Here is a 226,244-nt window from a genome sequence, read left to right as displayed (position 1 = left end):
AAATTCGCAACAAACTAGATATTACATATCATGTGAAACTGCATAAGTACTGCTTTATTGACATTCTGTTTCTCGAAACTAGCCTGCCTATACATGAAACTTGGTTATTTTCCTCTTTTTGTTTCCTCTTACAGTTTACTAATATAATAAAAAATAAAGATTTATTTAACACACATTATTTTATATAATGAGCACACCTTATGTAACAGAAAGTCGGGTCATGAGTAGGAACCCTTTAATAAATATCGAACAGTTATTAAGTGTTCATTTTTAATTAAGGTTTCAAAGGTGTGTTATAGGTACAAAGATCAAAATAATAAATTTAATCCACCACCCTTCGGCAATGTTATATTGGAATTAAATATGGCAGTTTTCTACACATGCAGGATTATCTTTACCGACGAGCATGAGATGATTTATATATACAAATTGTTTACATTGCTTAAACAACTATCGTAGGTTAAGATTCACGGTTTCTATATTATATGTTAATTCTGTAAGGAGTGAGCTTTATATTTTATAGTGCCACTGTCTAAAGGCAAAAAGGAAAACTTATCATCGCGAGGCCAATTTGCTTGTCTGCCTTCAAAATAATCAGAGGTTTTTGTAAAGTTTATACATCATTTCGAATACATATAAATAAAGTGAATGCTGAATTTAAAATATTTTACTCGTCCATCTATTTAATCAGTCTATATTACAACAATAATAAGTATAGAAAACAATTGTTATTGGATTTTCTTATTGGTTATCAAAGCCATGAATAGAGTTGCACTAAAATATCATACCTAATGGTTATTATGGTTATCTATGATTATCTTTATGTCTAGATAGTTTGTCAAAGCCGTAAACACATGGCCAAACGTTAGTTACCGAGTAGTAAGTACACACACTCGTATTGTACGACACAAATTAGATGTAGCATCGGAAAATGCAATTGAATGAAAATAAAACTGATTACTGCCGATTTACACAACCAATACAAATAGCTCCCTATCGCGACATTCGACGCTATTCGTCGCTATAGATTCAAGCGTCACAGAAAGCAAGTGCATGTAATTCGACGCGTCAAATTGAATATATTAGGTCATATGATATTACAAGTTATTACGTTTGTGCAAAGATCATATTCGCATGAGAAATAAATATTGATAATTGGGGATAGCGTACTCAATTCGGGTGTGATCGGTTTTACGAATTTTGCCGATGCGACATCTAAGTTGTGTCGTACGATACAATAGTTTGACATTTGTCAAGTGAGAAACGTTGCTGTCACTAACACAAATATAATACAGTTGGCTCGTTTGTTTTGCTTCTTTAGTAATGCGACACTCTACCTAGAAATGTAAATAATCTAAGATAATTGTGATTAATCACACTGTTGGCAGCGCTGTTCCATTTTTCGCAGAAATACCATAATTCTTCCACACGGCCGAGGCTAGCTAGTAATCTAACTATTTTTAATTTTACTTATACATTTTCTCTAGTAAGAATTTAAAAATTTCTTGTGTAAATTGTAATATGTATCACTCAATTATGTTGTGCGAAAAGTATATTTGCATTTGGCTAGTAATTCCTACGTTTCCTCGAAACATTGTCAACATGTGAAGCTTCAAACTGCTTCAACAAACAATACAATGCTATACGAAATAGTCATTTTACTTTATGTAACCAAACACCACGCAGGTCATCTACTAGACTATTACTAAAAAAGTGCATAATGGCAAATTTTTAATAACGGGTTCCGCGGTATTTTCATTAATACGTTTCTCATTTAATGACCCAAAAATATTATTCTAAACAAATTTACAGATGATATAACCACTAAACAACAACACATTGCATTGTTTTGTCATTCCAAGTGTGAGTAAGCCAATGTAAAACAAGCACAATTGACATAACATCGCAGTTCCCACGATTGGTATAGGAAGCGATGACCTACCAATGCTATAAAAAACTACGCTTAGTGCTTTCAAACAAACAAATATTATTATTATTTTTTTTTATGGTATAAGTTGGCGGACGGGTAAATGGGCCACCTGATGGTAAGTGGTCACCATCACCCATAAACAATGACGCTGTAAGAAATATTAACTAATCCTTACATCGTCAATGCGCCACCAACTTGGGAACTAAGTTGTTATGCCCCCTGTGCTGTAGTTACACTGGCTCACTCACCCTTCAAACCGGAACACAACAATACTGAGCACTGTTGTTTGGCGGTAGAATAACTGATGAGTGGGTGGTACCTACCCAGAAGGGCTTGCACTAAGCCCTACCACCAAGTAATCATATGAAAAAAAGTTAAAAGAAGTGATATGAAAAATAATGTAACTTCAACTAAAGCCGATAACATACAATTATTAATTTAATTAAAATAAAACCATCTGCACCCGGTCTTACAGTTCGGGTTAATTTTTTGTGACGTTTAATATCAAGGTGTAAACAAGACCGGTCTTAAACTTTTACGTCAGAGATTATTTGCTTGTAAAAACCCCGAGCGCAAACGATGTCTTCTGTCAAGTGACGTTGTTTTGTTAATACGTTTCAATGCCGACTTTTTTTAAATAACCTACTTGGACGTGGACCTTACTTGTCTCAATTTTATAATGATTCGTTTTATTTTCAAAAATTATTCCATGTATTTCTGGGCGTTAAATGTTTTATAAATCTTTAGTCAAATATACAACTACCACATATTGGTGTTAATAAATAAATTATAAAAAATTAAACCGACAAAATTAGAAACAGCAAGTAAGCTAAAAATAATAAAATAGATCTATGAAACTACTAATACCAATTGTAGTTTTGGTGAAATTCGTGAACAAACATACAAACATATACATACCAAATTAAGCATATACGCTTGGAAGCCTAAATAGATCATTATACTCAAATATAATTTAATTCTAAGAATGTTACAAACATGCATGTCGAACTGAGAACCTCCTTTTTATTTTCTATTTGGTGAAAAAAGTAGGTGAAAAATAATATCAAATCAAGTCAAAATTTACGTTATTCATGCAGGCAACACTGTCAATCGTTTTTTATAAATATAAAAAATATTTTTCGTTTCGTTTTTTATAAATAAAATTGTTTTAAACTTAAAGCCCAGTAGAAATGTAAATTATACAGAGAAATTCTACTACTTAGAAATAGTTACTCGTTTCCAATATTTGTTATAAAGTTAGGTCAATTAAATACAATCATATTAAAACAATACAACAGTTTGACAGTCATCAAGTATTACACTGTACGCTTGTCTACCATTTAGTACACAAGATTATATAAATATATAATCTTGTAAAATATTGTATAAAATACATGATAAAAATCGTGCTATTATCGCAATGGTCGCAAATTTTGGTGCATGATAAATAAACTAATAAATATTTTGTTTATTACATGTAATTTTATTAATGAAAAGGAATAAATAAACAAAGCTTAGCACTGGGTCTCCTCTGTATATTGAAGATTTCGAATCAGTGGAAAATTTAGATACGATTAAAAAGCATGTAAGACGTATGTACTTTATCAAATTCTACGTTGAAAGAAGTACCTATAATTAAATATTGTTCTAATATACAACTACTATAAAACTAAATATATGGCACCGTTAATAATACCAGTTATTATATACTATTAATTATTATTTGAACTCACAATCAGAGGATATTGACTTCATTTTTTTTCCGTAGAAGTCCGAGAGGCGAGACCGCGAATAGAAAAAAATAAATAAACGTGTACACGAATCAACACCCACGTGCGTTGAAAAAAATGATATAGTATTATGCTATTAGTTAAAATATGAATATTATTGTTGATAACAGAAATTCCTGGAACAAGATTGCAGCACCTACTTCCAGATCCAAAACCAAAAATATGCCGTCTTAGAATCTACTCGAAAACCAAAATTTGGAGCATAATGTGGCCAATCGTTTAGATAGAGCTAAGTAACACGCGCTCGTACAAATTTATACTACTATTATAAATAGAAAAAATATATTTTTGTGTGTGTGTATGTTTGTAATAAATAACTTCAAAAATTACCATTGGAAATCTACAATCCCAAAATCTTATCCACTCGTACGAAGCCGTGACGGGTCGCTAGTTATATTATATACACTAGATGCTCAACCCGACTTGGTTTGGGTTGAGTTCACTTACATAAAAAACATACACGCAGTTATTTTACATAGATAGATAAAGTTTATTGTAAGGTTTTCGCATTTGGTTACATGTATTAATTGACATAAAATGGCTATGTGGACTTAACCACCGATTAAGGGACGGACAAACTACACTAAATTTCCAATCGTGGGATTAATTTATATTTGCGTTCAAATAAATCGGTTTTCAGTCAAATATAACATCGTGAGGAAACCTATATGTTGGATGAAAGTCTACCTCATTTTTATTGTCCATGGTAACCGACCATTCTACGCAGAGAACATGCGCCAACAATCTTAAGCCAACGAAGTCTTTCAATGTATTTAAGCCGTCTCATAGACTGTACGGACATTTATAGCCGAGCCGAGATGGCCTAGGGATGAGAACGCGTATATCTTAACCGATGATTGCGGCTTCAAACCCAGACAAGCACCACTGAATATTCATGTGCTTAATTTGTGTTTAAAATTCATCTCGTTGCTCGGAGGTGAAGGAAAACAACTTGAGACAACCTGCATGTGTCTAATTTCATAGAAATTCTGCCACATTTGTATTCTGAATAATAGTAATAATTGATGTTGTTGTTGTTTGGACATTTATATTCCGTTAATTCTATTCACTTCCGAAAGCAAGTGTCATTATCACAACATCAATCAAATATCAAATATGAAAAACATCAGTAAATTTTCTGAAATACCTACTGTTATTGTATTTTATTTATTTATTTATAATGCCACACTGTATAAATATCATTACAGGATTGTGTCCCAAACAAAAAATACTGCTCTATACAAGAGCTACTGACTTTATTGTCGACTAAAAGGCATAATCGTTTTTATTTGATTCCTTGATTGTCTTAAATATAATATTTTTATTGTTTACCATTAATTTGAATAAAATAAATATATTTAGAAGCTAATAATACTAGGAGCATGTTTGTTCTCGACGTTGAAAGCGAGGAAGAGAAATGGTCCAAGGATCAATCCTAATGTACTCTAAGAGAATTCATATTATTGACATTAATTTCAAAATTATTATCATATTAATCTTAGCTAGTCATTCACTTGTAAGGAAAATACTTCAGAGCAATGATGCGAATACAAGAAAACAAATATTTGTTTTAAACATTTCAAACATAAATATTATTATACAAACAAACGGTCATGTCTAAAACAACATATCATTGGTTTAATAAAATTGTTTTTTCGTATTTTTAAAAACTGTTTGCTTAGGTCCGACTGTAGCTTTTCTATTAAATTCAAATTCAGTCTAGAAACGATAAACAATTTTTGAAATATGATTATTCCTCCACAAAAAAGCCTGCACTCCCATAAACTGACCATGGATTTACTTAAGTTAATTATAATTAGGTCACATATAAATCAAATCTTGTCAAATTTGTCTAAACCACTGTTGCTTTCCCGACATTATTCTTTTAGGTCTCTCACATTATACAAATCTGGGATTATTTGACTAAACTCGTTGTCATAACTTGCGACAGTAAGATATTCAAGTCATATCTTTTCCAAGAAGAGAATTTCGACAAATGTTTCTTGGATGGAAGATCTGAGATAGAACAAACTATTAATAAAGACACTTATTGTTGGAAGAATAAACGAGTCATATATACATTGATTGGTCACCTCAATAAATGATCTTATTCAAAATTCAGCAGGCTTATTTTTATCGATTTCAGCTCTTTTATTACTGCTAAAAAAATATAAAATAATTTAATCCACTCGAAATTTGTCATAAATAACTCACAATGGAATAAATATTTTGTTCAAAAGTGAAAAATCCCTGAGACGTGATACGTTTAAGCCTTATTGATTGCTATTGCAATACTATTTGAAAACCTTTGCAAAGGCCATGCACATGGTTAGTAAAAGCCTTCTACAAAATCCGCTTATTCCATACCAGGGTAGTTTTGGTCGGAAGGAGACCTTTTAAGCGCATATCAAAAGATTTACGATAGAATAAGAAGCTTCGTACGTATGGTGAAATTATTGAAATTAAGAAAACATATCCTCTCGGAGAATTGAGAAATATTCACTTGTTAAGGACGGATTCTATATAATCTCAGATTCAGTTAGTTACAAATGTAATTAGATGTTGTTTTGATTTTAATAACACAATTCTTAGTTATATAATAGTTTATAAACATTTTAAACATAACTTTTGAATTTATTAGTTAGAAATGAAATGCAAATAACTATTTCTTTATGTAGGTAAAACTATACATTACCAATTTTAAAACGGCTTGCATGTTGTTCATAGTAATTTTCATCAATCAGAATACATTAAATATTTAACATCAATTTCTTGGATAATAACCTGAGTATTATGTCTGCCAGTATAAAAGAGCATTTGTACCCTGACTACAGCGAGGTTACCATATTTATTTTATTTAGTGCACTGTCTCACGCCCTATTACTGACTTAAATTCGATACCAGGTACAGAATACATACTATTTTTTTGTATTTTTTATCATGATGTGATATTGGCAAAATAATTTGTGTATGGCTAGTGTGTATCTGTCTTAATTTTTGTTGTGTATAATAATGTATGTAATTGTAAACTATAAAATGTATCTTCTATCTTGCGAACTTCTTCTTCATAAATTTCACGAAAAGTCTGCTAAAAAAATTACGTAATGCATATATACAACAACAACAACAGCAGCCCGTAAATTTCCACTGCTGGGCTAAAGGCCTCCTCTCCCTTTGAGGAGAAGGTTTGGAACATATTCCACCACGCTGTTCCAATGCGGTTTAGTGGAATGCACATGTGGCAGAATTTCTATGAAATTTGTCAGATGCAGGTTTCCTCACGATGTTTTCCTTCACCGCTGAGCACGAGATGAATTATAAAGACAAATTAAGCACAAACTTGGTGATTTATTAAACTTTCTTCTATATTTTTCTTTATAAGTAACTTATGTATAACCTATTTCAATAAAAACTACTTAATTTCAGTGAAAAATAATGAAACGTTTCATATCAACCATATTGATTCTTTACTTTGTTTACCGAAGTGATTGTGAAAACTCCACATACACAACGATGTATGATGGTGTAGACTTAGATGAAATTCTGAGCAGCGATAGATTACTGGCAGGATATGTAAACTGCCTGTTAGATAAAGGACCTTGTACTCCAGATGGAAAGGAATTAAAAAGTAAGATTATACAAACCTTATTCTAATAATTACAATGTTCTTCTACTATATTACGAATATATGACATCACCATAATATTCATCCCAATAACGCATTTAAAACCGTTTTCCTAACTATTGGGATGCCTAGTTGCCCAAGTTGTTTCGAGTCTTTAGGCGGCGGTCTTTAGATCCCAATCGATAATCCGGCCCTATTTTTATATATTTATCGTTTCACATCAAAATAGTACACCATTATTTTTTTAAACGAAAATATTTTTTCCATAGCAAATACGTAGTTAAAAGATTTATTTTAAATGTTGCTTTTTAGAAAAGAACGGCTAAAATTCAGAAACGGTAAAAGTGAAACTGAATATAACTTATATTTTTATATTTATTCTCTTCATTGTGACACAAATTCATCGAGTTTTATTTCCAGAAAAGTAAATCAGTTTAATTGAAAATGTGTTTTGCGACAGGAAACTTACCAGATGCAATTGAAAATGAATGTAGTAAATGCACCGAAAAACAGCGTGATGGTGCGGACAAAGTCATGCATTATATCATCGATCACAAGCCAGACGATTGGAAAAAACTCGAAGCAAAGTGAGAGTATATACAAAATAACTAAATTTAAAAGCAGTATTAAATGTAGCCCTGCTTCAAAAATAGACTAACGCCTTTAATTAATCAGTGAGCAAAAACGTGCTTATGTGCATGTTTTACTATTGCGGATATTTTTATGGTTACCAAGATGAGCCTACATAACAGCAAGTTGAAATATATTCTAAAATTTTTTATAAGCAAGCTCTGTTGGCAGGCTATCCATATACATCAATTATTCTACCGTCATATAGTACTTAATACAGTTTTTGGATTGAATGATAGTATAATTACAGACAAGGGGAAATAACATCTTAGTTCTCATGGTTGCAAGCACATAGACGTAGCATTTGGTTGATATTTTATAAAATTCTTATGTTTAGGCAATCATTAGCATCGGTGATCGATATAACCTTCTATCTTTTTTAAATAGAGAAAATTATACGTAGGTACTTAATTATGATATTCATTTAAAATTAAAATACCTATATTTTGTGTAAAGCATCTTATTTCATAAATTGCTATACAGATGTATAGACGATTATAATATATTTATAATTATTTTAGATATGACACAGAGGGCACATATAAATTGAAATACATAACAAGTCAACCAAATGTCGAATCAAAATCGCAGGAAAACAAAAATAATAATGATGATGAAGACGATGATGACGACGATGACGATGTCACATATAACAAAGGTCCAAGTCCTAGAGTGGATTCTAGTGAATAAACGAATTTGGAAACCCCGATTAAAGGACATAATTAACTAACCAGTCTTGGTAAATGTATTAAGTATTCGGAAGTCGCTAATAAATATTTGGGGAATAATGCTCTGTTTATTTCGAAACTAAGCTTATATTTACTTATAAAATTTAATTATATAAACTATTTATGATAAACAGGATTTGGGAACATTAATTTATTTTTTCCATGGCATATCTTTTCACTCTCACTTTCACACCAGGCATTGTGTATCTATTTCTTGCATTTTCAATGTATTCAGGATCTCCCTTTATTTTTAATTTCGATGTTTCTTTTTTGAACGGTTTCTTTTCCGGTAATACTAGTAGTGCTGACCTAAAATCATATACCATTTTGAGATACACATTTAAATTAAAGAAACGAAACTAATACTGTCAGAAATTTACAAAAGGCAGGAATTTAAATAACAATATGACAGTGGATTGAATAGATATCTTACGCATTTGTTTTATCCCAGTATCCTTTGAATTTTGTTGAGACTGTCGTACCTGGTGAGGAAGAGCTTCCAAGCCACAGGATCATGAGCCATCATAGATGCAACAATTTTTCCTGCGGTTTCTTTCTGTGTTTCAGAACACTTAACGCAATCATCTTTTAATGCTTGGATGAGAACACCTTAAAGTAGATTTTATATTAATAAAAGTAATAATTTATTTAAACGAATTAAACCTTAAACAACATCGAAATGCTAAGTCATTTTTTGTGTTTCTGTTCTTACAAGAGATGAAAAAAGCTGCTAATAAAGATTTTAATAGAATAAATGGCTCATGGTAAATATGACCTTTTCGAATGTTATTTATAATTTCTTAAGAACTTCACAAGGAAAGGTTAAAAAACTAATTCGTAATGCAATAATTATAAACAATTATACTTACTCTTTATTTCGCCCATAGCTTTAGAACAGTATCGGTCAACAGACATTAAGCACTTGACATCTTCGGCTGGTAACGGGGCAATCGCTTCATTTAGATTCGTTTTTTTCTTCAATATTTCTGACTTCTCTGCGTCATTTATGACCTGATTTATGACAAACAAATCCTCGTCACCATAGACGACATTGTACCCCATACTTGTCACTCCATCGCTGACCGTTCTGTCTATTCCCGAAGCGGTCATATCTGCTGTGATCACTGCAGACAGGCACAAAACTGTTAATACTGTAGAGAACATCGTGTTTCAATCAATAGCAAAGACGTATTGACGTTCGATTGGTAGTAAAGAAATGTTATAGCTTGATGCTGCAACAAAACGTGATTAAAAACTAATTGAGCTTGTATACATTTGTTTGGTTTGGAAAAAGGGAATTTTCCAGGTGTCACTAACTCTTACTTATTAATAAATTGAGGAAAGTAAAAGACTGTAATTCTGATTGACTGTATTTCTAACTAGATTAAGAGACGAAATATAAAACATACGCACAATTTGCACAAACGATACTTCAGTGGTACTTGCTGAGGTTTGATTCATGTATTCTAGCAGCGTTAGCTCAATTAAAATAATGTTACTAAGTTCTTATTATTCATTTATTACCTAATTGTATGTATTAAGAACAGCATCAAGCAATACTTCATTTTATTATGACTATATACTACAACATTACATGAATTTATAACATTTTATAATATTAGTTATGCGTGACTTTCCTAGATAGAAAGGGTCTCGGCATTCTATTCTATTCGAAGTTTAAAAATTGACTTATTTTCATATTGTTTATATTATATACATTACAAGTCGGCAAAAAAGTAATAACTGCTTCTATTCCTAAAAATTTTACTATATCAATTAAAATTGCTACAGTAATACAAACTGTTGCGAGCCCCTGACGATTCCAATATTCGGGGCGCGTGTGGCATCGTCAACAAACAGCCTTCATTTATTCTGCATGCCAAGTGCGTTCGTAAACAAAAAACAATGTGTCTTCTTTGGTATTACATATAACAAATGAAGAACATCATTCCAATTTATGTCAAAATTGATATATATGATATGAATTGTGCGGCTTCTTTCGTATAGATTTAATTTTTAAAACAAGATCATTATTTTTGATAATTTTCATTCACTTCACCGTAGGCTTTGAGTTAAAAGGGAATGATTTTTAAAAGTTTATCTTCAAAAAGTAGCTCTTATCGTTCCTCCAGATTTAATTTTACGTCATACCAAATTTTATCAAATTAGGTTTAGTGGATTAGCCGTATTTGTGTTACAGATACACAACAGACAAAGTTACCTACTTACTATCATTTATGATATAAGTAGATACATCATTTTAACGAAAAAATAAATCATCCATACCTTATATCCTCACAACGAATTCCATCGATTTAAAAGATTTCTGGGCTTGGGTTCTGTACCATAAAATATGGTTTTGCTTTATAAAACCCTAAATTGCAAAAAATATATAGGACTAATATGTCATCGTAATTTATCCAGTAACCTATAAATCCTATAAAATTATTGATAAAAATGCAAACTTATGAAGTTTCATACGGTTAATTATTATTACACGTACAAATTATTGTCAAGCATTTTTTCTTAGCAATATAGGTAATCAACAACTTTGCTAAGCGTAGTCACATGTGACAGAGAAATAATAAACATTAGTAACAAGTCGTTCATTACTTGGCATAATGATGTTCAGAAATTCTTAGCAGCAACCCAAAGAATGGAAGTTGGCACTGGCATTGGCATTAGTTGGTATCAACATTTTCGTCCCCCGGAAAACACCTGACACTCGCTCTGATCGTGTTAGATAAAATAACAATTAGTGCACCTGTATTTAGGTATTCACTATTGTGTTTATAATACGTCTCGTGGTCGGCGGTGGAGGAAAACATCGTGAGAAAACCTACATGTGTCTAATTTCATAAAAATTCTGGCACATGTGCATTCCACCAACTCGCATTGGAACAGCGTGATGGAATATGTTCGAAACCTTCTTCTGTTGTTTTTGTTGTATTTACTGCAATTAAATTCTAATAAACAGATATGTTATATCCATACTAAACAACAGAAAAAAGTGTGCCGCGCCGGGTACCTTTTATTTTAGTTTATTTTTACATTTCGTTAAAAGTAAAAAGGATAGCTTGATAAAAACAATAAGTAAAAGTGATAACTAGATGTTTTAATTACGCAAAACGTATTACTACGTAATTATGATGTATTATAACGTATTACTACGTAAAACGACTAAAGGCAAACGTCCCAATTAGGACGTTTTCTAGTCTTCACTTTTCATATCTGTTTACTACAACATCATTTATTTACTGTCAAAGTTAGTTATAAATCAAAAAATCTGTGAGTAACTGATGGTAAGTAGTGACCACTGACCACTTACCATCAGGCATCATATTTGCCGCATTCCTAAATATGCTTTTATATTCCCATACGGGGGTCCAAAAAACAAGCGACAAGAAACACTTTGAAATTTGTCGTCACGAAAATGTTCGAGATCTGCTTTTTGAGGTGCGTGCCCATGCGTCTCAGTAAATTAGGCCTCTAATGTACAAATAATATATCTAAATGGAATATTGAGTCAGTTCTATCAGTTAAACGCATTCCTACTGAGATATTTCTATAGAACTAGACTAAAAGAAATTAGACTGTCCTAACCTCGTAAAAAAAATTAATTTTAATGCGCCGTCAAGGTTTCCTCGTGCGAGTAAATACGTTCCTTTTTCGATTCCACGCTCAAAAACGAATTTAGGACAGAATTCTATCATGAGTAGGCTACCTAGACAGTATAACCTACTCATAAAAAATCAAGAAATTGATATTGACGTTTTTTCAGACAGTCTGCCAAAATTTAAAAGCAAAGTTATAGCTAGTTTTAAATCGCCCAGTATAAATTAATAATTTTAAGTTGAAAATAATAAAATAAAGATCACATTCCAGTCCTTCAACATCGAACACGTTTATATTGTGTCGTTTACATTCTGTATTACAGTTGTTTGTTTGTTATGTTTGCTATAAAATTTTTGTTGTCTAAAAAAAAAAAAAAAGTTTCATTTTACTTATTTTTAATTTTTTAATTGTTTAGTAATAAGTTGGTAATTTGTTATTGTCTTTTGTAATTTACATTTTATATTGTATTATTATTGGTAGTATTTTTTGTTTGTATAATAGAAGTAGAAAAAAAAAGTTGTATTAGGTTAATAGAAAATATTGTCCTTTTTCCATGCCGTGATAACTTTTAATTGAAACAACACTTAGCTAAAAATGTAATTATCTTTATTTTAAAACTTATAAATGGTGTATGTTTTGTAAGTTGTCCTTCTAAATAAATAAATAAATAAATAAATAGAAGTAAAATAAAACGCCTCGAAGGCGAAATTATGTAGTAAGTGGTTTTCTATTATCACCACGAAATGGAAATCGTGACACTTTTTAAGATATATTTCTTGTCCTCTTATTGATCTCAGCGTAGAGGTGGCTGAAAGGGTCTTATACACTATGCAGAGATACTGATATTATAAATGCAACAGTTACGTTTGTATGTTTGTTGAGTTATCATAATTAAACTATTGAATTGAAATTGATACGAAGCAAGCTTGAATCCGAGTCGAGATGGCCCAGTGGTTAGAACGCGTGCATCTTAACCGATGATTGCAGGTTCAAACTCAGGCAAGCACCGCTGATTCATGTGCTTAATTTGTCTCTATAATTCATCTCGTGCTCAGCGGTGAAGGAAAACTTCGTGAGGAAACCTGCATGTGACAAATTTCATGGAAATTCTGCCACATGTACATTCCACCAATCCGCATTGGAACAGCGTGGTGGAATATGTTCCAAAAAACCTTCTCCTCAAAAGGGAGAAGAGGCCGTTAGCCCAGCAGTGGGAATTTACAGGCTGTTGTTATAAGCTTGAATCCCAAGGTAGACGGGAACATAGGCTACTTTTTGTACCCAAAACCTACGACCACCTACACTGACGTAAGCAAAAACTATATAATTATAAATAAATGGTAAAATAAATAAATACAAACATATTTCAGATTTATTTCTTTAATAATTCCTCCAATTTTTCGGAAGCTATTGACATATCAAGTTTATTATCAGTTGTTTTGGATAGAATACCAAGTAACGCTTTAAACACTTTAGTTTTACCTTCCTTATATTGCTTGACTAATTTGGGATTATTTTCTATGACTTTGATACAACTTTTCACAATCTCGGCCTCGTCTGTAATTAGTAACCAGCCTTTATGTTTTATAATATCCATAGCGGACGATCCCGTGCCTTCTAGAAGCTCATCTATAGTCTTACGACATACATCTAAACTTATTTTCTTATCTAATAACAAATCAACTAAATCCTCTAACTGGTTCACTGTTAACGGACAACTCGTAGCGTCTAATTTTCTCTTATTAAGTACTGTCAGTAGATCATTAAGTAGGAGATTGGCGACTTTAGTTGGATTCCTAGCTTTAACTAAGGTTATGGTTTGGAAGAAATCTAACAAAACAGGTTCGTTCACAAGCTGCACTGCTATTTCGGGACGTAATTCATAATTTTTTATTAACTTTGTTCTAGATTCTTCTGGTAATTCTGGCATTTTGTCTTTGATGAGTGGTACGCTTATGACGTCATGACTATATTCTTTTGTTTTGAGGTTAACCCTTAAAGGAGGGAGGTTTGGTTCAGGCATAAATCTGAAAACAACATTTTTCATAATATTACTAAATAAATATTACTGAATGAGCACATACTATAAAGTCGTAGTCTGGAATAAAAATAAGACTTCATAAAAAATACTTTAATGTTCGAAACTCAATATATAATTATTGTTAACTTACAAAAATGTATGAATGTATCTTATTAGTAAACTTTCATTATCGTACCTATAGTCTTGTACAACTTCTTTGTCTCTCATAGGAACAGTGATCTTCGCTGTGGCGTCCCAGGACCGAGTTTCATTTAAAATTCGTCCACCACCTTCCAATATTGATCTTTGGCGTTCTATTTCATGACGGATTGCGCCCGCCACTCCGCGCACTGAACCTATATTTTTAATCTGTAACAAGAAATGAAACTTTACTAAAATGTATTAAAAAAAAAGAGTTGTGTCATGACAACAACTACAATTAAAATGAAGTCGTTTTTCGCTATATATGATTAAATGACAAATATATTGAAATAAATTAACAACGCATATAGCAAAAAATACGATTACAATATATTATATAATAGAAAGAGAGAGAGACTTAAAGATAAAGATAAGGAAAGGTCGCCTGGAGGGAGGCACAGTGCTGTTTTCCTTAAGTGACGATTTCTATCAGTATACTCTACTGTTATCTCTTTAAAACATCTTCATTCAAAAAATTAGCAAAGTCAACAGACCAATAAAGAGAATTAATATAAAGTATCATTTTATAGAACAAGTTATATCACTTTTTTTTTAAACTACAAATCAAAGAAATAACTTTGATGGATCTGAACCATAAACACACTAAAATAACCAATCGACATTGTATCTAGATTACCTGATTATTTATCAGTTATAAAGCAAAACTTAACTGAAGCCAATGATCTTTAGAGCAATGTTAATGGTTCTCTTAATGGTAATTACTTATCAAATTTTTGAAAATGTTTTTATTATTAAAAAACAATTACCTAATGATGCTAAAAATTAAATAGAAAAATGCGGTAGAATGACTTTCATCTCTTAAATTATAACTGAATACATTTATTTGTTCTATACTTATTTATTATACAATCACTAAAAATGTACTCTGTTGGGTTGCTATATGTCTTTATGATTACTGTTTGTAATATAATAAAATTATCTGATAAGACTAGCGCTAAAATATTCTCAGGATAATTAGTTAACAGTAACAAATATACTAGTATCCATTTTATTAGTACTGATAGACATATAAGTGTTTAAAACTTTATTTTAATCAAATCAACATTGCCAACTGTATTTGGTAGAGAAACTGAGTTATTAATCAGTTAATTTCAATTGATATAGCATGCATTTCATGCACTTTTAGACCCGTTGACAATTCAATCCAGTTTACAATGGTCAATATATATTGGTTTATTTGATAGAATACCTAGGTGGTTTAAAAAGAGTCAATTATTTCTTTTTTCAATTTTATTTTGGCAGTTAAATTTTAATTGAAAATAGATTTTCGCACACTAAGCTCTACACATAGCTATTATTTCAGATATGTAAGCCCTTATTACAAGTCTAAGATCTAGAGAAGAAGAAGATTCTCACCTCTGTACGTGTAGACAGAGGTTCACCGGCGTGATGCATGGACACATTGGCATCTACACGCAATGCACCTTCTTCCATCCGACCGGTACACGCACCTAGCCTCTGCACAATCAGTACTAGTTCTTTAACTAGTGCTGCCGCTTCCTCACCATCCTAAAACAAAAAGTATTATCAATGAAAATATAGAAAATTAAAATATTATTTAAATATCACATATTTGTGTCAATTAGATGTTTATTATGTTCGTAGGAACGAAGAAAACACATGAGCTTGTAAGTAACCATGTAATTCCGAATATAGCTTCATTGTGTCACACTATTTTTTAACACACCCACTTAATTCACTTTATTATTTAACAAAGTAAAAAAGTACCCTACCTTTTATAATCATAACATTATACTCAATATTATGTACTAAACTAATTATAAATAGATAAGTATTATTTCCAGCATTGAATAGGACTTTAAAAGATATTTAAATACAACAAGTTATTATTTACATTTAAGTTTTTTTTTTTAAAAAAAAGACTGTTCGAAAGCAGCATGCTTTAATTTAAATGTAATTCACCTCAAGGTCGGGTTCAAAGACAAGCTCAATAAGTGGAGCTCCCGCTCTGTTCAAATCCACAAGGCTTCTCTTTAACTCAGCATCGTGCAGAGACTTCCCACTGTCTTGTTCTAATTGTATTTGTTTTATTTTTGAACTCTTGTTATATGGCTTCTTGTGAACACCTGGTGTAAATACCTATAAGGATTGAAATAGATAAGTATTGAATGTCAATAGCCTTTAAGTTACTGGATAAAGCAGATTATAAGGATTTTGTAGTCGCTGTTACTCAACTATCTAAAGGTTGTAAGGTATATTTCTTTAGTTAAATATTTAAAGTACATTACATACTTTCAATATTTATTTGTAATAAGTAAATAATAATACTCAAAAATGAACCAACATTCTTTTTATGGGTTTTGGCTGTTACATTCCTATAGAAGATGTATATGCCCAGAGAGAAATCTCAACATAATAATGTAGAGAATCACAGTAAACTATTGAATTTGGAAATCTTTGTTATAAATGGGTATTTTTATCTTAAGGTATTGAATAATAAATTTATTTATATAATAATAAAATTGAGAAATATCAAAAAAGTTAAACACTTGAAATTCATAACCATAGCTATATTTTAATCATTTCCCCGTCCGAGAAGTTACATATGACTCACAGATATTGTTCTATTGTGTCTGCTGTATAGACAGAACAGAAGACAGTACTTAGAAAATTATTTATATTACATAAATCACAATGTTACATCATAAACATATGGTTTCCTTCAAAATATCCATATTATTATTATTATAAATGTTAACCACAAGCAAATATGAAAGGCAAAACACATTTCCATGAAGGTTGTATTAAATTACCTATTGCCTAATTTTAAATTCTCAGCAAAACTTAAAATTCTTAATAATACCTGGAAATTAATAATGCCATCACTTGCTAGTGGTGATCTTTGCTGCGTTATCTGATAACCAGCGGGCAAATCGGCGTAAAAATAATGCTTTCGGTCAAAAGTCGATACTTCATTTACTTTGCATGAAAGTGCCAATGCAGTTAGAATTCCTAGTTCTACACATTTTCCATTCAAAACAGGCAAGGTTCCCGGTATTGCAGCATCGAATAATGACACACAATTGTTCACTAAACCACCAAATGTATTTTCAGCACCAGAAAATAGTTTCGATTCCGTGTTTAACTGGGCATGCACTTCTAATCCTACGACACTTTGCCATTCTTTTTTACAATGACTCGAGAAGCCACGTCTAAGTATTTTACTGTATTTATATAAAAGTCTTTTCGATAATATATAATGTTTCATTATAAAATTATAATGATTATTCCTAAATTAAGAAATATACATCAAATATAATGATTCTAAATTATGACATTGACATTTGACATTTAATGAATTACTTTTACTGTCAAATATCCAAAGTATAAAATAATTTAAATATGAATGTATCACAATAATATAATCGTAATACGTTTCCTTAATAATACGCAAAATAAAATTCCTTGATCATAAAAATATAAGAACGCACTACAAAATAAAACGGAACGACCACACCTTTGTGATTGACCGAGAAAACTACAACGAATGTCTTGCGTAGTCGTATAGATGTCACCGTATCTTTACAATTGTTTTGGCGTTCATTTCGCTTAGCCGCGCAGATGTTTTCGATTTTTTATAACCTTTCAGGGTCGATTTTATTTACAATTTATATAATATAAATATTTTAATAACTCTTTATAAAACTCCATTTAATACTTTAAAAAATTAAACTTACATTAGAAATACTGCACCCCAGTATATTTTTTTTTGTATAAAATAACTTTAACTACATTTTCTTTACTAAAAAAAAAAAAATTTAATCTCTTTAAATAAAGTTATGTAGAGTACATTTATTTTTAGTTACCAAATAAAGTCATTTTTATGCAATTTTTGAATAAGAAAGTAATCATTTTCAGCCCTGAACATTTTATCGAGGCATAAAATCTCCGTAGACACTAAAGAGTAGAATGTTCCTTGAGCTTATGCTATGTAGACTTTTAGAAAAACCTGTACTCAACGCTCTCGCAACTTTTAGTAATCTGTTTAACTACATCGTGCTCTTAACTGAATGAATAAGATTCAACTTTCACAAATATTTTTCACAATAAAAGTTTTTTTTTACTCATTTTATTATTATAATACAAATCAAGTATATATAGCTTGTTGCTCTACTATAGATATTTTACTTGTATAATGGAATAAATTCAAATTGGACATTTAATACAATTCTATAGGAATATTCATTTAGATAAATACATACTTAAAGTATAAGTAATAATAAATGGTAGACCTCAAAATATTTAATTAAATAATATGTATTTAGAAAACACAAACAAATTGTAAAATTACTTACCATTACTATTTGTCGTTTCAGCTTTGTTGTAATGAAAATTAAATTGCATGTATGGGCTTAAATAATTTAATACACCTATCTAGTAACTTAATTATAATTGCATTGATATTTTGACTAATTAACTTAAAACTAGTTTATTTAAAACTATAATATCACATTTTAATTTTTTTTAACTGCATATTTTATGACACCAATCCCGTTACAACTTCGAAAAGAAAGGAGAATAGGTACAGAACGACAAAAGCTAACGTAGCCTCTGCAATGGAGTACATTTTCATTGATTTTTAAAGATAAAAAAATCAATAATGTTTTTATTAGTTCGCGGATTAACGCGCGTAAATTATATCACGTAGAGCGTACGTTCAATACCACTCACAAGCGGCGAATGATCATAACATATTAAACAACCGTGGTGGGTGTGCGCAAAACCTTGACGAAGCTGAAAGTAAAGCGACAAAATAAAATAACACCACGTATACAAGTCAGGTAAAGTTGTTAGTAATCTATTCGATTTTACTGCGTATCAAGCGAACACACCCACAAAGTACGACTGATAAATTGAATTATTTATGTTTTTGCGTCACTGTCTGTTCTAGATATTCTACGATCATGGTTACCTTAACTTAAAAACTTTGATTATTTTAAGCTAAATTATTTGTTAGCCTGATTTGTTTTAACATTGATGTAGTAAGTACATGCATAAAACATGACCACAGTAAAAGTAATAACTTCAACATTAAAAGGTAATTAATTTAACAAATTAAACTTAAAATAAACTTACTACTGTGTGCACTAAGTATCGGTTGTCAAAGGTGTAATATTTATTATTATTTTTGTAGATCATTTTAGTAAATAAAAAATAGTACAATTAATAAAGTTATTAAGTACGTACTGTAGTAAAGTCCAAATGAGCACGCTTGTGATTCGGGGTGGGTTAAAAAAATAATAAATCAACGATAACAATAAGCTACCATTAAAAAAGGAGTATAAACATATAAATAATAGCCACCAAACTAATGGTAACAATAACTTATGTCTTTGTCGACGTATTGAGCGTGTACGTTTCATACGTGCTACAAAAGTTTCATTGTTTTCGTGTAGAATATCGTGTCCAGACGAATAACATCGCTTGCTAGTGATAAAGAATCATGTTTAATCAGTTCCAAATATCTCACGATTTCGAAACTAAATAATTGTTTTTAAGCAAATGTAAGAAAAATGCATTATTTTATGAGTACGAAGTTTCTGAATCAACGTTAATTACTCAGTAAACAATTTATGCAACAATTTATAATTACATTTGAATTATATCTTGTTTTCTCATGACCGAACACGTGCTCGAAATATATTTTTGGATACATTATAATAGACTTTGATATACTTACCTAGACAATTAAAATAAGTCTGTGTGGTATACCTAATCTAAAGTATGTACCTATATCTGGTTCGTATTATGTTTGTGATTTATTGTATTATTTATGTTGATAAATAATAATAAAAGACTCCATAAGTTATAATGAAAATGTCAATCATTATTCAAATAGCTTATATGATTATTGTATCTTAGAATAAAAATCGTTTAAAAGATATATATTATATATACCGAGTAAGCATTATTACTATCTTGTTAACATAATAATAAGAATGATTCGCTGAAAATATATTAGTAAAATCATTGTGTTGGAAATTATCTGGTCAATGATTTTGTAAACAAAAATCTTTATGATATCTTTTATAATTCCTTTCGTTTTACATTTTTTTTAATTTTCTATAAATGACATACATATTATAAATAAAAAAAGTCATAAATACTATATTACATAGTATGAATAAAATAAACTTAAAAATATCAACCGAAGCTCGCGAGTTTTAATTCAAGTAAGCACCAAGAAGTTTACTTCTGTCATTTGACAGAAGTAAACTTCTTGGTGCTTTTACATAGTTTTTCTCGAGCAATGGATGGAAATCATGATAAGAAATCCGTTGTCGATTAAAATTTAATCATATATGTACCCTTACCTAATTAAAAGGTAAGGTTTCTTCCGTCTAGTTCTACGTTACAGACTCGTTAATTTGTAAACGTTATAAACATAACGTCTAATATTATATTGTATTGATATACAACACAAATTTAAATGAATTAAAGTTTGGACAATTATTCTAAAAATTAAATGTGGAGAGAGTAGCGATATTTATTAATCAACGAAAACGCAGAAACGAAAAGACATCTATATCAATTTTCTTAGACACTGCTCAACATTTTAATTTCTTAACAATATAGGCTTAAAGTTCACCATTTATTTCCAACAAACATTTGTATTCGTATTCGTTATTCCCTTTACATAGTAATAAGCTATTGTTCATTATAATTATTCCACACATGAAACACGCGAGGCCACGATCTATATCAATAAATGCCGGTAATTAAACTACGAGAAATCAAACAAGTTAAATATCACTAATATTAAAAATAAACGCATACGAAACCATTTAATTTATCAAGAAAAATAATCAAACATATATTCTATGTAGATTATCGTTTTTATTAATTTGTAATTTTTGACACAGTGTGTTTTTTGAAATTGCAGGTAAGAGTATTGACAAGATTTTACATTACTGTACTACCATCCTTTCTTGGTATTTCTCGAGTGCAGACGATACGTACTGATGATAGGAAGAGCTTAAACCAAAAATAACACCTTAGTCGGGCTTAGAACCAATCCACAGACTGTCTGCATTTTACGCAATGTTAAAGGTTACTTACCTACTCGTATGTACTATAAGCATATAAATGTATACATTATAAACTTGTAAAGTATTGATTTTCTTTGTTGTTCAAATTGAAATTTAAATATTGTAACTACTACTAAGTAAAACATATAAATCATTCAAATAAATACAAATACACGTAGTAACTACTTACATTTAGTGTTCTACGCAAGTAAATCGTTGAAGGAACTGATTTACATATAGTCTACTCCAACGAAAGAAAGAAGTCCTTTTTCGCAAATCCATAATGGTTATCATTGATTTTTCAAGCTTTCGACTTTCAATGACAGCATGTCGATTCGATTTCAAACGTTGATTATTAAGGCTAAGTTAAGGCTAAGACTATGAGGAGTGAGGACAAAACTCTTGTAGTTGGAATAGACAATAGGGATTATTTAAAGTAACATAATATCTTCAGTTTTATGTAGCTTTCGAAGCATAGTAATATTAAAAATCGAAAAAAGACTTATTCTTTCGATATGGAACTTAATTGAAATAACTATAACATGTACACGATATGTACAATTTTCATGAATAATTTGTTTACATTTGGAACGTACGTTTCTCCAAGAAGACAGTTTGATATGTTGGTCCTAAAATATTGTAAACGCTTGAAAAAAGCAGGAAATGTGGTTAGTGCTTGAAAATGTTAATTGGTTTATTTAAACAGCTTGAACACTAGACTCGAAACAGACTGTGTTAATAATTCATTTATGTTTTATTTTATCATACCATCGTCAGCCCGTTTTTGTCCACTGCTGATAATAGGCCTCTCCAAGTGCACGCCTCTGTGATCATTCTCCAGCTACTTGTATCCAGCATCAGCATAATCATCATCATTATCGTCATGATGATGATGATGATGATATTATCATACCTAAAGTAAAATCTTAATCTCCCGTGTGAAGTCAAGACGCGTAGCTAGTTATATGAAACATATGTAAAATCACATTCCTAGGCCACGTGCTTACGGGAAATTCAAAGTTAATTTATGTTTAAGTTCACAGTTCATTCGATTAAATCAATTACAATAGATATTTCGAAAACATATAATAATTAGTTGCTATACTTTGATAAAAATTACTTCTGTAATAGATATGATCGCGTAAACATTTTTACATCCTGAATAATATTATGAATGCCAAAATAAGATTATTTACGCTCTCACGTCTTGACTACTCAATCAACGATCATGACATTTTATAAACAAGTTGTCAGGTGAAGTGAAAAAGTCACTCGATACCTAAATCCTGACAAAACCTTGTTAAGGGGTGCGCGATGGGATGACAATTTATGTCTGGAGTTTCTTGCCTCTCGTGCTATATACTGTGCCATGTGCATATATTAGAATCGGTACACGATCACACTTTCACTCTCTATTTGTGATCACTTTTAAAAAAATAAAGGATGTATTGCCCAGCGCGCAAGACGCAGGCAATGATGAGGGCAGAAAACTATTTTAACATACATAAACAACACTCAAATGTATATAAAATGTAAATGTAACCTACAATGTTGTTTTATTTAAAATATGCCAAATTTTTCCATACACCATAAGATCGCAAATAAATTGGAGAATAATAAAAATAATATGTAATTTTCACTTGATTACCACCTCGAAACAGGATGTGTAAATATTTTATCTACACTAACAAAGCATTTGATATACGCGACCGTCATCAAAATCAAGGTCAAAGAACTACGTCAAAGTTTCCATACACCGTAAAAAAATTGAAGATGGCGTCTGATAAAAGGACCGTTAATTAAAAAATAATCAAAATAACACATCATTAATCATATAATCGGAATACGCACAAGTATCGTTAAATATTAATCATTTGTAATGATGAATATTTCACATTGTTAACCGATAATAATGAACTGATAAATAATGTAAATAATATCATTTAAATAAAAACTCTTTTGTTCAATGTAAACAGAAAGAAATGCTTAGCACTGACTTATATACATACATACATAAAATATATACTTATTAACAGTAAATATATACTTAGGTATAAACAGTAAATAAACTTTAAGTACATATTTCAAAACCATCGTACCCTTTTTTTATTTCTAATGTATTCATTTTTGTAAGACAGTTATCTGCTTAGTAAAATCTTTTGACTGATAGTCCTTTGTTCATGAAAATGAATCACATAATTATTTATATAAAAATTATTGAATCGTTCATTACAATAAAATGGAAATTAAAATTATTTCAAAAGCAATAAACATCTCGTAAAGCAATGCTAACAATTATAAAAAACAGTTTGTGCTGAATCGGTAAATAACACAAAAGTAATGGAAAAACACTTAAATAGAAGCTTCGAGAAATAAGAGTACATATAAAGTACATCACGGCTCAACTTAAGTACATAATACGTCATTTACAATAACTCACACATACTAGTATAAATTTACAAACCGATAAAAAAATAAGATCTACGTATCAAATAAATTAATTAATAACTTCCTGTTTCGAAATTGAAAAAGCAGATTCTTTTTTTTAACTGCTTGTTGGTGTGTGTATACGAGTGTGCAGACATATGTCTACGTGTATATGTGTGCATTTGTTTTGGCTAAAACTATAGAGACTAAACTAGACGAAGACTAAAATCTTCTGTGAGAACCTTAAATAGTAAGTAGATAATACGGCCAGACAGATAACGAGCTCCTTTAATATATACACAATGTATATTTACGAGTATTTTAAAAAAACATTGGACGATTTTTTTATCATAATTGTAATATTAAATTTAAAAGATTCAAATAAGAAGAGCCTACGTAACGCAAACATAGTAACCGTTAAAGCAAATCGCTTACTGTGGTTTTATAATGTAGTTTTATATAAATGCGTTGGTATATACCATATTTATTTTTTCAAAAACCAACAAAAATTATCTTTTTTTGCTAGTCATAATAAATACGAATACGATGATAATTTATCGTCAGATTTAATCTCATGAAATAACGCCATTTTCATTTGAAATTTTAAACAGAAAATTTTGTTTGCAAAACATAAATTCACTTTTTTTTCAAAATTTAAATTTAAATTTCGATGCGGCAAAGATAGGACCATATTATATTTTTTTTTATCAAATTTTGACTGTGTGGAATGAAATTACGTTTCTCAACGATCGTGCCTTATCTGTATACACCTTTATTGAAATTCATCATCTACATGGAAAGTTGTATTATGAACTCATACAAATGATCCAAAGTCCAAGTGTTTTGTGGTATTATTAAAAATATATGTATGCTGACAAAAACAAATCGCAATATATATAACGACGCTATACAAAGTTTTTTTTAATGTTTTCCAAAGAGGTTAGCGGTCACCTTTGTTCCACCCATTGACATCAGCACTGTGAGAATTAAAATGCTATCCTTACACTTGCTACTTACGCTAATCTTGGTCTTGTTCTAAGATCACCACGCTTCAGCCGCTAAACCTAAAGACATAGGTTTGTTTTTAATTCAACCCTCGGATCGGTAAAATATAGGGTGACGGTTTGTATTTATAAGGTAAAGTTTTATAAATTTCGTGCGGGTATGGTCGTAGCATTAAATAGTCTTTTAAAAGTCAAAACAGATGAGTCGGAACGTCAGAGGGATGTAACGTCAAAACGGAATGAAATTTTCATAGACAAATAAGGCACTTTGCAAAATACAATTTTCCTTAAAAATGTTTTAACTCAATCATTACTCTCACGGTACCAAGTTTCATTTTAATGTTGATTTTATTCGTTGATATAATTTACCTGCAACCGAATTAACATGACAAAAGAACTATAAAATTTAAATCTCACCGTCATTATAGTATTAAAAGAAAATAAATAATTCTACCGCGAGTAACGGAACGCTCCGAGTAATATCTTTCGTATAACTTTTGCAAGAGGTTTTATAAATGTTCAAAATAAATGATTTCTTTTCATGATATAAAATAAACAGAAGATACTGTTACGATACACAGCTTAAACCAAAACAAAAAAACAGATTTCTGACTTACATTTTGTAATATATAGAGGAAAAGGGTATTGTTAAGGCGTAGACACATCATAATAATACCCTTTTCCGGAAAATCTACATCTAAATTCTGTATAAATATCATAAATGTGAAAGTAACTCTGTTTAGTTTCACCCGCACCACCTTGATGTCCGAAAATCCACAACAGCGCGATTTCTTAGACATTTTCTGCCTCGCACAACCACTTTGTGGAACCAGCTTTCGCCGGCGGTTTTTCCGAACCGATACGACATGGGAACCTTGAACAAATGAGCGTACTCCGACCGGCAACGCACCTGCAAGCCCCCTGGTGTTGAAGATGTCCATGGGCGGTGGTAGTCACTTTCCATCAGGTGAGCCTCGTGCTCGTTTGCCACCTATCTCATAAAAAAATTAACGAACCGAATTTGATGGATTTATAGTGAAACAAACTTGAACTTTAAGGAAGGAAGGCTACACTTTTTGCCTAAGAAATGACAACCATGACCAAAGCTCCTAAAACGCTAGCGAAGCCGTGCACGACAACTATTTATTTATATTTTTACTATTTCGATAAAAATTAGTTTATAATCTAGAACATCCAACTATTATCTTAAGCTTATAATATCTAGGTCACGATATGGAAATTAGTTCAGAGACGAATTATTATTCTGACATACTTTTTATACAGAAGGAAAGTTATCATTTAGTTATTGTGTTTTCTATTACAATCAAAATATTTTATCGCAGGAAGAAATAGATTATAACCGTAAGTTACAAAAGTCATAAGAGTATTTGGAATAAACATATTACATACCAGTAATACGGTATATTCACGAAACTTAGTTACAGTATTTTATAAAGTTTTATATATTTCAAGAATTAATTATTTAGGTGCAGATATATTTCGTATATTACAAATGCAAATCAAAATCTTAGTATAATATAAGTAGATATAATATAATTTAAAAAAGATTTATTTATTTTTAATTATGTGTCTAAGAATTACGCATTTAAACCACAGTATCAAAACATTCTATGTATTTACGCCATTATATATTTTCGCCAAACAAAATAACTTTTTAACGCCAGAATATCGAGAATTTTGACCTTATGTATAGCCACTAGACGAAAGAGGCGGACAGATACTGCATAGTATAATTCTAATATATTGATAGAACTATGTCGAAACATATTCAGAATAACAAATCCTATCTGATTTAAATATATATTGCATAGTATTTTAAATACCTACAAACTATATTTCGCCTTCGAATTTTAAAAAGAGGCCTGTACCTCGGCTTTATACAGATCAAACCTAGGAATAAGGTTTTAAAAATAATGTTTAATGAAATTTGAATTTCGAAAAAACGTCGTGATAATTAATAATATATTTTTTGTGGTACAATGAAAATGTTTTTTTTTTTTTTTAAGTTAATAAAGTGTGAAGGGGCCAATATGTGCTGTACAACGGTATTAAGCCGTAGGAAGTCCCCTAGGCCCCGACATGGTTAATCCGGTTCTATCACTTACGAATTTTAGTGAGTGCTTCAATAAACATTGATTTCTCTTTTGTAATTATTGATTTGACATTTGAAAGAAAAAACATACGTAATTAGTAAAACAACGTAAATTTTTTGGTTCATATGTTCACTACATATTAAAAATTTGAAAAATCGCCCGGTTAATTTTTTATCTTAATTTAATGTTAATCGCAATAAAATCCATTAAAGCATATAAAAATAACCACCAACACGAATCGCGGAACAAATAATCTTATTAAGTACCTGTTTTAAATAATTTAATTTTATTGAAGTATTCGCGTGACGTTGTTTTGCTTACCGGAAAAAATTAACACTTGTCTCGTTTGAGCTCTTTTGATTTTTTTTAGTTATTTGTATCAAGTAGGCAGACAGAAGTTTCTATGCGAATTTTTCTTTTAAAAAATATATCTTCTTTATATGGTCACAAAGCACACAAAAATTGGCTATAAAAATCACAATTTCAGTCAGTGTTCAGTGAATATTGATTACATACAAAATAACATACCCCTTACTTTTTTTTTCTCGCTGGAAAAACGCATTACGCGCTTCCCCCACTTGATGGAAAGTGGGGGGGTGTGTGGGACTCCCCGGAGCCCTGGACGCCGAGTGCGCCCAAGTACGCCGGGTTTACCCACTAAAAAACCAGCGGTACCCTCTGCGTCTTTCGATGGACGCCACGGGATCGCTTACGCATGCTACCGTGACGCCCTGACGGTCGGCCCACCTATGCGGGCCTCTTACACCTAGGGGTGATTCCCGGGGTACTGGGACCCCCCCTAGTCCCTGCGGCGCCTATTGAGGCGGTGGAAGAAGGTGCGCGTAGCGCCTTTTCCTCCTCCCCGGTCGTCTTCTGCGGAGCGAGTCAGATCGGGGCACCGTACAGCGCCATCGACCTCACTACGCCGGAATAGAGACGCAGGCATAGTGACCCCGGCCCTCCCACATTCGGAAGGAGGCGACCAAGAGCGGCGGCGGCGTTTATGAGGCTCGGGCCGAGATGGATAAAATGCTGCCCGAAGCTCCATCGACCGTCCAGGATCAGACGGTGATCAAGGTGCAGGTGACGGTGCGGAACTTCCCGCGCACACCGCGGTACGGACGCCCCCACGGGTCTCGATTGAGACCCGCCAGAAGCTCCTCCCTGGCCTCCTCTCACATACCCCTTACTGATTCATCACAAAATCTCAGGAACTACAAAATCTACAAACTTTAATTTTGGCTGGTAGGTTCCTTATAGAATATAATCATCATCGGAACGGATTTTACGAAAATCCACCCCCTAAGGAGGTAAAAGGATGGTTGGAAGTTTGTATGAAGGTCCAATGTTATTGAAGTTAAAGTAATTATAGATGACTTTAAACGGTAGTTAATGGTAGCTATGACAATTATTGTAAAGAATTAGTTACTATACATAAGAAGAGATATTTTATTGTACCAATAAAATGTATTATAGCGCGGACTGTGCCGAACGAGGGGAACATATTAATATTATCAATAACGAATTGTTTGTTTGTAATAAATAAAATCAAAATCTATTGAACCAATTATCCAGCAATAACATTTTATTTAATTTCAGTAACAATGAAACTCATAAAGTTACAAACTTTACGAAACCTAGGCCGATGGCTAAAATCGTGTTTGCAATTCATCTTGTGTAGCTCAGCGATGAAGGAAAACGTATATGTTCTGTTTAAATTTTGCTAGATGTGCATTCTGTCTACCAATCCGCCTTGTAGTGGAATAATGACCAAAGCCTTTTCCTTAACAGTAGGCTTCACAGTGGGATATTTACACACTATATAGGTATAGAAAATACCTTCATTTACCACACTCAATAAATTAATAAGTTTATGTTAGTTTAACTGCGAAAACTCGTATATATACAAATCCTAGTATCCCTTTTATATAGCCTTCAGCGCCTCATAGCCCGTGGTATAGACAAATAAAGAAATATGACATTGAATTAAAAATGATAACATTATAATGATATGGTTTTAAATCTTCAAATCTTAAATTGTTTTAAAGATCTCAACACAATGAGGATTTGTAAAGAAATAGCATTTCGAATTTCGGCAAAATTATAATCGGTACTTTGGAGGAAAAATAAAATTGGTATTGGCGGCTTATCCACAAATATATTGAAGTGGAAAATTGTGACTATTATTTTTATTAACATATTGTTATGAACTGTTTGTAGTGGTTATATAATACAGCAGATACAGTAGTAAATCGCATGGAATATGTATACACATAGATACCTAAGAATTCTTAATGACCTGCCCTTCTGACTCTGTTAAATGACTTTGTTATCCTTCTATCAGAAAAGGTTCCATTTAAAATGAAAAAATGTGACGTCACGAATAAAATTATGCCTACTGCGTATTGATCTAGTTTCGTAGGCGAAAATATTCATACACCCACAAAACTATATTATGATATATAGAAACTAAGCGAAATAATCATAAATAATTAATTAATTTTAATCGACAACATAACCTCCAACTATTTGCAAAAAATATTTTTAATTTGATAATAACTTCTGGTTTTTTTATTGCTTACCATTTATGGTAATAAGTCATATGGGCTTAACTCCAATAAGATACTCAGGTTAGGAAAGTTTAAAGTACGAAAATTTTTATATTCGAATAAGGTCTTAAGTATTAAAAGCTAGAAAACTTTTTGTTACATTATGTCATTCAAAAGATTTCTTAAATCAATCGCTTAAAGTCTTTTTTTTTACAAAGTCAAAATCCACGTACCTAACTTGTTTGTATTAGTATTGACGTACGTTTAGGTAGGTATAAGCGAGAGAGAGTGCATGAAGTACTAATGTCAACGACCCCTAACACACAGGACAGTATCATATATTTCTTTGTTATTAATTTTCGTTTTTTTTTTTCTTAATAAAAAAATACACACACAACATAATATAACTATTATAATACGTCAATTGCCACGTGTATTCGACAAAGTATGTACAGCAACAAAAAAGGTTATATAAGTAACAAAATAATATATAAGTACATACTATACCTATCTACTTAATTATTAAAATTTAACGTATTATTTTATTCACATTATATGTTACTTAAACTCAAAAGTTTAAATGTGCAATTTTAAATCATGAATGTATATTAATTATGCATTAATTTTTTTTTTTATTATCAAGAAAATATGTGAAACGATCGTTGGCATTTCCAAACACGCTCGAACAGACGCAAGGCCGTTCAAAGTCCACTAGCAATTTGCGTCGTAAGTCGACGAGAGCGGGGCGACGTACCGGTAATGTGTAAATAAATATCTTACGTATGCAATACCAATAGTCACTGGGATCGTATAAGAGAAATCGATTCGTCTCAAGCTCAACTATCGACTATATCTTTCGAATATTACGTACTAAGGAACACATATCTCATCTATATTCACCGTCTATAAATAGCATCTTGTATGGTTTTCTAATGTCATTGCTAGACGGACAGCTGATAATGACAGTTACTATGACAACTGATCATAGATACTGCCACTGTAAGATATACTAATCACTCCTCAATCCTCACATTACCAAAGCGACACTAACCTTTGGAACTAAGATGTTATGTTCCTTGTTCCTGTTACACTGGCTCACTCTTTTAACCAGAATAGAACAACTCTATGCATTGATGTAACCTACCCAGAACGACTTGCATAAAGCCTACCAAGTAAATATTGGAACTTGTAAAGATGGAATCAAATAACGAACTAAAATAATGTATCTGTCTGTAAACGGAATATTTTTATTTAACCTTAACATTTTAAACAGATAAAAAGATCCCTACAGTATACATTATATAAAAATTACGTTTAAATGTCGTGTAGTTTTGCGAGACAGAGAACCTTCCTTATTTCAAGTTGGTTGAAGTAAACAACTAATGATAATAAAACCGCATGTTATGACTGCTTTGATATTTTCGGATTCAAGCTAACACTTCCTGTGTGATTAAGTATGCTAAAATCCTTATTAAACTTTTAGTATAACATATTTGATTTTTTTAAAATAGCAGAAAATGATCTCACCAACTCATATGCTTATTAGGCGAACTCACAACAAACAGATTCACTTCTTATTTAATCTCTCTACTGAATATACTGTGATCTCAATTATCCCAATAAGAATAGTCATTATTTTCCATTATGAAATTTAAAACTTAAAAAGAATACTCAATTATAGACTTAATTAATGACTACAATATTTATCGCCTACAATAAATATTCAATAACATATTATTAATGTTTAAAACTTGTTTCCTCCCGCGGCTCAACACTAGTAGTTCCATCAAATGTAAGGTTAAGTTGGCTCATATCCTTTGCTGCGAACATGAAAATGAAAATTTCATGATGATCGATTAAGTTATTAAGATGTAAAGACAAAGAAAAAAAACAATCAAACCATAAGATTTACAATATTAGTTACGATTACAATGCCTATATACGGTGAATATTCGATGCACATTCGTAAAGACATTACTTGTATTACGTATACGTTGCTTAGTATTGTAGTCATTGATATAAAGATGAAAAGACCTTCACAACGACAAAGGAAATCAATAAATACACATAATAATCCAGTTAGAGCCCCGTCCACTAAAGACCTGTTACATGCAACCGGTTACATTTTTAAACGCAGTTTTTCCTCAGACTTAGAGGATTTCTTTGGATTATGCGACTTACGATCGTTGAGCTACAATTTAATTCTATTTTTAAATAGTTTTACATATAGAATTAATTTATATTATTTTTTCAAGAGTCGTTTAGCAACGATAAAGAACGTATGAACTATTTGGATTTGTTTTGTTTTTAACGGCACAGTATTAGCAAACACATGACATTTTTATTAAAAAAAAAAGACAATAGTGTTGTATAACCGTGGTAATTATTAATTGCTAGTAGTGACTGTGTCATGTGAAATTATACCTATTTTATACCTAGATATAAATAGTAAAACAATGGAAGTATGTACTCAAATAAGAATATTTCGCGAAAATTACACAAAGGACTATTAATTTTCATTACATTTATTACTACTTTTTCATTCATCCATTGTTTTGGAATTTTAACACATTGAAATCGTCAAATTGAAATCAAAAATCACAAATGATATACAAGCATCTAATTTTATAAATGACCGATACATTAATTAGAGGTGCATTTGAATTAAATTAGTTTTAAATGGACTGAATCAAATCGATATAATTTGATCCTAAATTTTAATGGCAAATGAAATTTATATAACTGCATTCCGAAACTCGCCAAGTAATACAGCACAATTTTTAGACATTAAACTCTAAAAACATAGTGACTCTACTTATTTGATTTTCCGAAACTATTATTTTTATTTTTATTTCATAAACTATTATTCTAAATTCGGTAAGAATGAAAATTAACGGTTATTTAATTTGCATGTGAACAATTTGTTCCTTTTGTTGTAATTTTTTTTTAATTAAAAACATTAAAGCTCGTCAATAGCTAATAAAATTTTAATAAAATAACGTTCGAAAAGCAGAAGATAAAAAGGTACTGATTAAATCGATTGTCTTTGCCTACATTATAGATAAAAAAATGTTTAGACGAATAATGCTAGCTTTAATAATGTAAACATATGAGTCACAGATAAAACATTCGCGAATGTTCTCTACCACGTGTTGTGTAGCACCGCAATAAGTACTAGGTAAACAGAAAACACCAAACAGTTGGAATCAAACTTGTATCTAATATCTGGTATTGATTAAGTTTAAGTTATTATTAAAATGTTTATATTTTAATAGAAATAAAATAAAATTTTAATGCAAATAAAAAGTAAAACAGAAAAATCACGTATGAGACAAATCCATATTTAAGTCCAAAATTGAAAGTTAATATAACATTAAATTCTTTTGTTAAACAAATCGAAAGCTTGAAGGAAATAATAAGGTTATTTTGGCAATTAAAATCATTTAATCAGACGCTCTATCTAGCCTTGATTTTATATGAGCAACACTTGGCAAATCTTTACTTACAAATAGAAGTGAAACTGGCGAATTCAAGATAATGAAATGAAAAGTCTGTTCCGAATGGAGAAGACAATACCGCATAAGAACAATAGTACTTATGTATATAGTTGTTCCTACTTTTTGATGTTGAATATTAATTCAGCGAATTATGATGATTAAATGTGAATTACAGCTAGGGATGGGCTGCAGACCAGTTGATAAAGTTGATTATTTTTGTCCGGTGAATTAATTATTAATGCTCGTTTTTAATATCTATTCATACGATTTTCGCTCACATTATTCGGATTCGTTAAAAAAGTGGGAAATAAAATAATTTAATTTCATTGAGGTTCATTTTTCAGAGTTATCCCATGCATGTCATTAATGCTACATCAACTATTGGGTTTTCTGTATTCTAAATATTGTAAAAATTTGAATCGCCGGGACATAAGAAACCTTAATAAAAACGTTACTGGCCGGGGTTTTTTTCTTTTATTGAACCAAATAGATTCGCGTCAACCTCAAAGTCGCTACTTTTAAAACAAATGAAAATTACCTACAAAAATCACATAGACCCTCTTCCATCCAATTTATTTTTTGCAATTCCGTCAATCGTCTCAGTCACATCGTCTAAATAACCAGGAAAATATGCGTTATGATATTCATAACATTGCGAACCAGGAGATCATAACAACTATAGAAATTGTTTTAAAATGAAGAGGAAAATACAATGTTTATTATCTATGAACCAAAATATTTCTTAGGCAATAAGGTTCGAAATGGAAAAAACGATACAAATATGTTGGTTAAAATTCGAAAACAATTGGTAACAGGAGATAATAAATACGTAAGAGTTGTGTACTCTGTGTCAAATTCCAAATGTAAGCAAACGATTATAATCCTTAGATTACAGTTTTTTACAGATTGTTATCATTTGCTTCAGTTACGTAGTATAATGCATTTTTGTGACGGAACATAATATTATGATGGTATTTGTATTACTTAAGTTAAATTACTGATAGTGACTTAAGTATGTTTAAAATTTTTTGAACTATCAATTCGACGTCAAAACTTCATGAAAAAACCTAAAGATCTTTAACTAAATGTTTCGTAAGTTAGTAATTGGAATTAGGGCCGAGTTTTTATTTGAATTTAATGAATAAATTTAACTATAAATAGAGATTGGCATTAAAAACACGTTTTTTAATGTTTAATTTAACCCAAATCAACAAAAGTCCTATTCTATCTATAAAAAAAAAAAAAACAAAATACAAACTAACAAGTTCACTTCGGTATCAAAACAAAAAGTACCAGGGTTATAGAAGCAACCAGAAGTTCTAGGAGTTATATCTTCTATCCTCTTTACGCTTTGATTGCGCAGTAGATTGCGCGCGCAAGTTGATTTCGATTAGACCATGCTTTGCCATAACCCTACCCTTTCTCTAGAACCTAAAAATAAAAGTGCAGTAGATTTAGTAAATATACTTCATGGTATAGTAAAATTATCTTGCGAGAATTGTATTCGACTTAAAACAACATATTTAAAGTAAATGTGTGTTCCTTAAAATACATATATTTTTTAACTAATTTAAAATTTTTAAAAGTAAATAGAGTCTATTTATTGCAAATTAAAAGATACTGCAAATGTTTAATTAAAAAGAGATAAAGGCAAAAATACATTTTTTTAAAATAAGTTTATTTGGTTGTGTCATTGTTGGAATAAAAAATACTTCAAAGCATTTTTATATTTTACACATATATACCTATATATAGTTCAAATATCTATTTAGTATGCATCTTTGATTCTATAATAAACAATTAACGAATAAAACAATCTATTCATTATAAATTAAAATTCAAACCAATAAAAAGTAGTAACAAAAACAACAAAAGTAATATTATTAATTAGTACTCGAGTATTTAACACTGAATAGGTAAATAAATGTCATAGAAATTACGATGCAATTTCGAAGTATCAAACTAAAAAAATATTGTATCCACTATCAGCCCGAATCGGCGGAACATTGTTTTTGTCTCAAAATGTAATTTACTACATCTTATACACACAACTCAATCTAGTTATTTTCGTCTCTGATAATAATCTCACGACGGTTATGATATATCACTATTTAGCACTAATTTAGCACCGAGGCGGTTTTCGTCATATGGATTGTATATTGCTCCATGAACTTGAACGGTAAGATACACTTCATGTTTAAAGGATACTAGATACTTTTTTTGTAATCCCATTTTTGATATACTTTAGTGTCTTCATTAAAATGAGGAGTAACTTAGGCTAAAATATATATATTTTTTAATTCAAACACGTACAAGGTCGAGGGCACAGCTAATATAAATATAAAACTAAAACCTAGGTTAATTGTAATAATTGCATTAAAATCAAGCGCCGACAACACCAGATATGTATTTAAAAAAATTGTGTTCAATTGAAATCAATTAAAATAAAATTTGATATGGTTAATTAGGTACATATCTACTTAATATCGGCTATTATCAATAGTTATTAACTCATTAATTTAATTTACCTTTAATATTTAGTAGGTTTATCTAAATAGAGATAAATGATAATTGAGTAACGTCATTAACATATAATTAACTAGCTTTAGACCTCGGGTACACCCGAGTAAAGCGCGAGGCAGATATACCTTATCAACCGACTTCCAAAAGGAGGAGGTTATCAATTCGTCTGTATTTTTTTTTTTTTTTTTTTTTCTTTTTTTTTTATGTTTGTTACCTCATAACTTTTCACTGGGTGGACCGATTTTGATAATTTTTTTTTTGTTTGAAAGGTAGTGCTTCCCGTGGGGTCCCATTTTTTTTAATTTTTTTCCGATGATGGTATCCATATGAAAACGACATAAGTCTTAAATTTGCATTATGTATATGCGCGACAAATAGGTGAATAACTGAAAATCACGTTAACCAATTTTGATAATTCTTTTTTTATTATAAAATATATACTTCAAGGGTAATTTGGTGAAAGTTTGGTAAGGTTCTGAGCACAGGATCCATGACAAAGTAACGGAACGGAAGGGAACGGAACAATTCTGAGGAGCACGTTAGCGATACTCAGTCGAATCTTTTATTTATAGGTTTTTTGGATATTTGAGTCACCTTCCGTAATGTGGTTATGTTTATGTAATTATCATTGTCGAATATTATAATCAACTAGCTACCCACCCCGGCTTCGCACGGGTGCAATACCGATACTTAATATACTACAGAATTTGTTTATTTACGACATCACATCGCAAACTTCTAAAATTATTAGTGTTTCTTTACTACATTGTTCATGTATTATATACACAAACCTTCCTCTTGAATCACACTATCTTTTAAAAAAAACCGCATCAAAATCCGTTGCGGAGATTTAAAGATATAGGGACAGAGAAAGCGACTTTGTTTTATACTATGTAGTGATGGAACTCCTATACGGCTCGCAGTTAGGGTGTGATATGGGGCAGAATTTCTTACTACCTTTAATCAAATTTTGTGTATGTGATGTGATGTCATATGATGTACGAAATATAATAGGTTGGGGAAAAAGTTTCTTCGTATTTTATATGAAAATTCAAAAAGTTTTTTTTTATAGTTTATTTACATTTGACTAAAGTACGAAGGTGCCATTTTATTCCATAACGTTTTGCCATCTTGGTGGTAGTGACATGATCCCATTGCTGTAAAAATTTTGGGGCTTCTGATCGAAAAACTGCGACAAGTGGTTTTGGCAGTCCTCTCGTGATGTTAACCTGACACTGCCTAAGGAATTCTGCAGAGACCGAAACATATGAAAATCTGAAGGTGCAAGGTCAGGACTATACGGCGGATGCATTAATACCTCCCAGCCAAACTCTCGTAATTTTTGTTGAGTGGCTAAAGATGTGTGAGGTCTAGCGTTGTCATGGTGAAAAATCACACCCCTTCTGTTGATCAATTCTGGCCGCTTTCTCTCAATTTCTTGCTTCAATCTCATCAATTGTTTGCAATACAGTTCTGAATCGATGGTCCTGCCGGGCGGTAACAGCTCATAATGAATGATGCCCTTCCAATCCCACCATACACACAGTATTACCTTGTTGCGAGTTAATCCGGGTTTTGCCACAGTCTGTGAAGCTTGACCGGCCTTTGACCACGATCTTTTTCGCACGTTCTTGTCGTATGTGATCCACTTTTCATCACCAGTTATCAGCTTCTTCAAAAATGGTTCGGTTTCATTACGTCGTAATAAAGAATCACAAATGAGTACACGGTTCATTAGGTTTCTTTCAGTGAGTTCATGAGGCACCCATATATCGAGCTTTTTTGTGTACCCAGCTTTATTCAAATGAGTCAAAACCGTTTTGTGGTCAATTGCCAGTTCTTCAGCTACATCGTAACTACTAATATTAGATCTTGCTCCACTTTTTCAAAAATGGCATCAATTTTGTCCGTAACAGGGCGACCAGAGCGAGATGCATCTTTGATATCAAAATTTCCGGCTTGAAAACGCTTAAACCAAACTTGCGCTACTCTCACAGATACTGTATTAGGTCCATAAACAACACAAATTTTTTTCGCGGCTTGACTTGCATTTTTCCTTTTTTATAGTAAAATTTTAAAATGTATTGATATTCTTCTTTAGATTCACTCATTTTAACAACAACAAAAACAAATGAAAATCACACAAATTCCTAATTTGAATTTGGAAGTGCCTTCTTTAAAATTAAAACTTTTTAATGATACCAAAACCAGCCAGATACAAATGGTATAGCCAAAGAGATTTTATTACAAGTTCATACATACTATATGCGAAAAGACTTTTTCCCCAACCTAATAGTTGGTCTTTTTCAAAGTTTTTTTGCTGGAGTTCGATTACAGCTCTTTCGAGGGATCCTTGTAGTTTACGCCGCGTGACGTATTAAATCCGCATTTTCGAAAGTCTATTTTTGCTTTATTCGCAAGTTTCCTTTGAAATTGTCCTCGAAGTAGTTTCTGACTCATATAAACGGAACGCTTAATCTATCCATATTAAAAAAAATTAGTTAGTCAACATCAGCTTCACTTAAAATCTAAAAATAAATAAAAATTTTAACAAAAAGAAAAACCGACTTCAAACAAAACACTATTTTAAAACAAATGAATATGCACGAAAAAGTAATAAAAATAATTGCGTATTCAACATATTTTTTAGAGTCTTCCTAAGTTAAATGAAATGAAAAATATTAGACTACTTAAAAGTCGATTAACGATTATATCATGTAGTTATAATTATTGTTATATTTGGAGTCGGTGTCAGCCACGGTGCCCTTGCCCCAACAATCAAAAGAAAGAAGAGACACCGACTCCAAATATAACAATAATTATAACTACATGATATAATCGTTAATCGACTTTTAAGTAGTCTAATATTTTTCATTTCATTTAACTTAGGAAGACTCTAAAAAATATGTTGAATACGCAATTATTTTTATTACTTTTTCGTGCATATTCATTTGTTTTAAAATAGTGTTTTGTTTGAAGTCGGTTTTTCTTTTTGTTAAAATTTTTATTTATTTTAGTCCTTTTTTCTATCCATGTATGCAAAATTCATACCAATCAAATAAGTGTAAAAATGTAAAGCATAACAAACGAAGAAGCATGCGTTTGTTTCTACCAAAATCTATGCACATATATGTATACAACGTAATCACCAAAAAAAAATATTCCTATGGAAAACATGAGTTTTGATTAAAAAAATGTCGCTTTCGGAAATGTATTATATAAAACTCTCATAATGTTACCTATAACGTTGGGCAATGACCCAATACAACCTTCTAGAACGTTCGCCAAGGTTTAGTATCTACATTTGCATCACACGTTTTACGCGATATAACACCGATGCAATACGTTATGACTGTCAAAGTAATATTACTTGTCTTACGTAGACTAAGGAAGCTGCATTAAAAAAAAAAACAATAAGCCCTTTTCATAAAATAGTAATGTTATATGAATTAAAAATTCCTAATGTTGCCGTTTTTGAAGTGATCTTGAACTTGGCTGCTCATAAGCTATTTCACAATGCGAAAAATAAATTGTGAATTATTGTAATCAGTGTATATTATGAGTTTAAAAATGGTTATTTACTAACGAAACTTGAAAATAATACTTAATTTATTCAAAAATCAATAAATAAAAATGCATTTATTCAAAAGTTTGTCACGTGACACAAAACGCTCCTGATTGGCCGGGCTTATGATGAAGTCACTTTCTTGTAAACTTTGCTTTTCTACTATATGTACCACAGATTAAAATACAGCACAGTGACGACACTGACCCCATTGCAGCGCCATATTGTCCAAGTAGCGTTTTCGCGCGTTATTTAAATATGGAATTTTTAATATGATATTTTCCGGCAAATATGTACTACAAATAAAAAAAAACAACTTTTACTGGGTTCCTTAACCTCTACTAAATAATATAAAATGGATTTTAAAAAACAGTCATATAGCCTATTTAATATTATCTAGAACATCGCACAAGAAAATCGATACGAGTATGTACCAGTATATGATAAATGCGCCAGACGACATGCAACAGCTGCTTTGCTTTGTCTAAATTAGATATTTGTTTATCATCAATGCTATTCAAGCCGGTCTAAAGTCTACGCCAAATATAGGAATACGTTTTATTGACATATTTTTTATGACTCATACAAATTTCTGCTTGTATACATCATTACAGTCGAGATGGCCCAGTGGTTAGACCGCGTGCATCTTAACCAACGATTTCGGGTTCAAACCCAGGCAAGCACCACTGTATATATGTGCTTCATTTGTGTTTATAATTCATCTCGTGCTCGGCGGTGAAAGAAAACATCGTGAGGAAACCTGCATGTGTCTTCATTTCATCGAAATTCTGTCACATGTGCATTCCACCGACCCGTATTAGAACAGCGTGGTGGAATATGTTTCAAGTCTTCGCCTTAATGGGAGAGCAGGCCTTAGCCCAGCAGTGGGAAATTTCCAGGCCGTTGCATTACTTTACTTTACTTATACATCATTACGGTACGTTTGGATTTTGCATATTATTTTAATAATTTTATTAGTATTAATTACTATTTAAGTACTAAAACATTATATCTCAGTAATTAGTTATTCCTCGTTTAATGACTGGCAAACATCTATCAAATTAATTATTGAAAATTTTCGCATTGATAATTGCATAATGGCTTTGTATACGCCTATCTTAGTTCATTAGTTATTCCATCGATAAAAATCTATATTCATTAGACTGTAGGTACTGTATTCTGGTTTACTGAAGCATATAACATCTCATTCAGTCTGGCGTTGCACTTTCAATGCAAGAACTTGTTTATGGTATGCAGTTCAAGAATTCCTGTCTCTATGGTTGAAGTGATCATATACCATAAGTTGGACACAGAATTGGATTATCCATTGGGCAGGTAAGAAACTACTTAAAAGATCCGATTCTTCTAAACGGCTCCTAAACGGGAAAAATGGGAAATAATAATTAATTAAAATGCTTTTTAAATTCATGATTAAACACTTGTCATAATTAATTATGGTGAAAGCATATGTATATACCTTTGTAATTACCACTAAGAAACATAATGATTATGAATAAAAATTACGATGCGATATAAAAATAAAAACAATATATTTTAGGAAGTTGGTAAAGTTTAAAGTTTTTCCTAAACGACCATTGCCAGCCTAATCCAGCCTTAATTAACCGTTTGCGCTTACCAAAAAAGAGTTCCAGGAACAAATCCTACAGCTGGATATATACATATGTATATATACATTTTAAACGATACCATATCGTTTGTATCCGAAGTCGTCTCTAACACCCCAACTTTGTTGCAACATAGCATAAAAATTGATTCTCATTATCATTAATGCGCTCTGAATGTTGCAATCATATACGAACACGTTGTATCGATAAGCACGTACTTTTCAAGATCACACGCGTCTACACTCTTAATGCTTGATTATAAGAACTAAATTCCATTAAAAAATGTGATAATATATTCTTGTCTTGGCTACAATGTTAGACTCAGCTTGCAACAATGATTATGAAGGGCATTGGCATCTAAATATACATACATTTGTCCTTCAATACTTTAATTTACCTTTCGGATAGTATTGTTGCCTATTTTATAAAGAAGTAATAGTCACTTCTTACTTAAAGTTAAAACTGTTACTTAGTAAAACAGCGCCATCTAGTGTCTAAAGTTTGTACCGTTACTTACGTTTTAAAATATCACCTGCGTTCATATAATGCTATTTACTGTTTCGTAAATCAATCAATAATGTGATACATACAATTTACGATAGCTGGCGCTATGAGTGATTCGGTGTCCAAATGATCCAAATTTGGTCACGACTCACGAGTTAGTGACTCGTTTTGCAGTGGCGGATTTACCAATAGGCTAAATAGGCTGGAGCCTAGGGCGGCAGATTTAGAGGGGCGGTAAATTTAGGCCAAATTTGTTATTATCTTACAGATATAAAAAAAGAATTATAATTATATGTATACACATTGTCGAGTCGAGATGGCCCAGTGGTTAGAACGCGTGCATCTTAACCGATTATTGCGAGTTCAAACCCAGGCAAGCACCGCTGATTCATGTGCTTAATTTGTCTTTAAAATTCATCTCGTGCTGAGCGGTGAAGGAAAACATCGTGAAGAAACCTGCATGTGACAAATTTCATAGAAATTCTGCCACATGTGTATTCAACCCGCATTGGAACAGCGTGGTGGAATATGTTCCAAACCTTCTCCTCAAAGGGAGAGGAGGCCTTTAGCCCAGCAGTGGGGATCTACCGGCTGTTGTTGTTGTTGTACACACATTACGTCTGTAATCCGTATACTGGCAACTGTTAAATAATCTAGTAACTGGCAGAAATATCTAGTTCATAATCATACTAATAACGGGAAAATCGATGTAATGAAGACGATTGTTTTCCGCAAATCATAATTTTCAGAATAAATATGACATAATTGAGAACTAAACTAACGTATAGAATTTGAAAAGTCAGCAGGGGCGGCAAAAATTGAATAGCCTACTAGCCTACTAGCGGCAAATATTTAAATCCGCCACTGTACTTATGGTTTCTAGGGTAACCTTTGCTGCCATCCGTTTTATGTCGCGAATTTGGTTTCGGTAATAGCTTCTGAAGTATTTTTTCCAATGATATCGATATGTGTATATAGGAGACAATAAAAGAACATTTTTAATTTAAATCCCAGGTAACTAAAATATTTATCTTAATAAGTTTTTTTTTATCTCCTAAGGCTTAACGAGCTTCACCATGTAAGTGTACGAAAACAGTTTTTTCGATAAAACATCGTCATAAATTAGATATTTCACACCAAATATTTATAAATCATAGTATTTAATTCATAATAAATAGTTTTTTCCTAGCTAATTAAAACCGCATCTAAATCCGATGAGTCGTTTTGAAGAAGTTATTGGAGAATAAAATCTCTCACACTGGATATGTAGTAATCTAGATATAGATGTTTTATGCCGACAGTTTTATGTAGCTAAACCAGTAGCTTAGGTATTACAAGAAAATGTACAATCAAGAGTGTATACTTTAAGTGATAGAGATATATGATAAATATAAAATATATGAGAAACACATACATACATACATTTGAGAAAAGTTAACGTACCTAAAATTGTTTCTATTCTTTCACGTGTTGCATCGTTGCTGTAGAATGAGAATCTATCAAACTATATAAAATTATACTATATTATTACTATATACTATATTAATCTATCAAACTATATAAATATAAATTTAATTAAGTTCTAATGATTTATTACACATTAGTGACATAATATAACACGAGGAAAATAAAACAATATTTTAGTAATAAAACATAATATTGCAACACATACAAAATTACGAAGGTGGTTTTACATCAGTAGCCTGATACAAGGAATTAATAGCAATATCAGAAGACACAAACGCCATTGATTTGGCGAGTGTTGCCAAAGATAACGTATCCATTACAATTCTGCTTGCAACATGATTTAGCTTAGCCCCTTTAGATTGGGCAGTGTATTTTAAAGCCAATTTAATAACACGTTCGCAAGCCAGTGACTTAGAAGTGGCACTTTTAGCCTCTTTTCCAGCCTGTTGTGCGGCTGTTTTTGCTAAGTTCATCATCAGATCTTGATGGTTTGACATCCCATTCTTAGCATAGTTTACTGACATATGAACTTCTATGGAGGCCGTTAGTGCACGCCTCAAAGCCACTACGCTGGCTGCAGTCAAGTAAGCAACGTCCCCAGCGTAAAGGATAGCCTTTTTAGCTTTTAATTCAAGACGTTCTAATTTTTGTTTTGCTTTTTTTTCGTTAAAACCATCATCCTCTGTTATCGGCTGGTCTATTTCCATTTCAGCTACTAGATCGGGGTTAAGACCATACATATTTTCTTTTGGATCTATCCAGTCATCAACAAGACCAGATACATTTGGTTCTTGTGTATCCAAAGACTGCTTGTTTACCAAACGAGTTACATTTAATTTGTTTTCTAAAATAATTGCATCACTGTCAGTCATATTTGTGCCGTTGTTTTCGATGTCAAGAGCTGTTTGATTTAAAAAGCCTTTGGGAACCGAAGCCAAAACTTTCTTCTTACTAGACAATACCTGAATAGATTTTCGCTCATTTTTTGAAATAACCGAATACGGATTTATTTGTTCAGCTATAATTTTGTTGGAGTAAATATTTTGTGGGGCAACTGAATTAATTGATTTATTCAAAATTGCACTGTAAACCGTCGAAAGTAAACTATTGGCTGGTACAGGTGTCGTGTTAGCTTTTTCCCCTATGGACGTGACAGACCGCTTTCTACGAAACGATAAATCCACTGATTGCTTTTTAGATAATGCTGTGGCGTATGTTGTATCCTTTAAAGCTGAAACAATTGACACCTCAGCAGCTATTTGTGCTAAACCAAATACTAAACGATGTAGTTCAGGTTCTGTTGATTTCCTAGTTATTGTGAGTATATGGCCCGATAACGTTCTTGATATGTAATCCAAAATACGTCTTGTTTCTATTGCGGTCATTCCTTTTGTTTTGCCGGGGGCATCTAGAGCTTCTCGAGTGATTCTAGTTATTTTATCCTGGATTTCAAGCTTAGTCAATATAGCAGACACTAAATCTTTCGAAATTTGATAAAGATTTTCTTCCATTATAGGATTTTGTGTAACATTTTTAGTGGCTTTCAGAATTGAATTGTCTAAGTGCTTGAGAACTTTGTAGGGAGAATTCATTATGAATCCGTCATTGACCTTAGAATTTAATTTATTTGTATAATCATGAAATGGTGATATACCGGCCATAACAACAATGTTCTGCAAAATAAATATTAAAATAAAAAATACATGCCATCAATACACACAGTTTATGAAAATTAACTTACATGTATCGAAAAAATAATTAAAACAAAATTCCCAGATGAACCTTTCATTATAACAAAATAATATTACATTTAACCGCTACATTAAATACTGAAAGAATACAATGAAAGATCGTTTTTCGAGTAGGTACAGTATTAATTGCCAATACGAAATGGTAAAGTCGTTAGTGAAAAAAGAATGCAATTAATAAACCATCGTTAGGCTTTTACTATTGATAAGGCTAATGAACAAATATAAAATATAACCTACCTAACCAGCGAAAGAGTTATACATGGTGATCCTACGTTTACTATGCTCAATCCTTCTGTAAACGAAGAGAGGTCGATACACATAGTTATTACTCTCTGCCGTTGATAGTAATTCCTTATCATTCGTTTTTAAATCAACATCCGGTTTATCCTTATACACATAATTTCCATTCGATTGTAATGTTTTCATATTTCCTCGTAAAAAATCTTTGGCATTACCAACTGGGGCGGTCTTTATGTGACATATGTAGCAAAGAATTAAGAATATTACTACTGTCTTCATGTTTAACAAAGCAGGAAGAAATGTGTAAAAATTACAACGCTCCGATTTATAAGTAACAGACTTTAGTTATGTATTACTGACTAATTAATGTTAATTCATATTAACTTATTAACGTTAGAAAAACTATGAAGCAATCTCGATTAAAATATAGATGTGATAAAATGAAATGGCCGTTTAAGTACCTTTATCTAATCTCAAAAAAGTGTCAAAAATTCGTTTGATTGAAAATAAATAAAGAGAAATGAAGTATCCCTCTTAAACTTTAAATTTCGTAGTCCTTCAAGTTTTTGATCTTCATTTGTTTGAGAGTTTTCAATTAGACATATAGACAAAAATAAACTAACAGATATTGAAATATATTAATTATTTTTGCGTTATCATAATTTGTAAAAATAAAAATAAAAATTATTACTGACAAATATAATTATATTAAGTAATTCGTAAAACATACACTTTATACATAAATCGTGTAAAACAATTGCACATTATATTACTTCCGCTTATAATTCTTAATTAAATACATAAAGGTCACGTTAAGTAAATAGAAAGACGAACTCATAAATAATACTGTTAAAAGAAAACCGTGACATACATAAACAATTTAAATTACACTATCAAAGTTTATATAAACATAAAGATTTCAAGGTAACACAATACATACCAAATGATTCTATGATACCTAATATCGAAAAAGAAACCTTTACATGTATCTAATACATAATGGGCGAAATCTTGAATCTTTAGCCGAGATAAGCCGGGAGCACCTTGATGCGACCGCGTCCATCAAGGTTTGAATTTTCTCCGAAAGGTGAAACGTCCACTTCGTTGGCTGATGGAAGGAGATCGCTTTCCTGACCCGCAAGCTCCCTGCGAACTCTAGCCACGCTCAATGGCTTAGCACCAACAGCGCTTCCCGCAACACCAGACCCCGCACCATCTTTTCCTGTAGCTGACGGTGTTGCGTCGGCTTTTGGTGGGATGTGCTGGATCGCCTTCCCTTCTGGAGCGCAAACGCAAATTGCTAGCAACGCCAGCGACGCGACGACGAAAAACAATGAACGCATTTCCAATAGATCCAATCTTGTTCAACTTCACACTTGCCACTAATCTGCTTTTGAAATAAATCCACCATCCTTATAAAGTAACACAATGATTGCAGAAGATATTAAAGATTATTGAAATTGTATACTTTAGACAATATGTTATGTATGTGAAGCTAGAATTGACGCACGATTCTTTGAAAATCAATTCTTTAAACAAATCGCAAAGTAATCGTTTATGCACGAACCTTGAGTCACATAAACATGCTAATAGGACGCTAACAACCCTTGTGCTTATGAAGTATGTAAAAATAAAAATAACGTCGCATACGCCGACACAAATAATACTCTTAATGTCCATTCATGTCGTCCATTCGTCAGCATTTATATATTGATATGTGAACATCTAAACTTTTCGTACTTTTTTCGTTTTTGGTAAGTAAAGGAAGAGTTAATAAGTTACAATACGGAATGCCATTTTCGTTTGATGAGTTAAATAATTGGAGTAATTCTCGCCCACTCGCGACACTAGTTTTATAAATTAAGTGTTGTAAATAAAATACGTAACAGCAATATTTTGCTAAAGAACCCCCAGGCCAAAAATATTGAACCGCCAAACAGCAATACTTAGTATCGTTGTGATTCGGTTTGAAGAATGAGTGATCCAAGTTGGTAGTCCATTGGCAATATAAGAAAACTTTTCCTCAGTATCTTGGGATGCGGCAAGTGGGCAATGGTGACCACATAATATGGTGGCCCATTTGCCCGTAAATCTACCTATTATTTTTAAGTAATTTTGCGGGAATTTTAAAGAGCAACCTTTAGTATAAATTCGTTCAAGTTCGAATACGAATTCCCACCAGTTCTTTCTTATCATTTTATTTCGGCTGTTTTGAAATAAATTCCTCCTTTTTTAAATTTTAGAAAGTTAAGAAAACGGTTATGTTTTTAAAGTAATCTGCAGAACAAATTTCATAGTGATTTTGTGGTTTCTAAGGCACTTTTGTGGAAAAAAAAATTGAAATAATATAATTTTCCGTCTCCTATTTTTAAATTTAGGCCGTTAATTATTGTTTAAATATTCACAAATATCCAGTGTTTATTCGTTTTTATAAAACAGAAAAAAATAGATTATTATTTATATTAATTTAGTTAGAAAAACTAAATAAATTTTTGAAGTTGCATTTTTGACAAATTTTGAAAAAGGTAAAAAAACGTGATAACTCAAAAATGGTTCACTTTTGGACCCCTTTCACCTCCTAGCGGATGTATGTCGGGTTTCCAATAACCCTGATATATACCTATAATATCGAAAAGGTAAAATTGTTGGTCGAGCGGGCAAAAAGTTATCCGATGTGGAAGAGAAGATGTTACCAACTCAAAATATAAAATATATGAGCGTGCAATCATGCTACCGCCAGAAATATGGCAGAAGGTATGAAATATTTATTCACTATATATATAATCATCTTTTCGAATTGCCGAAAATATTACTTATTATATTACATTTTCCATTTAAAAATGATTATAAATATTAAGTAAAAATATACTATAACTAGTTGTACCTACCCTTTCAAGAAAAAAAAAGAAATAAGTCTTTTGTTGCAAAAAAATTAAATATTTTCCGAATAACCTTTAGATATTATTATATTTCGCCTCTCGCCTTATTTTAAACAAGTGGAACCATTAGTATTATGTTAACAATGTGATTTGTGCCTTTTGTTTATTTATAAGAAGAAAGGAGTAATATAATTATTTATTAATCAAATTGATTTAGAGTGAAGATATTATGGTTTGCTATAGATATAACTGTGTTTTTTATATTTAGACGTTTTTAACACTTTCGACTATTTTCGAAACATTGGGAGACACAGACCGTCTCATAAATAATACAGATAAAGAATTAAATAGTACCTATAGGAATAAAATATACAGTTTTTTTCCATAGATACTTATTTATTCATAAAATAATAACCCGCTAGCCAATTAAAAGATAAAAACAGCACATACAACGATTATGAGTTCTTATAATAGCTGATCTATTATTTGATTATTATTGATTTAAATATTAAACTGCGTCATTTACTTTACTAACTTTATAAAGAGATGACTTTTGTTTCTTTGATTTTTCGGTTTTATTCAAAACTACTAATTTAATTGATATGAAACATAATATTATTTACTATTTCGAAGCAATCGTTGCGAAAACTATAACAGGCACACAAAATCGTTGTATGTGAGATTTGTAGAATTCCAAAACTGCTTCTTGAGAGTCAGGAACAGCATATTTTATCTAATTAAGAGTTTTTTTTTATGATTGGTGGACCAATAGGCCACCTGATAGTAAGTGGTCGCCACCGCCCATAATAATTTCTTACTACTGCTGTATTACTGATTGGCGGTAGAATTGAATATGAAACCTTCTGACCTGCTGCGCTTGCACAAAGCTCTATCAACAATTAATATAACGTTTCGAATAAAGGGTAAAAAACAGATTCGTATTACAAAGTAATTATCCGTTCTAAAATAAATAACACATTCATGTTAATTTTATTATGTAAATAATTATTGCTATTTACAATTTGCAACCAGTAATACTAGAAATAATACGAGATATTTAAATAAACACGTGGAGAATAGACAGGCCGTATTATCTGAGGCTTTAGCACAAGTGACCGTATGGGCGAATATATTAGTCTTTATGTCATTAGTTAAAAAATAGAACGTGAAAAACTTGTTTTTGTACCCATATGAAGACGGAATGAACGGCTAGTCAATGATAAATAGAACGAATATTACATTGTAAGGGATGTACTGTATTGGATTGAGTTTGAAACAAAGCCTCGTCAACATTATCTCTTAAAAACTGTGTGATGTGGACATTTTTTTGATTTTGGGTTTTAATAGGGTTTTCTACCTCCGAAATATTTTTCAATTGCTATTTGTTACGAATATAAAGTAATAACTTAAAATTGTTACTTAACAGTTACTTTAGATATAGAAATATGATACCTAGTAATAGTCACAGTCAAATACATATATCTAAAAACTAAAAACACAAAAATTACCATAAAATTACGTGGATACATAATAGTTGAATCCATAACAATAAGTTTGAAAATGAAAATGAAAATGCCAATTTAATTTATTTTGAAATTTGTTGCACAACTATTTCATAGAAAAAATGGGGCTATTTAATTAGGTGCACTATCTTATTCTCAGTATTTGTATAAGATATGAGAAATAAAAGATAAATCATTTAAAAACACGTCGCATTTTTCAGAGATGTCAACAACTCGGTAGGTATACTTTTCACGGTCAATTATATCATTGAAAATATGTATTTTTCATATTTACATGTGACCTACCGATACGCAATGCTCATGCATCCTTTTAAGATAATTCTGTTAGCACAATTATTTTTCAAGACTGTAAGTAAACGTATAAAACCTTTGCCGGCGTCCAATTGTTTATTCAGAGACATTCATTGGACAACAAAACATATTGGACAATTTGATACGTTGTTATAGCGAAGAAATAATTTTGTTTACATTATGTACGTCAAAACATTTATTTTACTTTTGGCTGTGGCGTCTGTTATTGGAAAATCAGTGTCGTCTGATCAAGAAAACAATACGGATATAGAAAATCTTATAAGGCAGGGATTGGTTGGGTTTGTTCCAATAGTATTGCGCTTTGAAGATTTTTCGACAACAGGAGAAAGTCAGTCTGAGCATAAAGTTCAAAAGAGAGCTGTCGAAGGCGACCATCAACACAACGATCTGTTGGCCAACTTTGAAGAAGCTAATAACGATAAATCCCTAACGGAATTGGAAGGTAGAATTAAAACTCTACCAACTTGGGTTGGTTAGTTTTCATCACGTAATATACATAGTTGCGCGAAATCGCAAGTATTGAACCAAAGCTTGAAGTTTAATTATTTTATGTACGTACCTATATAATTTAATTATTTTATTTTGTGCATCACGAACTAAAACTTCAAAAGAATCAGTTGTAATTAATTACTTACCTAACTGTATAGCTATGTATCTAATTTAGTATTCATAATAGATTTTTTGTGTATTATATACGTACCTGATACTGAAAACATTTATATAAAAATTATCTTTAAATAAGTTTAAGTATGTTTGATTGTTGAGTGAGTCAGGGAAATTACTAAACACAAGGAATATAAAATATTAGAATCCGTGGTTGACCAAGCGTTGGCGGTATTAGACTTTCATAAGTGCATAATGTTATCTTTCTTTTATGGTATAAGTTGGCGGACGAGCATATGGGCCACCTGATGGTAAATGGTCACCATTACCCATAGACAATGACGCTGTAAGGAATATTAACTATCCCTTACATCGTCAATGTGCCACCAACCTTGGGAACTAAGATGTTATGTCCTTTGTGTCTGTAGTTACACTGGCTCACTCACCCTTCAAACCGGAACACAACAATACTGAGTACTGTTATTTAGCGGTAGAATAACTGATGAACAGGTGGTACCTACCTAACAATCACATCTTAGTTGCATTCATAAAGATTTCAGTACTATAATAGTATCTATTTGTAATTTTGTGTAAATATATATATATTTTTTGTTATTGTTTGGAACAAAAATAAATTATTTCTAAATTTACATGTTTTATATTAACATATTTTACAATAATGCCGTGACGCAAATAGTTGTACCTACTCCAAACAATAATATTATAATAATTCATCAAAATTCAACTTGTAAAGTTTCTGTAAAGTTTTGTATTATATTGTAAATATATCTAATTATAAATAAATTGTAAATAGGATATTATATTGTTTTCCTTTAACTACACGTAAGTATTGTTAAATTTTTATTAATATTATAATTTAGCATATAAATTCATTACCTATTTTTTGTTATATTGAATATACAATGACTTTTCACACAGAAAAAATATGAATTATAAATTCATCATTCCAAATCTTCAATTTGGAAAAAATCTTGTTGAAATCCTTACAATGGCAAATTCAATTGCATCAATGCGCAATAGAGCAGTGTGGTAGTATATATTTACTTATATACAATATTAAGAGACTTAAAATAAGTTTGAAATATGTATGTGCTATTTCATCGTTGGACATTAATTGTAGTAGAGAGTAGAGACAAGTCAACTACGGACAACTATTAAGTGGAGTATCAGCCAAAGGTTTATGCGCATAGTCTACCGCCATATACAGATATAAACCATCGAGGCGTTTTAGACATTCAGTAGAATTTTTGACACGAAATTCGATATATTCATATCGATTTAATAAAATACGGTAAAATTGTCTATGCCTACAACATTACTGTCAATACGCCAATACTCTATATAAGAAAAATCTATACCCAATGAATCTGTTATAATATAACAGTTAAGTGTATGGTAAATAATAGTTAAACCAGAAGTAATACAATAATAGTGGTACAAATACAAAAGTAATATTATATCTTGTTTTAAAAGTTTTGGCTTGATAAAACATTTTTTAATTATTGAACATGTGATTAAAAGTATAATTTTATCTGTAATCATTTTTTCTTTATGATACAGTATCACTAAACAAACCTAAAGCAAGCTCGCTGTTGGTAATTACAATTTTTGTCACATATTATTTGATTGAGGATTTATTAAAAAGTTATAATCTAGATAACAATGTATAATTATTCCTAAAGTTATTAAATCTTGTTTAAATTTTAAATCACTTTAAAGTTATTATTAGTGCAAAGTCATCTGGCATGGGCCAGGATAAAGGACTATTTTAGAGCAGACTTTAACACAGCCATAGCCTTCTGGCATATAAACTATGATACGAGACAAAAAACAATGCTAACTACCTTTTTACTGATTATTATATCCTAAAACATTGTATAAGAATTAGTAAAATAAGGATTGTAAAATAGTTGTAATTAAACCACTTCGATAAAATTTGATTCTATTTATTTATACAATTTTTTAATATCCTGGGACTATTTTTCATAATAATTTTTATATACGGTGATTTTTATTTTATTTAAATATATACTTAATACTAAATATGCACATATTTCACAAAATTCTAATTCATTTTTTTAAATATTTAAATGACATGTCAAAAAAATATTTACAGATAATAAGCAGATAATCTAATATACAAACATTATACAATTATTAAATACATACGATATTCAGTAATGTCATTAATACAATTATTTTAAATCAAATCATAGATTAAAATTAATTTACATTATTAAAAAAAAAAAAAACAATTATAGCAGACTTATTAAGAAATCTATTCGTATTATTTATACATCATACCTTCGATTGATAATAATAAATATAATTAAAAAAAACTGATTCTAGTTTATTCCACACATAAAAATAGAAGGATAAATGTTTTAATCCTTCCATAATACTTCAGATGATTGTGTACAGTAGAAATGACACAATTTCTTCTTTTTGACAGCTGGTTTTATAAGTTTTGGCGCCATAATTCTTAATGTCAACCCTCCACAGGTGCTTCCACGTAAACGATTCCAGATATTTGGTCAGGATTATAATCTATATAATCATTCCCCGCCCATACATTAACACTCGTCTTCAATAATTCGGGATATAAAAGCATCCCATCCCTTACTAATCCATATATATTCCTAATGAGCAAAAATAATATGAGCAAAACTATCCCCTTCGCCATTCTACACAATTCTAAACTACGTCTAAAAAATATGGTGTGATATATATATTTTTCTCATAGTGGTAATATTTAGTTCACACAATGAAGAAATAAGGTAAACAGTTTTATATAGCTTCATCACGATCTAATAGTGAAAATTTATAACACGTGAAGTTGTAAGGAAAACTTGATTTAATTAGCATTTATCATAAAATAATATATGCAAGTGCGATATAGTATCATAATATTAAAAATTATAAATAAATTTTATATATTGTAATTTAAAATAACAAAATTAACACAACATAACCTAAAACCACCTTTTTTTAGACGATTAACAACAAAATATTAATTCGCAACAAATAAAAATTATATATATTTCGATATGTTAATAAACTATTACACAAAATTAAATGAGTATTAAATAATCTATACCTTAAATTACTTACAAGAAATATAAAAGTTGACCATTGTTTGGATGGGTAAAATGTAAGCGCAAGTAAGCAAAAATTATAAAGTAAAAAAAATTGACTATAAGACATAAAAACATTCAATTATACAAAAACATAATAATTAAAGAATTATATTTACGTGAAATATCACAAGCTGTCTTTAGGCATATTACAGTCTTATAACTTTTTATACATCAATTTTACTAATTATAACATAATATATGATATGCTATTTCGTAACAGAACGATTATTGTTTTACTAAGTGGTATATTTAAAATTTTACTCTTAATTTTTTTTAAAATAAAGGCAAAACATTTTTGGCCCATTTCCACATTATAATTAGGGAACAGGGCAGAGCCAGCGTGTTTTGGTGGTTTACTGTGTGTATTAAATATGTCGTTCAAATAAAAGGGGATGAATGATTCAGCAATATTACATGCGCAAAGGGATCAAACATAAGTTCATGGTTGGCGCTTAATGGACGGCGCATTGGCTCTTACAAAGCACGCTACCATTAGTTTCACGCTACAATTTTTTCTCTCACAGGCCGTGTAATACCACATTTTTGAATACGGCAACACAAGGAGCTGTGAAATTTGGGCAGTGCGATTGTGATATATATTATGTTTTATTTATAAATCCACTCCAAAGCGCTGATATCACATGAAAGAGGTTGTTTCTCAAACAAAAAATAGATTTTAACGTTATTGACGTAAATCTCTTAACTTTATTGGAGATTCACCTTTCTCCTCGTTTCCATATATCACCGCTTTGGTGGAATAAATTAAAATACTTAGCTCCTGAAATAATGATGGTCTTTTGGCTTAAATGTTTATCACATTGCAAATTATTTGATAAACATTACTATCTTTCTTATTAAAACTGCACAATATTGTATTTGAATTCATTAATTTCCAGTATTCATTCCATTCACACATTCGTTCCTTGTCATTTCGAAGACAAATGTAACTTGATCTATTGCATGAATAGAACGAATGATTATGAATGAACATTAACATACATTTTTTATAGTTCTTATTCAAACTTAATAGATCTATACTTATAAAATACAGCTGAAGAGTTGGTTTGTTAAATCGCAAGATACCAGTCCAATTTGATAAACTCGTAGCATGGGACAGGTACCAATATATCTCTATATATGTATTATATACTTTATAACAATGTAATAATTCCTTAACAATAATTATTTCTATTTCAATTCAATCCATTATACAATATACTTATGTTTATTTTAATGTCATTTTGAATACGTAGTACTTTATGTTATATTAATTTTTATGTCTTAAAATTATTAAAAATATCAAATGTCATGTCTTTAGCTCGTACTAACATAAAATGAGCGAATTTAAAATATGCATTAAGGGAATACATATTAACGCAAAGTTTTCTAATATAAGAGAAATATTTTGTAAAATATTACAGATTTTATCGCGATTTTGTATTGATTTTGAGATATAAATAATATCAATTGGAATGTCAGTGGTATTTACGAGTATTAAAACTTACAACCTACTGAGTAGATGTCGCTTTATAGGGCTTTGTACCCCATTCGACTTTTACCAAATAAAAATAATTGTTATTACTGTATTTTTGATAGAATAATGAATGAGCCAATGTATAGACACAAGAAACATCATATCTTGAATTCCATTGTAGACGTATTGCATATACAAGGTCACGGCCGACCCCATTTAATCGATTTTCCCTCTTCATGACAAAGAAGTGAAATGCCTTTAAATTTAATATGCAAATTTTACTTTTTGATTTTATGACTTGATTTCTACAATGAATTATATTTACAGATACTTAAGCTACTTACATATATAGGAACCAACTTGTTTATTCAACTAGCGCCCCGCCCGGCTTCGCACGGATTAATTTATGATACAAATGAAATATATAATGTATAACACTCATGAATAATGTAGCTTTCTACTAGTGTAATCTTTACTATTGGATCATTATTTTCGGAGATTATGTTCTACAGACGAACAAATTTAACCTCTATAATCGTATAGTTATTTATTTTATGTTTATCTACCTAATTAAAGTCTATTAGTAATATTGGTATGACAAATTTCTAGTAAGTATTCCTACCGTTATGGTAAGTGGTCACATATAATTTAACGCTGTTTCCAACACTTATGTACACGTTGCTAACAATGGTATATAAGATATGATGTTCTTTCGTGTAACCTCTACCTTAGAACAAAAATAATACATTGCGTAAAATGTATTATCGTTGTCAAGTGTAGGGGGTGTTTACCCTGACGGTCCTACACAAAGATCTGACTGTAAAATCACGTACTCACAATCACTCATTAAGATTTTTTTTAACAATAAAAAACACTGTTTGGATTTGGCAATTGTTTCAACGCACCAGTGTGTCCGATGCCTTAGTGAGTATATTGACGACGATTTTATAATTCTAATAAACAATAAATAATTTCACACGCAATAGTCAATTTGTTCGACGAATATACACAACATTTACTCACACATATATAAATAAAACTATTAAAAATCAGACATTACAAAAAATTACATAGACCACAATAATTAGAGTATATAAGCACAACCCGTCACAATTTCATCTACAGAGTCGTCAAATTCTTATAAATATACCAACAATATATCCTAAAACTACTGAGGGATGCCCAATATCATCTGCATAGTGGAATGCACGCGATGAATATAAGCAAATAGAAAAGCCACCGCTATTTGGATCGTCCATTTTTCTTCATCGATCCAACTTTGAAACTGTTCTGTGGCTTGATTGAGTTGTTTGAGTCGTGTATTGAGTTCCGATATTGAGGCGACTTGTTCCCTAAGTACCAACCACACATCCTCTTGACAGCTTCTTCCCATCTCGCTACGGTCACCTCGTACGACTTTTTGACTTGAGGCCGGGGCGTAAATACGGAACCTATTTTACGAAGCGATTTCAACTCTTCTTTCGATGTGAAAATACCTGAAAAGTTTAAATTACTTCAGACTAAGATTATGTTTTTAGTAATAGCCTGTTAATGTCCTACGGATGGGTAAAGATATGCTCTTTCTTTGAGGAGACTGTTTGGAGTTTTTTTTATTTAACTGGCTTATGCAGGATCCCATAGACCATTTTATTTGCCTTTACCTTTCTTGACAGGTAACACTTTATTTACCTGGAGAAAGGTAAATGTAAAGTTTAGTGGGACTTAACGATTGCTCCATAGTGTATCCCCTCCAAAGGCTGACTAGACTATGAGAGTTTTTACTTATAGAGAGTCCAGGATACAAAACCCTTTTAGTTCTGGTAACATACGTTATGGCAGGGGGAGAAGGCAAACATAACCCATACATCTCATCTCTGGTGTCTCTCGCCTTTCCTCTCTCTCTCTGTCTCTCTCTTCTTCTCCGCGGCCTACTTCCATGGCATAATAACCACTAAAGAATATCAGTCAGAATGAAATATAACTTACCTAAATGTAAACCAACGATATGAGCACAACCGAGGGAAGACATTTCAACTTCTACTGGTCGGATAACACGCAGCCCTGTTAAGTCTGCTACGAGCTGAACTATGAAGTCGTTATTGGATACACCTCCATCTAATCTGTAACAAGTATTTTTTTTTCATTACGTCACGAGGTACAGGAGTAGGTACTCCACTACAGGTACACAACTACTACCACTCATGATTCTCTACTATTGTCTATGGATTGTGGCGACCACTTACTGGCCTAAATAAAAACCGTCAAAAAATTAAATTAAAAACTTATAGAACGACGGTACATTTTCCTGGCCAATAATGACATTCTAACTAAACAAATTAACCGTAAAGTCGTACGTTAAAATTTATCACAATAAATATAAAGAAAAATGCGTTATTTAATTTTGAGTGTACTAGAATTAGATAAAAAAAATTAATAAATAATGTATAGTACGACACAACTTAGATGTAACATCAAAACCGATTACTGCCGATTGATACAACCAATGGAAATAGCTCCCTATCGCACAATTCGACGCTATAGATTCTCGCGTCGATCCAACAATGTCGACGTCTCAAATTGACGAAAATATTGAGTCATATGATATTACAAGTTATTACGTTTGTATATAGATTATATTCACGCAAGAAATAAATGTTGATAATTTGGGATAGCGTAGTTATTTCGGATGTGATCGATTGAACGAATTTTGCCGATGCTACATGTAAGTTGTGTCGTACTATATATTATTCTATCGTATTGACGAGTAATAACTACTAGTTAATTTGTAGATGTGCCCGCTGAAACGAATCAGTATTAACAAGCTGAATAAGAATGACCAATGACGATTTACCAATTTACTGAACTGATTTCTTAAAGGAAGAGTAATTAAATTCTAGAATCATCGCCGATTTCAAAACTATTCCATACCCGCGGCATTGCTAGCATAGAAAATGAATATATATACAAATTAACTTAAATTATTACGTTTATGATTGATATACAAAGAGGTCTTATACCTATTTATTTCCAAAAAAATACGTATATTCTCGGGCTCTAGACTATTGTATACCAAATTTCCAGTAGTTTTAGCGTAAAAGCGAGACAGTCAGACAGATAGCCAGACAGAGTCACTGTAAAGTATTAGTATTAGTTTACGTAGCAAACGTACAAGAAAGGAGGTAGTTCGATACGGACACCACTAACATTATCAGCATCTACCCGCACACTTCAGTCTCGTGAACAAGACATTCGTAGACAATGTCGAAATATCGAGATCCACCGAACAAAAATAAAAAAACATGGTAAATATCCCGAAATTAATAACTTTAATAAGTATAAATAAATAAATATAAATATGAGACAACATCACATACATTACTCTGATTCCAATGTAAGTAGCTGAAGCACTTGTGTTATGGAAATCAGAAGTAATGACGGTACCACAAACACCCAGACCCAAGACAACGTAGAAAACTAATGGTAATCTACATCGACTCGGCCAGGAATCGAACCCGGGACCTCAAAGTGGCGTACCCATGAAAACAGGTGTACACACCACTCGACCATGGAGGTCGTCGAGTATAGTATGTATTTCTTACCTAATACTATTAAACGTGTAGGAAGTTTCAGTCCTGACGCAGGAGTACAGCTGCGCAGTGCGGAACGCTAGCGACTCGAGTAAGGCGCGCACGAGGTGCGCTTTGGTCGTCGACGGCTTCATACCCACGAAGCCAGAAGCCGCCGTGCAATCGTTATACGGCGGCTGAGAATATATACATAATAGGCTATTTGACTGATTTTCAAAATCCATTTTATATTATTTAGTAGAGGTTAAGGAACCCAGTAAAAGTTGATTTTTTTTATTTCTAGTACATATTTGCCGAAAAATATCATATTAAAAATTCCATATTTAAATAGCGCGCGAAAACGCTACTTGGACAATATGGCGCTGCAATGGGGTCGGTGACGTCACTTTCCTGTACTTTAATCTGTGATACATATAGTAGAAAAGCAAGGTTAACAAGAAAGTGACTTCATCATAAGCACGGCCAATCAGGAGCGTTTTGTGTCACGTGACAAACTTTTGAAAAAATGCATTTTTATTTATTGATTTTTGAATAAATTAAGTATTATTTTCAAGTTTCGTTAATTAATAACCCTTTTTAAACTTATAATATACACTGATTACAATAATTCACAATTTATTTTTCGCATTGTCAAATAGCCTATTGCATGAGCATTACACTGTCTACATCAAAAATATATTTATTCTATACTTTGTCATGCTTTTTGCATGCATTGAACACATTTCTAATTGATATCAATTTGGTACTTTAAATGGAATTTCAGAAGAAAAATTTTGGAAGAGGCGTTATGCACCAGTGGTTAGAACGCGTGCATCTGAACCGATGATTGCGGGTTCAAACCCAGACAAAGACCCCTGAATATTCATGTGCTTAATTGGTGTTTATAATTCATCTCGTGCTCGGCGCGGTGGTGAAGGAAAACATCGCGAGGACACCTTCATGTTTGTAATTTCATAGAAATTCTGCCACATGTGTATTCAACCAACACTACATTGGAACAGCGTGGTGGAATACGTTCCAAACCTTCTCCTCAAAGGGAGAAGAGGCCTTAGCTCAGCACTGGGAAATTGACAGACTGTTGTTGTTGTTGTTTGTTGTAAATGGATTTTAAATACAAATGACTATATTTCCTTACTCCCAATCCACTGAAAGCAGGTATGAAGAATACGTCGTCGGAATCCGGCACCGACATGGCGATCTCAGCCGTGTCTTGAGGATTATCAAACAAACCTGAAAAATAAATACAATTAAAATATCTTGATATAACAATATTCTTTCTGACATGTGTGTACAATGTAAATATTAGAATGTGACAATTTTATATTATGTTAATTGTACATCTTTAAATGAATGTAGTGTCAAACTTGGAAACTAACAAACAGGGAAACTTGTATAAATAATAGACTTCTGGATGAGTGATTTTTAATAATAGCTTTATATTTAAGGACCACTACACAGGCAATCCTCGATTTACGTCGTTTCGTTTCACGCTATTCCTCAAGCTTACGTCAAATGTTTTGATTTCCGGCATCAGAAAACTCATTTGTCGCGAGGTCAATGTCATAGCAAGAAGAAAAAAACGAAGTAATATGTCTTGACTTTCGTCGTTTCGATTTACGTCACGAATTTCAAGAACCTAACACGCTGTAAGTACGAGAACTGCCTGCATATCTATTTTATAATTATCTCAGGCTAATCTGCTTGTAGATATTCTTACACCAGTGTTATTTAATTTTGCCAATACTAAAGTTGCCTAAAAAGTAACACAAAATGTATATATTGATTACTTATAATATATAAAAGAAATGTTTATACCCAAATTCTGGGCCCATTTGATGATGCTGGCTGTGTCATTGTTCGCCCCCTCCGCTGAGAAGACCAATTCATTGCCCAGCCTCCACCCTACTACGGGATAGAGTCCGGATACCGATGCATGTGGTATAGAACCCGTGTTGATGTTGAAGAAAGTCCCGGTACCCATGGTCAGCTTCACGTCACCGACGTCAAAACAACACGAGCCCCACATTGAAGCTGTTTGATCAGCTATCTAAAAATATGAGAATGTTTTTAACTTCAATACAATAATTACAAAATATACCAACTACTTTATATGGTAACGAAGATCCTCGTAACATTTTTTTTTTTTTTTATTTAATTTATGATTGCGACATTCTGAAACAGACTGTGTGGAATGCGTCACATTTAGCACTAAAAATATAACCTACTAATTTAATTTAACTTATAATTCCTGGCACTCCAGTAATATTTAATTATTATATTCATCAGTAAATATAAATGGAAAAATTGCATTTTTTATCATAATTTAAATTTGCACTCTTACTTAAAAATTAACCTTGAAGGTTCTAAACATCAAATATTACATATGTTGAGTTCCGTTGTTTTAAAAGTTTAGAAATACGTCCGCCGGAAATTTGTTCTACACCAAATAACAGACGATAAGAATATTATGTTTAAAGATGGCCAAAATGTTTGCTTTAAATAAACAACTCACATCGCTCTTTAAAAACAGTTATTTGTACTTGTATTGTAGATAATCTAAGTCTTCAAATATTACATTGGGTCAATAATTTAAAACAGAAATATACATACAGTTAATAGTTTAAACTCATAAAAGTAGGATTTTAAGTTACCTACTGCGAACTAAACTCTTGATATTTTACAAAAAGAACCTCGCTGTTTTTGGATATTAAAATTTTAATAATCAAATTTTTTTTGGTATATAAACTAGACTTGTTTAAAAATTTATTAAGACAATAGTCACTTTTTGGATTTTATTTTGTGTCTAACAATTAATATCATAATAGTATTTTTATCACGTTTTAAATAACATAATTTAGGAGCATTAAAAATATAGCTTCGTTTTTCATTAAAATTACAAAACTCCTTCACACTTGTTTCATTTTTAAAATAAATCTTTTATAATATCCGCCTCGAAGGACCAATGTTTAAAAATGATCCATTAAAACAAAAAAATAATTTGATTACAATTATAAATAAGTAGTAATACGAGCAATTATAAATAAATCATAATGGTAATTGAATCTCCTTCGACAATTTTTAGAAAAATGTCATATCAACTAGAAAATATGAAGAATTACTTGAATGAGAATTCAGAAGACATGCACACACACACACACACACACACACACATGACACGCTGTATCTACATTACAATAGATATACTTTTAGCCGAGATTACTGGGCTGGGTTAGAAGGCTTAGACGTTAACAGACGATTACTGATTCAAATCCAGGCAAGCATCGCTAAATTTTCACGGGCTTCATTTTACATTTATAATTGTATGTTCATGTCATGCTCGGTGAAGTACAACATCAGAAGGATCTGCATGTGTCTAATTTCCAGTGGCGGATTTACAAATCTTTACAAATCTGCCGCTAGTAGGCTATTCAATTTTTGCCGCCCCTACTTTTTTTATGATTTGTGTTTTATCGTCCTCATTACATCGTTTTTTCCCGTTATTAGTATGATTATAAACTGGGTGATATTTCTATCAGTTACTAGATTATTGTTCCAACCCGCTACGTAATGACGAGTATACGGATTACGGACGTAATGTGTATACATATAATTAAAAGTTTTTTTTTTCTATTTCTGTAATATTATAACAAATTTGCAGCCCCACTAAATCTGCCGCCCTAGCTCACTTAGCCTATTGGTAAATCCGAAACCGCTAATTTCAATAAAATTTGGTCACACATTGTGAAGTAGGCTCCGAAACCTTCTCCTATATTGATAGGCTATTATTTTTAACTTATACTTACAAAACTCCGTATAGGAATCGCGTGGCCCCATATCTCTGGTGCGGTACTGGTGAAGTGTTCGCCGGCAGTATCGACCACCGTCGGTAAGGCAGCTAATGGTATTCCAAACAACTGCAAAGCCCAATTGGACCATTGCATAGTGAAAGGGTCGTAAAAACCAGTCGCTGACGCCGAAGATACGTCTGTCATATGAATTTTGCTTCCTGAAATCGACAAGACATTGAAAATCAAATTAATTTTGTATTTATTATTAAAATTTAATCTCGGTACAAAGTTTAAATCGTTAAGTCGTATTTAGAATAAGTGCAGACAATTTGTATTCAGGAAATACTAATCTTATACTCCATTAGAAATGTAGTTGAACTTCTGGAAGGAATTATACAAATCTATGATTACGAAATCTTCTACATACATAACTTTCTTTAACACGCTAAGCATATTGAGACACGCTAGTAGACAATGTATGATCTAGCTTAGATAAGTTTACGTGCCAAAGTGAGCGAAAAATAGCGGTGTCTATATAATATGGCATCGGTGATATCTTCCTTGAGAGATATTCTGTTTTAAGTACTGTTTCTTTCTGACTTATAAGAAAAAATAGTGATAACTCGGTTGATAGAAATATAGCACTATACACAAGAATAATATAGTTCTACCATTTAAAAATAATTATTAATTTCGAAGATGTCACCAAGAGAAAATTTGTAAGAATAGGCAACTATTTTGGAAAAAGTACTTCAAAATATTGATTTTCCTAATACAAAGCCACAAAAAATATATTTCGTTACTTTTTTATGCCCACAAAAGCGCTGTCATTTTGGTGACACACATCCAACGTTAACGTATAAAGTTAATGCTTAAATGTCAAAAGTTCTACAATGTAAAGTACGAACCTGTCATTTTATACAGCAGCCAAGTGTCCAGGGTTCCGAACATGGCGTCATTTTTTTCAACTGCTACTTTCAGCTCAGGTATGTTCAATAAAGCCCAGTATAACCTCAATGTCGTCTGCAATTAAAAAAACAAGGAAATATTTAAATTATGGATTCTCGTCCAACTTTAATTTAGCAAAAACTGTTTAATACCTACGTTAATTTGATTACTATACTACGATTAGTTTATACTATACTATAAACTATTCATCAGAGTCGGTTTCACCATAACTATTCATCGCCGGCGGCTTCACTCACGTACAAAAAGTTTCCCTAAAAACCTATACATCCTTTTTCCTGCCTCATGCAAAATTTAATCAAAAGAGCGACAGACAAACAGAGTGACTTTCACATTTATATAAGCTTGATCGAATTGGTCGTGAGCTAAAATAAAATCTATGATATTCAATATGCATTTGTGAAAAAATGGCGTTTCTAATGTCAACGAAGTAGTTATCGGAACTTTGTAAGATTAAAGGTGATATAAGTATTTAAGTTGAATATTTTGTAACAAATGATGACATATCAATTAGAGCACTGTTAATTATTGCACATTAACAAAAATTATCGATAGCTGTGATGAAATCGCATTAAATACGTTTATCTAAGGTTTGTATATCGCTAATCCTTCTGCAATTTAAATATTATATACCTAAAGACGTTAGTTTTATCTTAGTAATCATAAAATAAGTATTTTCAAATTTGAAGTTTTATGAGCATGGGTAAATATTATGAAGATCATATCTATAAGCAATTTAACAAAGTAACATCGTGGAATCCAAAATTATAGTTTTTGTGACTATGAATTTATAATAAAAACATTAAAATAATATTTTTATTATAACATTAAAATTATTCAAGTTATTTATTATCGTTAATGGTTAAATATTTTATGAAAAATAATTATACAATGGAACATTTTATTCCTTACGATGTTTTTCACTACCATACACTAAAAACGTTTCGTTACCTATTCAACAATTCAAGCGACTTTGTTTACCATTGACGTACGAGCATACATTTTAAGAATATTAGAAACTATGTAACACATATTAAACAACGCTATTACCTAAGTGTTGTCGTAAATATGTTAAACCTTGAGATATTAGTACATTATCATCATCACCATCCTCCTGTCCTTATCCCAATTTTATTTGGGGCGCAGCATGTCTTCTCCTTTCATACTTCTCTGTCGAACTTTTTTTTTATGGAATAGGTTGGCGGACGAGCATATGAGCCACCTGATGGTAAGTGGTCACCACCACCCATAGACAATGATGCTGTAGAAATATTAAATATTCCTTCCATCGTCAATGCGCCACCAACCTTGGGAACTAAGATAGTATGTCCCTTGTGCCTGTAGTTACACTGGCTTACTCACCCTTCAAACCGGAACACAACAATACTGCGTACTGTTGTTTAGCGGTAGAATAACTTATGAGTGGATGGTACAAAGCCCTACCACCAAGTGCCATCTCACAAGTAACTCTGTCTAACCCTATCGTCTTTCACACAATCCATACATCGTTTCTTGGGTCGTTCTCTACCTCTATATCCATCCACATCCATACTCAAAGCCTTCCGTACATTTTCATTTTAGTACATTAATAATATTGAAATTAATCGAATCAAACATTTTTTTTTTGCTTATAAATAAATTAATTATGAGTCCACGTGTACGAAACGAACTGTTTCCTCATTGGACGGAATATGAAACTATGATTACCTGAAGTCTACTGACCCTCGATCTATATATTTAACGAATAATAATAGTACTTCTGTTATTGGACCTTTTAGTCATTCCAAAGGGTTTTTATTTCAAATAGAAAGGACACAGATATCAGCAGAATTTTTTTATCGGATGCTTTTGAGTTACGCCTAATAAATAATCCTCTGATACATATGTATTATCATTGAGTAATAGTAAAATTATATGGTGACAATGAGATACAATTGCCGTTTTCCTCATAAAAACAATTAATTCTAAATAAACACACTGGACTTAGAGACTTCATTATACAATTATTATTAATCACGTTGTATTTTTTTTTTAAGCGTAATGAATGTGTTACCACGGGTATTATTATGCAAATTGAATTTAATATACACGTTCATTGCCATAAAGCCATTGCTTAAGGTAATCTTGTGAGGGATTTGTAATAAAATTGGATGGTTGTCTGGCAAATGAGCCACTTGTTAATAAGTGGTCACCAGACACCACTGTAAATAGACATTTCAGTAAGTTTAGCTATTCTTTATATCGCCCATGTGCCTAAAGTAACACTGGCCGTTTAAGCACAATATTAAGTATTATTGCTTTGCGGTAGACCAAGTTATATAAGAACACTAGATATCGCCCCAGCTTCGCAGTTGTGCAATAGTGATATACTAAATATACTACATCATTTGTTTATTTACGACATCACATTACAAACTTAAAAAATCATCAGTGTTTCTTTACTATACACAAAAACTTTCATCTCAAATCACTCTACCTATATAAGCATACATAAGGACAGACATCAGCGAGTGATTTTTTTTTTTTGTACTATGTAATGATAAGAATATTTACGGTAAAGAGTATTTAATTAGGCTATATTCAGACATATCCATACAAATACAAACGATTTAAACTTTAGAGCGTGGTCGATTGCGAAACTTTACACTATCGTCAAACATGTAACAAGGTTAGTCGAATAAAAAAACCGCCAAGAGCGAGTTGGACTCCCGCGCAATGAGTTCCGTACCGTTATCTATAAAAATAGCAGAAGAGAAAAAAAATCATGTCTGTTGCATAGTAGCCCAACTTAAATATTTGTTTTATTTTTAATTAATTAGTTATTAAAATTAAAGTAAATGTATAACAAAATTTTCTATGAGTATATCATGAAAATGTGTGTTACTGTTATCAAAATTGAGCAAAAACCGAGCAAAAAAACATTATATCACTTTTGCTGTATGAGAACAGAAATAGATGAACAGGCGGCGAAATCGTAATAGGGTCCTGTTTTACCTTTTGGGTTTGGAACCTTAAAAATATGATTTCACTAAATTGTTTTGAATGCATTGCACAATAAAAATGAAGATTTTCCCGAGACATGTATTTTTAATTAATTTTTCATTTAATATATTTAATAAATAATGTAATTAATTTTAATTAATAATAAAAATAAAATGAGTTGCTAGAAAGAAAAGACACAAAAACATTTTAAAATGTATTATACATTGTATGCATGTTTAATATTTTACGTTCACTTATCAATTTAAATATTATTATATAACATACGGAAAATAATTAAGCGGAAAGACCTCAAACAGTATTTTCAAAAATAATTTACTTAAGAGTATCTACTAAAGTATTAAAAAAATAATGAACTAGTCGCTTTTAAAATTATTTATATAAACATCAACTAACAACAAAACTTTTTACGTTTTTATTAACTTACGTACAGCTTACAACGCATAAGAAAATATCTAAAAGTCATTAACAGTGTGCACATATAATACTGTCGCGATAAGATGTGAAAAAAATAATTAAAACTGATTAACAACTATTTATCAGATTTCGATGCATCATATTTATGTCACCATGCAAAACAAATAAGCCAACTATTTATTTACATTGTGGAACAATGGCAACTTCGACTAAGTTTCAGTCAAAAACCAATGCAATAATTATCAATATCGCAGAGCAAATTTTTTGGCAATCGCATATTGTTATTAATAAATACGTTGTATATTAAGACTTGCTACAATGTTTACTCATACTAAATCTTGATTATATTTATATGCTTTCGTCATTATTATTTGTCTAAACTGTTAGTACCACATAGACATAGAGTGGAAGGCGGCTATTATGGTATGGGCATGTAGTGCGGAGGAATGAGGAACATATCGTGAGGAAGGCCTTGAGCATGGATGTGGATGGATATAGAGGTAGAGGACGCCCAAGGAAAAGATGGATGGAGTGTGTGAAAGACAATATGGTTTGAAAGAATGTTACTTGTGAGATGACGTCTGACATAGAAGTATGGAAGGCGAAGACATGGGTCGGCATTAGAAATTCGCATCCCGAATTTGATGATAGTAGGGGTTGTTTCTTAAATGGGTTGTTCCCCTCTCTCGAAATTTACCACTCCCAACCCGCGGAAACCCATAGTTTTTTTTTAATGTGCGTTTAAAGTAACGTGTAACGGATCGATATTTTACATTATAATTAACCTTAAATCATTATTTTTATGTTTATTAGCTTTTTTCTGTATTGTATTTTAACAAATACTATATTAATTTATAGTAAAACGTGTAAAAATTTAATTTAATTTTGTAGGGAAGTGACTTTTGTAAAGAAAATAATAATCACCCAGAAGATTTTACGAACATGACAATAGAATACAATATAACATAAAATATAAAAAAGATCAATTTATCGCATTATTAGATGTAGTCAAGTTTATATACAGATAAATGGTTCTTATAAATTTATAAAATATACCTATTGTTGTTTCTATTTTTTACCCAAAATTAACAGCTGTGAGGGGCACAGGAGTGGCGAAGCCAGTCCGGCAACAAAAATAGTAGATAGTTATAGTAGCTAAGGATAGGTTAGGTTAGGTTAGATTTTATGACCAAACCAGAAATCACATTGTATACCAATAATTGGAATTTTATATCTCTCCCCTTCCAAAATTTAACTAACAGTACTAATTTTGATGATTTTAGTATTGAAATTTAAAAATTGAAAAAAAAAACTAATGATTTCCGCGCGGGGGGAGTGGTGGTGTGGGTACTACACCACCCCCCTTACCCCCCAACCCTTCCCCAACCTTAAATTCGGGATGCGAATTTCTAATGCAATCCCGAAGACATGCTGCGCCGACCCCAAATAAAATTGGGATAAGGGCAGGAGGATGACATGATGTTAATACCACATAGAAATTTTATTATATTCCTGTATTGTTCCCATTGATAGCAATAAAAATAAGCTCAGTGGAGCGATTAATTTATCTTAATTTAATTTTCTTGTAGAAGTATAAAGTTGAACAGAATTTAAACAATACAAGGACAAAGGAAATTACGTCAAAAGCGCAAAAAACTAGTTCTTTTTGCAAATTAATAATTTTTATTTAGTGAGATTCTGAATGCAAATTCGTATAAAAATAGACATATTATTTAAATAATCGCGCGATTTTTATTTTTAAGTATTGGTAATTTATTTATAGTTTTTTTTTTTATATAAATAAATAAATATTGGACAACATCACATACATTACTCTGATCCCAATATAAGTAGCTAAATCACTTGTGTTATCGAAAATTAGAAGTAACGACGGTACCACAAACACCCAGACCCAAGATCATTAGATTACAACATAGTAATCTAATGATATTTATCTATTAAAACCGGTGTACACACTACTTGACCACGGAGGTCGTCAAAAGGAGTATAGTGTGCCAATTTTACAAACAATTGTCTGTTTATCGCAAACTCATCGATAGGCTATCACTATCGTTCAGCTTTAACCCTATTATTCTAACAGTTGAGGCAAAATAATCTTTGCGTTTCCGGCACAGAAAATAAAATGTGATAGTAGAATTACCCTCAAGTCTGTAGGTTAATTATTGCATGTTCCATTATTGAGTAATCGAAAGCAATCAGTGATATCACTGTGCTCGAACTGGGTGATTGAAATTGGCGATAAAATAATTCACAACAAACAAAAACTTCAGCTATACCTGAGCGAATAGCCAAAAATTTTAATTAATCCGCTGTAGTCGACGCAATTATTTTTTAGACAATTATCTGTTCTGATATGGTCATGTTTAAATGTCAATGGTAGATTTTCATTATATCAGAGAACTCTCTAATATACTAAGCACTTTGTCAGGATTGGAGTATGAAAAATGATTTGGACTACTTGTTTAAATATTTGTATTAAATATAAATTTTTTGTCTCAGTAGACACACCCACCAACACATCATCAATCATATGTTGTATTTCGGTTTAAAGGGTGAGTAAGCCAGTGTAACTCAAGACATGAAATCTTAGTTCCCAAGGCTCATTTTGTGAGGATGAATGTATGTATATTTGTTACTCTTTCAAGAAAAAACTACTAAAGGAATTTGGCTGATTTTTTACAGTAATATAGGTTTTACATTAGAATAAACACTCTAAAATTTATAATGATTTCATGTAAGTTGGTCATAATATAACGATACATATCAATAATCCGTGCGAAGCCGGGCTGGTCACTTGTTTTGTATATAAAAATGTGATCCACATGACTTTTGACTTATAACTGCTGAACTGAATCTCTGGGACATAGTTTTAAAACTAGAGACGCTTACTAAGGGTCAAAGACGCACATGAAATTCTTTTGAAACATTCATTGGGTCATTCATTTCAAAATCAGAGAGCACAATACTACACCACAATCAGTGGTAAATATTTATTGTTACATATTATATAATAAAATTGGAGTATCTGTTTGTATTATTAAAATATATTTTTTACTAAATCCCTATTACACGGAACATATAACAAAATAACATTGATTTACAAGTTTTATCAGTCTGTCTGTCTACCTGTCTGTTTGTTCCGGCTAATCTCTGAAATGGCTGAACCAATTTTGACGAGAATTCACTGGCAGAAGGCTGATGTTATATGGACTAACATAAAATATAGTTATTATTATTTCGTTATAAGATTATTTTTTGTTTCTATGGAGTTATTAATTAATAAAATATTTATTGTCTCCAACAGCGAATCGGTCCGCGTGTAACGGAAAGGGGCTGTGGGACAGACTATATTATCTACCTACCTCTATGAATTTTGGCAATTCATGAATAAAAAGGATTACTATCCAATAATTGGTTAAAATACTGAAAATTATAATGGTGTTGGTATTTACCTGATTATTTGAAAATTTAAACACGCTCCCTGCGCGAAATCTGTTACTTCTCGATACGATATACAATACATATGCACCAAATTTGAAGAGCTGAAATAAAAACAAATGCTGAAACGCTTAAAATTAATTACATATGTATTATATTATACAGTTAATATTGCCATCAAACACTTTTTGATATTTAATTAAATTTAATATGAAAAAAAACTAGAGTACACCAATTAAAATAAATAAATAAAAAAAAAACAATTTAAATAGGGCAACGATAACAATACACGAAAAAACAAAGACAAAATAATTTAGTTCCTTTTTTCTCTATTGTCAAACTTTTTTTTTATTCTGTGGCTAATAACGATCTCTAGTTTTATTGATAAAATATTTTTGAAAATAGAACATCATTTATAATTATTCATGAGTTTAGTACAATTGATAAAAGTTATATTAGATACAATGGATTTCGATATGAAAAGGTTTACTTAAAAAAATAATTTAAAACAATACCTTCCAAGAGAATGAGTTATTCCATTGCTTGACTAATTCATCAGCTCTGAGATCTTTCCATGTTATGAATCTGTGAAATGGTTTCCCTGTAGTCTTGGACCATGTTATGAATGTACCTCTTTGTGTCGATACGCCCATTGCTGTAATCTGTCCGGCTGTGAGTTTTGCATCTAAAAATATTTTTATGATAAATAACACATAATATTCTTATGAAAGACACATAGTTTGATTTTCCTGTGTCTAACCACAGACTATCAGATCTAACGATGTTGAACTTTAAGATTACGTTAGTTTATAGTTGCCGGGGCCTAAATGTCTTACTGCTAAAAGAATTCCTCTTTAGTAAAACAGTACATCCAAGTTTGTTCCAAAAAAGTTCAGTGCATGGTGATGAAAATATTGTAAGTTGTTAAAGATTTCGATGTATTATTTCACCGCCGAGTCAGAGATGAATTATGAATACAAATTAGAAACGAGAAAACTCTAAGCTTGAAATGGCTCCCACGCTTTTCGATTAAGATCCACTTGTATTATCTAGGGCATCTTGGTTTGATATATTATTATACACTAACGAATCGCACTTCGCAGAGGTGCAATTTATTAATAAAAATATTTAGTAGTGCGTTTAGCATTAAATTATTTACTTATTATATTTATTTTACAATTATAATGTTTTCGTTTATAATTATAGTTCTATACTATGTCAAAAATGAGAAACATAATTATTCATTTTGTTGTAGAAAAGATTTGTTCACGGCTTATAAGTTTTGATTTGAATAATTTAAACTGGCAAGGTTAAAAAAAATATTGTAACTGCCGTTATCCGTGTACACGTGTAACAGCGGTTTTTTTTTTAATAAAATCTGAATAAAGATTAATAAGGAATTGCAGAAAATGGCTTCGCAATCATTTTTTTATTTATTATGAGTATTTTGTGTAACTTAAATGATAGACTGTCAATGACTTTTCTGTGTTTTTTATTATTTTGTTAAAACGCTATCGCTTACAATTTGCTTTAATGATGTTCCATCTAATTAATATCTTATTACGTCAAGAGTCAACGTGGCCAGTATAAATAAAATAACAGTCCGAACTCTATGCCAGTGTGAGAAAAACAAAACAATCAATTATAGATCAAAATTTGTGTCACGGATTTGTTTATCTCAAAAAAAAAAAAAAAAACAAACAAGTCCAGTCCACAAAATATTTATCAACCGATTACAAAGAAAAGTTACACAATTAATTGAGAAAATGGTAATGAAGAGTGACTTGAGCTCGATTGTTTTAAAAATAAATCAAGTTTGAGATGGAACAAGATGGAACAATCGACAAGAACACTATAATAAATATTTTAAAAAAATCTTTGGAAGAATACTTATTACAACATTTATTTAATTAGAAAAGCTGTAGGTGTAAGCCCCACAAGATAAATAGGGCATTTCGCTAGCACGGATTATTATTTGTATGATGCATCAACAACGTAAAAAATGAAGAAGAATTATCAGTCACTAAATCTCCATATTATTACTAGTTCTAAGAAATTTTCATGAAAATTAGCGCCGACGACGTAGCCGACATCTAAAGACATAAATTAATATTAACAAATCAAAATGTTTAACAACTTTTAGTAGTAAATAGTTATTTTAGTTGATTAATTCTGATTCTTTTAATTCTTCCTTTCGCCGGTTCTTCTCATGTCTGAGGCATTATATTCCGGACCGGTGGTAGATTTTCGACAATCAATAAGAAAGTGTCAACACTTTCATTTTGAATAAGGTTTTTGACTTTGACTTTAAATTAATGAATCGATTCATTATTTAACATTAGCAATACGTCTTTTAATTCTTCGATCCTTTAACTTTTAAAGTTTCAAATGTCTCATCAATGATTTAGATTCGAGTTATAGTTAAATACATTGTATGTAATTTAATTTGTGCAGAATACTATTACATGAAGATAGTAATTTGCATTTTATGACACCTTGAGCATAAGAAAGTCCAATATGCCTTGACGGAACACAGCATCACGCTCTCTTTTGCCCCATATACGCGTATACTAAATACTTCGTTAAAATATACTTATATCATAAACGAACTCTCGAACGAAATGAGATACGAGTCGACAACGCACGCTTGACCGGAGCTTTTTTTGTATCAATAGAAACACGGAATATTTACACTCGTACTGTTACGGATTGCGAAAAAGTCATTCGAGGAAAATCTCGGGACGAATTGAATCTACCTTCACTATTAACCTCCCGTTTATTGACTTCCCAGTCACTTCTCAAGATATGTTGAAGTAACTATTCAAACACATTCTTGCGATTAAGCGTGCACGAAGACGCAACAACACACGCAGATATATACGCTTACGCATGCATGCCCATGCATCTGCATGGGTATAAATATTATATAAATAATATATTCATACAAACTCTTGTATGTGCGACTCTGCACTTCTTCATTGAACTCACACAAACAACATCTTCATGAGTGTACCAATGTGTGCAGATGTATATTAAAATTAGAAGATATAATAAATTTTTAAATTGAAATGTTGCTATGAATGATAAAAAAAAATCAATCTATGTTCATGACACTGGAACAATATTTAAAAAAAATTGTACTCATTATTTCAAAAACATAATAAGCATAATTCATCGATTTACTGGCAAACATAATCATACAAATATTTTTTATATATAAGGGAGGGACCCAATGGATTCTTGGAATTTAATATCTATACATCTATGTAACCTGCATGGTTAGCAGTTCATTGGCAACTAGTAATTGTTGTCAATTGACTATTCTCTAATTAGAGAATAAAATAAATACCTTGGTACCTTATAATAAATACCTTGCTACCTTGGGGTACCAAGGTATTTATTGTATTATTAGCATTATTGCTAATAAAAAAATATATAATGTACCTACCTCCTTGTGGATTAAAATGCTTAACATAACAGAGAGAATTAAAATGCTTAAATCAAACTTTAAAAGACACCAATAGTCTATGTATATGATATTTTAACTATAAATCTTAGTATATTTCATAAAACTCAATTTAAAACTTACTTTGCAAGCAAGTGTTTACAACTTGTATTACAATGGTCCACAGCTCATCAGGGTCAATTTCCACATAGCCAGAAATGGGATAGTGAAGAGTTACCTTAAAGTAAATAACATGTAATATTATTTATCTGCATTAAATATGTTTTTTTTTTTTTTAAATATTCAGATTAAGTCCCTTCATGTGTATAATATAACAATTGAATTACTGGATGTCAAAGGAAAAGATACTTTTTAAATTAAATTTATTTTCATGACACGTTTACGATTATTAAATTATAATTGATTTAATCTATTTACTGGAAATAAATAAAGGGGTTAAAATATTTTAAGATACACATATCGTCGAAATTAAGGGCATACAAATACCTGAGCTACAGCTTTGCCGACAATTTCTGTTCTTGAATTGTAAATAACCGACCTAATTGTTGTAGTACCTATATCTAAAGATAATATATATTTTTCCTCCATATTAATCCGATTTTCTTATTATATCCGCACACACCCGACCGGAGCAGTAACTTAATAAATTATACTACAGATTTTCGGATACCATAATAAATATACTTAAAATTCCGAGATAATTTTAAGTACCTATTCTGTGTTATGACAGAACGGGTTTGACAAATTGTCAACGACATAAGACTTTAACGACACCCGTGGACCATGACACATGTGAAATGACATATTGTGAAAAATAAAAATATAGAGAATGTTATCAAGAAAAATTTTGTTGTAAGCTTTATTACATTAGGTAAAAATTAAAAGTATTTCTCAATACTTCTTATCAACAGCAAAGATTTAAAAAAATAGTTATTTGAAACGTGTAATGTAAATGTCTAAGCAATTCAGTACAACATTTCATTGAATTTCTTCTGTTACTATCTACTAAACACATAAACATAGAGTACACATAAAAGTAGACTAAAGCATGTTTAACGTGGATATGTCTTAGATAATCATAATAATTACAAGTACACTTTTGACAATGGCAACTCAATGGCAATAAAAGAAGTATTTTTTAGACATTAGTCCAAGACAAGAATAATTATTTATTGATAGTAAAGTTATATATAAAAACTGAAAAATTGTTATTTAGGAAGAAAAGTATTTTAGGCAATGTCAACCGTAAAAAAATAATGTTATTATTTATTTTTACGTACAAGTATGGTATTAAAACTTAGAATTTATAAATATAATATATATATTTATATTTATAAATATATATTATAAATTTAAATGTGAGTACAACCCATTACAAATTAATTAGCAATCAAACTTAATAATACACAACAATAGCAAATTAATTAGACAAAAAAGTAAAAACATCAACTATTTTTCATTTACATAACATAACAATCTAATAGATTTTCATATAGCTTATCTGTTTTTCATTCGGTACAATAACAGTTGGCAACATTAAGTTACTGTCTGACAGGCAGGCGCGCTTTGGTTCTATGAGCGCAGAAAATTGTGATGTAAAAAGAGAAGAATAAATGTTTGTTGACCATCATGGCGAATCCTAGAAAATTTAGTGAAAAAATCGCCCTTCACAATCAAAAGCAAGCTGAGGAAACGGCTGCTTTTGAAAAAATTATGCGTGAAGTTTCCGACGCAACCAATAAGGTATGTCGCGGGTCGCCTATTTACTCAGGCAATCGCTTCCTGGCCGTCAAATGTGCTAGCCGACGTAAACAATAATCATTTCAATATTGCGACTCAATTACTTACTGAATATTAATCTCGTACGAATGAAAAAGGAACAATGTTTCTGCATATTCAGTTCTCATAATAATTAACAACTGTCATTGTCGAAATTGTTTTATTATTGTATATCATTTGCACACTCCAAACAATAACGAGATTAAGAATATGAACGGTTGAAGGTTACTGTTCTTAAAAGATGTAATATTTGTTTTGGGCACCCATTAACATCCAATATTTCATTCACTGTTTGTAAGCTTTCAACTTATCTGGCGAATGCATTCGGTATTTATAATATCCATATAAGATAATATTTATTAATTCGACAATTATTATTCATTTGCAACACAGAGAACATTTTATAAGTAATTAAAGACAATATTATTTAGTTCATATTTACATATAATAAAAAAAATAAGTGTTAAGTAAATAATATATAAAAGTGTACCAATTTTAACAATATAAGGAAATATATACAAAAAACTAGCTTACTGCTTACTTTGGGTACTTTTAAATATATTCATGTCCTATTGAAAAACAATTGTTGTAATCTTTAAAAAAAATGTATTTTTGAACATTGTTTGATTGAAAACAATTACATAAATACCTAAAACAATAGGCAGTTGTTGAGAAATGGTGGTTACAGGTTAACTCTAGTAGTCGACGAGCCAAAGTCAAAGCCCCTCCTGAGCCAGAAGTTGTTGAAATCCTAGTTCAAACACAACAGGGCTTGGGTACATTCCGGAGTGGCTCACTTCCTAATGTCGCAGCACCCGAGCCACCAACAACAAAGACGGATGTCACTAAGGTTCCACATTTTGGAATCTGCTTGTTCAATACCCATATAATTTGCTCCCTTATCTTCAGTTATAGTATAGCTCAGTAGTAGTTTATTTTTAAATGTTATTAGAACTTTTTAGGATGTCCGTCTGGTAATATATTATTTTTTTATTTCAGCCTAAATTGTTTGGAATGATGATATATCAATCCTGCATGAGAATATGCCTAGTGTATTACGTGAATGCTATAATATATTAGCGATTCAAATAAATAGATTATCAATAAAAACATGTTGAACTAAATATGTTGCAAGGCAGCAGTTATAAATGATAATGTGTAAAATATTAAGCTGTGAACCTTGAATCAGCATTCAAAGCTGAAAGCTTTGACATAAATATGTTTTTTTTGTAACATGTGCTGTACAAGTTTTTCTCGCCAGTAACTTTATTGTTTATTTTAAAAACAGATTAGTAAAGAAGTATGACATGCTAAAGTAATAAATTCTGTCTTACAAGTACCCAACTTTCCAGGAAATAATTAAATTTTGGTAAATTATGTATAATTTACGTCATATTAATAAATACTGAATTTGTAGAAACTATTAACCAATATTAAATGTACTAAAAAATATTTAAATAAATATTAGTGACATTAAATAGATCAATAAATTAATATGGAGGAGTCTTGTCTACAGTACCTGAAAGAACTTTAAACAACTTAAAATGTTTTGTTATAAAATAGATATTAAATAAATTCTGTATAATACATATAGCAATATTATCCAAAAAGGAAAGTTTTTACACACTACAAACGGTACTGACTTAGATTGAATTTTTTATGGTAAAAAAACTAACCAAATTTGCCACTTCTCAATAAAATTAGCATATTTTATTCTGAAATATTGATAATTTACAACTATTTCAATGTCTTCAGTATACTGCATGTTTCTATCAGCTCTCTTTTTTTAATTTGAAATGTGAGGAAGATATAAATTGAATATAATAATACAAAAACTGAAATGGCGACATTGATTACAAATATATAATGTAAGCTTACTGGAATGTTTCATATATATTAAGAAAATGTGTGTTATGAAAGCAAGAATGTACGATTAGTTTAATTTACGTAGATTTTAGATATATTTTTTAATTTGTTCTTTATTACGTATGTATGGCTTTTATTATTTCTACATACTATAAATGTTAACAATTAACATTATAATGATAACTATGTTGTTCAGTGTAATTTAATGATTAATTATTTATCTATAATTAATTGGGATTATGGTATCACAGGTAATTAGTTAATGCAGTATTCTTATCCTGATTCAATAATCACGTTTGAAAATTTTCTTGTGTTTAGAATTTGTTTGTTAAAAGTAAATCAGGAAAGCGGAAATAATATACCTGTTATATATATTTGTGCGGGGCCTTATTTTGAATGTTTGTCTTGATAAGAGTGAAATACTTTATTTATTTTAAAAATGATTTTTTTTTATAATAATAACCTATAGGACTTTACATGTGTATTTTTTTTTGTCAATAGCCCGAGGAAGCACCACTAGTGACGCAGTATGGTCTCGGTGGTAGGAGTGGGGGGACGTCACCGTCACCACGGTCGCCGGGACAGAGGGGGCGGGCGTCATCATCGGTCGGTCCGATGCGACGACCCGCTGATCGCAAGCACGACACCAGCCCGTATGGAAGCACGGTATATCTCAGGTAAGAATGTACAGCAAGCTCTTCAGTGGAGGCCATCTTGGATATCACATTTTTTGCCGGCTAACGATAGTTTACATCACTGCTTTGACGTAACTACTTAAAAAGTAAACGTATTATAAAAAGCCGTTACTAAACCAACAATACATTAGGCGGATATTTTGTTACTATTTCCCGCCAATACTTAAAATAAAATTTGACGTTTAGATTAAAAAAGTTGTATTAGGTTCAACAGGTGACAGTATCGCTAAAGCAGCGATTTTTTCCCGGTAACATCATCAACATCGATAGCTTGTAAATTCCCACTGCTGGGCTAAAGGCCTCCTCTCCCTTTGAGGAGAAGGTTTTGGAACATATTCCACCACGCTGTTCCAATGCGGGTTGGTGGAATACACATGTGGCAGAATTTCTATGAAATTTGTCACATGCAGGTTTCCTCACGATGTTTTCCTTTACCGCTGAGCACGAGATGAATTATAAAGACAAATTAAGCACATGAGTCAGCGGTGCTTGCCTGGGTTTGAACCCGCAATCATCGGTTAAGATGCACGCGTTCTTACCACTGGGCCATCTCGACTCTAACTCTTCCCGGTAACCTTACCTTAAACCAGAGGCTGTCAAATAAATGTGGAAATGAGATTTACAATTTATTATACTAGGTTATTACTCCTACGGAAGTTAAAAGTTGATAAATCTTCTGTATATCACGTTCATTCATATTCAATTTTACAATTTATTATGCTTACTCTCTCAGATGCATAATTACTTCATAGAGCTTCATATGTTCTGCTTATACTTAAAGCGACGTAGCAAAAACCCTTTTGGATTTATCTGTATGTCGATTGTTTCGTTGTCAACACATAAGAAATTAAAAGTATACCATGATAGATTAATGTGGAAAAGCAAACAAAATGTAACGATGTCAAGGGATTTTATTGTCGACTTATTCGAGACTATTCTAGAATACAAGTAAACTCGTTTTACAAACAAACGACAAAGAACAAAAAACTATATAGCCAGTAAACATTATTAAAGACCTATTTATTGATAAGTCATTTTGTAAGACCCAATGCCTTATGACATTGTTTATATTAGACAGCTCTAATATACCATAAATACAATACAAAATTAAAAAAAAAAGTGAAATTTGAAAATGAAAATGAATTTAAGACTGAAACTTGCACTCTAATAGTTGCAGTCGTAAAGCAATTAAATTAAATATCTTATCGTCATATGTTTAAAATTCCCGCCAAATAATAGTTTGGATTTAATTGTAGATAATAGTGGCAATTCTATTGTACATAATCTTTATATTATACTTGCTAACTCATCCTCGTGTATGGTGTTAAAAGATAGCAAATTTTGTTTTTGATTTAGATTATTTTATGTAAGATATCGCGTCTAAAACGTAACAATCCATGCAAATATCCCTTCAGTTTTGAAACTGTAATCAAAGTCAGATTAACTAATTGTCTTATATCTGTGTGGTGATTGGTAGATGACAACTGATGGCGCTATAAGTGACCAATGAGCGTATTTATTTTGTTTAAAAATGTGAATGCTCAAAATTCACAAAATAAGACAATATCGTGTTATGGTCAATATCGTGCCGAACGACCTCCTTTTTTCATTTGGTTGTCGATTCCAAAAAGCATTAAAATTTGCAAATTACACATTACAAGATTTAAAATGAAGATTTTGATAAAAAATTGAATATAAACTTTTTTTGTCTTTTCCCGCGCTCTTTTGTGTAGCGTACATCCAAAGAAGAAAACTTGTTCGTTTAGTAAAGCCTATTTTCTTGAATCACCTGTAACTAAAAAAATTTAAAAGAAATAAAAAAGTTGAAATTTTTGTACTAATATAGAATTGATTCACCTCATATAGTGAATTAGATAATAAAATACACTAAACAAAATCTTTTGGAAATGTATCGATTATTAAGTTTCAATCGAAAGAAGGCGTTTGTGAGCCCAAAAATTAAGGAACATCATATATTAGGAAAGAACAATACAAAATAATTTTGTTAATGCCTAAGCCACACTCGCGTATCCTGGTAATATGTATGTGAGAAAACCTCGTCTTCGTCCATGACGAATAATATGCACCCACATTGCATCGTCGTGTGGTTTATTGCAAAGTCGCGCGGATAATTGATAATAAGATCTTTAATGTTATTTTTTCACTTCGTTAACTCTACAAGATGATACTTACGTCCTATTTATTACGCTCGATGCCGAATGCAGAAATTCTTAATCTTCATTATCAATGCATAGGATAAAACAAAGTCGGTTATCCGTATGTATTGCTAAATCGTTAAAACTACGCAACGGATTTTGATATGGTTTTTTTAATAGATACGAGTTATTTGATATAATACATGGATAATTTTAGAAGTTTCTAATATGTTGTCGTTAATACACAAATTTTGTAGTATATTTAGTATCAGTATTGCACCCGTGCGAAGCCGGGGCTGGTCGCTAGTATTGCGATAAATCATTTGAAGCGCAACAGCTTACCAACAAAGGATTTGTCTCCATAGATCGCGAATATTCTCGTTATTGCCATGAATGCGATACTGGATTCCGTATTTTAAAGCTCTTGCAATAAGACCAACTCTCAAACCCATGGAGTTAGAAATCGTATGGTAACGAAATAGAACTGCTATTTCTTACCGAAATTTCCCTATCTTATCTGTCTTACTATTATATAAACGTTAATATAATATTACTTAAATTTGTTTTCTATCATTGGCTTAGTTAATACTTAATTTTAAATGTTAAGTTCAATTTTTGTCATTTTATAATCTTCAAACGTTTTTGATTAATTACACTGTCTATTACTTAAGACACGATATATAGCGAAATCATCTTCGTTCCACCTGAGTTTCCCGCGAAATATCTTTTTTGGCTGTTTTTATATTACCTAGTTAAACAAAAATACGTTTTGTACTGTTTTGAATCAAAATTTCTGTGATCGATTGGTTTATCTTATGTAGTATAAGATGATCTACGAATAGACCCAGCGCTAGTGTGACGAATGTGATATAAATAAAGCGATAAACCACCTCCGCCAATATTATTCTTCTACAGGTGTTACAGTTATACTTAGTTTTCCTCCAAATATGATTCAGTTAGAAAAATCTCACTACTCACCACCGAACACGATCGCTAAATGTCAAAAAGTCATACTCAATATCAATTATAACATTTAAAAGGTACATAGAACAAAAAGATTAAGAAAGATTTTTAGCATTTCATGTGACGCTCTCTGAAAAAAAAGATTGATAAACTAAAAGCATGAACAGCGTACATATATGTTTTTCGTATATTTTATATGTGTTGTATGGAGATAAAATTAAACAATAAAAAAGTGTTAATTTCTCTTTTTTTTTCAAACTTTAGTAAAGTGTTGCTAGTAATAAAAGGCAGTCTGTCTTGACTGCCAAATGGGCCATGGCTTCGTTTAAGGCTTGTTTCTTTACATTGCCAACGTACTACCAAACAAAGGAACTAACAAACGTCTATCAGATATGCATGATTTAATACTGTGATATAAAAACAGTAACAAGTTAAAATTAAACGTATTTTAAATTTTACATAATTTAACGGAATCGTTTAATTTACAATTCAATGTAAAAATAAACAACGAATTAAATATCAACTTCCTACTTCAAACTTTTAATGTCATTGCCATATAATAATACACTCATGATGAATATTGAAAAGGAATAACTCAAAATCCAATTTTAAAGCAAACCTAATTAATCGTTTACTATATAGTATAATAACCAGGATCCAGATTTGCTGGGATTACACCAGATATTGAATATTAAAGTATACTCTATTCAAACCATAAGCGGAGAAAAGCTAAATAAACACTATTTGACAGCAAATTGTGCGATATCATTGGTCGAGCTTGATTAATATTTGATATTTACTATGGAGGCGTTCTAAACGTCGACGAAATTACTATCGGAATTTTGGAAGTAAAATTGAAGTAGAAATAATTACTTAAGTGTAAAAGTGTTGTGTTAAAAACAAATATATATTAATCATAACTCTTAGTAGTGCATTATGTAGCTAAGTTATTAGCAAAACGCATGAAGTACGTAGATATAATTTGTTTAACTTTATACCTATTTCCATTGGAAAAGGCTATACGTTATGGAATATAATGGATTTGGACACACAAACACACAATATACGTATATCCAAATTTAACAAGTCACTGGGTCCTCAATAGGTATGAACTTCCCAAAATTGCATGCAATGCAATTTTGGGAAGTTATAATTATAGAAGATAACATTTCTTTTTATGCTATGATATTGTAATCAGTAGTTATAAGATATTTTATAAAAACGTGAAAAAATTACGTGAATCGTGACTGACGTGCAAATCGATCGCTTGTTACCGTATCTAGTATATGTGAATATGTATATTTTTAAAGCTCGTTTTTTAAGGATGTAATGGATCAAACCCTTTTTATAGCTAGTTACGTTTTAAAAATAAAAGCAAACTCTGTACTCTCGCGTTACTCGTTATACAAGTGGAATATTTTCGCGACGGAAACGCAGCATTTAAATTTTAACTTGAAATATTCTCATCGCTCTCAAAGTAGTTTTATTTTAAAGTATGAAACATTAAAATCGAAACTACAATTTTCGTCTTTTATGTTTCTATGTAATAAATTAATAAAGTTAAACTGCCGATTTAAATAGTCCTGTACAATGTTATCTTTACGAATGACACATCGTACATTTTAATTCATGTCTTATTACGTGAACCGTTCTTGGTAACCTCATTCATAATTAATGCTTTTATTGTTATGTGTCCAAATTGAAATGGCAGGAAATTTGGTTTGACATTGTATAGACCGTTTATGAAAATTCGTTCATAGTCGACTTCGAAAAAGGATTAATGCTAAGTAACAATATATGTATAATTATTTAGCACGATTGTTAATGCACACCTAGGAAACGAAATAGTGGTAAAGTTCTATTTGGTATTTGTCACACCTAATAAAAAAAATGTCAAGGATTTTTTTTTATTTAAATATCTTAGTTTAATCCATTCGATTTATGAGCTTCACAAAATATCAAAACAATACAAGCACTTTGGAATCGTCATTTTACAATTAAGTGAAGCTATCATCGGTTCGGAAAGTAGATTCTACCGAGAAGAACCGGCAAGAAACTCAGTAGTTACTCTTTTTCACATTGCAAAACACGTTAAGCCGTTTGTCCTTTCGGATTTCCGTCCAAACTTGAGTGCAGAGAGTGCACCTGTGTTTGTTCACGCACTCGAGCTATGTAATATCTCTTGTGGTCTGTTTGAAATTTATCAAAATTCATTCAGAAACTCACTGTTATAGCAATGAAAACTTTGCTTTTAACCAATTTCATTTGTCAATATTAGATTTAAATAATACAGATCTTTCCGATGAAACGATTTCTCAATTAGATTTAAGTTCTATATATACATTAATATATAATAAGAGATTAACGTTTAGTATGGCTTTGGCATAGCGAATTACTTATTTATATATTTTTTTATGAATTTGTGATACTTAAACGCAATGAGTCATAGATTTATATAATCAAACGGTGTCAATTTATTCTCGTTAAATGTATTAGTAATTGCATATTAATAAATCTTCCATACATATGCAGCGGTTTTTCGTGAAATACATTGTTCGTCAATGCGCAAACAGTGGGCAATATAAATAATTATAAATACTAATTTTATATCATCTCATTAAAAATGATATTAATAAATAGATTAAATAGTATTTATTTATCTTGTTTTAGAACAATATTTTACATACTTGGCTCATACAAATGTTTATCTGTATCTTGTATGACTCGTTAGTCCAGTGGCTCGCTCATAAGTCCCCTAGATTTGAATACAAACAAGAGAGAATATGTAAGAAAAATAGTCATTTTTTTTTTTCAATTAATTAAATGTTTCTATAAAGTAAAGTAAAGTAACAGCCTGTAAATTTCCCACTGCTGAGATAAGGCCTCCTCTTCCATTAGAGGGTTTGAAACATATTCCACCACGCTGTTCCAATGCGAACTGTTCCAAAGAATTTCTATGAAATTTGTCACATGCAGGTTTACTCACGATGTTTTCCTTCACCGCTGAGCACAAGATTAATTATAAAGACAAATTAAGCACATGAAACAGCGGTGCTTGCCTGGGTTTGAACCCGCAATCATCGGTTAAGATGCACGCGTTATAACCACTGGGCCATCTCAGCTCAAATGTTTCTATAGGTTTTCTTTTCTTCTGACTATTAATAAATTCAACGTGTTTGTTCTAGTCCACCACCGGACAGCAATTGGCGACGGACGAACTCGGACTCAGCGTTACACCAGTCCTGCGGCGAGCAGCAAGTGACGACGCAGCCGCTCTCACCGCACCACCCACTGCATTCCCACGGACACCCACACTTACACCCTCACCAGAATCATCGGCGAGGTAACGTAACTCTGTTGACTTCGATGGTCAGTACTCAATTGACGATGGGAAGGTTTTCCTGTAACACATCGAATAATTACATTTTATTTTATTCTATACGAATAAGTATTATGTTTTGTTTTTTTTTTTTTTAATCTTTCGATTTGGAAATATTTGGATTGGAGAAATTTCTTATGATTTATTTTTTCTACTTAACTTAACTTGAAAAATAGGTACTTATTTGTTTTTTTTTTTGTATAGAATGGTGAATAAAATTCATAAAAAATCACTTAAAAATTTTTATAATCTAATTTGGCATTGAAATGATACAATTGATCTCATATTTCGTTTTGTTTCAATGGTATTTAAATTTGTTTTTTTTTTTATTTAAATATTTTGTAATTTTTTTTTTTCAGCTAGCAACATTCCTCTCGACGTGCTAGCGACGCTGGGAATGAATCCGACGAACCGTCCGCGATCGTCGTGCGAAATACCGCGAATACCTAACAATAACAAGTAAGTGACTCACACGAGTTATAACACGGAGACGTCACACGTTTATGAATTAAGTCGTTGTTATAGTTTATGGAAGCGATATGTTAAAGCTTGGAACGTGTGTTAGATTCGATTTTGTTTACACACTATTGTAATAGGTATCGAAATAAATATCGAAATTTAGTTTAAATATTAATGCCGATTCTGAATAACGAATAAAATCTATACATATTATAAAATTTGAGTGTCTGTTTGTAATATTAAAAGAACAGATTTTACTAAATGCATATGTATGTATACCAAAATAATATATTTTACAATTTTTGTCTGTCTGTTTGTTCCGACTAATCTCTGGTACTACTGGACCGATTTTGATGGGACTTTCATTGGCAAACAGCTGATATAATAAGAAGGACTTAGGCTTCTTTTAGTTTAGAATACATTAAATAATATTAAAGTCACGCTGCAATGTCCAAATACTGTACAATACCGCGCGCAGGACTCGCGCTTACCATCCATCTGCCGTCACCAACGACGTTATATCACAACATTTGTATAATATATAATTAATAAGTTATAGTAAAATTTGCGAACTATACAATAACTTTTTTGTGAAATTCGAACGCGTGCGAAGTCACAGGCACATCTAGTGTTTAATAAAATAAGTATTTGCTTGTCTTTATTGATTAAAATACACATAGAATATGAATCATTAAAGTAATTTATCAAATACACACGATTTATTCCAACATATCGTCTCGTAAATGATAATAATTATGATATATAATGAGGCTGACAAGATTATACATGGAGGAATAATTATGTCATTAATGTTTTTATTATTTGTTTGATATTAAATCATAGCTGTGAACTACTTTACTTAAAACATCGTACAATTACTGCTACATAACATACAATACTATATATGGTAGTTAATTTGAAGATTTTCCTGTTATAACCGGCATGGAATAATTTTAATAAATTAGTCCTACACAGCTGGCCTACTTAGATTTTTTTTTATATTTATTAAATTCTTAACCGCGTTTCTCTTGGATAACTAACGGTTAATCCAACTGCCAGGCGATGTCCTCCTTAACTATTAATAGAAAGGTTTTAGAATTTCATCCGACAGGCCGGTTTCCTCACGATGTTTACTTACTGCTAATCAAACGAGATTATTTATAGATATAAATTTCTACTTGGAGACTTGCTATTTTGTGTAATTTTTCGAAATAATTAAGTTAGAATGTTAAGTATAATGTATTATGTTTTATAGTAACATTAGTTTCATACGGTAACGATATCATGCCTTCTATATTTGAATTTGATTCAATATACAAAAATAATATTTAATCTATGTTACAATACCGAATGCAACCGTAGTGTAACTAAAATGTTATTTTGCTAGCCGAAAATATGTAATTCTTCTATTTCAATACATTTCGATTAAGATTTTTTTACATACATATCCCTTCCAAAAAAATATCATGACGCTTAAAAAACTAATTTACGGTTATCATAATCGCGATTTCATTGTTAACTTCACATCACATTAACCCGCTGAGTTTCTTTCGCCGGTTCTTCTCAGGTCAGGGTATTTTCTTTTCCATCACCTTTCATCACCATCAATAAGAAAGTGTAATGCTTCTATATTGAATAAAGCTAATTGAATTTGAATTTTGGGATTGGGAAAATATATCGTATCCAGCATTGCGGGTTACATATAGTACAAGTTTCAAACACAGTGTGTATAAGGTTAGTGCGGTGCCCGCAGTGTTTACGAGAGCGGCGGGGGCGGGGGCGGCGCGGGGGGCGCGGGCGGGCTACAGTGCGAGCTGCAGGTACCGGGCGGCTCGCTGCCCGACCTCACCTCCGTGCACTTCCCGCCGCCGCACTACCTGCCGCACCGGACCTCGCCCGAATACCAGCCCCGATACGTGAGTACACACCCCGACTACTACTACACTTTAGTTGTAGTCTGGGCTAATGGCAACACATGATAGTCGACTTTTCAAATGGAATCATTCCTACCTAGGTAGAGTTTAAGTGATTGCCACTAAATGAGTCTTGACTCTTGAAACAATTGTTTTTTTTGCAAATATCTGGCTGGACAGTTTAGTTAAGAAAAGTATCCGTATCCTCCAAGTTGTATACTATTTTCTACTATGATTAAATTCATATTTTTTGATTATAGTAGAAATTTTCGATATACTTACAATTCATACATTAAGGGCTTTCAAATACGTATTCCAGATGGAAAGTCGATTTTTAGATTGTTTTTTGTTGATATCTTTGCTGGATTTTTCTATAGTTCTGTCGCTTCGGACTTTCTTGTGTGTGTTTAGTGTGCGTTTTTGATTTGTTGGGAATTGAAGTTTTCATTGAGAAAAGGGCTTAGATGTGTTTAAATACTTATACCTTACTGAGCTACAAAATTAAAAATTCCACTAATTAGGTAGGTCCTAGATAGTCTAGACAGCTTTCCATTAATATATTTATCTGTAGGATGTTAGTAAAACATATGTTTCCATTACACACCCAGTAATATAATACTTAATATCGTACATAAAATTTGAAATTTTTATACACCACTACATAATATAATACAAAGTCGCTTATTGCTATCTGTCCCTATGTATGCTTAGATCTTTAAAATTACACCACAGATTTTGATGCGGTTTTTTTTAATAGATAGTGTGATTTATGTATGTGATACATGGACAATATAGTAAAGAAACATCAGCTGTCATATATTTAAGTATCAGCATTGCATCCGTGCGAAGCGGGGGCGGATCGCTAGTATTCAATAAAATACACTCATTTTTCAATGATGTTATGAAATAGTACTTCCACCTTGTTTATTATCATTAAGAACTCGGCTCCTTCATAATAATTTATACAGTCTAAATTTAATTCAAATTTGTCACGACATCAATACGAAACGATATATAATCCGAGCGTGATCAGAATGGGATCCGACCTTTTGGAACCGACAAGTTGCGGTCCGCTCGGCAGCGGCGTCGCCGGCAAACTCGCGTCCGTGCTCGAATGACGTCACTTGTTTGTTAGTCGTGGATTTTTGTTCGTGATTTGCAACTATTTTAATAATATGAAATTAGACTACAATAAAATTATTAATAAAATGGCGTAGTTTAGTTAGTCATAGGAACTAAATGTCCATACAAATAGACGTAATCTGTGTTATTATTTTACTTTGCTCAAGAAGTGTAGTTTTCGATAAACTTTGACAAAGTTACGTACAATTGTCATAGTGCGCAGACTATATTTATAGCGGTGAATAGTGTTGAATCGTTTTAATATATTTATGCTTAAAATTGAAACCACTGAATATAGGTATTAGAATTTAGATTCTAACGACAAATTTTGTTAAGCGTTCACTCGTATATATTTTACATCGAATTTAGTGTCATATTATGGTCAAATTTTAGTCGACCTATCTCAATAGTTATACGTCAACTGCGTATGCAAATGCGTCTTCACTTTAGTAGCGTATGTGACGTATGAGATGTGTAAGTGAGCGCGCTGTGCGAGTGACGCGAGCGATGGGAGCGCCATGAGACAGAGTGTGTGCCCACAGAGCCCGACGGGCAGCGTGTCGCCGGCGACGGGCGGCCTGTCGCCCGCGTCCGGCTCGCCCGTCGGCGCCACCGTGCCGCTCGCCGCCGTGCACGACCAGCCGCTCTACGACGCGCAGGTACACACCACACACACTCACGTCCTACCGAATGTTGCACTACACGATCGTACCGATATATTAAACGAATACATTTTTTTTTTTTTACACTAATTAAGTAACGTTGTTATATAGTGTTCAATTTATTTTTTAGCAGTGAACACAAATACGGTTACATTTACTGATTTTATTTACGATTTAATTATTTATATGTTATATGACTATTTTTGCGAGCACTAAAACCATAGTTTGGTAACCGAATCAAGAAGAAGAAGGAGATTAGCCAACGCTTGCACTATTTATTCACTTTCTCAAAATCCGATGGAACGGCAATTCTACACATTCTCAGCACCCATACCTGCTAAACAAACAGAACGTAAATAGATTTAAACGGTAATCTTAAAATTCCAAATTACACTACAAACATGACAAAAATTATTAGGAAATATATTCAATACATATTCAACAATTCCATGAATAGTGTTCCATAAGTGTGGAAAATGTACTATTTAGCGGATATTATGTAAGGCGAATTACATCTTAAAAACTATATAAATATAAACTATATGCCGTAAAGTTTATTTGATAGTCGTTTGTCAGTAAAGTGCCCTTAATCAAATACTATATTTATATTATTATGTAAAATATCTATAGTGTGTCCGTTCTGTGTTGTTATAAGCTCTATGTTTATTGTTTCTTTCGGAGCTAATAGTACGTTTTATTATGTGCCTTATGTCGTTGTTATAACCTCTGAATTTATATTAATTAAATGTTTAAACTTATACTGTTTTCAAAGCGAATATGTTTTTCTGACTATAAATACTATTGAATTCAATATTACTGGATACGTCACATACAATTTGGATTATTATTAAGACAATTGATAGTGATATTCACGTAACGCCGTTTACCTTATTAGATGTTTAACATTTTCTGTTGTTTATATTTTTTGTTGTGTTTATTTGCTTTCAACACGGTCATGTTTTTATTTATTTCAGAATCACTTATCTGTACCAAACACAAATAATTATCTTCATCATAATAAGGTTCGTTTTCTTTTGTAACCTCCTTTATACTTTTTTTTTTTTTAAATCATTCACGAAAATGTTCGCTTCGGTGCTTTCAACGCTCTTTTGATGTCATGTCTTCAACCTATAAACGGTATTGAAATTCGCATTACATTTATAACATGTAAAATTTACAGACTAACAAGTATTATTATTATTAACAATTTTATTTCCTTTTTTTCCCCTAATTTGCATGATTATAATTCAGCTTTGCAGTTTATAACTACAAAAAATGCTTTCGACTGAATATAATGACCGGAAAATGATTTTTTCTCAAATATATTTATGATATACTTCGGAGCACTTGTTCTAACTTTTCATATTTTATTATTATTCTTTTTTATGCTTATATTTTTGAACGTAATTGGTTACCAAGGAAACTCATAGTTAGTTATAGTTCATATTATATTGTCCCGTTATTCGAATTATTGAAGAAGAAAAAAAATTGAATGTCTATTAATTTTTTTATACATTCTTTTGTAATAGAAACAGGGATATTCTTTTTGTATTTTCTATGTTTACTTTTATATGTTTGTTTGAAATTAGTTAAGATATGTCATTATTGCTACACATTATTTTTAGTAACAGTATATTATCGGCTATTATTAACATTAGAATAATATATAAGTAAATAAAAGTTACTCCGTGATCCTCATGTATTGCTTCGCATTATATAAATCAATGTAATCTTCGTGAAATTATGTTTTTTAGAATATATTAACCTAATTAAAAGACCAGTTACATCTGGTTAAAGTTTTCAAGATCTAATTTGATCAAGTAGTTTATAAGATTAGGTAATACTGATTAAATAAACTAATGTGTATATACTCTTTAATAACAATTCTTATTTTAAATCGTATTTTTTTTAATATTTATATAAATGTAGAAACAAATACATGTTTAAAACGTTACCAATAATTGTATAAAAAATATTATTAAGTTAAATAAAAATCCGACATCATCCCATACATTATATTTATTATAATAAATTAAACCAAACTCAATGGTTCCTTTCAAATAAGCGTCAAAAACTTTTAATAATTAAATGCGTTACTACAATATTATATGATATGGGATTTCTTTGTATGATCATTTTCTTATTAATCTTTCTATTTTTAACCTCTTTATGGTATATTTATTTGTAGATTTTCGACAGTCAATAAGCAAGCGTGCTTTTATATATTGGATTTGTGACTGTAAGTTCATAGTGTAAATAGCCCATAACTTGATACATTTTCTTGTTTCTTTTTTTTAACTAATTTGTTTCTTATACTTATCAATGATATATGCTTAATTACTAAATAAGAGGTTTTAATTGGCATGTCACATCACGCTTGGTACTTCACTATATTTGTGAAGACCAAGTGACATTATTAATCATTGCCAATAACAAGATGCTATAATTACTGCTTAAGATCTAACTGCATGATGAAGAGCTGTGTCTTGGAACGGTGAGGTAAATCGGCTTCCTGTCATGCTTAAATCATTTTTTTTTAATTTGAAAATAGTTTAAGTAAGCAAAAGGTTTTGTTATAAATAATGCTTGTTGGAATATTCATACAATCAACCAATAAGGATAAATTGTACTTAATCTTAAGACATTTATCAACTTGTCAATCTGTGAAATGATTCAAACATGGCATTTTATCTTAAACCGTTTTCACGCTTATTTTAAAAGTGATAAGATCTATTTTTGCTCGCACTCTCATATTATATTTGACTGGTTACAGAACATGTCACCGCTCGACCACAGTTGGATAACGTCGAGCTACCAGTCCCACTGCAGTCCGCCTTCACAATATTCATCGACGTCAAATATAAATGTACCTTCACCCACAGTGAGTATACTTTTCTATTTTATAATAATAACTGTTCATTGTATATACTACTACAGTATAATTATTAAAATGTATTTATGTCACCGTAAGATTACAAAATTTGTTAAATTACAATCTGTCTATGCAATCACTCTAACGTATTATTTTTACAAATTGACATATATAAATTGATGTTAGTATATGTTAGTGTGATCGATTATAAAATTTTTTCACTGATGCATTTGTCATGTGATATAACCACTTTTTTTTATTTCTAATGTGTCGGTGAGATAACCACTTTTTTTGTATTTCGCCGCTAGATGGCTCTGCAAGAAGAATCCTTACTTTTACCTATGTTTGGATATTTCAATCCCAGTTGCGTTTGGTTTGTATTGTGCACTTTTATGGAAATATTATAAATAACTCTTTCTGTCTGTCGGTCTCTCACGACCAAACCGCTGAACCGAATTTTATGAAATTTGGTATGAAGCAAATTTGAACTGCAAGAAAATACATAGGCTCCTTTTTTACCTAGCACATGACAACAAACACTAAAACGCGAGCAAAGCTACGGGTAACGACAAGTAAATAATAAATCAAAATGTATTTCAGATGGTGCACAGTCCAGGCAGTCCCGTGGAGTCCCCGCAGACAGACTACAACAACCTCCACCAAGTATTATTACAACCGTTCGAGCAAATTACAATGGTAAGTTATTGTAAATAGATTATTATTTATATTGCGAACATAAAGTTACTTAAAATGAACGCATATTGTCTCTAATCTATATGACATATACTAATATTAATTTATCATATGAGAGAATATACTCTAAAAGAGTACATATATATGCGATAATTGTATTTAATTGACTGAATTGTCAAGATTTTGAGTCCTTTAAATAACAATATATGAAAATATATTTTAGAGTCGTGCCAAGTACATTCGTCCTTATGTAGAGTCCATTTCAACGGCGAGAGGAGTAAAAATAAAGAATCTTTAACACATATATTTCATGCGTTTCATAACTTAGTTATTAATTATAATAATTGCTATTTATAAATAGGTATACGTATCTAAATAGTAAACAATTTCAACAAACCACATAAATCAATGCTTTTTTCATTCGACCTGTAACTTGGCCGTTATTTTATACGCCACGTTTTTAACTCGAATGAAAATATCTGAAACAGAATTATAACAGTTTAACTGGGGATGTTCACAATTTTAATGATGGATGAATTAACTGTAATCGTTATATAATGATTATGATTGAATTTTGTATCGCATATTATTGTTTTTGACGTGACAACGTCTTATAAATTGGTTTGCCGGGTGACACTTCAAGAAACTGCGTTACGCTCCGCTCACGTTATGCGCTCACAATGAGAGCGAGTGAGAGGCACGCGTCCCTTCCACTCGGGCATGGTTAGCCCGCCTAAGAGCGATATTTCATCCTTCTTCCTACTATACGAATGAATATTCACATTAAAATTATTTTACCACTCAAAGTCGTTGTCACGTAAAACTTTGGCCCGTATACCGACTTTACAGGCAACCAATTTTTTTATTTTTTAAACTTATTTTCATATTAAAATGTTTTTTAATACGAATTCCCTAGCCTGTTACGTCACTTCCTCTCTACTAAAGGGATAGTCGAAATTTTTAAGTGTACGAAAAAATTTAACTGCATACACATAACATCTTAGTTCCCAGAGTTGCAGTTTGAGGCAGCTTAATATACATATATAATTGTTTAAAAAAACAGCTGTAAAACAAATGTTTCGCGATTTCAGAACGTTTAATTTAAATTGATTTTAGTGCCTTAGTTGAACATACTTTAGATACATTTTAAATATAAGCTATAAAATTGTAATACATTATTAGTTCAATTAATTAATATATTCAATATATTATCATGTTTCATAAGTATAGGGTGTTTTGATAAATTGGGTGGCCTTTTGTGTATGAAAAATAATACCAAATATACATATTTGAAATATATGATATTTTTGTAACAATTTAACATAAAAGGAAGTCTGACTACTCAGGTAATTGACGGGGTTATTGACCTGCTTCAATAAATACTTTTTATATGGTTTTAAGACATCTGTCATCAATGCAGTAACATACGATAATACACCAAACATAGTAAATTTCATATTTAGCATATATACCAAAGTATTTGTTTGAACCAATGTATGACTAGCTATAATGTGGGTTCGTGCATATGAAAAAAAATAAAGGATAATATTTACCGTAATATTTGTATACCATTAAACATATACATTTATACAATAATTTATTATAATATTATAAAATTTCAATGCATCAATGGAATAGCAAGGAGTTGTGAGTAATATTATATAAGAAAAAATAAACGTGGCTTTATATCGATATTCGAAATAGTATAGAAACTATTTAATAATTAAACGATAATAAGATATTTGTATACGAGAAATTAAAATATATAGTGAATATCGGCACTCGCAGTTGAAAGAAATGAGATCACTTGAGAGCAATTAGATTTGAGCACATAAATATCGTAAAAATGCACATCCTAGCGACATTACATGAAATTTGTGTATGTAAACTAGATAATAATTATCCCAAGAATTTGGTAAATAAATTAACGACAAAATCAGACCTTACACTAATATATGAAAAAATGTATAACTCGTCAGAATTTATTTATCAAATTCGACAATGATAATATTTGTGCTATCAACAACGGCATGAGGTTACTATTTGTTAATTTAGTCGTTATATATCGTATGTACTAAATTTATGGAAAATGGTTATAATATTATAATAATTTTATAAAATTCCAATCATTCATCCAGGCACGTGTAATTATATTCTATGATAAAGGCTTGGATGTTATTCCTTCCAAAGTGAAGGTTGGTGTAATAAAGAAGTTGACACGACATATTACAAACAAGATAAATTATAAACAAATATATCAATTTCGTTATGGTATTTGGTTGCATTTAAACACAGCTTAATATTAAGATAAGCATTTTCTGACGCTGTCTCTAATTTCGTCAAAGCTGCAAATAATATTCGGAAGATAATGTTTAAAAAAACTTTACTTACTTGAATTGGCACTTTGAGGGCCTTTGAATTATTTTACAATTTGTTTAATCTATCAACTGTGACGTGTATCAATTTGTGACTGTGCCTTTGTTTCATAATCTTATTAAATACTTGATATAGAGACTGTTAACATAGGAATATTTTCGGTCTATGAATAAACGAATCTCGAAACCTCAAATGCGCGGGAATATCTTAAAACAAATAGTAATCTGTATGTGGTCGTGTGTGCCATTCGTAAATGTGTGTAACGTTGGTGGATGTTGGCCAAGGATTGGGCGCAGCTGGTGCAGAGTCTCGTGGAGTCTGGCTGGACCGCGCACGTACAGGTCGCGGATAATGTACGACACCACATACACACCATAATTTTACGATTATACGTTTTACATTATACAATTTTGTAGCGGCCAAGGTCTGGTTGAGAGTGATGATTGACGGTTGATATACCATATATGTAATGTGTTTTAACCAATAATAATTAACAAGGGAATTTTATTGGGATCTGTCAAACACAGCCATGATATATACATGTAGTGACCTGAATATAAACTTCAGGTTGCAACTATTTATGCTCTAAAGAATACTTAAGAAAAAATAATTTAGTCAATTTCACCAACTTATTTGGTAGTTTTTTTTTTAATTTGTCAAATCATAAGGATATATTCGCAATGTCCGAAATAATAAAATTTGATTATGATGTTTAAATATTACAAATAGTCATAATTTATTAGTTACACAGCATAATAGAATAAAATGAATGTTTCTGGGTTTATGTCGTTGAATTGGTTATCTTGCTCGCAATCAGACAGAAGCCGAAAAGTTAGATCGGAGCACATTTTTTGAATAGTTCCTATAACTGCACATTTCGAATATTATCGCAAGTAAAAGGAAATGATATTATAAATTTGATATACAATATTACATTTCGTTTTACGTGCCGCTTAAAATAGTACTACAGTATAAAGTCTGAGATACTTTTCATAATCTTCAACTGTGAATACTTTTGGTACTATTTACAGCTTCCTGCGTTTTAGATATATCTTGTCTAGTGGTAATTATTACCGATGTATCGAACGGTATGCTTCGCATATATAATATATCTTGCTTTAGAGAAGAATCGTATTGTTATTACATATTGCGTGTTAAGTTGTATACGAAGCACAGAGCATGCAGTTAGACCATTGTTTATATAGCATGCTGATTTTAATTGTTTATCATTTAGTATTCGTCTGGTTAATATTTTATGACTGTTGTTTTTTTTTTGTCTTTTAAATTATAATTTGAAGTTATCTCTCGCTTGATTTTTATTAAATAAATATATAGTAGTCGATGTGCCGTCTTGTGGTATTCTCAAGTTTAGACAATTTTGTTCTATTTTAGCTTTACATAACAGTTTCGATGGAGCGTTTTTTAATTTTTTTTGTTCTCGTTTTGTCAGCTGGACCCGCCCACGTCGAGCTACAGCACGACGTACATAAACCACAGTTCACCGCATTCGTCACAGACAACGAATTCGTCACACACATACTCTCAGGTATATACCACACAATTATAACTAAAATCGCATATGAGGCTAATTGTCGCCCTTCCTACGTTCGAATCTCAGAGGTTGGTGAAAAGTAACCTTTTCTTCCTTGGGATTCAAATTTAAGCAATAAAAAAATTTGTAATTTTTTTTTAAATGGTTTGGCCTTGAAACCCCCTTTAGATAGACAGCTTCCTTCGATGTTATTAAAAACGGGATATTTACTATGTTTTTATTTTTATTTGGATTCGATATTTCGACACAATTTACGAATGTCTTGTTCACGAGGCATTAACTAAAAATAAATAAAAAATATACTAAATATCCCGTTTTTAGTAAATGTAATAATAATAACTATGTTAAGTTACCTTCGCAGTTATGATATTAGTGTAAAAAGTTAAAGTTACAGCCTGTAAATTTCCCACTGCTGGGATAAGGCCTCCTCTGCCATTAAGGAGAGGGTTTGGAACATATTCCACCACGCTGTTCCAATGCGGGTTGGTGGAATGCACATGTGGCAGAATTTCGATGAAATTAGACACATGCAGGTTTCCTTACGATGTTTTCCTTCACCGCCGAGCACGAGATGAATTATAAACACAAATTAAGCACATATATATAGTGGTGCTTGCCTGGGTTTGAACCCGCATTCATCGGTTAAGATGCACGCGTTCTAACCACTGGGCCATCTCAGCTATTAGTGTGAACAATAACATGAGCGTTGATTTCAATGTAGCCGTATAGTAAGATGTCGTGTGGCGTTCCGCAGTCGTCGCACGGGCTGAGCGGGCACGGGGGTCACGGGGGTCACGGGGGTCACGGGGGCGAGCCGCGGCGCGCGCGCGACCCGGTGGCGGGCGGCGGCGCGTACGCAGCGCTGCAGCCGCTCGCTTCGCCCTCGCAGCCGCCCACGCCCGCCACGCCCACCTCCATACCCGACATCATACTCACGGGTACGCACCGAAGCCCCACTGCTTATATCATTTATTGACAAAAAACCTAGTTACTATTTCCGATTCGATGAGGGTCTCGAGCTTGCTACTGTGATACCTCACTCGACCGACGACGCAGTCGGTCTACTTTGTCCAATTTGAAGCATTGGGAGAAGTATTGGGTTGGCGGACTAGCATATGGATCACCTGATATTAAGTGGTCACCATCACCCGCAGACAATTAAGCTGTAAGAAATATTAACTATTCCTTATATAGTCAAGTCAACGTCAACCTTGGGAACTAAGATGTTATGTCCTTCGTGGCTGTAGTTGCACTGGATCACTCACCCTTCAAACCGGAACACGACAATACTGGGTACTGCTATTTGGCGGTAGACTAACTGATGAGTGAGTGGTAACTACCCAGACTGGCTTGCACAAAGCCCTACCAAGAAATCTACTGTATCCAATGTAAAGATGTAAAACCTTCTAATATAGTACAATTGTACGAGATGATAGATAATGTTGTCTTAAATTTTCGCGATTATTACACATTTAAATAAAACTAATTATAACGGATGAATCGCGTATATTAATTATTTTTAAACATCCCGACGTTTCGAGCACTTTGCAGTGTTCGTGGTCACGGGCAGAGTCTGCCCGATTCATCCGTTATAATTAGTTTTATTTAAAAAGTTACTATTTCCGATTCGATGATGATACCTCACTCGACGACGCAGTCGGTCTGCTTTATCCAATTTGAAGCAGGAGCAGTCGATTGTTTTTTTTTTATGTATTGGGTTGGCTGACGAGCATATGGACGAGGATATTAAGTGGTCACCATCACCCATAGACAATGATGCTGTAAGAAATATTAAATATTCCTTATATAGTCAAGTCAACGTCAACCTTGGGAATTAAGATGTTATGTCCTTCGTGGCTGTAGTTGCACTGGCTCACTCACCCTTCAAACCGGAACACGACAATACTGAGTACTGTTATCAGGCGGTAGAATAACTGATTAGAGGGCGATAACTACCCAGACGGGCTTGCACAAAAATACCACCAAGAAATCTACTGTATCCAATGTATAAAATTGCCACATATACCAATCCATCGAGATGATCGATTTTCAAAAATAGTTGATTGAGTTATCGTGCCGTCGATTACAGATTACTCGGGCGAACTGGACCCGGGCATATTCGGCGGCGAGGAGGCTCAGCTGCGAGCCGGCCTGGACTTGGACGATCTGACGCTGCTGGAAGAGCCCAGCGCTCTGCTGCCGGACTCGTCCGTCGAGCACGAGTTCCGTCTCGACCGATTGGACGGCTTGTAGTACCGCGTCGGCGCCCCGCTGTCTATTGGCCGATAGATTCCCCCCCAACACTCGCTGACCCCACCCGTGACAGATATGAAACATAGTTTTTTTGTCATAAATTCTTGATATTTTTTTAAAAGTAAAGTAAGGTAAAGTAACAGCCTGTAAATTTCCCACTGCTGGGATAAGGCCACCTCTGCCATTAAGGAGAGGGTTTGGAACATAACACCACGCTGTTCCAATGCGGGTTGGTGGAATGCACATGTGGCAGAATTTCGATGAAATTAGACACATTCAGGTTTCCTCGCGGTGTTTTCCTTCACCGCCGAGCACGAGATGAATTATAAATACAAATTAAGCACATTTATATAGTGGTGCTTGCCTGGGTTTGAACCCGCATTCATCGGTTAAGATGCACGCGTTCTAACCACTGGGCCATCTCAGCTCTTCTAACCACTGGGCCATCTCAGCTTTTTTACATAAAGTTCAAACAAATGTAACAATGTAATAACGTTTACAGAATTGATTTATTTTCCTTCTGCTTACAAGTTTAGGAACAATATTCTGTTGTGTGAATTTATCACAATGTCGCAGATACTAATTTACTTGTTAATTAATCTTTGGTTCTGTCACGCGTGGGTCCCGCGAGCGGGGAGCGGGGAAGTTACTCTCTACCAATACTTCATGACAATTAGTATCGTTTCAAGTCTGAGTTAGTGAATATGACGCGACGTCGAACATTCCCACTGCAGTGACTCTTGTGAATGCGAGTGACATGTGGTTTTAAATGTTTTACTCATGTTTTTAATTCGGAGGGTAGGTATGATGTAGAATTAGATTTTCTAAATGGTGATCGATACTTTTATCGACGATTCGTGTACAGAATTAATCGATTATTTTCTAAGTATTGTGAATATGTACTCGAATATCATTAGAGGTTTTATTTCGGATTCGATTCAGACGTTTCGCGATCGTTCGACGCGACGCTCGGCGGTCCGTTTGTATATAAAACTCGAAAGTGTTCACTTCATAGATTTGCATTTAAACGCTAATGTTGCATGCTATTTGAAAGCGATTGAATCGTTTAAAGGATCGTTGACGCGATTATTATTATTATTTTTTCTAAAATTAACAATGTATAAATTATCTCGACATTTTTATATTAACTATCGTCTTTCAGCGATTGCTCAAGCGTTGACTGAACCTTAATCCGAATAATTCTTACTAGATAATTACGATTTACCACAATTTTAAAGTAATGATTTATTTAGGCACAGGCTTGTGGATGTTTACGGGGCACGCTAAGTGATCGGTTACCCGTTTTGTATGTAATTGGATGATGTGTCGTTTAAGATTTTGTAAATAAGAATTGTTAATAAAAAAATTTTAATAAGCTTTTTGTCGCAAACATATCTATGTGTGTACGTAAGCGTGGTTGCATAAGGATTCATATTATGAAGGTCAATTTTTTTCAATGTCTAGTTGAGGGAATCCTGTTGTATTCGACCATGTATACAAATATTTTGTTTAAGACAGGTACACTGATTTGACACGACGCTGCACTACTGTACTCTATATGTAGAAAGGTTACCGTTCGTATATAAAACTGGTTCATTCGAAAGCGTAGTAATTTTGTTTTGTATTGAAATATTTATTATAGTAATTAGTTGTTACTAGTTGATACTGTTCTGTAAATGATTGTGCGTCGTGTGAGCTCAGTCCGTCCTTCTCTATTCTCTATGGATATCGACGAATATATGCATTTTCAAGGTAGTAGGACTACATCTGAAGTTAAACTTTATAGTTGATAAGTTTCGAAATATTTAGTTCTTTTTTTTTTTAATGCGCCCGCTACGACCACGATTTTCATAATGGAGATCTATACTTTTGTAAAAAAAAAATGTACAAATTATAATTTACAACAAACGGCGGGCGCGCAGAGATCGTGTAGTTTGTGTTTTTTTTTTTCTTTTGTTAATGCTCATTTTATTATGTTTTAAGAGTCTAGTCATCAAGTTATATGAGTGTAAATTGAAATAGAACCTGTTCTTCGATGTGTTGTTCATATATATCAGATTTTATTCAGCTCGGTTACGGTTATATACTTGTTTACTTTTAAATATTTATGCGACGAGCGTACGCGGTTCTAAAAACAATATAATAATATAATTATATCCAGATCGAAGTTCAACGGTCTACCTCAGAGATCGGCTACGTGCGTGGAGTACGCACAAATGCGTGCGTATTTAGAAGTACACTCTAGACTTCTAAATGCTCACTCATTCATTATAGTTCTATAGAACGACTACCCAACACGAATGCAGAGGTCAGCCCATAACAAGTTAAAAAGTCTAAACTTTCACTATCTTGGTCTTCCAAGATCATCTTCGTCTAAATTGAATAAACTCAGAATATCTACATAAGGAGTCGTATGAGCGAACTATGAGATCAATGAGGCAGGATAATAAAATGAGTAATCCGTTATGGACATGTGGATAAAACACATATTGCAATAGCTTTTGAGATATATTTTATCTCGAGTTCGACGGTAAAGGCATATGTAGAAAACAATTTGATTTTTTGGAATACATTTTGAAACCATTGATCGGAGAATAGAAAGTTACCTAGCTGTATGTAATGTTACTTACGGATATAGTACTGAAAATTATTTTGAAAGCTTCATTGTACTAATATTTAAATCAGTACAAGGTAATGGATAAACGAATTAATTGAACTAGCTTTATACGAAACAAATAACTCCAAAATATGTTTAAGAAAACCTTCGTGGTAAATATTTAAAAGTAAACGTAATACAAGAAGAAAATCTATGAAACGTTTTGTTTGGAATATGTTATCTTCGTATTTTATTCAATATATTATATCGGTTCTTATAAATTATAACAAATACATAAATGTATATATAATATATTATAGTATAACCTCGTTGCGCACACTATGAAAACAAACATGTACACTGAAATAAATAGAAGGGTGTATAGTTGTATCGTATGACTAAATTTTATTTTTCTGATGATGTTTTACTCTGTAAACGAGTATTATTGTTACTAATTCGCCTACGATGTTGGTATATTTTAAATATTATCTTTTATTCCACCTAGAGTGTACTGTATGACAGATGTAGATTGTATATATGTACGATATATGTGATAAAAGTAATAAGCACAAGATAAATCTTAATGAAGCCTAATCATATGTAAGTTTTTATTTCTCATAATTCACACCTGCATATATATACCAAGGTTGTTACTCGATATGTAAACCCTTAATAATCGTTCGCAGTGACTAAAAACTTCATGTCAACAACGTCTTTGGAGCTGCAATGAACTGTCTGTCTTTGAAAACAAATTTAAGGCGAACTACACTTGTCTATAAAGCATTTCTTTGGATATTCTTGATCTAAATTGATGAAATAACAGCATCAGATAAATTTCTGAATTTTTAAGTCAGTTTATCTTGGTCCTTTGTCTGAAATAACACTACTGGCCTAATGATTTAAAAATATTTTAAATTAAATACATATGACTTATCTGACATTGATTCCATTATGACTATATGGTCTGGTCTTTCGGCCAGAGTTATATATCTAATGATAATTGTAATATGTGTTTTACGTATATATATGTGCATGACAGTGTTTATGTTCATTGATGTAATTTCCAGTTATTGAATGATTTCTGAATGACTTTTAATATGTATAATAAATGTTTGATTATTAATGAAGGGAATAACGATATTTATTTAGACTAAGTTTGGGTAAAATAGTGTTAATTAGTTCCCATTTCCACATCGCATTAACATTCCAAGTAATGAAACTGTTATGTGTTGCCATAGAGTTTTTAGTTAACGCTCGCTATCATGAAGTTTTTAGTCATAAAGCTATACATTTTCATTTAAAGAATTAATTATGGTTGTACAATACATGTATAGGTATATAAATATTATTGGTCATTTTTTTACCTCATGTACTATAAAAATTAGTTGGGAATACACAAGTTATTTGTCTATCTTCAATATATTTTTAATGATGTTTTACTGATGACTGTTAAAATTCAACAGTGAAATATCAAATCACTGGCATTCCCGACTTTACCGATGTTATAACTTCTTCATGTCGAGATACGGATTTTAACTATGTAACGAATAAACTGCCACATATTATAAGCGTCTAATTGCATTGAAGAAAGTGAAGGAAAATATATATTTCAAACTTTGGTTTCGTTATTAGTATTACGTTTTAGTATTTAAAAACAATCAACATGTGACTTAAAATATATGTACCTTAGGATGGAGAAATCTTATTATATTTTTTATTAAAAAAAAAAAAAAAACAAAAGATAACTTTGTCATACCATTTCAATATATAAATGATATGTTGTCTTAAATGTTTTTTGTTAGAGTTTTGCTCCTATATATGTCACAGTATATTAAGAGTTTTACCGATAGTGTATGACAAGATAAATTTAATGTAATTGGATGTATGTTACGATAATATCTACATTCTATTCAAAATAATTTATAAAAACAAAAAAGATATATTTCCTTTTTAAGAATGACCTCTATTGAAATATTAAATTAAAAGATATTCCCTGTTCTAAGGTTGCATATGACTTTGGCGTTGAATTTTGTACCTTTTGCATTTTAGACTTGTAAAGATAATTATTATGTTAAAAAAATAAAATTATGCAGTTTATAACGTTAAAAACGTTTGAAAACATGACAAGAATACCTAAGAGTAACACTATTTGTGTTGTTAATTTAAAGTTACTAATTGCTATATATATATTTGTATATCCTTTTCAAATAAGAAGTGCAAGTAAAGCTCCCAGACACATTGGAGGCAACGAAACACCAAATTGTGTGATCGACTATTTCTACAAACTCTTTTAATCTTTGATCGATTTGTATGACATTATAAATGTAAGACATAAATGTTTTTTCTCAAATATGCACAAACTTATTGAAGATTTGCAGTTAAATGTTTCAATGGTTTGTTTTATTTAAACCAAATGTACATAATAAGTGTGATAGAGATGAAACGGTCTCATTAAAATAAAATTGTTGTAAGTAATTGACTTTATTTCATTGTGTCCTCATGTTTAAGATTTTTTATGATGGAAGTTTTGCGAGCGCTTCGTCACTGCATCATCATTCAAGCTTTCATATTAACATTTGTAAGGCTATGGTCACACCATTGCTATCGTACATTTCCAGTGTGGCTCTTGCATAAAAAGTGCGAGTGATTTTTTTAAAGGTTAAAACTTTATTTAAGGGATTGTCTGAGGAAAGTCTTATCATCGATTATTATATTCGATAATTAAATCAATTAAGATGAATACTGGCACTTACTTTGGTTACTATTTTAATAAATATTTTTCATCCGGGAGGCTAAATTTAATAATAGAATTAAAGCTCGACGTTATGAATAGTATATTGATAATAAGTTTATTGTGGCTGGAATTACAAAGACATTATCCAATAAACAACCGTGCGATTCTGCAAAAACCACATTAGGATTTGAAACAGTTTTCATTTCTTAACTCATATCGAAACGTCCTTGAGTGGAAAAATATTTGGTATTCCGCAACGATAAGTCAAATCATGTGAAGCGAAAACTGTGAAGCGAGATGCTAGTGCATACACTTCAATTACCGATTTTTTAAAAAACATTCCCGATTAGAAATTTCTAATAAACTAATGATTTGAAAAATAAATGACGTCATGATTCATGCTAAATATATTATAAATAATTTATTTTATAGTTTAAAATAATTTATAACGCAAAATCAGAAATATTTTATTAATATCCGGCTGAAGACAGATTACCTTTGCGTAAAATTTTGTCAAAAAAAGTATAAATGTCAACATAAATGTTTAACATTAATATTTAATAATAAAATATCAAGTAAATATAGTAAATTGCTATTAAACAAAGAATTTAATTGAATCGAAAGTTTATCCGTAACTACTTTTTATCACTACCGTTTAGATTTATTATGGAATTCTAATGATGAAGTAAGTACCTACATACCTATTTATTTTCTATGTTCGGAATACAATAATCCCAAAAATTTAATTATATAATTTTTACGTTATAAACACTGGTCATTAAATATATGCCTAATGCCTATAATGTATATTAACTGTAATCATAAATTCTCAACTTAATTAGAAAGCATCCTGATGGTGCTCCTCTAAGTCCTAAAAGTTGTACTACATAATATACAAACAATGTAATATACAACTACTAGTTTGAGTGATTATTTAAGTCTAATTTGGTTGATTCAGACGAATTTTCAGACATTCAGTAAATCATGTATATAATTTAGTATGTAATACAATTCACATATGTATGCTATTTTTCAGCTTCTTTATAATATGATTAATGTGTTTTTAATACTATTTTATTTATTTTAGTGATACCATTGATGCTCACAGCATACCAGCTAGGCAGAAAAACATGTGATAATACAGGAATAGCATCTATAGATTCTATCATTTCTACACAAAATGATCCATATTTTAACGAGGGAGGAAAACATATTTGGGATTTGAATATGAAACATTAAAAAATTTTACACATTTTGTTGTTTTATTATTTATGCAATACTGTTTTTGTACATATATAAATACAAATTATTATCATTACAGTATCTGTTTATTACAATGGTCTTCAAATAAGAAAATATTACAATTAGATTAGTAAAGTAACTGACATTTAATAATTCATTACACTTAATTTAAATAAATAATTGAAATACAAACATACCTAATTGGAATATATTCATTTAATAAGTTATTTTTATATTAAATAACATTAATAGAATAGTGTACATTATCTAACATTTAATAATTTATAACACTTCATTTTATTAAATAGTTAAAATATTTGCAATGTCTATACTATATATTTTTTTTTTATTAACACACTTATTCATGTTTATACTAGTTGTATTTTATCAGAATTTCTTATTTTGTCTTTTCCTTTAAAATTTAGTATATTCCACTGACTTGAAATACATGTAATATTTTTTTGTTTTATTATTATTAAATATCCTAATATGTGTTAGACACAACAGTATGCAGGAATCCAGCTTCTTAAATTAGAAAAGAAATTGAAATTCAATTCAAGTATCTACTTATTGTTCTTAAATCTTTACCATGAAGCATCAATTTGTCCGTGTAGTTTGTATGGTATCTGGTTGTAATAAATTATATCTGTTTACCTATAATTTATATATGTATATATATTTTCTAGTAAGATATTATTGACTTAGCTGTAGTCTTATATAAATGTATGCAATCCATCTGAAATAGAATGATAATAAATTGATATGTTAATTAGAAGGAACAAATACCCTTAATTTAATAATCAGCATTATTATATGTTAAAGAAAAACTGTGTAAAATTGTAAACCTCAGATTACAGCCTTTACAGCTTAAAGGTTTTTGATAATTTTCTATATATTATTAGATCTTAAATACTTAATTGACAATGAATTATTAGTAATTCGTAGATGCGAGATAAATATGACTTCATTTTCTTAATGATTAAAAGTAAGATCTACTTAGGTATGCTTACGTTAGGATACATTCTCCGAGTGATAATATCATGCCAAGGTAGTTTTATTTGGTCCGAAGATACATTATTAATAGATCACATAGATTTACAGTTTTCGCTTAAGCCTTCCGCCACCTTTGATCTACTTTTAATTTGACGTATTTAGCCGAGATTAGTTTCATTTTTTAATTTCGAAATCGAGATACAGAATGCCAATTAATGTCAAATAATACAGTTCTCACTGAAACTAGTTCGTATTACTTTCAATCTCACAAAACGGCGCTAGTGTAGATTTAATTCGAGTTTGCTGAATGCCAAATAGAGTTTTCAATAGAAATCCCACATATGGAGTCGAAAAATGGGTTTCGGAATCGCCCAGCAGAACCGTAGAAAAGCCGTGTGATATCTGACGTAAAAAGGTGAGTCAAAAGCCAGTGTCTATTTACATACGCGCAAACTTGATGGAAATTGACATAATCGCCTTGCCGGCCCTTAAGAAATTTGTATGCTCATCTATTGAAAGTTCCCAAGTCATATCGGGTCAGAAAGCTACCGGTGGAAGCTAATTCCCCAAAGTTGTTGTACGAAGCAGAAAATGCATTACAATAGCGCTCTTATGGGTTTACGAACCTCAGCAGAATTTGATGATAGCACAGATTATATCGTACGATACGACAGTATGTACATTGATAAGTCGCAAAGCCGTTGCACCAGCATAGTCTTATTAACCTGATTTGATCCAGGGTGCAGACAGTACATAAAACCCGGGCGCTTCACTGATTATAACTGAAATAAGTTAAGTCTTGGTAAGATTGTGGTGTGCCCTAAAAGTTATATATTTTTGAGAAGGGCTGCACACATGCACTTCATATGATTACAACGTTACTTCTATTTGCGATAATTTTACGCGATGTTATTTGTTAAAAATACATTCAATGAGAGAACATACTGGGAATTGGAATAAAAATCTGGCCTAGTCAAAATTTGTGGCGTTCATGGATTTTTAGATTTTTAAATTTAATTTAAGACCGAGACAACAATAAAGATGTTAATTCAATAAAAATGTACACAGTAATCGTAATTTTTTTTTAATAATTTAACTCTTAAGCAAAAGACGTTGGTCAGCATCGTACACTGTTTTCAAGTTTTTTTTAGTTTCTAAATGGACACATTTTTATTAACTGGGCCCTTAAAGAAATTGCCGACTACTAACATAAGGTGGCAAAGAAAAAATAACTGGTTGAAAATAAATATTATAAAAAATCAAATGTCATTTTTCATGGATTTTCTTGTACAAACTTTTAAGAAGCATTCTTTGAAAAGATAAAAATGCAATTTTTATTTCAATGTATTCTATTCATTTGCGTTTATGTAATATTAACCAATGGAAGACCACCGCATTTTCAAGAAGAAAACGACAGGTTTTTATTTTATTAATAATATTGGTTAATGCGATGACATCTTAAGATGTTAATAGTAATAAAAAGGCGAAGTCTGTGTTGCAGAAAAAAATATTCTCTGATGATTACTGGTTCAAAGTTCTAACCCAGGCAAGCAACACTGAATTTTCATGTACTTAATTTGTGATGCATAAACACCTTGCTTTGTTGTAGTCAGTTAAAAATAACTTTAAATATATTAAAATAAAAATAGGTATATACTAGTTTGGAAGTAATTATAATAATTTCAGTGAAATAGGCGTTGAATATGAAAGCGATGAATCGGCTGATGACGAATACGCTCCCGAAGAGGGAGAATCTGCTGCGGATGAGGTATAAATACTCCTTTAAATATATAGATTTATTTAACTCATTAACACATTTACATCATAAATAATTAGTAAGCTTAAAGTATAGCTGTGTAACTGAAGGTACTGGACTGTTTGTTTGTGTATTGCTTGGGGTAAATACAATGATGCAAATCTTCAGTTACCATCAGTTGTAGCTATCACTTAAGGGGAATCGCCGAATCTTATCAATTTTGAAATAAAGTTTTGTCAAAGTTAATGATATCTATATATTTTTTTCACAGTTGTATTATGGTAGTATTTTTTTTTGTACATGCAATTAATGTAATAGGTGAAATCAATGTAACGTTATTAATCATAGTAACGTTAAACAGGAATCACGTAATCAAGAATTGGCCCAGGATGCAGACAATAAGGAAGACTCTGAAAGAGTAAGTTATTATATTTTTTAAATAATTAAATAAAGTGTACCGAAAAGAAACAGATTCGACACTCATTTATTTAAGCCAATTAAGTACCCAGTTATTAGTTATATTATTTTCTCAGGATTTTATACTTTTGTGAAGTTTCTTTTGAGCTCGTGTCATTTAGAAAACAAATAGTTTTCAGAAACTGAATCGAGTATCAGAAAAGAAGGAAGTAAAAATAATCTTCAGGACTCCAGTTATCGTGGGGAAGCGGACAATTTTTCTAATATGAAAGAGCACCCTAACTATATGTTTGGTCCCAAGGATGTGGCAGAAACTGAAAATTCCCAACCCAGTCACACTGATGAGCAAAGTAATCGTGTGGAATGTAGAAATGTAGATGAAAGGTCGACACATTTGGGTTCTGACTATTCGGGAGAATTGTTATTTAAAAAAGTCAACGAGCAGTTTCAAAAGGATAACGGTGGTTATAAGGTAGAGGAAAATGAACAATCTACTATAAAAAAACAATATGGTAACAACAGGCCCGTTGAAAAAAAGGATGCTAAAAATTATGACTATTTTATGTATTCTGACAGAAATCGACGACAAGTTCAAGGGTTTGAAGAAAAACCAGTAACCGATTTAAAGAGTATTAAAAATGAAAACAACGATTTAAATGTAGCAAACGAAAATACTATACTAAAGAATATAAAAAAGCTTTCTGATCAAGATCTAGAAAATCTAATGAATTCTCTCCCGGAAGATAAGAAAGCACTCTTAAGAAAAATTATGGATAAAAGAGAAATTACAAAAAAAGCTGGTGCAATAGAAGATAACAACTATTTAGATCAATCAGATACGAGTAAAATAGAAGGAAGTTACTCTGTTTCATCTTTATCGTCTAATTCTTTGACTACTGAGATCAACAAAAATGTCGAAAGTAGTGAGGGATTAAATACAAAAAATTCAGATACTGAAAATGAAACAGGAAAATTAGGAAGTAAATCCGACGAAAAAGGTGAAACCAGTACAACAGAAGATTTATTAGAAAATACAGATTCAGCCCTTGAAGGAAACATAAACTCTAATACCAAGGAAATTGTTAAAACTGATAATAAAAGAGAAATTGATCGAAGAGACTTAAACAATAAAAATATTCCCTTCGATGATTCTTTAGTATTAGATACTAAAAACTCAAATGATTCTCCAATAGATAAGGAAAGCTCTGAAGATGAAGATTGGTTAGAACCTAAGAGTGAAGAATTTAATGCCGAGCAAAGAGAAGTTTCTCAAAGTGATCCTTCTGATATATCAGCTTCTGTTGAAAAACTAGAAGATTCATTTCCAAATGCAAATTCATATGGAGATATAGAATCAAGCTTAGAACCTTTAGTAAGAATTAAAAGAAAAGAATTACACCACAAAGTGAAGAAACGAGATCTCCCATATATGACAAACGATAACTTGTCTTTTATTAGGGATTTGGAAAATGAGGAGTCTGGCAATGATGAGAGAAGTGAGTTCAACCATAAAGAATCTTTCTACGGTCAATCTGACTTCATGAAAAACAAAGTTGAAGTCGGAAATCACAATATTATGAATAATAAGAAAAAAAGGAATAAGCGATCTTTAAGTTCCAATAGTATCATTAATGCTGTTAACAATACACTAAATTTGTCTCGAAGTAGCCGTACAGCAGGTCCTCTATTTTGTGAAAATAGCTCAATGTCGGATAATCGTATCGACAAAGCCGAGCGGAAAGTAGATGAAGCGTTTGGATCTTTTACGGGTAATTCTGAAGAAGACGTCAATCGATACAAGAGGATCAAAAAATGAAATGTCTTTTTTTACTTAAATATTGTTATATTTTGATGTGATTTATAAGCATGTTGAAGACTAGAGACTAGTTTTGTTTTTATTTATATGTGATTGATAATATAGTTTAAAAAATGTTTTTAGGTGTTAGTTTTATGGTAGTAAGAACATAGACATCTTTGCTTAAATGACTTGACGTAAAACTTAACGTTAGTTCTAACATTGGTTTAATAACATATATGCTTTTACCTTAATGAATAATAAATAAATAAAATAGGTTTTTTTTCATAAAACTACTCGTGTTTTATTTAACATGTATGACTTTTACAGAGTATACAATAGGTATAGCACGACAGGACGTAGATGTGGCATCGGTAAATTCAACAAAACCGATTACTGCCGATTTATACAGCTAAGAGAAATAGCTCCCTATCGCGCCATTCGACGTTATACGTCGCTATAGATTCTCGTTTCAGTTCAACCCGAGATAGCAATTGCATGTAAATTGATGTGTCAAATTTACGAATAATTTAGGTCATATGAGTTATTACGTTTTTTTAAAGAAATAAATAAATATTATACTGGGCTAGCGTATTTAATTCGGATGTGATCGGTTTTACGATTTTTGCCGTGGCCACATCTAAGTTGTGTCGTATTATATGTACATATACATACATAGGTATTATCCAAGAAAGCTGATAATTAACCGGAACGTCCACTGTCCATACAGGAACAGAAAGCCTAGACAAATTCATCTTAGAACGTTCGACAAAGTTTGCAAAGAACAACCAAACTGTAGAATCTAAATTTTAGATGTTTTTTCATGTACCTGTACCTGCATGTTATGTAAATAATTTTCTACTACTGTAAGGTTTCTAAAAGATATCTATGTCCCGTAAGAGATAAGTAATCCTGTTTATACTTTTTAGCTTGTGTAGAAAACAAGACAAAATAGATAAATACTATATGAATAATATAAAAATTAATATAGCCAGCATCAGCTTGAAGTGGTTTGGCTGTATTTCAAAATTTCCAAATTTATTTTTATTTTATAGTGCAGAGACATGCATCGATAATAATATTAGCTAGCAAGAATTTATAATCAATGACTTTTTTTTTATTCTTTTGCTGTTTCGGTGGAATATGCCGAAAAATAAAATTCAAAGTTATTATAAAAATTTATTACATGGCAATGATTGACAAATAAAAAAGAATTAAACATCGTTACATTTAAACAATATTAAATATATTACGCATTATTAGATATAATTTATTAAAAGGCACATTACATGTTTTAAGTCTAGTAATGTTAGATTTATAAAAATAATAATAATATAAAACTTAGTTCAGTATAATGTCCCAAATACATAATAAGGAATGATACAGGTTTTTGTTAGTTCAATACAATCGAAGTTACTGAGGCGTTTTCGGAGCTGTTTTCGATGTATAGAATTTATGCTCGCGGGAGTCGCGAGAGTGTTTGAATGGAGTACGCGGCGACTCGATCAACGTAGCAGGGCAAGTTCCATGAACGTGGGCTGTGTATTCACGCTTATAACTAGTACCACCATCACCTAAGACGAAGGACGAAGTGGTACCATGTCGCACATGTCGTTCAACTTTTTCTATACGCTCATTTCTCTCTGACCGCTCCACTTGATTGGATCTTGAGAAACTTCCATAGGAACGCGCTTCAGATTGGCCATAGAACTCACCGCCTACTCGGAGATTATCCCTTACAACCACACGTGGTTGACGATCAACGACCATTGTAGACTGACCATCTCGCTTTGTCTGACGACGAGTATCGTTTTCAGTGTGTTGTGATATTACAGCTACATTTTCGCGACCAGATCGATGCATAGAACTGATACTTTTTCTATCAGCGCTGTGGGTTGAATTGCTTATATATTCTCCACGTTCATTGAGATTAGTAATGCTTTTTCTTTGAGCAGCAGCAGTGGAACTTATTGAGTGTTGGGCTTCTGTTGTCGATGTAACACCCTTACGATGAAGTACTGCATTTGTACTTGTCATATCGGAAACTAAATCCGACGTACGCTTATGGTGACCAGATCGTGACGTTTTATCTACGTAGGCTACTGGAACGTCTCCTCCACCATGCATCGCTCTCTGGAACTCGATGCTGGTCTTTGTTACACTATCACTCAGTTGATTTCTATTAATAGAATGAGATTGATGACTTGAAGACACCTTAGAAATATTATGTTCAACGTGATTTGAAGACGAAATATTTGTAGACGACGCTGCACTATGTTGGACGTGGCGATCAGACGAATGAGTGGTACGATAGTCCCGGTTGTCAATATTTGAAGTAGTGTGACTTATAGCTGACTGATCACTTGCATGTTTTCTTTGTATATTCTCGCCACTTTCATGTTTTTGCGTTTGCCTGTCACTTATTTGATTTATTGAAGATGTATTTCTGTTTTGTCGATTTACTCCTCTAGATTGATTAGTATTATACAAGTTTTCTTGGGAGTGAACACCCGTAGATACATGACTACTGATTTGAGATTGATTTTTTATATCTTGATTGGTTATAGATGATACATGCTGTTCAGAGCTTATTATTTTGTGTGATGATTGACCTGTTGTTTTAGTTGAATGATTACTAGAAACAGAATGTTGAATAAGTTGATCATTATGTTCATCGGATCTTCCCTTTATGATATGGGTAGTATTCAAAACGTCACGCTGAGTAGGACTACCATTATTGATGTTACCTCGATCTGACGATATGATACTCCCCATAGTACTGTTAGTTTGCTTATTACGGATTTCAGATCGACCATCGTAAATGCCCTTGTTGTTTGTCATTTTTGAGTCCCCATCAGAAATAGTGGTAACTTCAACATTCTTTGTCACTGTTACCCATTTTCCACCGATTAATTTCTTTTCCGTAATTTGTTTCATAATTTTATTTGAAGAAGATGATACACTTTTATTATTTTTAGAATCGAATTTATTAACAGTTCTTCCCGTAGAATGTTTGGAAGTTATACGATCAGTTTCGTCACGATTAACTGTGTCTTGAGATGTTATACGATTTATCTTTTGAGATGATAATGTATTGACATCATTTTGTGATTGTTCACGATTTTGAATTGATCGGGAGTCGTGGATATCCGACCCAGATTTTATGTGTTGAGATTTTTCTATAGTGGTATGATCAACGCCTGATAGCTTAGTTTGTATCTCAGAGTGAGATTTTTGCGTATAATTAGCATTTTGTGTATTGGATACAGTTTTAGTAACATGTGATTTAACAGCACGATGAGAATGTGTTTCATCAATATGTTTAGAGCTATCAGTATGAGTTACAGAATGGTATCTCTGGTCTTCATTATTTATCAAGTGACGCTGTTGTCGAACCTCCTCCGGACTAAGATGTCGCGTAGTTTTATGTACATCTTCTTGTTTATTAATATCTGTTTGACGAACATAAGTACCAGTTTTGGTCGAAGAATGTAAAGAACCGTCCATATCACCCTCGGGATAAAGATTATCCTTAGGTCGAATAGGACTAGTACGGTCTTGTTGGGGTCTTCTAGGTTGATTGAAATCGGGTCTACTGCTATCACCAGGGTAAGATTTTAAATCATGAGGTTTGTCACCACTTTCTTCGTCTGGATATATAGTATTTTTAGGTTCACCCCATTTGGGTCGACGTGTATCTTTAACTTTATCGGTAGGGCTTACTGGCAATTTACTAAGTTGTGGTGAACGATTTATATCTTCTGAGCCTGTATCTTGGGTTGGTCTAGATCCTAGAGGTTTGTCACTTTCAGATGGATAGTGTGATGGATGACGAACAGAATCACCCCCCATATTTTTAGGTGTAGACATCGGTGACCTTCGATCTCTTTTATCGTCTTGTATTTTTGGTCCTGGACTTTGACCATTCGTATATTCTGATATTTTATCTCCAGAAACATTTTTCGTTTCATTAGTATAATATGTAATGGCGGATTGCTTATCTCGATTAATTTTATAGTCATCTCTTCGTGAAAGGTCTTCGAATACCCCTTCAATTTTAAGATTATCTTCTCTGCGAGTTAATTTAACTCTTTGACCTTTAACGAGACGATACGTGTCTGAAGATCGAATATTTTCCATTTTCCCCTCCATTTTAAGGTTATCTTCATGTTTTACAATTGTTGACTTATCACCAGTTACAACCTTATAATCATTTCTCTGTTTCATGTCTATAAATTCACCTTCTATTTTTAAATTGTCTTCTCTTCGAATAATGTCTACTCTCTCAATTTTTTGTTTCCGGCGTATATCAGTATCCCTTTCGATTGAAATATTATCAACATGTTTGAATGGCTTGCGTTTTTCAGCTGGTTGAGAAGGAACCACTTCCGGCTTGTAAAATTTGCCATCGGGCTTAAGATTATCTTGAGGTTTGATCACTGGTGCCCTTTCACCCTTGGTAGCATTATAATCATTACGAGTACAAAGATCAATAAATTCACCCTCCGTTCTCAGATTATCTTCATGCCTCTGAATAATTACCTTTTCTGTTTTTTCAATTCGTTTGAAGTCATCTCTTGTACGACGAACATCAATAACACCTTCCATTTTAAGATGATCTTCATGTCTGACAACATCAGCACGATCACCACGAGTGACCGAGTAATCTGTTCGTCGAACAACTTCCATATCTCCTTCAGGCTTTAGATTATCTTGAGGCCGTTTTTGTATCGGCCGTTCACCGGGCTGCCATTTTTCATGTACAGGTTTTTCAAAATCTCCTTCGGGCTTCAAATTATCTTGTGGTTTCTTAGGAGTTTGTTTTTCTGCTGGTTGCCATTTATCTTGTTTTGGTTTTTCAAATTCTCCTTCAGGTTTCAAGTTATCCTTAGGTTTCTGTGGCGTTTGTCTTTCAGCTGGTCGCCATTCATCAACTTTCGGTTGTTCGAATTCTCCTTCCGGCTTAAGATTATCTTTTGGTTTCTTTTGAATAGGCCGCTCTGCAGGTTGCCATTTTTCTGGTTTCTTTTGTTCGAAGTCACCTTCCGGTTTTAAATTGTCATGTGGCTTTGTAGGTTTGGGTCTCTCACCTGGGCGCCACTTTTGTTTTTCTGGCGTATCAAATTCACCTTCTGGCTTGAGGTTATCTTTAGGTTTATGGGGAGTTTGTCTTTCAGCAGGCCGCCATTTTTCTGTTTTCGGTTGTTCAAACTCTCCTTCAGGTTTCAAATTGTCCTTAGGTTTCTTTTGGCTAGGCCTTTCAGCAGGTCGCCACTTTTCTTTATCAGGAGTTGTAAATTCACCCTCCATACGTAAATTATCTTCTGGCTTCTTTTGTTTTGGTATCTCAGCCGGTCGCCATTTGTCCCGTTTTGGAGTTTCGAATTCACCTTCAGGTCTGAGGTTATCTTTAGGTTTTGATGGTATAGCTCTTTCAGCAGGCCGCCATTCTTCAGGTCTCTGTTGCTCAAAATCACCTTCAGGCTTAAGATTATCTCGTGGTTTCTTTTGAATTGGACGTTCGGCAGGTTGCCATTCTTCTGGACGTCTTTGTTCAAAGTCACCCTCTGGTCGTAAATTGTCATGCGGTTTTGTGGGGGTTGGTCTTTCCGCTGGTCGCCATTTCTCTTTTTCAGGTGTTTCGAAATCACCTTCTGGCTTGAGATTATCTTTAGGCTTAGTCGGTGTTTGCCTCTCAGCAGGACGCCATTTTTCTGGTCTCGGTTGTTCAAAATCTCCTTCAGGTTTAAGATTATCTTTAGGTTTCTTTTGTATTGGACGTTCTGCAGGCTGCCATACTTCAGGCTTTCTGTGCTCAAAGTCACCTTCAGGTCTTAAGTTATCATGAGGCTTTGTAGCTTTAGGTCTTTCCGCTGGGCGCCATTTCTCTTTTTCAGGAGTTTCAAACTCACCCTCTGGCTTGAGATTATCTTTAGGTTTCTGAGGTGTTTGCCTTTCAGCAGGCCGCCATTCTTCAGGTCTCTGTTGCTCAAAGTCTCCCTCAGGTCTAAGATTGTCCTTCGGTTTTGTTTGTGTCCGACGTTCTGCAGGTTGCCATTCTTCTGGCTTTCTGTGCTCAAAGTCACCCTCAGGTCTTAAGTTATCATGCGGCTTTGTAGGTTTAGGTCTCTCCGCTGGGCGCCATTTCTCTTTTTCAGGAGTTTCAAACTCACCCTCTGGCTTGAGATTATCTTTAGGTTTCTGAGGTGTTTGCCTTTCAGCAGGCCGCCATTCTTCAGGTCTCTGTTGCTCAAAGTCTCCCTCAGGTCTAAGATTGTCCTTCGGTTTTGTTTGCGTCCGACGTTCTGCAGGTTGCCATTCTTCCGGCTTTCTGTGTTCAAAGTCACCCTCAGGTCTTAAGTTATCATGCGGCTTTGTAGGTTTAGGTCTCTCCGCTGGGCGCCATTTCTCTTTTTCAGGGGTTTCAAAGTCACCCTCTGGCTTGAGATTATCTTTAGGTTTCTGAGGTGTTTGTCTCTCAGCAGGGCGCCAGTGTTCTGTTTTAGGTTGCTCAAAATCTCCCTCAGGTCTAAGATTGTCCTTAGGTTTTGTTTGTGTCCGGCGTTCTGCAGGTTGCCATTCTTCCGGCTTTCTGTGCTCAAAGTCACCCTCAGGTCTTAAGTTATCATGTGGCTTTGTAGGTTTAGGTCTCTCCGCTGGGCGCCATTTCTCCTTTTCAGGAGTTTCAAAGTCACCCTCTGGTTTCAGATTATCTTTAGGTTTTTGAGGTGTTTGCCTTTCAGCAGGCCGCCATTCTTCAGGTTTAGGTTGCTCAAAGTCTCCCTCAGGTCTAAGATTGTCCTTCGGTTTTGTTTGTGTCCGACGTTCTGCAGGTTGCCATTCTTCCGGCTTTCTGTGCTCAAAGTCACCCTCAGGTCTTAAGTTATCATGCGGCTTTGTAGGTTTAGGTCTCTCCGCTGGGCGCCATTTCTCTTTTTCAGGGGTTTCAAAGTCACCCTCTGGCTTGAGATTATCTTTAGGTTTCTGAGGTGTTTGTCTCTCAGCAGGCCGCCAGTGTTCTGTTTTAGGTTGCTCAAAGTCTCCCTCGGGTCTGAGATTGTCCTTCGGTTTTGTTTGCGTCCGACGTTCTGCAGGTTGCCATTCTTCCGGCTTTCTGTGCTCAAAGTCACCCTCAGGTCTTAAGTTATCATGCGGCTTTGTAGGTTTAGGTCTCTCCGCTGGGCGCCATTTCTCTTTTTCAGGGGTTTCAAAGTCACCCTCTGGCTTGAGATTATCTTTAGGTTTCTGAGGTGTTTGTCTCTCAGCAGGCCGCCAGTCTTCTGTTTTAGGTTGCTCAAAGTCTCCCTCGGGTCTGAGATTGTCCTTCGGTTTTGTTTGTGTCCGGCGTTCTGCAGGTTGCCATTCTTCCGGCTTTCTGTGCTCAAAGTCACCCTCAGGTCTTAAGTTATCATGCGGCTTTGTTGGTTTAGGTCTCTCCGCTGGGCGCCATTTCTCCTTTTCAGGAGTTTCAAAGTCACCCTCTGGTTTCAGATTATCTTTAGGTTTTTGAGGTGTTTGCCTTTCAGCAGGCCGCCATTCTTCAGGTTTAGGTTGCTCAAAGTCTCCCTCAGGTCTAAGATTGTCCTTCGGTTTTGTTTGTGTCCGACGTTCTGCAGGTTGCCATTCTTCTGGCTTTCTGTGTTCAAAGTCACCCTCAGGTCTTAAGTTATCATGCGGCTTTGTAGGTTTAGGTCTCTCCGCTGGGCGCCATTTCTCTTTTTCAGGGGTTTCAAAGTCACCCTCTGGCTTGAGATTATCTTTAGGTTTCTGAGGTGTTTGTCTCTCAGCAGGCCGCCAGTCTTCTGTTTTAGGTTGCTCAAAGTCTCCCTCGGGTCTGAGATTGTCCTTCGGTTTTGTTTGTGTCCGACGTTCTGCAGGTTGCCATTCTTCCGGCTTTCTGTGCTCAAAGTCACCCTCAGGTCTTAAGTTATCATGCGGCTTTGTAGCTTTAGGTCTCTCCGCTGGGCGCCATTTCTCTTTTTCAGGTGTTTCAAACTCACCCTCTGGTTTGAGATTATCTTTAGGTTTCTGAGGTGTTTGCCTTTCAGCAGGCCGCCATTCTTCAGGTCTCTGTTGCTCAAAGTCTCCCTCTGGTCTAAGGTTGTCCTTCGGTTTTGTTTGTGTCCGACGTTCTGCAGGTTGCCATTCTTCTGGCTTTCTGTGCTCAAAGTCACCCTCAGGTCTTAAGTTATCATGTGGCTTTGTAGCCTTAGGTCTCTCCGCTGGGCGCCATTTCTCCTTTTCAGGAGTTTCAAAGTCACCCTCTGGTTTCAGATTATCTTTAGGTTTTTGAGGTGTTTGCCTTTCAGCAGGCCGCCATTCTTCAGGTTTAGGTTGCTCAAAGTCTCCCTCAGGTCTAAGATTGTCCTTCGGTTTTGTTTGTGTCCGACGTTCTGCAGGTTGCCATTCTTCTGGCTTTCTGTGTTCAAAGTCACCCTCAGGTCTTAAGTTATCATGCGGCTTTGTAGCTTTAGGTCTCTCCGCTGGGCGCCATTTCTCCTTTTCAGGAGTTTCAAAGTCACCCTCTGGTTTCAGATTATCTTTAGGTTTTTGAGGTGTTTGCCTTTCAGCAGGTCGCCATTCTTCAGGTTTAGGTTGCTCAAAGTCTCCCTCAGGTCTAAGATTGTCCTTCGGTTTTGTTTGTGTCCGACGTTCTGCAGGTTGCCATTCTTCTGGCTTTCTGTGTTCAAAGTCACCCTCAGGTCTTAAGTTATCATGCGGCTTTGTAGCTTTAGGTCTCTCCGCTGGGCGCCATTTCTCTTTTTCAGGCGTTTCAAAATCGCCCTCTGGCTTGAGGTTATCTTTAGGTTTTTGAGGTGTTTGCCTTTCAGCAGGGCGCCACTCTTCTAATTTTGGTTGTTCAAAATCTCCTTCAGGTTTTAAATTATCTTTCGGCTTTTTCTGAACAGGCCGTTCTGCGGGACGCCATTTTTCTCTATCGGGTGTTGTGAATTCACCTTCGGGTCGTAAGTTATCTTCTGGCTTGCTTGGCTTTGGTCTTTCAGCTGGAATCCATTCATTAGGTTTTGGCTGTTCGAATTCACCTTCTGGTTTTAGATTATCCTTAGGTTTTTTCACCTCCGGTCGTCTAGGACCTTTTTCTTCATATGTTCTATATTCTTCTTGCGTCGTAGTAAGAGTTTCTACATTTTCTGTTGAATAAAATTTATCGAAGTCTTCTTTTGTCCATGTTCTACGCCTTTGTGGCCTTTCTACTGTTGTATTTTTTTCAGTATAATCTTTTTGATTAGACGTTACAAAGTCTATTTCGCCTTCATGGATTAAATTGTCTGTTTTACGTTTAATTAAAGTGGTCCTCTCGACTGTATCCGTATAATCTATGTATTCTGACTGTGAAGTTGTTTCTGTTATCATATCTCCTTCTATTTTAGTCCAAGTGTTCCTCCGAACCGGTTTCGGTCTTTCGACAGGTTTCAATGTATACTCAGTCCTTGATGTTGTTGAATCTGTAAAATATGTTTTGAATTAATTATTTAATTCATGAATATATTTAAAATATTATTTTATAGTATTTTATGAACTAGAAAAATCAATGCCGCAGTGTGATCTCAAGACAACACTTGTTGTTAGAAACAAAGCAATTAAATGCTTGCTAGTTATTAAGAGTCTGTAGTCACGTCTAGTAGTTAGTATTCCAGTATATTACCGTTGCAAAGTAATTTTTAGATTTTCAAGCTAAAAGAAAACCCGAATCATAAATATTTCATTGAAATAAAAATATGATCCATTGTATGTGGTCATTAAGAAATTTTAAATTAAAAGAAAAAGGAATATATTTTTAAGACATCACAGGTGAAAGACTTTATAATAATTCAAATGATACGTTGTATAATTAAAAAGTGTATATATACCTAACATATAATTTGACCACATCATATTCCAATTGGAAGGCAACTATGATGACCATTACAGTTAATTAGAGCTGAGATGGCCCAGTGGTTAGAACGCGTGCATTTTAACCGATGATTGCGGGTTCAAACCACCGCTATATATATGTGCTTAATTTGTGTTTATAATTCATCTCGTGCTCGGCTGTGAAGGAAAACATCGTGAGAAAACCTGCATGTGTCTAATTTCATCGAAATTCTGCCACATGTGCATTCCACCAACCCGCATTGGAACAACGTGGTGGAATGTGTTCCAAAACCTCTCCTTAATGGAAGAGGAGGCCTTATCTCAGCAGTGGGAAATTTACAGGCTGTTACTCTACTTTACTTTACTATTCCAATTGATTTTAAATTACACCATAAAATAAAATTTTACATACCTACAAATTCTCCTTCAGTAATTAGGTTATCAGTACGTCGTATTATTTCAGCTCTTTCACCAGTAACTACTTTATAGTCTTCAGTTATTGTTCTTGAGGTTGTAAAATCACCTTCGGGTCGTAAATTATCTTGGGGTTTTTTAACAACAGGTTTGTCTGCTGGTCTAAACTCCTCCGGGTGCCGCTTTGTGAATTCACCTTCAGGTTTAAGGTTATCAACTGGTTTCTTTTGTTGAGGTCTTTCAGCCGGTGACCATTCTTCTTTTTTAGGCGTAGTGAATTCACCTTCTGGTTTCAAATTATCAGTAGGTCTTTTAACGGGAGCTCTATCTCCTGGTAACCATTCTTCTGGTTTTCTTTTTTCAAAGTCGCCTTCAGGCTTAAGATTGTCTTCAGGTTTCTTGGGTCTTTGTCTTTCTGCTGGTTTCCACGGTTGTTTTTCTGGAGTTGAAAATTCTCCTTCGGGTCGTAAATTATCCTCGGGACGTTTAACAGGAGCTCGGTCACCGGGTCTCCAAACTTCAGGCCTTCTGTCTTCAAAATCACCTTCCGGTTTCAAGTTATCTTCCGGTCGTCGGACTGGTGCTCTGTCACCAGGACGCCATTCTTCAGGTTTACGTTTTTCGAATTCACCCTCTGGGCGTAGGTTGTCTTCTGGTTTTTTGGCCTTTTGACGTTCTGCAGGACGCCATGGCTCTTTGTCAGGTGTCGTAAACTCACCTTCAGGTCTTAAATTGTCTTCAGGGCGACGTGTTGGAGCTCGATCACCGGGACGCCATTCTTCAGGGCGTCTTTTCTCAAACTCACCTTCTGGTTTTAAGTTATCTTCTGGCCGTTTGACAGGAGCTCGATCGCCAGGCTGCCATTTCTCTGGCTTTCTATCTTCAAAATCACCCTCTGGTTTTAGATTATCCTGTGGACGACGAACCGGAGCCCTATCTCCAGGTTGCCATTCTTCAGGTTTATGTCTCTCAAAATTACCTTCAGGACGCAAGTTATCTTCTGGCCTTTTAGGTCTTTGGCGCTCAGCTGGCCGCCATGTCTCTTTTTCGGGTGTGGTAAACTCTCCTTCTGGTTTGAGATTATCTTGAGGACGGCGAGTAGGTGCTCGATCACCAGGTTGCCATTGTTCTGGTTGTCTTCTTTCGAAGTCTCCTTCCGGTTTCAAATTATCCTCTGGACGTTTGACAGGAGCACGATCACCGGGCATCCACTTTTCTGGTCGTCGATCTTCAAAGTCACCTTCTGGTCTTAAATTATCTTCAGGCCGGCGTACTGGTGCTCTGTCTCCTGGCTGCCATTCTTCCGGCTTACGTTTTTCGAAATCTCCTTCAGGTCGCAAGTTGTCTTCTGGTTTCTTAGGTTTTTGACGTTCAGCTGGTCGCCACGGTTCTTTATCGGGAGTAGAGAATTCTCCTTCTGGTCTTAGATTATCTTCGGGACGACGAGTTGGTGCCCTGTCTCCAGGACGCCATTCTTCTGGTTTACGCCTCTCAAAATCACCTTCTGGGCGCAAATTGTCCTCTGGTTTAGTGGCTTTTGGACGTTCTGCAGGCCGCCAGATTTGCTTTTCAGGAGTAGTAAATTCTCCTTCAGGTTTCAGGTTATCTTCAGGGCGACGAGTCGGAGCCCTATCACCTGGACGCCATTCATCTGGTTTACGCCTTTCGAAATCCCCCTCAGGCTTAAGATTATCTTCCGGTTTTTTAACAGGAGCCCTGTCACCAGGGCGCCACTCTTCTGGGCGTCTCCTTTCAAAATCGCCTTCAGGTTTGAGATTGTCTTCTGGTTTAGTTGCTTTAGGTCGCTCAACAGGTTGCCAACGAGGACGCTCAGGCTCTTGGAAATCTCCTTCAAGCCTCAAATGATCTTCTTGATAAACAGCAGTTGTACGGCTGACGTGTTTTTCGTCGTAATCTTGTTTGTATGCGGAGACCACGCTCGTAGTGTGCTCCACATCGAACAATGGCTCCGGGGCATCGTTGTGTGGGCAGCGGTGACGCCTAAAAGAACAAGATATTATCATTATAATTCAGTTTTATTCGATCTCTATATATGATATGTGTTTATTCATTCATATTATATTATTAATTCCTCATAGAATAAGTACAGTATAAGTAATAAATTACACTACACAGGTTTTTCTTCCTACACACCTTGCAAAATGGTAGGGGTGCAAGTACAATGGAAAACGTTTTTGCAACGGTAGAGGCGGCAGTGTGAGCGAATCGGCCATAGCAGGCTTCCATTGCGACTGACATTACACATTACTCACTATAAGGCTGCTTACAACTAAATACATATTTTGTAGTCATAACGATAACTATTATTTTCAACAAAATTAAGTACCTACATCAAATAATAGATTTATCTTTGTTGAATATATAATTAAACCATTGTTACGAAGACTTTTTAAAAAGATAACATTTGAAACACGTATATATTATATTAGCAATACTTCTTACTCAGGGCTTATGTATTACAACTGAAACCTTATAAAGTAACGACTGGGACGCGCAACCTACCGCTTCGCGACGCGAGTTACCTACTGCCGTAATGATTGAACGTTCTTGCCGCACAAATTTACTTTTCCTATTGAAACTAAGAGTTTCTGTTACAAAAACTAAAATCGATCTGTTTATTTTTTCTTCGTTAAATTTAATTAAAATTTAACACGTAAAAACCACTGCTAAAAGTGTTAAATATGAGAATAAAATCATTTTAAAAAAACATCAAATGTAGGTCACGTGTACCTTTCATATCGGATTGAATTTTGTTTTTTTTTCTTTGTACAATTCGGAAACTATTTTATTCCACTATCAAAATATTTATTCTAGCAATTATATTGGTATTTATTTACAAATAATATCCAATTGTTATCTAATTAAATTTAAAACAGTTGAACAGCTTACACGCCACTAAAAGTCTTTGAATTAGGTATAAATTAATCAAAATTAACTAAATTACACAGAGAAAGATTGATTCATTAGTGAGAACAAAGAACTTCAGAACCTAAGTGGGCGTTTCTTGGTCCCGATATAGCGCTGACTCAGTAACAGTCTTATAGGGATCAATTCACAATATTTTTTTTGTAATTAAATGATTAGTCCAGTGTAACGAACTGCCACAATTATATAATTTGATATTATTATTAAATAATAAAATTATAATGACGATTGCCATCTATAGCCATTAATATTAAAAAAGTGTCTGTATATAGTTATATTGGACAGAAAGCATATAGCAGAATCTTTTTCTTATTTATACATCTTAATATTCATGTCTATTGTATATTTTATTGATTAGCTATGAAGTAAATAGGTGACGAATTCGTTTTTACATTTGGGAAGGTTGTTCGATGGGTATGTATTGTATGTACGTAACCTTAATAACCTTTGTTATAATTTGTCGCCTAGCAATGGAAATCAAACATGTCCTTAAACTATCTTTGTAGTTATCGATCAATACAAATTTACTTTTTTTTAGGAAAGATAAATTAACTATCCATTTATATTGATTTAATATTACTTTGTCATAATGTATTCAGCCTTATAAAATTAAAAAAAAAAAACTCATCAGTAAAATGAATAAGATTCCCACTGATTTTTTCATGTTTGTGGAAAGATATCAATCCTATTTTTGTATGGTGTTTATCTGCGATTGATTATTTATCAGTATTATTAAGGGATTAAATTATTTGTACCTTATAATTGACAACATTCCTCTTGAAATGTCATACACATTTTAAAACACAGTTTAAATCACTAATATTATGATTTACAAACTATTTTCACGTTAGTTTTCACACTGATAATTTTCGACATTGATTGCTGATAGGTTTATGCTCGTATCAGTGCTTGAAGTTATGAATTTCTAACGCCATATTATCTATTAGAGTTCTTTGCCAAAATAATTAAAACCCTGAAGTGACATCATGTGTACGTATTGGTTGCGATAACTCGACGATATAGCAAATTATTCATAAGTAAATTTACAATTTATGTGACGTACATAAGTTATATTTGCCTTATTTACTTTTTCTTCGTTGCATATTTTTATTAGTATTAGATCTTATAATTAAAAAAAAAAACAACTTTTTCACATGATACAAATGCAATATATGAATCAAGAGTATTAAATATCTTTTAAGAATACTCAGTTGATTATATAGAATAATAATTTTAAGTTATAAAATAAAGTATTAGTTATATACGTATATAAGCAGTAAAATAGGTAAGTCGACAAGTTTGATAAAATGACAGCAAATATCCGCTTTACATTCCTGACTGACGACACTTAATTAACTACTAATTTGATTTAAATGTATATGTAACGATAATACTACTTAAGTTGATATATATCCAAGTAAATATAGTGATGATAAAATCCATATTTATAAACGTAGATGTTTTTTTGTGTTCTCTATCAGAAAAAACTACAAAACCAATATATATAAAAGTGAAATCTTAAGATGCAACGGCTCAAAAAAGGTTCAATTTATAGTGGCTTAGCAGAGATCTGGTGGCGAATTTACTTTTTTTATATGAACTGTGTAACGTACACTAATTATTTATGTTTAGAAAATATCAAAGTCATACCTTAGGCTCTAATATATGTAAACGTATTTAAAAAAAAAAACACAAAACTGTCAAACTATATTATAATGTCAAAAATTCTTCTCCTTCAATCTAGGGTTTTACAAACCTTACTAAAGTAATGAGAATCCGTTAACGTTACAACTAAAGAGATAACTGCGTTCAATATTAAAATCAAATTTATTAGTAATTCATGTATTATGCAATAATATTGATGACATAAGCCACCACTTAAAGTGTAATTATGCATCTGCTATTTAAATGGTATATGAAATATTACTACAAATGCCAATACGTAAGCATGCTTGGTACATATTTAATACCTATAGTTACAAAGAATATCTACTTAAATTTATTTTTTTCTCAGAAAAAAAATGTTAATTTTTGGTGAATGTACTTTTAATCATATGCTTTATTTTATTCGAATTTGATTCATTTGTCATACTTTAAATGTGTAAGATATGTAACATTTGAGAAATTAATTTCGTATGCATAATGTAATCCGCGATGACGGAAAACATAGAGACGCATATGTAAGAAGTAGTCAAATAAATTTACATCCGCCAGAAATAACTAGACCAGTTTATTGGATTAAGATCGAATCCGTTTCCTTAGAAGATAATATTATAGTTGCTGGCATGGACACATCCTGTCATATTAACTTGCATATTGTTTATATTAGTTTATATGTTGGATACATTGAACCTTATCAAACAACCGATTGATTGTTTTGCAAGATGTTCTTCAGTGTGAGTCAGGCACTAACGCCTGCTCCTAACTATATCGGGAATATTACTCAACCAGACTCGAGATTTCGAGAGTGTGATTAATATGCTTCTGAAGAAATGTTTTGTCTTTTTATTTGATGACAACATCATCTTAGTAATATTTAATATTAAAATATATTTTTGTTCAAAATTTATTCACGTAGGTATAATCCCTATATAAGGAGTGTTTTTATGTAAAGAATTTTCATAATTAAAACCGTTGTATGTTTACAGCCTTAATTATTATTTCGCGGGTGTTTAGTTAAAAACTGATTTCCTTTATTTTGCCATCATTGTTTTTCGAATTTTAAATTCGAATGAATTTGATGTAGGTTAGGTAAGACGAGATAATAAAAAAATAATAATTAAAAACTTAACTTATATTCTATAAAAAATGCCATGAATGTATTTAAAATACTGGTCGGTAACATAGTATGTGTTCATTCTTTCCGCCGCTGTGCTTGTAGATGGTGATTCTTACCACGGTGTAATTTATTATTTCGGTGAATTCGCATTACCATTTTTGTAAGGCGGAGGAGCCACGGTCATCGACGCGGAACGTTTGCATCGTGAGAAGATCAACACAACTCAGTAGATAGAGTCAAATAAGGTTTTATTTTTAATGACATCATAACGCGTTAATAATGCATAGACTTTTGCCTTTGCCTACTTTAAAAAAATGACACATACAAAAAAAATTGAATACAGTGCGAGGCCGTATACTTGTTTTAATGACATCACAACGCGTTAATAATGCATAGACTTTTGCCTTTGCCTACTTTAAAAAAATGATACATACAAAAAAAAATATTCAATTTTTATTAGAGCGAGGCCATACTCTGCAACCCAATATATTTTTCTGTTCCTTATGCGTTTCATAATGCCATTATAAGATTTGTTCGATAGAGTTTGTAGTACTTTGTAGTTGTTGTCGACTCTTGCGTGATGGCGCGCAACTTGCACCGGATAATAATTGTTTACATGAAAAAAAATGGCATTGCAACGCATTCCGGGCGTCAGTCTGTTCATATAAATACATCCAACAACATTTATAGACTTGAATGTTCTCTTGAAATTTTAAATAATATAGAGCATTGATAACCCTTCCAGGGCTACTATCAAGTTACTAGGTAATTAAGTATCATGTGAAATACAGTAACCTGTAGAACTCTACGTATTATAGCATTATTTTTAATAAACATGAATATTATTTTATTTAATCAAATTACCAAATGGAAAACGCAATAGGCACATGCATTAATATGACAATAGATATTATAGGTACGTAAAGTATTTTTTTTTAAATTGAGGTAAGTATTTCAAAATGCTGCATTTATTTATTATAAATTTGTTTGGATTTCAAAGTAATTATTGACTCATTCAATGTTCCATGGCCTTAATAGCTTAGGAACTGCTGACATAAATTAGAAAAAATACAAAAACCTTTCCGAATACATATTCTATACGATAGTGCACACAGGACATTATTTATAAAACAAACCAAAAATAGCTATCATAATATTTGATAAGTCTATGAACAAACGGAAGTTTAAACTAGGTATGTAACGTGGCTAGATAGGTGTGTTAAATCTTAATACACTTGAATAAATAGCAATTTTAATTACATATATAAGTTACTCGACGACTTCGTTTAAATAGTACCCCATGTAACCATTATACTTAACGGAACGTGGGCCAGTGTAATTATGGGAACCATAGGAACTTACGCCCTTTTTATGGTATGCCAACCGTGTTAAAGATATAAGGAATAGATAATATTTCGTATAATACGGTGGTCACTTATTTATCAGATGGTCCACAGTAACTGTCTTATTATAAATATTAATAATAAAAATGCATTTTTATACTACCATTACTTTAAGGCCTTAAAGGTATTACCGTTGCCTACGCAACGCGGTAACCAAGGTGACCCATTGTTGGTTTCAAGTGCAAAATAATCAACTGTCGGAAATCATTTAATGCGGCAGTGATTACATCAACCACCGAAAATAATATCAATGCAAAACTTATAAAAATTGAATAACTTTTCACTTATATAACCAATATAACGACGGCTAATATACCTTTCGTTAAATTAAAAAAAAAAAAACATATTTTAATATTTTGTTCTTTTTTTAATGTATGTCAATATTATAAAAACTATTTGCTTAAGTGCACTTAAAAATAGTAGAATATTAAATGAAATATAGACAAAGAATATTGAAATATAATCTCACTTGGCGTTTAGCTTATATCCTTCCAATTCCCAAAAACAAAAATCCCATATCTTTCTCTCACTTTCGTCCAATATCTATTCTTCCATTTCTGTCTAAAGTGTTAGAACGTATTGTCCATCTTCAATTAACAAAGTATCTAGCAGAGTACAATGTACTCTCTGATTTCCAATCAGGATTTCGGAGAGGTCATAGTACTACTACTGCCCTACTTAAAGTATGCGACGATATACGTTTTAACATGGACAACAGACATGTTAGTATCCTGGCATTATTGGACTTCAGTAATGCGTTCAATACGGTTGATTTAGATCTCCTGCTGGCAGTGCTTCGGTCGATTAATATATCTTCCGATGCATGTGAGTGGTTTCGTAGCTACCTGTTTGGTCGTCAGCAATGTGTACGGATTAATAATAAATTATCCAGCCTCCAATCTCTCTCATCTGGTGTTCCTCAAGGCAGTGTCCTCTCTCCACTTTTATTTTCAATTTTTATTAATACTGTATCCCATCTCCTCTCGTCTTCCTTTCATCTTTATGCTGACGACTTGCAGGTCTACGTTTCTGCTCCCTTAACAGGTATCGGAGGGGCTATTGAGAGGCTGAACCAGGAATTGCATAAAATTTGTACTTGGAGCAAGACGTGCGGGCTTCTTGTAAATCCAGATAAATCGCAGGTCATTATTATTGGCAGCTCCAAACTACTTACTAAAGTTGATTACGCCAACCTACCTGCGATCATCTTTAACAATACGCCTCTGTCACTTAGCAGTTCCATTAAAAACCTTGGTCTTCTTATCGATAATACATTATCCTGGACTGTGCAAGTTGCTGAAGTCAGTAGAAAAGTTTTCGCCACATTTCATTTGTTAAAACGTTGGAAACACTTTCTGCCCATTAAGACTAAAATCACGTTATGTCAAACTCTTCTACTTCCTATTTTGGACTACGCAGATTGTTGTTACACAAACATTACTGAGGACCAACTCAATAAGCTAGAAAGGTTACAGAACGTTTGCATCAAATTCATCTTTGGTCTACGGAAATTTGATCACGTCTCCGAATATCGGGCGCAACTTAAGTGGCTTACTATTCGACATCGTCGCAACTTGCACATGTTATCCCTTCTTTACTCTATCCTCTACAATCCTCTTCTTCCCGCGTATTTGAAGGAACGGTTCTGTTTTGTGGGTACTGACGTCAGCTATCCACATGAACTGCGATCACGCTCTGACAACAAACTGTCACTGCCGGTCGCTCATACCCACTTCTATAGCGAATCCTTTACGATGACAGCTGCTAAGCTATGGAATACGCTCCCTGCCGAAATTCGTCAATCTGAGTCAATTTATATATTTAAAAATAGGTTACATAAGTATTATTTATCTATTCAATCTGCGTAAATACTATTTCCTATATTATCATACTATTAGTATTTATTTATTAAGTATTATATTTTATGTACGTAAGTTTTATTATTATTATTTTTTTTTATTATATGTTTAGTATAACTTTCTGCTATATATATAATTTTATTTATATAATTATTTGGTATATATAATACATATGTATTTATTAAACTTATATATATGTATTTTGTTATATATTATTTGTATTATTTAAAAATTAATTTTTAGCTGTTTAAGAATAAAACATGCTTGTTTGCACCATCCCGTTTCCCACAGACAAATTCTTACTCTAAAGGGTTGTCTGTAAGAGATTGCTTTAAGCAATAAGACCGCCTTTGCACGCTTCTCTTTTTGTTATGTTCTTGTAATGTTATGTACACTGTATCTTTTGCTTTTTGTGTGCAATAAAGTATCTATCTATCTATCTATCTATCTATCTCAATTTTTTATTATTATTTTATCGTGTATGATTCGATTCTAGACAGACCATATGGTCGACGACCTTCTATGGCTGTGACTGGATTATAATGCAACACCTACACGATAATACCAGCTAGCTCTCACTAGCTTATTAGCCATTTGGTTATCTGTGCCAACTACAAAAAAAGATTAATTTTATTTACCGTTAAAATCTAACCATAACAATAGTCCAACGTTTTTAATATCAATCAAAATTAAGAAACAGTTTCTCAATAATATCTACGTGTTTTAAAATATATTCTTAATATGTTATACGATTTAAATATCCACATATAAATGTAAATAAATCATTAGCAAACAATGGGTGTTGCCTACCAAATAAAAATTGCTATCGGTAAGTTTTTATGGGTTTAGAGCATATTTACGCCAGATAATCTTATCTCAGGATATCACAGATACAATATTTTGGAAGATAACCTTAATAAGTAATTGAAATAAACAAGCTAACGATTGTTATGTGTTTTACAAAATGTAATGCTTAAAAAATACTCCATGTACGTGTAATATTAATACTTAGTAAAATACACTATATAAAATAAATATTAGTTAGTTTTCGGCACGGCTTTTTTGTACTAAAATTTTCTATATATTTATGTGTTGAGTTGTGGAAATTAATCAAATTTCATCACCAATTTCATTTATCATACTTTTGTTTCTTTATTTAAAAAACTTATATACGTCTTCCTTTACCAAAAAACTGGGCTTGAGACCTAATGATCTGTATCATCTTTCCTCAAACCCAATTTTGCAACTTTATACGTCTAACATTATATCCCTGGCACACGCAGACAAAGGATTTACCAGGACGCATCTTAATCCCCTGACTTCTCTAATTACACCATGTTCTTTTAGATTTCGTTAATTAGTGAATCAGAGGATGTCATCCCCTATTCTATGTATTGGTAATTAAGAATATTATTTTATATACCTACTAGTAAATCAAACAAAAAAGACTAAAAATTAAATTTCAGTCCGTAAAATTTAACGACGTACGGACTCTCAGCGAGCAAGTGGGCAATGAAGTTTTATAGGATAGTATACAGTGTATCAATGTCAACCACTTGCGGCTTGCAATCGATGTAAGACTCTATTAATAGAATCAAATCTCAGCTATAGCATAATGGTTCTGTGTTTTGTATTCGCTACATCCAGGAAATAGAAGGCAGTTAAGGCAAAAACAAATCATTTGCAATGATGACCTTTTAATAATTTAATAGTTTCCATGAGGAGGATGCTCAGTTAAATGTTATTTTTATAACGTAATACCTATATTGTTTTAACTAGATTTCCGCATTTTTATTTCCGCTGGCAGGCAATATTATGTCATAGTTAAAGATTTCAATAACGCAAAATTCTTAATTTAGCATAGAAAACCTAAAACTATACGTAATTATAACATGTTTTCTTTGAGTTAAAATTAACCCAATAATCAATTTATTTCAGATAATAAATATAGAGTGAAATGCACAGATTATAATCAGCACTGATCTAGTATTTCTAACCTAGACACGTTTATAGTCCAGTTTACAGTCCCGATAGTGTGTACTATTCCTATGAAAAAAAAGAGATATTCTGACATCACCTTATCTGTAAACATACAAAATATTCGTGCTTTTAAAAGCTACTTGAATTCTTATTTCAGTAATTCAACCCATTTTTGGATTGTCTCCCGCAGCAACTTTCCATTTGCAGAATATTGAGGTCGATCTTTTTACTGGCCTTATACGACATGAATGATAATAAATGAATGGTGCCTACTGACTGTAATTCACACAATTCGCATCTTTACATACTAAATAATAAAAGCTAAAATCGCATGTTAAACTATTAACAGTCCCGACTTAATTCATGCCTTACGCCGAATAAGCGCTACTGTGTTTGCTTTAAAAGTATTTTGCAACTTATAATTTCACAAACAGTTTAATTTAACATTGCTATCATACCTTATATCTTTCAGATACAATTTTTCCTAGAAGTAATCATAAAATTATGATATAATTATTATTTTCATATAAAATTGCATTTGTGTGTGATAAATAAAATGCATAAATATATTCAGTTGATAATATTTATCACGTAATCACCGTATTTGCTTCACACGTAGGTATGCGAGTTCAACAAATCCTTTGCATGATAAACAATAATCTTTACCGTGTGCAATTTGATAAAATATCAGGCGAAAGAAAGCATGATGCGAACAGATAGAATATCATTATTTGTAAAATACTGCTTAAGATACTTTATTTTTTTTAATGATTATCAACATCGAATTATAACACTTTTTACAAAATAACAAATGGATTTTGAAAATATGACTATGCTAATTAAAGAACTATGTTGTAGCGAAAAACAAAAAGAAAAGAGATAGGTTTTTTTCATAGACTTTATATGTAGATACATCAATCGGAGGAAGGGGAACTACATACTCTTTAGAGTTTCATTCAGTGTTTTGTTCACTTTAAACTGTTCTCATTCAAAGACTAGGTACTGATTTACTGTTAAATTTAAAAACACTTATTCTGAGATAATGAATTTTAGCCACATAGACTTTTATTTTTATAATTGTATTATTTCTAACAACATGTTGTAAAATTTCATTCGCATTTGTATGTAGTTAGCACAATATTCCGATTTATAAGCGACCGTGATATTAGAAAATTTTCACACATGAAAATCCAGCGTTGATTGCCTGAATTGAATTGAAACATATTATTTCGGGCCGTACATGACCATTCCACCACCATTTCGATTACTTAATGAAATTCTTGTTTATACCTCATGTAATTAAATACAGTATTAATATAAAACATCATCTTAAATTATAGATTCTTAATATTTGTTAAATTATTCTAGTAAATTAATGTTGAGATCAATTAATACTATATTAAATAATTTCTGTTAAATTAACCAACCATTAAGGAAATCACTTTACATTAATAATATTAATAACACGTAATCATAGTTATTGTTATATTAAATGCAAATCCATTGTGTACTAAAATACATAAAGTTTATTTTAATGCACATTTTAAAAATATATTAATTTATTTGTCGTAATATTCATTTCATACGTGCTTATATCGGATATGCCTCTTGCATTCTTTTTTTAAAAATATCAGAATCGGATGAGTTATGTAATGTAGAACGCAGAATCCAGTTATTACGTAACAGCTAAGTTATATGTATAGAACTCGGATATGTAACGACGATAAGTCGTCGAATACGCCGATTATATTTCGGAATGCAAAAAAAAAAAGAAATGTATCCTCGTATATCAGAGATGACGTAAGAGTGCAGAACGACCTGGCTCGAAACATTAAGTTTTACATGAAGTAAACAACTCAGAAACGAGTTTAAGCGAGGACGTGGGCACGGTGAGATCACCGACGCGAATAGCTCACTGAGGTCGGTACAACGTCACGTCTTTCTAATTGACTTGCCGATTTTGTTACCCGCAACCAGTCAAAGGAACTAATAATCCTCTAAACGTCATTTCGTTTAATAATTCTATGCCATGAACGAGTTCATGAGACAACAATATATTTCGTATGATCAAGACCCGCTTTTAAAGGTAAACAAGTGTAACCTACAATATCGAAAGGTTATGCGCATGAAATGTGCTCATTAACGTTTATAACAGTGATCTAATTATGTTATCTCTAAGAAAAAATCTCTTTTATATATCTAAATTTGTTTTAAGACGAACGATTGACATTGATAACTACAAACCAAACCCATCACATATAATACCTATACTTAACTAAAAAAGTAACGTTAAAAATCTTATTTAATGAACATAGCTTTATTTAATTACCGAAATATTCCGAGAAGGGATTTTGGATTTATGTCACTGCTTTATTCCCAGTTCGATTCGTCACCGCAAATCATAATAATTGTTCTGTCTGTAATCTCACAACGTCAAGGTAAAAAATATTTACATTATTTATTATCTGTAATAATATATTTCTGTTCAATATTTCAAACATTCTCAATTTCATACCTAATGTAAAATACAGTTGAACCAGGATTTAATCAAACTTTTATTTTTTAATTATTGAAGTCAAATTATAAAAAATCAGATTCCCGGATACACATTTTTTATCTATGTATGTGTAAAACATAAGCAGACGCGCGAGAACAGATCTTATCTATAGCTTGTCTAATAAATGATACGCATATACTAAGACGGAGAAGGTCAATTCAGTAATAGCTCAATCTCAATTGAAGAAGCAGTGGGCGACGTCCACTTTGCTTATTACTTTTTATTGCTCAAACACTGAGAGATTCTATCACTCTTAAACTAGTACTTGTTAAAATGCTATAAACTTCACTGTTGCCACCAATTGCATAAAACTGGTACATTTGTAAAACGAAGTAAGTACATTGTAAAGCTGATGACATAATACAACTGATTAGAATAAACAGATGCGTCCTGTTGCCTACTAAAAAGGGATTTATATGAAACTAACTGATAGCTGTGACTTTTCACCAATAAATTAAAAATAAATGTTTAGTTTAATTGAAATTAAAAGACTTAATAACGAAATTAAATTTATATAAATACATACGAGAACGTGTCTATGGTATTTTTATAGTAATACATGAAATTGTTTGCGTTTTGGAATCTAAACTATGTCGGAAATACATTACATTAATCAACTAGACCCAATTACATATATATGTATGCACAATGCACACCATGGAAATCAACAATTAATAACCGCACGCTTTGTGATCGTTTATGAACTTGTATTTGTATATACCTATGTCTTATTTATTATTTTTCCTTTTCAGATAGTATTTTGGTGTGACTCATTTTAATAAATATTTTTAAAGGTTTCATTCAAAAAAATATTATACGACTGTAAGAAAACGTTATCGAACACACTGAGGGCTACTGGCTGTACTATGAAATTTAATGATTTAGCATATAAAACCTTATCAAACATTACCGTTCAAGTGCTCTATTGAAAAGTTGGCCATGTCTCGCTTAACTCCCACCGATGTATTAACATACAATGAATGTAAATCGCGAAATGTTTTCTCGGAACGATCGTGATTATCATACGTCACGAAATTCGCGACATAAAACGCATGTGAGATCAACAGATGGTTCCAATTATATTAAGTAAATAAAAAACGACGTGATTTTAAACGCTCGAAAGGTTCATTCGCGGAAAGCGAATAACATTACCAGTGTCAGATATGACTAACCGTGTTTTGGTTAAAAATAACCAGGAGTAAAATAACTTCAACATTCTTTAATTTCCTGGTAGTTTACAGGACCAAAATTCAATATGATTATTGAAATAAATCGTTTTATAATTTTCTAAATTATTACAATAAGTGCAAGACAAAAGTAAAGTATCGTATCCTTAGTCCAAGTTTATAATTAATTGAGCCCTTTATACCATTATTAAGACAATTATTTTTAATCACGACAAGTGGTTAAGTGTTCATCTTAATTCGAAACAAAAATTGACGCTGTTGCTACGTATAAAGCTGAGGTTCAATTAACAGCACAGATAATAAAGAATATTGGCTATAAGCAAATTGCACAACATTTTTTTTATTTCATAAATTCCAAAAATATATTCACGTGACTCCGTATTGAAGCTATCATCAGGCTTGTTGAATAAATTCGAATTGAAACGTGTTAAGAATGCCTATAGCCTAAGTTTATCGACTAGGCGCCATCCCAGTCACGTCCAATGTGCTTGCTAAACAACTACTACAAATACTAAATGACTTATTATTATTATTAAAAATAACAACGTGTGAAAATTAACTGTACCTTATTTATAAAAAAAATAATAACATTTAATATATATATTTTCAATCATATCAGTCATTGTACATGAATTAGGAATCTACAAAAAAAAAATTATCATGTAGGTAAATAATGCGCTACATAAGAGCAACAGCTATGATATATTTTTGTATTTTTTAAACAAACTATCTTTGATTGATAAGTTTTCATCTCAAACTTAAAATACTTAAACAGTTATAAATATTAGTATCTATATCATTTTATTCTGTGCAAAGAGCTCTACGTTTCTATCTTATCAAAATAAAAAACATGCTATATTTATCTTCATGTTGATTTATTGTTTAATAATATAATGGACGAAGACTTTAATAAAACTTTTATATAAATTCTTACTACACTTATTATACTTTTCATATAATCAACTAATAAAACCTAATAATCTATACTCCTACTTTAAAAACAAACAATTTCAAAACTGTTATTTGCAAATACAATTTTCATAAGCCTTGTCTAGACTTTAAGATTTTAGTATACTGATTTGACTAGACTACACCTACCTTTATTCAGAATGACGTAAACTTGCCTACACCAAACAATTTATTTGTCCTGAGATCATAACAGTTTGAACCCACGATTTTAGATCCATTATAATTTATACATTACATCGAATTCGATCATCGAGCTTGTGGAAGGCTTTTCCTCATAATTTTAATACATAGATACATATTAATAATACAGTTAAATAGCACTGTCCACTGTTTAATTACTATCAAATGTACAATAAATAAAAAATAAAAACAATATTCTTATTTCAATATTTTAGATTGTGTAAACTAATGGTAAAAAAGTGTGTTTAAATTATTTAAATTAAGAAGAGTAGCATCGTATGTTGTTAGTTTATGTACTTGCTTAACATTGAATACCATGGAACACAACAGGTACAAAAACCTTTTTGCAATATGGCGTGTCGCAATTGCCTGTCACAATGAACGGGCATAGAATCTCTATTCGAGTCACACTAGACTGCTTTCATACTGTTATAATGTGACCGTCTATATGTCTACATGATTTTATGGAGAATATTTCGTTATATTTGTTTTCTTTTAAATATTTCAACAGATCACGTGCTGCACGAAAACGTGAATGTCAAAAAAATTACGTAATACTTAAATAGAAAAACGACCGATTTAGAAATTATTTTTCCTACAATTCTATATTATTCTTCCGCAGCATTATTCCGTTTTAACATTGTTTTATTCAAATTATTAAAAAAAAAATCCTGGACTCTATTTCTAAGTTTCTGTAATAACAATCCGCTATTATTATAATTTGCTAGTTTTATCGCTATCATGTTACTGTTATATTAGAATAAATCTATTTATATTTTGTATTTATTTATGTTTTACAATACAAAACTTAATTTTAATTATTATCGTTTCATGTGATCTAATAGTATTTTACAAAATAATTATAACACAAAGTAGCTTGAGTTTTTATAGGAATGTAAACGTGAGGCTTATGCGTTGTTTTCACCTTGTAAATACACGTCGATCAATGTAATTACAAGGGTGTAATGAAGACTAAATCATCTGCCATGTTTAATATTAAGTATATTTAGTATAGTTTTATTTTTTTAAATAGTTTATTATAAGTGCTCAAACGAAGTAGATATTGTTCTTCCAATAAATAAAATGATTCGGAAAGAATTAATATAACCTTTTCAAAACGTACATGTAATGCAAATAAACTTTACAATTAGGTAAAATAATACAGGCCCCTTCTTATTAAAACAGTTTATTTAATAAACCGCTCATAATCAACCGTTTGTTTGTAGTATGTTTATCTGTGTGTGAAATCTACATGTAGAGACACTCGCACATGCACATCAAAAATATCTATCTCGTGCAAATGTCATATACCTTCGACCTTTTGCTCAATACACAATGCCAATAATAGCATTAGCATTCGGATAGGAACAAAAATTGATTCAAACAATCGAAGCAACTGACAATATTACGTTCTTAAAAAGTTTATTTTACGATTCAATGTTAGGTTATGCTCATTACGCTTAAATATACTTTAAAATTTAAATTGCACAGAAAATATATGGCTAGTTATTCTTTATGAATTTGAATGTAACCTTCACGAGTAATTAATCAATGCAACACCTGTCTACATTTGAACTTAAGTTAAAAAATAATTGTGCCTAATATCAAAAAACTTACAAATGAAATTTGTATTGTTTGTTGTTAGGGTGCACTTTGATGCCGTTACAAATTAATGTTTTTGTTATTTTGTTTATAATTAAAAAAATATGTACTCGCATATAACTGAATAACTAACTAATTCATTTCGCCTAATGGTTAATGGTTTTATTTATACTTAGACTGTACTGCAAAGTATAATGTGTAGGTACGCGATTAATGTCAAAGTAAAATTTTGCGTTATATTTTCATCTGCCTTTATATTGAAACAATACAAAGGATTATAATTTGCAGAGGAATGATAAGTGAGTTGAACTAAAGGAAAAAGACCTTTATGGTATTTCTATATTACAAATGTATAAATATAGTTCGGAAAGTCGGGGTCGAGGAGAATAATCAAAGTGTTTGTCATCAAACCTATCACGTTCTCTATGAGAATAGGTTAAACATTGAATTACTCATATATTACTGCACATTTATTTATAACTATTAAGACAGTATCGTTTCATACAGTACAGTAAACAACATTGTGGTACATATTAATGAATACAATTAGTGACATTAATCAACTCATTATAAATTCGTCCTCAGTTAAAGGCGCCTGTGTGCTTATCATTATTATAATTTTACAGTTTCGTAAAATACAAAAACAAATAAAAGTAAAGTAATTATTTAATAGTAATTTACAGCTAGTGGGTTTAAAAATAGCGTACTAATAAGACGCAGTGGGATTTGGTACAGCATTATGCAGCATCTAATTGAAGCTTTAAAAAAAGAAGACTAAATGACTTGGCAATATTATAAATAAAGCAGGAAATATCAATCGACTTCTAAGCCGATTAAAATTTTGACAATCTGTTGACAGTATAAATAATATTTCAATAAATAAAATGAGATAGTATAATAAGATTCTCTAAGTTTGAATGCCCCATTTTTATACAGCTTGGTCTCGTTTTACTAATGTGACAATACTTAAAAACCTCCGAAATTAAAAAACGAAATACAACTAAAAATTTAAACTGGATTTCGCAACTTTTAAACCGGTTCAATTAAAACGAATACATTCGGTGTCGAAAATAATGGTATTCGGTTTGGGTTCAGCAAAAAACGTTAGCAATATCTGTTTGGTAAAAAGGAATGTCTAGAGATAAGTGTAATAAGTATGCATTGAATTAAAATATATAATCATCTAGCTTCCTATGATATTACGAGAACATACTTGTGTTATTATTCTTACCAAAACACTTCTTGACAATATGCCAGACTATACCAGTAGTCGCCCGCGGCTTCGCTTGCCTTTTAGGATATCGGTATAGTTACTTTAACATTTATAATATTAATAAAGATAATACAGATAACATAATTCTACGTTTTAGGGGATAAAAATTGTATTTCAAAACGATCTTCACAAAGTTCATTTTGTTTTATGCAGTAACTAAAATACTGACATTTAATAGGAATGTGAGGCCATTGGATTAACACCTGTGTAATGTGGAACGTCACGGTGGCTAAGCGGTGGCAATACAACGATAGAAAAATGTATTTTAAAAGCCATCTACGAACGCCGTATACATGAATATCTATAGAATGGTGTTGCTCTATCAAAATATGAAAACATTAACATACACATGATCCATGTCAAAATGCTAATATATAATCTCATAATTAGAGAATGCTCTGCTGAGAGCATTTTTATTATAAAGATAATATTAACATAAATATATTTAGTATTATTTCTCTATTAAAATAAATGTAACAACTTGCAATTTTTTTTATATAAATAAATAGTAATGAATTTATATTTTTAATTTTAGGGATACAGATTTGGTATCCTTAAATTCTATACTCTCTTAAATAAAAAAAAAAAAAATTATGAAAACGTGATTTAATTTAGAGTATTCCAACAAATAGGCAAAAGATTGATTCAAGAAACTGTAAAAAATATATGTTGTTCGAGCTTTCTTAAGATACCAGTTATAAACTAGTTTTACGATTTCTTCTAATACCTAATAGGAACTGTTTGCGAACTGTACGCGGTGAAGTAGCACAAAGCAAAATATTTTTTAACGTGAGAAGAGAATAAACTACAAATACCCACAGACATAAAATGCATGTACCGATATACCTAAATCGGTCTCAGTAGAATAGAATGCAGTTATAAAGACTACATATGTGCTGATATATGTATAACGCAAGCAAAGTATAATTCAGCCCATCTTATAACATACAGGTGACATCGTAAAACTATCTACAAAATAGTTAATTTTGTTTATGATAATGTGGTACCAAATGAAAAAATACTACTAAATTGAACTAGTACCTAGTCTAGACTTGTCAAAACGTGATGTTTAATTGATTTAAGTAAAAATGTATAATAACCATGAATTGGCAAATATCGATGGTATAATAATTTGATTTCCGATTATGAATTTTAAGATTATATTTATATTTTGATATCAATAATGAGATAAACGTGATAATAACATAGTAACGGAAAACATAAAAATGTTACGTTTTTATCTTATTATAAACATGTGTATATTTAAATTATGGTATTAATTCTCTCCAATGCAACGAAGCGCTAGATTTAAGCATTGTTAACATTTGGAAATTATTCAGAATGTAATAGACAGGTAGATAAATCCGAGGTCGTGTATAATGTTTGAAAAGCACGCTATATCCTTCAAAATGTAGAAAGCTACGATTATTTTGAAACAACGCTCAAAACGTTGCAATATAATTATTTTCAAATGTTCCTTAATGGACTCTACAATAACTTGTATTATTTTAATAGACAATTGGTCAAATTATATTCCGTTTCTGTATTTAATATAAATATTTAATTGACACTTTATATAGATTAACAAATCTCTCTGTGATTATAATTTATCTGCCTTACTTAATTTAATAATTTATTCAAAGCTATATAATCGTTTCACGAGATAGTTATCCATCGGGTTTGTGGGTAGACTGGTTCACTGCTTTATAGGGCTGTCGCGATTTTTTCGTGTAAAACTTAGCATGGGTGTTAAATTAGGAACCTGTTTTCAATCATTATAGAATATAACATATAAAAATAAATAAACAATACAAAATATTTTTTTTTAAATTGTATTATAGTATTATTTATTAAAACAGACAAACACAACCCACAATGGACATAACAACTTAGTTCCCAAGGTTAATGGCACATTGACGATGTAAGGAACAGTTAATATTTCTTACAGCGTCATTGTCTATGGGTGATGGTGACCACTTACCATCAGGTGACCCATCTGCTCGTCCACCAAACTATACCATAAAAAAAATGTTTTTAGATTACCCTGAAGTACATAAACTTATCGACCAGTTCCATTGAGTAGGCGCCACCACCTCGCCCACACTATGCATTATTAATTTAATTATTCGTCATTAATTTTCATGAAATCAAAAGAATGTTCATACTTTGAAATTTGTTATTAATCATAAATCATGACATAAGAACTGATGAATGTGTTTACATATCTGCAATGAAGACGAAAAAGGTTTTATATTTTTGGAAAATATTTTTTAAATTGTTGTTATTTTTGAAACAAGAACTCTACAGCTATCCCGGCTGAAACCGTATATTGTTATTACATGAAACACTACATTTACGCTAAGCGCATCCATCATTATTATTGGCACTAGAGCCTCAAACACTTATAAGGAAATCAACCCACGCACAAATGCATTCTCAGTTAAAATAGTCCATCAACAACATTAACATAAAGTGCTGTAAATCTCTGCAATTATCCCTATTGCAAATTAATTGAACAATGTCGAACAAGGGAGATGATGTTCAGTGGACACAAATAAATAAAAATAGTATCAATGTTTAATTGTTATAATGTTCACGAAACGACATAAAAACTGATATAATATAATATGGTAATATGTATAGTATTATGGTAGGTACTGTATAACCTATTCATACGACACGAGTGAGCTTAATTACGCATTTTATCCATTTGATTCTTATATCATAAAAATTTTAACAGTTATGACTTAACTTCGGCAGAAATGCACACAGTTAAAAATTTACAATATATGATAACAGACTCTTTATTAAGAATAAAATACGTTTATCAATTTTGTGTGTTATGTACTATCACGTAATCCGTATTAGAAAGATTATTAATCTAATCTTAAAAGTAAAAAGTCTACATAATCTTTGAAAATGTAATAACCTTAAACAAGAACATCGATATTCATTCATTTTTTTTTATAATTGAAGATAAGGTATATATTATTGTTTATATATTGTATCTATTATTATATAATGTTTAAGGAGTATCAAATAAAATAAAAGGCTAGTCATATGTTGATTTTCTCTATAGTATTTGAGAATCGACATCGAGATACCGTGGTCGACGAATTAGTTTCGGCTAACAGCCTACGCTTTTGGAAGTATAAGGACTTCACGAATAATTTATGAGTCACGTATTATCATCACCGAAAAAAGGTTTGTTTATAGGTTTGACAGCTATAAAGTTTTATTTATTTTGACTACGAATTAACTATGAAGTACGTCACTAATGCATATTATACTGTTTTAAATTAGATGCTGGCAGTTTAGAAAAACAATTGAAGGTCAAACAATCGAAATTGAAACGTACTAGTTATATTAGGCACTTAGCCAAAATATGTGAACAATAAATTTTATAGCCCGAGTCACTGAACTGTTAAATCGTTTCACTTTAACTAATCTTAAATTATCATAATATTATAAAACGCAGTTGCTTAGCGGATATTACGTAAGTGTCAAGTGTCAAGCTGTCAACGTATTTCGTTTGTCCGATTTCGACTAAGTGTAGTAAATTAGAGTTACAGATAAATATATCCTTGAGTGCATTCTTAAAAGCTTTAAATAAGTTTTTTATCCATACCCGCCTACCAAACATTAACATTTCCTTTTTCTAGAATTAAATATACCGAAAAAATAATTCAATGACTGTTTTAATCAAGTTATAAAATTCATTTAATTTATGTACCTTTTTTAATCAAGAACATTTTAGCATTAAACGTTTATTACATTGCAACTGACTACTACAAAACAAAAAATGAGCGCGAAGTCATTTTAAAATTAATATAATATACTATTCATACTCAACAATATACAACGACCTAAAATGGTAATGATTATAAAAAAATCATTGAACGTGTCTATAGTGACGAAGCCTAACCTTGATTTTAATAAATTCATGATGTAAAAATGAATCATAACAACTCATACATGGTAATAATATTGAATACTCACCCACAAGTGCAGATTTCGCAGATGCACTGTTCCTTCTCGATTATTTTCTCTGGTTTTCTGGGGCCACCTTGTTTTGGCCTGGTCTCATCTATGTAGACAGTTTTTTCAACGACGTTCCTGTCATCTCGCACAGTTTTTCGGTCATCTATGATGGTCTCGTCGTAGATGGTGCTGACGACAGTGTCTTCCCTCGTGGTGTCAGTGATAGCGCGATCGACAACGTCGTATTCGCGTATATCTTTCGTTGTACGGACATCCTTCTAAGACACAAAATAACAACGTTTTATATTTCGAAATTATAGATTGAACAATTGTATTAAATATTGATTTTATTAAAAAAAAAAACTTACCAAGTTTTTGATGTCTAACGAGCTATTGTCGACAAAAACGTCAGTCTTTATTTTCTCGTCTTCTTTCGCATCTTCATAAGTGGTTATTTTTCTAGTGATACCATTATCGTTAATGTAACGAGTTACTTCGATTTGACTTCTTGTTTTCTCAACCTCAAACGATTTTTTGATAGTATCGCCACTTGTAGTATTTACAATAGTAGTTTGTTCGGTATCGATTCCTTCGTACAAATCTTTTACGTCTTCATTAATCTTAGTTCCAAAAGAAACTTTGTCTATTCTCTTGAATGGATACTTTTTAACTGTATCTATAATTTCCTTTAATACTCTATCGTCTATATTTCTCTTTATAACAATGTTGTTGTTGCTGACGGTAATGTCTTTATTAGTTTGAGACGTTTCAATGATTTTTCGTAAATCACTAATAGATGTAAAGTCTTTTATATCTCTTGAAGATAATATTATGTTTTCTTCCGTGTCTTGCCTTTTTAAGTGATGTTTTGGCTGTTCAGGTCTTCCAAAAGGAGACATTTGTTTTGGTCTCTTAGGTCTATCATCATCAGTTTCGTATGTGAACTTGCCATTCCATGTTCCAGTACTTCTTTCATAAGTAGTTAAAGTATCTTTAGTGTTTGATTTCGATGTAGAAGAAGTCTCTTTGCTGAGGTTTTGTTTTTCAGACGTGATAAATTCAGTGGTTTGTGAAACATCTTTAGTGTCCTGGACATATGATTGGGTATCACTGGTAGTTACGTAATTATCAGATTTCGTATCCTTATGTGTCGATGTTGTAGTTATTCCTGTATGTTGAATGTCTTCTGTGTCAGTAGGGTGTTCAGTAATAGCTGGTTTCTTCCTGAAGTCACCACCATAAGTATTACTAGTTGAAGCAATTTCTTTTCCATTTTTGTATAAAGCAGATTCCTCCGTGACGAAATGACCACTTTTAGGTATTCCCTCTTTTCCAGTATCGTAATACGATTCTTTGTCCAAAACATGACGCGAATACTCATGTTCTGGTTTTATATCAGTACCACTTATTTGATGACTTCTTTCGTAAGTAGATCGATCTTTACTGTCTCCCCATTCTCTATGGGAACTATCTACAATTCTTTGTTTTCCATCTACAACTTCTAACACATATGATGATGTTGACTCTTGCTGTGCACTGCTAGTATTACTCTTTAAAATTTTCGTTGAATAATTAAGGTTTTCGATATCAGAAACTTGCAAAATATCGCCAACTTTTTTAAGTTGATTCTGTATTGTCGAGTCGTAGCCATAAAAGTTAGATGCATCAGTTTGATTAAAATTGCGCCTGACATTGCTGATTTGATTGTTTGTTTCATGATTAACTTTGTTACTGTGTGTGATATTACTTTCGACGATATTTTTATCAGTACGACGGCTATTTATGTCACTAGATGATACAGTTTGAAAATTGTCTCTAGATGTTATATTTTCCTGGTTCGAATCACTAGACGTTATTTGCTCTTGAGTCGAACTGTGTTGCTGTTGTATTGCATTATCTTTTTGAGATATCATACTTTCATGACTTGTGATCTGATTTCCATCTTTGAAAAATTTTGAATTTTCTTTCATAGTCATTTCACTAATTGGCTTGCTTCCGTCTTTACCGGTGTCATATTTGGATTTCATGTCGTAATTTTGAATACCATAAGCTGTTTCAGTTTTTATGCCAGTGCCACTAACACTTGCATAATCTTCTTTAGATGCATGTTCTTGAGCATCACCCCATTCTCTTTTCGAGCTATCAATAATACGTTCTTTTCCATCGACAATTTCAACAACATACGAAGATGACGACGATTTTGTTACATTGCTGCTTTTAGACTCACTAGAATGTGATGTGCTGCTGTACTCTTTTGTCTTGCCACTTTTGTCCAGCGTACCTTCTCCACCATAAAAATTAGAACGATCTGATCCCACGGTTTGATTTCGCCTCGAGGGGTCAATAACAGTGCTACGTTCATTCTCGCGAATATTTTTATTTTTTGAAACACCCGAACTGGTATTTGTTACATTCGTAGTGAACTGGTTCCTCATTTGATTTTGATTGGAACTTGATTGCTGATTTATTAAACTTTGACGCTCAGATTGAATAAAGGAATCAGTTGCATTTGCTCCGTTTGATCTTGACAGGAATGTGTTACTCGATCCTGTTGTATTATGTGCCGCGTTATCTATAAACGCCGTATTCAGTGTCTGATTGTCAACCGAAGAGTCCATGGTTCTGTCAAAAGTTTGACTGTGACTAGAACCAGAGCGTTGAACAGAAGTCGAAGAGGTCTCATAGGTTTCACTTTTAGAACTCTGTTGGTGTGATGATGAGGACTCCTGTAGCACAGAGCTGGATATAAACTCACCAGTAGTTGCTTGAGCCATATCGCTCACGTGGTGTTCATGAGATCTTATCTGCGACAAGTCTGAGACTGAAGGAGCCTCAGTTATAATATAGTTTGGGTGGCTATTATAGTGCTCTGATATAGTGGAACCACTGATCGATGCATGATCGGAAATATCTGTAATCATTAGCGGATCATCCTCTTCGACTTTAACATCAATGTAGCGTACTTTCTTACCAGAAGAGCTGACCTTCTGAAGAGTGTTGCTACTTTTTTGCACAGATGTTGATGTGCTGGACTTCTGGACACTTGTCGATGCACTCTTCGATGATGTAACTTCGGACGAACTCGATTGTTTAGTCTTTTTATTTTTTATAGTCATTTTGGACCCACTTAATTACGTATTTTAACAAAAATTAAATAATCTTATTTTAGACGAGATTCTTAAATAATAGCGATTAAATAACCTTACACACGAATGCTAAATAAAATATATTATCACATAATAAAAAAAGTCAAAGTATTGCCATGTAACTATGTAACTATATAATAAACAATTCGCGAGAGTCGTTCGTGTCGTGTCGCTGCGTGCGCGCGCGCTTCTTGCGACTGGCTCGCGGAGTCTGAGCGCGACCCGGTGCCCCCCTCACACCTTGATGCCGGCTCGATCGCCCACCAGACCTTCGCGACACGTAAGCGCTTACATCTCCGTGTTGGACTAATACCAAAAATGGTTTACCGAATGTTACTTAATGAATACATACATACGGACGATAAAAGTTCGTTTGCAAATTTTTACATAATTTACAGACATTACGACTTTCCTTACCTTATTGCAAATTTGTTATTTAGATGAATAAATATCATCATATCTATTTTTGTGCACAGACGTAATAAAAAGTAGTCATTGCTTAATAATGTATATCTTAGTAAATGTATAAGTCACGCAACTGTGTAATTTCTCGAAATATTTATATGTCAGATGAGTATTTTTAAGTATTTTTGAGTAATATAAAAATCATAACTTAATTAAAATTTATATTATATATTAGTCATATAATCAAAGACTACAAGTTTATTTATGTTGTGTTTTTTCACATTCATCAAGTTGTTAGTAATACTCAAGCCGCATAAAAGCCGTGACATACATTGACTTTTCAGAAATGTGTCGCATTAATGAGAAGGAAAGTATAAATATAAGAGGTAAATTAACAAATTAAATCCCGATTGATCAATAATAAATTCCTATTGTTTCGTCACGTATATTTTAATCTACAATCAAGTAAAGGTATTATTTATTTTGAACCCACGACCTTAGCAGACAAGAAAAAATACTTATCAGTTACACTGTGCCATATCATATTTAATATAAATTGTTTTTGTTTTAATTTATATGTTAATTAAATAGATAATTATAAGTGGCTTGGAAAATAAAATTCTAATTATAGGTGCATTTTCTCTGACCGACTCATTGACTCTACATCTTGATTTTACACTTGTACTTCGATGTACCTACCTTGTACATCAATTAATTAAATGACACTCCTTTATGATTATTATTTTTACATTACAGTAATTACACCTGACTTTGTAATGATAACACTATCATAAAAAGTACTCAGCTTTACTTACGGTAGCAATAACATAATAGTAATAATTTTCGTGTACTGATTATTGATTATTGTAGACAGCCTATCTAATTTATTAAAAAAAAAACGACGCGACCAGAAACAAACATAAATATGTCAATACTATTATATTAATTCAGTTTACTTTCGACTTTTGTATTTTTATTAAGTAACGCTGGCGATCTATAGAGTCTGAAAAAAAATTACAGTCGAATTAAGAACCTTCTTCTTTTTTTTGCAATTAGTTAAAAATGAGCACATCGAAAAAAAATTCAATACGTTGTTGATACTATAAAAATATTTTGATTTTATACTAGGATGCATAGACATGGTCCTTTTACAGTGACAATGTACGTGCGTTACATTTACATATGTCTTTGGTAACGTTCAATTAAATCCAGTCTAACCATGACACAAGTATCGTTAGGTACATTACTCGATATGACCCACTTAAGTCTCCTCTTTAAGAAAATGACGTTGTGCAACGCATTTCTGATATTTCGGGAGATATCGTTAAGATTTTATGTACTACTTAGCTTGGCTTAATAAATTATATATGTATCTACATGAAAAAAATCTTGACTTATAAATCATGTATACCTAATAATTTATTGCTTCTTAAATTGTATTTTACATTTACTTTATATGTTTTAATAATTACATATTATTAAGGGCAGGGAAGCATATGGGAGTTCGGCGCCGGGACAATACACAAGAGAGGAATCCCTGCGCTGAAATTGCATTGAACGTTAACACACGAAACATCCCGAATACGTCACAATTATTTTTATGAACGATTAAAAGAATTATATAAAATTAATATTTATTATTCAAGCACCCGACTGAAAAATTATTATAAAAGGCCCTTTGGTATAACAAAATATCCAGATAAAAAGTAACACCAAATAAAGCCGCTTGCTTTCAATGAACTGTGTACTCCAATAGAGTGGAATGTAGTTCCCGTGTCATAAGAGCTGATTAAGGATTTTTTGTTAGGAGCATCCATTAATCGAAGACGTAAGCGCCTTAAACGCACTTATGGTGGTCGACCCATCAAGGAGAGTTCGCTTCTGGCGGCTAGCCGTTAAAGACTGTCAAACCTTTCCATATAGTTTATGTGTCGACCTCAATTCTATTGGGTAAAGCCAAGCGGATTATGTATTGAGTTTTCTAACACTGATATAAATTATGTAAGTAGTATCACTTTTTACCTGAATCGATTCACGAGGATTAACATTTTAAGAAATTACCTATGGTTGTTATTTGGTGAAAAGACGCATAAAAATCATCCATTAAAAACAACTAACCATTTTCTTTATTATTTGAAGTAGCGAGGTCCTATTAAGAAGTCAACATATCCTGTAGGAATCAGCGAAGTCAGAAATCTTAATCTTTCTTTAAAACGCCAATGTGCCATCAACCTTGGGAACTAAGATGTTACTACCCTTGTGCCATAGTTACACTAGGTCACTCATCCTTCAAACCGGAACACAACATCACTGAGTATTCCTTATGCCACCAAACGGAATAATATTTGAATTGAATAATACTCAACAAATAATCCAAAATTATAATGTATCTTTAAAAAAAACATTTAATTAAACGAAAATAATGTGTTTAGTAATAAATAAACGTCACTCGGTGGATTTTTCTATTTAATAAGCAATAAGTTATTTAGCGTGAAATAGTAAACTAGACACACATATTTTTTATAAACAACACGCAACACACAAAGTTATTTATCTCATAAATTTATCATATAGTTCAAGTAGAAAATACCTATACTATTACATAATAATTATTATTATTGGGAAATTTTTATCATAGGAAATCAATAAGTGGACTTCAAAAACCCTCAATACAGCCTGTGCATGTAAAGTTTTACCCACACCAATATGCATGTCTTAAAATTCTGGAACATTACCGTATGTTATTTTTCTTGATTACATTTACCTCAAGTAGGTAAAAGTCATAATTATACCGTTCGAATTCATTCAATTTCTTTAAAAAAATCGTAATTTCACGTTATCAATGACTTGCGTAGGTGGTTCAATATAATACTCAAACTGATGACCATTTAAGTGTATAAACCAATAATTATTGAATTTAAAACAATTTATTGAATGATCAAAAACTTTTAGCTATATGTATTAACCGTAGGTTGCACAAGGCCCGGTTTTTGTTGCCTTTACAAGGCATTGGTGGGCGAGCCGCTTTTGAATCACGCGCCCACAAACTGATTGCATGCACTAAGAATAAGAGTATTATTAATCATTGAGTATACCGTAATATGTCATACAACATAAACTGTAAATTTTATAGACACACATTTTTAGAAGTGTTATATTACTTTATGTTAGAAGTAATAAAAAACTATGTATAGAGCTGTCTATTCATAAAATAATTCTATCTATTCCACACTCAACTCGTACGGTCATACTGGTGATTCTTTGCAATTTGAGTTACCAAAGTAAATCCCTTTGGTCTTATTCTATATATTTGGAAAAGAAATCCTAGTTTTCCAAATTAACGTTTACCTGGTAAAAATGGTAAATTGTTAGACAAAAGTTTTAAAAAATCTTAATTTATTTGCGAGTGATTCAGTAATACATGATACTCTTATCATCATATGCCCCACCCCCTCACTACTTGTCAACTTCCACGGATGAACAGAGCCTTAAAAAGACGGACGTTCAAACCAATTATTCATCGATACCAATGAGCCTGAATGTATATGTATCATCGTCTATTATAACTTTTTAAGAAGTGTGGTTTGCAGACTATTCTCGCAGCAACATTAGGTCAAGCTTATAGTGCTATTTCAATGTCATCAAATATAAATAAAAAGTAAAGAAATAAACAATAACAATTATAAATCCTAGTAGGACAAGAGTCAATAGTATTGGAAGGATTTTAAGTTTTTTAATCCGGTCAGTCTATGACTATAAAAAAACGTTAAAAAGGTCTTGTGTTTAACAGGTATTATGCCAAACAGATACACCAACATCGTACAAATTTCTTTGGTCTGCATTGCATATAAATAAACTTACTCTCTAATGTCGCTAAACCGACCTTCGAAACCTGAAATCTTCGTATTAATATTAAAAAAAAGGTTTCAACGTGATTTTGATCTGCTGATTATCTTTACTGAAAGTAACTAAGTATATATGTTCTTTTTTTAAGAATTTTTAATAATAAATAACAATTATAGTACCTTCTCACTGCATTGCATATGTTCATAGAATAATGTCTTGGTAAGATATAATTAATATTATAACTTATAAGTTTAAAAATAAGTAAATCCTCTCATATGAAACATACTATGCCATCTTTTAGTACATATCAGTACTAAATGAGAAATACAAGTGGTGCCAACTAACAATACCGGTTGGAAACTTTTCGCAAATCTCTAGGAAGAGTTCAGTTACATTCTCCACTACTAACCAAAAGATGGCAGTAAAAGCTTAGTAGTCAATAAATGCCAGCGTGCGTCACATCGCTGCGCAATCAAGCACGGAAATAACTAACAGCTGTTCTACAATATTCGTTCGGGCAACTCAGGTTGCAGCTGTGTACGAATGAACACGCAGCCGTTTTCCTTGGAACTGCGATTGTTTGCACATTGAATTGAGACTTTCTCATTGTTTTATCTTATTTTGTTAAAATAGGTAAAATCCATTTTTAAAGTTAGAAACGACTTACAATAGTGTTAGTTATTGTGAATAGTGCGCGAATCATATAATCTGTTATTTCTTGGTGATAGCTATTATGTTTACCAAAATTCATTCGTTGTTATTGTGAATTGAGACTAGTTGAAATGCCTCGTGAATACGTGGATCGCGAGAAGAGTTCCTCGGTGTTATGTTAATAGAATCTCTACCTGTAGATAGCAGTTTTAATTTTCTATCGGCAGTGACAAGAATAATTTATAAAAATGTCTTGTACGGTACCAACTAGTTCCGCTTTGAGAGCTTTGGCTTTAGAATATAAAAGTCTACAAGAAGAGCCTGTAGAAGGTTTCCGAGTGAAGTTATTGGGTGAGGACAATTTGTTTGAATGGGAAGTTGCAATATTTGGACCTCCTGATACGCTGTACCAAGGCGGATACTTCAAGGTAAGACAGTTCATTGTTGTGCAGTCATGCGAGATATTTATAAATTCAGTTTACCCACTTAATGTTTTTATATTAATTTGATATATTATATTTAATAAGACACCTACTTTTTAAAAAGGTAAGAAATGTATTAAACATAACCTTACTTTTAGACGTAATGCTTATACATTACTAGACTGAAAATTTTATCAGATTCTTTAAACAATTTAAGAGATTTGCTTCTAGTTACAGAAAAAAACATATTGCGTTCTTTGTTAGACAGCACAAAGAAAAACGTAATAATCTATGCCAAATTTTTATATTAATTTTTAACAATTCTTACAAATTTATACCATATAGTCGTATTAAAACGATCTAAGCTATATGCAGGATATAATCAAGAAGATAAAGACTTCAATTGATAGTTATTCAAAAACTTAGGACTTAATAACCTTGTATTTTGTTATTTCATCATAGCATGATCACAATATCAGCTGCCAGCCAAGAATGCAATGCATTAATGTTTAGATTAGTATATGTCAACTTACAAGTGCAAAAAACTGACCATCTTCATTATAATAATATTATAAAACATCCTTTATTATTTTATATTATTTGACAGTTGTTTGAAACAAAATATCATTCTATATCCCTATTCTTATAACATTAAAGTACATCTCATATACATATACATTTTTCTTTTGTAAATAGTTTGAAAAAGCAATAAAGTGCAAGCAATGAGATGGATTATAAAAATGCTTAAAATGTAATAAAAAATACTTCATCATAGTGCTTTGTGCGGGTGAAGCTTGGTAGATCCCCTTATTAGCACATATTCTGCTGCTGAATAGCAAAAAATGGTATTGTTGCATTCTGGTTTGAACAATGAGTGTGCCAGTGTAACTAAAGCTTCAAGAGGCAAAACATATTTACTCCCACAGTTGCTCATGTGTTGACAAAGTAAAGTAAGGGTTAGCTTTTCTAACAATGACAATGTTGATGAATATTGGCGACCACCTACTGACACGCACCCACTTGTCAATCTATCTTATTTCTAACTTTATTTCCTTTCACTACCTGAAAGTTTGTAAAATTATAATTTATTAAGTATCTGAATTAGCAAATAATTTAGCATTATTAGAGTAGTATATAGATCTCCAATAATTTTGTTCCAATTTATTTTTGAAACAATTTGAAATTAAGAGTTAATTAATCACTTAGTAAGTCATTTAAAATTCAAGAACTATCAATAAAAAAAACCTAAGCTTTGAGTTATTATTGTCCATTTATTTTATTATACAAGATTAAATTAAAAAAATAATATAGTTCATACATACATATTTTAATTTCATCTATAATTAATATGAGTCATAAACTTAGTACATCTTTTATGATTATCAGAGTATAAAATTTGGCACAGTTAATACATGGAAAAATGTGTGGTGAAGTGTCACTAATATTTTTCATTTTATATGTTTTAGAAATATGTTAAATTAGTAACAAACATTGGATATGCTGCCATGTGTTTGACACACACAAAATTTCATTTGAAACATTAGTACAATTAATACCAACACTTGTCACATCGATGTTAAAAATCAATACTTATTGCTTTTTTTGCATTTAAATTTTAACTTGTAATAATGCTGAATTGTTGACCAGTTGACCAAACCTTATTTTTCAATCTTTCGAATATATCTAATATTTTGATAGCTATGAATGAAGTTTGAATTGAGATAATGAGCAACCACTAGTAGTAATTAATATGCCTAATTGTAGAGCCGATACAGTCTGTCCTATTTTGTGTTCTCATTATATGATCATCATAGCTAATTAAAAGTACCTAATAGTGATAATATTCATATAACATTTATATAATAGTTAGCTATGTATTTTATTTTGCTTTTATTGTTTGTTGTTATTGATAAAATCCAAATTGAATTTTATGCTGAGATTTAATTATTGAAAGATTGCTTACTTGATTATATTTAATTTAATGAAGCTTATTGGGGCATATTAATATCATATCATCTTATTAAGTACAATATCAGAACTAGGAAGTTTGACATCACATTGTAGAGTCCTTGTCCAACAGTGGATTGTAATTTGTTTATTATTAATTTAACTATTGAGGTTTTACAAAAAACATTCACACAAATTATATATACCAGAAAATTGTAATGGCTGGCAATAAATACTGAAAAAAAATATACTGCAAGCAATTTATTTATATTTAGAATTGGATTTCATATGATCCATATTTTTTTTTATCCGCCTTTCTAAAAATATTTTTTACTATAATTTTTATAATTAATTTTTCATTAAAAATTGGTATAGAAAATATGTTAGTTACACAAAGAATTAGCAACCTTGACCTTATCAAGTGTGTACACTCATAAAATATTGCATGAATGCTTTCTATAATAGGAGACTGGAATAAAAATTAAATGACTACAAATTCAATATGAAAACACTCCATGACTATTTAATTTTATTGTAACATTACAAAACAAAACAAACCTCAAAATGTTAATGTATTAATTATATAGTAAAATAAACATATTACATTTATTTTTCTTATTATAATACATTATGCGAAACAAATGTGCAAATTATAAAGTTTCACAAGTTGTAATTAATGTTATGACACAGTTTGATGATACAATTAGACCATGAGTAAAAATTATATTTTATTATGCATTTATTATGCATATTATTTTAATATTTACCAATGTTTAATAAATTCAGTGTAACCCATAATTGTTTTAAATAAAAAAAACATACAACATTACCCATTGCTTGCTGTATGGTACAAGATAATAGAATAATATTGTACTTTGTAATAACAAAAATGGTATTGTATTTTATATATAATTTTGCTTATGTTTAACATATTATTTTAATAACATTATCCAACATCAATGTTATAAAAATAAAACAACAAAAACATAATTATTATCGTAGAATATGGGAAGAAAAAATTCTAAAATTATATGACTACTGATTGATAATTTTATATACTTATTGTTTTATCCGATTGGATGCAGTTCTAGACATTCCCATTTTGTATCCCATAATGCATTCAGCATTATGTATATAGCTGCAAGTACACCCTTCCTCGTCAAATTGCACAAAGTTATGTTTTACGCAGAAAAATAATAGATAAGTCAGTGCTATGGTGTACTGATCCTGATGAGCGATATAAAGCCAAAGACTTTAAGAGAACTCTCATAAATATATACAGTAATCTTAGTGCCAGTTAAAATATTTGAATATAAGTTAGATAAAGTACATTAATTAGTCTTACTAGATGTGTTTTTTTAAAGAATATACCTAATTCATTTCATATATTTTCTGTTTTCTTTTGTAATACAATTTTAATATTTTTTTCATGTGTGTTAATGGAATCTCCTATTGAAATGTGTTATTTTGTTTCAGGCACATATGAAGTTCCCACCAGACTACCCATACTCACCCCCTACCATTAGGTTTCTTACAAAAGTATGGCATCCAAATGTTTATGAGGTAAGTAATAATTGATAATATTTTGGCAACATTGACAATATTTTTCTAATTTTTACTTGTATTTACTTTGTAAATACTCTTTTCCAAACAAGAAAATCAACATGTTTTCAAAACTCCATTTTGCTATAGTTAGGTATAAATTAAATTTCTATGTATTCAAGATAGCTTTTATCTAATCTTTCGTGAAAATATTTACAGACGTAAAGTAACATTACAAATATAATTATGATTATAATTTAATTCTAAATCTCAATAGTTTCTGAATGCACTGAATACACACTACAAATGGATAATTAAAAATGTCCTATACATATCAATTTGAGATGAGACTACTTTGAAGCTAAGCTGAACCCAGCTCAGAATCAAAAAATATACCTGTATAGGGTTACACTATACTTAGTACACTCAGACCCCTTGAGAACTTCCTCTTTGAAGTTGGTTAAAACACAGTAGAAAATATATCTTATTTTTTTACTAATAATAGCTATGGCTATCATGAAAACGTTGTAAGCTAGCAAATAAGGCTTTACTACAAAAGATCAAAGGAAAAATTAAACAATAGATGTTTTATGTTCGCATCCTTGTCATGCTTACGACCTTAATGCGGTTGAAATAAGGACGGAAATACAACACAACCTTTGGATAAGGTTTTTTTTTACAGAAATTACAAAGATAGTATCAGTCAGTGGCTAGAATGGAATTGTAACTTTTCGTATCTTTAATTAATTAGAATTTTATGAATAACTTAAAATATATATGAGTCGAATTACAGTTTAAATCTTGGATACTTTTAAATATAAAGCTGAAGTGTTTTATTTACATATTATCTATATATTTGGACGCGCTAATGACACTGGTTAATTTGGCTCGGAAGTCGATAGTTATTTGGAAATATTTATTTGCGTTAAATAATCCATATACGGTACGTCTATATAGAGCCTCATACTATGGCCCTAAGGAGCGGATATAATCATAGCTGTCAACCAATCTGTGAAACTGTAGATCAATCAGTAGACAATCTGGAAAGCTACAACAACAAAAAAAGCAAATTTAAAGATTTTATGACCATTGCAGTTCTTGAAGTTGGAAATGCTTTGAATAATGCGACCATTTATTGAGACTATATCCCTCTGAAGTCTGGCTTTTCACTCGCCGAATAAACAAGCGACAACAACAACAATTATGCAAAAGAATTTAATTTTTGGTTGTGTAAATGTGCCCAGAACATGTGATCTTTATATTATTTTCACTCTTGCATTTACTATATTGTAAAGTATTCGTCAATATGTCAGAAAAACAGAAGTCATTTGGAGTGGAATGGCTGTCAAAAATCGTTGCTGAACAAGACAATACGTCAATCGTCTGAGTCTTCAACTGGTTTTATGGTGTGCTTTAAAAGAAAACAGTTCCTTAAATGTATCCTTCAGTCTTTCGATGTCCTGCCGTACTAGTAACCAATTTCGAGCTTCTGTTCTATTTCTAATGAATTCTATGTTTGCTACATGGTCAAGAAATAAAATTTAACCGGTATCTCTTTTTTCTAATAATGCATGCTTGGATCTTCGATGTACCAGTAGAGGAACCTTGATGTATGCTTTTCGTGGTTGAATTTGTGGTACGAACTTATTACCTGATTTTGTAAACATGTATAGATTTATCCTACTTTGTGCTAAGTGATGAGAGATATATCGTGATATTAAATACGTTAACTCAATTTGGATGAAATGACGACAGCTTATTGGAAATCAATAAAGCAACCCATCGTATGTATAGTTTGAAATGCTAGGACAAATGAGACGTATGAAGAAATATATAAATATGTATTGTTTTGAAATTAATATATTGAGACTGTAGCATGACACAAATTGACAGGATAATGTATTACACGTACCACATACGAGAAAGTGTAAAAGTGGTTTAAATTAGAGACAATTGAAGAGGAAATCGTTTATGGTTTGTGTGTGCAATGATAAGAAACACATATGACTAAAAGTGTTTTTAAAGTGATAATTTATGAAAAAAAAAACCGAAGAAATAGAAGAGATAGATTGTGTGAAAGATGAATGATATTTATAAAATAGGTGAGAGTGGAGCTGAAGGTAGGGCAAAACGTCGCGTCTTTTTGTTAATACATTTTTTTTATTATATTTGTATTCGCTTTTGTTACTTCACTAGAACGTTATGCGCGCACCATCTTCCTTTTGTTCTATAATCTGTGAGTTCGTTAGTAGTCTTTATTTTTAACCTTCTTCCCGAGAGTCTTCAGACTAAAAGGGATGACTAAAGACATCTCCGAATACTAAATCCTGGAAAAGTAATTCAATGTCGACATTGAATTTATTAAGTGGCCTCTTAGAAATTTTATATGAGGCGAAATGCTCATCGTGATTCACTTTTTAAAAAGAATAGTGACGCATAGGTATATCACTACTAGCTGAGCCTGCGGCTATACCTGCGTAAAGTTTTTAAAACTACACAAACCGTTACCTGCCATTTAAATAAAAGAAACCCTCGGGGCTCAAAACTAGCTCCTCACCAAATTTCACCTTTATTGGTTTAGTAAGTTAGTTTAGTTAAAACTTAGCAGACACTATTGTTCTTATAATATAAGTACAATAGATAAAATAATTATAATTTTATTGCACGTTTAAAATAAAATGTATTTCAAGTAAACAGTATAGTTTTTATCTAATGCTGATTTTACCGACTGTGGTCAATATAGTTTTTATTTGTGGTTCGATATTTAGTCCTCAACAGTTCGACAGAATACCTATAGCCAAGGGATGTGAAATTCGCAGATTCCATATTGATCCTACGGGCTATTGAGTCATACGTAACGCAAGCTTTACGCTGAACTTAAATGATACAGGAAGATTGTTAATTCTTTGAAAAAAGTCTTTCAAGTTCGTACTTACAGGGAACAAATTTAAAACGTAACATTATCAATTGGACTAATACGTTAGAATTTATATATACTTTTTACTTACGACATTTTAATTTATGTTAACGGAAGCGTACTTACAAAGGTTATATGTACGCAGTACCTATATATGTAAAATATCCAACATGGAAAGGCTTAAATGCTACTTTATAAGTACTAAACTTCATACCGCTTTGCATATATGTTTTGCCAATTGAATATCATCGCTATTGCAAAATATTCTCTCAGTCTTCTACCTAAAGTTAATGTTTTGTCACAGATCGAATTTTGACCCACTTGCGTTTGGTCTGTAACCGTGAATGTAAAAATATATAACAATGAAGATATTACGAAACTGAAGCTTATTACTTCAGATTTTTGCAACTTCTACACACATATGTAATTGTTAATACACGTGTAAGCTAAAGTTTTTTTGTTTGAATGTGCTAATTTCAAGATCTACTCCAGATTTGAATAATATTTTTGCATTTAGATACTTTATTTATTTAAAAGAAAACAAAATATTTTTGATGTAACATCAAAAATAATAGGAGCTTTTAACAAGTTTGAAACCATTTTCGAGCTTGTTAAAAGCTCCCGCTCCTTTTATTTTTGAATAGCATAGGCTATTCGGCACATAATATAAAGTGTTTTGATATGAGTATTACAATGAAATTTATTTACATAGTGATTACAATTTACCAAACCTTATATTTTATTTAAACAACAGACATTTTCTTAATTTAATGTATTCACTAAACGTTAAACAACAAGGTAGATTAGACGTAAAATATTTTAATCGAATCAAACTACATCATTTCAAAGATCAAGCAATCGACTGCGTCATTTGTTATCAAACATGATTATTGTCAATTCATGACATCACGTTATTAAACATGCCGTTAAATGATATAGCAACAGAAATATACGCTAAACAATGCAAAAACACGATTGAAACCCGTAAGACCGTGGCCGATGGTACCGTTAGTTTTATAAAGACCGAGTCGCAATATAGTGGTGAGACAGGTCATCAAACTAAGTATGAATCACTCGATGACACACCAAACATTTTGCTAGAGCTGAGAGTTTTTTAAACGTCACGATTTGTTAAAATCGTATGAGTGCATTAAAGACATCCCTTTGACCCTGTACTATAATTACTACCGTACTATAATTTTGTATTTAATTGTTTTTATCGCGTTATTAAATACTGGGTTATCGCCAGAGACTCAAGATAACATCGTAAATATGTTTCCACATTTCAGGGATTTGTAATTAAAGAAATTTACAGAATGAATGCTCTATTCTTCTGATAAACTCTTTAAATTTTATTAGTAGTACTTTCGAATTGGAAATTGTGCCTCGGATCCTCAGAAGATATGCTTTATTTACTCATATATTTTTGTATATGTACAAAAACTTTTTCACGTAACTTTATTCCAATAATGTAAGCAACGTCGTTATATAATAATATACAAAGTTTATAATGTTCAAACTTTTTTAACGCGTGACTTGTTTCCGTTTATTTTTTCGAAAGTCACGGTTTTTCGTGTATATTTGTACATAACACTTTTGAAAGTTTAGTCTTATATGGGCATACTTTATTAGTATTGATAATTAACTTATTTGTAATAGATAATTCAATGATTCTTTCTAGAGAATAGACTGTATTAAACGGGATCGTTAAAAAAATCTTCATCAAACAGGATATAAAGGTTGAATGACCTTTAGCTTGTAGCAACTGCGATGATTACTAACCGACTCATAGTATACTTAATTTGAAGTATGTGATCTGAATCAACATTTATACAAGGAACATTACTTATTATTGAAACCTAAAATCGATACTATACAATGAAGATAACATACAAATTAATTCGGCTATATGAATTTAATCTGTAATCACAATCCCAAGAAAGAGATTCTCCTTTTATGTATATAGTAACAAATTTAAAATTTGTTTATGTTTATAATTTAATTATTCCAAAGATAAAAAGCTATTTTCAAGTCAAACGTGACTGTCGAGAGCGAGATGCGTTAAGATTGTGTTGACGTATTTACATTTACACGGGAATATCCCTTGAACATTGGCACCCTCCCGGCCTTGGGGTAATTAACCTTATTCGCGACGACCTGCGTCGTGGTGGTCGCTTTGAACTTGTGCTACATACAATCGCATCTTTAAATAGCGTCCGAAAGCTATTCCATCACATCGGTCGACTATCCGTGCCAACATTCGAGCATTTGCTTTCTTATAAACCACGTGCTCACCGTTTTTTAAATCGCACGTGACGTACATCGTATATGCTAAAACGCAACTGATAGTGCGCAGCTCTTCCATTTCTCAGTAGTAATACGATTTATAATCGACTTTAGAGACCGCATGGTAGGGTAATGCGTACGTCACCAAACATTCAAACGCTTGCTGCTGCGTCTCCAAGGTTCAACATTTCTCGAAATGTTCTAGTTTTTTTGCAATGTGACATATCCTGTTAGTTACTTCCTTATAAAATATACATAATATGTAAATTTATTTAATGATTGGTGATTTCATTTTGCTGAAAACCGAATGATTATTCGCTTTTTGGGTTCGGCGCAGTCAACAGCTTATAAAGTGTGTTTTGTTAGACTTAGTCGGCCGCTAGCTTAAATCCTAGGGATTTCTTTGGGTGGTAGAATGCTACATACGAATAGTTATAACGCTTAAAGGCTTGATTTATGAAAGGCTACACGAAAATTATCGTATGCCCTATGCTGTACTCAAGAAACGGTTCATTTTGATAAGGGATAGTATATTCATTATAGAGTCGTTATCCAGAAACTATTAAAGCTTTGCTACTTAGGGATCAGAAGGCTACGATGTAATATAAGGTCAGTGTATGATGACCACGGATATTTTAATACTGCAAACCTCGAGTATACAAAACGAATCATTTTATGAATCATTGTAACCAGTCGACCCCAACTGAGATGCAATGACTATTCTCTTATACCGGAACTACTCACGGCACATGCGAAGACAGGATATTATTTTAAACCTTCAATGTTAATGTTTACAACATTGTTTCAAGTCATAATGCGATTTGGAGGTCAGAACTCACGCGCTTTCTTTGTGAGGAAGCTCCCGAGTGAACCGCCCGTGTATTTTTAGCCGAGGGCGACGCACCGGCTATCTCACTTTGTGCTCAATCATCATAATACTCTATATTGACTAATGGAAATAAAAAAAAAAAACATTTACCATAGAGGTTATTATTGATGCTACAAAATAAATATTTAATTACAATTATTTTCATATATTGTAAACATTTCAGTAAAACAAATTGCAAAAGTTGTGATTTTTTTTTCGTTTTTAATTTACTCTTCATATTGTAGGTATATTTTAAAATGTTGACTACAACTAAACGCTTGTAATGAATATTCTAGACATAGTCTACTTACTTCAATATTGCCGCATCCACAATTTTGTATTATTGTTAAAGCACAATGCATCAAATCCGTCTTACAGCGATATAAAAGCGCTTTCTTATTTCCTCTTTAAACATATTTTAGTGAAAGCATTTTGTATGCTGGCACGGTATAATTATTTGAAGTAACTAACCGCTACGGACTCTGGTTTTGCTGGGCTTTGGGGACATTTTCTATCGTCTCGCTTACAGTCCATAGGGACGATGTTTGTTCTATTAATTAAATAGGAATCAATTTTCTTGTAAAATAAATAACAGCGTTGGGTTACGTTGTTTAACTTTCCCAATAGAAAATAAATCGTTTCATATATTTCTTTCTGTTTATAAATTGGAGTTCTATCATGACTGACCGTAATCAATAAAGGACTAACGAATATTTTGTGTTTGTTTATTTTTGTGTTATATTTTATATATGTAATGTCTGTGTTTTTATTTGACTGACTTTTCGGTCTCTGAGAAATACCCGGAAATAAAATATAACTGAAACGGTACATGGGCTCTTATTGGTGCCAAAATTATTTTAATTCCATTATCATTCCAGTTGTTTCCTTTGTGTGCATACGTAGACAAATAGTATTTAAAATATCTCCTACCGCTTCAAATATTACATTATATTATGTACCCACATATACATTAGATGAGAACCTTCTTTTTTAATCCAATTGTGACTAAGAGACCTACAATGTATAGATAATAAATTGTATGTAGAAGTAATATCTGCTTAAAAGACCATTACAAAATAGTATTCATGACTCTAATAAATATTTAGCGAAGCCAGCATATAAACAACAATTGTATCGGTGTAAGAAATGGTCATCACCGTCCTAGGCGCCTATAGATATAGGCGCTGTAAGAAATGTTAACCTTTCTTACCTTCGCCAATGCCCCGCTCACCTTGGCAACGGTAGAATTAGTGATAAGTTAGTGGTACCTACCCAGAGGGAATTGCACAAAACCCTATCTAAATATTTTGTACATAAAAATATCCTGTGCTAACATTTTTTTGGAATTAAATATTTGCAAATTACTTAATAGATAAAATAAATCGTTATAAAAATGCCGTGAACAGATCTATAGAGGATACAGATAGTTTTCTGTTTGAAATTGGTTAGGTAATTAGGTATAAAAGTCTAATAAAAACAAATTAAAATAATTGAACGCCTTTCTTGTGATAGTAAGAATTTGAAATAAATTAAAACAAATTTTGAAAATGATTTTAACTAAATTACCATTTTTGATGAGCTGTGAATTAATTCACACACAATAGAAGTATTGAAAATAAATATTATTATATATAGGGGATCTGATTATGAGAATTATGAAGTCTGAAATCTTCTTTCCTCTTTTAAACATTTATCTCATAATAGTGAACGAGTATAATACTGTGTATATTTTTAAACTAATTATTGATCAATGACGTTTTCACTTTACAAATAAAGTTTGTCTAGCTGGTAAGAAAACCTACCAGTAAAGGAAAGTGGGGCAGTAGGTCAAATGTGGAAGTTCACACGACTGATTTGGTTTGAATTCAAACATTTGCAGCACTGATAATATCTAATTTAAAGATAAAATCGACTTTGAACTTTAACTATAGAGAAATAAGGTCGAAATAACATATCGCATGTATTGTTATTAAATATTTTCGTTCTATTTAATTTAGTGATAATATTCATTTGATGATATTGTCGGCGCGTTACACGTTTTCTAACCAAGGACGAATTTCAATTGTTTTTATATATCACACAATAATAAATAGACAAAAAATAATCATTTATTAACATAAGAATTAATAACATTAAATGCTTAAAATATATACAAAAATATGAACTAAAACTAGTTACTGTATAAATCTTGACCGCATGGAACGGTGACAATTTTAAAATTAGAATAACTTTATTTTCGAGAGTAGTTAGACACCGAAGTAGTGCGATACAATAAGATTCAAACCTAGTTATCCTGAAGAAACATTTACAGGCAAAAACTGTACTACTAGTATGACTACTAATTACTAATTAATTTTTAGAGATCATAAAATAACAGAAATATAACACAATATCTCGTCTAAATTTGAGAAGAGTTGTTAAGTAGAAAATTATACACTGATATTTAAAACTAGCTTTGCACTGATATTTAGAACATGCGGCTTAATATATATACATATGTACTCCCAACCCCTGCTTTAAGGGTGGAGTTTCGTGAAAGCTGAGCGATCTTAGCGAATGTCTACTCCCTATAAAGAACCTACCTGCCGAATTTCAAGTATGTAGTTGTTATAGATTTCGAGATTTCGTGATTAATAAGTGAGTGATATTTCGTTTTTATATATATAGATTAAGTTGAGCCCAATTATGTTCTAGTGAACAGATATGTCATTAACGCGCAAAAAGTGAAGACTAGAAAACGTCCTAATTGGGACGTTCGCCTTTAGTCGTTTTCGTCATAATTATGCCAGTAATACGTTATAATACATCATAATTATGCAGTAATACGTTTTGCGTAATTAAATCATCTAGTTATCCCTTTTACTTATTGTTTTTTATCATTCCTATCCTTTTTACTTGTAACGAAATGAAAAATAAACGGTCCCCGGTGCGGCACACTTTTTTTCTGTTGTTTAGTATGGGTATAACATATCTGTTTATTAGAATATCATTGGTTGAGCCAATATAGCTTAGTAGATAAGGACGTGCTTATTTTGTTTTATAATTTTTTTCGTGCTCGGCGGTAAAGGAAAATGTCTTGAGGAAATCTTGTTGGATTACATTTTGTCATAAATATACCAATAACTCCAACCTTATCCCTAACAGGATAGGAGGCCTTAGTCCGCTGGATAGTTATTTACAGACCGTAACTGTGTATTACTTATCAAGAGATAGAATTTCATATAGATACACAACTGGAACATATACTATGTTATGTTAGTATATTGCACATTTTTCTTAGACAACCTAACATGCTGACGTAATGGGAAAGAAAATTGTCGTTCTTAGTAGGTACTTTTGAAGAAAACGTTGCCAAAACTATACAAGATCCAAAAAACCTTTGTATAGAAGATTCGTAGGTCTCTAAACTGACTGAATGTGAATCATTTATATTTTTAGATAACTCACAATAAACATTTTATTTCTTAATATAGGTTTACCTTGTTACGCCTTATATAATATAAATAATCGTAGATCAACGATGACTTAAGCACTTGAAAATTAAAACAAATTATTTTAGAAATATAACGATTTATTTAAATAAAAACTTGGAAAAAATACTCTGGATATTTTGAACGATACATTAGCAAAATACGTGTGAAAAGGACGCTTGGGTAATTCTTATATATTCATAGCTTATATCAAAAATACTTATTGTACTCGTATAAAGTCGTGATGAAATTGTTTTTAACAATGCAACATTAAAACAAAATTTCAGCGATCAATGTGACGAGCCGACTGCGGTCACATTAGTCTATCGTGAATGAAAATCGATCAACGTTAACTATTATATTAATTGAATGAATAAATTAACCATACACGCGATTTAATTTCGCTAAAAATCGTTTAATACGGAAATACTTTCATTAATTAATCATATTCGATAATAAAGTTCCGTAGATGTTTTTAACTATGCCGTTTCATAAATTCAAATCGTTTGTAGATGACACATTGGTAAAGCAAGCATATTATATAATTTAATACAAGATGATATATATGATAAAAAGCGTGGAGCACACTAGATCGATCATATCTTTCCTCAAATATAATTTTATAACCCCAATAATAACCCAATTTTATAAATCTATTGAGTAATTGTAAATCATGAAGAGATTATTTGAAGTATGTATGTATTTGCTAGGAGCGTATTGCATCATCGGTACGTTTGTGAACCCTGATAGAAATCCAGGCTTTGTTAGAAGGACAGCCAGTCGGTTATGAATAAGATATATGACAGGCTTAGGTATGCTCTCTCGTATCTCCTTAGACAGGACCGTTAGCGGAGCTGTTTGGTTACTTTCACTGAGTCTTTGTTTAGCGAAACTGTGAGCCCGGGTCTATTCGTTAAAATTTGTGTCACTCGTTTGAAACGTCACACGTTATCATAGGATAGAATTTAATCATGTTTACTGTTTGTTTGTTGATGCAATAGGACTTCAGACTTCGGACAGATATTACAAAAGCGAAAATAATTCTGATTATTCAACAACAACAACAAACAACAACAACCTGTAAATTCCCACTGCTGGGCTAAAGGCCTCCTCTCCCTTTGAGGAGAAGGTTTTGGAACATATTCCACCACGCTGTTCCAATGCGGATCGGTGGAATGCACATGTGGCAGAATTTCTGTCACATGCAGGTTTCCTCACGATGTTTTCCTTCACCACTGAGCACGAGATGAATTATAAAGACAAATTAAGCACATGAAACAACGGTGCTTGCCTGGGTTTGAAATCATCGGTTAAGATGCACCCGTTCTAACCACTGGGCCATCTCGACTATCTTATTGATTATTCATGCCAATTTAATCACTAAATCAATCCATATAAAGTTTAATACGGAGGGATCCCTGAACAAGAACGAAAGCATTAAAAATAAAGCATTTTACGGCTAGGTTGTACGAAAAACGAGGAATAGGTAGTTGGTTTTAGTTTTGGTTATGCTATGATTTATTTACTCGTCATTGTGAAGTTGTTTTAATGCTGCAGTTATATGACGACCATCCACCATCTTTTAAATTGTTTTCCATTTTAATGGGTAACCTTTACTACATTGTGGAAGATGTTTATCGTATTTGAATGTATTGTGTGCAACCCATTGTAAAATACAACAGTTTGAGTATAATGTAGTAACAGATCTGGGGAGAAATCAATCGCGAAGGTCAAGATAGAGCAGAATGTTTGTCTACTGTTATATTGTTTTTATGCACGAAGCTGTATTGACTATTCTACTCACATGACTTTTTTTTTTAATTTCAAATTCTAAATTCGAATAAAATTTCGAAATTCCAGACTCTAGACGAGGACTGTAAAGGTCTAGACGGAAAAATACAGTAACTCTATTGTGTTCTAACTCAGGGATATTAGACTAATGAGGCAGCAATGTCAGTTTATTTAATACTGAAACGACATTACGTCTTTGTACGGTCAGACCAATATATAAGGTAACAGATAATATTACAGAATACATAGAAATATCTAGTGTTAATAATGGTCATCCAAATGCTTAGAATCCACTGCAAATATGGCATTATTACTTGTATTATACAAGTTCATATTTAATATTATTAAAAGTTTACTCATGCCATAACTAAAGGTATATATTTGTATATAATCAAATCAAATTATTTTTTACTAAATATACATCTACAAATAACAGCGAAATTGAGAAATTTTATTTGTGGAAGATTAAAACTATAAACTGTACTCGATATATCAATAAAATAACACTTTAAAAAAACCTACATAACTGCATTATTTCAACGCCACATTACACAATAATTAGAACATTATTTATTCGATTACAAGTAACATAATGAATATCGGTACCAGCTAGACCAGGTGTCTCAAAACTTAGCGTAAGGGCCACACTGTCTCCAGTTACTCTAAGGATTTAAGACTATATACCGATCATACAGTTACTTAGGTTTGAATTACGAATGTGTATCGAGCCAATATCGAGCATTTATCGGTACTTGATGTTTGCGGACCGTACTTTGAATTCCCCTAATCAAGATTTAATATATAATATAATGTTCTCAATAAAAAATGGTGTATGGAAAATGTATGAAAAGAAGGCGGGATATACATGTTTTACTAAATACACAATATTACAGGCTTAGAAAAGTGTATTTTCATTCTTTATTTCATTCTTATTATTTACTAAATATAAATAATAAGATAAGCACTATTCTGGGAAATTTATTTGGAATATTACAATAAGTAGAGGTCTTTTTTTTACTATGTCAATTTTACTCTAGCTTAATAGTATATTATTTTATAAAAGAATCGTTTTAAACATAAAAATAATATAAACAGCGTGTAAGCTAAGCACTTTCCGTGTTATTTAGTACGTAACTCAATAACTACATAACCACTTACGTAGACAGGAAGAAAAATAGATCGTATAAGTAAAAATACCAGATAATAATAGCGGTACACGATTGCGCGTTCTACAAACAGACATTTAAATAATTAACACAATTGTTTTAACAACAAAATTATAAATGTAAAATATTGCAAATTCGTACTACGTATCCGCGTAAGTAGTAATTATATTTTGTATTATATAATGGACGTTCAGTTTATTTTTTAATATCTAGGCCATAATGTTAAGTTAGCAGATTTTTATCTTGTATTGCTTTTTCGTTCTTACTTTTATGTCAACCCCTAATGGCATGTCATATGTTGCAATGTCTTTTATAAACACTTTTCCCATACGACAAGCGCTCTTCCTATTATATGTTGGTTCTTATTTATCTTTGTCTTAACATAGTATATAATAAAGTCGCTTCCCACCTAGTATAAGCTTAGATATTTTAAACTATGAAACGGATTTTAATGCAACTTGATGAATAAACAAAGTGATTCAAGAGGAAGGTTTATGAAAATATGTTTTGGGAAATAAGTGAAAATCTCGATCATTCTACTGTAATTGGAAAAGTGAGATACAAAGTCGCTACGAATGTATGAATTTTAACATATGATGATGTTCTGTCCATCTCAGGTAGTATTTTATTTAAGCACCATATTTATAAAACATAAACTCCCAAACCTCGCTTTACCCCCTTTGGGGTGGAGTTTCGTAAAACCGTTCTTTGCGGATGTCTACAATCTATTAAGAACCTACCGACCTGCCAAATTTAAAGTACGTGGGTGTTATAGTTATAGAGATCGATTAAACAGTAAGTGGTATTTCGCTTTTATATATCTTTCGTAAATTATGCTAAAATATGAAAAATAAAATAAATTGGTACTAAACAATCAATATTGCAAAGAAGTTGTCTAATTTTAAAGAATTTTAGAATAACCTAAGCGCCAAAATCATCAATAACTTTTTACCAACGCAAACGACGTCGCAGTTTTACTGGTTACCTATTTATTAAGCTACATAAAACTATAAGAAATATAATAAGATATGACAAAGTCACAAGTCGTTAGAGTCAGAAAGTAAAGACGCTATTTTCATTAATCATATAACTAAAACATTTTTTTCGATCATTTATCTTGTTTTTCTTTAATGTTACATTAATTACTATAAATATTAAAACGTTACTTTTCGTAACGTCCGTCATGCAACGCATCGCTTTACGTAGTTGTCTTTTGTAACAAATTATGTTAGAACAAGAGATGTTGCATCATAAACATAATTAAGAAACAAATTAAAATTTTGTTCGTTTTTAATACATTTTATTATAACTAGGTCATTCAATACAGCATGTATATAAATCATAGTAATTAAAATAAACACAAATCATTATATATACCTTGTGCCAATTGTTTATTTACAAGTAATTGTTTACTTATTTATCAAAATTAATTTAATTGAACGTGCCTTTACCAATGCCAAGGGGGTGGGAAGGAGTTTCGACTGTTCTTACGTATAGGATTAAAAAAATGCACAAAGTTGAAATTAATTGAAAGAGTGCGGGAAACCGCGCTTTGCTCGAGGTTCCCTTGGATACATATCTTTAACCTTTGAATTACATATTATAAATAAACAATAAAAAAAGCTTGTTACTTTAAAAATTAAACGTCACTAAAAACATTTTGTATGATATAGTTAATATCATAACGTCACGTTACGCCGTTCTGAAAATCTTTTGTGTTATTCCTTCGTAATTGTTATTGCTTAATGGCTGCAGCCTTTATCACAACCTTTTCGAATATTTACTGCAATTTATTTTCTTTGTTTATGTTAAATTATATTTTAAATATCGTTTTCTTAAAAATGTTTGTCATTTCTATAAATTATTTATTGCTTATTTTATGCATCTTTTTTAACAGGCATTCCGACTTCATTATGCTATGTATATTTAAAAATATTGACCTTAAACTATTAAATAACATTTTTGTAATAAATGAAGTTCCAAAAATAAATTCAATGTCAGTTATTAATAATTATTTTTGTTACTACGATTACCAAATATGTATATAGATTCTAAATTGAAACCTAATATTATAAATATACATAAAATAATTAAAAAATTAACACATAAATGTCATAATGGTAAGGTTAGAACTATTAATATTTAGGAAGTACATACGTAACTCTTAATTAAGATCAACTCTAGAATGTTAGTAGGAAATCACCCACGAATTATCCGTCACTCTTCCTCTAAAATATATTCAGTAGCCTCGTGTAAATGCAAATACAAATATACTTGCATGAGATACGTGGAATAAAAATATATTTTACTCACTGCACATGATTTCGCAATATTATTCAAAAACGAAAACTTCTTGCATTTAAATTATCTAGAATTAAATTCATCGTTCAAACTCGTGTAAATTCCCACTGCTGGGCTAAAGGCCTCCTCTCCCTTTGAGGAGAAGGTTTGAAACATATAATAAATAAATAAATACCACCACCACGCTGTTCCAATGCCGGTTGGTGGAATACACTTGTGGCAGAATTTCTATGAAATTTGTCACACGCAGGTTTCCTCACGATGTTTTTCTTCACCGCTGAGCACGAGATGAATTATAAAGACAAATTAAGCACATGAATCAGCGGTGCTTGCCTGGGTTTGAACCCGCAATCATCGGTTAAGATGCACGCGTTCTAACCACTGGGCCATCTCGACTCATCTCCATAGATATGTAGATATAATACTAAATCTGTATCAAGTTACAAGGGTTAATGAACTGAAATAGTACAATATACATTAATATAAATTACAATAAAATAATCTTTGAAATTAGTTTCTATAGTCATCACGTATATTACGATTAAATTGACGTAGAACTTTGTCGTTTTAAAGTCACCTCTAATAATTATTGCGGTATAATGTGAAACGTCACATCAGTGTTATAAATTGTTCTTAAGATATATTACTTGTATAAGGAGATAGCGGAAGAAGCCTAGGTATTCCGAGCGGCTTACCTCTACATTATGCCCTTGGTTTTATTTCATGCGATACGATACTATTTATCATTATTTGTGTCCTATTACAACGTACTAAAGTTCAAAACGAAAATTCTAACAATCACCAAAGCTGTGCTTGGAATTGTAATCTGTTTAACGAATCGTGAAGGTTAACATTTCTGATTTAGTAATCTAGAAAGAACCAGACACTTTGTAATCGCTGCACTATTAGCCGAGTACCTATCAGGTATTTCAAAAACTACCTTATGATATATTATCGCTCGAACCTTTAAAGTTACAGGTAGATTGAAATCTAAATTCAAAAAGGCTACCGAATTCCGTCATTGCACTATCCGACATTTTGAATCGTTTATTCCAAATACTGACTTTAGAAAATTAAATTGTAATGTTATATCGTCATAAATTTAATTTTATGCAAAGCTAGAGTCGTTACTTTTTATTTATTTCGGTTCTATTGGACTATGATATAGGTTTATTTGATGCACTTATGTTTTTCTGATATATGTGTGTATGCTACATCTAGAATTTCGTATGTTCGAAATTTCATTAATATCGAGATTAGCATTTTATGAAATAAAAAACGAAAAGTAAATTTAAAATATAGAAATAACGTATCATTTATACGATATAAAATAGTTCGTATTTTGTATTAGTCGTAAAAACACAGATACTCGTTCGTGCCCATTACATAACAGGCTGCAGTCAAAGGTTATAAGTCTTTAGCAAATGAAAACTGTAGTAGGTTTTACATTTGCATTTTGTCACGAAATAAAGCCAAATGAAGTTAATTTACTTCATTTATTTTGGGTATTTCGGATTTTAATTTAAGATCATTTATCAATGCATATTGTCGATGCAGGTTTCAAATATTTTATACATTAAAATTGTTTTTTTTATGTTTTTACAATTCACGCTTATAATTTTTGAGCTTGTAATTAATTTATTAAAGATCATAAGTTTTATTAGCATAAATTTTATTGGGATTTAATGTTAACCATATTTTTTAGGGTAAAGCCGTAATTAAATATTTATTCTAAGTCTAAACGCTAGCAAAATAGAAATTATTATGTTGACATAAAACGGACGTTCGTTACTTTTGTGATATTCGACGAATAATATCAATAATATCAGAGTCACTTGCAAAAACTATTCCAGGCAGTTATAAATTCATGAGATAAAGACGTAAACAAGTGCTTTTTAACATGATCGTTGTTCGAAAAAAAAAAAACAAAATTCAAAATTAGAATAATTTATTTCGAATGGCGGCGGTTGATTTTTAAACATCCAGTACGAATACATATGCCGAGTCGACAACAATGGTTTTTATGAAACCGAACTGTTACTCACTACGATTCGCAGAGCTGTATATACCGTGAAGCGATAAATACTATACAGGTTTAATAATCGTCGATTCTTTGAATGCCTTTTTTTCACAAACACAATATTTATAGCAGTTTTATCATTAACAAGCCGAAATTATCGGTTCCTATTTACCTACGCGGGGGCCTTATGAATAAATTTAGACATCTCTGCATATATTGGGAACAGTTATAAATAAACTTAATTCGATATGTATCGCCACAAAGAAAATATCGTACGGAGTGAGAACATCGTGCGATATTAACCAAAAAGTTTGAATATGTATAGAGGATGTTAATTTTTTTATTTTTATTTTATTAACTTTCTTACTCTCGTTGGTAGGTTTTAATCATAAAATGGACCTGATGTCCTTTCTTGGTGCTTCTATATTGTTTCGAACTCCAACAAATTCAGTTCAGTGGTTTAACATTGACAGACAGACAAAGTTACTTTCTCATTCATTATCATTACATAGTATAAAACAAAGTCCCTTACCACCGTCTGTCCCTATGTATACTTAGATGTTTAAAATTACGCAATTGATTTTGATGCGTTTTTTTTAATAGATAGAGTAATTCGAGAGGAAGGCTTTTGTATATAGTACATGGACAATATAGTAAGAAATTATGTAATATATTTAGTATCTGCATTGCACCCGTGCGAAGACGAGGCAAGTCGATAGTATTAGTATAGTAATCCTTTCGCCATAGTCGTCGAAGAAATCTTCCCGTAACTTATCGATATATCGAGCGATATTATCTCTTCACAAACGACACATTTAAATTGGTTTTATTTAAAGTGTCACGGGAATTAATGTTCGACCTCTTTCTTCGTCTCCATTGTTTTTCTGTTTCTTAAAACACGTGTCAATGTTTTACCGCAACTAAACGACGCAATAGCACTGAAGTGAAAAATCATGAAAGAATTGCTTAAGAGAGAACTACTAACTACGTATATATATAACAATGTTTTGATTTTCAATTGTTTCTTTTTTGTAGTTTTGTTTTTGTTTTAAGTTTTATGTAATGTATAGTTCATATATTATTCATTAATGTATTATACAGACAGGATAAATTCGTATAATGTGTTTAAAAAGATTTTTCCTTTTTCAAGTTTTATGATACATATTTCTCGATGTTTATTGTAATTTATACAAAATACAAATATTTATCAAAGATCGAGATATGTTTTCTAATGAAAGCAAGTTTGCAATCAGTGTAAACATGGAATGTTAATTCCTGGACACGAATAGTTTACATACACGAAACAGCCGTAATTTTATCTCCTACACAAAGTAAATATATTTTTTAAAGCATCGCATTAGTGTTGTGACGAATTTTGTCAAATATGAACCTCGTCATATCGGATGAAACTTGTTTTGTCCGCAAGAAATATAGGATGAGATAAATGAACATATTACGTCAATCAGTACCCACGTAGATTTCCTTCTTTCGCTTTAATTAATGTAGTTATTATAGAAATAGTCATACTTCAGATGTCCAAATATAAAACACATTACGACAACTTCCAAATAAAATAATAAGGATTTATTAAGATATAGCAACACATTTCTCACTGCTGGGTTAAGACCTCCTTTCCCTTTGAAGAGAATGTTTGGAACACATTCCACCACGCCATTCCAAAGCGGGGTTGGAGGAGTACACATGTGGCAGAATTTCTATGAAATTATACACATGCAGGTTTCCTCACGACGTTTTATTTCCCCGCCCCGAATTATAATCACAATTTAAGCAAATGTTTATTCAGTGGTGCTTGGCTGGGGTATGTTCATGTACTATATCAATCATCGGTTTAGATAAGATACACGCGTTCTAACCACTGGGCCATCTCGGCTTTTATTCATTATTCAAATACATTTCAGTTTATTTTCATTTGTTTTTTCAGAACGGTGATCTTTGCATATCAATCCTCCACCCGCCGGTGGACGACCCCCAGTCGGGCGAGCTGCCGTGCGAGCGCTGGAACCCGACGCAGTCCGTTCGCACCGTGCTGCTATCAGTCATATCTCTGCTCAACGAGCCGAACACGTTCAGTCCGGCGAACGTCGACGCGAGCGTCATGTACCGCCGCTGGCGCGATTCCAAGGGCAAGGATAAGGAGTACGAAAACATTATAAGGTAACAATATATAGTACCACCCCCTAACCGTACCACTGATGGCCAAAGCCTCTCTGCCCTTTAAAGGAGAAGGTTTTGACGTTCCAACATGCTACTCCACAACGGTAAGTATAATTCCTAAAGGAGAATAAAGTTTTCTCGTGACGTTTTATTTCTTGCCCAATTATAAAACAGTTTGAAGATCATGAGCTATTTTTAAAGGATATGAGTAAGTTATACTGGTCTGATCGTTTCAAAATTTAGTATCCCGTGGCTTTAATGATATCACAAAAGCATATTAACTAACCTGATGCTGCAATTTAATCTGGAATCAGCAGAGTCCCGTACTCCTCACCGATTTACAACAAAGGTATTGCCTTGGAACTTATATAATTTTAGTATATACATATAACTAGGAATAGTCTCAATGAAAAGGATAGAATATACTTTTCGAGTGGATTCTAACAGTTTCAGAATCGAAAGTTCAATATCGTGCAGATAAATAAAATATATAAATAAATATGAGACAACATCACATACATTACTCTGATCCCAATGTAAGTAGCTAAAGCACTTGTGTTATGGAAAATCAGAAGTAACGACGGTACCACAAACACCCAGACCCAAGACAACATAGAAAACTAATGATAATCTACATTGACTCGGCCGGGAATCGAACCCGGGACTTCGAAGTGGCGTACCCATGAAAACCGGTGTACACATCATGATATATTGATACCTTACGTTTAATGTATCTTTTTAATTTATTCCATTGTATGTTTGAAATTAAGTAATTGATTCACGATACATCGTAAATTAAAGAATTTATGATAAAGAACGTTCAATTCATTTATTTAAATACAGATTGCTTTTGTTATTTTAGTAATTTACACACCATTACAACAAATATGTCTCATATTGGTTAATGTACAGTTAAAAAAATTAAAACCGTTAAAAAATCTCGAAAGAACGATTAACAGTAGTTTGACCTGGAAAATGTTATATGTCGATTTAATCGTATGTTGTATTTCTCGTATCTATCGTTGTACATAATATAGTAAGTAAAGTGAGTAGTAAAGTAACAGCCCGTAAATTTCCCACTACTGGGCTAAGGCCTTCTCTTCTTAAACATATTCTACCACGCTGTTCCAATGCGGGTTGGTGGAATGCACATGTGTCAAAATTTCGATGAAATTAGACACATGCAGGTTTCCTCACGATGTTTTTCTTCAGCGCCGAGCACAAGATGATTTATAAAGATAAAATATAATAAATTTTATTAGAATTGAGTAAGATGCGAGCATTCAACCAATTCTGCAGCTTGATAGAGAATTTCCTGTTTAAATAACACTGAGCATGTATCGTATTAATTTATTATTAATTATTTTCAACTTGACCTTATTTAACCAACTTTATTTTGAATATAAACAGAATTTAAATTCACAACATTGAAGCCGGCGTGTGAACACCAATGCGCTGCATAAGACTGTATCGACTTATTATATAACATGGATGTGTTGTCAACACGAGTTGGGGACCTTATTTTTTTGTTATGAATATGTTGTCAACTTTCTGAATTAAGTATTGACGAAAATTTCAGAGAAAACATATGACATATTAAAGTAGTAGAAAAGTTCCTTAGAATTCCTATAATTGGTTATTATAATAGTTTGTCTTATGTGTATTTTCTATTACAGAAAACAAGCTCAAGTGGCACGCATAGAAGCAGAGAAAGAAGGAATAGTCGTACCTTTAACATTAGAAGATTATTGCATTAAAACACAAGTGAAATCGACGACACAAGAACCACAGGTAGGCATTACATTCATATTTATAAATAGTATGGAGGAAGACTGACTGACCAATTATGTGGTGGGAGGGATGGCAATTGCAAGCCCGTCTGGGTAGGTTATCCAGTCATCATATATTCTCGCCCAACAGTGGTACCCAGTATAATTTTTGTATTCTGTTTGGAAGGAGTGGACCATTGGAAACTACATAATATATTAGTATCCAAGTTTGGACCACTTACAAGCCATTTCTATGGAATACTTGTGACCTCTGATGGTGTGCCATTATAAAATAATAATATAAATATAAACCTAGAGTCTTAACTCATTTTCAGTTATAAAACCTTAAGTGTGAATAAACTTAAGGTTTTATATAATTCAACATATTCCTATGTGACCTCAACCCCATCGGGTTGAGGTCCATCATCCAGTACAAAGCCACCAATTAATTCACATTTTATTGTGTTACATACATACATATTAAAATGTGAATTAATCGATTATCGGTCACTTAGAATCTTATAAACATATAGAATATACATAATATATATAATTTTTTCTTTTCATTTATTGTAAATGTTTTTTGTAATGTATGTATATAATGTATTCTTAAGTGCTGATGTTATTTGATTTTTATAAGTGAAATATTTCGTCTACAATCTGTGTTCACATAGTTGTTGGGTTATAACTTAGCTTGCTTATAATGTTTACTTATATATTATATGTGTCTTTAGTTATAATCTGTTTTGTGGACCATAAATAAATAAATAGAATGTTATTAATCGATCATAATTATCTTTCAGTTGGACATGACAGACTTCTATGATGATGACTACGATGACCTCGACACGGACTCCGAGGAGGAGTTGGAGGGGGGGGAGGACGGCGACGACAGCGGCAACGGCGAGTCGTGATACGTCACAGAGATCTCATGCGATGGACGGACAACGAGAAAAATATAATATTACATATTGGCATTTGTTATTCCTTAAAACTGCATCTCGACAGACATCAAATTGCCAACTTTTGTACTGTCAAAAGTTTATGTAATTAACATAAATTGTCAATAACAAAATATGCTAACTATGCCATTGGAAATGCACTATAAGAATTTGAAACAACTTAGAACACCATTGCCCTAGGTGCCTAGTCCTAGCTAGGTGGATTGAAACCCCACAGAGTGCTGATTAAACCATCAGGCCTCTGATCTCACTTGCCACATAGTTTATATGCCAGCATAATCTATTTAATAGGGGTGCAATTACAAAGCAGTCGCTCAAAAGAAAGTCTATTAAATTAAATGAAGAAAGAATATTTTGCCCCCGGGGGCTGATTTAGCTTTCGATGGTGCAGCGCACTTTCCCCTGAGTAGTTAAGCCACTGAATATGTAAATTCCCATGTATCCGTGTAATTTCAAAGGCAAAAATATCAGTAATAATGGAGCAAGTGCTTGACCAAATTTAAATATTTGTAGGTGATGTTAAAATTATTACATTAACAGAGTTATCATCAATTAAAGAAAAAAAAAGAGAGAAATTGTTGATGTCAACTGTCTCTTATATAGATATATTTTAGTGTAATGAATTATCCCAAAACCTACTCATATTTTTCTCATATAAAAGTTGAAATAAACAAAATACATATTTTGTTTTAAACTCCTTAATCACTGCCAAGACAGATATGTAATTATTATATGATCATAAACAATTTTCATATAATTCTTAAATAATAATATTCCGCAAGATATTATAAAATATAAGAAAACCTGTCAATATTTAAAATACAGTATTGTGTTAAATAGTACATAAACTGTATTCATATTCCGCTTAATAAATATAAAAGTTATTGTAAAATTATTGTGAAAATATAACTACGGCATGCTGCCTATTAATATTCAACTGTAACTAAGATGAATTATTTAATATAATGACTCAGTCAAATGCCAATTTTAATATTATTCATCAAAAAGTCCGCCTCTAGCCAAAACTTAAACATGTATAGCTTAATTTTCGAATATCATCCAATAAGTCATTTACTTTTTTTTATTATTAGTTCCCTTAATTATTAGGGCCTAGAAAATATTGTAGACCAATTATTTTGAAATAGATTTTTTTTTTTAATTTTAATAGTACATAATGTTTTATCCACTACAGGAAGTGCTTGTATGATTTACTTAATCGTAGAACATCTTTATAATTTAACAATGTATTAAATTATAATTTGATTTAATTTAAATGTATTAATTTTATCTTTTATTTGACACTAAAAAAAATAAAGCAATATCGTTTTTTATTATTTCAAACAGATGAAGACATCACAGTTTTATTTATTTTTCTATGAAACAATGTATATAATGCTGCTTTAGAGTTTTTGAATGACGGTATCAAAAATTGTACAGAGATTAATTGATTGTAGCATTCAATTATTGTTCAAAAGTAGGTGTGCTCAAATCGAATGTATGATAATACTAAAATAAATTCAATACCTTCTAGGTTATATTCGCAGAGTACATACATATATTACTTTAATGATACATTAACGAAATTATTTAATAAAAAAAATGTAGTTTTAATGGCTAGTATACTAAGCTAACGTTATACTTAAATATATAAGTTGATCGACAATTATAGATTATTAATTACTCTCTAAAATTTGGCTTATATAATTATACATATTATGAAATAATTAGCCGCATACGTAACTTATTTTAAGGATTATTCTCATTTATTCCAATAAGTTGTCCTATTAAAATTAAATAATTGAAATATTATGGCTAGTATTACTTTGTTTTTCCAATGAACTGCATAAATAATAATACATATGAACTAAATAAAAGTATTTTTGTTAAAATGTACTTCGAAATCTGATTTGAAATTAAATCTAGCTTATAGGACAATGTACACAGGGATAAATAAGAATAAACTTATATTAAAATGTACGACGCTTTTAATTTAACAAAACTTAGTTCGATCTATTGTATCTGTATCACTCCTTAATTACTCTCTCCTCATCTTTTAAATATTGTACTTTGTTTAACGTTTGGACTCAAGATTAGTAAAACGATCATCGCCGTTCTTTACTTTATTTCAAATAGAAATTTATGAAAATCGTCCGAAAATAAAATTGTAATTTAGATTAAGTAATTATAAGTGGTTTGGAAAATTACTGTAGGAGGTCAAAAATATGTTAATTGCGTAAAGATATTCAGTAATAAACTGCATGTGTTTGGATGCGATTTTGATTTTTTTCTCATAGACCCCAACTTTACCCTTTTATTGCTGACCCTAATAGACATTTACGTGATTTTTGATCAAATTTGAGTCGAGATGGGCCAGTAGTTAGAACGCGTGCATCTTATCCGATGATTGCGGGTTCAAACTCAGGCAAGCACCGCTGTTTCATGTGCTTAATTTGTCTTTATAATTCATCTCGTGCTCAGCGGTGAAGGAAAACATCGTGATGAAACCTGCATGTGACAAATTTCATAGAAATTCAACTACATGTGTATTCCACCAACCCGCATTGGAACAGCGTGGTGTATGTATGTTCCAAACCTTCTCCTCAATGGGAGAGGAGGCCTTTAGTCCAGCAGTGGGAACTTAAAGGCTGTTGTTGTTGTTGTTGATCAAATTAGTGATTATATTTTCTTTATCAAGTTGCGCTTTTAAATATACATGTACGATAAAAAAAAATATTATGAGATATTAAAAAAGTGCATTAAATATAATAAATAACATAACTTAAGATAGGCGCACACTGAGGCGGGCCGCAACACATAACAAAAATTCTCCTGAATCAATTTCATACATTTTGTATGGGCTATCGCACACCTCAGGCTGGCCGCAACGGGCCGCATCGCAACGCATTGGCGCATCACGAGCCAGGCGTATTTTTGCGGCGATGTTATGCGTTGCAATGCGGCCCGTCTCAGTGTTCGTTAGCAGACGCAACAATTACACAGCTAAATGAGTGCTTTTCGTGAATTTCCAAACAGAAACCGAATCATCAACAATATTTATTGATTGCCAAAATCTGACTGATAGTAAGATATTGGGTTGCGGTGCGGCCCGATGCGCCTGCTATATGCTTTGGCGCAATTTTGCAATGCGATGCGTTGAGGCCCGCCGCGGCTATAGTTTGCGCGAGCCTTTAGTGGACAATCGAAGAAAACATACTAAAATTATCAAGTCCAGTGTATCTACACTAAAAAAATGTAGTAGTATTTACTAATCTATAGTAAATACTACTACATTTTTTTAGTGTATTTATAGGCGCTCTACACTCACACGAGAACTATTTGCGCTAATCTCGCGCGAGAACTTGTTCTGGGTAGTGGGTACACATTCACAAGTTTCTCATTACAGCGTTCTCGTTCTCCTTTGTCACGCGCCAAAAAACCGACAAAAATCGGAGAACTAGACTAGAACCATGCGAGAACCAGCGAATCGGTTCTACATTCATGTTTCTCGTGTATTTCTTACGTTCTCGCGAAAGTCTCGCGAGAGTGTAAAGCGCCCATTAGGCAAACGTGACATTAGCCACTTGTCATTTACTTGACGTTAAACGTTTCAAGTCATTAACATTAATAATCAAATTAAACTACTTAGTAGCCACAAAAGTAAAATATTCGTTTTGTTAATTCTACAATGAGTTGCCTTAGTGATTTATCGCAATCTAGTGAATATTTAAGTTTTCGAAGTAGTATTCCATTACGAAAAATAGCTGTTGATACAGATGGCTCCAAGGTAAACAAACAACTTTCAAGTTGTCTTAGTTATGTATGCACTTGCAACATGTAACATAATTAGAATTTTTTCGCCATTTCAGACATGGAAAATCTTTGATAGTGGTCCGAAATCTGTTACCTGCCCCCTTGTATGTTTGCCACCAGTCTCGGGAACAGCTGACATATTTTATAAACAAATAATGGGGTTGACAACAAGAGGTATTCGCGTAATAGCAGCCGAACCTCCACCTTATTGGAACTTGAAAGAATGGTGTGATGGCTTCAGACGACTTTTAGACTACATGGAATTAGATAAAGTACACATTTTTGGAGCATCTCTGGGTACCATTTATATAAAAAGTAACATGTTAAATAGTTAATGTAGATACTTCCTAGTGTTATTTATGTTTTTATATTTCATTTCTAGGCGGTTTCATAGGACAAAAGTTTACAGAATTAACAAAAAATTGTCCCCGTGTTGCATCTATAATATTATGCAACTCATTTACCGATACATCTATTTTTGAATATGACGATTCAGCAGTTCTATTTTGGCTTCTACCATCCTTAGTCTTGAAGAGAATGTTAATGGGAAACTTTACAACTGACAAAGTGGATAAAAGAATAGCGGAATCCATTGATTTTATGGTTGAAAGGGTATAACAATTGAAAATTATTTGCTTTAATGTTAATTGCCAAGACTTGTAAATTTTCATAGCTTCATATGCTTTTGTAAATCTGAAATCAATAAACACATACTAATTACAACTCATTTGTTTATAGCTAGAATCACTTACGCAAACAGAGCTAGCATCAAGATTAACACTAAATTGCATGCCATGTTATGTACAACCTCAGTTGCTTAGAGATTTGCCTATAACAATAATGGATGTTTGGGATGAAAGTGCCTTGAGTTCAAGAGTTCGTGAAGACTTGTACAAATCATATCCCCACGCAAAACTTGCTCATTTAAAAAGTGGAGGCAATTTTCCTTATTTGAGTCGAAGTGATGAAGTCAATTTGCATTTATTAGTAAGTATACATTAATGTGGCTTATTTGCAAGATTGATGATAAAAAATAACTGTGATCATATTGTTATATTTATTAAACTATCTTATAATAATCAATTTACTAAAATACTTTTTGAAATATTTGAATTTACTTTTATTATTAAATAATATATGGATAGATTAACTTAAATAATTTTAATTTTTTGAATAAAATTCTAATCTTTTTACTAAAAATATTCAAACTATTTTAGATTCACCTGAGACAATTTGATGGCACTGACTACACAGCGTCTTATATTAGTCTACATAAGGTATCAGCTCCGCGAAGCCAGCCTGAAGAAGGCACTGTAAGCTACTTTAATCAAAAAGATAAATTTGTTAAGATAACATAACTAAATATTAAAACTTAAGTCATTCCATTTTTTACACATTCCTCGACGAATAATTATATTTTGCATTTAAAATCACACATGAATTATATTATATAATGATATTGTTACGGTTTTATATACCATTTTTATATAAACTTAGATATAAGAAATATTGAAAAAAGTAATTCATAAGCAATTGTAAAAATTGTATAGACGACATACATAGTTGTATGTAAATTAAAATAGGGACTCAAATTATACTATGGTGCTGACTCATGTGCAATTTTGACTGCCTAGATATCTTTATCTAGACATCTTTAGATCTCATTCTACTGAACGCTATGAAAAAAAAAGAAATTTATACTTTTTAAAAATTTTATGAATTAGGTACTAGAGTCAGCACCAACATGTTATGCATTTTTTGTATTGATATGTTTTGGGAAATAAACATAATAAATCATTCAATGCTTAGTTTTATTTAGTAACAGGCATATTTATTCTTAACAATTCTATTTCTTTTTGTCAGCTATATTAAATTGTTCCTTTTCCTTTTGTGCTTGCAATGCCTTCTCCCTTTCTTCATCATCTGAGTAGTATTCCGCTAAATTATCATCTTCATTTGGCACTGGCTGTCCTGATAATGTTGTTCCTTTTTCATTTAATGCACTTAATTTGAATAGAGGATCGTCATACATTATATCTGGAACTATTGGTTCTCCATGAGGTACTTGTTTATTATGTGAGGCCACTGTTGAATATATTGACATTGCCTGGAAATTTTATTATAATGTGTGAAACATATATATTATACATATATGTACATATATAGTTATTACTAAAAATAATATTACAACTATCAAAATTGTTATATATATATATACTTACGTTATTGTAATATTGCAATGTATGTTCAAAAAAATTTACTTGCAAATTTTGAATGGATTGATAGATTGATTATTAACGTTTTAGTTACCTGGCCAACCAAATTAGTAACATCTCCTGCGTTTGCGGGCAATATTAGTGTATTGGTTGTTCTCGCGAGCTTGTTGAAGGCTGCTACATACTGCTCAGCGAGTGTCAGAGATGCTGCGTTTTTGCTTTCCTATGAAAAAAATAATTTTATTAGTTCTATGAAATAAGATAAAGTTTTAATATCAATGTGGATTTGTAATAAATATAAGACATTACTTGAATTATCATTCCAGGATACATCCATCCATGGAATCCAAGGTGTTAATTTTAATGTCTCCAAAACAATAGTTAAAAAAAAATATCTAGATAATTTTGTGAAACTATATCTGAGAAAAAGGTTGAGTTACATAGTTTTTCATTTTGAAATATTCTAATGATATTGTAACACTTCATCTTATTATAAGTAATTTAGAGTTTTCTTAAAATATTAAAAATTCAATATCGTCTTAAATTTTCGCGATTATTACACATTGAAATAAAACTAGTTATAACGGATTTGAATCACGTATATTAATGATTGTCGCGTATATTAAGTTATAAGTCTACACGGGTAGACTGTGTGACTCTGGCTGTGTGTGACTGTGACTATGAGTCTACCCGTGATCACGAACGCTGTAAAGTGCTCGAAACGTCGGGATGTTAAAAATAATTAATATACGCGATCCAAATCCGCTATAACTAGTTTTATTTCAAATTCAATGTCTTTATAATGTTATTAATATGTTATAGGCTTGTTAAGAGGTATAGTATACCGGGTTTGATAGTGCACTAGCGATCATTGTCAGGCCTCGAGCTCTTGCTTCTGCCACAGCCAACATTGCTTGAGCCTCTCCCGATGCCTTGTTTATCTGTTCTTGTTTCTCTGCCTCTGTAAATGAAAAAAAAAAATTAAGTTGTAGCTAGGAAAACATTCTAAAGGGTTATTTTAAAATAGAATTTGAATATCTTCAAAAAGTTGATTACACAAATTCCTTATTCAAAAAACTAGCTAACCGCGCGGATACCCGCTCAAAATTCATAGGATGTGCCTTACTATCCCCCATACTAAATTTCATCTTTCTTCTGAATCGGTTGAGCGGTTTAACCGTGAAGATGTAATAAAGTAGCTTTCGTATTTAGAATATTTGAAATAACGAATAAATATTTAATAAATATATAATCGCCACTTTCGTAACGAGCTTGTCAATAATAGATAATAAGGCGAATGTACCAAAATACAAAGTAGTCGAATAAAATCTCGTTTACCTGATGCCAGTATTCTAGCCTGTCGCTTTCCCTCCGCTACATTAATGTCAGCGGCTCGGACACCCTCAGATTCCAAAATGGCGGCTCGTTTTCGTCTTTCTGCTTCAACCTGCATCTGCATAGCTTCGTGAACTCTAGTTGGCAGCTTTATATCACCTAAAAACCGAAAATATATTCACACCATTTTCTATGAATATATATATTCCGGATGGTATTAGCTCACACACCCAGTAACCTTTTGCAGCTACGGGCACCAGGGATAAATATTGGTTTAGTTTGGTAGCCCATTTGCCAGTATTATTATTTTAATAAAAAAGGCCTCGAGGCTCCGGATTTAAACCTCAAGTAACACAGTGACATCTCAAAATATAGAAACTATTGGTACTGTACCTATACTCAGGTTGTGTCTATATCCTAACATGTTATAAAAATAATGAAATATAGAGTATAGCTGTGTTAGTGAACAAACTTAACTACTACAGTATATTCTGTGCAATTGGCCATTCTTCTTTGAAATGGTACTGAGGCCAATATTGATCACAACAACAACAGCTTGTAAATTCCCACTGTTGGGCTAAATGCCTCCTCTCCCTTTGAAGAGAAGGTTTGGAACATATTCCACCACACTGTTCTAATGCGGGTTGGTGGAATACATATGTGGCAGAATTTTTATGAAATTTGTCACATGCAGGTTTCCTCACGATGTTTTCCTTCACCGCTGAGCACGAGATGAATCGGAAATTTGAATCCATATAAACTGATAAATAAGAAATTCAAAGGAGAAAGTCTTTTGAGGACTTGTACTTAAGAGTGGAAAAAATAAACTATAAAAATATATACTATACTACATTTGTTTTAAGTTAAATTATATAATATGTTTGTTATAATAACTTTCTGCCTTGTTATGCAATGAAACATGCATAGATGCAATGTGTACTTAGAACTTAACTCTTTTCTTCTCTATAAAACAACTATAAAATCATTGCTTAAGAAATTTCACTTCAATAATGATTAAGGTGAAACACAAGTTATAAAGAAGCAAATTATAATTTGCCATTGCAATAATGCCATAGTGTCATATAATGCCATATAATAAAATAAACTGTTGTTTTGATAGTATTTTATTTATAATTGATAAATCAATTTCAAATAGAGAAATCTACTTATAGTATGATACAACTTAGAAGTAGCATCTTAAACACACAACAACATACAACTCAGATGTCATATAATATTACAAGTTTACGTTATGTTTGTGTAAAGATCATAATTAAATAAGAGTTAAATATTGATAATTTGGGATAGCATACTTAATTCGGATGTGATTGGTTTCACGAATTTTGCCGAGGCTACATCTAAGTTGTGTCATACTATACCTAATGACTGAATGATGAATTTTAATAGACAACAACCGCAAAATATATTAATATAATACATAAGCTACTTACGAATTTCATATCTCAGACATGTAATACCCCAGGCTTCACTGGCTTTGTTAATTGCATGGACTATTGATACATTGAGAGATTCCCTTTCTCGAAACACCTTATCAAGTGATATTTGTCCCAATTCAGAACGCATAGTTGTCTGAGCCAGCTGCGTTATCGCAAACTCTGGATCTTCCACACCATAAGATGCTATAAACAATAAGAGATTATATAATATGGTATAGATAGAGTATAGATAATAGATATAATAGAGATAGATTGAATGTGAAAAATAATTATGATTTATATTACATAAACAAAAGAGCAAATAAATAGCCACCCTCAAAGTCTAATTATTAATTTTTTGCCAAATTTTCATAATTAATGCTACAATGTGTTTAAATATCTACAAATCTTAAATGGTAACTCAATGTACATTGAGTACCAAAATTTTATTGTTTAATAAAGCCCTGTGTGTTTTAGAAAAATTTTATGGTTTTCACTACAGTAACACTAATTAATCTTTTAAAGTATAATCATTTTTACACTCTTCATTAGAGGATTACATTTTGTGGAAACCCACATGTCAGATTAAAGCTCTATTCAATTTGTCTATACAAACCCCTTATGATACCAATTGTCGCTATTAGCTTCACTTATATTTTAGGGGTTTGTCGCAAGTTTAAAACATAAAAGAGTAGCTTATGACATTCCTTGAGTTTCAAACCTAATATACATTTTGAAGTTCATCTATTTTCTTTCAGAAAAAAAATCTCGTGGTCGTAAAATGAGTTGTCACATAATACTAATTTATTTTTAGAGGTGCAGTAAAAACAAGGTTTTTTAAGTTTTACAAGTTATTAAATTAAACTATACAAAGTACTTAATTAACTTAATGCAATATTTACCCAAATAAGGATCAATTATCCTTAAGTACAATACTCCATCAATGCTGAGTGTGACATTATCAGATGTTATTGCACTTTGCTTCGGAACATCTATTGCTATTTCTTTCAAACTTTGAACATATTTAATCTTGTCTACCACAGGCCAGAGCAAATTTAACCCTGGCTCAAGTATTCTATGAAATTTTCCCATCCGTTCGACAATCCATGCCTAGAAATGACATTCAAAAATATCATTTATATTATAAATAATATAACAAATAAATGTATTGATATCTAATAAATTGTAATTAAAATTAAAAATAGCACTATGCGTGGTATAGGATTATTCTTTAAACTTATATGTATAACAATGTTATATTAAAAATACTAACCTCTTGTTGAGGAACAAACATAACAATAGTATTGAGTGGAGTCGTTGAACGATGCCTAACAGCTGTGATTCCGCACAAAATACGAGCTTCATTTTTGTATTCTAACTTAAAACCACTCTGGAAATTGTAAAAATAATAAACATTTGAATAAATCTCTTCACATTTTATTATAATTTCTCTGAGATAATACAAACTTTTAGAGGAAGGACTCTTGAGAAAAGAAATCGCGTGCGTGAAAACATTTTTTCTGTTTAAATAGAATATCAGCAACCGTACCACATTAAATATAATCAATATATCCCATTATTTAAGCTAAATACGGCTGAACACAATTTCTTAGAATGACAGTTTAGTGTTTGGCAATTGTCATTAATGTCATATTGTCATTCACAATGTCAGTAGATAAATTATTTCTAACTGCCTTAACAACATTACATAAAAAAATAAAAACAAATTAAATAAACCAAATCAACTAACCATTATTTCATAGATTGTTATAGATTTATTCATAATCCATCCAATGTTTCATAATATTTTATGTTTATATAATTAATTCAATCTTAAATTGAAAAAAATATATAAAATCACGACAAAAATCTGAAATCGTTTATGGTCATTTAATGTTATATATTTTGTTTATTAATTTAAATGCATAAAACAATCTCTAATAAGCAAGCCAATACTACTAAAAATATATTATTAACAATCATTATGCGATCCTTGCTAGTTCCAATAAGAGTTTGATCGATAATTATCATAGCGACTGGACGGTCCTATTTTTTTTATTAAAACTTATTCAAGTTAGTTTCAAGATACAAAATCATGCATAAAATTAACAACAAATCTATGGAAGGAAGTGATAATGTTGGTAATAATAATAATGGGTATATTGCTCGATTAAGAAGATTAAAAATACAAGAAGGAATTCTGTCTGCAAATGTAAACAAAACATACGACGAATGTCTGGAAGTATGTGACGGAAACTATAAATATAATAAGGAAAAAAACTTTAAGCAATATTTAAATAAATTAAAAGATTCATATGTCAATATGAAAAACTTATATGAAGATATAAAAGTTAAAACTAATTTTCAAGAAAACACCTTAGAAGTGATCGGTTAGTTACCTCATTAATATTTTTATTTTTATTGTAACAGATAATGAGAGAACTTAAGTACCTACAATGAGATACCGTAAGTAGACCGCAACCAGATTAAAAGTATTTTTTGGTCTTTTTATACTACAATGATTTTAAAATATCTGATACGAAGAAGGAAACGTAAATTGTTAAAAATTGATGCAAAAAAATATATAAATAAATTTGTATAATTTTTAGAAATTGAAGATCTAAAAAAAGATATTTTAGAGCTAGAAGAAAAATTAAAAAGCTTTAAACAATTTTTAAGAAAAGAATTAAATTCAGTTCAAGCTGAAGAAAGTGAAATAGTGGAAAAGGTAATATAAAATAGGAAACAATCAAATAAGTATATTTTTTAAATTTTAATAGTAATGTTTTCTTTAAGGTTAATAATGTAAACTTTGACGAAATCAAAAACTTTGAAAAAATTAAAAAAAAGACGTATACGGAAATTATTCCAAGTCCAGTGCGCTCTTTGATCAAATGTCCTTTCAAATGTGAAGTAAGTAATACTATATATATCGTTTTAAAATAAAATTGTGCAACTTATCTTAGCAGTTAGTATTTAATCTATTAAAATGTAGGAAGTCCATCAATTTCAAGAGTTCATGAAGACTAGTCCTAACCGATGTGGCGGTTGGAACGAGTATAACCACAATATATTTGTTAAAATTTGGGATAAATACAATGGAAATGTAGTATTTACATCAAAATCTAATGGCGATTATTCAAGTGACCTTTTGCAAGAATTTATAGATGAAGTCTTACAAAAAATTGCAGGTAAGTGATTGTGTATTGGACTTGATCCAATACATTGATTATGTAATATTTAAAAAGAATTTAATTAACCTACATTACCGATTATAAAAACGCTATTAAAGAATAATCGTTTTAATTCTAGTACTTGATATAATTTTACTAATGACTGTAGTATAGAACAGAAACATATTTTATTTCAACCTAACCGTGAATTGTAAGAAAACTTTTGAAGTTGTATACGACGTATTATTCCAGGGTAACCCTTCCTATAATAGTAGTTAGTCGAGGCCAAATATATTTTAGCGTTCATTTGCATATGTTAATTAAACTAAAAAAAACAACTTCGGATAATACGTCTAAATTAGTCAGAGTGTACAGGACATAGGTAGAACGCTGCCTAACGCTGCACAGGTGTACCTAACTTGCTTGCTAAGTCAGTTTTCCGTAGTAGACACTCACAGTAAGCTACAATGGCTATGACATGATAATTTTTTATACCATTGTATAGATGCAAGATTTGAAGATATTCATTCACATATCGAATGGTATTCGCAGTACATTAACCTTAAAATGTGCCAAAAAAAAGCTCTCGATAAATGGAAGGAAAATAAAATGAAAATTAAAAAGCCTTTTCGAGATTCCAAGGTACGTAAATATTTTTTTTCCGCATTTTAATGATAAACACAATAATGTTCAAGTGTTTCACATAATTTATTTAAAAATCACATCTTACCAATTGTATTCTTTAAATATAAAGGTACCTTATGGTTTTACACTTCGTTATACAAAATAGTCATTTTACAATGTTTGTTCACAGAAATACAGAAGTACAAGTCATTCGCCCAGTGATGTCATTGAATCAGTTTTATCAGGATCAGGATCGGGTAAAACACCAAACAGCAATAAATATTAATAATAATAAAATTTATATACAGGTGTCCCGGAATGCGACGTCAAGTCGGAAACGGGTAATAGGCCAGATTGTAACAGTTATCAGAAAAATCCAAAAAAACCTATGAATTCACGAGTGGCATGTAGAAAATCCATGTAGGTATATTTTTCGTTTCTTTTATCTAAAGTGGTCATAATTTTTAAAATTCATGACTAGATATATACTTACAGATTTTTTTTGGATTTTTCTGATAATTTTCATGTCGCATTCCAGGACATACTGTATAAACGTGTTATCATCTTCGCGGCCGTCGGTTATTGTTGTTATCATTTCTCTATTGAGCTGCTACTTGAATATATTAAAGGATGTAACTACTTATCATTGTGAACAGGATGAGACTTATTTAAATAATCTCTCACATTGTCATTTGATCATAACTATTATAGTAGATACAATATATTTAAATTACTTTAGCTTTGGAACGGTAATATTTGTAACCAACATAAACATTTCAGATAGTAATAAAGGATCAAAACTCGTCAGTGTCGTTAAATTAAACGGGTAAGAGTCCCTAACTTACGGTAGCACGGTAAATATAAACAATAAGTTTAATAATATAAATACGTTTCAGCAACTCAACTTATGTCGATCGAGGCTCTATAAATTCACCATGTACTTCAGAAGTTTCAAAGTTGATGTATCCTACGAAGCAATGGATGAGCAGATGTGAAAGTGCGAAAGAAATCCCTAGATATCCTGATATTGAAAGTGTTTCGAAATTGTATGACATTTTGTTATAAGATACTAACAGTAACGGTATATTTAGGAAATTTTCTTTGGGATCAATAATAATAAATACTTCTGTTTTCATTTTCAGACGTACTCCATCTTGGCGTTTAAGTCTCGAATCTCTGAATAAAAGTCAATAAGCTAAAATCTAATTTAAACCTAACCTCCTGATGACAGACAAATAAAATTGATGTGGTACGTCCCAGTGAAGTGCTTATGCCTGCACTACGCTACGCTAGTTATATTTTATGTATAAGTTATTATTTCGTAAAAAAAAATATCAATGAAATTATTAGAAAAAGTATTTAAGAGGAGGTAAGTATTTGTTGCGCAAAATGGATTTATTAAAAATGTGCACAATGTCTGATTATTTTACAGATTATACATGATCAGCTGACGATTGGTCTCGATACTACTCAAATCAAAGACAACTGACATTTAGAGTGAAGTACAAAATTTCAAATTCAAAATGAAAGATAAATATGTCAAAATAAGTCATGTCTATTTTTCTTAAAACATTTTTGAAATTTAATTGCTAACAAACTTTGTACGAGTAAAATTAAGAAGAAATATATACCTCTTTTAACAGCATGTGTTAAGTTTATACATATTTTTATATATAGTCAACGTAATAATAATTTTACGGGTTATATAATCAATTCTGCTTAAATTCTATTTTTTTGAATAATATTACTATAATGACTTCAAGATGTAGATTGTTATGGCGACGATTTTTACAATTAAAAAGAGTTAACTGTACAGTAGTTCCACGAGCTTTTGCTAATGCTCCTATAAAAATTTCACTTCCATGCACTCTTGGATTTTCATTGCTAACCCTCATTGGCTTGGAAAAGAAATTAAGTGCAGAAGATGAGTTGATATTATCAATAAAACATTGTGTACTGTTTATCCAACGGAACGAATATGATAAAGCTGAACAACTCCTACATGTTGCTTTGAAACAGGCACAGCAAATACAACATCAGTTAGGCATAACATACATTTACGATGTGATGGCCAATTTAGCACTTGAAAGAGGACAGTATGACAAAGCTAAAAAGTTATTTGTAGCCGTATCACAGAGGATTATGGCTGATGGGGCAACAGAAGATGACCTTAGAGTCATTCACATCAGTGTTAAGTTAGCAAGAATTAGTCATATGAACAAAGAATATACAACAGCACAATTGGGATTTGATTGGTGTCTAGAAAAACTCAACAGCGCAGTTTCAAGAAATCCTTCAGAAGATAACATAAAGCTACTAGCAATGGCTGAAGATTGGTATGGACGTTTATTTTTAGAATGCAATAAAGATGATATAGGTTTACGCTACATGCAAAGTGCATATGAAAGAATGACGTCTTTGTCAGATACAGAGAAAGAACATTTAGTTGTACAGTTAAATGATCTTGGTACTGTTTGTGCAAACATTGGCAAAATTGATGAAAGTATTGACTATTTCACAAAAGCCATTGATCTTGGTAAACAAATACCTGATTTAGAAGATTTAGGTGTATTCTATGTTAATTTAGGTAGAGCATATTTGAAGAAAAATATGATAGATGTAGCTAGAAAGTCATGTGGACATGGATGGAAGCTAGGAGTACTTATGAAGAATAATGATGTAAAACATGAAGCAGAACTTTGTATACAAGAAATAAAAAACATGACTTAATTATATTTTGTTTAATTTTATTATTAGTCATCAATGAAATGCAAATACAAACAAGTTGTACCCTGTAATATTTAAAATAGTGATTGGCGGTATTCGAAATAAAATTTATAACACATACTATAAAAATTATGTACAAACTAATTTGTGAGAATCAATTATTTATGTAAATGTAATAATGTTAAATCCATACGCATTTAAGATGTTAATCTCAATTTTTTTTTCATATGAAATAAAATTAAATGCAAAAAATTATATTTTAATGATTTTTCTTATCTTACAAATTTAATATCTTAATTACTATTACTTAGCGCTATCTTTTGTTACACTGAAAGGTTCAGAAACAATCTCAGCATGAGTATTGGTTATGACAACATCCTTGACTGGTCGGTCATTAGTACCAGTAACTGTCTTCTCAATCTTACGAACAACATCCTGCAAAAACACAAATATTTATAACAACACCTAGAAACAATACTAATATTTGTGCTATTTTTAAGGGGGCTGCATTCTTGGCAAACCAATTATGTCTAACAATATGGCAATACTTTAATGGCTGTATATTTTGAGCTGTCTTAAAATAATAATACATTTGTTATATTATTTAACTTTTTATTAAATGTACCTAATAGATACAACCTATTCAAGTCATGCATAAATATTTGAATGAATACATACCATGCCTTCAAGTACTTTGCCAAAGACAACATGTCTGCCGTCTAACCATGGGGTCTTAGCGGTAGTGATGAAGAACTGGGAACCATTTGTATCCTTTCCGGCATTAGCCATAGACAACCAACCAGCACCATAATGGCTCAGCTTGAAGTTTTCATCTTCAAATCGTTCACCATAAATGCTACGACCTATGGAGTAAAGAAATAAAACATTACTTTGGTTGTTTAATAATAATAATTGAAAACCATAAATTGCTATAGGCAGTTAAAAAGTTTATTACTATGCTAATTGTGAACACCTTTGCAATAAACCAATTAAATTGTACAATTATATTATTATTGTAAATATTTATATAGAATTATAAGAAAAAACCTAAGTTATTTTAACTATTTTGAAGGAGGTATTATTTAATATATTATTACCTCCTGTTCCATCTCCTTTAGTAAAGTCACCTCCTTGGATCATAAAGTTGTCAATGACTCGGTGGAATTTGCTGCCCTTGTAACCTTCGCCCTCGGGTTTTTGAGCAAGCTGGTAGAAGTTCTCAACGGTCTTGGGAACAGTTTTACCGAATAATCCAATGACAACAGTACCCACAGGGTCGTTCCCAATACTGATATCAAACTTAACCTGTGAAAAAAAAGTTGTTAATGGAATATAAAGTTTATGGTACCTTGTAACATTTTCTTTTAAGATTACTTATTACTTTATTTTTAAGTATTTACTACATTTATATAGTTCTGTAACATAATTATTGTAATTAAGTTTATTTAATAGAAAATAAAAGTAGGTAGATATTTTTTTATAAATTGAAGTATCGAAAAATATTTAGTTTTGCTTATTTATAACTGACCCCAAATAAAACAAACACCGAACAAAGAATGAATAATGCAAAACTTGAAGCGTCATATTCACAAGGTCAGCGACCTCATAAAGATGATATCCGGTTAAAGTTTTGAAGCTTTTTGTTATTTTGTTTTTTTTTTATACATTTCTTTTAAAGATTTATTAAAATCACGTTTTACCTGGTGGGTCACCTTGGGTCCTTTAGGAGCATCAGCAGACCATGCCGTATTAACAACTAGGAGAAGGCCAAGAGCCATCACAAGAATTCCCATGATTAAAATTAATTTAGTTTTTTTTCTAGTAATTTTTGATAAAGGCAAGTAGAATATTGAAACAAAGTGTTTCTGAGTTGGCTAGTAGTGCTAGACAGAACCGGCGCCGGCAAAACTTAGCCAAACTATACATGCAATCAAGTCACGCAGTAAGTCAGATTTGGCTTGACGACAGACGTCCACGTCAGAAGTCAAGACCTCAGCCTCAGTTCACGAAGCCTAGAATAAATTAATTATCTATAGGCGTTTGTAAATGTCATTAGAATCTGTCATCTTATAACTACAAAGGTATATAGAAATAAAAATTAATTTAGCTAAAGTAATATTTATTTATGTATAGAATATATGCAGGGACTGCTTAGTATAAAGTTTGGTTTATCTGTAATTATTTAAGTATATTTTTAATATTTCAATATTCTTAGAATTCACCTATTCATACTGCAATTAAACTAACTTACTTTTAGTAATATAAGCATATTGTTTTTACTGGCTTAATTAATAGAAATAAGATTAAAGCATCGATGTATGGTTTAAAAAAATAAAAATAGAGTGTCTATTCCGATTACCCCATAGCCGTCAGCTACAGTCCACACTCCACAGACAATAAAAGCAATTAGATAGATCAAGTTGTAAAGCATCGAAGTCGGACGTTTGTTGATTTTAATGTTGTGTTGTAATTTTTAAATTGGATTAGAAAGTGAGACCATCGAAAATCCAAAGAAAAATTGTGTTTTTATAATGCGACGACAAAGCTGACGTTATGTTGCGAGAGGTAATTCGATTACAGTAGCAATGTTATGATTCCCTTTCAGGGATCTTGAAATAATTTCGTAACACTAAATGGCACAGAATTAAAACGTAGAAAAATGGATGGAACAAATGGATCAGATTTGCCGCCCGTTAAAGAAGAAACATTTTGTAAATATGTGTTATATTATGAAATGAACAACTCAAGGTATCGAATCACTAGCCGTTGTCCTTGTGCAGTTAAATGGTTATGTTTTTGTTCTCACTGCTTTGTTTTTTCTGCAGAGTTCGTATCTGGGATTTGATAATATTGATACCAAACGCTCTCTTCCTGCTATTTCTAGTGGTACGGTTTAACAAGGCTCAGTTAAAGTTGCGTGCTACCAGTAGTCCCATATTTTTGACGTTCTATACACTTGTATGGGGTAATGTGATCATCAGCTTAATAAGATGTGCCGTTTCTATGACTGTAAATGCAGCGATGCCAGTGGGAGGTCTGATCGACAAGATATTGTGGGTCACTGTAAGATTTTTTTTACTAGCAACAGAAATGAGTGTGGTTATATTCGGATTGGCTTTTGGTAAGTAAATGGTAATGGATTCTTATTAGCATTTTGGTATTTGGTATTAAATAAATTATATAAATATTTAATGTTAGAGGCACCAATTAGATGAGGATGCAATTATATTTATATTCCTTTAATCATAACTACTAATGAATTATTTTTATATAATTGCAATTATTTATGTTTAACTATGAAGTAGTGAACATTCAGTTTTTAATAAGTATTTATGTAATACAATACAGAAATAAACTTTTAAGTTTATTCCTAAATCTACTATATATCTCGTCATAATGCATGATGTTAATAACAATTAATGAAAATCATGTGTATTTCAGGGCATATGGACAGTCGTAGTAGTATCAGATATGTGTTACTAGCTACGTCACTTATATCACTGGCATTCACGGTAACACAAGGAACATTAGAAATTATTATGCCAAATGATATGTTCCATATTGACACCAGGGACTATGACTTATTCGGACATGGGGGAATGCTGTTCTGGTTCACATCGTCACTTGTGTTTGCTATTATATACTTTGTAATACTTTTATTACCCTGGATACCATTACGGGAATATTTGGCCTTACCAAGTAAGTTAATTTTTTACTTTATTTGTTACCCAATTTATTGATAAAGTAAATGGGAATACACTATTTTCTTCTTGATATATTTATAATATGAATATTTATTTATTAGTTTGATGTTTATTTGTTTGTTTGGTCTTATAAGTATAGATGCGAAATATAAATATTCATATGGTGCAACAATTCAAAATATATCCTCTATTATAGATTCAAATTTGGAAAACTTTAAATTTCAAAGTCAGAATTGTATTATAACACAGCATTTCTTTGACCACCATTTCATAGCTAATTTGTATAAAATATTTACATATTATATTCACAATCTTTCCTAGTTTTCACTCATTTTATTAGTAAAAACAATATCAAAATCTGTGAAGGGTTTTAGAAGAGGTTAGTGACTTACAAAGTGACTTTGTTTATAGTATTATACATACATTAAAATTTTCACATGTCAAAAATTACATTTAAGTGACATGCTTGTTTACAAAAGTATTTGCAATGGGTGCTTTCATGGTACATTTTAGAGATGAGAAAATAGATAAGTATACTCAAGAACATTTATGTTTTAGTATTTTAGTAAACAATTGATAGTACTATAAGAAAAAATAGTCGTTGATCATCAAAATGCAAGAGTTATTGACTCTGCAGAGTTTCAGTTTCATTGGCATAGAAATAAAACATTGAAACATTCATTTATATAATTATGTTGATTTCAACAGTATCTTAAAATTGGGTCAGTTAAATTGACAATTATTATTGTATGAATTTCTTCAGTTTTAAAACTGTTCATAAAAACTAAGTAAGTGAAGGCCATCCAGTTTGAATGCTGTTTTTAGTGACAATTGTGAAGAATAGATACACCAATAAGAAAAAACATGCTACCTTTTTCTGTTTTTATGACAAAAATTGCTTTCAAATAGATCTTGAACTAGACTGGCTGGTCACTTTATTTAGAGCTCAGATTAGTATAGAAAAAAAAAATCTGCCTTGTCATGGAATAAGTCACTTAAGTAATTTCATAAGTATAAATTGACAAGCCAATTTAAATGCTTTATGGTCCGAATAATTGTATTGAAACTCCTAATAATATGACAAATGTAATTTTAATTCTTCGTCAAATAAAAATGCAATTATAAAGTATTGATAATACACAATGAAATCAATAAATAAGTTGTTGAATGAGTTTAAAATGTTAAAATTTAATTTAGAACATTATTTCTTCTTTTATACATGAATAATAATAGAAACAAGTTGAAGTAAAGTTTCATAATTATAAAATAATAAATTTGCAGTTAGCGAAAAGTCGATATAATTATCTCATACTATTTTGTCGTGCTACAAAAATGGAAATTGGCAATGATATGTTATATGTTTTTTTTTTCATTTAAAAATATTCATCGAAAAAAAAACAACGGTTCCAAACTCAATTTTAATAAAATGATGAATCCTATTGACTTTTTTACGTTTTTTATAATTCATGTTAACTTATATTGACGGTTAACTTTTATCATATCTATAATATATTCAATGCACTTTTTGGGGTTCCTTTTTTAATCTCATTTTTCTACCATAACGGAAATTTATTTTATACCATATTTCTAGTATATTACGAAGGTACGCCATCATCTTATTCCAAGAGGGGAAAGATTTTAATTCAATAATTTCAGTAACTATTAATTTTAATACTTATTTTCCAATTTGTGGCCAATTTATTATACACTATTATTATTATACACTCTTAAGCAATTAATTGATTTGAAAATCTTCTTTTTTGAAGTATTTAACAAAAATACACATTTCAATAGTTTAATTAACAACATAATATTAATTACGAAGCTATATCAATTTACTTATAATGTCCAATTACCTTATACTTAGAGTCTATTAAATGCATATTACAATCACGTAATAATTAATATCCATTTATTGATATTTGCATTGGATGTTGATAAAAACACCGATATTTCCTCTTTTCAATGTAATAAATATTTACATTTATAAAATACAATATAAAGTCATTTCTTGTTACATAATTATAGATAAAGTCTGTAGGTTATTTTATTGAACTAAAATGAATGTTATTTATACGCTAAATGGTTATGAAAGGGGAGAATATGGGTAGTCATGAATTATGCAAGTGTACCTCATAAATCATTCCTTGTATAGGTTAAAACCGCATAAAAAATCGTTCAGTATTTTTTTAGTAGTTTCGTTCTAACAAACGTGGACATGGATTTTGTTTTATATGCAGTGATAATTCCAAATATATCACATATTTTAACTTAATTATTGTAATTAAAACATTTTTGATTAGAAAAAATTTTACAAGTTTTAAGATTTGTTAATGATTTTCTCTTCAATTATTTTAATTGTTTTCGCGGTATTTGTTTAAATTGTAATATAAATGAAAACTAGAACATTCCAACTTAATTACGGTTTCGAAGACGTCAATGCATTAATCCTTACTAATATTGTGGCGAAAGTTTGTATGTATGGATGGTTGTTTCTCATTTATGCGAAAACTATTAAATGGATTTTCGCAAATCCGTAAAAAATATTATAGATTGTTCAAACCGTCGATCAATTACATCACGTCAATTCGGTGCCAATAACATCAAAGTGTTTCTTTACTATATTGCCCATATATTACATACAAAAACCTTCCTCTCGAATCACCCCTATCTATTAAAAAAAACCGCATCAAAATCCGTTGAGTAATTTTAAAGATCTAAGCATACATACGGACGGACAGCGGTAAGCGACTTTGTTTTATATAATGTAATCATAATAATATTCATATACAAATTTCTTGGTTGCTACATTTAACCTTTTACGTAACCAATGTAGGTAGTTAATAAAAGCAATATGTATCTCAGTTTTAATAGTCTAAATACAAAGCTATTTTTTTTAATCAAGTGAATTTATTTTTTCTTTCGTCTCTAAAGACACAGCTTAAGACAAAGGGTTGATTACAATGCGCTCTTGCAAGGCTTCTCAATACTAACAATTTATTCATTACACACCAAGTATTGTATTGCATTTCGAATCGAGTTTGTATTTTATTACAAAAATCGATAACATCCTCGTATTTACTAAACTAAGTGCTAAATATTGCATTACATTTTAGTGATTTGTCTAATGTACATAATGATAGCCTCATGGGTATTTCTTATGATTTATCTAGGAAGACGGGCTAATAAGGCAGTTGATGGTATGTGATCACCAGTGACCATAGACTATAGCGCTCTGAGAAATAACCATTCCTTACATCGCCAATGTGCTTTTAAAATCAGTAACTAAGATGGTATGTCCCTTGTACTTGGCTCTATTACACTGGCTCATTCTCCCTTCAAACTTGACAACAACAATACTAAATATAGTTGTTTAACGATATAATATCTGGTAACACCTAGAAGGGTTTGCTTAAAGCCATACCATCAAGTAGCATCATCAACATTTTGAAAAATTGGGAACCATAATAAAGATGTATATTCATAAGTTCTAGACAGTTTCTTGTCAATTTTATAAAATAAATAATGGATAAGTTTACCACAAACGTGGAAACATTTAACGATCTTTTTATATTAAGCTGACTGTACATATCTCTCGATAACATGTCAATGCAAAGCTCAACTTAATGTTTATCTATAGTTTTTTTTAGACGTACGAGATGAAACTAATCTTATCTCTTGTAGATACTTAAAAATGAGCACTTGAGTATTGAAATACTTTATCGCGTATATTTTTGTAATTTTAATATTTTTATATGCAGAATATTACGTATAGTTTTCTTTTTACGTAATCTTCAAGTTATGGTCTTTGGAAAATTATTGTTGTGTTTTAAACCGCAAAATAAATCGTAAAAGAATTAATGTATAAGCACCTTACTAAAAGGACCATTTGCAATCAAATTAATACCACATATTAAAACTTGAAGATCATGATTAATTATCTGTCTTCAGGATAAGCTACGCCAAATTATTAGGCTTAAAGATTTACGCCCGCGGCTTCACCCTCGCTTGTGCCTACATATCCAATTACACATTATCAAATTTGAGGATCTTGTAAATCTGGGTTACATTCTTATATTTACCTCTTACGTGGGTGAATTAGGAAAAAAAGTAGCCTATATTCTTCCTTTGGATTCAAGCTTGTTTCATTTTATCAAATTCGATTAAATGAGATTCACGAGTTACTTTCGCATTTATAATATTAGATTAAATGGATGATCATAATCAGGAAGCGGCCCGCGTGCCGTATTTGGCATTGGTGACGCGTAATTTTGTAGCACGCGATACTATTACCTAAAATAAAGCTATTTATTTAGGTGGAATTTGGCAGATAATTAAAATAAAATATGTAATATTTAAACTATTTTAGACTATGAATTTAAATCGAATAGTGTGCAACCATGTAACTGTTTCAAGATCATTGTTCACTTGTTTAGTACTAGTGAGTCGAGATGGCCCAGTGGTGAGAACGCGTGCATCTTAACCGATGATTGCGGGTTCAAATCCAGGCAAGCACCGCTGATTCATTTCATTCATGCTTAATTTGTCTTTATAATTCATCTCGTGCTCAGCGGTGAAGGAAAACATCGTGAGGAAACCTGCATGTGACAAATTCCATAGAATTTCTGCCACATGTGTATTCTACCAACCCGCATTGAAACAGCGTGGTGGAATATGTTCCAAACCTTCTCCTCAAAGGGAGAGGAGGCCTTTAGCCCAGCAGTGAGAATTTACAGGCTGTTGTTGTTGTTGTTGTTAGTACTAGTTGTCGCCCGCAGCTTCGCTTCATAGCGAAGATATTTCACTAAATTCGGTTCATTGGTTTGGTAGTGAGAGCGACAGACAGACAGTTAGTTTCACATTAATAATGCTAGTATAGATGAAAGGCCTCATGGTTTCAACAAAGTGGAATATTCAAAGTCATCCAACTCTGACCCGTGAGTTTGAAATCAAATAAAATTAACGTATTTTCTTCAAGTGAACTTTTTTTGTGAAATGACAAGCGAGCACCTAATCAAATGAAATCAAATCAATTTTATTCAAGTAAACTTCACAATTAAGCGTTTTTGAATCGTCAATAATAATTAAATACTACAGTTTCGGAAAGCAGCATTTAGCGATAAGAAACGGCAAGAAACTCGCATAATTACATAAAAAAGAAATCACAATTAGTGTCCTATCATGGAACCCGAGCCTAACCCCGGGCGAAAAGTACTCTTTTACTCTCCAAAAAGTACACTTTTATTGAAAAATATGATTTATTTATTAATTTAGTCTTAATGATTTTTTTAAATTTTGAAAATGGTAAATTGATATGATATAAGACTAAAAATTACTAAAATAAACTAGACTAACAGTACTTATGTCCGTAACCTAAGTTTGTTTGGTATATCGTGCTGAACAAATCCAAAAGCAAAGGCATTCTCAAGTAGTTTTGCCATAGGGTACCCCCAAAAAGAAACATAAATGATATTGATGATATTATTATTTATTATCTTTTTTCCAGCGAAACTCTCATTCTACCTATACGTGCTTCTCCTCGCACTACTGGACACCACGCAGGCGGTCGGAGCGGGTCTCCTCACGTGGGGCTCCATGCCGTCTGGTCTGTGCGTCGTGGACGTAACTACATGGCTTTACTTCTCCCTGTACACGCCGCTCGTGTACCATACGTTTTTGAGTGAATTTTTCAGGTGAGTTTTGAGTGCTATTATACTAGTTTTAACCAGATTACAAAAAGTAAAAAAAGTAAAGTAAAAATTAAATATAACTTTATGATTCATTTAATGGTGTCACATATTTATATACGTTCTTAGTTTGATTACAAAAATATTGTATCGTTAAGACTTACATATAAAATATTCCCGACCCGACCTCGCACGGGTGCAATGCTGATACTAAATATACTACAGATTTTTTCTTGACTCTTTACTATATTTTTCATGTATTATATGCAAAAACCTTCCGCTCCAATCACTCTTATCTATTAAAACCACATCAAAATCCGTTGCATAATTTTAAAGACCTATGCATGCATATCAACAGACAGCGGTAAGAGACTTTGTTTTGTAGTGTAATAATGATGATAATTTAGTACAATGAAGTCAGTCCATTTAAAATAAACTACACGTCAAAGTATAATGATATAATATTTATATGATTATTCTGTTACTGCTTCCAATTTTAATACATCCTATTCTTCTCCCGTTCAGCTTTGGCTCGTGGCTCGTTATGTGACTTGCATGAGATGGAATGCCCTACACTTAGTGAAAGACGTAAATTAAAATCATCATCATCCTCTTGCCCTTATCCCAATTTTATTTGGGGTCGGCGCAACATGTCTTCTCCTTCCATACTTGTCTGTCAGACGTCATCTCACAAGTAACATTATTTCCAACCATATCATCTTTCACACAATCCATTCATCGTTTCCTTGGTCGTCCTCTACCTCTATATACACCCAAATCCATGCTCAAGGCCTTCCTCACAATATGTCCTTCATTCCTCCGCATTACATGCCCATACCATGATAGCCGCCTTCCACATTTAATTTCCTCTGATATACTCATTACTTATTCTATCCATTCGCGTAACACCACACATTAAATTAGACGTAAATTAAAATATGTATTGGAAATTCAATATAGTAACGATCGTATTATTAACACTGTATATTTATTGGAGTTTTAGTTAATCATTTATTTAATTAGTATTTACGTTCATTTTCATTAAGTAGTGTTAATATTGACGTGATTAGAGATAAAAATTACTTTATATTTAATTTCTAATTAGTTTTCACGATAAGTTTTGATAATTATACGTCACATACAATTTATTTAACATTATTTTCTTTATATCAGTGTAATAAACCTCGATATTTTTATCAGTGACCTTTAATAACAACCACAAGTGAACCATACTAGAGGTTGACAACCAGTGTTTTAGTGACTACCGTTTATTTAATTAAACTACACTACAATTAAATTAAAACTTTTTTTTGCTTTTTTAGCTTTACAATAAAATGTACCTTGTAAAATATACATTTATAATTGTATTTAACTAATATGGTTGTATTTTTTAAATGTTCAAAAAGAGTAACTACTGAGTTTCTTGCCGGTTCTTCTCGGTAGAATCTACTTTCCGAACCGGTAGTAGCTTCACTTAATGGTTAAATGACGATTCAAAAGTGCTTGTTAAAGCTCACTTGAATAAAGTTTATTTTAATTTTGTTTTTTGATATATTCAATATTATTTTAATATAAATTATTTAATTGTATTTGAATCCAAGTAAAACACAATTACCAATCGTACAAGGAAGTTTTACTAGTAAGAAGGGAGAACGATAGCGCTGATAATGTTCTTTTTTTAAATTAAAATTCAGAAAACAATTGACTTTTTTTTTTAAATATTCATAATATGATTGTCATAGGCCAACCTTGGTATAATGTCGTTAAGAAATTAAATAAGATACAACGGTGAAATTAATTGCAAAACATCAACCTCTAATATGTTTAATTAGATTTGTGTTAGTGTTTCACGATATCTTAAAGGTTTCCGTCTGCTGAACTTTATCTGTCTATGCATCACTAATTAAAAATAATGAAAGAATATTTTTGTTTTATGATTATTTTGAGGTTATATCTAAATTTTTGATACATTAAAAACGTCAATGAACATATTCAACTTTTTGTTATATGTTTCCCACTGTGACGTTTTGTTCGCAACCCCCATGCGATTTGTTACATAGCATAGCACTCGATTCTTAATAAAAGTAAAGGTGGTCCGTGAATCATGACGGTAGACAATGTAACGTCCTCCTTGTCAAGTAATCTTCCAGGAGAGTAACATCAAACGTATATAGAAACGTAGGTAACCACGAATCGTATGAGCGTTAGGGCTGGGCCTTATTTGTAGAAACGGTTTTTAAAACTAGTTATTTCAAGAAAAACGAACCAACTGTTTCTCGATTATAGAAAAAACCGTTTTTAAACGAACGAGAAGGCGCCTGTAGTCGTTCGTTTTCGAGTAACCGTTGACGTTGAAGTTTTTATTCTTCCTTGGTTTAGGAAAAACGCCATAATTTTGTATGACAAAATGGTCCAAACGAAATGTGAATCTAGTTCTCTATTTTTAATGAATTATTTTTATTTTGTTTATGTACATGTTTATTAGCATGCTCTGTTTAAATTAGAAACACAGATAATATAAACTCAGTTTAGAAATTGAGAATGTTTTTATAATTTTTGTTTTATATTCCAGTGTCTCCCAGCCTAGTATCATGTTCTCGTACAAGGCTCAGATGGACGAGCCTATGGACGACGATCAGGTATCCCTACCGCATCAGCAAAGCTTCAGTTCACTCAAAACGGACTCCGACTATATATATCAGGTACGGTTCTTGATATTGTTATCAACTTTAATATTGGTGTTTACATATTTTTTTTATTTTACGTTAATTACAGTCGTATTCGATAAGAGCAAAAATCATATTCTGATTAATCTATGAATATATCGTATGTGTATGTGAGTTTTGACCTTTGTTTCAGCAGAGTAATAGTGTATATGACAGTACACTCTTCGAAGTAGGGGGCACCACTCCAATGAACCCCGTTTACAGTGCGTCACTACAAAGTCCTGATTCTATAGCGTCGGGCCAATCCATAGACATTGGAGTACCAACATCGGGTTTCCCAAATCAAAACATGCTCTCAACATAACAAAAGAAAAACAGATTAAATATACCTAACATTAATGCCACACATCCAAAGAAATACATTATAATTTAAGGGTTAGCGATTACGAAATAATTTTAAATAATTTCTATTTAAGTATGAGATAGTTTCTTTTATTCGGAATCTCTTGATTTGTTTATTTCATCGTAATTTCTATCAGGCGCTTTGTGATAGCCAGAGCCATTGATCGGACTTATCGAGACGAAAACATCTCGTTTACTGCTTTAACAATTCGTAATGTATCCATCCACATAAATTTCATACTAGACTAAGGCTGAAACAGCGACACATATTGTCTATTGTTCACTATAATTTAAAATATTCTCAGAAAAAAAAAATCACATAGAGCAGTGTTATTGCATCCGACCATAAACAATTTTGTACTTTAATAATTTAGGTGAGTCGTTGTGAGTATACAATTGCTAAATAGTTTAGTGAATCTCGCGATTATTGATACGGATAAAAGTATTTATCTTCCTTTAAAAGTTTATGTTGCGATTGTAACTATGAAATTATTGATGCAATAAAATAGTAATAGATTTTGCAATAATATTTTAGGAAGATACAATATACACCAACATTAAATCGATCCTGTTTTTTTTTTTAATTCGTTGTTCTGCCTGGAACTTTAATCCGTTACGATATTTCAATTGTACAGTATTCCTTATCATCGAAAGTATTAGTATGGAATAACCTATGATTATTTCGCAATTAAAATCAGACTTTATGTTGTGAGGTGTAAGTGTGAAGTTCGAATGTGTTGCTATTTTATAATTATGATTGACACTAATTGGTTTATATATAATTATTTTTATCATACTGTGATGGTTTACCTACTTATTTTAATTTTGTTGTTATATTTTAATGTTTATGAAAGTGATAGTGGAATAAGTAATATTATCGAGAACAGCAAAGCTGAGATTTTAAATATATAGGTTAACTGCACTTTCTACATATATTTTTGCGGAATAGCAATGAATTATAAAATATTAAACCGCAATAAAAACTTATATCGGCTTTATTTATTTACTTTATGTTATTTTAATAGACAGCCTATATATAACAATTTAAAACTATGATTTCGGATGTAGAAGAGTAGCTTTTAAATTAAGAACAAAAATTAAGATGGCCGAAATAAAAACACATTTTGCCTTCTACGACTAGTCTCTAGATTTTACGTTAAGGAAAAGTTTGATTGTAGATGTTAAATAGATTTAACCATAACTACAAATACAGTGGACTTTAAACAAATTATTGAAACGCAATGTAAAAAAATAAATTGTCAATTTGAATCTCGAATTATAATTGAATCGTATCAAGCAGTTAATGACAATTGTCAATTTTCCTTTATAAAATGTGATAGATCACATGTTGTATGTATGTACTATGTACCCATGTGAAACTTATTATTTTAAGTGATATTTTGGTTGATGGCGTATATTTTTGTTATTTTCTGTCTTAGGAAACTATTAAAGTAACAATTTTATTGAATCTGCATTTTTATTTTTACCTTTCCTTTGTATAATTAAGTTAAAATCAAACTCTTTATAATTTAAATTAAAGTTTTATTTTGAGCAATCATTTTTGTAATTCTTCTTGTATAAATGGATGTTTTAAACAGTCTGTAACGGATAGTCTTTGATTTGAATCCAATATTAACATTTTTTCAAGTAAATCTTTTAACTGTATTATCTTTTTTTCTTCACCAGTCGGTAGATTTAAAGAACTTCTCTTTAACTCTTTATACAAATCTCTTGACATTGTAATGTTAGTTATTTCTACAACCTTTTCTCTTCCCGTGAATTCATCTTTTTTGTGTAAAAGAAAATTGTTGTTGTAATTAAAATGTTGATCCTTGAATTTTCCTTTCCTTACCACTCTACTTGGTATTTTACCCTTTAAGTCCATGAAACATTTTAACATTCTGTTATTGGAACTCCCAGTAAACAGTATCTTTCCAGTGGACATTTCATAGATGGTACAGGCTGTTGACCACACATCCACACCATGCTTATAAGGTATACCCAATATTATTTCAGGTGCTCTGTAAAACCTTGAGACCAAGTAAGGAGTTGGTTCATTGTCGTTTATTTTCGTAGCAGATCCAAAATCGCACAGTTTTAGAATATTTTTCTTTTCATTAACTAAAATATTATCAGGTTTTATATCAGCATGTATAATACCAAGCTTCTTTAAGAGTCTCAAAGAAAGAAGCAACTGTCTGCAGTAGCTCATCAATGCCTTGATATTAATACCATGGTGTCGGCCATATTTCTTCAGAATACTTCTCAGATCCATATGAAGTGGTTCAAGTACCAGACAAAGATGTCCTTTATGCATGAAATTTGAATAAAATTTCACACAATGGTATTTACTTTCAGGATCGGCGTCATTTATTTCTTTTAATATCTCCACTTCTTTTAAACCCGTTTTATACATCAGATCATTGTTTCTGACGATTTTTATTGCAACTTCACTACCGCTATTACTGTCTTGTGCTTTAACAACATTTGCAAAAACTCCTTGTCCGAGCAATGCCTTTATTGTGTATTGATTGTTATTTATAATATCTCCAACTTTCACATTGTAATAACCTTCAACGTCATCCCAATTATCATTTAACTTTGAACTTTCTTTCCTATTGTCCTGTGTAACATTATCTGTATCATTTTTTGGAACAAAGTCCTCTTCTGAAAACATGTCCGTTACATCTTTTGCTGACTTTATTTGGTTTATTGTTAGACTCTTTTGACTTTTATTTAAATCGACATCCTTGATTTCATTGTTGGTATTTTCCTCAATGGATGTATTATCTGTTTTTTCCAATGAAGTGTGTAATTGTTCTAATAATTGCTTCCGTTGCTGTCTCCTCTGCTCAATTATATGCTCTTCATCCTCGGAATCTAACTGAGCATAATCTTGACTATGTTCAGGTGATGTTTTCTTTACTGTTACATCATTTCTAGGTTTTTTACTTTTTAAATAATCTGTGTGATGCTTTTCATTGTCGGCTTGATTAGGCTTTTCACATTTACGTTTTTTATAGTTTTCTCTGATTTCTTTTTGAGTTTCAGTTTTAAGTTTTGCTATATGTTTAAGTTCTTTTCTAATTGTTTCTCGTTCCTTTATCAGTTCTTGCATACTAGTGCGCCTGTGAGGTAGTGGGGGTGTTTTACTTTCATATGTGCGACATTTGGTATCATCTTTGCTTCTTCTTCTGTTGCTGGTCCTAGAGTATCTTGTGGAATGATATTTACCATGCCTTTCAGCCATTATGAATTAACTTAATTTGTCACTGAAGTTCTTTTCTATTTTTAGTTTATCTGCATCTGTAAAACGTAAAATTTGTTTTTGTGTTTTAGTCAAAATATCAATGAAACAAAGTATGGGTGCTATTTAATAATTTTGATATCAAAAAAATGATTTAAGCATAAAATGTCATATATATGATAGTTACTTTTTTAAATAGACTAAAAAAATTACATGTCAAAACAATGAAGTATAACTATCATAAATTTGACAAATGTTGACAATAAAATGGGGTACTATGTACTATATTATCATTGATTACATTTCCACCCAGCATTTTGTCATCAGTTCCAACATTACTTAGTATGTTGAACTTTTCATGTTGTTCATTATGAAAATATGCATTTTCACATGTCCTCCACTCATTTAGTCCATTTAGTCACTTTACTTTCCCATCCATGGTTATCTATATCGAAAATCAATAGGCCATTAATATACATATTAGAAATATTTACATGAAAATTATATTTACAACTTATAATTGTAAATTCTATTTGGCTCATTAGACCTTCTACACAATAATCCCAAATGTCCAATTATCAAACTGAAAAGACTTTAAAAACAATGAATCAATATCTCAATATAATGCATTTCTTATGTCTTACCCCTTTAAATAGTATTACAATAGTACACACAGCATGAAAACATCACAGGGGTAAAGTCAAGTTCAAATCTGTTTATATTCTTGAACACATTGACTTTATCCAGTGATTTATTAATATCTTCATGTTGTGAGCACTAAGATGTGCTTTAAGATGTTGTTTTTACTTTAAGAATAATATGGTACATCTGGTTACACAATGTCATCACATAAACACAACAAATACTATACTTTATATCACAACTGTGTACGAGTACCATATAAAATATATTAAAGTACCGTTTTTTCGTTCTACTTTTTAAGAGTCGAATCTTTAAGAACACAAAAACAATTATATTTATTTTCAATTATTTTAAACATGAATTTAATAATTTGAAAATTCTTGAATAGTGGTTATAACATTATGTTTATTGTTCATTCACATATTAGCAAGAAATGTTAAATTTAATGTGTAATATTTTAACCTTTTTATAAAAACATTAATATTATTTTATTTTTGACATTTCCTTTTTTGTCACACAGATTATAATACAGTTATAGTATTACTGTATGTAATACGTTGCATACATAGAAAATTGTAAATACAAAATAATGAGTTAAATGTTATTTGGAAAAAAAATAAATGACAAAATTCAAATTTATATAGAATTTCTTAAAGCTTTGTAATCTAGCGAAATAAAAGTTCCTATCGTAATCACTGTCTTAGATTTTGTTGAGGTGAGGTTGAGGTTTGATCCCAGATTGGAAAGACAAATTATTTGTCTTTCGTGAATTAATTATTTTTTCCAAATTGTTTTTTGTACTAAAAAATTCAATTCAATTCTTAATTTAATATCTTTTAGTTATGCACAAATTCTATAAAATAATATTGTATAAAGCATTCAAAGATTTCTTTATTATTTGACATATGATAAATGTCAACCCAGGCTAATATTTACAGTCTGTGAATTTCTAATTTTTCAAAACCTAACCCTAAATCAACCAATTCGGCATATATTTTTTTAATTACAATATAAAGATTATTTAAGAATGTCTTTGTTTTATAATTCGTTATCTAGAATAGCACCAAGTCATGGCATTCGATTAATGTTTCCATTAAGAGGTTTTCATACTACTCAAGGTGTTACATTACATTATTTTTATGTTTTAAATTGTGAATAAAAATATGGTTTAAAAAATAACACATTTTCTATTTTCAGCTCACCAATTGTACGCTTTATCATCATTGGGCATAGATGGATATTTACAGACCAGGAAAAAAATTAGAGAGCAATTTTCAAATTTTTCTGATAAATTTAGGATAAAAATGCAAGAATTTGTATTAGATTCCAAAAACATGATATTTACTGAAGATTTAAAAAATATGGTACATATCGCAGAGCCGACAGATTTGGATTTGGTTGTAAATATGGTTAAAAAGTAAGATTAAAAATGACTTACTAGAATATTGACTACATATAAGAAAAAGAGAGGGCTCTTGCACTTAATTATTCTTTCACAACAATACGAATTAATTTATAATGTATACGAATATTAATATTGTATAAATATTTACAGGTTCAACACACAAAAGACAGAGTTTAGATTTGGTTCATTTGTTTTTGGTCCTATAGTTATGAGAATGTTCCATTTTCTTGATGCACCTAATGAAGCAGTTAAGGTAAAAAAAAAGTATATATTTATGACATTGAGTTCCTATCAAAAATAAGTATTAATCAACTTACGTATCTAAATCAAAGTAGATTAGACTGAATGTCTCGTAAGATAATTAGAAATAATTTTAATATTACTCATTAATAGTCTTTCATTCATTTTTAGTGCTTTGAAGATCCTGATAATGATGGATTTTTCGATCAACTGGTATCATATCAGATATTACTAGACTTACTCTACAACCATCAAATGTATGATAAGATGTATGATGTCTTCGAACGGGTACAAGAAAAACAGTTGAATATGTCCAAGTTCCCTAAATATCCAGTTGTTTTAATAATAGCAGCTTGCTATAAACAGGTAAAATCATGTAAACATACATAATTTAGTCTTAAATGAATATAAAATAGAATATACATTTTTAAACATGAAATTGTACAAAATGTCATAAATAATGGATTTTTTTAGAACACACCCCAGAGTTTCGAGTATGCAAAGAAATTATGGGGAGAAATGATCAGTGTAGGCTCAATACCATTAAGAAGAACTGCTACCCTTATGGCTGGTATGTATTTCTTTTTCCCTTGTTCAGTGACTTATCCTATCCAGGTGGCATATCTTGTATATACAGTATATATGTATACCACACATAAAGCAAAAGGATCTACTTCCAACTTAGTAAATCTTAGTATATTAACACCAGGATTTAGACCTAGTAGGGTTTTATTTGATTCTTGGTTTACCTTGGCAAAAATGATAGTAAACCGTGCTTAAGTTGTGCTGCTATTAAAAGGTCAGGGGCTTAATTACAAGATGTGGATTGCTTAATATCTCCAGTTGGTTGTTAAAAATTTTGATCAGCTGACCTTAAGAGCCAAGTATTCTTTTATAGGTTGTTTCCAATAAAGCATTTCACATCCTTGTTCTAAGTGGGGCAGTGTGCGTTGTTTAAATTTTACTTGTTCTTTTTTTAAGAGTAGAAATTGCATAATGATTTTTTTGTTGATGCCTTAAACTTCCTTTCTTGAGTTTTGGTGCTTACTCTTTTGGCACTTTCACTAACAAAAGTTGTTTTTATATACTATAATATTTGTATACACTGTTTTTTTCGTGTTACTGAGTCTCGAAAAGTAATATGTTTAAAGTAAAGCCAGTACTGTTGTGTGTTCTCTGTCAGGTCAGTCAAAGTTATATCCAAACTTGTATTGCTTACAAATACATATATTATAGAATATATTATAATACATAAATTTTAAAATTTTCCATTTATCTACAATCATTTATCTGGAATCACACTGGAGCATATGCAATTTAATCTGAAAAAGAAAGGGTTAGATAACCTATGTGTTAACTCCTAATATCATCTAAATCACTTTTTCCTTGATTGAGTTACAAACACCCAAAAATACAAGGTTGTATTTTTATATATATATGTTTGTAGAATGCATGTATTTTTCCAGCATTGGCTTTAAATCAAGGAGCGCCTCATTTAGCAATGGAGTCAGTGGCATTACAGAAACAACATTATATTACCATTAGGAATATTCGAGTAAGTTTGATACAATAAATAATTATAATATTTAACATTGTTTGTATGTGTATATAAAACATATTAACTTAATTATTATCTATGTTTTTTTTAATTCTGTGGCTTTGAAATATATAGTACTTAATTGAGTATAACAAAAAATACATTTTAGGTTTTGGCATTGGCACAACTAGGGCGAGTAGATGAAGCTTTGCCAATATTGAGGGGAGTTTTAGACGTTGACCGTCCAGATCAGAAAGACAAACATACATTCTTTGAAGAAACAGTAAGTTGATCTTTGCAAATAGAATATGTATTTATATATGATAAACTTTTATATAATTAAATAATGTAAATATGTTTTTAGATTACTAAAATACGGGAAGCAGTGAAAATGTCAGATAATAAGGATGTACAGAGAGAATATGAAGGTATTGAAAGGGCCCTTCAAGATCGTCAATTAATTGATAAACAGGTATGATATTTTATACACAGTTATGTTGCTTTTTTCGTGACTTTGCTTGGGCATAGCCCATACTTATATGGCCGGAAGCTCTTGTAGCAAATAACACTCTTATAGAGTATTAAGATAGGCTTGATTTATTGTGGTTACAATACAATAAGAAGTTTATATGAAAATGTTATAAATAAAAAAAAAGTATATAAATATGATATATGTTATGTATAATATTGAGTATAATGTTATGATTATATAAGGTAGGGTACTTTTTTACTTTGTTAAATAATAAAGTGAATTAAGTGGGTATGTTAAAATATGGTGTGACACAATGAAGCTATATTCGGAATTACATGGTTAATCACAAGCTCATGTGTTTTCTTCGTTCCTACGAACATAATAGTGGCGACGTATGGTAAAAGTGATCAAAATGGACAAAAAAGCAATAAGTTTTGACGAATTTAATCCGGACACGGCTAATTGGGACAATTATATTGAGAGGTTAAAATTCTGTTTCGAAGCAAACGGAATCATTGTGGACACCGTGAAACGTGCTAACTTTTTTACAGTATGTGGTTCACGCGTATACGAAACTTTACTTGCATTAATTACGCCCAGGAAGGCGATCGATGTGACGTTTACGGAGATAGAAACTATATTGGGCAAACATTATAGTCCGAAACCAAATGAAATATCAATGTCTTTCAAGTTTTACAAACGCGACCAAAAGCGCGGGGAACCAGCATCGTCATACATAGCTGAACTGAGAAAACTAAGCTCCGGTTGTAACTTCAGTGACTTAGAAAGAATGCTACGGGATAGACTTGTGTGTGGATTGTGTGACAGTAGGTTGCAATACGAACTATTGAAACGAGAAAATTTACAATATCAACATGTGGTAGATGCGATGTTGTCATCTGAAAGTGCGGGACGTGATGTTCGAGTAATTCAAGCAGCGTCTACCAGCTTTACTTCGGAGCTGGCGACACACGCCACGACACCCGAAGGCGACGCCCCGGAACCGATGGAAGTTAATGCAGTGCAAACAACACCTAATTTAAGAATGTGTTTTCGTTGTGGAAATCGGCACCCGGGAGAGTGTCGTTTTATTAATGCCGTTTGTAGGTATTGCAAAAAGAGAGGACACATAGAAAAAAATTGCATTAAAAAGAAGAAGTCTACTAACAGAAGTGTTAATTACACAGAAGAGAGTGACGACTACTTAAATGGCATTTATAATGTACAGAGCACAAGCCGCATTCCGCCAATTGAAGTAGAAGTGTTTTTCTTCGACATGCCTGTTCGCATGCAAGTGGACACAGGAGCTAGCTTTACCCTAATTAATGAATACACCTGGAATATGCTTCGTAAACGCCTGCCGTGTAATAAGTTACAACAAGTTCAGCTATCTCTACGAACATGGAATGAAACTCCAGTACACATACTCGGACAGGTTACAGTACCAGTACAGTATGAGGACAAGGAGCAAAGCTTGGATGTTATTGTTGCTAAGGGTAGCGGACCAAATCTTCTTGGGCGCGATTGGTTGGCCCCACTTAATATAATAATGAATATCAACTTTATTACCAACGAAGATTTTTTACAAATGGAAAGACTGATTACAAAATATGAAGAAGTATTTAAGGACGGACTAGGCACCTACCGTGGTCAGCCGGTTACTATACACACTAAACCAGGGGCAAACCCAAAATTTCTTAAAGCTCGCCCTGTACCATATGCAATCAAAGCGCGAGTGGAAAAAGAGATAGACAGGTTGGAACGAGAAGGAGTCTTGAAACCTATATCTTTCTCAGAGTGGGCTACACCGGTAGTTCCTATTTTGAAAAAATCTGGTGAAGTGAGGCTGTGCGGAGATTATCGTAGTACGGTCAATGAAGCGACAGAATCTGACACTTATCCAATGCCAACGGCCAGTGAAGTTTTTGCGATAATAGCTGGTGGTAAATTTTTTACCACTTTAGATTTAGACCGAGCCTACACGCAGGTATTGGTGGATGATGAAACAGCGAAATTGCTTACATTAAACACTTCTAAAGGTCTTTATACGGTACATCGGTTAGCTTTCGGGGTTAAAGCCTGCCCTGGAATTTTTCAAAGGTTAATGACTTCGCTACTAGCAGGGATACAAGGAGTAGCAGTGCTGATTGATGATATTATAGTTTGTGGTCATACAATGTTGGAAATGCAAGGAAGACTTGACTTGGTGTTAAGTAGAATCGAAAAAGCTGGACTTAGATTAAATAAAAATAAATGCAAATTTGCAAAAGAAAGAGTAGAATTTTTAGGGTTTGTTATTGACTCTGAAGGAATTCATCCAGCACCGAGTAAAGTTGAGTCTATATTAAACACTCCGGAACCGAAAAATAAAAAAGAGCTACAAGCATTCCTGGGGCTTTACAATTTCTATGAACGGTTTATTCCTCATAAAGCTACAATACTGGAACCTTTACATCGGTTATTAGATTCAGGGCGGGCTTGGAAATGGTCGGATTTAGAGCAGAAATCATTCTTAACAGCAAAACGTTTACTTACTTTTGATTTGACTCTTGTACATTATGATGAAAATAAGCCATTGATACTCACTTGTGATAGTTCGGAATACGGTGTAGGAGCAGTCCTTTCCAATGAAATGGAAGATGGTCAAAAACGACCCATAGCCATGGCATCTCGGACATTGCATTCATATGAACGGCGATATTCACAGCTTGATAAAGAAGCCACCTCCATTATGTTTGGTATTACAAAATTTCACAATTATCTTATGGCTAGGCGTTTCCGCATAGTTACAGACCACAAACCGTTACTTGGAATTTTTGACCCGAAGAAACCAATGCCAAATATGCTTTCACCTCGTTTAACTAGAATTGCCATCGCTTTAACTTCTCATAATTATGAAATCGTATATATACCGGGGTCGCAAATCGGTAGTGCGGACAGTTTAAGTAGATGGCCACAACCGGTTCCAGAGCATCCTGAACAGCAGTTAAGCGACATTCTTTTATTGGCTGAAGCACCTGAAGATTTTCCCTACGATGTCCAACATATTGCTTCTGAGACAAAACGAGATAAGACATTATCCCGGGTTATGAACTATATTTACCGTGGTTGGCCTGATAAAGTAAATGATACAGATTTGCGTCCGTATTGGTTACACCGTACAGAGCTTTCATTACAAGATGATTGTATACTACTTGGTTGTCGTGTGATAGTACCAGACTTACTTCGACAGGCGGTATTAAAAATGTTACATAAAGCACACACTGGAATAGTGCAAACCAAAGCGATAGCTAGGAGTTATGTGTGGTGGCCTTCACTTAGTGAAGACATCGAAACGTTAATTAACAGTTGTTCGAAATGTTTAGAAAATCGACACATGCCTTCAAAGACTAGTTATGAATGGATTACACCTTCAAGACCGTGGTCGCGATTACATATGGATTTTGCTAGGTCATTTCATAATAAATATTTTCTTATAATAGTCGATTCATATTCGAGATGGCCTGAATTGTTTATGGTTAATAACACTACGTCGGCTACAGTAATTCGGCTTTTGAGATCAACATTTTCTACACATGGATTATGTGAAACAATAGTATCTGATAATGGCACATCATTTGTATCAAGTGAAATGAAAAAGTTCCTACGTGCTAACAATATTCGACATGTGACCACAGCACCATATCACCCAGCTACGAATGGGTTGGCAGAGCGTATGGTGCAAACAATAAAAGATAAACTTAGAAAAATGGATGATTTAGAATGGGAGATAAGAATTCCCAATTTGCTTTTAACACTTAGATGTACTCCTTGTACCACAACAAACAAAAGTCCGTCCGAATTATTAATGAAAAGACGTTTGCGCACATTATTAGATACTTTGCATCCAGACAATATACAACGCAAGAAGACTGAAGAACAAATCACTAAGAATAATGAAAATAGAAATAGGGAGACTAATGTGGAAGAACAAGTAATGTTTAGAAATTACAACCCCAGTGGCCCAAGATGGCTACCAGGAAAAATTATTGAAAAAAGAGGCCCATCGACGTACAGAGTAAAGACAAATGATGATGCAGTAATTACCAGGCATATAGATCAACTAATTAAAAAAAGATCAATTACTACACATCCAGAGAAAGAGGGAAGTGTATTTAAAAGTACACAAAATACGGATAATTCAGTATATGAAGAAAATAAGGAAGGAGAAAAAAGTAGTCAAGATAGAATAATTGAGATACCAGACGCTAGCCAATGGGAAGAGATATTGGGGATTCCATCTACTTTTTCTGATAGTATAGGAAAAACAAGAAATAAATTAAACTTGCATTCTAAATTACCATATCAAAGACCCTGAATTAATGAAATCTTATTTATCTAAATTTATGTTCTTTATGTACATGTATTATATACCTATAATATTGTGTACCAAATTGTGTTGTCTTATAGTACTTTTTATAAATTCAATATTAATCTTAGGGGAGAGGTATGTTATGTATAATATTGAGTATAATGTTATGATTATATAAGGTAGGGTACTTTTTTACTTTGTTAAATAATAAAGTGAATTAAGTGGGTATGTTAAAATATGGTGTGACACAATGAAGCTATATTCGGAATTACATGGTTAATCACAAGCTCATGTGTTTTCTTCGTTCCTACGAACATAATAATATATAAGATGACCAACATTTTTTATTGTTTTCAGACATTAGACCAGCTGTTAACATCCGATATAAATGTTAAAACGGATAAGCCTAATTTGCCTCGAGGTATGCCAAGAATGCCTTATGGGATGCGCCAAAAGAATAGAAATATGACATAATTTTAACATTAGTTCTTTAGTGATGTTAGTGGCTTGTACATAATTTTGTATGAGTGAATGATTGATGGGCGTGTATGGTATTGTTTGTGAGATATATTATGTACTGTAATGTTGCGTTTGTTGATTTAGATGTTAAATAAATAATAAATTTAATTAAATGGTTTTATTTCTATTATATAAATCGTTTATTGCATACTATTTTATTTACATTTCGTCATGACTGTCATATAACTTTCCTTTATAATTGAGTCCAAATAGAAGTTTATTTTCATAACAAGGATTCGTTAATCTTGTGGAAACAACCGATTTCGATGACAGTATTCTCTCTTCTATATAAGTAGTTGCCAATATTTAATTTTAATCCCTTTTAAAACAAATAGCTAATTTTAAACTTCTTGCGTAAACAAAAATTTCCTGTATACGTTTTTAATTTTTGCTTAGTGTCTCGCTAGGAACGAAATATTTTATATGTTAACGAGCTTACGCATCTGTAAAATAATTAAATATCCACATTGACTTATGAGAAATGGACGTTTTGGTAAAATAGTACACTGACAATTTGATCAATTTATTAACTGATAGACAAGACAGTCGATTAAAACGACGAGGGCGGTTACTGTACGATGTCGTAGACGGCGGTGACGCTCACGCGGGCGATTCGCCCACTGCAGTCCCACTCCAGTTGGGGATGTTTATGGCCATGTACAGGATTAGTGCATTAGCTCCGCGAGTCTTTATTCTCATATGGAAGGAGTACCCAACGGCAGGGCTGTTGACGGCGGAGGTAATCCGTCTCTACTTGAATTGCTTGATATCGAGAACAGGTCAATGACGATGCTTACCGGACATGGCTGTTTCAATAAGTATCTGTACGTGTTAAGGAGGTGGGAGGTATCACCTTCTACGAAACGAGACCCGGCGGACTAATCTAGCTAAAATAATTCTGCTTAAAACGCGAGCTAAAACTTACATATTTTTAAATATCACGACTAAATATTTACCATATATTTGTTCTGGCTTAGAGGTAGCCAAACGTCAGTTTCATCAGTATTTCAGTATTTTCAAAATTAAGTTAAGCGTATGCTTGGTTTTAATTAACTATATATTTTATAAAATGTAGTAAAATAAAAAAAGAAATACGTCCGTTGTGACATGCAGTATCACAATACTCGGCCCGGAAAAGGCGAGAGTGTAATAATGCCAATTTAAAAATGAGAAAGAAGCATTATATTAAATTAGGCACTTATTAAACGATCTTTACAAGTGGAAACCCTAAGCCGGGACTTCATTATAACGCTTTCAATTTAAGTCATAACTCAATTCGTCGACGGATATTGGACACTGCGTATTTATCGTATTTTGGTCTAAATCATACTTAGGTTTACTTTTATATGAAACATTTTATCTTGTTATTCTTTTATGAAAAATTAAATTAGAACGCGTGCATCTTAACCGATGATTGCGGGTTCAAACCCAGGCAAGCACCGCTGATTCATGTGCTTAATTTGTCTTTATAATTCATCTCGTGCTCAGCGGTGAAGGAAAACATCGTGTGATAAATTTCATAGAAATTCTGCCACATGTGTATTCCACCAACCCGCATGGGAACAGCGTGGTGGAATATGTTCCAAACCTTCCAAACCAAAGGGAGAGGAGGCCTTTAGCCCAGCAGTGGGAATTTACAGGCTGTTGTTGTTGTTGTTGTATACAAGGTGTGTTATATTTACATTTTAAGATGAGTAGTTCGCAAAAAAGTGGCACCCTTCGACAAAAAATCGATTCTAGTCAAGATTGAGTTTTTTTTTGGTATAAAAACTGTGCTACGTGTTCTGAATCTTTTAAACATAGTAATTTTTTGTCTAAAATTTTGTTTGTTAAAAGGAATAAAGAAAAATTCCAATCTGTTTTTAGTTTAACATAATTTAAAAGACATGTTTACTGATATTGTTATCAGAAGATACACCAATACCCATTAAAAATGCGGTACCCATTCTAAAACTAAACTAGTGTAGGTAAGTATATTATAAACTCCTATGATTAAATATATTGTAAACCGAAATTAATAAGGTATTAATAATAAATAAATATAATATATATTTTCAAATATAATTTAAAAATAAGAATACAGGTAGTTGCAATGTTCAATAATATTTAAACTGATAAAAACGACGTCTGGGGAAATGAACACAGTTTCAGCTGAATGGAAGTGAAATTACATTACGGCTTTATTTAATAATAAACTACCTACCGGCTAAAAGGCATAAGTAATATTTTTTATATAAGTTATTACGCTTTTTTTTTTAATTTACGCGTCTTATATTAAAGTGAACTGGCAGAAATTTTCAAGTAAGGCAAAATCGTAATGTGTACTGAAGATCTTTTAATTTTTTGTCTTATTTGTCCGTTATTAAATATATAATATATAGCGAAAGCAACTTTGTTCCAAACGGATGCCCACGACATATCTTGTTTTTTTTATTATTATTAGATATTAATTTTCGAAAGCAGTTCATTCAAACGAGCATAATTAATCCGATTTTTGTCATAACTAATTTAGGCATTTATTGTTGACAAATTGTTTTAGGAGGCCTCACTTGAACTCAAACAAACAATTAAGCCAATTAGCTCAAATTTCGATTTAATTGCTTATTTGACTGGACTATTAATGACGGCGCGCCTGAAAATGGCCCATTAAGAAATTATTTTTTGGTCAAACACTAAAACTTTGCACTGTGTTTTAAGGACGATTGTTAATTAAATAAGGTCAGAATACAAGAGACTAATAAAAAGAAGTTTCTTATCATTATCGCAGTATTGACACCGAACGCTGCTTATTAAAGCCTTCGCACTAGTACAATATATAGAACCTTTAAATTGAAGATCAAATATATAAAGAAAGATGCTTGGTTTTATCTAGCTAGGGAAGTTGAAATTATCGGCTTTTTACTATTATAATATGCACGAAATCGTAGATGCATGTAACGTTGCGTTTCAATTATTCTCTTTATGAAAACTGCATTAAAACCTCCTTGCTTAGTTTAAGGGATTTATCGTGAAGACGACGGGAAGCGATTTAGTTTTATATTACGTAGAGATACAAGGTATTTATCTATCAAAAGCGACCACTTTTATCTAGTGGTTTATTTACTTGTAAGTTTTTAAGAAAGCTTCGATTTGTAGTAGGCTTAGCTCTGTTTATACAAAATTCACCAAAGAATATTTGAATTAGAGTTCAAATTTCTATCAAATGATGACTCGTTTTCAAACGAAAATTCAAAACAATTAAAAAAAACTGGAGCAATAATGTTGTCTTAGATTTTCGCGATTATTACACATTGAAATAAAACTAATTTTAACGGATTTAAATCGCCTATATTAATTATTTTTATCATACCGACGTTTCGAGCACTTTACAGCGTTCGTGGTCACGGGTAGACTGAGGTGTCATTTGTCTATTTGAAGTACGAAAGAAATATTATTTACAACTACCGCCAACGATTTCTTAATTGGTATCTTGAGTAACGTTCCGGTTGCACGCAGAAAAAACAGCAAAACTGAAGCAATTTCAAAATAAGGAAGTAAGGAAGTAAGGGATGATCTTTTTAGATTCAGGGACTTTTGTAAAAGGTTATACTTGAAACGACGAGCTCAATGATAAGTTAATTGTTGAATATACGAATTTCACAATATATTTTCTGAAAACAAAAATATAAGTCATTATTTTTCGTCAATTTAAATGTATCTATTTATTGTCAAACATTCAGTTTTCGGGTACATACATTAATCAAAGCAACATACCTCAAAATTTAAGAACATATTTAAATCTATTAAATATTATTCCATCGCGTTGCTTTATCCCGGTTTGATGGACAAATATTATGTTATATAAATCCGTCGACTTAGCGTTAAGTGATTTTACCATTACCCAGTTTATCCCTAGCTAATAAATGTTACTTTGATTCTTAGGTACAAAGTTTGAGAGTCATTAAAAGCTGTGGTAGGAACAAAGTCCCAAGTACACAAAATTACAATGTTGACGGTAATATATCTTTGGTTTTAATATATAGTATTTTTTATTACATAATACTTGTAGTCTTAAGAAATTTATCTTTATTGTCAATAATATTTCGAGTATTTTTAATTCTATGCTCACGTAATAGTGGTATAGTACGACACAACATAGGTAGATGTTGCATCGGCAAAATTCGTAAAACCGGTCACATCCGAATTGAGTACGCTAGCCCAAATTATCAATATTTATTTCTCACGCGAATATGATCTTTGCACAATAATAACTTGTAATATCATATGACCTAATATATTCGTCAATTTGACGCGTCGATTTACTTGCACTTGCTTTCTCTGACGCGAGAATCTATAGCGACGAATAGCGTCGAATGGCGCGATATTGAGTTTTTTTCTATTGGTTGCGTAAATCGGTAGCAATCGGTTTTATTTTCATTCCATTGCATTTTCCGATACTACATCTAATTTGTGTTGAACTATACCTATTAGAAGAAAAAAATTGTGTTTTTTTGTTTGAAGTCCCTAAAATTGCATACTTCAGTCAATTTCCATGAAGTAACTAATGATTTCAAAGTTGTCATAAATTAAATATATTTATAGTAAAGTTTAAATTAAAAAAGCGTTTTTACCAAATTGTATACCAAATTATTTATTACATTAAAATAATGTGTGTTATATTATTACAATACGCTTATAAGTATCCGGCACCCTATGTTTCCGAGGCGTGCCCGTGGTCGAAGCTTGTCCGGTCACGGAGCTTATATCATCACACGGTCATTTCCTCATCAGCAAATTTAAATACTATGTGGCCAAAAGGCTAAGATCCCGCTTTGGCTTAAACCAGCATATTAATTACCAGCCTGATTTCTCTTTCTCCCTCTATCGTCTTATTATGATACTTTTTCCACAACAACAGTAACAATTGTTGATGCTTGCAAAAAATTTTCAAATAATTTCAAATTCAAATCAATAAGTTATTAATAGAATACATTATAAATATCACAATTGTGATTGTGACTTTCTGGCTATAACAGAGCGCTTCCTGAGCTTGGAATTGACATTAAAAAAAAACTAAAGTTACAAAAAACAACGTTATAAGTAAAATTATCATTCAAAGATTTTTGCAAAATTTGCTTAATAATCTTTTAATCAAAACGACTAATCACTTTATTCGAGTCGGTTATTAGCATGACTTAGGATTAATGCCTGTGTATGTTTTAGGGTTATAAATTCAGTGAAATAATATATACATATTGAGCTTACTATGGTGATAATGGAGCACTCCATCTCTCGTTTGCGTTCAGGGTATGCAATTAAATGTCTCGAAACCCATTTCATCAATTATTGTAACAGAATGATTCAATAACTTAATGGTATGCTGATAATTAAATGTTAAAACCGCACCAGCCAATCATTTAAGTAAAATAAAATGAAAATATTTAACAATACCACTTACCTTTATTAATAATTCACTTTTGACGCTCATACCAGTTAATCCCGTATTGTGGGTAACTATTTACTTGTCGCTGTTGATATAAAATTAAATCAAAGCAGTCGTGTTTGTTCGGATAAATTTTTAGTTTAGTTAAAATTTTTAATTTTCTAAATTATTACAATTTACAATAATTAAGAGATATAGATAATTAAGAGAGATATACATCTCGTTAAATATTAAAACTATAATTATGGTCATATTCATTTAAAACCAAAATCTGAATAAAGGTATTATAATTAATAAATATTTATTATGTAATATTAATTCATGTATAACGCTGAAGAAAAATCAACGTAGAAAAAAATTTAGATTGCTACTTATATTTCAGAAAAAACACACACTCATTAGATTAACTTCTATTGGACCGCTGTTTTATTATTTTTGAAAATGCTTCGAAGGCATATGTAATTGTATGTGTAACTTTACAGTATAAAAGATAAATTAAAGTTATTAATAAGAAAATGTGTTACAGCACTCATTTGAGTATTATTTTTACTATATAGTGTTTATGTGTATTTATCTAATTCATTAACGTGTGCATATCATTGAACTTCTAAGCGACTGGACCAATTTTTCGTATTTGTTTTAGTTTAGTTTAGTTAGTTTTAGGGTCCAAGGGTGTTGTTATCGGTTACCAGCATTTTTTTTTACTACAATAAAATTAATATATTTTTTTAGGTAAACAGATTTTGAATGGGTAGCTTGTAATATATTGATTTATAACCTCACTAATAAAACATCACACAGATATAATACATACATGTGTAAACTATTCTGATACAAGATTTTATAGACGATAAAAAAGCGTGGAGCTAATACCTGTTGACTTCCATGCAGGATATATTAATTTAAATAATTGTATTTAACTAACATGACTTTGTATTTTTAAATGTTAAAAAAGAGTAACTACTGATTTTCTTGCCGGTTCTTCTCGATAGAATCTACTTTCCGAACCGGTGTTAGCTTCACTTAATTGTAAAATGACGATTCAAAAGTGCTTGTAAAAGCCTACTTGAATAAAGTTTATTTTGATTTGATTTGATTTGATGTAAATTTTTTTATGTAAATGAATATATAAAAAACCAACATCCAAAAATAGTTCGATAAATGTTTACTCTTTTTCGCGTTTGTAAATATGAAATACGAGCGCGGCTGCCTAGGACTTTGTTCTCGTGGGCTTTGAACGGGGATATACAATTTTATGACTATCCGCTGGTTACCCTTTCATTTCCTCGAATAAAAGATACAATGCCTTGACAACAGAAGCTATCATTGTACTGAGTTTAATTATAAAATCAATCCAATTGTTTCCACTAGATCTTGCAAATTGTAAAGTAATTATTATATTATATTATTGTTACCCGGAATATTCAGTTAATCGGAACCGGACCGGATTGATTATGTCGGAGCCTTGAGGCAATGCACGTCTCGAGGCCTCATTAGACCTTTCTAGCTTCTTTAAATATATTTTTCTACCAGCATGTAACTTTATTAATAATGATATGTTTTAGTTCATTTGGCTTCAACAATTTACCGCAATAACTTACCAAATAAGAGTCACTACTAATAATTTTTGAAAAAAAAACAGTGAAACTACTATTTAATTTAAATCGTCCGGTAAACTGTTAATTGGCTCTCTGATGGCGAGTAAGGTCCACTACTGTAGACATTAACACTATAAAATATATGTCAATATTATTAAAAATTTAAAATCCCAAATCCTAATACTAAGTGATTATACGGCATAATTCTTATCACTCACAATTTATATTTGTACAGTATAGATGCGACCCGAAGCGTAAGCTGAAATAATTTCGATGACGCGATTCATCTATATTAGCGTGCTATTTCAGCTAACAGCAAAGTGCGAGCGAAAACATCGACGATAACATATCAAAACTTCGGATAATATTGCCGAACATAGCACAATCCGATAATAGTCAACATGAATATCTTGTCTTTTGACTTTCATACAGATATAGATTGCCCATCACCTGCAACTGATCGCCGACAATCCAAAGGATGTCAAATCCACCTATGATGGTGTCAGCAATCACGTCTCTTGGATCAATCTCAATTCTTAAGTAAAAACTCCGGTAAGTCTCCGTAAGGTCCATAGGACATGTTCTTATGTCAACTTTTCAATTTAAGATCACCAGTTTATTTAGGAATTTCATCTGCAACAATTAAATAGGTTTCATTAAGCCTGATTTTCCCGACTAACCAAACTAAAATGTACATTTGACTCAAGCCACATGTTTGACATTTGTCTGAGAGCATTCAACAATGATTTTGGCTTTATACGTGTTGTTTGAACAATTATTCAAATGGATCGAACCATTTTTGAGTTCTAGCGAGACTAACGAACAACAATTGATATTTATATACATACATAGATGTAAAAAGTTCTAAGACTAAATATTGGGGTGATATTTCTCCTGCTACGGTTGAATATATTTGGTCTCAATATGTATTTCTATTTGAACAGAATTCGATTCGTTGCGGTGAAATGTTCTGCGGTTAGATTATACGGTTAATTTGTTTGTTGGTTTGTCGAGTTAATTTTATAATTATACGGTTCAGTGCACTCCAACCAATCAATGTTTAGTGCTTAATTATTCTGAGATGTCGAGTAAATTAGCCAATTACAAAATGTCATTATAATGATTGATTTTTTATAAACATACATTTCATTACTTAAAAATTTCATAAAGAGATATGCGTATAGATGATATAAAAGTTTTTTTGTTAAGTATTACTTGAACAAATTATATACCTAAATATTTTATCAATGTGGATTTGTGAGTTAAAAATGAATATTTGTTTAGATTGGCATAAACAGAGTAATCGCAATGTCAATGTTTTTATTATCTCGCGTTGGGCAGCGAGGGAAAACATTTTGAGAGAATCTGCATGTGCTAGATGGTATATATATCACATACAGATCCGTGGTCGTGTGGAGTTGCTCCAAAAACCTTCTCCTCAAAAGGTCTTAATCCAGCACTAGAGCATTTACAAGCTGTTCCTTTATTCTTTGTTACGCTTTGTTTATTATATAAAATAATCCTCAAATATTCGTAAATTGTGGCTTCAAAACCCAGAACCAGAGAATTATAGGGTTGTGTTAATGAAGTAACTCGCGGTCGGTGGTGAAGACAAATTTTGTGAACTCAGGATCCATATCTCGTGTCAGCCCCCTTTGGAATGTAGATTAAACTACAATTTTATTTATTTTCAAAATAACATTAATCTCATTTTGAACCTAAGCTCCCAAGTATTTTAGGGACTGTTATTTTTTTTAACTTTTAGCTGGTAATTTTAACCCATACCATATATGCTTTTATGATAACACGGTGCTCACGCACAATCCACGTACGGTGCTATATCGTTTGTGCTATATAAAATAATCCCTAATTCCTTATAAAAGTGTTATTGGAAGTGACTTTTTTATTTCATGTTGTTTAATAAGTATTAGAGTATAATTGTGCTTGTTTTTAATAATATACAAAGACACTGTATAATAAAAAATATTTAAAATACTAAAACAATCACAGTAATTACATTGAAGTGCATACTATTTGAAGAGAACGCGTAAGTACGCGATATACGCGGCGCTTACGACTTTTTGGGCGCGAGCTTTTATCGAAGAACAAGGTAAATTGAATACGCTGTGTTAACTTATTAAAGCTTACCTACATTTATTTAAAATTGAATAGAATGGAGTGTAAACATTGCTCATGCTTATTGAAAGTTGAAGAATCTATTAAATGTACTGCTTGCTTAAATATATATCATCATGGCTGCGTGGGAATTTCGCTTGCGGACTTTAAAAAGATTCTACCAATGAATAAAGCTAAATGGAAATGTCCAAGTTGTAAACAGACCAAAAAAAATAATAAGTCCCATTACACCTAATGTCGCCAACGAAACCAATTTAGATCTTGCACAGCCCTATTTGAACTTGAATACTAAATCTATAATAGACCACTTTGATGAACGTTTCACTCATTTAAATTCATCTATTGAATCATTTAAAAGTTTCATAACCAATGAGTTTAAAAAAGTTACCGAAACTGTAAACGAATGGACAAAAAAAATTCAGCTC

General features: G+C 31.7%; 17 protein-coding genes and 3 long non-coding RNA genes across 35 annotated transcripts; 11 read left to right on the top strand and 9 right to left on the bottom strand.

Annotated features, from left to right (window-relative positions):
- The first annotated feature begins 6,531 nt into the window (after positions 1 to 6,531).
- LOC124537425 (ejaculatory bulb-specific protein 3-like) lies at positions 6,532 to 8,715 on the top strand. The gene is made up of 4 exons (XM_047114262.1): positions 6,532 to 6,624; positions 7,147 to 7,348; positions 7,806 to 7,932; positions 8,497 to 8,715. Exons 2-4 carry the CDS (start codon positions 7,156 to 7,158, stop codon positions 8,663 to 8,665), a joined length of 489 nt encoding a protein of 162 aa, XP_046970218.1. The 5' UTR covers positions 6,532 to 6,624; positions 7,147 to 7,155; the 3' UTR covers positions 8,666 to 8,715.
- A 30-nt stretch (positions 8,716 to 8,745) lies between these two features.
- Positions 8,746 to 9,968, bottom strand: LOC124537424. The gene is made up of 3 exons (XM_047114260.1): positions 9,573 to 9,968; positions 9,186 to 9,312; positions 8,746 to 9,012 (listed from the first exon to the last, which is right to left on the bottom strand). Exons 1-3 carry the CDS (start codon positions 9,865 to 9,867, stop codon positions 8,850 to 8,852), a joined length of 585 nt encoding a protein of 194 aa, XP_046970216.1. The 5' UTR covers positions 9,868 to 9,968; the 3' UTR covers positions 8,746 to 8,849.
- Positions 9,969 to 13,676: 3,708 nt separating this feature from the next.
- LOC124537312 (glutamyl-tRNA(Gln) amidotransferase subunit B, mitochondrial) lies at positions 13,677 to 17,885 on the bottom strand. The gene is made up of 5 exons (XM_047114122.1): positions 17,385 to 17,885; positions 16,484 to 16,660; positions 15,917 to 16,069; positions 14,535 to 14,707; positions 13,677 to 14,345 (listed from the first exon to the last, which is right to left on the bottom strand). Exons 1-5 carry the CDS (start codon positions 17,787 to 17,789, stop codon positions 13,691 to 13,693), a joined length of 1,563 nt encoding a protein of 520 aa, XP_046970078.1. The 5' UTR covers positions 17,790 to 17,885; the 3' UTR covers positions 13,677 to 13,690.
- A 25,170-nt stretch (positions 17,886 to 43,055) lies between these two features.
- On the bottom strand, positions 43,056 to 45,238 carry LOC124537469. 2 transcript variants are annotated; one of them, XM_047114326.1, is made up of 2 exons: positions 44,873 to 45,238; positions 43,056 to 44,557 (listed from the first exon to the last, which is right to left on the bottom strand). In XM_047114326.1, the coding sequence occupies exon 2, from the start codon at positions 44,543 to 44,545 to the stop codon at positions 43,094 to 43,096; it is 1,452 nt and encodes a 483-aa protein (XP_046970282.1). In that variant the 5' UTR covers positions 44,546 to 44,557; positions 44,873 to 45,238; the 3' UTR covers positions 43,056 to 43,093. The 2 variants fall into 2 exon arrangements, with proteins under 2 accessions (XP_046970282.1, XP_046970281.1); XM_047114325.1 differs by lacking the exon at positions 44,873 to 45,238 and adding an exon at positions 44,626 to 44,842.
- Positions 45,239 to 54,127: 8,889 nt separating this feature from the next.
- LOC124537500 (putative glycerol kinase 5) lies at positions 54,128 to 74,271 on the bottom strand. Its single transcript, XM_047114369.1, has 11 exons — positions 73,994 to 74,271; positions 73,631 to 73,724; positions 70,557 to 70,726; positions 70,056 to 70,145; positions 63,108 to 63,222; positions 62,215 to 62,417; positions 60,227 to 60,458; positions 59,547 to 59,641; positions 58,424 to 58,587; positions 56,811 to 56,944; positions 54,128 to 56,320 (listed from the first exon to the last, which is right to left on the bottom strand). The coding sequence occupies exons 1-11, from the start codon at positions 74,093 to 74,095 to the stop codon at positions 56,067 to 56,069; spliced, it is 1,653 nt and encodes a 550-aa protein (XP_046970325.1). The 5' UTR covers positions 74,096 to 74,271; the 3' UTR covers positions 54,128 to 56,066.
- A 773-nt stretch (positions 74,272 to 75,044) lies between these two features.
- LOC124537200 (CREB-regulated transcription coactivator 3) lies at positions 75,045 to 98,431 on the top strand. Of its 4 annotated transcripts, none has more exons than XM_047113952.1 (12): positions 75,045 to 75,250; positions 77,654 to 77,829; positions 84,152 to 84,309; positions 84,705 to 84,804; positions 86,558 to 86,720; positions 88,382 to 88,498; positions 89,476 to 89,523; positions 91,275 to 91,382; positions 91,974 to 92,069; positions 95,893 to 95,988; positions 96,749 to 96,932; positions 98,084 to 98,431. In XM_047113952.1, the coding sequence occupies exons 1-12, from the start codon at positions 75,137 to 75,139 to the stop codon at positions 98,245 to 98,247; spliced, it is 1,524 nt and encodes a 507-aa protein (XP_046969908.1). In that variant the 5' UTR covers positions 75,045 to 75,136; the 3' UTR covers positions 98,248 to 98,431. The 4 variants fall into 4 exon arrangements, with proteins under 4 accessions (XP_046969908.1, XP_046969907.1, XP_046969909.1 ...); XM_047113951.1 differs by having other exon boundaries at positions 96,716 to 96,932; XM_047113953.1 differs by lacking the exon at positions 89,476 to 89,523 and having other exon boundaries at positions 96,716 to 96,932.
- Positions 98,432 to 103,820: 5,389 nt separating this feature from the next.
- On the top strand, positions 103,821 to 104,829 carry LOC124537482. The gene is made up of 2 exons (XR_006966928.1): positions 103,821 to 104,262; positions 104,665 to 104,829. It is a non-coding gene; the product is annotated as an uncharacterized LOC124537482 (long non-coding RNA).
- Positions 104,830 to 105,288: 459 nt separating this feature from the next.
- On the bottom strand, positions 105,289 to 106,139 carry LOC124537366. The gene is made up of 2 exons (XR_006966922.1): positions 105,830 to 106,139; positions 105,289 to 105,555 (listed from the first exon to the last, which is right to left on the bottom strand). It is a non-coding gene; the product is annotated as an uncharacterized LOC124537366 (long non-coding RNA).
- A 911-nt stretch (positions 106,140 to 107,050) lies between these two features.
- LOC124537259 (putative uncharacterized protein DDB_G0282133) lies at positions 107,051 to 110,067 on the top strand. The gene is made up of 4 exons (XM_047114037.1): positions 107,051 to 107,229; positions 107,499 to 107,580; positions 107,930 to 107,986; positions 108,158 to 110,067. The coding sequence occupies exons 1-4, from the start codon at positions 107,138 to 107,140 to the stop codon at positions 109,799 to 109,801; spliced, it is 1,875 nt and encodes a 624-aa protein (XP_046969993.1). The 5' UTR covers positions 107,051 to 107,137; the 3' UTR covers positions 109,802 to 110,067.
- Positions 110,068 to 110,946: 879 nt separating this feature from the next.
- LOC124537258 (titin) lies at positions 110,947 to 146,156 on the bottom strand. Its single transcript, XM_047114036.1, has 4 exons — positions 143,155 to 146,156; positions 142,805 to 143,064; positions 120,069 to 122,071; positions 110,947 to 119,247 (listed from the first exon to the last, which is right to left on the bottom strand). Exons 1-4 carry the CDS (start codon positions 145,900 to 145,902, stop codon positions 111,194 to 111,196), a joined length of 13,065 nt encoding a protein of 4,354 aa, XP_046969992.1. The 5' UTR covers positions 145,903 to 146,156; the 3' UTR covers positions 110,947 to 111,193.
- Positions 146,157 to 150,655: 4,499 nt separating this feature from the next.
- On the top strand, positions 150,656 to 178,744 carry LOC124537199 (ubiquitin-conjugating enzyme E2 R2). The gene is made up of 5 exons (XM_047113949.1): positions 150,656 to 151,262; positions 154,680 to 154,766; positions 173,507 to 173,739; positions 175,416 to 175,530; positions 176,312 to 178,744. The coding sequence occupies exons 1-5, from the start codon at positions 151,083 to 151,085 to the stop codon at positions 176,420 to 176,422; spliced, it is 726 nt and encodes a 241-aa protein (XP_046969905.1). The 5' UTR covers positions 150,656 to 151,082; the 3' UTR covers positions 176,423 to 178,744.
- A 1,293-nt stretch (positions 178,745 to 180,037) lies between these two features.
- On the top strand, positions 180,038 to 182,082 carry LOC124537344 (maspardin-like). The gene is made up of 5 exons (XM_047114170.1): positions 180,038 to 180,254; positions 180,337 to 180,577; positions 180,663 to 180,892; positions 181,019 to 181,267; positions 181,498 to 182,082. The coding sequence occupies exons 1-5, from the start codon at positions 180,156 to 180,158 to the stop codon at positions 181,636 to 181,638; spliced, it is 960 nt and encodes a 319-aa protein (XP_046970126.1). The 5' UTR covers positions 180,038 to 180,155; the 3' UTR covers positions 181,639 to 182,082.
- Positions 182,073 to 186,906, bottom strand: LOC124537343 (stomatin-like protein 2, mitochondrial). 2 transcript variants are annotated; one of them, XM_047114169.1, is made up of 8 exons: positions 186,735 to 186,906; positions 186,541 to 186,657; positions 186,170 to 186,377; positions 185,283 to 185,453; positions 183,835 to 183,990; positions 183,342 to 183,457; positions 182,591 to 182,719; positions 182,073 to 182,387 (listed from the first exon to the last, which is right to left on the bottom strand). In XM_047114169.1, exons 1-8 carry the CDS (start codon positions 186,780 to 186,782, stop codon positions 182,127 to 182,129), a joined length of 1,206 nt encoding a protein of 401 aa, XP_046970125.1. In that variant the 5' UTR covers positions 186,783 to 186,906; the 3' UTR covers positions 182,073 to 182,126. The 2 variants fall into 2 exon arrangements, with proteins under 2 accessions (XP_046970125.1, XP_046970124.1); XM_047114168.1 differs by having other exon boundaries at positions 185,283 to 185,471; positions 186,735 to 186,905.
- Positions 186,907 to 188,260: 1,354 nt separating this feature from the next.
- LOC124537557 (coiled-coil domain-containing protein 112-like) lies at positions 188,261 to 189,488 on the top strand. The gene is made up of 4 exons (XM_047114432.1): positions 188,261 to 188,458; positions 188,946 to 189,082; positions 189,255 to 189,321; positions 189,373 to 189,488. Exons 1-4 carry the CDS (start codon positions 188,287 to 188,289, stop codon positions 189,486 to 189,488), a joined length of 492 nt encoding a protein of 163 aa, XP_046970388.1. The 5' UTR covers positions 188,261 to 188,286.
- Positions 189,489 to 189,665: 177 nt separating this feature from the next.
- On the top strand, positions 189,666 to 190,363 carry LOC124537158. Its single transcript, XR_006966915.1, has 3 exons — positions 189,666 to 189,890; positions 189,961 to 190,110; positions 190,207 to 190,363. It is a non-coding gene; the product is annotated as an uncharacterized LOC124537158 (long non-coding RNA).
- A 174-nt stretch (positions 190,364 to 190,537) lies between these two features.
- Positions 190,538 to 191,795, top strand: LOC124537156 (tetratricopeptide repeat protein 19 homolog, mitochondrial). Its single transcript, XM_047113873.1, has one exon. It carries the CDS (start codon positions 190,817 to 190,819, stop codon positions 191,792 to 191,794), a length of 978 nt encoding a protein of 325 aa, XP_046969829.1. The 5' UTR covers positions 190,538 to 190,816; the 3' UTR covers position 191,795.
- A 203-nt stretch (positions 191,796 to 191,998) lies between these two features.
- Positions 191,999 to 193,789, bottom strand: LOC124537157 (peptidyl-prolyl cis-trans isomerase 6). The gene is made up of 4 exons (XM_047113874.1): positions 193,492 to 193,789; positions 192,889 to 193,096; positions 192,470 to 192,654; positions 191,999 to 192,226 (listed from the first exon to the last, which is right to left on the bottom strand). The coding sequence occupies exons 1-4, from the start codon at positions 193,582 to 193,584 to the stop codon at positions 192,095 to 192,097; spliced, it is 618 nt and encodes a 205-aa protein (XP_046969830.1). The 5' UTR covers positions 193,585 to 193,789; the 3' UTR covers positions 191,999 to 192,094.
- A 391-nt stretch (positions 193,790 to 194,180) lies between these two features.
- LOC124537155 (transmembrane protein adipocyte-associated 1 homolog) lies at positions 194,181 to 205,718 on the top strand. 2 transcript variants are annotated; one of them, XM_047113870.1, is made up of 6 exons: positions 194,181 to 194,539; positions 194,617 to 194,912; positions 195,233 to 195,490; positions 201,002 to 201,188; positions 203,755 to 203,884; positions 204,042 to 205,718. In XM_047113870.1, the coding sequence occupies exons 1-6, from the start codon at positions 194,451 to 194,453 to the stop codon at positions 204,210 to 204,212; spliced, it is 1,131 nt and encodes a 376-aa protein (XP_046969826.1). In that variant the 5' UTR covers positions 194,181 to 194,450; the 3' UTR covers positions 204,213 to 205,718. The 2 variants fall into 2 exon arrangements, with proteins under 2 accessions (XP_046969826.1, XP_046969827.1); XM_047113871.1 differs by having other exon boundaries at positions 194,183 to 194,539; positions 204,045 to 205,718.
- A 57-nt stretch (positions 205,719 to 205,775) lies between these two features.
- Positions 205,776 to 208,689, bottom strand: LOC124537196 (serine/threonine-protein kinase PRP4 homolog). 10 transcript variants are annotated; one of them, XM_047113943.1, is made up of 3 exons: positions 208,602 to 208,677; positions 207,799 to 207,942; positions 205,776 to 207,556 (listed from the first exon to the last, which is right to left on the bottom strand). In XM_047113943.1, the coding sequence occupies exon 3, from the start codon at positions 207,498 to 207,500 to the stop codon at positions 205,806 to 205,808; it is 1,695 nt and encodes a 564-aa protein (XP_046969899.1). In that variant the 5' UTR covers positions 207,501 to 207,556; positions 207,799 to 207,942; positions 208,602 to 208,677; the 3' UTR covers positions 205,776 to 205,805. The 10 variants fall into 10 exon arrangements, with proteins under 10 accessions (XP_046969899.1, XP_046969900.1, XP_046969894.1 ...); XM_047113944.1 differs by having other exon boundaries at positions 208,417 to 208,607; XM_047113938.1 differs by lacking the exon at positions 208,602 to 208,677 and adding an exon at positions 208,142 to 208,595.
- Positions 208,690 to 209,042: 353 nt separating this feature from the next.
- LOC124537198 (pentatricopeptide repeat-containing protein 2, mitochondrial-like) lies at positions 209,043 to 216,771 on the top strand. Its single transcript, XM_047113948.1, has 9 exons — positions 209,043 to 209,257; positions 209,337 to 209,556; positions 209,695 to 209,797; positions 209,956 to 210,150; positions 210,259 to 210,355; positions 211,251 to 211,339; positions 211,491 to 211,604; positions 211,686 to 211,793; positions 216,502 to 216,771. The coding sequence occupies exons 1-9, from the start codon at positions 209,167 to 209,169 to the stop codon at positions 216,616 to 216,618; spliced, it is 1,134 nt and encodes a 377-aa protein (XP_046969904.1). The 5' UTR covers positions 209,043 to 209,166; the 3' UTR covers positions 216,619 to 216,771.
- Positions 216,772 to 226,244: the final 9,473 nt, after the last annotated feature.

Source organism: Vanessa cardui, chromosome 18 (genome assembly GCF_905220365.1).
Source record: "Vanessa cardui chromosome 18, ilVanCard2.1, whole genome shotgun sequence".
In the NCBI taxonomy this organism is placed as follows: domain Eukaryota; kingdom Metazoa; phylum Arthropoda; class Insecta; order Lepidoptera; family Nymphalidae; genus Vanessa; species Vanessa cardui.
This window is presented reverse-complemented; position numbering and strand designations above follow the sequence as displayed.

Excerpts from the sequence above, each read along its gene's own strand:
- LOC124537469 (XM_047114325.1), bottom strand. The coding sequence starts at position 44,673 with ATGAAAGGTTCATCTGGGAATTTTGTTTTAATTATTTTTTCGATACAT. Across the intron at positions 44,558-44,625 it reads TAATTATTTTTTCGATACAT|AACATTGTTGTTATGGCCGG; the intron begins GTAAGTTAATTT and ends TTTATTTTGCAG.
- LOC124537312 (XM_047114122.1), bottom strand. The coding sequence starts at position 17,789 with ATGAAACATTATATATTATCGAAAAGACTTTTATATAAATACAGTAAA. Across the intron at positions 16,661-17,384 it reads ATGGCATTATTAATTTCCAG|GTATTTACACCAGGTGTTCA; the intron begins GTATTATTAAGA and ends CAATCCTTATAG. Across the intron at positions 16,070-16,483 it reads TCTTTGAACCCGACCTTGAG|GATGGTGAGGAAGCGGCAGC; the intron begins GTGAATTACATT and ends TTTTTGTTTTAG.
- LOC124537198 (XM_047113948.1), top strand. The coding sequence starts at position 209,167 with ATGTCTTTGTTTTATAATTCGTTATCTAGAATAGCACCAAGTCATGGC. Across the intron at positions 209,258-209,336 it reads AGGTTTTCATACTACTCAAG|CTCACCAATTGTACGCTTTA; the intron begins GTGTTACATTAC and ends TTCTATTTTCAG. Across the intron at positions 211,794-216,501 it reads GTCAATTAATTGATAAACAG|ACATTAGACCAGCTGTTAAC; the intron begins GTATGATATTTT and ends TATTGTTTTCAG.
- LOC124537156 (XM_047113873.1), top strand. The coding sequence starts at position 190,817 with ATGACTTCAAGATGTAGATTGTTATGGCGACGATTTTTACAATTAAAA.
- LOC124537196 (XM_047113945.1), bottom strand. The coding sequence starts at position 207,500 with ATGGCTGAAAGGCATGGTAAATATCATTCCACAAGATACTCTAGGACC.
- LOC124537155 (XM_047113870.1), top strand. The coding sequence starts at position 194,451 with ATGGATGGAACAAATGGATCAGATTTGCCGCCCGTTAAAGAAGAAACA. Across the intron at positions 194,913-195,232 it reads TATATTCGGATTGGCTTTTG|GGCATATGGACAGTCGTAGT; the intron begins GTAAGTAAATGG and ends TGTGTATTTCAG. Across the intron at positions 201,189-203,754 it reads TTTTTGAGTGAATTTTTCAG|TGTCTCCCAGCCTAGTATCA; the intron begins GTGAGTTTTGAG and ends TTTATATTCCAG.
- LOC124537200 (XM_047113951.1), top strand. The coding sequence starts at position 75,137 with ATGGCGAATCCTAGAAAATTTAGTGAAAAAATCGCCCTTCACAATCAA. Across the intron at positions 75,251-77,653 it reads TTTCCGACGCAACCAATAAG|CCCGAGGAAGCACCACTAGT; the intron begins GTATGTCGCGGG and ends TTTTGTCAATAG. Across the intron at positions 77,830-84,151 it reads GGAAGCACGGTATATCTCAG|TCCACCACCGGACAGCAATT; the intron begins GTAAGAATGTAC and ends TGTTTGTTCTAG.
- LOC124537425 (XM_047114262.1), top strand. The coding sequence starts at position 7,156 with ATGAAACGTTTCATATCAACCATATTGATTCTTTACTTTGTTTACCGA. Across the intron at positions 7,349-7,805 it reads AGATGGAAAGGAATTAAAAA|GAAACTTACCAGATGCAATT; the intron begins GTAAGATTATAC and ends GTTTTGCGACAG. Across the intron at positions 7,933-8,496 it reads TGGAAAAAACTCGAAGCAAA|ATATGACACAGAGGGCACAT; the intron begins GTGAGAGTATAT and ends TAATTATTTTAG.
- LOC124537557 (XM_047114432.1), top strand. The coding sequence starts at position 188,287 with ATGAAGACTAGTCCTAACCGATGTGGCGGTTGGAACGAGTATAACCAC. Across the intron at positions 188,459-188,945 it reads AGTCTTACAAAAAATTGCAG|ATGCAAGATTTGAAGATATT; the intron begins GTAAGTGATTGT and ends ACCATTGTATAG. Across the intron at positions 189,083-189,254 it reads AGCCTTTTCGAGATTCCAAG|AAATACAGAAGTACAAGTCA; the intron begins GTACGTAAATAT and ends GTTTGTTCACAG.
- LOC124537343 (XM_047114168.1), bottom strand. The coding sequence starts at position 186,782 with ATGTTTTCACGCACGCGATTTCTTTTCTCAAGAGTCCTTCCTCTAAAA. Across the intron at positions 186,378-186,540 it reads TGTTTGTTCCTCAACAAGAG|GCATGGATTGTCGAACGGAT; the intron begins GTTAGTATTTTT and ends TGTCATTTCTAG. Across the intron at positions 183,458-183,834 it reads GGCTAGAATACTGGCATCAG|AGGCAGAGAAACAAGAACAG; the intron begins GTAAACGAGATT and ends TTTCATTTACAG.
- LOC124537424 (XM_047114260.1), bottom strand. The coding sequence starts at position 9,867 with ATGTTCTCTACAGTATTAACAGTTTTGTGCCTGTCTGCAGTGATCACA. Across the intron at positions 9,313-9,572 it reads AGCTATGGGCGAAATAAAGA|GTGTTCTCATCCAAGCATTA; the intron begins GTAAGTATAATT and ends ATCTACTTTAAG. Across the intron at positions 9,013-9,185 it reads TGGAAGCTCTTCCTCACCAG|GTCAGCACTACTAGTATTAC; the intron begins GTACGACAGTCT and ends ATATGATTTTAG.
- LOC124537500 (XM_047114369.1), bottom strand. The coding sequence starts at position 74,095 with ATGGAGGAAAAATATATATTATCTTTAGATATAGGTACTACAACAATT. Across the intron at positions 73,725-73,993 it reads TCGGCAAAGCTGTAGCTCAG|GTAACTCTTCACTATCCCAT; the intron begins GTATTTGTATGC and ends ATTTACTTTAAG. Across the intron at positions 56,945-58,423 it reads TACACGTTTAATAGTATTAG|ATTAGATGGAGGTGTATCCA; the intron begins GTAAGAAATACA and ends TACTTGTTACAG.
- LOC124537259 (XM_047114037.1), top strand. The coding sequence starts at position 107,138 with ATGCAATTTTTATTTCAATGTATTCTATTCATTTGCGTTTATGTAATA. Across the intron at positions 107,230-107,498 it reads TTTCAAGAAGAAAACGACAG|TGAAATAGGCGTTGAATATG; the intron begins GTTTTTATTTTA and ends TAATAATTTCAG. Across the intron at positions 107,987-108,157 it reads ATAAGGAAGACTCTGAAAGA|TTTTCAGAAACTGAATCGAG; the intron begins GTAAGTTATTAT and ends GAAAACAAATAG.
- LOC124537258 (XM_047114036.1), bottom strand. The coding sequence starts at position 145,902 with ATGACTATAAAAAATAAAAAGACTAAACAATCGAGTTCGTCCGAAGTT. Across the intron at positions 143,065-143,154 it reads CGTTAGACATCAAAAACTTG|AAGGATGTCCGTACAACGAA; the intron begins GTAAGTTTTTTT and ends TTTGTGTCTTAG. Across the intron at positions 119,248-120,068 it reads TACTGAAGGAGAATTTGTAG|ATTCAACAACATCAAGGACT; the intron begins GTATGTAAAATT and ends CATATTTTACAG.
- LOC124537344 (XM_047114170.1), top strand. The coding sequence starts at position 180,156 with ATGAGTTGCCTTAGTGATTTATCGCAATCTAGTGAATATTTAAGTTTT. Across the intron at positions 180,255-180,336 it reads TTGATACAGATGGCTCCAAG|ACATGGAAAATCTTTGATAG; the intron begins GTAAACAAACAA and ends TCGCCATTTCAG. Across the intron at positions 180,893-181,018 it reads TTGATTTTATGGTTGAAAGG|CTAGAATCACTTACGCAAAC; the intron begins GTATAACAATTG and ends ATTTGTTTATAG.
- LOC124537157 (XM_047113874.1), bottom strand. The coding sequence starts at position 193,584 with ATGGGAATTCTTGTGATGGCTCTTGGCCTTCTCCTAGTTGTTAATACG. Across the intron at positions 193,097-193,491 it reads GACCCAAGGTGACCCACCAG|GTTAAGTTTGATATCAGTAT; the intron begins GTAAAACGTGAT and ends TTTTTTTCACAG. Across the intron at positions 192,655-192,888 it reads TAAAGGAGATGGAACAGGAG|GTCGTAGCATTTATGGTGAA; the intron begins GTAATAATATAT and ends TTTACTCCATAG.
- LOC124537199 (XM_047113949.1), top strand. The coding sequence starts at position 151,083 with ATGTCTTGTACGGTACCAACTAGTTCCGCTTTGAGAGCTTTGGCTTTA. Across the intron at positions 151,263-154,679 it reads ACCAAGGCGGATACTTCAAG|GCACATATGAAGTTCCCACC; the intron begins GTAAGACAGTTC and ends ATTTTGTTTCAG. Across the intron at positions 173,740-175,415 it reads GAGTACGAAAACATTATAAG|AAAACAAGCTCAAGTGGCAC; the intron begins GTAACAATATAT and ends TTTCTATTACAG.